Genomic DNA, 288,358 nt, shown 5'->3' on the forward strand with positions numbered 1-288,358 from the left:
GCCTTCTGGCGGTTCCCTCACTACGAGAAGCCAAGTTACAGGGAACCAGGCAGAGGGCCTTCTCGGTAGTGGCGCCCTCCCTGTGGAACACCCTCCCACCAGATGTCAAAGAGAACAACAACTACCAGACTTTTAGAAGACATCTGAAGGCAGCCCTGTTTAGGGAAGCTTTTAATGTTTGATGTATCATTGTATTTTAATATTCTTTTGGAAGCCGCCCAGAGTGGCTGGGGAAACCCAGCCAGATGGGCGGGGTATAAATAATAAATTATTATTATTATTATTATTATTATTATTATTATTATCGTGTGGAGGCTGCCTTGGTGGTCAAACAATTCATTTTCTGGCCAAGCAACTGAGACATTTACTTGGTAACTCTTGGCACAATTTAAACGGAAAATTTTATTACCAGGTTGGTGAGGCCTTGCACTTCAGCTGCAGTGCTATTCTTTGAGTCCTTTTGATTGGGATACATATCGACCTTAACAACTGCTTAATAATCGCAGCAGTAGCTTTAAGTGAATTTAAAATAAATATTTAAGTAAATATAGATATATAAATAAATAGTAAATAAATAAAATAATAAAATATTTTTTTTAATAATTAGAATAATAAAAAGAAATATAGATATAAGTAAATAAATAAATAAATTAAAATTTAAATAATAATAACTAAATAGGCAGTTATACATACATACATAAGTGAGTGGCTGTTCAAAAAGTGCCGACTCCATGGCAAACAGGGGCAATCCCCAGTCATCCCAGACGGGTGGTGCCCTAGTACCCGTCGCGCTCTGTAACCCTCAAGCCTTAGCTCAATTCTTTTCGGCGATTCAAACATTTTACGCGCAATGCAGGCCTCCTGTGGCCCCTGCTTCCGCCATAGTGGAGGTTTCACAAGATTGCATCCCCGACACCCCCCTCAGCCAACAGGGCCAGGCTGGCCCCTCTTCAGCCGTGGCTAGCACGTCACATCAAGGCATGGGGCTTCCCAGTCGCCCCCAAACACGTTTACAAACCGCACGGGCACAGAAGGCCAAGTCTAGTGCACAGAAATCCAAGGCTGGCTCACGGAAGTCTAAACAACCTAGTGCCGCCCCATCTAATACAACCCGGGAGGTAATTGGCGTCCCTAGTGTTTTCCAGGATCCTCCAGCTCACCACAGTCCGTCGGAGGGGTCATCTTCAGATGAGGAGTTACCCCCGCAGCAGGCAGTGTCAACTCCCAATGACCCAGCCCCGCAAGACAGCAGCACCAGCGGAGGGAAGCGGAAAGCCAAGAAGAAGCACGTGTCTAAGAAGAGCAGGAGGGACAACTCCGATTCCGAGGATGAGACAGGTACCTCTTCTTCTGAGGATGATAGTGATGCTCCCATGGAAATGTACTGGGGGGAGGGCGAAGAGACTGGTGTTCCCTTGTGGATTCATGAGAGGAGGGCCAATTCTCACCGGAAAACCTTTAACGGTACTCTTGAATGGAAAGATGGGGCATTAGTGGAAGATGTTAAAGTTTCAACGCACTTGTCTACTGATTTTATCTTGGGTAATCACCTTTCTAAGAGAAAAAGGGATAAGATATTGAACGGGGATTTCATAGATATGTTCATGTTGCTACCACCGGCACAAATAAAAGGAAAAGGGGAGAAAAAGCGGCATTATGGTAAGAAAAGATATAGATCCCCTCGGGCGGAGCGTACATTCAAGAACTGGCTCAACGGCTACCAGGTATTCATGGGGATAGTGTTAGGATGTTATCCAAAACGTGGGTTGCACCTTGCATCTTATCTGGCGCACGTGAGAAGGGCTCAGGAATTAGCGGGAGATGAGGCTGCCATCTCGTACAACGAGGATTTTCGTAGGAATGCCTCGCTGTTGTCCTCCACATGCTGGGATCAGAGGGACAATAACTACTGGATGGAGCACGTGGGGCCTTACATCGAAAAGAAAACACACGACCAAGCAAAATCTGGTAAGGTGGACACAAAACGGCGTAAGCACTGCTAGGATTTCAATAAAGGGGCCTGCCAGTGCACCTCTTGTAAGTACTTGCACAAATGTGATAAGTGTTTAGGTAGCCACCCGGCTATTAACTGCTACAAGAGCAAGCAGCAGCCCTTTTGGGGGGGCAGGGGTCACCTCCACCAGGGAAACCAGGGTGCCCCCTCAGGTGTGTCAGGACCCGTCCACGGGGCAGCAGGAAATCGCTACTAATTTGTCTCTCGACCTAGCTCACTCCCCGATTAAGCTCCAACCCCTAAGAACGCTGTTAAATCTATATCCTAATAGGCAAGCCGCCCTTCTCCTATGGGATGGGTTTTCCCAAGGGTTCAGAATTCCAGTTGCTTTCACCCCCAATTCCAGTTGCCCCCCCAATCAGAAGTCAGTTTTGGAGAGACCAGACATAGCGATGAAAAAGATTCAGAAGAAAATTTTGGCCGGTAGGGTGGATGGTCCATTTGCAGAACCTCCCATTGATCAGCTGCATATTTCACCGCTTGGCATTGTCCCCAAAAAGGCCCCTGGGGAATTCAGGATGATACATAACCTTTCTTACCCAAAGGGGGCTTCAGTTAACGATGCTATTCCCCAGGAGCTGTGCATGGTGAAATATGCATCCTTTGATCAAGCTGTAAAACTGGTTTGGGGTTTCGGCAGGGGTGCTTTTCTGGCCAAATGCGACATCGAATCCGCATTTCGCCTCCTCCCGGTCCACCCTGAAGACTATCGTGTTGGGAAAAAGCACCAAGGCAAAAGCCAGCTCCAAATGGCTGGAATGCAAAACAGTGCAGATGTACTGTTGGAGAAAAGGTGGAGCCTATTCTCTGTACTGAGCACCGGATGTTAGCTCAGTGTGTCATATGACCTGTGCTGGAAGTACAGGGGAGGAGTTGAGACTCTTCTAATGGAGACTGAAGAGTGCAGTCACATTTCTGTGTACTGTTGAGTGACAGGAATAAAACATGTAGAAAGGACTCCTGTCTGTCTCTTCTTCCCCTCCCTGGGAAGGAATGCAGGGAGGGAGGAAGGAGGAGGGTGTGTCCTGCTCACGTTTGAGGAGGATCGCCGGTTTGTTTACCTAGCCTGCCGGGAGTCGCAGACGGACGGTAAACAACAGTATCTCGCTCAATTGCCTCGGGGGAGACCAGGTACCTCTGCCTGTGGGCTGATGATACTAACATATGGCAGCCTTCGGATGGTTGCGATTCATCGGACATCTGCATGAGAGGCTGGTGGATTGTCCTCCTCTGCTCCAAGGAGGAAGGCAAGCGTCTGACAGAAGCCAGAGGCTCAACAGACAGCTGGTGGAAAGAAGAGGTGTTTTCCAAGCAACGGAGCTCAAGGTATGCTGCATTTCGGGCTAAAAGTGTGAACGCAGGAAGATTAATTCACTGGTTCACGGGGAGCTGCGTTTTGGAAAAATACAGCTCCGGGAGAAGAGGCCTGCATTCCACAAATTCTTGTGGTTAAGATAAGATGTCCTATTGAAATGCATTGTTGCTAAGTAACGGAAAGTTGGAAAGTTACTGGCAAAGGGGCTGGACTGTGGGTGTAAGCCTGGGAAAGCGAAACAAAACAAGAGAATGTTTTGGCTACAAGGTTTACGTGCTCTTGGAGGGACTTTCCATAGCAGCCAGAGTTTAGCTGCCAGGTGCAAAGAGCATAAACAACTTGCAGTTTTGCCTGCCTGAGAAAGGAAAAAACAACTGTTGGATTTTACAGTTTGTTTGACAGTGTGAGTAAGAGGCTTGGATTCAAAATGGATGCCAAGAAGGGGGGAGACTTGCCTAACTCATCTCCCCTGACCAGAGACAGTTATTCATCAGGGTCTGGATGAATAACTACCCCAGAAGGGGTGAGCCAAGATGATGCTGGCCAAGTTCCTAAGAGCTCAACGAAAGCTGAGGAGAGCTTTGACCCCAGAGGGGAGAGTGCAGGAACTGTGGCTGTTGGAACTGTTGGTGTTCCTGAACAAGGTGCAATGGGTGTTGCTGACAGGGGGAGGGAAGAACAGAGTTCAAATCTCCCCACTGATGATGCTACTGGGAAGCATGGAGTAGCATTGAGTGCTGTCCGATGCTACAATTGTGGACAGACTGGGCATCTACAGCGAAACTGTAAGAAGCCGCGCCAGTCAAGAAGAGCAAAGAGCAGCTCTACGAAGCCTGAGGCGTCAGGCAAAAGCCGTACCAAGTGCCAGGTGAAACCTGCAAAGGCTATGATGGCGAAAGGAACCACGCCAGATGTTGGGAACTCGTTCATACTTGACACGGGCACAACGGTTCATATATGCCCGCACAGACAACTGTTTTCGACGTTGAGGAAGCAAAGCTTCACTGTGAAACAGCCCAACGGTCAGGAGTTGGAAGCAACTGGAATTGGGACTGTGTATCTTGAGAGTCTGAACTTGACTATAAGTGATGTTTACCTGGTTCCAGAACTGAGATTTAATCTGCTGAGCGTGTCGCAGATTGCAAAGAAAGGACTGAAACTGACCTATGATGCTAAAAGCTGCAAGATCTACAAAGATGGAGAACTGTTTCTTACTGCCAAAGAGAAAGATGGACTGTATTTGTTGACTTTTGATCAAAGTGATTACATGAAATGTAATTCTGCTGTTTCTAACGAAATCTCTCTTGCAGGTGTGACCAGTATGAGCACCAGGAAGGTGACCAAGACCAAGAAGGTCGACAGAGCATTTCAGCGGGTGTATGCTGATGTGATTGGTCCTCTAGAACCATCTAGAGGCAGTGCACGATATTACCTTTTGTGTGTGGATTGTTTCACTAATTATTCTTGGGTTTATATGATGGAGAAACCGCAAGAAACTTTAGAAAAGTTTCAGGAGTTTTGTGACAAGGTTAAAAATATGCATGATGCTAACATTGATTGTCTTTTCACAGATGACAAACAAGTTTTTCTGTTACAGAAGTTTCAGAAGTTCCTGGATGGAAAAGGGATAGACCACAAAGTTGCAGTTTCGCAAGAAGCGTGGAACAGGGGGGTCTGTGTTAGAGTGAACAAAGAATTGCAAAAAGGGATGAATGCGCAATTGCTGAGTTCACATTTGCCACATGAATATTGGGCCGAATCGCTAGCGTCCTATCTTCATGTGTGGTTGAGAAAGGTCTCAACAGAGTTGGGATGTTCTCCTTTTGAGAAGCTGTTCAATAGAAAACCTTCTGTTGCCTATTTTAAGGTTTTCGGGTCTCATGTGAGAACAGAAGCTCCAGGTGGAGTAAAGAATGCCAGAGGCATTTTTGTGGGTTATGAAAAGGGTCTCTACAGAGTAATTTTGTCTGAATCTGGTCAGGTGATTCTCACAAAGTTTCTAGAGAGTGCTCCAAAGCAAGAGCGGATAGTACAGACATTTCCCACAGGAAACGATTCAGATGATGATGATGATTTTTCTGATGTCACAGATTACAGTGGTACTGACGATGACAGTGAGAGCTCAGAGAGTTCAGTTGTAACAGTCATTGAGAGGAAATCTCACACAATGGATAGGCCTTCACAGATGGAGGAAGAACCACTGTTTACTATTGGATCTGGTTCTCCTAAGAGTCCAGAGGCTGAACCAGTGAGCAGAGATGATCAGCACCTCATACGCAGGTCTGAGAGAGTTACAAAGGGTGTACCACCAAAGAGGTACTCAAAAGAGTTTGCTAACTTAGCTGTTGCATGTGTTGCTATTGTTAACAACTCAAAGCAGGTTGAAGCAGTGTCTAAGTCAGAGACAAAGACACAACAGAGAGTAGCTAGCCAAGGTAATGTAGAAGCACTCATTCCTTGGAAGCCAGACAACCAGAGAGGTACACTGGTAGAACCAGTGGTGGGGAGTTCCAAGGGTGGAACTGAAACAACAGGGGACTGTTATATGTATAACAACTGTTTGTTCTCTTCTCTGGATAATGTTTTGCCAATTGATGCTTTTGGGGGAGGATGTTGGGAAAAAGCACCAAGGCAAAAGCCAGCTCCAAATGGCTGGAATGCAAAACAGTGCAGATGTACTGTTGGAGAAAAGGTGGAACCTATTCTCTGTACTGAGCACCGGATGTTAGCTCAGTGTGTCATATGACCTGTGCTGGAAGTACAGGGGAGGAGTTGAGACTCTTCTAATGGAGACTGAAGAGTGCAGTCACATTTCTGTGTACTGTTGAGTGACAGGAATAAAACATGTAGAAAGGACTCCTGTCTGTCTCTTCTTCCCCTCCCTGGGAAGGAATGCAGGGAGGGAGGAAGGAGGAGGGTGTGTCCTGCTCACGTTTGAGGAGGATCGCCGGTTTGTTTACCTAGCCTGCCGGGAGTCGCAGACGGACGGTAAACAACAGTATCTCGCTCAATTGCCTCGGGGGAGGCCAGGTACCTCTGCCTGTGGGCTGATGATACTAACATATCGTTGGTTAGGCTTTAAATTCCAGGGAGCTTATTTCATCGATAAAGCAATGCCAATGGGGTGTTCAATTGCCTGCGCTGCTTTCGAAACTTTCAGCACCTTCCTGGAATGGGCACTGAAATTTAAATCTGGTTCTGAAGGGGTGGGGCATTACTTGGATGATTTTATTTTGGTAGCAAGTAAAGCTAATGACTGTACGGCCTTGCTGCAGGCCTTCATGTCCATGGCGGAAGAGCTGGGGGTCCCTTTAGCGAATGAAAAGACTGAGGGACCAGTCACTACGATGACTTACCTGGACATTGAGCTCGACACTATTGCCCAAACATCTCGCCTTCCTGCCGAGAAATTGGTGGCCCTTAAGGAGCTCATTTCACAGCTATTGCCCTTAAAAAAGGTTACCCTCAAGCAAATTCAATCACTCTTGGGCCACCTTAACTTCGCGTGCCGAGTGGTTTCACCCGGTCGCCCCTTTTGTGGACGGCTGGCAAAGTTGTCAGCAGGTTTACGGTCGCCACATCATAGGGTGCGCCTCTCGAAGGCAGTAAAGTTGGATCTCCAGGTCTGGCTGCAATTCTTAGATGGCTATAACGGAATTTCACTTTGGCAAGATAGCATGGCCCTTCAATCCGACTTCCAGGTCCATTCAGACGCAGCAGGTTCTCTGGGGTTTGGTGTCTACTTCAGAGGTCAGTGGTGTGCACAGCGATGGCCCTCGTCATGGCAGGGCAAACCCATACTACGTGACTTAACATTCTTAGAATTCTTCCCTATCGTAGTCGCAATTCATCTATGGGCCGAGCAATTTAAAGACCGCAGGGTCTGCTTTTGGACAGACAACCAGGCAGTGGTGTCTGTCTTAAATAAGCAATCTTCCCGTTCGCCTAGAGTAGCGTCGCTTTTACGGTATTTTGTCCTATCCTGCCTTCGGCTAAACTTATATGCCTCTGCCAAATTCGTACCAGGTATTGATAACAACATTGCGGATGCTCTGTCTCGTTTCCAGATGGATCGCTTTCGCTTATTGGCGCCGGATGCGCAGCAGCTGCCGCAGCCATTTCCAGAGCACCTCTGGAGTATTGACAACGAGAAGCGATAAAGGGAGTATTGTCATCAGTCGCACCCTCAACACTAAGATCCTATAACAAGGCGTGGTTAGATTTCACATCATTTCGCCAGAAGAAAGGGCTTTTAAAACCAGGCAGGCCCCCGACTAAGTCGGAGGTTATAGAATACCTTGTGCGCCTCCGCGACCTAGGGCGGGCCCCCAAAACCCTAAATATTCATTCCGCAGCAATATCGTTCTTCTCCAAAGCTCTGTTCTCAGTCGACCCCTGTGCACACTTCGTGGTGCGGAAGATGCTGGAGGGCTGGCGTAGGTCTCGGCCTCCTAGCTCCGACAGCAGAAGACCCATAACTTATGACATACTCATGCAAATACGTAAGAAGCTCAGGGTCATTTGTTGGTCCAGGTATGAGGCCAGGTTATTTTCCACACTAGAACCCACTAGGAAGAGAGGGAACATTCTTTTCTGAAGCCCAACTGACCTGGACAAGAATCGACCAAATATGGATTTCTAGAGGCCTGGCACCTAAGGTCAGAAAAGTGGAAATCTGCCCAAAGACCTGCTCCGACCATAATGCAGTAAAGATGGATATGACACTATTACCAACTGGATCCTTTAGATGGAAGATGAATGACAATTTGTTTAGAGATCAGGAAATTACCAAGAAGGCCCAAAAAGTTTTGAAGGACTATTTTGAGATAAACATGAATAATATGGTGGAAAAAAGAATAATCTGGGACGCAAGCAAAGCTGTAATGAGGGGATTCTTGATACAACAGAATGCAGTGAAGAAAAGAACACAAAATGAGAAAAAAGATAAGATCTTGGATAAAATAAAGGAATTAGAGAAGAAATTAAGAGTGAATCCGAAGTCACAGCCAACTCTGAGAGAAATTAAACTTTATCAAACACAATATTCTAAATTGATAAATCAGGAAATTGAATGGAAGGTTAAATTAATGAAACAAAAAACGTTTGAGTCGGCGAATAAATGTGGAAAACTGCTAGCTTGGCAGTTGAAGAGAAGACAAAGATTAAATACTGTTACAAACTTAGAGGTTGATGGAAAAAACATCCAGAATCCAGTGGACATTAGAAAGTGTTTCCAGAGATATTTCAAAAAACTATACACCCAAGGGCCGCAAGATGAGGTTGAGATTAAACAATTTTTGGCAAAAAACGGACTATCTAAATTGTCACAAGAAAATAGGACAACCCTGAATTCTAAAATAACACGACAGGAGATCGAACAAGCTATCCAGAACATGCAACTTGGCAAATCTCCAGGACCAGATGGGCTGACCTCCAAGTACTATAAGACATTGAAAGACTATTTGATACAACCTTTGATGGAGGTCAGCAATGAAATTATGGAGGGGAGGAGGGCACCGGAGTCGTGGAAGGAAGCGTTTATCACATTAATACCAAAGTCGGAAGCTGAAAAGACACAACTTAAGAACTACCGTCCCATCTCTCTTTTAAATGTGGATTACAAAATATTTGCAGACATTTTGGCAAATAGATTTAAAAAAGTTTTAAATGAAGTAATTCATAAGGACCAGGTTGGCTTTCTCCCAGGAAGACATCTGTTTGCTAATACAAGGAACATTATTGACATTTTGGAACTTTTGCAAACAGACATAAATACAAAAGCAGTTTTAATTTTTATAGATGCGGAGAAGGCCTTTGACAATATCTCCTGGAAATTTATGATGGGAAATTTGAAAGAGATGGGAGTGGGACGGGGTTTTGAGAATGGGATTGAGGCGATATATTCAGAACAGAAAGCTAAACTGATAGTTAATAATGTGGTTACAGAAGAGTTTAAAATTGAAAAAGGGACACGACAAGGTTGCCCTATCTCCCCTTTGTTATTTATTTCGGTTCTGGAAGTGCTATTGAACATGATTAGAAGGGATCGGTTGGTGGAAGGAATTCAGGTCGGTCAGAAACAATATAAATTAAAAGCTTTCGCAGATGACCTGGTTTTGACCTTGCAGAAGCCAGAGCCCAGTACGAAAAGAGTATTACAATTGATTAATGACTTTGGTCGGGTGGCTGGATTTAAATTAAATAAACAGAAAACCAAGGTTTTGGGGAAAAACTTGACTAATACAGAGTCAGAACGGTTTCAGAATGAGACGGAACTTAATGTGGTTAAAAAAGTAAAATACCTAGGGGTAAACATAACAGCAAAAAATCTAAGTCTATTTAAGGACAATTATGAAAAATGTTGGACAGAAATTAAGAGAGACTTAGATAGTTGGTCAAAATTGAAACTTTCTTTGTTAGGCCGAATTGCTGCTATCAAGATGAATGTATTGCCAAGGATGTTGTTCTTATTTCAAACACTTCAGGTTTTGGACAAAACGGAGTGCTTTCAGAAGTGGCAGAGAGACATTTCTAAGTTTGTCTGGCAGGGCAAAAAGCCCAGAATTAAGTTTAAGATATTAACCGATGCAAAACAAAGAGGGGGCTTTGCCCTGCCAGACTTAAAGTTGTATTATGAAGCCGCAGCGTTCTGCTGGCTAAAAGACTGGCTACTTCTTGAAGACACTGATGTGTTAGATTTGGAAGGGTTCAACAACACCTTTGGATGGCATGCATATTTATGGTATGACAAGGTTAAAGCAAATAAGGCCTTTAAGAACCATATTGTCAGAAAATCATTGTTTAATGTCTGGACAAAATATAAAGACTTGCTGGAAAATAAAACACCAAGGTGGCTTTCACCTTTGGAAGCCAAGGCCCGAAAAAGACCCAATATGGAGGCTAAATGGCCAAAATATTGGGAAATACTAGAAAAGGATGGAGACAATTGGAAATTGCAGAGTCTGGAGAAAATGAAAGACAAAGTGCGAGATTGGTTACATTACGCTCAGATTAAAGAAGTTTTTAAAAATGATAAGAAACTAGGGTTCCAGGTGGAGAAATCGAAATTAGAAACAGAATTGTTAGAACCAAAGATTAAGGTACTTTCAAGGATGTATAACTTGCTGTTGAAATGGAATACACAAGACGAAACGGTTAAATCGGCTATGATAAGGTGGGCACAGGACATTGGGCATAATATCATGTTTGAGGACTGGGAGAGGTTGTGGAGTAATGGATTGAAATTTACTGCATGTAACGCCCTGAAAGAAAATGTAATGAAAATGATTTATAGATGGTATATGACCCCAGTCAAACTTGCTAAAATTTACCACCTGTCTGATAATAAGTGTTGGAAATGCAAAGAGTGTGAGGGAACGTTCTTCCACCTCTGGTGGACTTGCCCTAAAGTGAAGGCGTTCTGGGAAATGATTTATAATGAACTGAAAAAGGTATTTAAATATACCTTCACTAAGAAACCAGAGGCTTTCCTTTTGGGTATTGTCGGCCAAGGGGTGGCAAAGAAGGACCAGACATTTTTTATGTATGCAACAACAGCAGCAAGGATACTTCTCGCAAAACATTGGAAAACTCAAGATCTACCCACACTGGAAGAATGGCAGATACAACTGATAGACTACATGGAACTGGCTGAAATGACCGGCAGAATCCGTGACCTGGGAGAAGAGAGGATTGAGGAGGACTGGAAGAAATTTAAGAACTATTTACAAAAGTATTGCAATTTGAGTGAATGTTAAATAAGATGCTAGATCAAAATAACTGAGCACCACTAAATTTAGAAATTTTTAAGAAAATAAGTAAGACTGTGAAACTTAGCTTCTTCTGAGAATTATAAGATTAGGAAATATAGAAGGGATATAAGAATTTAAATAAGATGATAAATTGCTGACAAAATGTTTTAACGATGAAAATGGGAGCGGGAGATGTGAGGAAGTCCAAAGAAAATGTGAAAATATGTTAAGATCAATGTTACATTGTTTATCATGTTTAATTTTATTGTAAAATTTAATAAATGGCTTTAAAAAAAAAAAATATTTTCCACAGCCTTGTCATTCGCATTCTTTGGCGCCTTGCGCATAGGCGAGGTGGTCTGTGAGGACCAACCGGTTAAAAATAACAGGGGGCTCCTCTTGGAGGACGTGACTTTGTCTAGCTCCAAAGTAATCCTAAAAATTTGCAGTTCAAAGACCGATCAGCTTGGTAGAGGGGCCCTAATCCACATACAGGCCGGCCCTTGCCCAGTAAAGGACGCAAGAAAGTTCCTGTGTTTAAGACCTAAAGCCTGTGGCCCTTTCTTCATACACGCAGATGGCTCTCGCCTGTCAAAGCATCAGTTTACGAGGGTTATGCGCAAGGCAATCGCTGCCATTGGGCTCCCATCTGAGGAGTACGCCGCACATTCCTTCCGCATCAGGGCCGCGACCACCGCCATGCACATGGGTTTACCGGCGGAGAGGATAATGGACATGGGGCGGTGGAAGTCGAACGCTTACAGGGGATACATCCGGAAGACATGCTAACATTCCTTCCTCCATTGGCCCCACTGACCTGGTTCTCTTGCTCTCTTTTATTTTCAGGTGTCGGGACGGTGCGTCTGTGGATCATCGGCCACAGCATTGTCCACTGGGCAAGAGTGCGTGCGGTTGCCAGGGGCTGGTGCGAGTTGCAGCTTCCAAACAATGTTGAAGTTTCCTGGATCGCGCATCGTGGAATGCGCTGGAAAGAATTCTTCCCAGCAGTTACAAAAAGAATTGCTGTTGAAGGCCCACCAGAGGCGGTGGTCATCCAACTGGGCGAGAACGACCTAGCTTACAGAAAGGGGGTGGACTTAATGTGACATATTCTTAATGATCTGGGGGAGTTGCGTGCCTCCTATCCGAACCTAACAATTATCTGGTCATCTCTGCTTGAGAGGCGCGTGTGGAGAGATTCCAAAAACCCGGTAGCTGTGAATAGAGCCAGGAGGATCCTGGAGCGCTTGGTGGCACGTAGAGTGGCCGCGATGGGTGGGTGGGTCATTGAGCACCCAGGCATCCATTTTAGCGAGGAGGCCCTCTACCGCGGGGATGGCGTGCACCTTTCCGATGCTGGTAATGATATTTGGCTTGCTGACATTTTCCAGGGGATCAGGGATTGGTTACAGGTTTGAGGGTATTGGCGGCGAGCCTGGCTCGTGTGGTGGTTAGGCATTGGCAGGGGTATTATTATGCAAATGAGATGGGGGGAGGAACGCCATCACCTCCCCCAAATGTTGAAGGGTAGTTCGTTAAAGGACTCTGGGGGCGTCGCCTCGTCCGAAACCTATGGAGACTAGGGCCTAAAGCGCGCTCCCGAGGTGATAACCCCTCGGGGAGCGCCTAGGGATGTGCATCTCGGGGGCTCCCCCTGTTGGTGCTTAACCCTTCCCGGTTATACCCGTTAGTCTGATAGGGCCAATGCCTAAAGCCAATACCGCTCTTACCTGTAATCAATAAAGTTGTGGCCATTTTTTGCCCATTAACCTAAATTCTGGTCCTGTGTCTTTATTCCATTCTGTGGAAGGGGGCAGGAATAGCCACGCAACACACAATTTTCAAAATGAGTCTTTCAATTTGGTTTACATTTTTTTAAAAAATGTATGAGTACTTAAAAACAGTGGATTTTTTACTTTGAAAGGGATTCACATTTAAAGAGCAAAAATGTCATTTGAAAATTTGATTAACCTATTACAGTTTTAGTAAGTCAAATCTAGTTAGCAACTTACAAAAGCCAACCTTGAATGTAAAATTAGTGCATATAATAGCTAAAGATGTACAATTTAACCAGTAACGACACATTATCAGGCAAATTCTTTAAACTGAAAATGTTTCAGCTTTCACACATCTGGAGTAAACAGTATTTCCAATTTAACACAAAAATAAAATAGTTTCAAAGTTGATTTTGAAAGTAATCACTTCTAAAGATTGCATCAACATCCATTAGTAGAGGAAGACCCAACTTTATTGAAACAGCTTGCATATAAAATATATTGCACTATAAGCAAACAAATGTCAACAGAAAATATAATTTGTTGTAGTGAATATGTACAGATAATAATGCCCAAGAGCAATGACATAACTAGGTCATTCTTCCTTGGTTCATTACAGTATTTTAAACCAAACACCTTATAGATATGTGGAAGGTACCAAATTCAGTTTTCAAATACTATACATTCCCTCAAAAATAAATAACTAGAAATCAATGTTTAATGTTTGGCAATATTTAATACATTTTTAAAATAGTTGTTAACTTGTATGCAGGTTGCACCATTTTTAAATACTTGTTTGTATGCAAGGAAAAAAATTTAAAAGCAGAGAAACAAGAATGCACAACACAGAGACAGTAGCAAGGTTTGTACAAATCTGTACATAATCAGCAACACTCCTACTGCAGTAATTTTAATAAAAATAGAATAGCTTAAAATGAAGATCCATTCCCCCCCCCCAAAAGAAGGTCCTGTTATACTGCTTTTTTGCAAGTAAACTTCATTTAAGATCAGAAACAGAAAGCATCTCCCAACCCCCTATTATGGGCAACTAAACTTAATGCCAGTTTCAGTCACATGTTTTGAATCTACTTGTATACAAGACCTTGTAAGACTGTTCTGTTTCCAAGGCTGTTAAGCTATGCTATCCCTGAATTTTCCCAAGTTTCACATACAGCAATAAACTTCCTCTATTGTCTGAGATAGATTCCAAATTTCAACTATACCAAAAACTGTAGGGGAACTGAAAAGAAAGCTATTCTTTTAAATGGGTCCTCTGGCCAAACAGCAGACACACACTACTAGATTATGAACAAGCTGCAATTCGTTTCCTCAGTAAATATGAATTAGAATCATAGAAATGGAGAGTTGGAAGGGATCCTGAGGATCATCTAGTCCAACCCCCTGCAGTCCCAGAATATGCAGTCAACCCATATGGAGCTCAAACCTTGGTGTTATCAGCACCACACTCAAACCCACTGAGCTATCCAGAAATTGTTTTTGTTTGTCACAAATGGGAATGTCTTTAAAAAACTTATCCCGTCTTGTCTAAAAAGAAAACAAAAACGAAACATACAATCTCAGTAACATAAACTGCCAGTATCTTCAGTGCAAAATAAATTTCTTATTCTTATAAACTGCCTTACTTGATGTTTATGCAAGGAAAACATTATTGAAAGCCTGCATTCTTCTATTAAAGTACTAATTGTTGGAGAAATTTTGCTACATATATTGTACATTTAGTGTTTCCAACTCATCTTCCCTGATTTCTGCATCCAAATACAGTACTCCTACCTGGCAAGATATAAAAAAGGCACAGTTCATAGAACTTTTTGCTATGAAAATGACAATTTAGTTATATTACATGTATACTGAGGTTCACTGAAATATTGACAAAGTGAATCAAAATGTGAACTGACACAAGACATAAAACATAACTTTTTAATGTTTAAACTGAGGAACTTTTAATGGATTGAAAACAGAAGCCCAATTTGATTACCACAAACACTATTTATTCTGAAATTTGAAATTTAGCAGTGATTAACTAGATGCGTTAAAATGGTACAGCTGAACAGAAATACTATTGCAGAGTTCAGTATTTTTAAAACAAGCAAAAGGATTCTTTCATCATTTGAAATGCAATATGTAATTGAAAGCATTTTTTCAGAAGTTCAAGGTATTTTTTAACGCAAGTATAACATTTTATTTTGGGGGAACTGTATGCTGATGTATAAAAAGGCAAAAAGATTTTTTTAATATTCATTTCATGCCTGTGCCATCCTGCTTACTATTTGTCTTTGGCCTACTAAGTTTCTCTAATGTGGAATAAGTTTTACTCAAACAGTGTAGGAAATATGACTACTCCAATTATCAATTTTACGGTACTCCATTCACCAACAGTTGCTGACCATCCCCACTGTCTGACTTCTCTTTCTTCTGGTTACGATCTTTACCTGTGCGCAACCGGCTACCTTCACTGGACGTATTCTGTGCTGTTTTAGTGTGGACACTCCTTTCACTACTGCAGTCAATTTTAATCTGAAACAAATATGGTTATATAAAGCATAATCATTTGATAATTTAAAAAGGGACACGTATGAAGAGCTGTTGGAGGGCATTTCTTAGAAAAAAAAGTTATTCCCCTGTCTTCTGCAAATGAAATATACAGTCAAACCTTGTTCCGCGTCCGCCTCTGCTTGCATCCGATTCTGCGAAGGTCTGCGGCAAACCTGGAAGTACCGGAATGGGTTACTTCCAGGTTTGCTGCTCATGCATAAGTGCTAAATCGTGCTATGCGCAGAAGCACTAAATCGTGCTATGCACAGAAGCACTAAATCGCACCACATGTGTGCAGACGCAGCGCTTCGACATGCATCATTTTTGGGTTGTGGCGGGGCCTCCGGAATGGAGCCTTGCCGTAACCCGAGGTTCCACTGTATTCTAGAAGTGTACAGTTAAGAAGAATCCAAGTGAAGTACTTTTAACAGTGTTAAGGTGTGAAGGCTTGTATAAAGATCAGCATTTTCTGCAACATTTCATTCAACATTATATATCCTAGCTATTAGTTATTTTGCAGAATTCATTTTCTAGACAAATCCAACAAAACTTACCTTTCAAACAAGATGCAAGCTTATTTTTTACATGTAAGCATTTAGTAGTAAAACTTGAACAGTGTTTGTTTCTTTTGAAATAAGATTAATTAAATGCATTTCAGAGTTTTTATGATGTCAGCTGGTCTAAAGTATTACTCTCCTTAACCCTTTGGAAATGATGCATCTTAAAAACTGAAGTACAGTCAAACCTCGTTCTGCGTCCGCCTCCACTTGCGTCCGCTTCAGCGAACGTCCACGGCAAACCCAGAAGTACCAGAACAGGTTACTTCCGCATTCGCCACTCGCGCATGCGCAGAAGCGCTAAATTGCGCTGCACGCGCACAGACGCGGCACTTCGACTTGTGCCATTTTTGGGTTGTGGCAGGCCCTCCGGAACGGATCCCCGTCGTAACCCGAGGTTCCACTGTAAAATAATTTGGGGTGGTATCCAATGGTGTCTGTTCACTGATGGAAAGTAGTCACCAATAGAAGGGAGGCAGGCTGCAATTTTAGGTGATTCCCACCATTCCTGGCTCCAGCTCAAGGTGTCCCCTTTACCCATGTACATTTAGGGGTAACAGGGGACTGAAGAGGAAATTGCCAAAACAATGTTCCACGCTGTCCATTCTGCTGATGGATTTATTCAGTCAGTGGACAAAGACCACTGGTTAACATACTATGCTGTTAATGAAGCAACTTTCAATGGCTGGTTTAAACACAGTAGCTTGGGGGGGGGGGTGTCAAACTCTTGTGCAGACAAGGATGAGTATGCATGACTTCATCACTCCATGACTGCCAAGAGCAACTCCATGAATGCAGATGCTGATAGTACAGAGAGCATTTTCTTTTACCTGAAGTGACCCATCCATTGTTCTCCCTTTAGTATCTCTTGAAATATGTTGACGGTTATCTGTCCGTGACTGTTCATTTCCTGCACATCAAAATTGGATTTTAGAAAGGTCTTCCATGTTATTGCTTTGTTTTTTGTATATTTCCTTTTAAAACAATAAACTGCACTGAGTACACTGGTAGAAAACATATACAAATGCAGATAATGGAATTTCTTACATTTCTAGTCAAAAACCAATGTTGACACATTAGGACAGACAAAAATCACAGAAAAGTTTAGGAAAAGGGGTGGGAGGCACACCCACCTAGGCTAGGGTCCTATAGCAAACCTGGCTTGATAAATCCTAGGCTGTGCAATTTTCAGGATATATATTGTGTAGGAAGCAACCAGGTTGGATTTAGTGGCTTCCTTGTGAGCGGACAACTCTCGTTACTGCTTTGTCTTTCTTCTCTGTATTCTCCTGCTTCTGGAAATGCCAGTTGCTACTTTGGCTCTATCATTCCTCAGTTCGCATGAAGTATAGTTCTGGTGTGATTTGGTTTTGCTCTGATTCAGTTTAAAGAGTTTCTTTCTTACAATTTTTTTTTTTTTTTTTTTTGCAAATCTATAGACTTCATTCTTTCATTTCAGACATATACCTGAGGCTTGAGTAAGAGTCCTAATAGCTCATCTGCCATTCAGCACCATCATCATATACTCACCTTTGAAACATCCCCAACCTCTTCCTCCTTGACCACGTGCACCTCCACCACGCCTTCGCCCATTTCCTCTGCGAAGGTAGCTGTCGCGCTCTTCTTCTGCTGGAGCTAATGACCAGTCACTAAGCTCATCTCTGTGATCAGACTCTGTTTCAGAAGCATTGGATGCTTCAGAGTTAGCTCCTAACAAGAGTTTAAATAAACCAAGACATACCATAGTCTACTTTCATGATATTTTAGTGAAAAAAACCAACTAAAAAACCACCAGTTAAAACTAGTCTCTCTCTAAGGAAAGAATTTCTGATTGCTGCTGTAGTATTTTGCAGTGAGGACAATGTAAAAGTTCTAGTCTGGATTAATTTAACCAGTTTATCCATTTCAGAAAAGGGATCTCAGCTCTATTCACTAGTGTCAAAAATTGGAATGAATTAATTCTATGAGGGGTTTTTTAAATAAAAAAACAACAACAACAACTGTTTTGAGATAGGTGCAGTAAAGGTCCTGATTACATGTTACATGCATGGTGGCTGTTCCACACAATGACAACATAAAGAATGTGCACTGGACCTACTGTGAAGGTTCATTTTCTGCAAGGAATGGTGGCCTCCTCAGATGAGTTGTCCTTCCAACTCACTCTACTAGGCAGGAATATGCAAATTAGAGCTGTTCTTACCTTGCAGTGGGAGGGTGACCTCTCCAGTTGAAGGTATCCATGCTCAAGTAAAGAACCTACACACAAACCTTTAAAAAGGAGTGTTCCAAACTGAAGACACTCTCAGCAACATCACTTTGCAGCATACAGCAGAGATCAAATGGTCAAAAAGTAACTGTCTCAAAGAACAGAATAGAGAAAACTCCCCAAATGAACCACCGATACCCGGTTAGAGAGAGAACAACCAAGAAAAGAAAACAAGGGTGGGAGGAAGCCCTCAGCACAGATCAAACTCAAATCTCCTAGGGCAAGTAGGATCCCCTCCATTCCCTGCATAAAATGAACCTTCATGGTAGGTCCAATGTCACACTTTCTTGCAGAGAGGAGGGGATCCTTGGATGACAAAGATTACCTGATGATGGTGGCAGCTGAGGGGGGGGTGGGGTGGGCCTGCCTCCTTACTGGGAAACTACCTATTGTAATACCCTCCTGCCGAAGGATGGTTTGGCAGAATTGTAAACATCCAGCTTACAATGTTTAACAAGGGTTGAAGCTGTCAACCAAGCCATGACAGCAGCAGAATAGCAGACCCAGAGATTTCGTAACATTTGGTGATGCAGCCAACAAAACAGAAGAGCGGACGATACCTTCTTCCCCATTGTTTGAGGCTGAAAATAAACAAACAGAGTCAGATGACAGGAAGGACTCTGTTCTCTTTAGGTAAATCCCTATGGAGATCCAGCGAATGCCACTCACGCTCAGAAGGAAGGATGGAAGGAAGGCAGAATAATGTCCTGATTTCTGTGGATTTCCTCCAAGAAATCTATCCCAGCAGCAGAATGCCAGGTCAGATAGACCCTACATGAGCTGCTATGTATGAAACTACAGAAAGCCATCTTGGAAGACAACACTCCAGAAATGACCATTTTGAGACAGCCATAGCCTTTCATCTGTCAGACTGTTAGATAAAGAATGACCAGCTGCAGGTGCACAGCTGAGCTTTGCAATGGCAGATCCTCCTGGACTGGAATAATCCACAGGTTTCGCACAGAAAGAATGATTAGACCCCCGAACTGTGGTCTCCCCAGTCCTAATGGGGCCACAAAGACCACTTAAGCCTACAGTTGCTGAATCTCCTGGATCACAAGAGGAATCAGAGTAAAAAGAGGGAAAGCTAATAGCGAGCCCCAAAGCCACGGTACAATAGAAAATCTATTCGCTGTAGAGACATGGAAAGCACAAGATGAATGACAAAAACTGTGCAATGACTAGGTGTGTGGCGAGGTCTTCCACTGGCCAGCTGAATGAGGAGCAGTGGGATGTTCACATAGGCCCTTACCAACGGCTGCCCTGAACATCCAACCAACTACACCCAAAGGTAAATGGTCCAGAAGTCTAGGTTGTTGTCCCCTAGTTGAGATGAGCATGCCAACTCAGACTGGCATCAGTAGACAGGATCAATCTCTGCATCTCCAGAGTTATTACCTTCAATAACTGGGGAATAATTCCTGCCACTGTAGCTCCCTCTTCACTGGATCTGGGAATAGTTACCTGAATTCTCATCAACCAGGGGAAGAAATATTGGAATGGAAGCAGAAGCTGCTGAAGGGACTGAGGGAGAAAACCACCACCAGAGCAAGTCATGGCATGACACCATCATGTCCTGTAGCTAGGCCCAGAACGTGAGATGAACATAAGCTGATGATATCACCTGAGGTACCGGCTTGAATTCTCCAACCAGAGGAGAAAGAACGTGCCTAATGGGCAGTGTCAATCTCGGTAACAATACTCAAAAATGTTTTGACATCTGTGAAAAAAGCTTCCCCTGTAACATGAAGCTTTTCACACCTTTGTGCCCTGGGTAGAACTTGTCTCAACCTAAGAGCCTGTGCAGTGCCTGCCATCATGTCAGGCTGCCAGAATAGGCTTCCTGACCATTGCCTGATGCTGTAAATCAGAAGTCGGCACGAGACTTGTAGGCAATTAACTTTTATTGCTTCACACCCAGAGAGCCAGGACACAAGTCTCTCTCAGCAGTCTTCCACTGTGACTCAGCTCTACTTAATCAATTTGCTCTTTTTTCTACCCTCTGTTCTTGAGCTGAGAAAGGGGAAAAGAACCAGGAAGAGGACTGTCTTGCCGAGCAGGAGACGCAGCCTCTGCACTCTCCCTATCAGAGTCTGTGCCTACATTGAGCCTCTCCCCTTCACCCCCACTCTCTGGCTCTAATGTTTCCCTGCTGGTTTCACCTGTTGATGGTTCCTCCCTGTCCCAGCAGTCTGAACCAGGTTCAAAATCTCCTTCCAGTGTCACCCTCAGGCATCTCCTGTGCAACTGGCTGCCACCACTCTTCCTCATCCACCCAGTCCCTGACACATCACCCCCCTTGAACTGTAGTTCAAAGGGACATAATGGACTACAGGGAAACTCAAATATTTCTCTTTCCTCTTAAGTAATAAAGAAAAAAAAATTATTATATTTGATTCTATTAGATACCTTTTCATAACTTTCCACACGGACTATCTGTCAAAGAAAAGAATACAGTGGTACCTCGGGTTACAGACGCTTCAGGTTACAAACACTTTGGGTTACAGACTCCGCTAACCTGGAAGTAGAGCCTCGGATTAAGAACTTTGCTTCAGGATGAGAACAGAGATCGCGCAGCAGTGGAAGGCCCCATTAGCTAAAGTGGTATCTCAGGTTAAGAACAGTTTCAGGTTAAGAACGGACCTTCGGAACAAATTAAGTTCTTAACCTGAGGTACCACTGTAAAGAAAAAATTATCTTGTATTTAAAGCATATATATAATTCAATAGCGAAGTGTCAAGATATATGGAGAGTAGTGTCTGAACTTGTGCAGGGCTTAGCCTAATCACACATACTGAACAGTAGAAACTAAGTTCTACTTCTGGGTCGGCGCGAATGGCGGACGGACAGTGGGTTTGACAGCTCCGTCAAGCCCAGCGTTGCAGAGGTCCATGGGGGAAGCGTCGAGGTGAGGCGTGTTGAAAATTCCATTCCTCCCGTGCTGCAGATGTGTGGGATTGTTACATGTCACATGTCTGTTTACAGAGACAGATTGAAATCCCGGAATCTCTGTTCTGCTTTCTGCTCCTGGATTCGTTAGACAGTTCGTTTGATAGCATAGCTTCACAGCTGGTTGTCTTACCCACTGCCGATCTGACAGCGCAACATGTATGTGCGGTTCTCCAAAATGAGGATGATCGCCGAAAAGCTGCAGGTTGTGTTCAGGGGAAGTTGACTGCCTTGTCACCCCAACCAATGATGCAGTTACTAGATGGCGCCAAAGCTCTGAAAGCAGTGAGGTGTTTCTCTTGCGGCAGAATGGGGCACATGCAGAGGGATTGCAGACAACGCCCAAAGGCCAAAGAGGAAACTGGCAAAGGCTGTAAAGGCTCAAAGAGCAAGAGCAAGAGCTCTGGCAAGCCTAAACCTGCGTAACACAAGGCTTTGGTCACACACTGTTCCAGTCCAATAGTCTAGGAAGCTTTCATCATGGATTTTGGGGTGACACGCCATCTTTGCAGAGACCAACATTTGTTTGTCACGTTTACGCCACAGAAGGGAACTGTGCACCAGGCAGACGGTCAGTTGTTGCATTCGGAAGGCATCGGAACTGTCTTGCATCCAAGTTGGTGGACCACGATTCACAACGTGCTTTTTGTTCCAGATTTGGCGGACAATTTACTGAGCGTCTCTCAGCTGACAGTGCAAGACTTTACTGTTAAGTTCAGTAAACAGAAATGCACCATCAGGAACAACGGAAAGGACATTTTATATGCTGACTGTGTTAATGGCTTGTTCTTGTTGTCTTATTCTTATGATGATGCTGTTGGTGTTGATATGCAAAATAGTGAGACATATCATGCTGTGTCTACTAACAAAATTTTACATGCAGGTTGTATCCACGACCACCACAGAAGACTGGGTCATCTGATGCCTGATCTGGTCCAGGGGGTGTCTTATTAAACCCTGCAAATTTCACATGAAATGTAAATCATGTGCAGAACACAAGGTCAGAGTTGCTCCAAAGGGTAAGGTATCTGGCAGGGAAGCCAAGGAGTCCTACCAGATTGTGCATACAGACCTTGTTGGTCCACTAAAGCCATCATTAGGCAAGGCAGAATTTTTCATGGTACTGATAGATCAGTTTTCCAGATATATTCATATTTTCATGCTTAAGCAGAAGTCAGAAGCATTTCCTAGATTCCAGGAATTCTGTGCTTGGCTGCAGAATGTTCACAAAAGACAGGTGGGTTGTCTTTTCACTGACCAGGGCAGGGAGTTCTGTTCTCAGCCATTTGAGGCTTTTCTAGCTGAGAAGGGAATCCAGCATGATGTTGCCAATCCCAGAGCACCATGGCAGAATGGTCTCTGTGAAAGGGCAAATCAGACTCCCCTACAGGGCATGATGCAAATTTGCCTGATTCATATTGGGCTGAATCTCTGAACTGTTTCACATATGTGTATAACAGAATTTCTTCATCAATAGGATGCACTCCCTATGAGAAGCTGTTTGGTAAGAAACCATTTGTCAAGCTCCTGAGAATTTTTGGTTCTGACATGTGGGTTCACACTCCTCAGAGCAGCAAGCTCAGCAAACGTGGTTTGCATGGTATTTTTATGGGATACGAGAAAGGTGCATACAGAGTGCTAATGTCTGACATGAAGACGGTAAGATTCACCAGAAGTGTTCAGTACAATGCAAAGTGGGGAGACAATGCGGGAATCTTCCAAAGTCACCCTGATGCTGATGAGGGTGAAGAATCTGATGATGACACAGGTTCAATTGCCAGTTCAGGGGAGGTGGTAGTGCTGCTGCTGACAGTGACAGTGAATCTGACATGGCAGACTACAAAAGTGCGAAAGCCTCTCTCAGACCGCCTGAAGGGTCTGACACTGAATTGGAGGAACCACTGTTCACCATAGGCCACCATTCTCCTAAAGAGGAGAAGCCTAGCATGGAAGACTTGCATATAGTACGCAACAAAGGGTAAACAACCCAAAAGGTATGCTGAGGAGTTTGCTAAAACAGCCAAAGCAGATACAGCTGTTGTTAGTAACTCAGAGAATTCAAAATGTTTATTCGGCTTTACTTAACTCAGAGAAGGTTTTGGAACCTTCAAGCTTCCAAGAGGCCCAGAGTTTAACCTCAGAGGATGCTGAGCCATGGTTAAATGCCATGAAGGCTGAACTTGATTCCTTAAGAGAGGAACAAAACATGGGAACTAGTTCCATTGGTACCAGGGATGAAGCTGGTTGATAGCAAATGGGTCTTTAAGACCAAGACAGACCAGAATGGCACAAAGCCAGATTGGTCACCCGAGGTTTTTCACAGGTACCAGGTCAAGACTATCATGAGACCTACTCACCCACCGTCAAGTATGAGAACATTGGGCTTATGCTCAAAATTGCTGCAGAGAAGAAACTAAACGTTTTGCATCACAATGTGAACACAGCATTTTTGTACAGAGACCTGGATGAATTAATTTATATACTTCCACCTGATGGAGTACGGGTAAAGGAGGGATTGGTTTGTGCTCTTAAGAAATCCCTGTATGGTCTCACACAGAGTGCCCGGTGTTGGAACTCTAAACTAACAGAGACATTGTTTTCTCTAGGTTTTCACCAAGGCAAAGCAGATCCATGTGTGTTTGTCAAAGAGGAGGGGCAAAACAAACTGTATTGTGTATGTTTTGTTGATGATCTTCTTTTCTTTTGGAAAGATCAGGCCTTATACAATGGCACCCTAGCTCAACTGAAGTAGCATTTTGACATGAAGGATATTGGTGAGGTAACCAACTATCTCTCTCTGGAGTTGGATAGAAACCAGGGAGCTGATATCATGGTACACCAATCACAGAAAATTGCTGATGTATTAACCAAACTGAACTTGGTTGATGCAAACCCTGTGGATACACCAATGGTGACAGGTTTTCAGTTAGATGATACTGATGAAGCATTTTCTGATGTTACACTGTACAGATGTGTTCTAGGTAAGCTAAATTTTATTGCCAGGTGTTCAAGACCTGATTTTGCTGTCAGCACCAATTTGCTGAGCAGACACACCAACAATCCTACGGTTAAGGACTGGAAAGCATTGAAGCGCATAGCATGCTACCTGAAGGGTACCATGCACTACAGACTGAAATTCACTAATCAGAAGTCTGGAGGTCTTGTGACATCACAGATGGCAAAAGCACTTCCAGGGTATGCTACATGTACAACCAGTGTCTGTTTGACTGGTCGTGCAAGAAGGAGACAACAGTGAGCTTAAGTTCTTGTGAAGCTGAACTTAATGCACTGTCATATTCACTTTTGGATTGTGAATGGTTGTTGCAACTGTTTGAGGACATGAGGGTTAATGTAAGATGTCCTATACAGGTTTACCAAGACAACAGGTTGTGTCTGTCTTTGCTAACTTCTGAGGGATGTAAGCAAAGAACCAAGTACTTGCAGATAAAATTACATTGTGCAAGAGAGTGTATCCAGAAAGGACTCATTCAGGTGTCCTACATGCCAGGAAAGGAAATTCCTGCAGATCTGTTGTCAAAAGTTGTTGACACGGAACAACTTCAGGTTTATGTACAGCAGTTGCAGTTAGGCTGAAATACTGAAGCGGGTTACATGAAATGGGGGAGGATGTTGAGAATTCCATTCCTCCCGTGCTGCAGATGTGTGGGATTGTTACATGTCACATGTCTGTTTACATTCCAGCACTGATTATTGGAATCTTGTGAGTGGAAAGGGAGATATGCTGTTTCTGCTCTGCATAGCTATTGCTTTTGCAGTTCTTTCTCTGAGGAAGAGAGAGAGAGAAGCCATGTTTTTCTTTGTTCTGTTCTGTTTGATTTAATTTGCAATAAATTAGGCTTAGAATGTTACTCCTTAAGGCTAAGTTTCTGTTTGAACTCTGCTAATCGTGTGCTCATGTCCTTGGATATGGGTCACATCAGCATGAAGGGAGACCAGAGAATCCCGGGTGACACTACATTGGGGGGGGGGGAGGCACTAGCCTCGGCGTTATCACCCAAAAAGCCTCAAAGGAAAGTTTGAGGTGTCTAGCGGTCCTGCGGATCGCATCGGCAGCTCGGGCTCCGGTCTCTGCCTCTGCTCTGAAAGGAGTGGGGGGGGGGGAAGCTGAGGAAAAGCCGACGATTTAGGCACCAGCGCGGCTCTGCAGAGCAAAGTCTCTGAACCAGCCATCAACACCTACCATTCCAATTCAAGCTGATTAGCAAGGTGAGAAGGAAATTAATTGTTAATTACTAATTCGGCAAAACAGGATAAAAAGGAAGTCCACTCCCGTTTCTGGGTATTTAAACTGCATGAAAAACTTTACAAGTGAAAAAGTTGCAGACTAGCCTTGAAAGTTAAAACAGCTAATGGCTGACAAGGACAAAGGATTTTACAAAGCTCTTTAAATACCAATCTGGATACTTTACAGACCTTTAAAATGTTTGTTAACTTGAACTTGAACAATAGACCTGAACTTAAAAGTGCATTTGAACTTGACACAGACTCTGTAATATATTAATATTGAACTTGGAGACAGAAGGGATTAAGAAAGAGATACTTCCATTAATTTGGAAGGGTGTTAATACCCTCTTGAAGAAATTGGAGATCCTGGGGTCAACACCGTGTCAACCTTTAATAAGCAAGACTGGATTACACATTAAATTCTGTCAAAACTTCTTTCAGTTATTTTGGAACTACAATTATATGGGAACACTGATCTATATTTCTACTGGATATTGAACTATCTATGAAGGGAACTGAATCACCTGCTCCTCTTTTTATTTTATTTTATTTTTAAGCTCTTAAACCAAGTGGATTTGAAAGAACCTACGGTTTGGACTATTTTACTTTTCTTTCTCCATATATACTGCGTAAAAAACGGTTGTGTACTGTCAATTACTCAGCTATCACTCTTTTTGATACAACATAAGTACTACTAAGTACTAATACCTATATTGCATTAAGCTTTTCCAACTTATACCCTTACATTTTAGATTAAGATAAAGTACAAGTGTATGAATGTTTTATAGTATGAACTGAAGTGAAACAGAGTATGTTTTAGGCTCTGTGAAGTGATCTTGACAAGGCCTGATAAGGCCAAGCAGCATGGCACTTGGTGGGGAAGCTATGCTGTGTTTGTCTAGCTGTAAAAACAAGTCAGCCAAGGCTGGGAAATGGCTGCTGTAAATTAAAAGAGAAGATACGGCAATGAAAAAAGTACCAACGCCAACACCAGGCAGAAAACCCTCCATCCAGGAAGACACAAGATCTGAACTGGAAGATCTTTTTGCAGAATTTAAAAGGGAGATTAGTAGTGATTTTTAAAAGACTGTAAATTCATTAGCTACACACACTGAAAAAAAATCCAAAACAATGTTAGAAAGGGACAAATGAAGGAATTAAATGCTAGAACCACCAAGGTAGAAACAGGATTAAAAGGGATGGAGGAGAAAACCAAACATACACAGGAGGAGGTGAAAAGGGTGAAAAGGGAACAGGAAAAACTGAAGGTAGAGGTGCAAGGAGTCTATGTAACTCAGGAAATGATGTGGGATGCTATGGCTGTAGCAGAAATGAAGCAGAAGGAACTGGTGGTCTGCCTAAGAAATGTGCCAGAAGAAGGTGAGCAGGACTTAAAAGAATACTTGAGGCTTTAGCAACATGGCTGGAACTGGATAAATAAATCCTGGACAACTCTGTGGACAAGATCTATAGAATTAAATCTAAAATGCTGCAGATGAGGAAAATGCCAGGAGACTGCCTGGTATTTTTGAATTCAGAAGCTATTAAAGATAGAATGTTCCAGACCAACAACAACAATAATAATTTTTATTTATATCCCGCCCTCCTTGGCCAAGGCTGGGCTCAGGGTGGCTAACACCAAATATATAATACATTAAAAACACAAAATTAAACAACTGATTAAAACACAGCTCAAAATCACAGTAAAATCAAAATAAAATTAAGTGGACAACCCACAAATCACAGCCATGAAGGTAAGAATATTAAATATTCGTCAGGCCCGGTCACCTGTGCTGGTCCCATATGGGCTGATAGAAAGGGCCAAGGGGGCCACTTACATACAGGGTTTCATGGAAAGAAGGGGGTCAGACTGGGCCTGGACCAAAGGCCTGGCAGAACAGCTCCTTCTTGCAGGCCCTGCAGAAAGATGTCAAATCTCACAGGGCCCTGGTCTCTTGTGACAGAGTGTTCCACCAGGCCAGTGCCAGGGCTAAAAAGGCCCTGGTCCTGGTCGAGGCCAGTCTAACCTTGAGACCCAGGACCTCTAAAGTATTGTTATTTGCAGGCCATAAGGTCCTCTGTGGGGCATACCAGGAGAGGCAGTCCCGTAGGTACGAGGGTCCTAGGCTGTATAGGGCTTTAAAGGTTAAAACCAGCACTTTAAACCTGACCCTGTACTCCACTGAGAGCCAGTGCAGCTGGTATAGCACTGGATGAATGTGGTCCAGCAGCGAGGACCTCGTAAGGAGCCTCACAGCGGCATTCTGCACCCGCTGGAGTTTCTGGGTGAGCTTCAAGGGCAGCCCCGCGTAGAGCGCATTACAATAATTGAGCCTGGAGGTGACCATCGCATGGAACATTGTGGCAAGATCAGGGCGAGAAAGGTAAGGGACCAACTGCTTAGCACGGCGGACGTGGAAAAATGCCGCCTTTGCTACAGCTGCAACCTGCGCCTCCATAGAAAGGGAGGCGTCGAAGGTTACACCCAAACTCCTAACAGAGGGTGCTGGTACTAATTGAGCCCCCACAAGGGATGGGAGTTAGGCCCCCCAACCCCATGTCATCCCGACCCAGCCAGAGGACCTCTGTCTTCGAAGGATTTAACTTCAGTCGGCTCCCACGTAGCCATCCAGCCACAGCTTCCAAGCATCTGGTCAGTGTGTCTGGGGCCGAGTCAGGATGGCCGTCCATCAACAGATACAGTTGGGTGTCATCAGCATACTGATGACAACCCAGCCTGAAATTCTGGACAAGCTGGGCAAGGGGGTGCATAAAGATGTTAAAAATCATCGGGGAGAGGATTGCGCCCTGCGGCACTCCACACACCAAAGGGTGTCGTGATGACAACTCCTCCCCTAGCAGCACCCTCTGTCCCCGACCTGAGATAAAAGAGTGCAGCCATTGTAGGGCTGTGCCCTGAAACCCCACGTCAGCAAGGTGGTGGTCCAAATGTTCATGGAGGACCATGTCAAAGGCTGTTGACAGATCTAAAAGAATCAGCAGTCCCGACCCGCCTCAATCCAGCTGCCTACGAAGATTGTCTGTTAGGGTGACCAGAGCCGCCTTGGTCCCATAACCAGGGCGAAAGCCAGACTGAAATGTGTCCAAAGCCAATGTTTCATCCAGAAACCTATCAAGCTGTTCAGCAACCGCTCTCTCAATTACCTTACCCAGGTATGAAAGGTTCGAAACCAGGTGGTATTTGCATAGCTCTTAAAGATGTTTTCTTTAAGAGCGGACACACCACTGCCTCCTTCAACTCCCCTGGCACAAACTGATGATATCACCCAGGGGGATCTGCACCTCGTCTGGACACGCTCTAATCAGCCAAGACGGGTACAGTCAAGGAGGCAGGTGGTGGGCCTTCCAGCTCAGAGGAGTCTGTCCACATCGGCTGGGAGTATCCGATCGAAGTGGTCCAATATTGGACCCAAGAACAGTTCTGTTATTGTATCCAAACTGGCAGGGAGGTCACAGCAGAGAAGCAAGACTTTTTCCGCAAGAAAGCTCGCAAATGCCTCATAGCTATGTGTCAGATTAGTATTTAAATTTTGTTGTCCCTCTGGGGACATTAAGGACCTAATTATTCTAAAAAGTTGTGCCGGGCGAGAGCTAGTGGATGCAATGGAAGCTGAGAAGTAAGTCTTCTTAGCAGCTTTCACTGCCATCTCATAGGCTTTCATAAGTATCTTTTAAGATGTTCTTGAGGCTCCGTCACGAGCACGCTGCCATACTCGCTCTAGACGTCTGAGGTCCAGCTTCACTTTTTGGAGCTCGTCGGTAAACCAAGGGGCTCGGTTTCGACGGGGTCGAAGAGGCGTCTAGGTGCGATCTCACTGATGGTCGCCAAGAGTCGGTTATTCCAGCTCTTGACAAGCTCATCTAATGAGCCGTCAGGGGGAGCAAGGTCCCGCAAAGCCTGACGGAATCCATCAGGATCCATCAGCCTCCGCGGGCAAACCCAAATAGGCTCGCCACCCAAGCGGGGGGGGGGGGGGCGGGGCGGGAAGTCAATCCTGGCTTTCAGAGCGTAGTGATCAGACCATGGCACCTCCACAGGGGAGGCCATGATCATATCTATACCTGTGCCGAAGATCAAATCCAGCGTGTGGCCTGCTTGGTGTGTGGAGCCCGAAACAAACTGGGAGAGTCCTAATGTCGCCATGGAAGACACCAGGTCCAGAGCCTGTGAGGAGGGGGTGCCATCAGCATGGACGTTGAAGTCCCCTCAAACCAATAGGTTAGGGAACTCCAAGACCCAGCCTGCCACCACCTCAAGCAGTCATTAAAAAAATAATAATAATATTTTTTTCAATACAAACAACAACCGCAAAAGACACATACAACAAAAACCATAACAACACTAATAACACAATTTGACAATTCAGATTTGAATACACTGATATACCTTTTTAACATTTTCCCACCTTTCTCTCCTCCCCCTACTTCCCACCACTATCCGCCTTATCGCTTAAATATTCCTTCCAGATTTCTTCATATTTATCCTTTCTTAATTTGCGACAACATGCAATTCATTCGTATGTAGCTAATCTGTACAAATTATCAATCCATGTGCTCAATGGAATCTTTTTGTGGCTCTTCCAATTCATCAAAACAAGTTTTTTTGCTTCTAATATAGCACGGTACATCCATATTTTTTTTGGCCCCTTGTAATCTCCCACGTTTCCGGAATATAATTTAGAATTAAATTCAATTTCACTAATTAACAATTTCTCTTTATTACTCTTGCTATAAATATCCTCACCTCGCACCAAAATGATCTTATCATCGGGCAGTTAATCATCATATGTACTAAGTTCGCATTTTTACTTCCACATCTCCAGCAGTTGTCTGCATTTGTTATTTTATTCTGGTAAAGTTTTGCTGGAGTCCAGTGGACTCTGAATATTATTTTCTGTTGAATAAGTCTTAGTCTTAGATCCATAGAGGCTATTTCTGTTGATTTTATACTTGACATTTGTTATCTGTACCCCTAACTCTTCACTCCATTTTTGTCTATCATATTCTAAATCATATTTCTTCCTGTTGAGTAGGGTTGGATATAGCGCAAGTGTAGAGTTTTTTGTTTTTGTTGCAGAGATTAAATCTTGTAGCAGCATGGGTGTTCCCGATGCTGCTATAGCGTGAGGGCCAAACTGACTTTCCAAAATATGTTTCAATTGGATGTATTGCCATTGTGTTTCACTGGTTAATCCATACTTTACTTGCAAAGTCTTATATTCCACAAATTTGTAATTTTCATCAATTAATTGATTCAATGTCAAAATACCTTTTTCCATCCAATTTTGCCAAATTATTACTTGATTTCCAATTTTTTATTTTGGGTTGGCCCATATTGTTAATTTCTCATGCTGATAGGGATCATCCTTATTATTTTTATTTATATTCATCCAAATTTTTATAGGTGCTTTAATAGTCTCCAGGATAATAGGATATTTCATAAAATTGGAGCCGAGTTTAGTCCACCCTACAAGAGATTCAAAGAAACTATATTCCAGAGTAGCCAAATTGAGATTCCTGCTAGCTCACAATCACTAGTCTTACTCAGAAGGTAGGCCTGGTGATATAGTTCCAGATTTGGGAGACCAAAGTCACCTTCCTTAGTTAGAAGTTGCATTTTATGTAGTGATATTTTTGTACCCCACAGGCACGATCTACATAGCTGATTTATTTTTTTGGAAGTAACATTTGGGAATATGTATTGGTAATCCCCTAAGGGTGTATAAAAGCTTTGGAACCACATTCATTTTGAGTACATTAACCTTTCCCCAAAGGGAGAGGTTTAGAGGTCCTCACCTTTCAATATCAAAAGAAATCTCATTTATAATTTGATTCAAATTTAATTTTACAATTTGGTCTATATCATTATACCCAAGTATTTAATAAAGTCTTTGCACATCCGAAATTGATGGTTTCTATACAATGTAGCCCTTGGCCCAATTGGTAAAATCTCTGATTTTGTCCAATTTATAGAATATCCCGATATTCTGCCAAAGGTTTTTATTTTCTCCATAGTTTTTGGAATTGTATCTTCTGGTTTTGAAATAAATAAAAGGATATCATCTGCAAATAATACAATTTTGTAATTATCTTTGTTGTGTTTTACACCCTTGATATGCTCATCCTGAATTATTGCTCTTGTTAATGGTTCCAGGCAGAGATTAAATAATAACAGAGAAAGAGGACATCCTTGTCTCGTTCCTCGATTTAAACTAATCAAATTCGAAATTCTTCCATTTGTAACAATCCGTGACATTGGGTTTTTATAAATCATTTTAATCCAATTACAGTATTCTATAGGGAAACCAAATTTACGTAACACAAACCCTATGCATTCTTTATATATTCTGTCAAAAGCCTTTTCTGCATCTAATGACAATATCATAAACGCCTCTTCATCTTTGTTTAAATTTATCAAATCTATTGTTAATCTGATGTTATCTGTAGCTTGTCTTGTTTTTATAAAACCTGTTTGAGTAAAGTTTTGAACAACTTTCTGTAATTTTGCCGCCAAATTCATTATTGATATCTACTGATGAGGTTGCTGCGATGTTATTTTCATTTCTTATTAAGGGTATTATTTAGTTCGCTTTCTTTTGTTTTAGATGATTAGCTAGAATTTTTGTCAGTCTTTCTCCCTGTTCCCAATATATTTGTCTTAGACTTAGTAGGCTGAACTCAATTTTTTGAGCTAGTATATTATTCAGTTCTAATGTTAGTTGTTGTATTCTTTCATATGTAACCGTAGATGGGTTATTTGCCATATCACCCCATAGTGTTTTTCAAGAAAATTTTAGATTATTTTCTTTTAATCTTTGCAGCTTGGCTTTGTTGGCAGAGAAGGATTTTTTCTTCCCTCTGATGTAAGCTTTATATCCTTCCCATTCCATCAGTCTTGATGTTGAAGATTTGGAGTTATTTTTAAAATATATTTGTGTTTCTTGGGTTATATATTGAATCAAGTTTTTTTCATTTAATAATGCTATATTAAGATACCATCTCCTCATACCTTCCTGGGTTTTAGATAAATTATATTCCAGTATTACTGCTGAGTGATCAGCTATAATGGGAATATCAATGTCACATCGGCTATTAAAGGGATGTAATGATGCTGATGTTAGAAAAAAGTCAATTTTAGGCTGGGTTTTATAAATTTCTGCAAAATATGTATATGATTTTTCCTTGTTGTTGTTGTTGTTTAGTCGTTTAGTCGTGTCCGACTCTTCGTGACCCCATGGACCAGAGCACGCCAGGCATTTTTCCTTAGGATGGTGCAATTTCCATGAATCCACTAAATTCCACTGTATCATATAGTTATTAATTGTCTCTCTAACCTTTGTCCTTTTTTTCTGGGTACTCGGGTGGTAGCCATCTGTGGATCTAAAATTTCATTAAAGTCTCCACCCATTATCAAGTGCTGAAAGTGTAATCTCTTAAAGCAGTTGTGAATAAACTTATGGTCATCAGTGTTTGAGGCATAGACATTGACATTTACTATTGCTATTTCTGTCCCTTCTGTTTTAATTACAATTATTAAGCATCGACCATCTTCCTCTCTTATTATATCTTGTATTTCATAAGGCCAGCCTTTCCTAAATAAAATTGTGACTCCCCTGGCATTTTCGTCTAAGTTTGTTGAAAGAACTTCTTTTACCCATTGACTTTTCAAAGTTTGAGCCCCTTGTTCTGTCAAATGTGTTTCTTGTAATAGACCTATATCAGCCTTTAATGACTGGAGATATTTGAGTGTTAGGATTTGTTTTTTCTTTTCCTTTAACCCCTTGACATTCATACTTATAATTCTCATTATGGCTTTAATCTGTAAGCTTTCCTGTCCTCTATTTTATCTTCAGCAAAATTGTTTGGAAGGCCTAATATAAACCAAATATACTAAAAATTATTAGCGCTCCAACCTGAGTCATATATTAACCGTGTTTATATTTAACATATGGATTACTAATATAATGAATAATTAATATTACATAATAATAAGATATATAAGGCAGACTCTACCCGATTAACTTTAAAGTATTCCCAATCAAATAATTATTATTTGAAAAATTTTCAAAGAAGGAAGTAGAGAGAAAGGAGAGAAGGTGGAAAGTAGTTATATCAACAGTAAAAAGGATTCTGAAAGGGTAGGCTCAAATATATACCAATAGCCAACAATTATTAATATAATATCAGCACTAACAGTAAGAAATGAAAAAGAAAACTACTTAATACACTCAACAATAAAACAAAGATAAAGAACAAAAAAGAACAAAAAAAAAAGAAGGGGGAAAAACCAAATGCACGACTTCCGCTCTGTAGGAAACACAAACATTCACCCCTTTGAGCTCCTAGGTTCACATATATATAATAGTCAGGAGCTTTTAACTTGGCACATGAAGGAGCACTTTATATATATAAGAAAACAACAGATATTACTTAGTTTGATACTTATTAAATGACAAATCAATATCTCCACGGACTTTCAGCTTTTATAGTGATATTTATTGTACCACCACCATTATTAAATTGCTAATATATCTGGGGTTTCATAGCTCTATACCAAGGAAACTTTGTTCAGGGGGTGAATCAACATGAGTCAGTGGTTCTACATGCAGGAAAGTCAAGTTGAAAGAGAGCTTCAAAATGGAGGGCGGCTGCCCCGCCCTGTTCCAAGTCAAGTAAGAGAGGAGGGGGGAAAGCCCCCTTACACTTCACCTTGGCTCTTTATTCACATTTATTGCTTGTAAATAGGATATCACATTGTCATGATTTTGAAAGCAGCGCAGTTCGTTTATCTTTAGGCAGAAAGTAGCAGGGAATATTGTGAAATGCTGTATTTTTAATTCCCTTTCTAGCTTACGAGCAGGGGCAAATAGTCGTCTCTTTTCTGCCACCACTGGAGCATAGTCTGGGAAAATAGAAATTTTGTTTCCCCTCCATTCAAAGGGTTTAGCATTTCATTTTCACCAGAAATTTTTAAGGATATCATCTCACACCCTTAGCGCAAAAATTGAATTATGTTATAAATGTTTCCCCTCTTGCTTTCTTGGTTTTCAATGGGAAACTTTTAACACCATTTATCTCCATCCTTAAATCCAGTTGTTGCAGCTCCAACAGTTCCGTTAAACAGTTCACAGTACATTCAATTGCCTGAATTCCTTCAGGTGGGTGGTTTTTAAAACCTATAAGTTTAAGGTTGTTCCTTCTAAGTTCAGATTCCAATTGGAGTAAGCGTTTGTCAGTCTGGTTCTGAGCTGCAAATGAAATTTTCTCCAAGACATTAACGCGCTGTTCAATTGTATCCATACGCGATGTTAAGACTTGTAAATCAATTCTCATTTGTGAAGTGTACTGTTTAATCGCTGAAATTTCTGTCTTAAGCGCCCCCATGTCTTCTTTAAGAGACCTTAATAGATGAATCATCTCCTGTGTCTCCGACATTTTTATTTGGGTTTCCTGCTCCAGTTCCAATGCTCTGTTAGAACTGATGCATCTCGCTTCATTTGTTTTGAGACTGTATTATTATTTGACTTGGACTTATAGCCCTCTGCAAGCCCTCAGCGTCTTTTTGAAATTTGATACTCCCCAGCTGGTAAAGTGCTGATAAGCTCGGATAAAGTTTTCCTTAAGTTCCCTCCAAAAGCTTCCTCCAGTCCATAAAGCATTAAATAGGTTTTAATCACCTTTAATTTATGCTTCTCCTTGCACTCTTGCCGCGCAGCTTCTCAGCATGTCTGCTCACGCCTCCACCTCAAAAGCGGAAGTCACCACCTCAAGCAGTCATGATAGGGTGCCTGCCAGTGTGCTAGGTGGACAGTACACCAGCCAGACAGCCAAGCTCTCCTTGTTGCCCCACACCAGGCCAGCACATTCAATGCCAGAGATCGATGGCGCTGGCAGAGCCCTGAAAAAACCATCTTCCCGGATTAACGCCACCCCCCCCAGACCCCCAGTCCGTGATTGGTGAAGGACGGAGAAACCAAGGGGCGCCAACTCATGCAAGGCGACTGTTTTGCCTTTGCGAACCCAGTTCTCCGTCACACAAGCCAGGTCAGCCCCCTGCGAGGTAAAAAAGTCTTGCAGGGTGGCGGTTTTATTGCCTATAGACCTGACATTGCACAGCACCAATGACGGAGGAGGGTAATCTCTGCTCACCCTACCTTTGTCCCTCGGGATGGGGCGCAGATTGCAAGGGGTTCGAGCATCTTTATATCTCAAACCCCTTTGCCTATAATATCTGCTCCCACCGCCATACCTCCCTCGCCCCTTGATGGTGGTGATCCCAAGCCCCATGCTGGCCTGCCTTGTAAAGGAATGATATCCATTTAATGCAGCCTTTCTCAACCTGTGGGTCCCCAGATGTTGTTGAACTACAACTCCCATCACCCCTAGCTAGCAAGGCCAGAGCTCAGGGATGATGGGAGTTGTAGTCCAACAACATCTGGGGACCCACAGGTTGAGAACCGCTGATTTAATGGTATATCATCCCTGGTCCTGGTCTCCTGAATCAAAAGGGTGTGGTGTTGAGATAAAAAGTCAGTGAAACAAGTATCCCTGATAGATGCAGCCCATCCAGCTACATTCCAAATTTGGAGAGTGGCTTTATGCTGTCTGTTGGCTGTCAGTCCCTCTTTCCCTCATGAGGTGGTTGGGGGGCTGTTAGTTCTTTCTGTCCCTTTGGAAGTATTAGAGGGGCATGTGCTGCAAAGTGAGGATTGTTGGCTAGCAAAGAGCCAGCTTCCTGATCAGGGACCTCATTTGTCCTGTTTTGCCAGAGATGTAGTGGGGAGAGATAATAAGATGTAGTGGGGAGAGATAATAAGAGATTGCAAATTGAAGGCCAAAACATAATTTTGTTTAAGGAAATTCTTTCCCCCCTTTGTAAAAACCAAATGAATTATAAAGTATTAACTGATGCTTTAAGAAGGAATGACATATGGTATAGATGGGAGTTCCTAGAAGGATTCACATTTACATATAAGGAGAAAAAAAATAGAATTAGAAATCCAATTGAAACTGGTAATTTTTGGGAGAAAATACAGTAAGGAATTGGGAGGAAGGGAAACACTGCCAGAAGGAGCAGTAGGAGGACAGAAAACAGACGTAACAGATAATAGTACAGAAGAAGAGGAAGGGAGTAAAAAGAAAAGAAAAAAGGTAAACGGGAAAAGACAAGACTTTAAAACTAACAATGGCAGATTTGAGGATATTAAGCTGGAATGTAAATGGATTGAACAATAAAATAAAAAGGAATAAAACTGAACATGTAATATTAAAACAAAATTTAGACATAGTTTGCCAGAAACATGTGGCAAAAAACCATAGGAAAATATTGATAAATAAAAAGATGGGAATGGAATTTATAACTTCAGACAAAACAAAAAAGAGAAGAGTTGTGTTTTATATTATGTCAAAATTACAGCCATAGTTTTTATTTAAAGATGAAGAAGGAAGGGTGATAGCTGTGAAATTATACCACAAGGTGAAAAGATAATCATAGTTGGAATATATATGCCAAATGAAATCAGATTTTTAAAAAAACTTCGAAACTAACCTATTGGAATATGCGTATCAAAAATGATAGTAATGGGAGATTTGTGGACTGGTCTCTCTGGATATGGATAGAACAATAAGGAAAACTCAGACAAAAGAGGGGAAATTGCCATTAACTTTTTTTAATATGGTAGAAAATTTAAATCTGATTGATATTTGGAGATTTAAGCATCAGTTAGAGAATACACTTTCTATTCAGAAGTACGTCAGTCTAGTGGATGAATCTACTTGGCATGGGTCTCAAAAGAAATAACTTTAATGGCAAAAAGGTCGAAAGACAAGCAAGAACTCTCTTGGATCATAATTCAATAATTTTAGAAATAAAAAGAGAAAGGAATACACCATTTATATGGAGACTAAATGAAGACTTGCTAGATAACCAAGAAATAGTGGAAAAGACAAAAAACAACATTAAAAGATTATTTTGAATTAAATTGCAATAAAGGCACAAATATGAGAATAGTGTGGGATGCTAGTAAAACAGTAATTAGAGGTTTCTTTATAAACCAAAATGCATATCAAAGGAAGATTAGGAAACAGAGGAAAAAGGAATTTTTTAAATGAATTAATTAAAAGGGAAAAAGAGTTAGTAAGTAAACCTAAGAAAGAAACAACAAAACAAGCAATTAAAATGTTACAAACTTAATATTCATTGATAATAAATCAGGAAGTAGAATGGAAAATAAAGAGAATGAGACAAAGAAATTTTGAACAGTCTAATAAGCCAGGAAAGCTCTTAGCCTGGCAACTGAATAAAAGGAAAGTGAATAATTTAATAAATAAAATAAAAGTGAAAGATAAAATAATTGATGATCCGAGAGATATTAGAAGGCAATTTACCAGATACTTCTCAGACCTATACTGAGCTGAACCAGAAGATAAAATAGAAATTGAAAGATATATAAGACAAAATAAATTGCCAAAAAAATTAAATGCACCAATTGATATAACAGAAGTTTCAAGTGCTATAAAACAAGCAAAGATAGGAAAAACACCAGGCCCAGATGAACTAACAGCAAAATATTATTAAAAAATTATTTAATTCAACCATTACAAAATGTAATTAATGAAACATTAAAAGTAGGGGAAATACCAAAGACTTGGAAAAAGGCTTTTATCACTCTAATTCCAAAACAAGAGACAGATAAAATGGAACTTAAAAATTATAGACCAATCTCATTATTAAACAGTGATTACAAATTGTATTCAAATTTATTAGCTAATAGAATGAAAAATATATTGTTAGAAACAATACATCAAGATCAAACAGGATTTCTATCAGGAAGACATATGAAAGAAAATATAAGGAATGTAATAGATATTATTGAATATTTGGAAGTAAGAAATGAAAAACAGGCAGCAATGATGTGCCAGGAAGCTAGCCTCCAGCTCGACAACACAGGGAGCGTAGTTAAGTAGAGAGGATGATTATTGACCAAGTACACAGATAACGCTGGACGGCATTAACCCAGCTGCTGCCCTCATGAATTATGATGACTCTTCTGCCAAGTCCCTCCCCTTCCACCAACTTAAATGGACCTTCTGACCCTTACGTTTCTGCTTCCGCCTCCTATCACACACCCTTCCCCCAACGATGTCTCCGTGGGCTCATTGGATCCCCTCCAACTTCTTCCTGAGAAGACAGTCAATCTTCTCTTCCTCCCCTTTTCCCTCCCCTTGAGGGACCTGGTGGAGATCTGGCTCGTTTGAGATAGTTCCCTTGGCAACCTGCATTCCTAATCCCTATCTCGTCCTGCCTACATCTTCCACTGAAAGCTGGCTGGGCTGGTTCATTCATGACATGATATTTGTAGATGTGGAAAAAGCATTTGATAACATTTCCTGGACCTTTATGTTAAAGGTCTTCGAAGAAATGAATTTTGGAGAAACATACAAAAGAGGAATAGAAGCCATATATTCAGAGCAACAAGTGAGACTAATAATAATGTAATAGCAGAAGAATGTAAAATTACAAAATGAACAAGACAGGGATGTCCTTTGTCCCCTTTATTGTTTATTTTAGTCCTAGAGGTGCTGGTGAGAGATATAAGAGCAGATAATGACATTAAAGGAATAATGGTAGGAAATAAGTAATACAAATTAAAGGCATCTGCAGATGATTTAGTGATCATGATATAAGACCCGATTAGTTCATTAATAAAAGTATTAGAAAAAATACAAAAATATGGACAACAGGCTTAAAATTACATAAAAATAAAACAAAGCTCCTAGTAAAAAATATGCCAGAACAAGATAAAAAAGAGGTACAGCAGGTGACAGAAATATATATATATATAGTGAAATATTTGGGAATATGGTTAACAGCAAAAAATCTCGACATATTTAAAGACAATTATGAAAAAATATGGAAAAAAATAAAAAGAAAATTTGAAATTTGGGGGAGAATGAATCTATCTTTATTGGGAAGGATAGCGGCGATTAAGATGAATGTATTGCCAAAAATGTTATTTTTATTTCAATCAATCGCGGTGATAAGTAATATGAATTGCTTTAAGGATTGGCAGAGAGACATTTCAAGATTTATCTGGAGAAGCAAGAAGCCAAGAATAAAATATAAGTTATTAACAGATCTTAAAGAAAGAGGAGGCTTCTCGCTATCAGATATAAAACTATACTATGAAGCCTCTTGTCTGTGCTGGATACGGGATTGGATAACATTGAATAATGTAGATTTACTAGATTAAGAAGGACATGTCAATAGATTTGTATGGCATGCATATCTGTGGTATCAGAAGGCCAAGGTACATAGAAGCTTCCAGAATCATATAATAAGAAAGGTGATCTTTAAAGTTCGGGAAAAATATAAAGATCTACTAGAACAGGGATGTCCAACAGGTCAATCACGATCTACTGGTAGATTCCCGCGAGGTTTTGGTAGATCGCAGTCAATCTCTGGCTCCCTTTCCTTAGCGTCGGTAAAACTGACTCCTGCCCCACCCCCTTGCCCCTCCCTCCATTGTTGTTTTATCTCTGGAAGGGAAGACGGAGCTTTCTCTGTGTTGCTATTTTCATCCACAGCGATCTTTTTGTGAGTGAAAAATTTAATAATGATAAAAAGAAAGGATTTGCATATGGAATCTCAAAATTTCAGAGAGAAATAATAGAAAGTGATTATAAATTATTATCAAAAATGTATAATATATTGTTGGAATGGGAGACAAAGGATGAAGAGGTCAAATGTGTAATGATAAAACGGCCATAATATACAGATGACAGACTGGGAAAGATTATGGAGAAATGATATAAAATTCACGGCATGTACGGGACTTAAGGAGAACTATTTGAAAATGATGTATAGATGGTATTTAACACAGGCTAAGCTATCAAAAATGTACAAAACAAAAGATAATAAGTGTTGGAAGTGTAAAAAGGTAGAAGGTACATTTTACCATATGTGGTAGCAATGTAAAGTCATAAAAAGCTTTTGGGAAATGATTTATAATGAATTGAAAAAAATGTTTAAAATAACCTTTGGTAAAAAACCGGAAGCGTTTTTAATAGGTATAATTGGAACAGATATACTGAAAGAATATAAAAGTTTATTTAGGTATGCAACAACAGCCGCACGGACATTGATAGCCCAACAATGAAAAGAAGAACGAGTCCCAACTAAAGAAGAATGGCAATGTAAATTAATGGAATATGCTGAAACGGCCAAATTAACTGGAAGACTAAGAAATCAAGAGGACGGCAAATATTTTAAAAAAATGGAAAAATGTTTGTTGCATATTTACAAAAGCATTGTAAAGGAGTTAACACAACAGCAGTTTTAAAAAACACTTGTAATATTAAGGACAATGTTTGAAACTGGAAATATTTAAAAGGTAAGAAAACTCTGGACATGTATAACATAAAATAACACAAAAGAACTGGGGGAGGGAATGGAGGGAAGTCAAGGGATCGGAGGAATCCCAAAATATGAATTTAATATGGTATGAAAACGTCTTATTTTCTATTTTTCTTTTAATCACGGTTTTAATAATTATAAAATAATAAAATAATTATTAAAAAAGAAACTATGTTCTACTAATGGTTTTTCCACCAGAATGCATAAAAGAAAGGCAACTATGCCCTGTCAATGACTAAGGCTGAAGCCTCATGAAACCCCAAAGAGAAACCTAAAGATCCCTGAGCCTTGTACCACCACATGTCAAATCATTGGTAGAACTCCAGATGAAGTGTGACTCCATCAATGATCAAGCGGGAGAACACAAAGTTCCCCACTGCCCTCCATAGTCATATTTTCTCTGTTGACTGCTGGTTCCAAGGAGTTAAAGAGTATCCTGGTCGGCGGTCCCTGCCACCTCCACCAGCAACCACGATCATGTTCTGGCTAACTGGGCATTTCTCTCTATCTCCCTCTCTGTTCTCTACTCAGTTTTTCTTCAAGATTTTTTTCTAAGTAAAGATCTTCTCAGAATAAGATGACAGAAAGGAGCTCTGTCACCTGAACCTGCAAGGCAGGAAGGAAACTGGAGAAGTCGCCCTCCCACTGTGAGGTAAGAACAGCTCTAATTTGCATATTCCTGCCCAGTGGAGTGACCAGGAGGAACAACCCATCCAAGGATCCCCTCCTCCCTGCAGGAAAATGGCTTGTTAAGACTACTTCAAGTGGCTTTCATCTGGTAAGCATGTGTAGACAGAACTATGTTCATAACAATTTGTAGGCACTGACCAATACATTTCACCTGACAATATCACAATTTTAGGTTAAGATAAAAGCTAGTTTTGGTGTGTTTGTAGTTGGTTACACAGCAACAAATGAGAATTCTGCCAACCAAGTATGGATAATGGAAGAGATAATCTCTTTTCAAGTAATCCCACTCTTCTTACTGGATGAGAAACTAGTGTATTTGAACTTGAAACATTACTTTCAACTCAAAAGGAATACTGTATGTTAGTAACGCTACCACGATTATAACTTTACAGAAGTTTAGTCTGTATCGTATTTCACTGACTTGGTGGATAACTAAATTAACCTGGCAACTAACATAGTAGGTATCACAGTTATTATTTACAAAATACACATTTGTTTAAATCTCTGCAGCTCATTCACATTTTTAGACATGCTTAACCTCATTTACTGTTTGCTTTACAAGAATTCCAGAAATTAGCAAATCAGAGTTGAGAGAAGTTTGAACATTCCAAGTGACCTACCAGAAGCATAACCTGGTCCACGCCTCCCATGTCCTCTGTTTCGGTAGGGTTGGCTACCTTTTCCAAGACCTGAGCCATCATCAGTCATGTATCCCTTTTCTTTGTCTGTGCGGTTTTGTGGTGGTCTAGAAGTGGCCCCAATCTGTCGAAGCTGTTCATCTATTTGCAATCTCTCCAAACGTAGTTGATCCACTTCCTATACACAGAGAAATGAGTTACAGGAAGTTGTTGCCATTTTGACCAATCTCATTAAATGACTTAGTAAGGTAGGTATCTTTTTATATATGATTTTATTATGACTTTTCATAATACATTAAAATAAAATACAAAATCTGAACAAAAAGAGAAAGAAAAAGAATAATGCACAGTCCAGCACTTCCGGTCTGCTACGTGAAGGAACCTGCAGCTCGGTGAGTTCGCTCCAGGTGAAATTGAGCTGTCACAGGTGTGGGAGGGGGGAAGCATGGGCTCCATGAGTCCCCCGAAACCCTGGAGTGTAATCGGGGCTCTACACAACCCAGCGAACCCCAACAGGGCAGGAGAGCTCTGGAAGGAATCGTGAGAAGGTTGAGAGGTGATGCAGGGGAACCACATTCTCTCTGGGGCAGAAAGCCTCAAAGCAGACTAAGCAGCAGCAGAATCCCTTTCAAAAACAACCCTGCTCAAAGGGAAAGGGGGAAAACTGGGGATAAAAGAGTGGTGGAACTAGAGGAAAATTTAGAAGGAGACTTATCTGAACTGTTAACAAGCTACATGGAGAGCAGCTGCTCATGAGTAACAGGAGTAACTTAAAATCTACTTGCAAATCCGGGGGACGGAGGGGGGGGAAGAAAGCCTACAAACTGCAAATTTTAAAATTGGGGTGAGGGGGAAATGACCTGTAAAACTAGACAAGGTGGAGGAAAGATTGGAAAACTGAAATATTGTGGGGGGAATAGAACTATGTGCCTGTGTGAGTGTGAGCAGACAACAAAAGAGTGCAAGTGCAAGTTGCAAACCCCCCATTAAAAAGGGGGGAGTCCTCATCTTTAACCCCCATCCAGAAAAAACACACTCGCTATTTTGAAGTGCTTTTTGGACAAAGGACAGAGGATAGTAATCCTGAAAGAGATTCCCACCAGACTGTTAAATAAGAGGTAGAATTATAAACTTTTGATGGAAGCATTAAAAATGAATGCAATCCCATATAGGTGGTAATTTCCAGAAGGACTGATTTTCACTTATAAAGTAAAACAGTATAGAATTACAGAATTTGTTAAGGCAGAAGAATTCTTGAGAAGATATAGGAAGGCCTTGGGAGAGGCAGAAGATGAACAAGAATGGGAATAGGCAGGAAATAGAAATAAGAAATGAATTAAAACTTCTAATGAAATGTAAATGGTTTAAATGTGAAGTCAAAAATAAATAAAATTGCAAACTACTTATTAAAGCAGAAGTTAGATGTAATATGTTTACAACAAACACATATCAAAATGAAATGTCAGAGAAGTAGACGTTCTGACAAGTGGATAAGAGGCAGACAAGACAGAAAAAGGAGGGGATTTACTAAGAGAGTGGGGAGAAGCAGTTAGCAATAGGAATTTGACCTTTAGACACAGAAAGACAGGGAGACGCAGAGCACAAACAATCCACTGGCAAGCTCTGAGGATGACACAGAAGGAGAATTAGGAAGGGTAGAATCACCCCAAACTCGTAGGCTCACGAGAATGGCTGAGAAGCGCGGGACTGGGAAAAAGCGGAAGTGGGGTTTTTCTTGTTGAGGGAAAGGAAAGAGGGGGAGTTTAGTCCCGGCAACTCAATCATCCAGTGAGGGCTGAAATAGCTAAGCTCCAACCAGGCTTGTTTATGGACTAATGAATTTGAAGTAATTTACTGCCGAGTCATGTCGTGTGTGTGAGAAACACTGAGTCTAAAAAGGAAGATAAAGATAAAGGGACCCCTGACCATTAGGTCCAGTCATGGCCAACTCTGGGGTTGCGGCGCTCATCTCGCTTTATTGGCCGAGGGAGCCAGCGTACAGCTTCTGGGTCATGTGGCTAGTATGACTAAGCCGCTTCTGGTGAACCAGAGCAGCGCATGGAAACGCCATTTACCTTCCCGCCGGAGCGGTACCTATTTATCTACTTGCACTTCGATGTGCTTTCAAACTGCTAGGTTGGCAGGAGCAGGGACCGAGCAACGGGAGCTCACCCCGTCGCGAGGATCTGAACCACCGACCTTCTGATCGGCAAGTGCTAGGCTCTGTGGTTTAACCCACAGTGCCACCCGCGTTCCTTCCAAAAAGGAAGATAGAAGACTACTAATAAATAAAGCATTAGAAAATGAGTTCATTGCCTTGGAAAATGTTAAAAAGCAAGGGGTGGTGATATACGTCAATCCCAAATTGGAACCCAAATTTATAACGAAGGATGGCAAAGGAACAATATCTGACCATAATCCAATTAAAATGACATTAAAAGGTGAAGGGGAGACACTGTATAGGTGGAAATTAAATGAAAACCTTCTAAGGAAGGAAGAAGTAATTTGGAAAGAATCTGAAATACTAAAAGAGTATTTTGAGCTCAATTTAAATAATGAAATTAACAAAAGAACAGTATAGGACACTAGTAAAGCGGTAGTAAGGGGGTTCTTTATCCAACAGAATGTATATTATAGGAAGAAAAGAGAGGAAGAGAAACAAAAATAAATGAAAGAAATGTTAACTCAAGAAAAGAAATTGATGGACAAACCAGGAAATATCACTATTACTTGGCAACTGAAAGTCATCCAGGCACAATTTGCCATGATAATGCGAAATGAAGTTGAGCAAAATATTGAAGCGCTGAAACATAAGCAATTTGAATCGGCAAACAGACCTGGGAAACTCCTAGCATGGCAACTCAAAAGGGGGAGGAAACCAAACACTATAAATAAGATTACAATAGAAGATAGAATAATATTTAATCCAAAGGACATAAGAAATGAATTCCAAAAATATTACACCAAACTGTATAGAAAGGTAGAAGAAAACAAGGAGGCAATATATAGGTATCTCAATAAATGTAATCTCCCAAGCAAATAGAGTATCTAATGAACCAATTCCAATGGCAGACATAGACATAGACATCACAATTAAACAAGCGAAAATAGGCAAATCATCTGGTCCCGATGGTCTTACACCTATGTATTACAAAACATTTCAAGAAGCTATTATATCCCCATTGAAGGATGTGATGAATGGAATTCTACAAGGGGAAGAAGGCATACACCACCAGAAAAACTTTAAGCCAATCTCCCTATTAAATAATTATTATAAACTCTATGCAGCAATCTTGGCTAAAAGGCTAAGAGAAATATTGAAGACATTCATCCATGAAGACCAAACAGGCTTTTTACCTGCCAGACAAATAAGGAATAATGTAAGAAATGCAATAAAAATAATTAAATTTATGGAGGAAAGAAATGATAAAGAAGCCACACTGCTCTTCCAAATTGTGGAAAAGGCATTTCATAACATCTCCTGGATGTTTAGAAAAATGATACTAGAAATTATGGAATTTAGGGAAAATTTTGTAAATGGAATTAAAGCAATCTATCAAAAACAAGGGACAAACATAAACATCAATGGCGGTGTAACAGGAGAATGTAGTATACAAAAAGGTACAAGGCAGGGATGCCCGTTATCACCGCTGCTATTCATTTTAGTCCTAGAAGTTCTTGCTAGAAGAATTAGAGAAAATAATGAAATTATAGGGATTTGAGTGGGCCAAAGGAACTATAAACTAAAAGCGTTTGCGGACGATGTAGTTTTGACATTAGAAAACCCTCTGAAAAGCATCCCGAAGACAATTGAAATTATAACACTGTTTGGAAACCTTGCTGAATTCTATATTAATAAAGAAAAAACAATGGTGATCATCAAAAACATGGAAAAGAAGGCAAAAGAGAATTTGGGGGGGGGGACACATCAGGAATCGAAGAGAAGAAAGTAAAATATCTACGAGTCTGGCTTGCATCTAACAATTTAAGCCTTATTCAAGATAACTCTAAAAGAATATGGACAGAAATAAGGAAGAATATGAAAAAATGGAACCACATGAATTTATCTAAGATGGGAAGAATATTGGCAATTAAGATGAACATATTACCAAAAATGATTTTTTTATTTCAATCATTGCCGGTGATCAGTAACACTCATTGTTTTAAACAATGGAAAAAGGACTTAACAAACTTTATATGGTAAGGCAAAAAGCCAAGGATTAAATACAAACCTAGACAACATCTTAAAAAGCAGAGACATTACCTTGCCGACAAAGGTCCGTATAGTTAAAGCTATGGTTTTCCCAGTAGTGATGTATGGAAGTGAGAGCTGGACCATAAAGAAGGCTGATTGCTGAAGAATTGATGCTTTTGAATTCTGGTGCTGGAGGAGACTCTTGAGAGTCCCATGGACTGCAAGAAGATCAAACCTATCAAGTCTTAAGGAAATCAGCCCTGAGTGCTCACTGGAAGGACAGATCCTGAAGCTGAGGCTCCAATACTTTGGCCACCTCATAAGAAAAGACTCCCTGGAAAAGAGCCTGATGCTGGGAAAGATTGAGGGCACAAGGAGAAGGGGACGACAGAGGATGAGATGGTTGGACAGTGTTCTCGAAGTTACCAACATGAGTTTGACCAAACTGTGGGAGGCAGTGGAAGACAGGAGTGCCTGGCGCGCTCTGGTCCATGGGGTCACGAAGAGTCGGACACAACTAAACAACAACAAAATACAAAATACTAATAGATGAGCGGAATAGAGGGGGTTTCTCACTTCCTGATTTGTGATTGTACTATGAGGCTGCATGGTTAGTGTGGATGAAGGAGTGGGTGGAATTAAAGGACACAGGAACTCTGGATCTGGAGCAATTTGACCTAAGGTTTGGATGGCACAATTATTTGTATTATAAGAAGACCAAAGTAAATAAGGGTTTTTTAACTGTGTGATCAGGAGGAGTGTGTATAATGCTTGGGCAAAACACAGAGAAATGTTAGAAAGGAAGATCTCACATTGGATATCTCCAACGGAGGCCGTTGCAGTAAAAAAAAAGTTGAACATGGAGGTAAACTGGGGAACATATAAAGACTTTAAAAAAGAGAAGCGATGGGACTAGTCACAGACTGGTTCCAATACTTCCAAAGAAACGAGATCTGTAAAAGAGATAAAGAAAAAGGATTTGTAGAAAGTGGATCGGAATTTGATAAAATTAATATTGGGGAAATAACAAAAAATAAATAAAAATGAAAGTATACAGTTGTACTTTGACTCCCGAATACCTTGGGAGTCAAACATTCTGGCTCCCGAACGATCGAAAACCGAAAGTGAGTGTTCTGATTTTCTAAGCCGAACATTCGATGGGGCTTCTGCAGCCAATCAGAAGCCACACTTTGGTTTCTGAACGTTTTGGAAGTCGAATGGACTTCCAGAATGGATTCTGTTCGACTTCCGAGGTACGACTGTATAGAACTCTACTTGAATGGGAAACAGAAGATGAATTTGTGAAAGAGGCAAGGATACACTGGGCACCAGATATCGGATATAACATTGAACTTTCAGCATGGGAAAAAATATGGAACAGAACGATAAAATTTTCAGCCTGCTATGCAGAGAACATCTTTAAGATGGTGTATTGATGATATCTGATGCCAATAAGAGAGGATCCAATGTATGTTGGAAAAGTTTAGAAAAAGAGGATACTTACCTGGCAGGAGAGACACCATGATCATGAAAAGTTTAGAAAAAGAGGGTTCTCTATATCATATGTGGTGGCAATGTAAGTATGCAACAAAAATTGGGAAATGATAGGAACTCAAAAAGATGTTTAAATTCACCTTCCCTAAAAGACCAGAAGCCTTCTTGCTGGCAATAATTGGGGAAGATATGCCTAAGGAATTATGGAACCTATTTCTATATGCAACCTCGGCCACAAGGATAACTTATGCAAAAAATTGGAAAGAAATGATTGTTCTGACAAAGGAACAATGGCTGCAGAAGTTAATAAAATTTCTCAAGTTAGCAGACTTGACGGCCAAAATAAGAAATTATGAGGAAAAGAAAACAAGAGGCGAGTGGGAGCGGCATCGAGTTTAATTGGGAAGTAGGATAAGTGTATGAGCAACGGTAGACAAGACAAAGGAAAATAAGAGGGAAACGACAAGAGGAGAAAAGAAAAAAATGTAAGGAGTTGTAGCAAACCAAGGATACCAATGGAAGATAAGTTGGGAAGTCTATGTAAGAATAAGGTAAGAGTTGTATAGATGTAATGTGTAAATTGGAAAATTAATAAACAAACAAACAAAAAAGGAAAGTCCTCTCTCACAGGTAGATCTTAACCCTGGGCCCAAGAGTAAGCTAGGCATCTTGAAGAGGTTTGACTTCTTCTAAAACCAGTTTGAGAAAAATATGATAATCACTCAGCATTCAGTTAAGAGTTAAAGAAAAAAAAACAGAACAATTTAACCACAGAATTTGAATTCACTTATAAACTCTGAAAAACCACTTTAAAGCTTTGCTTTAAAGCCAGCTTTTCCACTTTCCCAAAAGGCAACATAGTATGATGCCCTTTCCTCACCTTTAAATAGTTGAGGTGATAATCCAAAAGAACTGTGGCATTCATTATGCTGTCCTTGGTTCCCACGAAGACAAAAGGAACCATTCCCTAGAAATAAAATTTTGAATCAGAGGTCTTCAGGTGATGCAACTAATGCCACTACATAATGTGTAACTTGATTCCATGCAAATTGCAATTTCATTAGTAAAACAATTCAGAGTAACAATACTAGGAGGGCTTTTTTTTCAGCAGGAAAAACCACTTTCGGCCGGAACTCACCAGAATTGAGCACCGGCACCTCTTGGGTGCGTTCCAGCACCCCTGTAGTGTTGTGGTGCCATTCCCCGGCACTGAGCTTGGGGCTGCGCAACAGAGAAGGCCAGCGCCGTAAGATAACAGTTTGGGGGTTTTTTTGCCATGGCAGTGGGGCAAGTGGGCGAAGGTCCTCCCCTAAAGAAAGGTCAACAAGTTCTGGCGCCTCTTTTTCTGGAAAAAAGCCCTGATTACTAGTAAGCACTATGAATACTCAAACTTTCCAGATGGCAGCCAAGACCTATGTATGTTATAATATTAAGTAGTATAAAATATTACAAGCAAATAAGAAAGTAACACTATCCAAGTGGTTTACATAGAAACTAAGAGTTTTTTCCAACTAAGTTCCGCCCAGAGCAGATCCACTGAAATTAACGGACCATTTCAGTGGGTTCACTTGGAGTATTCAATACAATTATATAAAAATACAACATTTATTCAATAAAATTTCCTGATAAAAACAGCTGAATACATTCTTATTTAGACAAGCCTATCCAGATGTTTAGAAAGTTTGTATGAGTTTTAATTTGTTTTAGTCTACTCTGTTGTGGTTTTAACGTTATCTATGTTTTAAATTATGGTTGTAAATATTTTAGTGATAATTTTTGTAAATCACTTTGAGCTTTTTTCTACAATCAAGTGGTATATATATTTTATGGAATAAATAAAACAAAATATATCACAAATAAATCCAAGCAGTGTACAAAAGAAAAAATATTAAGACTCAGAGTTGAGGAAGGTGTGGGTCAACGAAGTTTTAAAAAGTTGATTAAAGGTCAGTACTGTCTCTACCGCACGAATTACCTAGGGAGGGGATTCCAGAAGGTGGGTGCTATCACCGAAAAGGACCACTTCCACATTGTCAGCAAGTATCAATTTGTTGGTTGTGAACTGACCAGTGGGGTCTCTTCAAAAGATCTTAAAATTGAGCTTGATTTGTACCATGGAAGGTGGTCTGCTAGATATCCTAGTCCCAGGTTGTTTACTGCTTTCAATGTCAACAAAAAAACTTTTAATTTCGCTCACAAGCTAACAAGCAACAGCTGCTGATCTCAACACTGCTTTAATGCCTATAAAGCTAGGTGTCCCACGAACCCCTTTGCAGCTGCAGCTTCTGAATTAGGCAGAAAAGTACCCCACATGAGGCACATTCAATGAGTCAAATCATGTTATCATTCTACAGACCATCATAGACCAAGAGCTAGACCAGATTTATTTACCCTAGAAATGCCAAAAGCGCTGTGGTGGTGGTGTTTTTTGGAAAGCCTACTACCTATACAAACAAAATATGGCAGTCTTAGTAAATATCAGTGGTGGGGGTATGAAATATGATGTCATCAATATGGCCGCCATGTCATTTTCACTTCGAGGCATTGAAACGGCTGTAACTTATCAATGGTCTGTCGCAGAGGCTTTATTTAAAAAAAAATCAAGTTAATTTAATAATAACAAAAGCTTGTTATGTCAATATTTTACATAACATCTAAGCTTTCTGGTTTTTTAGTTTCGAACTCCAGAAATGAGCATTTTACCCCACACGTCACTCAGTGTAACTAAAAAATGAGCAAAAAGCAGATGAGTAAAATGTATTTATTTACTGAAACACTTAGACTATTATATTTGACTATTATAAATCACAGACTATAATGATTAATGAATCTGAAATCAAATAATGAATATTTTAATGAGTATTATAAATGAATTTTTCACAATCTGCAAAATAATTGTGTGTGTGTGTGTGTGTGTGTGTGTGTGTATAAATTTTATTTTTCTCATAACAAAATCCAATATCAATAACATTCATTTTCCAGTGTCCCCCCCCCCCATTGACTTCCCTCAACTTCCATTTCTGGTTTGTTACATAATATGTTACATTCAGCTGTTTATATATAATATTATTTTGTCAATATGTCTTCTTGTTCTTTGTAATTAAAGTTGTATACGTTCGTTTAAATCCTGCCATTGAGTCCATTTTTGTTGTTGTTTCTGTAAGTATGTGGAAAAGGTTCCCATTCTTTTCCAAAGTCACTCTTGTCCTTTTCTTGCAATTTGTCCGTTTACTTTGCTAACTCTGTGTAGTTCATCCATTTTTCTTGCCATTGTTCTTTTGATGATCTTTCTCCAGTCTTCCAATTTTGCGCTATTAAAATTCTTGCTGCTGTTGTAGCATACATGAATAATGTCTGTTTCTCTTTCGGAAAATCTTTTCCTAGAATGCCTAGCAAAAAAGGTTTTTTTTTTAAACAAACGTTACTTTAAACATTATTTTCAATTATAAAGCATTTCCCAAAATTTCTTTATAATCTTACAATCCCACCACATATGATAAAATGTACCTTCCCCTTCTTTACATCTCCAACAGTTCTTTTGTTCTGTTTTATACATTTTTGTCAATTTTTTTGATGTGACATACCAGCTGTACATCATCTTCATATAGTTCTCTTAATAATAATAATAATAATAATTTATTATTTGTACCCCGCCCATCTGCCTGGGTTTCCCCAGCCACTCTGGGCGGCTTCCATAGAAACCAAAAATACAGTAAAATCACAGATTAAAAACTTCCCTGAACTTAAGGGCTGCCTTAAGATGTCTTCTAAATGTCAGGTAGTTATTTATCGCTTTGACATCTGATGGGAGGGCGTTCCACAGGGCGGGCGCCACTACCGAGAAGGCCCTCTGCCTGGTTCCCTGTAGCTTTGCTTCTCGCAATGAGGGAACCGCCAGAAGGCCCTCGGCGCTGGACCTCAGCGTCCGGGCAGAACGCAATATACAAACCGTAAATTTAAAATTCATTTTCCAAAGCCTTATCCAATCTTCAAATTGTATGTTATGACCTACAGTGGTACCTCGGGTTAAGTACTTAATTCGTTCCGGAGGTCCGTTCTTAACATGAAACTGTTCTTAACCTGAAGCACCACTTTAGCTAATGGGGCCTCCCACTGCTGCCGCGCTGCAGGAGCACAATTTCTGTTCTTATCCTGAAGCAAAGTTCTTAACCTGAAGCACTATTTCTGGGTTAGCGGAGTGTGTAACCTGAAGCGTATGTAACCTGAAGCGTATGTAACCCGAGGTACCACTGTATATCCTGTGCCCACTTAATCATTACCGATTTAACCTCCTCATCTTTAGTTTCCCATTCCAAAAGTATACTATACGCCTTCTTCAGTAATTTAGTACTATCATCTATAATATCCCTTTGGATTTAATTTAATTTAAATTAAAACTGTTTGAACAAATTAAGGATAATGTGAATTGGCTTCAATATTATTTAAGATTGATAAGAGATTATTTAAGATTGAATTATTTAAGATTGATAAGAGAAATGGTTTTGCAACAGAAAAAACCAAATTGGAAACGGAGTTGTTAGACACTAATGTTAAGAATATGTCTAAAATGTATAATTTGTTATTGGAGTGGCACATAAAAGATGAACAAGTTAAATCGGTTATGATTGATTGGGCACAAGATGTGGGACACAATATAATGATGGAAGATTGGGAGAGGCTTTGGAAGAAAGGGGTTAAGTTTACTGCATGTACGATGTTAAAGGAAAATATTATGAAAATGATGTATAGGTGGTACTTGACCCCGGTTAAATTAGCTAAGATTTATCATAACTGTGATAATTTATGCTGGAAATGTAAAGCAAAAGAAGGTACTTTTTATCACATGTGGTGGACCTGTCCCAAGGTAAAAGACTTCTGGGAAAAGATTTATAATGAATTAAAAAAAATATGATGAAATATACATTTGTAAAGAAACCAGAGGCCTTTCTCCTTGGAATATTAGGTTCTGAACTGCCCAAGAAAGATGTAAAGGTATTTTTGTACGCCAAAGCTGCTGCACAAATTTTAATAGCCAAAAAATGGAAAACACAAGAACTACCAACTGTGGAAGAATGGCAGATGAAGATGGAAGAAATTTAAAGATTATTTGAGCAAATATTGTAATATTAAAGATTAGTAGTTTCTGTATCAATAGATTCTGATAACTCTTTTCTAATTCTTTGAGATTTTTAACCAACAAATTAGTTTTACTTTTATTTAATTTAAAACCTGCCACCTGTCCAAACTTTTGGATTTTTTCTATTCCTCTAGGGAAAGAATTCTTTGGATCTTCAACCATAACAACCAAATCGTCCGCTTTCAATTTATGTTCACTTTTCTTTATTCTTATTCCTACTACTACTTTGTCTGCTTTGATATTCCTTGCCAAGACCTCCAGGACCAGAATGAACAAAAGCGGTGGTAACGGACATTTGCCTAGCTCCTTTCTGTATTTTACATTGGTTTGTTATCACCTGATTAATAGTTAATTTTGCATTCTGTTCTGAATATATGGCTTGTATTCCCTTATTAAATTTTGCTCCAAATTCCATTTCTTCAAGAACTCTTTTCATGAAGTCCCAATAAACATTATCAAATGCTTTTTCTGCATCTATAAACATCAGAGCTGCTTGCTTTTCATTTCATACTTCCAAGTATTCAATTATGTTAAAAACATTTCTAATATTATCTTTTATTTGTCTACCTGGAAGAAATCCTGCTTGATCTTGATGTATATATTCTTCCCAAGTTTTTTTTAGCAAGAATATATGAAAACAGTTTGTAATCATTATTTAATAATGAGATAGGCCTATAATTTTTGACTAATGTTATGTCTGAATCTTGTTTTGGTATTAATGTTATATAGGCTTCTTTCCATGTTTCCAGGACTTCCCCTGTTTTTAAAACCTCATTCATTATATCCTTTACGGGAATCACAAGCTGTTCATGTATTTTTTTATAATATTTTGCTGATATTCCATCTGGTCCTGGAGATTTACCTGTCTTTGCTTGATTTATTGCTTCAAATATTTTCTGCAATGTAATTTCGGCATTTAATATTAGCATTTCTACTTTTATTTTTGGGAGATTACTACTTTTTATATATTCTTCCATCAGGGTCTTTTCAGATCCTTTTTTGTAAAGGTCTATAAAATACTTAGTAAAGGCTTCCCTTATTTCCCTTGGTTTATCAGTGATCTTGACATTATGTTTTATCTTATTTATGTAGTTTTTTGGCTCGCTTTTCCTCATTTACCATGCCAATAATTTCCCTGGCTTGTTGGCATGTTCAAAATACTTTGGTTTCATCCTTTTAATTCTTTCAATTTATTTCGTCATTGATCACCATTGAATAGTGAATTCGTAACCATTTAAGTGCCTGTTTAATTATCTCCTTATTAGGTTTTTTTTATTAATTCTTTTTCTTTCCCTAATATTTCATCTAAAATTTCTTTCTTTTTCTTTTCTCTTGCCTTCTTCTTGATTGAATTTTGTTGGATAAACACTCCCCTCATAACTGCTTTGCTCGCGTCCCACACCGTTTGCAGCCTGGTTCCATTATTAAGATTTAGTTCAAAATAATCTCCCAGGACAGTTTTTGCTTTTTCTAACAGAATATTATCATCTAGTAATTCTTCATTCAATCTCCATCTAAAAGTGGATTGATTTTCTTTCTGGATTTCCATTATTATAGGATTATGATCCGACAATGTTCTGGGATCTTTTTTTAAAAAAATCATTTTTATTGATTTTCCAATAAAAACAGCCAATCAACATATCCGAATCATAATCCAATTAAAAATAATAAACTAAAATTTAAAAAACAGCCAATTATAGTCCAAATTGTAATTATTAATTTTTCTAGGCTCCCCATAGTCTGGACCTCTGAAGCATATCTCCAAATCTTCGTTCCTGCCTCTTCTCATTGTTTTCATATTTTCTGCCTTCTGATCTCAACGCTTTAAAGTTCTCCGTCCCTGGCTCTAAGATTCTCAGTCATGTCAGAAATCATATATCCTTTCGTCCGTCGAATATAGCTTTATTTGTGTATATATATTTTTTCAACTGTCTATTTTCCAGCGCAGCTTTCCCTGACTCCATTCCAATTTTCCAATCTGGGCTGTTGTCCAAGTCTATTGTCTGAAGTTTAATGATGAAGCAACTCCCAAGTTGTTAAATCATTCCAATCCGGGCTGTTGTCCAAGCTTTTTGTTTGAGATTTAATAACATAGTTGCGTCCACACTGTTATTACTGTAAATTGTTGAGCATACTGTTTGCAATAATGCAATGTAAATGAGCTGTATTCCACAGATATAAGTCATTTGGCGATCAATCAGCCTCTCGGAGACCACACAATCCCCCCCTCTGGGCCCTAGAGGGGGGGCTGCTAGACATCCATCAGCCTTCTCTCTCACTCATAATGAAAAACTTCTGCAAACAGCTGCACTATACAGTATGTTATCTCCAGGCATTGCAAAGTCAGCCAGCAAATATTTCCTGCTTCTCTCGAAAAGGGAGAGATTCTCATTTTTCCGTGCTGCGTCATATTAACAAACACTATCTTCTTTCTTCTTTTATCTTTATCAAGTCTTTCAAGTCTAAGTAAAGCTGCAGAGTTAAATAATTATAAATAGAAGTCTATCTGTACTCTCTTTTAAAAAAATTAAGTTTCTTAATGAGGCTTAGAATTGAAAACCAATTGTAGAAGACATACCAAACACCTCCGTAATCCACACGCCATGATGAGAACCTCTTTGAAGTCCGAGCTTAAACACCAGGAACTGTACAGCTCTGGAGGTTTTCCCTTAGTCTTCTTCAGTCCAGGCTAGTCTGTTTATCATCCAAATCCAATCATTTTATCAAGCAAGTATTTCTGGCTATGAGAATGGCATCGGAGAGTGCCAGCCGTGTCGTGCTCTGGGACCCAGTGGCCTGCCACTTGCACCTTGATGCAAGCTGACAATCTCGGACAATCTGTGGGTCTGTGAGACAATCCTCCCCCACCCTGGGGAGTATGCCAGGGCTAATTACCCCCATATCAGCCCTGAATTACCGGCACGGCTGGGATCCGATCGTATGGGAGTCAGCCATTTCCCACAGCCGGAAAGAGGAAGCCCTGACAATGTTCTGGGATCTATTTCAATTTGTTTGAACTTTTAGTTCTAATTCTTTTGAAATCCAAACCGCATCCAGTCGGGCACTACAGTGGTACCTCGGGTTAAGTACTTAATTCATTCCGGAGGTCTGTTCTTCACCTGAAACTGTTCTTAACCTGAAGCACCACTTTAGCTAATGGGGCTTCCCGCTGCCGCTGCGCCGCCACCGCACAATTTCTGTTCTCATCCTGAAGCAAAGTTCTTAACCCGAGGTACTATTTCTGGGTTAGCAGAGTCTGTAACCTGAAGCGTATGTAACCCGAGGTACCACTGTACTACATGAGAGAAGAAAGTGAACTGTTAGTCAAACAAATGTTTTACTCTCCAGATATCTATTAGCTTCAATGTCTCTGTCATGTCAAAAAAAGTTTTGGGTAGCCTACCTTCTTTGGTATCTTTTTTCCTAATTGTTCTATCCATCTCTAATGATGGTAGCCCATTTAAAGGTAAAGGTACCCCTGACCGTTAGGTCCAGTCGCGGATGACTCTGGGATTGCGGCGCTCATCTCACTCTATAGGCCAAGGAGCTGGCGTTTGTCCGCAGCTTCTGGGTCATGTGGCCAGCATAACTAAGCCGCTTCTGGCGAACCAGAGCAGCGCACGGAAACCCCATTTAAGTCTCCCATTATCTTCTCATCTGCAAACTCCAGAAGATCTGTTTCCAATTTTTGAAAGAACTTTATTTTCATTTGGTGCGTATATTCCTACCAATAATATCTTTTCTCCTTGGACTTTAATTTGTACCACTAGAATTCTCCTTTTGTCGTCTTTTTGGATTAGTTTGTGTTCAAGTGCAGGCTTAATATAAACTATTACACCACGTCTTTTTGCATTATCTGCTGAAATGAAACCCATCCCTAGTTTTTTTTATTAACCAAACTCTTTAATGGTTTTTTACTACGTGTGTTTCCTGAAGACGAATTAGATCTACGATTTGTTTAAGAATTACATGTTCAATCCTGTTTCTTTTTGCTTCCTTATTCAATCCATTCACATTTCAACTCAGTTCTTTAAGATTTGCCATTATCATTTTTGCTTAAAAAACCTGTTTCTCCGCCTACTGCTCCCTCCAGATGTTTCAAGGCCTCCCTTTGCTGATCAAGGGGGCTTTTCGAATCTCTTGTCCCATCTCTGAACTCAGGGTCCCTGCCATGTTTTTCCATAAATTCATGGACCTGACTCTCCGTCACCAGCCTGTATCTTTTCTTTCTGTAGGTAAAGGAAATTCCTTCTGGAAAGTCCCATTTGTATTTTATATCACTTTTTCTAAGGACTGTTGTCAGGATCTTGTACCTCTGTCTCCTAATTCTTAATTTAAAGGGGATTTCCGGAAATATGTCAACCTTTTTACCCTCAACCTGCAGACCTTCGTAATATTTTTTGAAGGATTGCATCCTCCACTCTTTTTGTAACAAAGGCTGTCTTCTTTCTCGACGCTCTTGTCCTAAACCCATCCAATCTGCCAAGATCTTGCTCAAGTACATGGCAAGGCTTTGCTCTTTTTAATTTTCTGGTAATCAACCCGTGTTAGCGTTCTGCTTTAATTGTAGAAGCAGCAACTGTTCTTTCAGTTCATTCTGTCTGTTAGAGAGGCCCCCCATGGCCCCTTGTTCTGTTTTAATGTCCTCCACCTCGCCCGCTGACTTTTCCAATTTCTCAATTTTGACTTCTAAAGAATTCACTTTTTCATCTAATTTGTCCAATTTCTGTGAGAGCACATCAGTATTTTTCTCAGTGTCAGCTTTTACTTCCCTAGTTAATTTCTCCATTGACTGATCCATTCCCCTTTTAAATTCTGCAAAATGTAAAGCCATTAAGTTCTGAAAAGTCAGATTTAGCCATTTTTTCCTGTATCCTCCTGAGCAGAGACCCTTCTCTTGTCTCCAGATTTCTGTCTTGTTGCCACAGTCGATTTCTGTTTACTTTTCCCCATAATTTTTCTGTTGTTGTTTAGTCGTTTAGTCGTGTCCGACTCTTCGTGACCCCATGGTCCAGAGCACGCCAGGCACTTCTGTCTTCCACTGCCTCCCGCAGTTTGGTCAAACTCATGCTGGTAGCTTCGAGAACACTATCCAACCATCTCGTCCTCTGTCGTCCCCTTCTCCTTGTGCCCTCCATCTTTCCCAACATCAGGGTCTTTTCCAGGGAGTCTTCTCTTCTCATGAGGTGGCCAAAGTATTGGAGCCTCAGCTTCATGATTTGTCCTTTCAGTGAGCACTCAGGGCTGATTTCCTTCAGAATGGATAGGTTTGATCTTCTTGCAGTCCATGGGACTCTCAAGAGTCTCCTCCAGCACCATAATTCAAAAGCATCAAGTCTTCAGCGATCAGCCTTCTTTATGGTCCAGCTCTCACTTCCATACATCACTACTAGGAAAACCATAGCTTTTACTATACGGACCTTTGTTGGCAAAGTGATGTCTCTGCTTTTTAAGATGCAGTTTGTCATTGCTTTTCTCCCAAGAAGCAGGCGTCTTTTAATTTCGTGGCTGCTGTCACCATCTGCAGTGATCATGGAGCCCAAGAAAGTAAAATCTCTCACTGCCTCCATTTCTTCCCCTTCTATTTGCCAGAAGGTGATGGGACCAGTGGCCATGATCTTCGTTTTTTTTTATGTTGAGCTTCAGACCATATTTTGCGCTCTCCTCTTTCACCCTCAATAAAAGGTTCTTTAATTCCTACTCACTTTCTGCCATCAAGGTTGTGTCATCTGCATATCTGAGGTTGTTGATATTTCTTCCGGCAATCTTAATTCCGGCTAGGGATTCATCCAGCCCAGCCTTTCGCATGATGAATTCTGCATATAAGTTAAATAAGCAGGGAGACAATATAAAGCCTTGTCGTACTCCTTTCCCAATTTTGAACCAATCAGTTGTTCCATATGCTGTAGCTTCTTGTCCCACATAGAGATTTCTCAGGAGACAGATGAGGTGATCAGGCACTCCCATTTCTTTAAGAACTTGCCATAGTTTGCTGTGGTCGACACAGTCAAAGGCTTTTGCATAGTCAATGAAGCAAAAGTAGATGTCTTTCTGGAACTCTCTAGCTTTCTCCATAATCCAGCGCACGTTTGCAATTTGGTCTCTGGTTCCTCTGCCTCTTCTAAATCCAGCTTGCACTTCTGGGAGTTCTCGTTCCACATACTGCTTGAGCCTTCCTTGTAGAATTTTAAGCATAACCTTGCTAGCGTGTGAAATGAGTGCAATTGTGCGGTAGTTGGAGCATTCTTTGGCACTGCCCTTCTTTGGGATTGGGATGTAGACTGATCTCCAATCCTCTGGCCACTGCTGAATTTTCCAAACTTGCTGGCAGGGCTGCCTGGGAGTGGGCCTCAGCCAATAGAATGGCTGGGGCAGGTTCCACAGGAGGGAATGTATTGGGACACCCAATCTCGGTGATCATGGGCCGGAGTAGGAGTTACGCTAAGACCAGACCATGTCATTACCGAGGAGGCAGGTTTAGTCGTTGTTTGAGAACTATCCCTGCCTCCAGGTCTGGTCCTGACCGGAAGGATACTGGAATCAGCAAGGGAAACCCACATGACCTGAAAGTGTTGCTGTGCAATGCCAGGTCAATGATGAATAAAACCACTGCCATCCATGACCTGATTGTGGATGGAGGATTTGACCTGGCATGTGTGACAGAGACCTGGTTGGATGAGGCAGATGGGCCTGTCCTTGCCGCTGCTTGCCCACCAGGTTTCTCTTACGCACAGCAACCCAGGTCATGTGGGCGGGGAGGGGGCGTTGCAGTGATTTTTAGGAAGTCATTAGTCTGCACCAGGCGTCCTATTGGGAAGACCCAGTTCTCTGAGTGCATGTTCTGGAAGTTGGGCAATAGGGGCAGTACAGGATTCCTTTTGGTGTACCGACCTCCCCACTGCACCAAGGATTCCCTGCCCGAGCTGCTTCAGGTCGTGGCGGATATGCTCCTGGAGACACCTAACTTGGTTGTCCTGGGGGATTTTAACATCCCTGCCGACACGACCTTACAAGGGGCGGCTCGGGACTTCGTGGAAAGCATGGCCTCCATTGGGCTGTCCCTGAATAAGTCTGGCCCAACTCATAGCCGTGGACATGCCTTAGACTTGGTGTTTACCTCTATGGATGTTGGTGATCTGACATTAACTAAAAGCGAAACAAAAGAAGTGCCATGGTCAGATCACTTCCTGGTGCAACTGGAGTTCTCCGCAACCCTTCCCCTCTGAAGGGAGGTGGGACCGATTCGGATGGTCCACCCCCGCCACTTAATGGATCCAATTGGCTTCCAGAGAGTGGTAGGGGATGTTTTATCCCAAGTTGATGTGATTCGCCCAGTCACTGTCCGCATAGCATGTGAGCTTCGCCTCACCTTCAGCTGGCAGCTTAAGACAGAAGTCTTTGGTATGCTGCAGGTAGCGCAGTACCCGCTTGATACCGTGCCAAGCACTCACACTGGGCTTTGACGCTTCCCTACTTAGCAGGTTGGGAACAAAGGAATGGCTGAAGAAGGAGCTGTGAGAGCTGTTGCTACGCGTCGCCGCTGTTATCGCTGTGGCTCCCCCTCCCATCTGGTGAGAGAATGTCCAGTGGAGGCACAGGAACAGCCGAAGGCCGTCTCCCGTAGCAACCAGATAAAGGGCTCTTCTTCAAAGCGTGGGAAAGGCAAGCCGAAGGCAGCTGGCAAAGACACTGAACGTAAACATTTGGCAGCCTCTATGGCTGTAGTCAAGAGTTGTCAACAGGATGCTGTGCTGGCTTTTGTCATAGACAGTGGAGCTTCCCATCACCTAGTGCCATGAACTGCACCTCTGAAACTTCTGGGAAGACTGTTTGTTTAGCAGATGGGACTTGACACCCATTCACGCAGACTGGCTCACTGTTTTGTTCTTTCTTGCAGGATTCAATCCAGGCTTTTGTTGTTCCAGGACTGTCCTGCGCGTTGCTGTCTGTCAGTGCACTTCTTGCTGAGAACTACAGAGTGTGTTTTGAGAACATTAAGTGTTCTATTTCCAAGAATGGACAGCACCTAGTCAGTGTTGAATGTAAAGACAGGTTGTTTGTGATAAATGCTTATTTTGCAGGTCCAGATGACACGGAGGAGGCTCAAGCACAGTGTGCCAATGTTCCGGTTCATGATGCGTGTGCTCACCTCTGGCACAGACGCATGGCACACGTGTCCTGGGGGTCAGTGATGAAGATCCCAGAGTGTACGCAAGGGTGCAAAATGAAATCATGTGCTAAGTTTCTAGATTGCAGAGCGTGCAAGTCCGCAAAGGTGAAAACGTGCACATACCCAAGGTCTGAGAGGGTGACCACTAGGGCTTTTTAATTAATTCATGCAGATTTGTGTGGTCCGTTTTCTGTGAGCAGTATGGGCGGAGCCAAATTTGCGCTGGTTCTAATTGATGACCATACGAGGAACTCCTGGTCCTTCACGCTTCGGCGCAAACATGAAGCTGCGCCGCTAATCAAAGACTGGATTGCGGCTGTGGAACTGCAGTTTTCCACACGGGTGCAAAACTTTCAGAGCGATCACGGTGGGGAGTTCACCGGGTCTGCACTGCAAAGTTTCTTCCGCAAAAAGGGGATTCAACACAGGTTGACTTCTCCACACAGTCCCCAACAGAATGGGATCGCGGAACGCAGAAACAGGACTCTAGGGGAGATGTCCGCAGCTCTTTTGTTTGATGCCGGGCTCCCACAGCGCTTTTGGGGGGGAGGCTTGGCGAACGGCCAACTTTATTCTGAACAGGTCGTTCAATTCAGTGGTAGGTGACACACCGTATTTCTCGCTACATGGAAAGAAACCGAAGGTGCACTACTTCCGCGTTTTTGGCTGTGAGGCTTGGGTCCTCATACCAAAGGCCAAACGCAAGAAAGGTGAACCCAAGTCCCAAAAGATGATTTTTTGTGGGTATGAGCCAGGGACCAAGGGGTGGAGGTTTGCGTATCCGTCAGGGAATCAGTCCAGGATTCTGCTCAGCAACAGTGCTGAATTCTGTGAGCAGAGTGGCTGGGCAAGGATACATGGGAACCCTGACATCCTGTCAGAGAGTCTGCTAGACTCTGCTGATGAAGGAGAGGAAGAGGTTGAACCTGCTACTGAGGCTCAGAGTCCAGACCCAGTGCAGGCAGAGGGGAGAACTTCTCCCAAGGCTGTGAAGTTTGAGCAATGCAGTGCTCCATCTTCCCCCACAGGTTCGGCTGAGAAGTCCAGAAGGCGCAGTAAGTCAGAGGGGGAGCTCTCTGATGCCAAGGACGTTCTGGCTGGCCCTAGTGGGTCAGAGGGGGTTCCTGAAGTAGTGCTGCGCCATTCAACGCGGACGACCAAGGGGAAACCTCCTGAAAGGTTTGCCATCACTCGTGTGTGGGTCGGAATGGCACAGTGTGAACCCGAGAGTTTTGAGGATGTTCAGAAACTGCCTCAGGAAGAAGCCAGGAAATGGCATGAGGCGATGCAGAAGGAGATGAACTCAATGGAGTCTCTAGGTGTGTTCTCCCTCACGAAGTTGCCGCTGGGTTTACCGTCTTAAGCCCACAGCGACAGGAGAACCGCAGTATAAGGCCAGATTAGTGGCGAGAGAATTCACGCAGCGCAGGGGGTTGAATTATACGGAAATTTATGCTCCCACCTCTAGGAGTGAATCTCTACGCTTGGTCTTGGCCATTGTTGCACAAAGAGGTTTGCTGGTGCATCACTTTGATGTGGATGTTGCTTACTTGAACTCAGACCTCCAGGAGGATCTGTACATGCTTCCTCCTCCAGGGTTTGAGGGCAATGAGCAAGGTACTGTGTGGAAACTTCAAAAGTCAATTTACGGCCTGAAGCAGTCGGCCAGGAATTGGAACTTGTGCCTGAATGAAGCTTTGGAGAAGCTAGGTTTCAGGAAGAGTCTTGCTGACAGTTGCCTGTTCCTTAGAGGATCAGGAGACTCACAGGAACTGGTGTTATTTTACGTTGATGACATCATCCATGTTGGAAAGGCAGACAAACAGGTGCAGAAGTTTGCCGAAGAGCTTGGGAAACGGTTTCAGCTCAAGAACCTGGGTGCAGTAAAGATCTACCTAGGCGTCCAGATAGCGAGAACTGAGGATGGTAGCTTCTTGCTCAGTCAGAAAGGCAAGATTGAGCAGTTGCTTGAGAAGTTCAGAATGTCCGATTGTGCAGGAGTTCGGACACCCATGGAGACGAACTTCGTGAAAGATAGCCAGCAAGCAGAAAGTGCTGAGTTTGAGAATGCTGAGCTCTTTCAGTCAGCTCTAGGTAGTCTGTTGTATCTGTCCCAATGGAGCAGACCAGACACTGCGTTTGCTACCAACCTGCTAAGTAGGGAAGCATCAAAGCCCAGTGTGAGTGCTTGGCACGGTATCAAGCGGGTACTGCGCTACCTGCAGCATACCAAAGACTTCTGTCTTAAGCTGCCAGCTGAAGGTGAGGCAAAGCTCACATGCTATGCGGACAGTGACTGGGCGAATTCGCAGGACCGCAAGTCTGTGTCTGGGTTGGTGGTAAAGTTTGGGAAGTCACTAGTTGGGTGGAAGTCCCGGAAGCAAAGTCTCATTGCGCTGTCTTCTACTGAGGCTGAATTCAGTGCACTGTCAGATTTGTGCCGGGAACTAGAGTTCTATAGATGCTTGGTGCAAGAGATCTATGGGGATTGTAGCTTGCCCATCACGGTTTGGGAAGACAATCAACCCTGTTTGAAATTGGCTGAATCTGCGCAATTTAAGGCCAGAACCAAGCATCTGGACATACGTTTCCAAAATGTGTGTCAGAGTGTTCAGTCAGGTTTGATATGGCTGAAGTACTGTGCCAGTCACAGTAACCTGGCCGATGGATTTACCAAACCTTTAAGCTTCCAGCGTCATGGGGAGTTTTGTGGTGGTCTGGAGTTGGGGGTAAGTTCTGTACTTACTTTCCCCACAGTAGCGCAGGGCGAGAGGGGGTGTGAGGAGAACCTGAGCTTACAGGGTTAATCAGCTCAGAGTGTACGCCCTGCCTACTGTTGAGAGGAGGGGGGAAATTCTTCGTCATTTCTGAGAGCCTCAAGCCTTTGTTCTTTCTCTCTACTTTCGCTTTTGAGGAGAGAGGACGTGTTTTCGCGATGCTGTTCGCTGTGATAGATAATGGATAGTCTGCTGTAAATAAAACTGCTTTTAGCTGCTAAGATCCTGAGTGGACTTTATTTAAGCACACTGAAGAATGCTCTGGAGTTTTTTGCAGTCTTTCTCTTACCGCTGCTGATGATCTCTGCTTTGCTCAGAAGCATCGGAATGTGGACTTTGGAATGCAGAGGCCTGCGCAGCAGAAGTGTGCCGGACCTCAGGCTTATCTGAGCAATAAATCAATCCGCCCGACAGTTGATGGCCTTTTAGCTGATTCCCTGGTGGCCCGCTGGAATGCGGAGTTAACCAGGGCTATTGACTGTCTGGCTCCAAAGCGCCCTCTCCGATTGCATGGAGCCCGGACAGCCCCGTGGTTTTCCCCGGAGCTGAGGGTGATGAAACAATCGTTGAGACGGCTAGAGCGCCGGTGGCGGAAAACTCATTCTGAATCAGACCAGACACGGGCTAGAGCTCAACGTCGAGCCTACCAAGTGGCAATGGCGACGGCGAAGAGGGCCTTCTTCACCGCCTCCATTGTATCTGCAGAAAACAGCAGCAGGAGACTTTTTCAGGTGGTTCGCAATCTATCGGAACCACCTGCACCACCGGGGCCTGGTGGGGACCCCAAGATCTCCTGCAATGCTTTTGCAAAGTTTTTTGCAGATAAAGTCGCTCAGATTCAGAAGGAGGTAGACTCCACCGTGGGAGCAGGGCCAGGGTGGGAGAGTGCTAGAGTTCTGTCTAGTCCTGTTACATGGGATCAATTCCAATCTGTTACCTCCGGGGATGTGGACAGGCTGCTTGGACAAGTGAAACCGACCACCTGTCTCCTTGATCCTTGTACATCCTGGCTGATAAAAGCTAGCCGGGAAGGGCTGGGCGATGGGCTCTGCGGGGTGGTGAATGCTTCCCTCTGTGAGGGAGCCTTCCCAGACCCGCTGAAAGAGGCGGTCATTAAACCGCTTCTTAAAAAAAAATCTTTAGACCCAGCCAATTTGGCCAACTATCGCCCAGTCTCAAATTTACCATTCTTGGGCAAGGTGATTGAGCGGGTGGTTGCCAAACAACTCCAAGCACACTTGGAGGATGCGGACCATTTGGATCCCTTCCAATCGGGATTCAGGCCTCACCATGGGACTGAAACTGCCTTGGTCGCGCTGGCTGATGATCTCCGGCGGGCTAGGGACAAAGTTGAGAGCTGTTTTCTAGTTCTGCTGGATCTCTCAGCGGCCTTTGACGCCATCGACCATAACATCCTTCTGGACCGTCTAGAGGGGCTGGGAGCTGGGGGCACTGTTATACGGTGGTTCCGCTCCTTTCTCCTGGGCCGTGTCCAGAAAGTGGTGGTGGGGGATGAGTGTTCAGACCCCTGGGCTCTCACTTGTGGGGTGCCTCAGGGTTCTGTCCTCTCCCCCATGCTTTTTAATATCTATATGAAGCCGCTGGGAGAGATCATCAGGGGGTTTGGGCTGGGTGTTCATCAGTATGCAGATGACACCCAGCTCTACCTCTCCTTTAAATCAGAACCAGTGAAGGTGGTGAAGGTCCTGTGTGAGTGCCTGGAGCCTGTTGGAGGATGGATGGCGGCTAACAGATTGAGGTTGAATCCTGACAAGACAGAAGTACTGTTTTGGGGGGACAGGGGGCGGGCGGGTGTGGGGGATTCCCTGGTCCTGAATGGGGTAACTGTGCCCCTGAAGGACCAGGTGCGTAGCCTGGGAGTCATTTTGGACTCACAGCTGTCCATGGAGGCACAGGTTAATTCTGTGTCCAGGGCAGCTGTCTACCAGCTCCACCTGATACGCAGGCTAAGACCCTACCTGCCCGCGGACTGTCTTGCCAGAGTGGTGCATGCTCTAGTTATCTCCCGCTTGGACTACTGCAACACGCTCTATGTGGGGCTACCTTTGAAGGTGACCCGGAAACTGCAATTAATCCAGAATGCGGCAGCTAGACTGGTGACTGGGAGTGGCCGCCGGGACCACATAACACCGGTTCTGAGAGATCTGCATTGGCTCCCAGTATGTTTCCGAGCACAATTCAAAGTGTTGGTGCTGACCTTTAAAGCCCTAAACGGCCTCAGTCCTGTATACCTGAAGGAGCGTCTCCACCCCCATCGTTCAGCCCGGACACTGAGATCCAGCACCGAGGGCCTTCTGGCGGTTCCCTCATTGCGAGAAGTAAGGTTACAGGGAACCAGGCAGAGGGCCTTCTCGGTAGTGGTGCCTGCCCTGTGGAACGCCCTCCCAGCAGATGTCAAAGCAATAAACAACTATTTTACTTTTAACAGACAACTGAAGGCAGCCCTCTTTAGGGAAGTTTTTAATGTTTGATGCTGTACTGTTTTTAATATTCAGTTGGAAGCCACCCAGAGTGGCTGGGGAAACCCAGCCAGATGGGTGGGATATAAATAATAAATTATTATTATTATTATTATTATTATTATTATTATTATTATGTGTAGCAGCTTAACAGCATCATCTTTTAAAATTTTTAATAGTTCAGCTGGAATACCATCACTTCCACTGGCCTTGTTATTTGCAGTGCTTTCTAAGGCCCATTTGACTTCACTCTCCAGGATGTCTGGCTCAAGGTCAGCAACCACACTGCCTGGGGTGTACGAGACATCCATATCTTTCTGGTATAATTCCTCTGTGTATTCTTGCCACCTCTTCTTGATGTCTTCTGCTTCTGTTAGGTCCTTACCACTTTTGTCCTTTATTATGGTAATCTTTGTACGACATGTTCCTTTCATATCTCCAATTTTCTTGAACAGATCTCTGGTTCTTCCCATTCTGTTGTTTTCCTCTATTTCTTTGCATTGCTCGTTTAAGAAGGCCTTCTTGTCTCTCCTTGCTATTTTTTGGAAATCTGCATTCAATTTCCTGTATCTTTCACTATCTCCCTCGCATTTTGCTTGCCTTCTCTCCCCCGCTATTTGTAAGGCCTCGTTGGACAGTTTTCCATCATAGCTGTTCTCAAAACAATTACTTCACCCCCCCCCCAACTTCAAGGTCATAGCTACTTACTCTTATCTCTTTCCCACTGAAAGGTTCAGAGTTGGAAAATTCCACTTCCAAGCCTTCCAGTAACTTCGCCTCTTTACCTCCCAAAGCCCTGACACCTCTTAATACATAAAAAAAATTAAAGCTATTTAAAAATACAAAGTTAAAATTGTTTAAGAATATCAACCAGTAACAGCCAATAAAAAAAATGAAAAAAGCAAGAAAAACAGAAATAGAAAGAAACATAAAGGGGAGGAGGGAGAAAACCGGCAAGATGTTGGTATCACCTAGTAAACGGGTGGTTACTTAGAGTTAGCTGTTGAAGAACTTTAGTCAATGTGGGTAGACGGAATAAGTTTTTCTTCGGGATCCAATTTTCTATATAATATTGTATTCGAAATATGTTCCAGCTATATTCCAAATAAGCTCGATATATTTTATAATCCAAAAGCGACCAGATAAAAATGGCAATTGTAATCCAAATGTTATTATTGTTATTATAAGCCAGTGAGTGGCAAGGTCCAGTCCTTATAATTATAATTTCAAGTGCAATGCCCTGGTCTTCATTTAATGTAAATATGGAAAAAGCCACTATACAGCTTCCTTCTTCCAAGTCAACGCCGCACTCTTCCAGCCACTCTGTCTCCCTGGGGTTACTCTCCAAGTCCAACAGAGTGTTCTCCTGCCAAGCTTCGGTTGTACATGCAAAATTCCAGGGTCCTTTTAACTTGTTCCAAGACTGTTTGCCAAGTCTCTATATCTTAAACAAGCACAGAGCTTGCCTGCTCACTCAGCCTTCCACTCACAGAGATCACAAAAATCCTCCATCCAAGTTCCAAAAGGCAATAGCTGAAGTTCAGTCAAAATTATTAAAACCCACAGAACTGGAGTCTCTGGATGCTTGTCAGAGTACAGCTTAAAGTTGTAAAAGATGATCTAATGGCTATATAAAGGCTCTTCCGCAATTTAGCGGACCCACCTGCTACACTGGGGCCCAGTAGGGGCCGAATGATCTCCTGCAATGATTTTGTAAGGTTTTTTTTGCAGATAAAGCTGCTCAGATTCGGGAAGAGGTAGACTCCACCGTGGGAGCAGGGCCGGGGTGGGAGAGTGCTAGAGTCCTGTCTAGTCAAGTTGCGCGGGATCAATTCCAATCTGTTCCCTCCGAGGATGTGGACAGGCTGCTTGGATGAGTGAAACCAACCACCTGTCTCCTTGATCCTTGCCCATCCTGGCTTATAAAAGCTAGCCGGGAAGGACTGGGCGATGGGCTCTGCGGGGTGGTGAAAGCTTCCCTCTGCAAGGGAGCCTTCCCAGACCCACTGAAAGAGGCGGTTATCAAACCGCTTCTTAAAAAAACATCTTTAGATGATGCCAATATGGCCAACTATCGCCCAGTCTCAAATCTTCCATTCTTGGGCAAGGTGATTGAGAGAGTGGTTACTGAACAACTCCAGGCATGCCTGGAAGTAGCTGACCATTTGGATCCCTTCCAGTTGGGATTCATGCCTCATCATGGGACTGAAACTGCCTTGGTCGCACTGGTCAATGATCTCCGGCGGGCTAGGGACAAAGGTGAGAGCTGTTTCCTAGTTCTGCTGGATCGCTCAGCGGCTTTTGACACCATTGACCATAACATCCTTCTGGACCGCCTAGACGGGCTGGGAGCGGGGGGCACTGTTATACAGTGGTGCCTCGCAAGACGGAAAACTCGCAAAACGAAAGGGTTTTTGGTTTTTTGAGTTGCTTCGCAAGACGATTTTCCCTATGGGCTTGCTTCGCAAGACGGAAACGTCTTGCAAGTTTGTTTCCTTTTTCTTAAAACCGTTAATACAGTTGCGACTTGACTTCGAGGAGCAACTCATAGCACGCGGTGTGGTAGCCTTTTTTGAGGTTTTGAAGACTTTGGTGATTTTTGAAGCTTTTCCAAAACTTTTCCGACACCGTGCTTCGCAAGACGAAAAAAACCGCAAGACGAAAAAACTCGCGGAATGAATTAATTTCGTCTTGCGAGGCACCACTGTACAGTGGTTCCGCTCCTTCCTCCTGGGCTGTGTTCAGAAAGTTTCCCTCTTCTGAGAAGCCCATCCATTTTGAGACTCACAGATGAAGCTTCTCTTTCAAATCTCGCTGAACTGGAAGCGCAGCCGAGTCAAGTTTCATACGGAGCAGCTCCTTGAGAAGAAAAGCAACCATAGGCTGAAGCGCAGGACACAGTTTATATCCCCGGGGAAGCTTGCAGGGCCAGACTCGCCCTTGCAACGGCCCTTGCAACGGTCGCCGGCATTACCACCCTGCACTGCAAATTTCCAGCTCTTGCAGCGCCCGTGGCAGAAACCACGCGGCGGCGGGACAGAATGAGTGTTCAGACCCCTGGGCTCTCACTTGTGGGGTGCCTCAGGGTTCTGTCCCCTCCCCCATGCTTTTCAACATCTACATGCAGCCACTGGGAGAGATCATCAGGGGGTTTGGGCTGGGTGTTCATCAGTATGCGAAAGATACCCAGCTCTACCTCTCTTTCAAATCGGAACCAGTGAAGGCGGTAAAGGTCCTGTGTGAGTGTCTGGAGGCGGTTGGAGGATGGATGGCGGCTAACAAATTGAAGTTGAATCCTGACAAGACAGAAGTACTGTTTTGGGGGGACAGGAGACAGGCGGGTGTGGAGAACTCCCTGGCCCTGAATGGGTTAACTGTGCCCCTGAAGGACCAGGTGCGCAGCCTGGGAGTCATTCTGGACTCACAGCTGTCCATGGAGGTGCAGGTCAATTCTGTGTCCAGGGCAGCTGTTTATCAGCTCCATCTGGTATGAGGGTGAGACCCTACCTGCCAGCAACCTGTCTTGCCAGAGTGGTGAATGCTCTAGTTATCTCTCGCTTGGACTACTGCAATGCGCTCTACGTGGGGCTACCTTTGAAGGTGACCCGGAAACTACAACTAATCCAGAAGGCGGCAGCTAGACTTGTGACTGGGAGCGGCCGCCGAGACCATATAACACTGGTCTTGAAAGACCTACACTGGCTCCCAGTATGTTTCCGAGCACAATTCAAAGTGTTGGTGCTGACCTTTAAAGCCCTAAACGGTCTCGGTCCAGTATACCTGAAGGAGCGTCTCCACCTCCATCGTTCTGCCCGGACACTGAGGTCCAGCGCTGAGGGCCTTCTGGAGGTTCCCTCCCTGTGAGAAGCCAAGTTACAGGGAACCAGGCAGAGGGCATTCTTGGTAGTGGCACCCGCCCTATGGAACGCCCTCCCACCAGATGTCTAAGAGAAAAATTACTAAACTTTTAGAAGACATCTGAAGGCAGCCCAGTTTAGGGAAGCTTTTAATGTTTAATAGGTTATTAGCTTTAATGTTTAATAGGTTATTAGCTTAGCGGATTAGCTGCTAAAAGGCTATTAAAGGCTTAGCGGCTTAGATAAAGGGGGGGAGCGGAAAAAAAATCTCAAGACTCGCAAGACATTTTCGTCTTGCGAAGCAAGCCCATAGGGAAATTCGTCCTGCGAAGCAACTCAAAAAAGGAAAACCCTTTCGTCTAGCGGGTTTTCCGTCTTGCGAGGCATTCGTCTTGCGGGGCACCACTGTATCTGCCAAATAATTGTTAATAGTCTTTCGGTTCTCTTAGTCATCACTTTCATTGCTGTCACTACTGTATGCATCCTCTTCTTCACTTTCTAAGCCTTCATCATTTACCACATCAAGGTACTCAGGGCACATAGGTTCTTCAAACCACTGAATTTTGTAATTCCCATTACATAAATACCACCCATGTTTCACCAGATCAATTCCGTGGTATGGGTTTTGCTGGTTAGCTTTCTTCCATATTAGTGCAACAGCATTGCTTCTTTTTAACTTTTCACAAATAGCAGCTCTTGACAGGGGAAGAAGAGTGGGATCAATACTTTGAATCTTCTGTAAAGGTTGTCGCTGCAGCTCATTTTATTTTGAACAAATTGTATCTTGCTTGTGTGACTGATGTGTAAACAGACTGTCTATACAGGGCACACACGTAAATAACTCATTTGTGAATTCCACTTCCTCTCCTACACTTGCAAAAAACTTCGTATTTGTTGTACATTATCCTGAAAGGTTTAATCTTTCCTTGTCTAGTGAAAGATGCAGTAAAGTCCGATCCAGCAAATGCATGGAAGCCAGGTAGTGCCAAAGCCAAATCATTACCAAGATCTTCTGCAATATTGGTAACATCTATAAAACGTCTTATGTTATTTGTTGCTAATCCACTTTCCATCCACACACTACAGTTCTGGAAGTGCCTTTGATGGTACACCAGAAATGAACCTATGCTGCCAATTCTCATAGTAGTAGTAGTAGTTGTTGTTTAGTCGTTTAGTCGTGTCTGACTCTTCGTGACCCCATGGACCAGAGCATGCCAGGCACTCCTGTCTTCCACTGCCTCCCATAATTTGGTCAGACTCATGTTTGTAGCTTCGAGAACACTATCCAACCATCTCGTCCTCTGTCGTCCCCTTCTCCTTGTGCCCTCCATCTTTCCCAACATCAGGGTCTTTTCCAGGGAGTCTTCTCTTCTCATGAGGCGGCCAAAGTATATTCTTGTAGTAGACCAGTATAAAGTAAGCTTATGTGCTGCTTACTTTATACTGGTCTACTTTGATGGTACACCAGCATAACAAGAATGTCCATGTCATTGGCTCGAATGACAATTTTTCTTTTTGAGTTATGCTGCTGAGCTATGTATTGGATATGGGAAATTATGCATGTATCAGCTTCCTGGTGATGACACTTAAGTTCAGGAATTTGTATGCAGTTCATAACAGTGTTTTGTCTTTTGTATTGATAGCATGTATCTTCAGTAGCAACGTACAGTGTTCTTTCACCCAGAATATTTATGTACTTATCCTTTTTCCATTCATTTTTCCATTCATTGCAAATGAAAGCAACGAGAGAGGACTTAAATGAATTTTTCAGCAAGACCTCTTGAGGGTTTTTTTTTGGAGCTTTCTGTTCTGGTCCTGTCACTATTATGTTGCCCAATAATGCTGGCCCATAGTGATTGCCATGTTCAGTATATTTTATGCTAGGAGTCATGTACGTATCACAAATCAGGTGAACCTCTTCGGTGGATGTGATGCAAATGTTTTCTAGTAGTTTGTATGCTACATCTCCATAGGTTGTAGGAAACATCATGCTATGTATCATGCTATGTACTATACAGGGCACACACGTATTGCTATGTACCATAAATATTGCATCATATATAACAGCATGAACAGGCCATGGATTTTCTTTACTTGAGTTTTGATACTCTTTTAATTTATGCACAAGTTTGCTCTTATCGGTTTTATTCAGAGATCTTCCAATTTGGCCTAAAGACAGGGGAACTGGTGTGAGTGGAAATTCAATCACTTTTCCAATGTCCCATTGTTGAACTGCTGCAAGATAAAGGAGTCTTCCAAAGAGATCACGTGCGCATTTCATAGCCTCAAACTTTGAGACTTAGTAGATCACAGGGCAGTTCACCAACATAAAAATACAAAATGAAAACACTGGGTGGGTCCCAGTGATTAATGCTTCACTGGAGAGGGTGAGGGATTGGGGTAGGGAGCACTGTACTTCAGTGGTTCCACTCCTGCCTCCACGGTCAATTCCAGAAAGTAATCATGGGAGGCTACTGTTCAGTACCATGGGAGTTGTCCTGTGGTGTACCACAGGGTTCCATCCTGTTTCCCATGCTATTTGACATCTACAGTCATGGGGGGAGTGCTCCCTCTTTGAATTTTGTGGTTTTACATATCAGGACACAATAGCAATCATTTGTTCCTTAGCAGGTCTTAAAATTAGGTAAATACAACCTCAGATGAACAACAACACATGACATATTACACTGTGTCATGATTTAACAGAAATAAAGCCAAGATGGAAAAATCATGTGTGAAAAACTAAGTACACCCTTACTCCTTTCATAAGAATTAAGAGGCAAAGTAGCAGACGGGTGCTGCTAATCAAATGCCTTTGCTTAATTGTGTTAGGATATTTCCGTTCCACCTTAAAAGGGAGCAGGCTTTGTGAGTCAGAGTCTGCGTATTTCCTGTTCACAGGATGTTTATGTTTTCTGTTGCTTTCGTTTTCTCTCTCTGTGTCGTAGACACTAAAGCTGGCAGTCATGTTTTTCTGTGTTCTGATCAACGCTGAATAAACTTGTAAATAATGCTCTCCTGAGTGCAACTTTTGGCTGTGCATTATCTGCTGATAGAGTGTGCATGAGCTCTGGAATGTGGCAAGAAATCTTCTAGAAACTCATGTCGCTAATTGCTGATACTGCGTGCCTACGGGAGATCGATGGATCGTCCGGCAGACGGCTTGGGGCCATGATGGACTTTGTCTCCCTGGCAGTATCCCAACAAATTGATCATCAGCAAGTATGCCCACCTCTATAAAAGCCGAAGTTTTAGCAGTTTGCTGGTCTGGAGCATTCAGGTGTGTTTTAACATAATGCCAATGAGGAAAGACAACACAATGCTCTTATAGAAGCAAGTGCTGCTGTCCATGAAACTGGGAAGGGTTATAAGTGTCAGCATCGCCCTAGAGCCAGTGCACCAACTGGACTCTTGCACCTCAACCCCGACTGGGCTAGGCGAGCTGGGTAGCACCGCCAGAGACCTCCTTCCTCACAGGAAACGGTCACAGTGCTGTGGACTCACAGCTCAGAGCTGAGAGCACCGGATTCACTGTCTCAATAATACAGTCGTTGCGCAGCAGAGTTTTGCAGAGTCTTGCAGAGTATAAACCACTCGGAGAGCAGCTCTGTAGAATATCTTCCTTTTATTCTATAACTACAACTATGATACAAAACTATATACAGAGCTGAATATTCTAAGCATAAATCAATGCTACACTGAGAGTCTGCAGCTGCTCTAACAGCAATCTTATCTCTAGGATCTCCAACACTCTCACTCTCTCCGATACACTGACTGACTGACTGACTCTCTCTCACACACACAGTTATGTTGCTGGGCAGAATAAGTAGATAGGCAGGACACGCCTCCTTCTCTCTGGAGAGTCAGCAGAGACCATCAGGAGATGATCAGGAGATTCTTGGGTATGGGAGGGGTGAAATCTCCTCATCCTCCCCCATTTCATCCGACCATTTCAAGAATCTTTAACATAACTGCAATTTACACATACACTCCAAAAGTTGTTCTCTGCTTACAACCTTGGTTAACATATCTGCAGGTATCTCTCTCCCGGCATATAAAACACTTTTACAATACCATTGAATAAGCAGCTTCTGGAAAAATCTTCACACACATTTCTTCCTTTCAAATACAAATTGACATTTCTAATTAGGCAGATTTGAACAAACCATTTTTCAGAACTCAAATACACGCTTTCCTTCAAATATCAGGTAAGGAAATAAATAAAGCGTTTTGTGCTACTACTCTCAGCACACTTCATGCTAGGTTTGAAAACCCCACCAGAGTTGCTCGTGACCGCAGTCTTTGCAAACTCTTCAGAAAACCTTTTCGGTGGTACACCCTTGGTTGTTCTCTCGGACCTGCGCAGAACTCTTTGATCCTCTTGTTCTGGTGCTTCCTCCTCTTTGGGAGAATGGGGAGCTAAAGTATATGAAGCTGCTAAGTCTGAGTCAGCGTCAGACTCACCTGAGGCTTTTGGGCTCTGATAATCTGTGTCATCATCTGGAACTACATTGGCATCAGGATTATCACCACCACCAACACTTGCCTCCCTCTTAACTTTCTTTGCCCCTTTTGCACCATCATCACAAATGGGATGGCACTGAAAAACGCCTACTCTGTCCCATTGTGGATTGTCATCAATACTCCTGGTCAGTCTTATGGTTTTCGTGTCTGTGATCAGAACACGATAAGACCCTTTCTCATATCCTAGGAAAACACCATGTTCTCCACGCTTGCTCAGTTTGTCACCCTGCGAGGTGTGCACCCAAACCTCCGAACCAAAAATTTTAAAATGATTTACACATGGCTTTCTTCCGTGAAGCATCTCATATGGGGTGCAATTTACACTAGACTGGTACCTCCTGTTATACACATGACAGAAAAACGAAAGAGCTTCGGCCCAATAGGGATTGGGCAGCCCCGAATCATGCAACAGCGTTCTGATTCCTTGCTGCAGGATCTGGTTTACTCTCTCACATAAACCATTCTGCCAGGGTGATCTGGGCGTGGCCGTCCTATGCTCAATGAACTGTTCAGAAAGAAAACTCTCAAACTCTTCTGAACAAAACTCTCCACCCTTGTCTGTGAAAAGACAACGTACATTCTCATTATGTACATTTCTGAGCCATTTACAAAACTGGCGAAACTTGGTAAAGGCTTCAGCCTTTTTCTGCAGCATATAGACCCAAACATATTTCGAATAGGAGTTTATCAGAACCATGAAAAACCTTGAATTGCCTCTAGAGAGCGCTAGGGGCCCCACTAAGTCTGCATGAATGACTTCATATGGTTTCTTGGCCTCTCTCCCAGACTCTGTACCTTTGGGAGCTTGCCTTGCCTTACTCTCTGCACAAGAAACATTTCATGTGGTAGGGACATTCTTTCAACTTCATACCCTGAACCATATCAGGCATTTTTGCCACAGCCTGGAAATTCAAATGACCATAAACGCGATGGTAATAATGAATACATTGGTCATGCAACTTCTCATTCTTATCTACAGTTAAATTGCAACACTTTTTCTCAGTAGCTTCTGCAGTGCCTGTACCTGAAACAAAAGGCAATTGGTACAATCCATTTACACATTTTGCATACAGAATGAGCTTGCCATCTCTAAGAATTTCACAGCGAGATTTAGCAAACACCACCTTAAACCCTTGACGATCAAGCTGGGAAACACTCAACAAATTGTCCTGAATATCAGGCGCATACAGGACATTCTTAATAGTTGCATTCAGGCTCTTTAAGAACACAGTTCCCTGAGCCACACTCGTGAGAACTGTCCCATCTGCTTGATGAATTTCTTTCTCTTGCTTCTCAAGCTGAACAAAGAGATTCTTATCTTTGGCCACGTGGTTTGAACAGCCAGAGTCGACCACGAAGAAACTCCGCCCACGTTGACTGGAACAGCGAGAGATCAAGGCCTTTGAAGTAGCAGGTGCATGGGGATTTCGTCCTCCTCCCCCTCTGCCTCTGAAGTTTCCCTTCTTCTTTGAAGACTTCTTACACTGGAAACTCAAATGGCCTTGTGCTCCACACGAAAAGCACCGCTTCAATTTCAAAGCTTTAACAGCAGCAGTTTCACTTTCACTTTCCCCTGCTGAAGACTCAGGCACATTTTCAAGCATATTTTTAACAGCACAGTCCCGGCTTTCTCTAACAGCCTGTCTGCGATCCCACTCATTCAAGAGCACGCTAGACACATAATCTTCTGTTAGCCGGTCAGAAGGCATTGTGGAAATCTGGGCAGCTACTCCATCATAAGACTCATCTAGGCTATTGATCATCAGCATTGCAAACACAGCCTCTGAAATAGCCAGGTCTCACTGAACAAGGTCCTGTCTGAGACGCTTTAATTGAGATAGATGGCTAGGCAAATCACCACCTTTCTCCAACTGCAGCCTGCACAGCTTCTTAAAGAAAATCACACTGGAACCAGCATTTTGTCTAAGATGCATATCTCTCAACTTATGCCAAACAGCTTGTGCAGTCTCTTGACCCTCTAAGTTCACCAGCAAGTGGTCTGAAACACTCAAAACAATTGTCCCTCGGGCTTTCATGTCTGCAGCATGCCACTCAGCCCAATCATCATCATCCTTATCTGGAGGGTCATCTTCTATCGTGTGAAATAGCTTCTCCCTCTGTAAAAGCGCTTTCATCTTTACTTGCCAAACTGCATAGGTTTCAGGCGTGAGGAGAGGAAAGGACAGAGCCATCTGGCCAGAATGTGCACAGGCCATGTCTGCTATTACTTAGAGCAAGACACTTCCCTCGTGCAACACAGATAAAGCCTTGACTCCTTCAGCCACTCTCTCTCCCACTCAGAGCGCAATTAACAGGCAAACAGGGATGCTATCTTCTTCCTTTGGCAGTCAGCAACATACCTCCATAAATCAAGCAGCAGCAACAGCAACAGCGGCAGCTTGAACACTCTGCTCCAAAACAGCTCTGCTTCTGGGCACCGCAAATCAGTCCAGCATGCAGCGTCCGTTCCACCGTCCGGCAATCAGCAACAGAAACCTCTGGCGACTGGGATGCCTGGGACGCCTGGGATGACTGGAACAACGCCAGGTCAGACGACTGGAACAACGACTGGGCCCATAACCGATGTCAGCATCGCCCTAGAGCCAGTGCACCAACTGGACTCTTGCACCTCAACCCCGACTGGGCTAGGCGAGCTGGGTAGCACCGCCAGAGACCTCCTTCCTCACAGGAAACGGTCACAGTGCTGTGGACTCACAGCTCAGAGCTGAGAGCACCGGATTCACTGTCTCAATAATACAGTCGTTGCGCAGCAGAGTTTTGCAGAGTCTTGCAGAGTATAAACCACTCGGAGAGCAGCTCTGTAGAATATCTTCCTTTTATTCTATAACTACAACTATGATACAAAACTATATACAGAGCTGAATATTCTAAGCATAAATCAATGCTACACTGAGAGTCTGCAGCTGCTCTAACAGCAATCTTATCTCTAGGATCTCCAACACTCTCACTCTCTCCGATACACTGACTGACTGACTCTCACACACACAGTTATGTTGCTGGGCAGAATAAGTAGATAGGCAGGACACGCCTCCTTCTCTCTGGAGAGTCAGCAGAGACCATCAGGAGATGATCAGGAGATTCTTGGGTATGGGAGGGGTGAAATCTCCTCAATAAGGCCATCTCCAACCAATTTTAAGTCCATCATTCTACAGTGAGAAAGATTATTCAAAAGTGGAAAACATTCAAGAAAGTTGCCAATCTTCTCAGGAGAGGACATCTCAGCAAATTCACGTCCCAGCAAATTCACCCCAAGCTCAGAGAAACTGCAAAAAACCCAAGAGTTACATCTCAGGCTCTACAGGCCTCAGTTAGCATGTTAAATGTTAGAAAAAGACAAAACAAGTATGGTTTGTTTGGAAGTGTTTCCAGGAGAAAGCCTTCTCTCTCTAAAAAGAACATGGCAGCATGACTTAGGTTTGCAAAGTTGCACCTGAACAAACCACAAGACTTCTGGAACAATGTCCTTTACACAGACGAGACCAAAGTGGAGATGTTTGGCCATAATGTCCAGCGCCACGTTTGGCAAAAACCAAACACAAAAACTTCATACCAACTGTCAAGCATGGTGGTGGAGGGGTGATGATTTGGGCTTGTTCTGTAGCCACAGGACCTGGGAATCTTGCAGTCATTGAGTCAACCATGAACTCCTCTGTATTCCAAAGTATTATTTTTTAAAAATATATTTTTTATTAATTTTCAATTAATAACATTCCAAGTGGTAACGAATCAGATGAATCTTGCCACATCATAATACAAACAATAAAGCCAATTATACATTCCAAATTAAAACATTTCAAGGGAAATTCCCATGTTCTGGATGTCAGGAGAAAATCTCTTTCACTTGTTCCTGCAATCTTCTCTCTTGTTTTTCCCCCGTTTCATGAGTCCGATTTTAACCCATTGTTTTATCTTCACAGTCCCTGGTGTATGACTCTATCATGTCCAACAAATCCATATTTCTATTAACATGCAGGAGGCAGTTTATTCTAGGTTGGTATCATTCAATTGATTTTCAGTGAAGTCCTCTCAGTGGCCCCATCTTTCATTTCACCATTTCATCTTCCAGGCTCTTCCAACTCTCCTTCTTTTAACTCTCCTCACATAGTGTTTGTTGTGGGGGAGGAAGGGAAAGGAGAATGTTAGCTGCTTTGAGACTCCTGAAGGGGAGTGAAAGGCGGGATATCAAATCCAAACTCTTCTTCTTCTTAATAAGATTTATGATGCAGCAATCTTGCAAGTCTTTTAATGAGTTAATGTTCCAAATATGAGTCTTCTGTAGTGTTCCAAATTAGTTTTCCAAGTTAGTGTTCTGTGAATCTCCCGTAGAAAAACAGTGCCGTGAGGTATACTTCAATAATTGTTTGGTGATTGTTTAGTTTAGTTCCTCTAAGATCCAAGCTTGCTCCCCCGGGCCCTAGGGAAGCCAGCCAAAATAAAAGATTCACCCTCACTTTCACATTACACCATATATTAGAAAAGTCCATGCAAGCAAATGCAGGTTTTTTTTAATGTGAAATATTCCCCAATTATAAACCGTTGAATGTCCTCCCCACCCCCAGAGGCCGTTTCTTTTTCTCCTGCACCACAGCCACCGTCATTTTTTTCAGCCCGAGCCTCCTTCGTATCTGATCTTGTTTTTGCCAGTTCTAATTGGGGCTCTCCACAGAGAACTGTGAAACCCAGCACCAAATTAATTTTACAGTTCCTCCTGCATTCCACTTAGATAGTTAATTCTTTCTTAGTGCGGTTCGGCAAATCATGAGTAGCAAATGTAGAAAAGGAAACAACCACTCACCTCACTTAAATTGAAGCGCAACGATGAAAGTCCTTTTCAATTCAAAGCTTTGGCATCCAGGGACTGAATTATTTAGCAGGCTGGACACCCTCAGTTTTCCAGATTCGCCAAGCAGAAAGTACCAATGGAGTCCCTAAAAGGGGGGGGGGATCTGCCTACTTCCCCCTTCCTCGGCTCTGGAAATTTCTATAATAAAATCTCTAAATTGCTAAGTAGCTGAAAGGCAAGGAAACGCAACACAAGGAACATGACCAACTGGCACTCAAGATAGGCCATGCTCCCCCCAGTGTACAGTAGAGCACCTTAGGGTGGGGTCCATTGGATATGACGCCCCACTCCCAAAACTACACTTCAGGTAAGACCAATTGTTCTTTTTAGTTCATGGGGTGTCGTAGCCAATGGAATGGGACACACCACAGCGGAGTCACCACTTCAGGCGGGTCCCATCTCTGCAATACACTAAGACCAAAGGCCACCACAGCTGTGGACAGCTGGTCCAATTTGTAATGTCTGGTAAGGTGGAAGGTGATGACCAGGTGGCTGCCCTACAAATGTCCAACATGTGCCAGAACGTGAGATGGACAGGGTAATTTAAGGGGATCATAAGCCATGAAAATATAGGCCTTAATCCACCTCACTAAGGTTGCTTTGAAAACTTAAAGCGTCAGTTTTCCGGAAGGATTTCGTATGATGTAGGTAGACTTTTAGAGCTCTGCACATGTCCAGGGAGTGCCAGGCTTGCTCCTTAGGATGTTTTGGATGCGGACAGAATGTCAGGAGAATCAGTTCTTGTTGGACGTGGAATCTAGATAGCACCTTTGGAAGGAAGGAAAAGGTCTGAACATAGCACCACCTTATCCTTGTGGAAAATACAAAGATGTTTAGGTGTAGAAAGGGCTGAAAACTCTGACACTCGGCGTGCCGAAGTGATTGCCACCAAAAGAGAACTTTGAAAGAAAGGATCCTCAGGGGTACAAGACATACGAGGTTCGAACGGAGGTCTCTGAAGAGCTGTGACGACCGAGTGTAAATTCCAGGTGGGAAAGCGATGTGCCAATGATGGGTGTTGATGTACCGCACCCTTGAGAAAGCGTTTGACTAACCAGTTCTGGGATAAGGGCAGCCTACCAGTAGCACTCAGAATGGAGAAAATGGATGAGACATGTCTTTTGAGAGTATTAGGCCTTAAGCTTTCTGTAGTCCATGTTGGAGATACCGAAGAATGTTTGGAATCGATATCTTGTGAGGTAGCAGGCCAGATTCTGAGCACCAAGACGCAAAGACTGTCTGTGTAGACAGACCAAGACGTAAAGACGTTTCGTCAAAGGGCATCTTTCAATGCCCCTTCCTCAAAAAGGTGACCGCCGGAAAAGGGAACGGTAGAAAGGTTCACCTTAAACGCTGCGTCCACATTCCAACTCTTTAACCACAAGGTGCATCTAGCCATTATCTGGGATGTCACTGCTCTAGCTGAAAATTGAATGGAATCCATAGAGGCATCAGTCATAAAGGCCCAAGCCTTTAGTTTAGTCAGAATTTGGCGTTGATGGGCTGCATCTTGGGGATGAGATTACAGTAAGCCCTCAAGCCACACAATGCATGCTTGGGCACGTGATGAAGCAACACAGGAAGCTCTTAAGGAAAAGGCAGCTGTTTCATGAATTTTACATGGAGCAAACTCCAGCCTCCTGTCAGTCACATACCAGAGTCAGGCATCTCCCTCCCGGGGGACCAGATGACGAGATGAAAGATTTAACACCAGTTGGTCTATGGCAGGGGTCTTAATATGTGCAATGAACTCAGGATCCAAATCATATAACTTGTCAGCCAGGGCAGTATTCTTTCTAGAATGCATAGGTGCATCGAGCTCAGACTTAACAACCGCCTTCAATACTGAGGGCACCAACATAAAGTTAGCTGAGGTTAGCTGTACTATTAATTAGTACAGACACCTCGCTCTCTGGTTTTGAGGCTGGCATTTTGTCAGACTGAGTTGATCATTCTAATGTGTGCATTATCTTACGTTTCAGGATGGGGGCACTAGACTCTTGGAATATTCTTATATAAAGGGATTCGTCTTGAACAGAACCATCATTCTAATCATCATCAACTTTTGCTTCTAGCAAAGAGGATGGAGAAGAAGGAATAGGAAACTCATCCTCAGCCTCTTTTCCCAGAGAGTTGAAGGGGTTAGGAGAAGAGATCCTAAGATCCAACTACAACAGAATGGGTTGCTTCCTTTGACTTAGGCTGCTTCTTTGGAGGCAAGTTTAAATGCAATTCAGAGGACAGTGAGGCAATAAGGGCTTCCTTCTTTTTTTAAAAAAAAATTAATTTTTATTAAGTTTTCCATTTAACAATCCAATCATATCACATTAGTTAATCCGAATTATACCAATACATATCATAAAATCCAAATATTTTGCCGAATTTTTAAAATTTTTGTCGGGGGTACCCATGCTTCGAGTTCAGTAAGGGTCCAATCACCTCATATTTCTGCTGCTTTGATGTTCCCAAGTCCCATCTTCCAATCTTCTTGTTATCTTTTTTCTTCTTAATAACCTCTGAGTTGTTTCCACAGGCGAGTTGAAGCAAGCATTATTATGTTTCTGTGTGGACTTTCACGCTGATCCAAAAGTCCTATTCGAGCGGCAGGCGCCATTTCAACAGTTCCGATGAAATAAAGTCTAAGCGTCTGCTCATTAATTTTCCCAGACCAGTTGCTCCATAAATCAGCCTTTCCAGGGGAGTTTTTGCCAAATCAGACGTACAATCCAAACATGATAACAGAACAGTGGCTCGCCTCCCCCTTTGACTGTCAATCTCGCAACAAAGTCTGTCTCATAATGGCGGATCCCGATTAGTAACTATGTCACCCAAAAGCCTTTCGTTTCCTTTCCAGATCTTCCGCAAAACAAAGCCTTTAGTTAATATTTTTATTTCCACACAGTTTATATTCCAATCTCACTTGCTATCAATCATGTGACGGTTCTTCTAGGGGAGGGGTTGTTAGGTAAATCATATTAAAAAAGAAAAAAGTTTCCCCCCCCTTTCCATTCCAACATACCAACATAGCTGTGATTCTTTGATGTAGTCCTCTGTTCAATCCATCCCATCACTCTTGACTTCTCAGTGGTAGATTTAATTAGCAGTTAGAACACCCTTTCCTTCGCTCGAAACATGTGCATTTACTTTCCTCCAATTATTTTATCTTAAGCAATGCAACTAGGGTCGCACTCAGAAGTAGCGTCCGGGAGATCCAGAAACTCACTCGAGGGCTTTCCGTCCAGTGCCCCCACCCCCTCCTTCTTTCGAACTCGGGGGTGATTTATTGGCAACTGCGGACGAGGCAGCATCTTCCCATTCCCTGGGAAGAATTCAGGAGGCTAATTTACTCCCATCATCAGCCTCTTAATTACCTTGTGTGAGCCGGAGAGATGGTATTGTTGGCCATCTTCCAAGGCGCCCCTAGCAGCCCCCCATATAAGGGCTTCCTTCAACTGCTCAATTAATGGGGCTGGAAAGGTTTGAGAAATGGGGGATGGAGCACCGTGAGTGACTGGAGAGGGATCAAGACACTCTTGTTCCTGTTCCTCAGAAAAACCTAAGAATTCTGGCTCAGAATCAGATAAAGCGTCAATCTGTGCCTCACCAGCAGGTGTCGGTATAGTCTTAGTATTCAACTGAATGGAAGCACTTTAGAGGCTGTATTGTGAGCCTGGGACTGATGTAAAATTATGGAAGAAAGACGCTTCCTTGGAAGGCCTGGGGGAGCAGTCTTAGCACGTCCCCTGGCCTTAGAGGACACTAAGTGCTTCAGTTTTTGCTTTGCTTTTTTGTAGGTGGGTTGCTTAAGTCACAAGTGTCCTCCATGGCGGCCATTAAAACAGCAAAGACAGACACACAAATACACAAACAGCCTCTGATTTTCACCAAATAAACACTCAACTCAGTTTGCCATGCTGGAATCCATGATTTCCAGGCAGCTGAGTTCCTTATATAAGCATGACCTATAACACTGGTGTGTGTTGGAGAGTGTTAGTGTGGCGTGGTTAGTGCTGAGGAGTTGCTGAGAGTTAAGAAGTCGTGTTGTAAATAGTAACTTGTGAATAGCTTGTATGTTTGCTGCTGTAAATAATAAAACAACAAGAACCAAGTTACTAGGTCAGCAGTTTTTGTTCCTACTAGTCGTGCAGCTGGGCAATCTCAAGAGTTGCTAAACAATCGCTGCCGTACTCTGCTAAGCTGTGCAACAGGCGAAAGCACTTCGAAGGTTCAGATGGTTCCAAAAGTTTTAACATGCCACTCCGTGGACCAGGAGAAAAGAAAGGCAAAAGCCTTATGTCAAACCACACACTCTGTTTGCCATACTCAGGCAGGGATGGAATAGGAACGATGGTCTAAAAACAGCGAACCGGGAGGAGGTGGCCAAGTCGTTTTTAAATCAGGGCAGGAGAATGCAAATGCCACACCACGAGTCACATAAGTAACACACACACCAAAACAAAACAAATAAATACAGTTGTAACCCCAGAAAAATGGTGGTGGCCACTAGGCTAAGAAAAGGATCTCACTGAAAGAGGGCCACTGCACCTGAAGGCAGGAATGGACATTGGCACTGTGGCAATGACACCGGCTCTGGAAAATTTATTGATTAAGTAAACAACTAAGGAATAAAAGAAGGGTGGTAAATAAGCAGAACAACCAAACGTAAAGAGTAAGGGAAAGGGTTTTTTTGTGGGGGGAAACACGTGGGGACAAAGAAAGAACTGTAAAACAAAAATAACGATAAAGGAAATCTAAAGAAAAAAAGGGGGTTCAGAGAAATTATCACTACACAAGTACTTTTACTTGAACTGTGAATTTCCTTTTAATTGAAACACAAGGCAACCATGAGATTCTGGATTGCACCCATGCTACCAATGTAAATGGTGAGCCATATTCAATTCAGTGAAGTCTGAACCTACTTGTGATACACTTAGCTAACCCCTGCAACCCTACCCAAACTACAACCAGATGACTGAGCTCCTGGTGCTTGTCAAACAAGCTTCACACAAGCAGTCACGGTGGGTTACACGTTGTGTAGGACTGATCCAAAAATAGGCCCATAAGTGCTCAGTTATACATGTAGTTGATAGTACAGTGGTACCTCGGGTTACATACGCTTCGGGTTACATACGCTTCAGGTTACAGACTCCACTAACCCAGAAATATTACCTCGGGTTAAGAACTTTGCTTGAGGATGAGAACAGAAATCATGCAGCGGCGGCACAGCAGCAGCAGGAGGCCCCATTAGCTAAAGTGGTACCTCAGGTTAAGAACAGTTTCAGGTTAAGAACAGACCTCCAGAACGAATTAAGTTCTTAACCCGAGGTACCACTGTACCAAATAAATTCAGTAGCCATGGAATCACAGAATTGTAAAGTTGGAAGAGACCCTGAGGGTCATCTAGTCCAACCCCCTGCAAGGCAGGAATCTCAACTAGATCATAAATGAAAGATGGCCTTCCAACCTCTGCTTTAAAACCACCTTTTAAAGGAGTCCATTCCACTGTCAAACAGCTCTTAACTTCCAAAAGTTCTTTCAAATGTTTAGTCAAAATCTCTTTTCTTGTAACTTGTATGCATGTAATTGGCCAGCGTTACACTAAAACTCATGACAAGTACTTAGAACCAGTAAGTAGAGGTTTTATAACAGAAATGCACAGTGCTTCCTTGTTGAATCTAAAACAGCATACAAACCAAGTCCTGTTTATTTCACATACCTCTTCTTCTGGAAGATTTTTATCATTCTCAGCCTCAATTCTGACTCTTACAACACCTGATTTATCCACGATCTCTTGAATGAGTTTTCCGTTTTTCCCTATAACTTTTCCTATTAAGACATACAGAACATCTAGAATTTAGGGGTTTGATCAGGTTAGTAAAAGTATCAGCACAGAACATATTTCATCAACCATTTGAAAGTTTCAGCCATGTGTTGATGCAGTAGCTTTGCACACCCTTCCAGGGGGCTTGTAAGTGAATTTGGTTGAGGGCACTTAGAAGCTTGCCTGTGATTGATAATCACGCACACACACACGCGCGCACACACACAGCGCTTCACTAATCATCACACTTATGCTTCTTTACAGCAATGTCTATTCGTCTTAATTCAAATCAGGCAATATATTTAAGATCATGATTTACATCAAGAAAAAAGGACCATTTTAATAACAGTAATTTCAGTCACATATCCCTGAACAAGCAAGCATGCTACTCAGTTACTATAGCTGGAGTCTTTATACAACCTAGGAGCACTACCTAAAACTTCTGGTTAAATACAAGAGGCAGATCTCTGTTTGACTCTGTACAAGAAGGTAATTAAGAATACATCTTTCCATAACAGTAACTGATGGCCTCAAAATTTTAATGTGCTTTTATTATATATAGGTATGCTGAAAACTGCTTGGCTTTCAGGATATAGCAGTGTATGAATATTTTAATAAATTAATTACATAACTGGAGACAAACTACAATACATGTTAACACTTACTTCAATTAAACAAAGGCAAGTCTTCCAGATTTTAATGTGCACAACATTGGATAAGCAAGGATTTATTCAGTGGACAATATAGAATCTCTCAATAAGATGTAAAGTAAATATTATGCTCTTTAGTTAGCAAAGTCAAGTATTTATATTTCAAGAATTGAACACACTGCAGAGCTTTGGGAGCAGAATAACATAAAATGTATTACTTCCTATGTCATTCATAATATCTAATCCAGAAGCCAAGTGAATTCCCTCACAGTTTTTATATTAAAAGGCATATTTTAACGTAAATCTGTTTGATAAATGGTCACCATTTGGTTCTAAGATGATAAGCATGGACTTTAAATAGTTCACATTGTTAGGATTTTATCTGAAACCTTAACACATGTATCACAACTGAAACTTAAATAATAAAATAGTCATGCTTTCAAATAGTTCTCTGATCGTTCTAAGAAAACAAATCACTGATTTGACTTTGAAATCACAGCCCAAATTGACATACCTACTAGGTTTCTGGGGACTTGGATGATATCTTCAGCAAATTCAAGATAACTTCTTGCCTTCTTCACTGCATCTTGATCCTATAGGACAGAGATTTTCAACCTTTTTGAGTCCATGGGTCCCTTGACAAACTACATTCTTTCTGTGGCACCCCTATGGGGCTCAGGAGCCCACTTATGTCAACCCTTGCCTGCACAGCTGGCAGCCTCTCACCCTTTTTTGAACACCCTCCCTTGTGGAGTGTTCCCTCAGCCTCCTTCCCTCTCCCCTCTCCTTGCGAGTCCTCCAGGCAGCTGCTGCTGCCGCCCCTGGTCTCTGAGTTGCCCCCACTCCAGAGAGAGGTGCCTCCTCACACTGCCTCACAGGGGCCTGGGACTTGTCTATCCATTTCCAACAGCAAGGAATGACGGACTGGCTGGCTGGCTGAGCTCCTTCTCCCTCTTGCTTGCTTACTTAGAGGCCACTTCAGCTCCTGGCAACCAGCACCCCCTGGCCAGCCCCAGAGACACTATTCACCTGCTGAACTTGTAGCCAGGGCTGCTGCAACAAACAGCTGTGCAAGCCTTTGGGAGGCAGAGACGTGAGAGGTCATCAGAGGAGGGAGGGAAGGAAAGAAGGGCAGAGGCCAGTATTGCCCACGGCACCCCTGACCATCATTCAAGGCACCCCAGGGTGCCTTGGTCACTGGTTGCAAACCACTGGTATAGGAAATACAATTAAAATGATAGAAAATTTTAACCTATATGATACTTGGAAAACGAAGCATCCCAATGAGAAGGATATTACACATTTCTCTGAAGCTAAAATATCGGGGGGGGGGGGGAGGATAGACACAATTTGGATTTCGAAAGGGTTGACTCTTAATTTGGAAAAGGCAGAAATCCTGAGCAGAACAATCTCAGACCATAATCCGGTAATAATTCATATGAAAACTAAAAAACAAACAAGGGGAAGATGGAGGCTGAATGATGAGATATGGAGAGATGAACAATTAGTGGCAAGAGCAAAAGAAACGTTGGCAGAATTCTTTGAAATAAACGAAAAACAAAACGCAGACATGAATGTAATTTGGGATGCAAGTAAATCTTACATGAGGGGCTTTGGGATACAACAAATGTCTAGGATAAAAAATAAAAAAGACAAAAATATTCAAGAAATAACCAGACAGATAAGAAATAATGAAAAAGAATTGATTAAAAACCCCAAAAACGGGGAAATAATTCAAAATATAAAGATACTACAATCTCATATATTTAATTTATTAAATAAGGAGGTGGAAAATAAAATTAAATGGCTGAGACAAAGGTATTTCGAATCAGCTAATAAGCGCAGCAAGATGCTGGCCTGGTTGACAAGGGGGGAAAAAATACAAAAAGAATTATAAATAAAAACTCAGACCAAGGTGAAGAAATAACTGACCCCAAAAAAATAAAAGCAAAAATTTTATTAAAAAATTGATTGAATTGGAACAAAAAGACGATAACAAAATAAAGGAATATTTGTTAAAAAAACAATTACCAGTAATTGAAAAAGAAGAATATGATTATTTAAATTCTAGTATAGAAGCAGAGGAAATTGCACAAGTTATAAGGAAAATGAAGATTGGCAAATCACCAGGCCCAAATGGGATTACAATAAATTACTACAAAAAATTAGAGGAGGTAATTCACCCAAAATTGAAAAGGGTTATTGTCGTAAATGTAGGGGTTGCTCGTGCACAAGTTGGTGCCACTCCTGGCTAGGTTGCCTTGTTAAACCTTTTCTGTCTGGACAGCCCTACACTTCGTGGCTGTTCAGTCGCTAGCAGAATCCGTCAGTGGGTGTTTCTTAAACCTTTTTCAGCATAAAAGTTGTTTGACTCCACGTCTCCTCCTACTCTCCCTGCGCGGAAGTCTTCTGCGCAGGGAGGGCGTGGGTAGCGAAGGGCCCGTGCTCTCCTCGCTGATCTCCGGCGAGGAGTCCTGGAACACCCTCGCCGATTCCCCCATCTGCCCCCCTTTATCCCTGGTGTTACGCTGATTTCCTTCCCCAGCTGGTGAGCCGCCTCTCCCCCTGCTGGGCCCTTCTCCAGCATCGCTTGAGAGCCTAGCCTCTGCCTCTGGCTCCGATGTCAGTTCCCTGACATCCACCTCCCCCCCAGGACCTCCTTCACCCCCGGCCCGACCTTTTGATCCAACTTTGTCCCTTTCCTCGGCCGACGATGCGGGGAATCCCCGGAAGGAGCTGTCGCCATCCTCTGAGGATTCAAAACCCGCTTCCCACCCGCTCCAATCTCTCCCCGCGGGGTGGGCCTCCCAGTCTGACTCTTCTTCCTCCAAAGCCTCTCCTCCCTCCTCTTCGGAGGCAGGAAAACCCACAAAATCCTCCTCATCGTCTGTGGTTCCAAATTGCTCCTCCCAGAATCTCGCTAGTGGTTTGGGTTTGTCCGGGAACAGGCTGTGGAATTCCTCCACAAGATACCCATCATTGATTGCCTCCGCGGGAACCCATGTGTTTTCCGACCCATGTTCTCCCTCCCAAGCTACCAGGTACTCCACCTGGCGCCCTCGCCACCTTGAATCGAGTATTTCCGTGGCCCGGTTGTGGTGTTTCCTCTCCTCTATCTGCGGGTGTGTGGTGACTTCGCCTTCCCGCCCCGGGACTCCCCGCCCCTCCCTGTACGGTGAGAGTAGGGACCTATGGAACACCGGGTGTATTTTCATGCTGTCAGGCAACTTGAGCATGAATGCCACGGGGTTCACCTGCTGTGTTACCTCAAACGGCCCCAGCCGCCTTGGCTGCAACTTCTTGCACCCCCCCTTTAAAGGGTAACCCGTGGGTTGACAACCACACCCGGTCCCCCACCCGTATGGTCTCCCCTTCCCTGCGGTGCTTGTCTGCCTGCCTCTTGTAAATTTCCTTGGCCCGTTCTAAGTTCATCTTAAGTTGCTGGGGCAGGGCCTCCATTTCTTCCACAAACTGCTCTGCCGCCGGTACGCTCCACCCTTCCTCCCCACTCCCCGGGAAGGCCCTGGGGTGACACCCATAACTGGCCATGAACGGGCTCATTCCCGTGGACACATGTTCAGCGTTATTGTACGCAAATTCAGCCAGCGCTAGTTTCTCCACCCAATCGTTCTGCCTCTCGCTGACGTAGCAGCATAGGTATTGCTGGAGTATACTGTTCGCTCTTTCTGCTTGCCCGTTGGTTTCCGGATGTCTCACCGTCGAGAAGCTCACCTCTACCTGCAGCAAGCTCATGAGCTTCCTCCAGAACCGGGAAGTAAATTGTTTCCCGCGATCCGAAATTACCCTCGAGGGAGCCCCATGCAACCTGAAGATGTGATCCACAAACAACTTGGCTGTCTCCTCTGCGGTCACCGCATGTGAACAAGCTATGAAATGGCACATCTTTGTCAATAGATCGACTACTACCATGACTGCTGTCTTCCCCCAGGACTTGGGCAAATCGGTCATAAAATCAATGGACACCACCTCCCAGGGTCTTCCCGGCGTGGGTAAGGGTTCCAGTAATCCTGCGGGGGCAGCCATCTCCCCCTTTGCCCTTTGGCAGTGGTCGCACCCCCGTACATATTCCCGTACATCCTCCCTCACCCTTGGCCACCAGAACTGCCTGGTGACAAACATCATGGTTTTGTGCTGTCCAAAGTGCCCAGCTGTGGGGTTGTCGTGGAGTTGTTTGAGTACCTTTCCCCTCAGGGTCTCCCCCGGGACATACAGTGCCCCCTTATAGTACAGCACCCCTTCCTTTTCCTCAAAACCCCCTTGGTTTTCTCTTCCATCTTGGAGTTCCCGGATTTTAGTTTGAGCGAACACGTCGTTTCTAGTAAGCCCGGCCAGTTCTCGTTTCCCAACCAAGGTTCCCCACACACCCATCGGTCCTCGGGGATCACGTGTCGTATCTCCGGCGGTCCCTCTCCTTCCATGTACTCCGGCTTCCGGGAGAGAGCATCTGCTCTTACGTTTTCCTCTCCTGGCACGTATCGGATCTCGAAGGAAAACTTGGAGAACACCTGTGCCCATCGAATCTGTCTCTGGTTGAGTACTCGTGCGGTCCTCCAGTACTCCAAGTTCTTGTGATCAGTACAAACCTGGATCTTGTGCCGTGCCCCTATCAGCAGATGTCTCCATCGGCGAAACGCCGCATAGATCGCAAGCAGTTCGCGGTCGTACACCGTATAGTTTTGCTCCGACTTGCTCAGCTTCCTCGAGAAAAAGGCACACGGCTTCCATTCCTGCTTGCTCCTCCCTGGCTGCAAAATAACCGCCCCAATGGCTCTGTCAGACGCATCGGTCTCTAGCCTCATGGGTTTCTCCAGATCAACGTGCAGGAGCTGCTCTTCCGAAGCGAACGCCTTCTTCAGTCTTTCAAAGGATTGCTGGGCACTTTCTGTCCAGACAAACTTGTTTTTGCTACTCAGACAATCCGTGATGGGTGCTGTCAAGTGGGCGAAGTTCTTGATGAACTTCCTGTAGAAGTTGCTGAACCCTAGGAACCTCTGCACGTCCTTCCGGGTTTTGGGGGCCTTCCATTCCAGCACCGCTTGCACCTTGCTTGGGTCCATAGCTAGGCCTTTGTCTGACAACTTGTACCCCAGAAACTCGACTTCTCTGGCATGAAACTGACATTTTTCCAGCTTGACCCACAACTGGTGCTTCTGCAGTCGCTTTAGCACTTCCCTGACGTCGCTGACATGTTGCTTCTCATTGTCCGAATAGATTAAGACGTCGTCCAAGAAGGCTACGCAGTTCTTGTACAGCAGGGACCCCAACACGTGATGCATGAAAGCTTGAAAACAGGCGGAGCCCGACTGTAATCCAAATGGCATAACTAAGTACTCAAAGGCCCCCAGGGGTGTGAACATTGTGGTCTTCCATTCGTCCCCCTCCCTCATCCTAATCAAGTTGTATGCTCCCCTGAGGTCTAGCTTGGTAAAAAATTTTCCCTGCCTCACCCGTGTTAAAATGTCGTCAATCCTGGGCATTGGGAAGGTCACGGGTTCTGACACCAAATTGACGGCCCTGAAGTCCACAACGAGCCTGGGTTGATTAGTATCTTTTTTGTCCACAAAGAACACCGGACTGCCCCCCACCGCCTTTGATTCTCTTATGAAACCTCTTTTCAGGTTCTTGTCAATAAATTCCCGCAACTCCTTCATCTCCCTGTCCGACATGGCATACAGTTTACCCACCGGCAGCTGCGCCCCAGGGAGCAAGTTGATTTGGCAGTCAAAGGGCCTATGTGGGGGTAGTCTATCCGCCTCCTTCCCGCTGAAGACCTCCTGCAGGTCAGCATATTGTGGTGGCACCTCCCCTTTCGGCTCCACAGCTATCCCAGCCACCCTGGCCACGGTCATCCTTGGGGTTTCCCCCCTTAGACAGTGTTCCAAGCAGTAGGCTGACCCAAAGGTGACCGTCCGCTGATGCCATGCCACTACTGGATCATGTAGTGCCAGCCAGCTCATCCCTAATATTATTGGGGGTCCCGCCAGTGTGGCTACGTGAAAGGCAATGGTCTCCGTGTGCTTGGAAACCCTCATTCTCATTGGTGGGGTCTGGTGCGTCACTTCCCCTCCCAGAAGCTCCCTGCCATCAATGGTGGTCACTTGCAAGGGAAAATCCAGGGGCAGCAGGTGGAGCTGGTGCTCTAGGGCGAAGTCCTTGCTGAAGAAATTGCAGGAACTGCCTGAATCCAACAGCCCCTTCACCTTGACTGGGTGCCCATTCGGGAGTTCTAGCACCACTTCTATGGCTATGGCCGCCCTGGGGGGGTCTGGCTGGGGCACTTCTATTGGTTGCTGGCCTGGCTGCTGTGCCCGCTGAGTGGCAGCCAAGCGTTGGCGTTTCCCTGTTCCTGCCCCTTTTCCCCCTCCTCCTCACCTCCAGCAGCTCCCACCATTCCTTGCCAGGCCTTTCTTTGAGGGCAGACCCTGGCAAAATGTCCTGGCCGCTGGCAGAGGAAACACTTCTTATTAGTTTTCCAATCCTTTCCCTCCCTTTTGCGACTTTCACTGGAGTTTGAAACCTCCTGCGCGCGCGCGCGCCATCTATTTCCATGGGCTCCGCCGGCGGGGAAGGCTGCCTCGGTATTTCAGGAATGCGGTAGTCATGGCAACGTTCCCCTCTCCCTTCGCGCTTCTCCTGAGCCCGCGCTTCCTGTCTTACGCCAATCGCAAGCACAGCGGGGCGCGCGGGAAAGCTCGTCCTTCACCGTTGGGGACAACCCCTCCTCAAACAACATCTGAATGGGTTCCGAGTCCAATTCCCACCCGAGCCGGTGGACTAACATGGCAAAGCGCGACCAGTAGTCTCTAACTGACTGGTTCCCCTGTTTACAACCCATCAGTTCCCGCCGAGTCACACTTTGCTGCACATCACTGGAATACATCGCATCCATCGCCTGGAAGAATTTCCTCAGGTCTTTCAAGGAGGCATTTTGCGTTGCCATTAGGGGCCTGATCCATTCTCTGGCCCCATCCTGCAGATGTCCGACAATGTAGGCCACCCTCTCCCCATCGTCCGCAAAATCCTTATGCTGCAGTTCCAAAGCGTATTCTATTTCCGTTCGGAACGCGTTGTAGTCCTGGGGCTTCCCCCCAAACTTGTGTACCAGTCCCGGTACCTTCCTTGCTACGGGGGTGGGTCTGACCTGTGCATCGTGAGCCCGCCTTTCTTCCAACCGCGCCGTGAGAAGAGCCACATGCTGTTCCAAATCTCGGTTCCTCTCCACCAGATTTTGCACTCCAGCTGCTCCCTCCGTGGCGCCGGCTTCTCCGGTTTGGCTCATTCTGCTGCCTGCCTGTCACTGCGCACAAGCAACGTCAAGGACTGATGGATTGCTGTCGTAAATGTAGGGGTTGCTCGTGCGCAAGTTGGTGCCACTCCTGGCTAGGTTGCCTTGTTAAACCTTTTCTGACTGGACAGCCCTACACTTCGTGGCTGTTCAGTCGCTAGCAGAATCTGTCAGTGGGCGTTTCTTAAACCTTTTCCAGCATAAAAGTTGTTTGACTCCAAGTCTCCTCCTACTCTCCCTGCGCGGAAGTCTTCTGCGCAGGGAGGGCGTGGGTAGCGGAGGACCCGTGCTCTCCTCGCTGATCTCCGGCGAGGAGTCCTGGAGCCCCCTCGCCGATTCCCCCATCTGCCCCCCTTTATTCCTGGTGTTACGCTGATTTCCTTCCCCAACTGGTGAGCCGCCTGTCCCCCTGCTGGGCCCTTCTCCAGCATCGCTTGAGAGCCTAGCCTCCGCCTCTGGCTCCGATGTCAGTTCCCTGACAGTTATGAACAATATATTTGAGGAAAGAAAAATTCCATGTTCATGGAAGGAGGCCTTAATAACGTTTATACCTAAGCAGGGATCAGACTTGGAAAATATCAAAAATTATAGGCCAATATCACTATTAAATACAGATTATAAAATATTTACTGGAGTACTAGCAAATAGATTAAAACTTTTTTTGAATAGAATAATTAATAGTGATCAGGCCGGATTTTTGCTGGGCAGACACATAAAAAAAAATTCAAGGATAATAATAATTGACCTCTTGGAATATGTAGAAATGAAACCTAGCAAAAAGGTAACTTTTTGCTGCAACTGGTGGATGCAGAAAAGGCCTTCAATAGGGTTTCTTGGGACTTCCTAGTGAAAACTATCAAATGAATGGGTATTGGAAATAAAATAACAAATGGAATTAAGGCTATCTATGCCAATCAGAAAGCAAAATTGATTATAAATAACAAGATTACTGAAGAATTTAATATTGAAAGAGGGACAAGACAAGGTTGCCCCCTCTCCCCACTCCTATTTATCACCATCTTAGAGACACTTTTAGTAGCAATAAGGAAGGACCCAAAGATTACAAGTATAAATTTAGGAACTCGGTACAACAAAGTCAAAGCCTTTGCTGATGACATGATTATTACTACTGAAAACCCTATGGAAAGTATACAAGAAACCCTTTTAAAAATGGAAAAATATGGGGAAGTCTCAGGGTTTAAATTAACAGAGATAAATCCAAGCTTTTAACGAAAAACATATGTAAGGAAGAACAAGATGAATTAGAAAAAGCAACGGGACTTAAAATAACTAGCAAAGCAAATTACCAGGGCGTCTGGATTAATAATAAGAACATAAATCTGTATAAAGATAATTATGCGGGGGGGGGGGGGATGGAAAGAAATAAAAAAAAACTAGAGACTAGGGGAAAACTAAATCTGTCCCTGTGGGGAAGAATATTGTATCTATCATCAAAATGATGGTACTCCCCAAGATGCTTTTCCTATTCCAAACACTACCCATAATCAGTGAGATAAAATGTTTTAAGGACAGGCAAAAAGACTTTGCTAAATTTATTTGGCAAGGAAAAAAACCATGCATAAAATTCAAATTGTTAACAGAGGTTAAGGAGAGAGGGGGATTTGCAGTCCCAGATCTCAGATTATATTTTGAAGCAGCATGCTGTGTCATGTGACAAAGACACATGAGAGCAGAAGCAGCAAAGCAGGCTGGGAAGTGCTGGGACTGCACAATCATTTGGGCCTACTAAAGTTATTCAGGCCTAACTGCTAACTGTTGAGTCACTCTGACATGTGAATTGGCAGCCAGTTTCACTTTGTGCTCTCTGTAAGATGTCAGTGAGAGTCTGTCTGCTTCAGTTGTAAGCAGAGTCAGTATATAATCTCAGCCAAACTGTTTGGAACCATGTTGTTTATGAAGAAGTTTATTTTAATTCAGTAAAGCTTTTATTCTTTAAAACTCTGCATTATTAATTTACGCTGCGCGTCATGCTGGACCTGGATAAAGGATTGGATATTGCTAAAAAAACACTGATATTGGGTTTAGAGGGTTGGGACAATGCTTTCGGCTGACACGGGTACTTAGGATACGATAAAATGAAATCACATAGGGGATTCATAAATCACATTGTAAGGAAAGCATTGTATAATGTCTGGGAGAGAAATAAACCTTTAATGGTTACAAGAACACCTTGGTAGCTCTCACCCATTGAATCGATAGCAGCCCATAGGAAGAATATGAGCAATGATTGGCCAATTTATAGGGATTTGGTAGAGGAAATAAGTAATTACCCAAAAATTAAAGAACTTTGAAGAAATAAAAAAGATGGGATTAACTTGATTAGAGTATTGTAAATTAAAAGCGGTCTTTGAAAAAGATAAAAGATGGAAGGGTTTTGATAATGAAATATTGAACCTGGAGAAAGAAATCCTATATAATAATCAAAAGACTTTATCCAAAATGTGTAAGTTACTGTTAAATTGGCAGTTAAAAGATGAAGAAATCAAAGACGTTATGATAAAATGGGAACAAGATCTAGGCCACACAATTGAATTGCATAAATGGAAAGAACTATGGACAAAGAATATAAAATTTACGGCTTGTTACTTAATAAGAGAAAATCTCATGAAAATGCAATACAGGTGGTATTGGACCCCTGGAAAGCTGGCAAAAATTAATAAAACTCATAACAACAAGTGTTGGAGGTGCAAAAATCAAGTAGGAACCTTTTACCATATGTGGTGGGCGTGCCCAGAGATGTGAAAGTTCTGGGACACAACCTATGAGGAGATGAAGAAGTTATTAAAAATTACATTCAACAAAAAACTAGAAGAATTTCTTTTGGGAATTTTGACAAACAATATCCCTAAAGTGAAAACAAGACTATTTCTTTATGCAACGTCAGCAGCATGGAGCATGGAAGCAGCATGGAAACAAGATCATATACCCACCAAAGAAGAATGGTTGTGCAAACTGTGCGAGTACTTGGAACTCGCAAAGCTGACAGATATAAGAAGATATAAATCTAACATCTAAGATATAAATTCTTCCTTTCTGGTGTTTCTCCTTTTACTCCTTTCTTTTTTGCTCTCTCTACTTAAGTTTTTGTATTTTCTTTTTTTGTTTAAGTTTGTGCATTTTGATTTATGTATATGTGCAATACTGTGTGGGGGGGCTGTTAAAGGGTTGCAGTGTCCTAGAATCAGTTTCACAAAAAACAGATGAACCTCACCTCCCCATAAATATGGAATGTACAAGTGTCTTCATCAAGATCTATAGCTGTCACACCCGGTACTTTTCTGGCTTGCTGAATATTAGCACCATGAGTGCCAATGGCCAGACCCATTAGATCTTCACATACAATGAACTGCTCATGAAATCGTGAAGCAAGCTGCCTTGAACTCTGTAGAAAGATGCATTCTTGGTTAGAACTGAAATTCACTCACTGAGAACCCCTTAAAAAGTACCAAATAAAATCACTTAAAGTAGCAAAGCAGTAATGTGCATGTAATTGGCTAGCATTTTAGGGTATTCACCATTTCAAATGTTAAGTTGCGTTCAAATTACCGTATTTTTCGCCCTATAGGACGCACTTTTTCCCCTCCAAAAATGAAGGGGAAATGTGTGTGCGTCCTATGGGGCGAATGCAGGCTTTCGCTGAAACCTGGAGAGCGAGAGGGGTCGGTGCGCACCAACCCCTCTCGCTCTCCAGGCTTCAGGAAGCTATCCGCAAGCCTTGCGAGCCCGTGGGAGTTCCCGCCAGGCTTGCAAGTCTTGCGGGCAGCAGGCTGCAGCCCGAAGCACGGGGCGCGCTCCGGAGCGCGCCCTGGGCTACGGGCAGATGTCCGCAAGCCTTGCGAGCCCGGCGGGAACTCCCGCGGGCTCGCAAGGCTTGCGGATAGCAGCCTGTTCTGGGGGCTGGGGTCAGGGGAAGCTCGGGCTTCCCCCACCCCAGCCCCGCGGCTGGGGGGGGGATATTTATTTATTTATTTATTTCCCCCCCAAAAAACTAGGTGCACCCTATGAGCCAGTGCGCCCTATAGGGCGAAAAATACGGTATATGGACTCAATGGTTATTCTTGGACAAGTGAGCCAACTTCAATTTCCAGTAGGTTAAATGGAAACTACAGTAACCTATCTCAAGGGCTATTGCTAGCACTGAATTAAATATGAAAGCATTATCTACCTCTTTGGGACAGAGTGGGCTAATAAGCTAAAATGAATAATATGCCTGAACTGTTTTCAGCATCATTCTCTCAGTATTTTTACTATGGATCATTTCTTTGTTAAATTCTTATTTTTCCATTTCTACATAGAACCCACCAAAAAAGAGACTCCACAGAGATGACTAGTACAAAAAATACATTAGTGGAGTTTTATAATAGTTTTTCAGATACAAACTGATACAGTACCTCTAATTGTTTGCTTGCTTCTTCATTTCTCATTATCAGTGATAACTTGGTGCGAAGACTTCGAAAGTGAATATCAATGAGCATATTTGCACGTTTCATTGTTACCTCATTGATAGACTAAAGAATGGGGGGGGGGGAGAGAATAGATCTCTGATCAGTATCACATTCAATGTAAGACAGTTTGAGTACATCTCAACAGCAGAAAAACTTACCAAAATTATAAGTTGATGGGCTTCAGAATCATATGTTACTGAGAACGCCCCAACTGCCTTCTTGAAGTCCTTGTGCGTAGATTCCTTAGCGCACCTAAAACACAAAGTACTTAAAAAATTCAGAACTGTTTATTTAATGAAACCATATTGTTGTAAAGCAGTCATAGAACTGCAATGAAAACAAGTATTATTTAGTATGCAATGCACCACAGGGCGAGGAAAGAGAAGAGCTCTGGTGTACTTTTCAACAATGAAATGCCATAGTCTAGCAAAAAAAGCTCAAAGTCATGTCTGCAATGTGACATCTTTAAAAGTGACCAACACTGAAATAATTCACAAGCCTTCACCATTAGGTATGACTTATACTTAAATATTTCTCTTTGGATTTAACTAGTTAGGTTAAACTAGTCCATGTATGCATAGGCAATTAAATAGTGGCAAACACAATTTGACATATTAACTGTTCATATTCATGAATATACAGTATTGCCATAAATAAAATATTTTAATTAAATGTCATGTTGCTGTCCACAATGTCTGTCAGGACTTGCAGGAACTAGCTCAGCTGCAACATATTTTTAAACCAATTTGCATTATATCAAGTGTCTGCTACTGGTAAAATAACGAAGAAGAATTTATTATGGCCATAGACTAGCATAAGGTAAGAGCATCTACATACATAAATAAAGCATGCTAAATAGGCAATAGGGCAACTGTAGAAGTAGGGGATAGACATACTCATTCTCTTAATTACGATAGACCAGCATAAGATAAAAACACATAAAAGCACATAAATCATGTGGCACATACCATCCTCCGGCGTATAGCCGCACAATATCTGGCAACTATGTATGTTATATCCGGGTTTATATCTTGGAGCAGTAAGGAGATATAGAATTGCCCTGTGTGTCCTGGAAATTTGTGTATTATTGGCAGAATAAACCTGGCATGTATATTAGTATAATACTGGCAATGGAAAAAGCCCATGTTCAGTTGTTTCTATGTGCCCAGAGCCACAGGGGCACTTTCTCTCCTCATAAGGTGTCTTCCTAAAACAATATTCCTGGATGGCTGAAGGGAGAGCCTGGCAAAGAGACAGAGTGAAAGCTCTTTGCTGTTTTGGTATTTCAAGATTGGTTAAATATGCCATTGGAGAGGTGAGGTACCTACTGGTTTCACTGATAATAAAATTTGGGGACCTGGCTAGATCTGACTGATGTTCTGTATCAACCACACACTGTTTAATGGTTTCTTTGGCCTGTTCATAGCCCATGCCAAGTAAAAGCTGCAGGCTAAGACCTAGAGTTCTCTTCCATGTTGTTGGAAAGTCATCCTTTATAATTAGGGGAACAAGGCCATATGGGGTATAAATGGTTGGGGAAACCCAGTCAAAAGGGCAGGAAGGAAAGAAGGAAAGAAGGAAAGAAGGAAAGAAAGAAAGAAAGAAAGAAAGAAAGAAAGAAAGAAAGAAAGAAAGAAATTGTACCCCGCATTCCCCGGCCGGAGCCAGGCTAAGGGTGGCTAACATCATAAAACTAACACAGTATACAAAGAACATAAAACAAGCAACCAATTAATTAAAATACATCTTAAAATTAGTTCAGAGCAAATTAAAATCTGGGCAGATGGCAGTCCACAGGTAAAATTGAGAGTGGTTAATATTCTCCAGGACAAATGTTACCACTGGTTTTATAAAGGACCTGTGAGCAGGCTAGGACCTCTTTAATGCTTGTTCTTCTACAGAAAAGAACCAGACTGAACCCTAACCAAAGGCCTGGCGGAAAAGCTCTGTCTTGCAGGCCCTGCGTAAAGATGTCAAGTCCCGCAAGGCCCTGGTCTCTTGTGAGAGAGCATTCCACCAGACCGGGGCCACGGCCGAAAAGGCCCTGGCTCTGGTCGAGGTCAGTCTAATCTCCCTGGGGCCTGGGATCTTCAGAGTGTTATTATTTGCAGACCTTAAGGGAGCAACTGGACTTCTCCGCGACCTTTCCCCTCTGCAGGGAGGTGGGACCGATTCAGATGGTCCGCCCCCGCCATTTAATGGATCCAAATGGTTTCCAGAGAGTGGAAGGGGATGCTTTATCCCATGTTGATGGCCTTTCAGCTGATTCCCTGGTGGCCCATTGGAATGTGGAGCTAACCAGGGATATTGACTGTTTGGCTCCGAAGCGCCCTCTCCGATTGCATGGTGCCCGGACAGCCCCATGGTTTTCCATGGATCTGAGGGCAATGAAACAATCGCTGAGACGGCTAGAGCGCCGGTGGCCGATAACTCATTCTAAAGCTGACCGGACATGGGTTAGAGCTCAGTGTTGAGCCTACCAAGTGGTGGTAGTGATGGCGAAGAAGACTTTTCTCACTGCCTCTATTGCATCTGCAGAAAACAGCAGCAGGAGACTCTTTCAGGTGGTTCGCAATTTAGCGGAACCACCTGCTACATTGGGGCCCAGTACGGGCCACATGATCTCCTGCAATGATTTTGCAAAGTTTTTTGCAGATAAAGTCGCTCAGATTCAGGAAGAGATAGACTCCACTGTGGGAGCAGGGCTGGGGCTGTAGAGTGCTCGAGTCCTCTCTATTAAAGTTGTGTGGGATCAATTCCAATCTGTTACCTCCGAGGATGTGGACAGGCTGCTTCGACGAGTGAAACCAACCACCTGTTTTCTTGATCCTTGCCCATCCTGGCTTATAAAAACTAGCTGGGAAGGGCTGGGCAATGGGCTTCGCGGGGTTTTAAACGCTTCTCTCTGTGAGGGAGCCTTCCCAGACGCGCTGAAAGAGGTGGTCATTAAACCGCTTCTTAAAAAAACATCTTTAGATGCGGCCAATATGGCCAACTATCGCCCAGTCTCAAATCTTCCATTCTTGGGCAAGGTGATTGAGAGAGTGGTTACTGAACAACTCCAGGAACGCCTGGAAGTAGCGGGCCATTTGGATCCCTTCCAGTTGGGATTCATGCCTCATCATGGGACTGAAACTGCCTTGGTCGCACTGGTCAATGATCTCCGGCGGGGTAGGGACAAAGGTGAGAGCTGTTTCCTAGTTCTGCTGGATCTCTCAGCAGCTTTTGACACCATCGATCATAACATCCTTCTGCACAGTCTAGACGGGCTGGGAGCTGGGGGCACTGTTATACAGTGGTTCCGCTCCTTCCTCTGGGGCCGTTTTCAGAAAGTGGTGGTGGGGGATGAGTGCTCAGACCCCTGGGCTCTCATTTGTGGGGTGCCTCAGGGTTCTGTCCTCTCCCCCATGCTTTTCAACATCTACATGCAGCCACTGGGAGAGATCATCAGGGGGTTTGGGCTGGGTGTTCATCAGTATGCGGATAATACCCAGCTCTACCTCTCTTTCAAATCAGAACCAGTGAAGGCGGTGACGGTCCTGTGTGAGTGTCTGGAGGCGGTTGGAGGATGGATGGCGGCTAACAGATTGAGGTTGAATCCTGACAAAACAGAAGTACTGTTTTGGGGGGACAGGGGGCGGGCAGGTGTGGGGGACTCCCTGGTCCTGAATGGGGTAACTGTGCCCCTGAAGGACCAGGTGCGCAGCCTGGGAGTCATTTTGGACTCACAGCTGTCCATGGAGGCGCAGGTTAATTCTGTGTCCAGGGCAGCTGTTTATCAGCTCCATCTGGTACGAAGGCTGAGACCCTACCTGCCCGCAGACTGTCTCGCCAGAGTGGTGCATGCTCTAGTTATCTCTCGCTTGGACTACTGCAATGCACTCTACATGGGGCTACCTTTGAAGGTGACCCAGAAACTACAACTAATCCATAATGCGGCAGCTAGACTGGTGACTGAGGGCGGCCGCCGAGACCACATAACACCTGTCTTGAAATACCTACATTGGCTCCCAGTATGTTTCCGAGCACAATTCAAAGTGTTGGTGCTGACCTTTAAAGCCCTAAACGGCCTCGGTTTGGTATACCTGAAGGAGCGTTTCCACCCCCATCGTTCTGCCTGGACACTGAGGTCCAGTGCCGAGGGCTTTCTGGCGGTTCCCTCACTGCAAGAAGCCAAGTTACAGGGAACCAGGCAGAGGGCCTTCTCGGTAGTGGCACCCACCCTGTGGAACGCCCTCCCACCAGATGTCAAAGAGAAAAACAACTACCAGACTTTTAGAAGACATCTGAAGGCAGCCCTGTTTAGGGAAGCTTTTAATGTTTAATAGATTATTGTATTTTAATATTCTGTTGGAAGCCGCCCAGAGTGGCTGGGGAAACCCAGCCAGTTTTATATTATTAAAACCAGCACCTTAAACCTGATCCTGTACTCCACCAGGAGCTAGTGCAGCTGGTATAGCACCGGATGAATGTGCTCCCGCGGCAAGGCCCCCGTGAGGAGTCTCGCTGCAGCATTTTGCACCCGCTGGAGTTTCTGGGTCAGTTTCAAGGGCACCCCCACGTAGATCAAGTTACAATTATCAAGCCTGGAGGTGACAATCGCATGGATCACAGTGGCAAGGTCAGGGCGAGAGAGATAAGGGACCAACTGCTTAGCTTGGCGGAGATGAAAAATGCCGCCTTTGTTGTAGCTGTAACCTGCACCTCCATAGAAAGGGAGGTGTTGAAGATTACACCCAAACTCTTGACGGAAGGCGCAGGCACTAATTGCGCCCCCGCAAGGGATGGGAGTTAGGTCCCCAACCGCATATCGTCCTGACTCAGCCAAAGGACCTCTGTCTTCAAAGGATTTAACTTCATCCGGCTTCCAAACATCTGATCAGTGTGTCTGGGGCCAAGTCAGGGTGGCTGTCCATCAACAGATAGGGTTAGGCGTCATCAGCATACTGATGGCAACCCAAGCCAAAGCTGGGCAAGGGGGTGCATAAAGATGTTAAAAAGCCTTGGGGAGAGAACTGCACCCTGTGGTACTCCATACACCAAGGAGTAGCATGACGACAGCTTCCTGCCCCCCCCCCAGTGCCACCCTCTGTCCCCGACCAGAAAGGAACGAGCACAGCCATTGAAGGACTGTGCCACAAATCCCCATGTTGGTGAGGCTGCGTTCCAGAAGTTCGTGATCAACTATGTCAAAGGCTGCTGACAGATCTTAGAGAATCAACAGCCCCAACCCGGCTCGGTCCAACTGCCTATGGAGATAATTATATTTTTATAATTATTATTATCATTATTGGTAAAAAGATAGCCAGAAGTTAAGTATGGCCATCCACACCCTCTGCTCTGTTTTAAGACATAAGGTAGCATTTGAGAAATACTCTGGCACTTTAAAAGTTGATTTTAGGAACTTAGATTGTACTACTCCCAATAATGTGAGATTAGTGAAGGAGCCTAGTTGGGCACCATATAAAAACCGTGCAACCAACTTGGCTTTAAACAGTTTTAAGGCTGCAGGTCTATAATGTCCACCTTTGGTCCTAAAGTATTTAAGTATGGCAGTTGAGCTTCTCTGTGCATTCTCAGCTGAATAATCAACATGGGCTTTTCTGTTTCCGGAAGAATGGAGGACTACCCCCAGATATTTAAAGCAGATAACCTGCTCAATCTTGTGGCCATCAATATACCATGAGAGAAGTTTAGGCCTTTGGGCAGGTGTCATGATTTTAGTTTTCTGACAGTTAAGTTCTAATTTGCCCTCCTTACAATATACTGTGAATACTTTCATATCTCTTCTAAGGCCTATAGGTGTTCTTTAAAGAATTGCTGTATGATCTGCATACAGCAGGACTGCGATATGCTTCCCTGCCTATTTTGGGGATGGAAGTTCACATTCTTCTTCTTTGTCGATCACTCGTAGCCGAGTAATATTGTCTTCCATAGACACGGTTTTAACAATGAGTCCGTAAGTGATTGTGGAGGCCAATTATGGATCCACACATCCTTCCACAGTGGGGACATTGGTTTCCGGGCGGGAGTTGATCACGGTGTGGATTTGCCAAGCGTGCCTTCCTCTTAGCATGTTTCTCCCTTGCGTCCTGAGTTCAAAAGTCTTCAAAGGCCATGACACCTTTGGTAAAGGCTGTTCTCCAATTGGAGCGCTCGCGGGCCAGTGTTTCCCAGTTGTCAGTGTTTATACTACATTTTTTAAGATTTGCCTTGAGACAGTCTTTAAACCTCTTTTGTTGACCACCAGCATTACGCTTTCCATTTTTAAGTTCGGAATAGACTAGTTGCTTTGGAAGACGATCATCAGGCATCCGTACAACATGACCAGTCCAACAAAGTTGATGTTGAAGAATCATTGCTTCAACACTGGTGATCTTTGCTTCTTCCACTACACTGATATTAGTTCCCCTGTCTTCCAAAGTGATGTGTAAAATTTTTCAGAGACACCGTTGATGGAATCTTTGGAGGAGTTGGAGATGGCATTTATAAGTGGTCCATGTTTCACAAGCATACAGTAAGGTTGGTAGTACAATAGCTTTGTAAACAAGCATTTTGGTTTTCCTGCGAATGTCCTGGTCCTCAAACACTCTGCACTTCAATTGGGAGAAAGTCACACTCGCAGAGCTCAGGCGATGCTGGATTTCGGAATCAATGTTGGCCCTTGTGGAAAGATAACTGCCTAGGTAGGAGAAGTGGTTGACATTTTCCAAAGTTACACCATTGAGTTGGATTTGTGGTGCTGCAGAAGGGTTATTTTGTACTTGTTGGTGCAGCACTTTGGCTTTTTGGATGTTGAGTGATAGGCCAAGCTTTTCATAAGCTTCTGCAAAGATATTTAGGATGGTTTGGAGGTCATCCTCTGAGCGTGCGCACACTACGTTGTCATCAGCATACTGAAGCTCTATGACAGAAGTTACGGTAACCTAGTCTTTGCTTTCAGCCTGCTCAGATTGAAGAGCTTTCCATCTGTTCGATATATGATTTCTACTCTGGTGGGGAGTTTCCCTTCGACAAAGTGTAGGATCATGGCAATGAAAATAATGAATAGAGTTGGGGCAATAACACAACCCTGTTAAACACCAGATCCCACTGTGAATGGTTCACTTTGAAAGCCATAGTTATCTGCGATTGTTGCTGTCATGTTATCATGGAGGAGCCAAATGATGTTTACAAATTTATCTAGGCAGTCAATTTTCAGAAGGACAGTCCACAGGGCATTACGATTTACAGTGTCGAAAGCGTTAGTCAGGTCAATAAACACCATATACAGGGGTTGGTTTTGCTCTCTGCATTTTTCTTGAAGCTGTTGAGCTGTGAAAATCATGTCCACTGTCCCCCTAGAAGGCTGAAAACCATTTTGGGATTCAGGAAGGGTCACCTCGGATATTGTTGAGACAAGGTTTGCTAAGATCCTTACAAGAATTTTGCCGGCCGCAGCTAACAGAGAGATGCCTCAATAGTTTCCACAATCAGTTCTGTCACCATTTTTAAAGAGATTGATAATTTTGGCATCCCTAAAGTCTGCTGGGATCTCTTCTCTTTCCCAATTTTTTCCGATGAGCTTGTGAAGTTGTTGTTTAAGTTCAATTCCGCCCACTTCGAAGATTTCAGCAGGTATCCCATCAGGATCACTGGCTTTGTTGTTTTTCATTTGGTTAATAGCTGTACACAACTCTCCCAGATTTGGAGATACTGCAAGCTCATCTCTAACTTGTTTTTGCGGAATTTGTAAGAGGACCTCAGCAGCTACGGGGGAGTTACAGTTGAGGAGATGTTGGTAATGTTCTTTCCAGCGCAGTGCAATAACTTCTTTATCTATTAGAAGTGTGATACTGTCTGCTGAGCGTAGGGGGCATATGCCATGATTTATTGCCCCATAGACGGTCTTTGTGGCTTTAAAGAAACTCTGTGAATCATGAGTGTCGGCTAATTGCTGGATCTCTTGAGCTTTTTTTATCCACCAGGTGTTTTTTAGTTCTCTGGTTCTTCTTTGAACCTCAGCCTTAGCGTTGGCATAGGTTTTTTTCTTCATGGCACAGTTTCTATCTCTTTGCCAGATCTGAAAGGCCTTCCTTTTCTTGTCAGTCATGCGTTCAATCTCACTGTCATTCTCATCAAACCAGTCCTGGTGTTTCTTGGTTTGGTATCCAATAGTTTGTTCACAGTCTGCAATAATGGATGTTTTTAGCTTGGTCCAGTGTTCCTCGATGTTATCAGGGAATTCTGAAAGCAGATGGTCCTTAAGAGTCATTTGGAAGCAATCCCGCTTAATGGGATCTTGAAGGGCTTGAGTGTTCATTTTGCGCCTTGGTTTCCTTCCTTGAAGCCTGCGTTGAGGTATAATCTTGATAGCCATCGTGGAGTGTATTAGTCGGTGATTTATCCAGCAGTCGTCGGCGCTCATCATAGCTCTGGTAAGGAGCACATCACGTCGATCTTTAGCATGGACAATAACATAGTCTTAGAGGTGCCAATGGTTTGACCGAGGATGCCTCCATGAAGTTTAAAATTTATTTTTCTGTCGAAAGAGTGTGTTGGTAATAACAAGGTTGTGCACTGCACATATCGTCAAAAGTAAGATTCCGTTCTGGTTGCTGTTGCCAATTCCTTCTTTCCCAATAGTCCCAGGCCACAGATTGAAATCTTGCCCAACTCTTGCATTAAAATCACCCAGCAGGATAATTTTATCTTCCTTAGGCGTCTCTGATAGGACGGTATATAGCTGAGAGTAAAATTTTTCTTTAATGTGTTCGTCGGCATCCAGTGTTGGTGCATAAGTGCTTATAATAGTAGCCTGTTGGTTTTTGGTGAGCTTTATTCGAAGGGTTGAGAGTCGCTCATTAATGCCGGTAGGGACTTCTGACAGGAGCTTCACAAGGTCGTTTTTGATAGAGAAGCCTACCCCATGTATTCAATGTTCTTGTTCAGATAGACCTTTCCAGAAGAAAGTGTAGCCTCCTTTTTCTTCCTTCACTTGTCCCTTGCCTTCTCTTTGAATCTCTTGAAGCGCTGCAATATTGATGTTAAAACGTTGCAGCTCTCTTGCAATGATGGCAGTTCTGCGTTCAGGATGCTCACTGTCTGTGTTATCTGACAAAGTCCATATATTCCATGTTCCAAAGTTCAATTGTCTTTTACGACCGCTAGGTGGTGACCCCACTGGGTGCGGTAATCCAGTCAGGGGAAAGGGGAGGCAGACTATGTTTAGGGCACCTTTTCTAGCCCCTCCCCGTTTTTGGGATGAGCAGAGTGGATCCTAAAAAGGGCTGCTCAGTCATGGATACAGCTGCCGAGCTGCTCAACTGCCTCGTTCCTTGAGTCAGAACGACTGTGCTGGTTCATGACTAGGGGTTTCCAGATTTCACAATCCTCCCCCCATTACCATTTGCCGATCGCCATGGGACTTTTGGGGCTTGGGTTGGGTTTTTGGAAGATGCCTGTGCGTGAATTTGTTTTATGTGTGTAGATCAGTGCACGCTGACCAACACATAGTCTTCACAGTAGGGCTCTGTTCCGATGGCATGAAGTAGTCACGACAAACCGGTAGATTCCCATCTGCTGCAGCCTTCATCCGTCTTCATAGCTGTTGTAACATACCACTTGTTATCAATCGCCTGTTCTGCCGTTGATGACTTCTTGGATCATTCTTTGTCTAGCTCCTTCCCTTTGACCTTACCGCCTTGGGTGACCCTGCTGGGAGTACGAGATTCCCGACGCCTTCGCTCACAAGGGTCATAGGAACATGCAAGCCCATTCACCACGACAAGGTGACGATCCAGCAACTGGGAAGTTCACATTATGCAGATAAGGTTCCATATCATTAATAATAGAAGTTAAATAAGAGTGGAGCCAGTGTGCACCCTTATTTTACACCTTTCTCAGTTCCAATAGCATTGGAGAGATGGCCCTGGAAGTTATGTTGCACTTTTAGCCACATCCCTTCATGTGTATTAAATATAGCAAGTGCCTGTCGAGTGTAGAGGCCTCTGATTTTTTCCAATAATTTAGCTCTGGATATGGTGTCAAAGGCTGCTTTTTTTTCCTTTTTTTTTAGTTAACTTTTATTAAGTTGAAATCCTACATTATAAACTCTCCAGAACACAAAAATGAACATAATATCTGAACAGCATCAAACCTGCATTTCTCAACTGCTAAAGTTACAATCACTATAGTACACCTGAAAATCCTCTTGCCTTCCTTTCAAACGAAACAATAATGTCCATCCTAAAATAAAATAATCTTGCTGAACTCCAAAAGTATGTAGCGCAATTTGCACAGAAGGAGAAGCTTTGGACCCTTTTCAAAATAAATATCAATGTCGGGACAAGGATTTTGAACCACTCTGAAGATACGTACATTTATGGAAGCGCATGCAAGCACCAGAAATGTAGCAGTTACAGCTCTTCCTTGTAATATCCAAGTTTTGCCAGTGACATCTCTTTCTTCAGCTGAATAACCTCCCAAAACTTCTGATTCACATCTTGCTGCTTCACAAGCCCCTGCTGTATATATCAAATGTACATGAAGAAGTTACATACAGAAGTAATCCTATATCTACAGAAAGGAGAAATATAGTAATAGTTGCTTGAGTCCCCCAACTTGATTCTATGCTTGCATGTTTTACTTTGCCCACTGAGAGCACATTTCTTTGGTTCTCCACATTCAACTGCAGAAGCTTTCACAAATCGAACAGGTTGCAAGCCAACTGGTTCAATACCTAAGGTATTGTTTTCCACAGCTTCCAAGACGGCAGATGCCAGCTCACTTTTTGAGAAGGTCAAAAACGGAAAGATATCTTCCTTATAGATTTTATCCAGGAAAGGGCATGCCCTGTCCATAGTGGGATCATCCTTCCAGGATCTGAATTCGTTATACAGAGCTAAGTCAGCCTCTTTGCAGTCTTTCACAATTGGCTGCATCATGGCGACATCCTGGTTGCTGACCCCCATCGCACTGCTCATACTCTTGTTCCTTGCATGGCCTTTTTTGAAGGGTGTCTTTCCGCTAGATTGAAGCTCTTTTGTGGGCGACGTTAGTGAAGTGGACAGCACTAACGTTTTCAGGGGTGCTACTTCGGCCTTAAGTACATCAATTTTTCCATGTGCTTCTTTCAGTTGTTTTTCAGCTGTCGCCTGCTTTATGTTTGCTTCCCTCACCATTTTGTGTGCTTCCTCAAAGAGGCTGGCAGTAAGTTATTCCAATTACTGCCCGAGTTGGTCGCACACTTTAGAAAGCCTCTTGCATTCTTCATCTTTCAGTTTCAGCTCCCTCTGAGCTTTAGCAAGCTCCTCTTTTAATCTTTCATAGCCCTTTTCTTTGACTTCCAAAACCGATGGGCTCTGTAGGTGAGACAGACTGTGCTCAGTCCCAAAACATCATCACTTCCTTCAGTGGAGTCTGTTATGGTTGCTCCCGACAAAAATTCTCTCTCGGCATTGCTGCTTGCCTTTCTGGAATTATCATATTTGGATGACACACCTTGGAGTCCTGAGGTAGAACAAGGAATGGTTTCTGTAACATTGATGCTGATACCTGATGCTTCTGCACAATTGAGTTGCCTAGGAGATGAATAGATGGCTTGTGTAGGAAGATCAAAGACGTTCAGGGCACTCAGCTGAATTGGCGTGGAGCACACAGCTGAGGCATGAAGCTGGTAGATGACCGTGGGTGAGGTAGTTTGTTAACAAGCACTGGATTCATACACTCCTAGAAGATCTGGAGTGGTAGGCGAGGCTAGATTCACTTCGTGAAAACCTTCCAGGGTGTCGTTGGCCATAATAAAAGATTCATCATATGAAGTCCTGCCAAGCCGAGCGAGACGCTTCCCTGCTAAAGGCGGCGGCGGCTCCCTGCGCTGCTCGTCAAAGGCTGCTTTAAAGTCAATAAAGACAGCATAAAGGGAAACTATGCTACGAGAGAAGTATTTCTCGATTAGATGTTGGAGTACTAAACATTGGTGAATGGTAGAACAGCCTTCCCTAAATCCAGCTTGTTCCTCTGCAAGTATGTTTTCTTGTTCCAGCCAGCCCTGAAATTTCCATTTCATACAATTTACTAATTATGCTGAGGCGGCTGATTGGCCTATAATTAGCTGGATCATCTTTCTTTCTTTCTTTATATATTGGGACAATGATTGAAAGTCCCCAGTCTTTGGGGATGTGTATCAATGCAGGTGAATAGTGAAGCCAGAATAGGGGTCCAAAACTCCAAGGTGTTTTTGATGGCCTCAGCAGGAATTAAATCTTCTCCTGGGGCTTTCCCCTGTTTTAGTTGGGCTATAAGGTTCTCAATCTCTGTTCTTGACACAGGAGCCCACTTTGGAAGGTTTTCTATGTTTTGGATATTTTGGCAACTTCCACCATTGGTATCCCAACAACAACAACAACAACTATAATGGGATGAAAACGTTTCGAATGGTATTACAAACTTAAGAAAGTTGATTAAAATTATTTATAAAAGACCTCTATACTCACATTTGCCTTAAATCTTCTGGCACATCAAGTTTGATCTTATGAAATGTATCCTTTGTTGTAGGTTTGTTGGGATTTGCAGATCTTAGGCGCTCAATTGTGACAATTTCATTGTAGGTAGCATCACAGGCTGCATATTCTATTACATAAAACTAATTAAAAAGGACAAAACTGTCTCAGACATTGTTAAACTGAGAAGTGATGTATGCTACAAGTGTACTCTGAAGGGGGTCTGTATTTTACTTTTGGGATAAACTATTTTATTTTGCTTCAGTATGTAAACTTACAGTTGCAATCAAAATTATTCAACCCCCATTGCAAATCAGGTTTACTATCAACATTTACAGACTTTCAGCTGTTTGCAATGAGCAAATCAAACAAAAGCAATTGAAATAGCTCAACACAACAGATACTTCAAGTGGTTTCCCCCAATTCAGTTTAAATTGCAACTTACACTGTGTAGAGGGAACGCTCCGCTTTGCGAAGGCAAACCTCGCACCAGACATGCAACAGTATGTCAAGGAGCGTTGCACCTGCTTTCCCTGACCTTTTGCCTTCTTGGCTAGAAAACAGGGTTTTTCCTCTGAAATTCTGTCCTCTCACAATTTGTTTGTTAGACGTATCGCTTGGCTGAAGCATGACCAGGGACGGAGACGTAATCAAGTATCGGGGGGAAACTTTGAGGGAAACACCTGCTGACATGTGTATTTGCTGGAAATGTGCTTAGATAGAGCACTACTGTTTCCGATTGTTGACTTCTGCTAATAAAAGGAGCCTCAGCAAAGCTAGTCGGCAGCTTGTTTGGAGCATGCTTGCCAGTGTGCGTCTGCACAGGTCACCTGCATCCAACCTCCTGCCATCTCTGTTTTTCCTACAATACTGGTTTCTCCAGTCTTAACCCCCTGAACAGAATGTTGATCACTTTTCCTACCTGGGCAGTTATCTTTCCATAAGGGCAGGCATTGATGCCAAAATCCAGCACTATCTTAGCTCTGTGAGTGCACCTTTCTCCTAATTGAAGTGCAGAGTGTTTGAGGACCGGGACATTCGCAGGGAAACCAAAATGCTTGTTTACAAAGCTACTGTACTACCAACACTTGTGAAACGTGGACCACTTATAAACACCATCTTCAACTCCTCGAAAGATTCCATCAACAGTATCTCAAAAAAAAATTATATCTCACTTGTGAAGACAGGTGAACTAATGACAGTGTATTGGAAGAAGCAAAGATCACCAGTGTCAAAGCAATGATTCTTCAACATCAACTTCGTTGGATGGGTCATGTGGTTCAGATGCCTGATTATCGTCTTCCAAAGCAACTACTCTATTCCCAACTTAAGAATGGAAAGCGAAATACAGGCTGACAACAAGAGAGGATTAAATATGCTCTCAATACATATCTATATAAAAAAAAACGCTATATACAGGTGAAACTAATATATGAGATAGACTCATGACATGCAAAGCGAGTTACGTCAAGCCTTTATTTGTTATAATTGTGATATTATGGCGTACAGCTGATAAAAACCCCAAATTAACAATCTCAGAAAATTAGAATATTGTGAAAAGGTGCAGTAGCTATTCAATCCATAACACCTGCAATGGGTTCAGTAGGAAGCACAATCATGGGGAAGGCTGCTGACCTGACAGTTGTGCAGAAAGCCATCATTGAGACCCTCCATAAGGAGGGAAAGCCTCAAACAGTAATTGCAGAAGAAGTTGGATGTTCCCAAAGTGCTGTATCGAAGAACATTAATGGAAAGTTATGCGGAAGGGGAAAGTGTGGAAGAAAAAGGTGCACACGCAGCAGGGATGACCACAGCCTGAAGAGGATTGTCAGGAAAAGACCATTCAAACGTGTTGGGGATTTTCACAAGGAGTGGACTGAGGCTGGAGTTAGTGCATCAAGAGCTACCACACAGAGAGGGATCCTGGAGATGGGCTTCAAATGTCGTATTCCTCTTGTCAAGCCGCTCCTGAACAAGAAACGACGTCAGAAGCATCTTGCCTGGGCTAAAGAAAAAAAAGAACTGGTCTGTTGCTCAGTGGTCCCAAGTCCTCTTTTCTGATGAGAGCAGCTTTTGCATCTCATTTGGAAACCAAGGACCCAGAGTCTGGAGGAAGAATGGGGAAGCACACAATGCCAGATGCTTGAAGTTCAGTGTGAAGTGTTGATTTGGGGAGCCAAAAGTACCAAAACCTGGTTCAATGCCCATGGGATTACTGTGCTTGATTGGCCAGCAAACTCGCCTGACCTGAACCCCATAGAGAATCTATGGGGCACTGCCAAGAGAAAGATGAGAGACGTGAGACTGAACAATGCAGAAGAGCTGAAGGCTGCTATTGAAGCATCCTGGTCTTCCATAACACCTCAGCAGTGCCACAGGCTGATCGCATCCATGCCATGCCGCATTGAGGCAGTAATTGATGCAAAAGGGGCCCAAACCAAGTACTGAGTACATATGCATGTTTCTACTTCTCAGAGGTCCAATATTGCTCTATTTGCAATCCTTGTTTTGCTGATTTCATTTAATATTCTAATTTTCTGAGATTGTTAGTTTGGGGTTTTCATCAGCTGTACGCCATAATATCACAATTATAACAAATAAAGGCTTGACATATCTCGCTTTGCATGTCATGAGTCTATCTCATATACAGTGGTGCCTCACAAGACGAAATTAATTCGTTCTGCGAGTTTTTTTGTCTTGCAAATTTTTCGTCTTGCGAAGCACGGTTACCCTGGGTATTAACGGTTTTAAGAAAAAGGAAACAAACTCGCAAGACGTTTTTGTCTTGCAAAGCAAGCCCATAGGGAAATTCGTCTTGCGAAGCAACTCAAAAAACGAAAAACTCTTTCGTCTTGCGAGGCATTCGTCTTGCGAGGTACCACTGTATTAGTTTCACCTTTTAAGTTGAATTACTGAAATAAATTGCCGAAGAATTGATGCTTTTGAATTATGGTGCTGGAGGAGACTCTTGAGAGTCCCATGGACTGCAAGAAGATCAAACCTATCCATTCTGAAGGAAATCAGCCCTGAGTGCTCACTGGAAGGACAGATCGTGAAGCTGAGGCTCCAGTACTTTGGCCACCTCATGAGAAGAGAAGACTCCCTGGAAAAGACCCTGATGTTGGGAAAGATGGAGGGCACAAAGAGAAGGGGACGACAGAGGACGAGATGGTTGGATAGTGTCTTCGAAGCTACCAGCATGAGTTTGACCAAACTGCGGGAGGCAGTGGAAGACAGAAGTGCCTGGCGTGCTCTGGTCCATGGGGTCACGAAGAGTCGGACACGACTAAACGACTAAACAACTAAACAACAACAACTGAAATAAATGAACTTTTCCACGGTATTCTCATTTTCCGAGTTTCACCTGTAAGCACGGAAAATTGGGAAACACTGGCCTGCATGCACTCCAATTGGAGAACAGCCTTTACCAAAGGTGTCATGGCCTTTGAAGACTTTTGAACTCAGGACGCAAGGGAGAAACGTGCTCAGAGGAAGGCACTTTTGGCAAATCCTCACCATTATCAACTCCTGCCCAGAAACCTATGTTACCACTGTGGAAGGACATGCGGGTCCAGAATTGGCCTCCACAGTCACTTACAGACATGCCATGTCCATGGAAGACAATCTTACTTGGCCACAAGTGATCGCCAAAGAAGATTATTTAACCCCCTGAATAGAATCCCTCAGAACAGCACAAATACAACAGGTGTTGTCTCAAGCACACCTGATGCAACTAATCAAGGGCTTCATTAGTTGTACCAGGTGTGCTTGAGCTGGAACACATGAAATACCTGAGCTGGCTCTGGGGTTTGCTGAGTGTTACATTTGGCTGCATGTTAGAAATATAGTTAAGTCAAGAGAATTGTCCAAGAAGGTAAGAGAAGAGAAGAGATCACTGTCCTTCACAAAAAAGGAGGATACAAAAAGATAGCGAAGGCACTGAATGTTCCTAGAGACACCGCTGGAGGCATAGTTTGCAAGTTCAAAGTTAAAGGAACAGTGGTTACACTACCTGGACAGGGCAGAAAAAGGAAGCTATCTGCAGCAGCAACCAGACTTCTGGGAAGGCAGGCTGGGAAAAACCCTCAGTGACTGCATAAGAGCTGCAGCAAGACTTGGTGGCAGTGAGCACAGTAAGGCACGTACTAAACACAGAAGGTTTCCTTGCTAGAACTCCAATACTACTGACCCAAAAGCACAAGAAAAGTTGGCTCCAGTATGCTCAAAAACATATAAATAAGCCACATAAGTTTTGGATTTTGTTTTGTGGAGCGATGAAACAAACTTGGAACTTTTTGGCCCCATGGATCAGCGTTATGTCTGGAGGAAGAAGAATGAAGCATACGCTGAAGAGAACACTCTGCCTACAGTGAAGAATGGTGGTGGCTCGGTGATGCTCTGGAGCTCCTTTGCATCCTCTGGCACTGGAAACATGCAGCGTGTGGAAGGCAAGATGGATTCATTGAAATATCAGGAAATCCTAGGAGGAAACATCATGGCATCTGTGAGGAAGCTGAAGCTTGGGTGTCATTGGACCTTCCAACAGGATAATGATCCCAAGCATACCTCAAATTCCACCAAGGCAGAAGTCCTGGAAGGTTCTACAGTGGCCATCAGTGTCACCTGACTTGAACCCCATAGAAAATCTCTGGTGGGATTTGAAGAAGGTGGTTGCAGCACGCAAACCCAAGAACTGGAGGCCGCTGTCTGGCTATGCATCTCTTTTGAAGTAGGTCATAGCAGCAAAACGCTGCACTACTAAGTACTAAAGATGCTTGCTATGAAGGGGTTGAAGGGGTTGGAGAAGCCAGTATAAGTTGGAATTTCAGCTGAATTTGGGGAAACTACTTGAAGCATCCGTTGTGTTGAGCTACCGTATTTACTTGAGTCTGATGTGCACCTTTTTTTGCCAAATCACGCTGCAAAAAAATTGGTGCACATTAGATTAGATGGAGGGCAGGCTCCTTTACCACCACTTGCTCTGCCCTAGTTCTGCATCTTGCTGTTTGTCCTCAAGGGTAAGAGACAGACCGTTCTGTTATTTGATGGCTATCTGGGCTGCCGCTCCCCCCCAAAAATAAAATATAAAAATCCAACCCTGCTTTGAATCCCAAGTCCACACCATCACCACCCACTGTCTCCATGCTTCTTTACCCAACGCCCCTCAACACAGACTTTGGTCTCTGTCGAACGTTAATGCGCTTTCCCACCAATAAGATCTTAAATGCAGAAGTTTGGGGTGATCGTAGCAGCTATACATGCACAGCCCATGTTTACTTAGAATCACAGAACCATAGAACTGTAGAGTTGGAAGGGACCCCAAGAGAAAGGTGTCAAGCAAGGCTGCATACTGGCCCCACTCTTATTTAATTTTTACATTAATTCCATGGTGGGCCATCTTCACAACATAAATTTTCACTCCCCAAAGCTTGCTGGAAGACGCATTTCTGTTCTGTTCTATGCAGCAATACTTTCAAGAACACCTATTGGCCTCAAAAGAGCACTGAGAGCACTAACACAGTATTGCAAGGAGAAGCAGCTAGAACTCAACTATCAGAAAACTAAGATCATGGCATTTGCCAAAAGGCCTATGAACCGTTAGATGACCACAAGATTGAGCAGGTCTCTTGTTTCGAATACATGGCGGTAGTTTTTCACTCTACCGGCAATAGGAAAGCCCATGGGGAACATGTTGCTGAAACTGCACAGAGAAGCTAATCTGTAATCCTTAAATTTCTTAAAACAAGAGGTGGCCACTATATACCTGCAGCACTCAACTTATTTGAAGCCTAGCCAATAGTACAACTTGCCTATGGTGCCCAGCTGGGCCCCTTCTCCAATTTTGCACCCCTAGAACTTGTACAATCCAAATTTCTAAGATCAGCCCTTCAAGTTCCAAAATGAGTCCTAATGCCACCCTGAGACTAGAAACAGGTTTCATAAAAGTGGAGGCTAGAGTGTGGGTGACGATACTCAACTACTGGCTCAGACTTTCTTTATTTCCCCTTGGCCTTGCCCCACTAACTATGAATGATGATTTTCAATCCACATGGAAACAGGCTGTGGCAACAAAGATCTCAACCCTAGGCTTCTCTCCAGGTCCTCTACTCAGCATGGAATACAAACAGGCCAAAGCTCTCATAAAACAGTGTGTTGTAGACACTGAACGCCAATTGGATCTAGCCAGGACCCCAACTTTTATTGCCAATGGATCCTCCAGGTATTCTGCCTCCCCTATGGCATATCTAGCTAAACTCGAAATCCCTAAAAACCAGAGGACCTTTACTTTGGCTCGATGTCATGCCCTCCCCTCGGCTGTCCTTGAAGGCCAATAAAGGTAGATTGCTTACCTGGAGAGACAATGCCCCTGTGATTCTGGACAAATAGAAACAACAGAGCATGTGCTTCTCCAGTATCTTTATTACTAGCCTCAGCTTACCATTACTGCATAAGTACCCAGGGTGCACAGGAAAATTCTATACCTCCCTGCTGCTTCCAGATACCAACCCTGCTACAAAACACAACGTTGCCAGATTCTGCACAGCAGTGCTCAAAAATTCGTCAGATGATGACCTGTGCCACAAACTAGATATAATGACCACTCGTATTAGAGTGCTCTGTAGACTGATAGCTATATTCTTATATACTAACTTTTTACTGGGGCTGAAACTGCCTTGGTCGCGCTGGTCGATGATCTCTGGCAGGCTAGGGATAAAGGTGAGAGCTGTTTCCTAGTTCTGCTGGATCTCTCAGCGGCCTTTGATACCATCAACCATAGCATCCTTCTGGACCGTCTAGAGGGGCTGGGAGCTGGGGGCACTGTTATACAGTGGTTCCACTCCTTTCTCCTGGGCCGTGTTCAGAAAGTGGTGGTGGGGGATGAGTGTTCAGACCCCTGGGCTCTCACTTGTGAATCAGAACCAGTGAAGGGGGTGACTGTCTTGTGTGAGTGCCTGGAGGCGGTTGGTGGATGGGTGGTGGCTAACAGATTGAGGCTGAATCCTGAAAAGACAGAAGTACTGTTTTGGGGGGACAGGGGGCGGGCAGGTGTGGAGGACTCCCTGGTCCTGAATGGGGTATCAGATGTCATCAGATGTCAAGGAAATAAGCAACTATCCTACTTTTAAAAGACATCTGAAGGCAGCCCTGTTTAGGGAAGTTTTTAATGTTTAATGCTGTATTGTGTTTTTAATATTCAATTGGGTGCTACCCAGAGTGGCTGGGGAAACCCAGCCAAATGGGCGGGGTATAAATAAATTATTATTATTATTATTATTTATTATTATTAATTACACTCTTTCACTCTTGTCTAACGTTCTTAACCCTTCCAGCCTTTCTCAACCTTGGGTCCCCAGATGATGTTGAACTACAACTCCCATCGTCCCTAGCTAGCAAGGCCAGAGCTCAGGGATGATGGGAGTTGTAGTCCAACAACATCTGGGGACCCAAGGCTGAGAAACACTAACTCTCTTAGCCTATTTTGGATTCTTATAGACTTTTATATACACTTTCTGTTTTAACTCCTTTTAGGGTTTTTTTTAAACTTTTTAAGGATTTTAAATTATTGTACCCCTCCCTCCTTTTGTTGGTCTACAACCATAATAAAGATCTGTTGTTGTTATTGTTGTTGTTGGCTGCCTTCGCCCACTCCTCTGCCCACTCCTCTCCATGCATCCCTCAGATTTGCAGGTGGAGGGTCAGGGGTTTGCTTCCTGGTTCTCTTTGCTACCCCACTCCTTCCCTTTTGCACCAGGAAAAGCCTCTTATTAATTTTTTTCACTTGTGGGGGAAGCTGTTTGGAGCAGGAAAAAAGATGCAGCCTCTCTGTTCTTGAAACAAGCACTGACTCTGTTGTAAAGAGTGCACTTTTGTTGATGTGCATGGCATTCAACAGCAAATACTTTTTTTGGTTACAGGGTTCTGAAAATTGAGGTGCGCATTAGATTTGATGGCAGATTAGACTCAAGTAAATATGGTATTTCAATTGCTTTTGTTTGATCTGCTCATTGCAAACAGCTGAAAGTCTGTAAATTTTGATAATAATTTCCATTGCAACTGTAGATTCTAGTAACAATGTCCAATAAATAAGCAGTACTTGAAAAGAGACCCACAACCAGAATATTAAAATAAATATATTCCTACCTCACCCTTTATCATTCTCACTTTAGCCAGCCACCAGCAACATGGCTCCTTTTCATTAGCCCTGGAATAAACCTAAACAAAATCTTAGTGTAGAACATCATACCATTATGAAATAATGACAGTTATCTAATGGAAAGACAGTACACAATAATAATAATGTCCCCACTATATTGGCAATTAGGAGCTAAAAATATATATTTGTATTATTTATAGGCCCCTAAGCTACCAGTGAGTCCCAGTACCACAACCATTCTGATATACTAAATGTGCAAGGTCTTTCCATACTCCTAAAGCTACTGATATTTTTACTGAACTTTTCTAGCTGTGTATTTCAATAACCTTGCTTCCTGTAGAACAGCTTGCATGTTTTACAACTGCCCTGAACCCTCCAGAAATCTTTTGCTTATTACATTTGAACATGACTGCTACAGAGTACTATCGTACAGCCCAGACACTGAAGTCCTCCTCCAAGGGTCTTCTGGCCGTTCCCTCACTGCAAGAAGTGAAGTTACAAAAAAACCAGGCAGAGGAACTTCTCGGCAGTGGCGCCCTCCCTGTGGAATGCCCTCCTATCAGATGTCAAGGAGATAAAGAACTACACTACCGGTACTTTTAGAAGACATCTGAAGGCAGCCCTGTATCGGGAAGTTTTTAATGTTTCACGTTTTACTATGTTTTTATACGTATTGTAAGCCACCCAGAGTGGCTGGGGAAACCCAGGCAGATAGGCAGGGTATAAATAATAAAATTATATCAATACTACACAATACAAAGTATGGGGCACCTTTCAATTGCGTGTTCTATCCTGCTTTAATTGCTGCTGAACCTCAACACAACAGTGCATGTTAAGCAGAAGACATCCTGCACCTCACCGCATTTCATAAAAATTAATAATGAATGCCACGCCTCCCCGCGGTGGCAGAGGGTCCTGCCGTACCTCCCTGCAGTGGCGGAGGGTGCGCCACACTTACACGCAGCAGCCAAGGGCCTTGACGAGGCTCCCTGTGGCGATGGAGGGCCTTAAAATGTAATGAAGTAGTAGATTTAATAAAAATATTAAATAAACTTCCATATAATATATTTAATATATTTTCAACTAATTTAAGAGTAGTTTAAGTGATTTACTAGTCAAGTTGCATCTGCTTCCCGACTCAGAGGTCTAAGTGGAATCTATGCATGCATAAGCCTCACTGAGTTCAACTAAACTTACTTCTACTTTCCTGGGAGTAAGTCTCATTGACTTCAGTAGGGCTTGTTTGTGAGTAGATACACATTTGCTTGTACTGCTTACCAAGAAACACCCTCCCCATCATTCTCACATAGTGCCCAACCTCCCATTTCAGCATAAGGCAGCCAACTAAATCTTCTCCCTTCCATTCCCTCCCCAGAAGGGAGTTCTTACCTCAACTTCATCACTTTCATTTATATCTTTATTGTGCCCCGCAGGTGGAGGAAACCTAACATCACGGAATGGAATCTGTCTCTCTGGCTGCCAGCTGAAATACAAAATAAACACCTAAGATATTATTTTTATTCATCTATTTATTACATTTATATACCACCTTTATCTTCCAAGGATCTCAAGGTGGTGTAGATGGTTCACCTCCTCCCATTTTCTCCTCACAACAACCCTGCGAGGTAGGTTAGGCTAAGAGTGGTGACTGCCCCAAGGTCACCGAGTAAGCTTCATAGCTGGGTGAGGATTCAAACCCTGCTCTCCCAGGTCCAACACACTAACCATTATGTAACTGAAGCAAGGAAGGCAAAAAGTACACATCATCATTAAAGAATGGTGGCCAATGATTACTCACCTGGAACCCAACCCTGTGAGTTGAAATAACCTGAACAAATTCAAAATTATCAAGAGTCTTCAATGACCTAACTAACTTGGAAAGAGAAGGGAAGAGATGGGTTCATAATCCTGGAATACTCCATAAATTAGAAGACTTAAAAAAAAAAAAGTAACCAGAAACTGTTTCACTCATTGCTCCTAGATTAATTTCCTTTGTCTTTCATTGGCAAAGTTTAATGCAAACCAGCACAACATAACTAGTGTTGGAAACTTGAGATATGTAAGCTGTTTGCCAAATGGCCCCTTAAATGTAGGTTACGGGTGCCACAATGGAATGTCTAGTCAGCATTTTTCTTCTTTCGCAAGATTACAAAGCAAAAAATAAATTGTGCATATTGTCAACATTAATAAATTGTACAATTCAGTCACACATTTTACCAATTACAGCAATCTTATTTTTGGAAACACATGAACTAATAGACATTTCACATCAGCGACACATTTTTAATAACACATTTTTAATAGCTATTGCTAATTGAACACCACAAGGAAATGGGGCTCAGCCTCAGCAATAGAGGCCAGCCATAAGCATTTATAAACACTGGTGTATATATATATATTTGTGTGTGTGTGTGTGTGAGAGAGAGAGAGAGAGAGAGAACACGCACACGCGCACGTGCACGCACACACACATATATATATATATATATATATATTCTTAACCCAATAGGTTACCTTGCAGCTTCAGCAAGTACTGCAGTCAAAGTTAAATATGTCTTATCTTGGAAGAATGGGCCTAACAGCACAATCCTAACCATTTCTACACAGAAATAAATCCTACTTAATTCAAAAGGGCTTACTCCCAAGCAAATTGAATTGGGATTGCAACCTAATTCATTATTTTTGAGTGGTACCTCTCCAGCGCCATGCTTATGAACACTCCATTCCCAAGATAATTGTTTTTTTGCAGGACCGCCTATACAGCTGAGCCTTCAATATCCTGCTACATGAAAGATTCTGGGTACCTGAGATGCCACATTTACCGTGGCAAACTATGTAAATGGTAACGCATTTTGCAGAACTTACTTTTAATATCCAGAATCTGAGAATCTCTTAAAACATTAACAGATTAATGAAAGCACAACCCTTCCTCTCTCACTTGATGGCTGCGATGCCCACTCAAGAGTGTTTTCTTGTGTAATTACAACTAATGGGGCTCCAGTATTAGGGATTAATCACAATAAAACAAGATGTTAGACTTACACTAGTGTGGCATAAACAAAACAAACATTTGTTGGCTACAGGTGCATACAGCAGTCTGACAAAAGTGGGCTTAAATGTGTTAAGTCTTAAAAATGCCATAATATTCCTTTAGGAGAAAGGGTGGTATATGAATTTTGCAATACAATACAAGGCGATCCGTCTGGAATTTGTTGATCATGTCAAGTCCATTTAGAAGAAAGAAAAACAAACAGAAATTGGTTTAAAAAACTACTATCACTAGACAACTAGATATCTCTCAAAATCATAGCTGTCAACGTTTCCCTTTTTTTTAAAGAGAAATTTCCTTATTCCAAATAGGATTCCTCGCAAGAAAAGGGAAAAGTTGACAGCTATGCTCAGAATGCCCATTTTGAATGTGGGTTTTTCAGTCAGCTTGGCAGCTGTAACAGAAAGGTATGTAACATGTTCTAATTAACTTTTTGAGTATAGGATTGCCCTCTTTTTCCTGGTGAACACCTATGGCTGCAGCATATGCACATCAGACAGAAATTCAACAGGTGATGCTTCTTCTATCACTGTATGTCTGAAATGGGGAGGTTCCAGTAGTTTGACTTCTGAATTCTGCCTATCATCAAACTGCCAAAGGTACAGTAACTCAGTCATTAAAAAGTTGGAATTCTGAGTCTCTTGGCATATCTGACAGGGGTGTCATAAGGATTAAAAGAATACATACCTGCAGCATCTGAACACTTGAGCACAATGCAAATACTTATTACTGTTACTATCTTTAATTTTAAATTGTTTAAATTGCTGTTTTAATTCTTAACTGCTGTACTGTTCAAGTATGCTTCCTTTACTGTATTTTTTAATACTTGGATGCTTATTTTAATGTTTCAATTAAATTGTTTTATTGCACATTTTTATTTACAAGTTTTTGTATTATTTTGTAGTTGGTTTTAGTCTTACCTTGGATCTCGAATGCCTTGTGACTTGAACGTTTTGGCTCCCGAACATCACTAACCCGGAAGTGTGTTCCAGTTTGCGAATGTTCTTTGGAACCCGAACGTTCGACACGGCTTCCATGGCTTCCGATTGAGTGCAGGAAACTCCTGCAGTCAATCGGAAGCCGTGCCTTGGTTGTTGAACGTTTTTGGAAGTCGAACGGATTCCGTTCGACAACCAAGGTACGACTGTATACTTGCAAGCTGCTTAGAAGTCGGCTTCAGCAATCAAGCAGCATATAAATTCATTAATAAAAATTCTGCGGATTATGATTACTATGATGCTGAACTTGAAATTTGAGAGAGAGAGAGAAAAAGTGAAACAAATGTGCAACTACTGTGCAATGGAGTTGGGAAAGTAGATTATTTGGAGTAGAAATATAATTCTAGGAGCAGTTCCTCCTAAATAATGGGAGTTGGGGGAAGAGAGGAGGTCCCAAACCTCTCCAAAGCAGTCTTCGAGTGCCTCATTACATAAACAAGAAAGGAAAGCTCACAAACGGAATGAAGCAAACTTGGAAAAATAGGAGTTAAAACAACAACAAAGCAACCCCGCCTCAACTCTTCCTTGATTCCCTTCCCACATCAACCATACTTGCCAGCATCTCTCTCCCTACCAACTCCCAAAACAAAGCTCATTTTGCTTAAAAACAAACCTGTGCACACCTTCTCTTCTGAAATAAGGGATGGCAGTGTTTTAAGAAAATTGTCTAGTTCCCTTATGGGGTTTCCAGAGACCCGTTGAGCCCCTTGTAAGGTCTCTATCGGTCAGAGAGAACGGAGGCCAACCAGAAACAAAAACTGGTGTAATTGGGTCCCCACTCACCACACGCAGGAGGGAGGAGAACCCCAAACAAAAGGAAACCAGAAATTCTATTCAGGTAGGTAGTCGTGTTGGTCTGACGCAGTTGAAATAAATGAAATAAATAAATAATTGTCCAGTAGCACCTTAGAGACCAACAAAGTTTGTTCTAGGTATAAGCTTAGAAAAAACTTAGTTGGTCTCTAAGGTGCTACTGGCCAATTTAAAAAAAAAAAAATTCAAAACCAGAAATGTTTTAATATCTGATCCACAGGCGAATCTCTACATGGTCCGCCCAACAAGAGAGTCAATCATACATCAGAAACACATCATTAGAAAGGAGGTACATCGGATAGAGTTACAGGTAAGTTCACAGGTTACAGGTAAGTCATTAACACCTCCTTGGGTGTCTGGGTGTTTTATTAGTATTTATACAACTGTTAATACAGGGAGACAAAAGGAGAAGCAGGCATGGATGGTTTCTTGTCTGTCGCCTCAAACACCTTCTTGCTGGTCTTTGCCTTGTTTACAACCTAATATCCATTGAGAAACATGCTAGCAAACACTTGTTATTGTCCTTCACAGGAAATCTGCAGGAGACACCTACTTTGGAGATGTGAGGAAGGTGTTACGATATGGAAGCAATGCAGCTGCAAACTGCTAGCTTGAAAACATCACATGATGGGAATGTTGGGACTGTCTGTGGGAAACAGTGGGATAGTCAGTTCACAGAGCGATGCACCGGAATTTGCTCAGAGTGAAATTTGAGAACTTCCTCTTGTGTATGTACAGGAAGTAGAGGAAGTCTTTGTCACTTGATTGCTGGAGTTTGAAGAGAGCAGACATGTTTTCTGTAATGCTGAAGAGTCAGAAATAAAGCCATGTAAAAAGACGTTTCTGACCTATCTCTTTCCCCTGCCGGGGAAGCAGGAAAGAGTGGGTGTGCTCTTCCCACGCTGGGGAGGTCGCCTATAGAGACCTAGCCTGTGTTTGCTGGGGAATGCAGCCAGGGAGGTCACCGGAGATCAAGCCGGGTGCCTGGGAGAGTTGCCAGCTTCTCCCGATAAAGGCTTGATTACCAACAGAAGGAACATCCAGGAGGGTTGGGACTTGGGTTTCAGGGTCAACAGTGTACAGGATTTAAATATTACATCATTCCTTGTCCAAGTAATAAAATTTATGGTCTCTGTAAAATGGCTTTCTATGTCTTATTACTCCAAGTAAGTTAATGTGAGAGGTTGAACATACAATGTTTCAAGGAAAAACATTCACAGTTATTATGAATGAGTCATTCTTCAGTGAATGAAATGAGGTAGGTTAAAATTATGACTTGGTAGACGCAGTAGAAGGCGCTGTGTAGCTGCTAGAATTTTATAGTAGTTTTTATAGTAGATTGGGAAATGTATCTGTTTTTGTTTTTCTTTCAATGTCAAATGTAGTTTTATACATAAGTATCAATTATTATACGGTACATAAGCATCAATTATTACACTGGGCAACAATTTTTTACTTTTTGAATGTTGTCTAGATTTCTACAACTGATTTAGGGTATTTTTGCACTGCTGAATCAGGAAATGGCATCCGTTTCTCTCCGTCAGGTTTACTGTAAACTGAATGGTGGGCATTGATAAAGGTAAGTACACGTAAATTGCATGTTGCTTCACCATTTTTCAAACTTCAGGGCTTGAACTTCCGTTTCTTGGAACTCCTGGAATGCTCAGCGGCAGGGAGGTCTCTCTTCAGAGTCCAACAGTAGTCAGCCATCATGACTGCGTCCCAGCGACCCTGATACCTGGTCTCCATCTCTTTCATGTCCTGATGGAATCTCTCCCCCTGCTCGTCACTCATTGAACCCAGGTTCTCAGGAAACCGGTCCAGATGTGAAAATAGGTAGTGCATCTTGACGCTCATGTTGCAGCCCAGGTTTCTGAAAGCAGTCAGCATGTTGTTGACAAGTTCTGAGTAGTTTCTGGCCTTATTGTTGCCAAGAAAGTTCTTCACTACCAGAACAAATGCCTTCCATGCTTCCAGTTCCACTTCGTTCATTGAGTTTCCGAACTCTGGATCTCTGATGAGCTGACGGATCTGAGGACCGTCAAAGATGCCAGCTTTCAACTTCTCCATGGTCAATCCTGGAAAAGCCTGGCACAAGTAAGTGAAGCAGTCACCATCCTTGTCCAGAGCCTTGGTGAACTGCTTGATTAAGCCAAGCTTGATGTGCAGCGGTGGGAAGAGTATTCTGTCTCTGTCCACCAGAGGGTCGTTGATGACGTTCCTTTCTTTGCAAGGCACCAATTCCTCCCGTACAGGCCAGTCCTTCTTCGTGTAATGCTGAGCACGGTCCCTACTATCCCACATGCACAGAAAACATGGGTACTTGGTGAAGCCAGACTGTTGTCCCAACAAAAAGTTCACCATCTTCAGGTCAACACAAATAAACCACTTATGCTGATCATAATCAATTTTCTCCAGCACATACTTCACCGCTTCATAGTTCTCCTTCAGTGTAGTCAAGTGAGCCAGGGGTATAGAGGCAAACTGGTTGCCATTGTGTAGCAGAACACATTTCAGTGATCACTTGCTGCTGTCAATGAACAGTCTCCAATCTTTGGGTTCGTACTGTGGCACTCCAAGCTTGAGCAGAAGCTGTGCAATATCTGCACAGTACACCAAGTCCTTCTCTTCCGAGAAAAAACGGAGGTACTCTTGATGCCTGTTGCGGAAGAAGCTGATGCGAGCACTGTCAGAGAGGAGGTTTTTTTCCTTCAATCTGGATGCCAACAGTTCGGCAGAGTCCTTTGACAAGCTGAGGTCGCGAACTAGATCATTCAACTCCTTTTGGGAAAATGGATGTGGAGCATCATCTTCAAGAACCACTTCTTCTTCTTCATGTCCTTCAACACTGGAGGCATCTTCGTCACTAATGTCAGGAAGTTCTCCGAAGATAGGCACTGGAATTTCATCACAATGAGCTACAGGACGACGTGCTGATTGAAGATCAGGATACTTGAGGCTGCTCCGGTTCTTTCTGTTGATCCCAGCTGCACCAATTTATGGAAGATTTCGAGGTTTTATGACTTCAAACTGATCTCTTTTCGACATAATCACCCAGAACTATCGGACCTGAATACTTCTTGTCATTAAAATAATCATTTCCAATCAAAACAATTCTTCGACATGGCATTTTACCCCCACCAACTTCTTCTAAAATGCTCCACACAAGCGTACATGTGAACAAAAACATAAAAAAAGACATGTGGCCATAGCTCAAAAACTTGACCTGATTGAGCAAAACCAATGTGATTTTTGGATTCAGCGCATCAGATTCGTCCTAAATCAACTGAAAAAACGCAGACAACAAATTTGTTGTTGACCAGTGTTATACATCCTTCCTTTGCACACGGCTCCTCCTTGCACCTCCCTCCGTCTCCAGCAGCACCCCCTTATCCGCACCCCCTTATTGCTGTGGAGACTGGCAGCAGCCGCGGCTACTGCCTCGGCAGCGGCTGCTACTGCAGCATCTGAGATTGCAGAGAAAGGTCCTGTGATTGACCAGAAATAACCCCAGGCTCGCGGTCGACGTGTTATACATGTCATGAGATAGTTTATGTTTTACTAGTCTGATAAGAGCTGTGATGTTTGTGGTATGGCTTGCTTGTTGGTTTTACCCCTTGCTTGTTGGTCCCCCCCCCCAAAAAAAAAACACAACAACAACAACCAAACAACAACAACAACCCTGAAACAGAGGAATAACTTCTAGACACGTTTTCTCTAGTTGCATTATGCCTAATGTAAACACAATGTTTTAATGGTTCATGTATGAATGTGGGCCTCTAAAGTTAACACCAATGACTAATTTGAGTTGTGTAACTCCAATTTAAAATGCCTCAAGCTTTTTACCTAACAACCCCCTCCCCCAAGAAGAACCGCCACATGATTGATAGCAAGTGAGATGGGAAAATAAACTGTGCGGAAACAAAATTATTAACCAAAGGCTTTGTTTTGTGGAAGATCTGGAAAGGAAATGAAACTTTTGGTGTGACGCAGTTCTAATTGGGAACCGCCATTATGAGACAGACTTTGTTGCGAGATTTACAGTCAAAGGGGGAGGCAAGCCACTGTTCTGTTATCATGTTTGGACTGTACGTCTGATTTGGCAAAAACTCCCCTGGAAAGGCTGATTTATGGTGCAACTGGTCTAGGAAAGTTAATGAGCAGACGCTTAGACTGTATTTTATGGGAACTGTCGAAATGACGCCTGCCGTTTGAACAGGACTTTTGGATCAGCGTGAAAACCAACACAGGACTATAATAATGTTTGCTTCAACTCGCTTGTGGAGATAACTCAGAGGTTATTTATTAAGAAGAAAAATGATAACAAGAAGATTGGAAGATGGGATTTGTAAAGGATAACAACAAAGAGATGGAAGATGGGACTTGTGAACATCAAAACAGCAGAAATATGAGATGATTGGACCCTTTCTGAACTTGAAGCATGGGTACCCCCAACAAAAATTTTAAAAATTCGGCAAAATATTTGGATTTTATGATATGTATTGGTATAATTTGGAATTAATGTGATATGATTGGTTTGTTAATTGGAAATTTAATTTTAAAAAAATTATATATATATTTTTAAAAAATGCCTCAAGCTTTATGAATTCACCACCTACAATCCCCACCTTCAAGGTATACGACTAATAGTCATAGCCCAATAGCTTCTTGAACTAACTCCAAAGGGGAGGGGCACAACTTTGGGTCATTCCAAATCATCCCAACTTTTTTTACCTCATGTCATCCAGTTTTCTTAATATTTTGTACATATGCGTTCATATGTGTGTACATGTTTTGAATGATCAAAACTAAGTTAAGGTTTTTGTGTTGACCAGCAAGGCCAAAACTGTCATTTGGGGGGAGGGGGATTTCAAGCCCTCATAACTCACAAACGGGATGAGATAAAAAATTAAAATTTTAGATGTAGACTTAGTTTTGACCATTCAACAACTGTACAAAATATCAATAATAATAATAATAAATTTTATTTATATCCCGCCCTCCCCAGCCGAAGCCGGGCTCAGGGCGGCTAACAACAACAAAACAGTACAAAACTAAAGCACAAACAACACTCTAAAATCATTCATTATAAAATTAATTCAAATCAAGCCACTGGCAACCATTGGGCCAGAGCACCGTGAAGATTGCCGAGGGAGGGAGTCAGGCTGTGCCCTGGCCAAAGGCCTGGTGGAACAGCTCTGTCTTGCAGGCCCTGCAGAAAGATGTCAAGTCCCGCAGGGCCCTAGTCTCTTCTGACAGAGTGTTCCACCAGATCAGAGCCACGGCCGAAAAAGCCCTGGCTCTAGTTGAGGCCAGCCTAACTTCTCTGTGGCCTGGGACCTTCAAGATGTTTTTATTCGAAGACCGTAAGTTTCTCTGTGGGGCATACCAGGAGAGGCGGTCCCGTAGGTACTGCTGAGATAAGATGGCGCCCGGCACACTTCCCCTGTGCCGATGGACGCCTGTGCCGATAGAAAAAAACTTGAACTCTTAGCAGAGTTCGTAGCAGAGTTCTGCAGCGGTAGAAAGTGTTGCCTTGTGCGTGGATAATAAATCAGACTGAACGCAGGCTTCTTGCTAATCTCTAACAGCCTTTAATGAGAAGAAAAACATCATAAATCAGCCCGGCGAGAGAGCGGACATTCTTTCGTCTCTCAGCCAAAAACGAAAGGAAACTCACACACAAAGAAAGATTCCCGTATGTGAACCAAACCACGCCTCAGAATGTGAGACGTCACACAGAACTGTTTAACCCTGTAAGTTCTGATTCTCCTCACACCCCCTCTCGTCTCGCATCCTAAGAGAAAACTGTGAGTATAACTCACCCCAAACACAACCCTTCACAGAACTCCCCATGTCGCTGGAAGGTCAAGGGTTTGGTAAACCCATCAGCTAGGTTCTCCCGGCTCGAGCAATACTTGAGCCGTATCCAACCTGCTTGGACACTCTGACATACATTCTGGAAACGTATGTCCAAATGCTTGGTTCTGGACTTGAACTGTCCAGATTCTGCCAACCTAAGAAAAGGTTGATTGTCTCTCCAAACAGTTATGGGCAAGTAACAATCCCCACAGATCTCTTGGATCAAGCACCGGTAGAAGTCCAACTCCCTGCACAAATCCGACAACGCACTGAACTCAGCCTCAGTGGAAGAAAGTGCAATAATTCCCCGAACTTTATCACCAGCCCAGACACAGACTTCCTGTCCCCAAGAGATGCCCGATCGCTGTCACTCCAGCACGTAAGCCGTGCGTCACCTTCAGCTGACAACGTGAGGCAAAACTCTTTGGTATCCTGCAAATACCTCAACACTCTCTTGATGCCTTGCCAGGCATTCACACTGGGCTTTGTAGCCTCCCTGCTGAGCAGATTCACAGCAAACGCTATGTCTGGTCTGCTCCACTGAGAGAGATACAACAGACTCCCTAGTGCTGACTGAAACACCTCAGGGTTTTGGAACTCAGAACGCTCCCCAAGCTGACTGTCCTTCACGAAGTTGGTCTCCATGGGCGTTCTGACCCCTGCAGAGTCAGACATCCGGAACTTCTCAAGCAACTGCTCAATCTTGCCTTTCTGGTTGAGCAAAAAACTCCCGTTCTCAGACCTGTCTATCCTAACGCCTAGATAAACCTGAACAAGACCAAGGTTTTTGAGATTAAACTTCTTACCAAGCTCTTTGGCAAAACCTTGCACCTGTCTACTTGTCTGTGCCACGTACAGAATATCATCTACGAACACCAGAATTGCTTCCTGTGTCACTCCTGACCCCTTCAGGTACAGGCAACTGTCTGCAAGACTCTTCTGGAAACCCAAACTTTCCAGAGCTTCATTCAGGCACGTTCCAATTTCTGGCTGACTGTTTCAAACCATAAATTGACTTGTGCAGCTTCCACACAACACCTGGCTCATTGCCCTCAAACCCTGGAGGAGGTAACATGTACAGATCCTCCTTCAGATCCAAGTTCAAATAAGCCACATCCACATCAAAGTGGTGCACTTGGTGCCCTCTTTGAGTAGCTACTGCTAAAAGCACGCGCAGAGTCTCACTCCGGGACGTAGGAGCATACATTTCGGTGTAATGCAGCCCCCTTCTCTGCGTGAACCCTCTGGCTACAAGCCTCGCCTTGTACTGTGGTTCTCCAGACGCTGTGGGCTTAATCCTGTAAACCCAACGACAGCTCACAGCCTGCTTGCCCTCTGGCAGCTTCATGGTGGAGAACACACCTAAGGACCTCATTGAGTTCAACTCCTTTCCCATTGCCTCTTGCCACTTCCTGGCTTCTTCTTCAGGCAACTGCTGAACCTCCTCAAAACTCTCAGGTTCGCACTGCGCTAAACCAACCCACACGCTGGTGACCTCAAACCTCTCAGGTGGTACCCCCTTTGTAGCGCATGTGGAACGCCTGAAAACTCTCAGGTGCTCCCTCTGACCCACTGGGGCCAGCTAGTGTGCCCTTGTTATCAGAAGACTCCCCCTCTGACTTAGTGCGTCTTCTGGCCTTCTGCACTTTACTAACAGGAGACGAAGGCTCACTTTTGGGCTCTCTTTTAACAACCTGTGGAGATGCCCCTCCCTGTTCTTGACCCTGGTCAGAGACCTGGTCCTCATCAACAGGTTCAACTTCTAACTCTCCTTCCTCAGCAGAATCAGACAGACTCTCTGAGAGAACGTCAGGATTCGCATGGATCCTTGACCAACCACTCTGCTCACAGAACTCAGCACTCCTGCTGACTAGAATACTGGACTGATCGCCTTCTGGATAGGCAAACCTCCACCCTTTTGTCCCAGGCTCGTACCCACAAAAGATCATTTTCCGGGACCTTGGGTCACCTTTCTTGCGTTGAGCCTTTGGCACAAGCACCCAAGCTTCGCAACCAAACACACGGAAGAAATGCACCTTGGGCTTCTTCCGGTGCAGCAGAAAATAGGGTGTGTCTCCTACAACAGAGCTATAGGACTTGTTCAAAGTGAAGCTGGCAGCTTTCCAAGCTTCGGCCCAAAAGCTGTGAGGCAAACCAGAGTCAAACAGTAGAGCGTCAGCTGCCTCAGCTAGCGTTTTGTTCCTACGCCATTCTCCTGAGGAGAAAAAGCAACCGTCAACCTGTGACTTATCCCCTTCTGGCGGAAGAAACTCTGCAGAGCAGACCCGGTGAACTCTCCGCCTCGGTCGCTCTAAAAGCTCTGCACCTTGGTGGAAAACTAGTTCCACCGCCGCAACCCAGTCTTTGATCAGTTGCGCCACCTCGCTTTTCTGTTTCAACGAGAAGATCCAGCCGTTCCTCGAAAAATCATCTGTCAGCGTGAGCGCATACCTGGCTCCGCCCAGACTCGGCACTGGCATGGGTCCACAAAGGTCTGTATGCACTAGCTCAAAAGGCCTTGTGGTTACCCTCTCCGATCTGGGATAACTGCACCTTTTTATCTTTGCTCTTTTGCATGCCCTACAATCCAAGAATCTATCACATGCTTTCATCTTGCAACCCTCAGTGCATTCTGGTAACTTCTGGATATATTTCCAACAGCTATGCGACATTCTCCTGTGCCACAAGTGAGCACACGAATCATGTGTGGGAACGTTAGCACACCGCGCCTGTACTGTCTCAGCGTTCTCCTTACCCTCCAGAGGTGTCTCCAGAACAAAGAGGTTGTTCTGACATGCAACACTGACCAGTTGTTTCCCACCCCTGGAAATAGAACAGACATCATTTTAAAAGCAAACCTTATAACCCTCCTTTACAAGAGCAGATACAGATAAAAGACAACACTTCATTCCTGGCACAACGTAGACTTCCAGCTCTGCCTGTAAAAAAGAAACACATTGCCAACCGTGGTTAATTGTCTCTGTGAGCCATCAACAAGAATGACTGTTTTCCCAGTTGAAACAGCCCTGCAGTTCCACATCTCGCCACTAGATGGCGATGGCATCAGGTGATGGCTGGGTCCTGAGTCGATGACCCAACGCAGCATGCTGCCCTCATCGGAGTTGTCCTTCAGCGTTGCCATGGAGGCAGCTAGGTGATAAGAACCGTCCTTCTCACTTCCTCTGTCACGTCCTCCTTTTGCATTCCCACGCTGGCCTCCTCTCCTAGACTGGCTGCCATGGAAACCTGGCTGGCTGCCACGAGGACTTGGCTGACTGCCATGGGAAGCGACCCTGGAGACATCCTGCCCGGCCTCTCTAGCTCTCCTCGAACGGACCGACGCAGATGGTCAACAGACCCGCAGACAAAACAACTCCATGGGAAAAAGCCTGAACTGTGCCTTCTGGCTTGGCCCCCGCTCTGTTACCGGCAGGGCACCCTGCGCCAGCTCGGCCCTCTCTGAGACGGCGTTCCTCCTCGTCACACAAACGCCCAGTCACATACTGCAGCGTAAGATCCGCTGGATTCATCAATTCCAAAGTTAGACACAAATTGTCATAACTTTTGTCCAAAGAGCTGAGCAAAATATAAACTTTCAGTTCCTCAGTAAAGTTGACTTGCAACAGTCTCAGCTTGTTGAAAACAGAGAGCATCTTAGTCACATGCTGTATGATGCTATCACCAGGACGCAGCTTCAGCTCAAACAAGCTTCTGGTGGTGTGGATCTTTGCCCCAGCTATGGTCCTGTGGTGCACTCTCTCTAGTGCCTGGTAGACCTCCTGGGCAGTCTCAAGACTCTCCACCAAAGGTAGCTGTGAGCCCTCCAAACTGAGCACTATAGCTCCCAGGGCTTTCTGGTCTTTCCTCTGTGAGGCTTGGGCAGCTGCAACAACCGCTGCTGCAGCTCCGGCTGCAGCTTGCTGTGGGGGCCCTTGGGTCGCCTCCCACAGACCCTTGGCTACCAGCCAGGCCTTCAGCTTCCTTGACCACTCCTCCCAGTTGCTCCCATTCAATTTTTCAAAGGGGACTGAGAATGACTCCTGTCCATCTGCCATCTTCTCCCCCGAGGCTGAGCCTACTCACGTCACCAGCAGATCCTCTTGGCACCCAGTCCTGAAGATGAGATCCTCCCCAGCAACCTTCACTGCCTCAAATGTTAGGCAGGGGCTCCAGCTGGGTTCTCCCACTCACACAGGCACGACGTGGCAACAGCTTCCAAAGCTTGGCTAGCTCCCATAACCTGCTGAGATAAGATGGCGCCCGGTACACTTCCCCTGTGCCGATGGACGCCTGTGCCGATAGAAAAAAACTTGAACTCTTAGCAGAGTTCATAGCAGAGTTCTGCAGCGGTAGAAAGTGTTGCCTTGTGTGTGGATAATAAATCAGACTGAACGCAGGCTTCTTGCTAATCTCTAACAGCCTTTAATGAGAAGAAAAACATCATAAATCAGCCCGGCGAGAGAGCGGACATTCTTTCGTCTCTCAGCCAAAAACGAAAGGAAACTCACACACAAAGAAAGATTCCCGTATGTGAACCAAACCACGCCTCAGAATGTGAGACACCACACAGAACTGTTTAACCCTGTAAGTTCTGATTCTCCTCACAGGTACGAGGGTCCTAAGCCGTATAGGGCTTTAAAGGTTAAAACCAGCACCTTAAACCTGATCCTGTACTCCACCGGGAGCCACTGCAGCTGGTATAGCACCAGGTGAATGTGATCTCGCAGCAAAGACCCCGTAAGGAGTCTGGCTGCAGCATTCTGCACCCGCTGGAGTTTCTGGGTCAGTCTCAAGGGCAGCCCCACGTAGAGCGAGTTACAATAATCCAGTCTGGAGGTGACCGTCGCGTGGATCACAGTGGCTAGGTCAGGGCGAGACAGGTAAGGAGCCAACTGCTTAGCTTGGCGGAGATGGAAAAATGCCGCCTTTGTTGTAGCTGCAATCTGCCCCTCCATGGAAAGGGAGGTGTCGAACATTACACCCAAACTCTTAACGGACGGTGCTGGCACTAATTGCGCCCCCGCAAGAGATGGGATTTGCCCCCCCCAATCCCATATTGTCCCGTCCCAGCCACAGGACCTCTGTCTTCAAAGGATTTAGCTTCAACCGGGTCCCACGTAACCATCCAGCCACAGCTTCCAAACATCTGGTCACTGTGTCCGGGGCCGAGTCAGGATGGCCATCCATCAACAGATAGAGTTGGGTGTCATCAGCATACTGATGGCAACCCAGCCCAAAACTCCAGACAAGCTGGGCGAGGGGGCGCATAAAGATGTTGAAAAGCATCAAGGAGAGTATCGCACCCTGAGGTACTCCACACACCAAGGAGTGGCGCGATGACAATTCCCCCCCAAGCGCCACCCTCTGTCCCCGACCAGAGAGAAACGAGCGCAGCCATTGAAGGACTGTGCCTTGGATCCCCACGTCGGCAAGGCGGTGGTCCAGAAGTTCGTGATGGACCATGTCGAAAGCTGCTGACAGATCTAGAAGAATCAGCAGCCCCGACCCACCTCGATCCAGCTGTCTACGAAGATCATCTGTTAGGGCAACCAGAGCCGTCTCGGTCCCATGACCAGCGCGGAAGCCGGACTGGAATGGATCCAGAGCCGATGTTTCATCCAGAAACCCACCAAGCTGTTCAGCAACCGCTCTCTCAATCACCTTACCCAGGAACGGAAGATTCGAAACCGGGCGGTAATTGGATAGATCTAAAGAATCTAATGATGTTTTCTTTAAGAGCGGGCGCACCACTGCCTCCTTCAGTTCCCCTGGGAATGTCCCCGTGCCAAGGGACAAATTGATGATATCCCCCAGGAGGGCCCGCACCTCGTCTGGACACGCTCTAATCAGCCAAGACGGGCATGGGTCGAGAGGACAGGTGGTGGGCTTTCCAGCTCGGAGGAGTCTGTCCACATCGGCTGGGGATATCCAGTTGAAGTGGTCCAATACTGGACCCGAGGACAGTCGAGGGGCCTCCAGTTCCTTTATTGTATCCAAATTGGCAGGGAGGTCATGGCGGAGCAACAAGACCTTCTCCGCAAAAAAGCTCGCAAATGCCTCACAGCTGTGTGTCAAATTGTTATTTAAATTTGGCTGTCCCTCAAGGGACGTTAAAGACCTGATTATACTAAATAATTGCGCCGGGCGAGAGCTAGCGGATGCAATGGAGGCCGAGAAGTAAGACTTCTTAGCAGCCTTCACCGCCATCTCGTAGGTTTTCATAAAAGCCCTATAAGATGTTCTTGAGGCTCCGTCACGGGCACCCCGCCATACTCGCTCTAGCCGTCTGAGGTCCCGCTTCATTTTCTGGAGCTCCTCGGTAAACCAGGGAGCCCGGTTTCTGCGGGGTCACAGAGGGCGCTTAGGTGCGATCTCATCGATGGCTGCCAGGAGCTGGATATTCCAGCCCTCAACAAGCTCAGTCAATGAGTCGCCACGGGGAGCAAGGTCCCGCAAGGCTTGGAGGAATCTATCAGGGTCCATCAGCCTCTGCGGGCGAGCCCAAATCGGCTCGCCACCTAAGCAGGGTGAGGGTGGAAAGTCAATCCTGGCTTTCAGAGCGTAGTGATCAGACCATGGCACCTTCATCGAAGGAGACATGATCACATCTATACCTATGCCAAAGATCAAATCCAGCGTGTGGCCTGCTTGATGTGTGGGGCCCGAAACAAACTGGGAGAGCCCTAGTGTCGCCATGGAAGACACCAGGTCCAGAGCCTGAGAGGAGGGAGTGGCATCAGCATGGATGTTGAAGTCCCCCAATACCAATAGGTTAGGGAACTCCAAGGCCCAGCCGGCCACCGCCTCCAATAGGCCTGACAGGGTGACTGCTGGTGCGCTAGGTGGCCGGTACACCAGCCAGACAGCCAAGCTCTCCTCGGAGCCCCACACTAGGCCAACACATTCAATGCTGGGGATCGATGGCGATGGTAGAGCCCTGAAAGGACAATCTTCCCGGATTAATAATGCCACCCCTTCCCCCCCCCCCGGCCCACAGTCTGGTGGATGACGGAGAAACCCGGGGGCGCCATCTCTCGTAAGGTAACTGTTTCCCCTTTGCGTACCCAGGTCTCCTTCACACAAGCCAGGTCAACCCCCTGCGAGGTAAAGAAATCTCGCAGGGTGGTGGTTTTGTTGCCTATAGACCTGGCATCGCACAGCACCAGTGACGGAGGTGAGTAATCCTTGCTCACCCTACCCTCTTCCCTCGGGATGAGGCGCAGATTGGAAGGGGTACGAGCATATCCATATCTCGATCCCCTTCGCCTATAACATCTGCCCCCACCGCCATACCTCCCTCGCCCCTCCACGGTAGCAATCCCAAGCCTCATAGTAGCCTCCATTGATGGCAATTAATGTTATTCTTTCGCAGCCTAAAACAATAAAACCTTAAAACAATAAAAACAAAGAACAAAAACAACCCAGAAAACAATAAAAATAAAAACTGCAAAAATTACAAATTCATCTGTCAGGGAACTGACATCAGAGCGGGAGGCGAAGGGGAGGCTCCTGGATGATGCTGGAGAAGGACCCAGCAGCAGGGGGAGAGGCGACTCAGGGGAGGGGGAAGCATTTAAGCGCAACACCAGGAACAAAAGTGAGCAGATGGGAAAATCGGAGAGAGGGCTCACGGACTCTTCACTGGAACTCAGTGAGGAGGGGACAGGTCCCCCGCTACCCACGCCCACCCTGCGCAGAAGGCTCCCGCGCAGTGAGAGGCGGAGGAGATTGGGTGTCAAACAACTCTTATGTTGGAAGAGATTCAAGAAACGCCCACTGACGGATTCTGCTAGTGACTGAGACAGTCATGATGAGAAAGGGCTGTGCAGTCAGAAGGGTTTAACAAGGCAAATTAGCCTAGAGAGGCACCAGTTTACGCACGAGTAACTCATACTCATTACAGCAATCCGTCAGTCCCTGAAAAGTTGCTCGTGCGCAGCAGCAGGCAGGCAGCATCATGAGCAAGCCCGGAGAAGCAGGCACCCAGGGGGGAGCAGCTGGAGGGCAAACGCTGGAGGAGAGGAACCGAGATTTGGAGCAGCATGTGGCCATTCTGACGGCACGGCTGGACGAAAGGCGGTCTCAAGATGCACAGGTCAGACCCACCCCCATAGCAAGGAAAGTACCGGGACTGGTGCACAAGTTTGGGGGGAAGCCGCAAGAATACAGTGCGTTTAGAACTGAAATAGAGTACGCATTGGAATTGCAGCATAACGATTTTGAAGACGACGCGGCGCGGGTGGCATATGTTGTGGGTCACCTGCAGGACGGGGCCAGGGAATGGGTCAGACCCCTTATGGCGATGCAGAATTCCGCCATGCAGGACCTGAGGAAATTCTTCCAAGCGATGGACGCGATGTTTTCCACTGATGTTCAAAAAAGTGTGACAAAGCGGGAATTGATGAACTGTAAACAGGGGAGCCAGTCAGTTAGGGACTACTGGTCGCGCTTTGCCATGATAGTTCACCGCCTCGGGTGGGAACTGGGCTCCGAACCCATACAGATGTTATTCGAGGAGGGGTTGTCCCCAACGGTTAAGGATGAACTTTCCCGCGCACCCCGCCCACAGGGGATGGATCAGCTGACCAAGGCTGTGCTTGCGATTGGCGTGCGCCAGGAAGCGCGGGCCCAGGAGAGGCGGGAAGGGAGAGAGCAACGTTGCCATGACTACCGCATTCCTGAAATACCAAGGCAGCCCTCCCCGCCAGCAGAGCCAATGGAAATAGATGGGGGGCGCGCGCGGGAAGTTTCAAGCACCAGCGAAGGGCGCAAGAAGGAGGGAAAGGATTGGAAAACCTCCAAAAAGTGTTACCTTTGCCAGCGGCCAGGCCATTTTGCTAGAGCCTGCCCTCAAAGAAAGGCTTGGCAAGGAATGGTGGGAACCGCAGGGGGTGAGGAGGAGGTGGTAAAGGAACAGGAACAGGGAAACGGGAACGCTTGGCTGCCAATCAAGGGGCACAACAGCCAAGCCAGCCACCAGTAAAAGTGCCCCAGCCAGACCCCCCCAAGGCGGCAATAGCCATCGAAGTGGTGCTAGAACTCCCGAACGGGCACCCAGTCAAGGTGAAAGGTATGCTGGATTCAGGCAGCTCATGTAATTTCTTCAGCAAGGACTTTGCATTAGAGCACCAGCTCCACTTACTGCCTTTGGATTTTCCCTTGCAAGTGACCACCATTGATGGCAGGGAGCTTCTAGGAGGGGAAGTGACACACCAGACCCCGCCAATGAGAATGAGGGTGTCCAGGCACTCGGAGACCATCGCCTTTCACGTCGCCTCGCTAGCAGGACCCCCAATAATATTAGGGATGAGCTGGCTAGCACAACATGATCCAGTGGTGGCGTGGCATCAGAGGACAGTCACCTTTGGGTCAGCTTACTGCCTGGAACACTGTCTGGGGGGGAAGCCCCAAGAATGACCGTGGCCAGGGTGGCTGGGATGGCGGTGGAGCAGAAAGGGGAGGTGCCGCCACAATACGCAGATCTGCGGGAGGTCTTCAGCGAGAAAGAGGCAGATAGACTGCCACCCCATAGGCCCTTTGACTGCCAGATCAACTTGCTTCCGGGGGCTCAGCTGCCAGTGGGTAAGCTGTACGCCATGTCAGACAGGGAGATGAAGGAGTTGCGAGAATTTATCGACAAGAACCTGAAAAGAGGCTTCATAAGAGAATCAAAGGCAGTAGGGGGCAGTCCGGTGTTCTTTGTGGACAAAAAGGACACAAATAAACCCAGGCTCGTGGTGGACTATAGAGCTGTCAATTTGGTGTCAGAACCCGTGACCTTCCCAATGCCCAGGATTGACGACATTTTAACGCGAGTGAGGAAAGGCAAAATTTTTACCAAGCTGGACCTCAGGGGCGCATACAATTTGATCAGGATGAGGGAGGGGGACGAATGGAAGACCACAATGTTCACACCCCTAGGTGCCTTTGAGTACTTAGATATGCCTTTTGGATTACAGTCGGGCTCCGCCTGTTTTCAAGCTTTCATGCACCACGTGTTGGGGTCTCTGCTGTACAAGAACTGCGTAGCCTTCTTGGACAACGTCTTAATTTATTCGGACAATGAGGAACAACATGTTAGAGACGTCAGGGAAGTGTTACAACGACTGCAGAAGCACCAGTTGTGGGTCAAGCTGGAAAAATGTCAGTTTCACGCCAGAGAAGTCGAGTTTCTGGGGTACAAGTTGTCTGACAAAGGCTTAGCGATGGACCCAAGCAAGGTGCAGGCAGTGCTGGAGTGGAAGGCTCCCAAAACACGGAAGGACGTACAGAGGTTCCTGGGGTTCAGCAACTTCTACAGGAAGTTCATCAAGAACTTCGCCCACTTGACAGCGACCATCACGGATTGTCTCAGTAGCAAAAAGAAGTTTGTGTGGACAGAAGAGGCCCAGCAATCCTTTGAAAAACTGAAGAAGGCGTTCGCATCGGAAGAGCAACTCCTGCACGTAGATCTGGAGAAACCCCTGAGGCTAGAGACCGACGCGTCCGACAGAGCCGTAGGGGCGGTCCTTTTGCAGCCAGGGAAGGGAAAGCAGGAATGGAAACCGTGTGCCTTTTTCTCCAGAAAACTGAGCAAGTCGGAGCAAAACTATACAGTGTATGACCGCGAACTGCTGGCAATCTACGCGGCCTTTCGTCGTTGGCGTCATCTACTGATAGGGGCGCAACAACAGATCCAGGTTTGCACAGATCACAAGAACTTGGAGTACTGGAGAACCGCACGAGTACTCAACCAGAGACAGATTCGATGGGCACAGGAGTTCTCCAAGTTTTTCTTTGAAATCCGCTACGTGCCCGGAGAAGAAAACGTAAGAGCAGACGCTCTCTCGCGTAAACCGGAGTACCTGGAAGGAGAGGGACCGCCGGAGAAACGACACATGATCCCCGAGGACCGATGGGTGTGTGGGGGAACTTTGGTGGGGAAACGAGAAATAGCCGGGCTGACCAGAAACGACGTGTTCGCGCAAACTAAAATCCGGGAACTACGAGACGGAAGAGGGACCCAAGAAGGGTTTGAGGAGAAGGAAGGGGTACTGTACTATAGGGGAGCGCTGTACGTACCGGGGGAGACCCTGAGGGGAAAGGTACTCAAACAACTCCACGACAACCCCACAGCAGGGCACTTTGGACAGCACAAAACCATGATGCTTGTGACCAGGCAGTTCTGGTGGCCCAGGGTGAGGGAGGATGTACGGGAATATGTACGGGGGTGCGACCGCTGCCAAAGGGCAAAGGGGGAGCGGGCTGCCCCCACAGGATTGCTGGAACCCTTACCCACGCCGGGGAAACCCTGGGAGGTGGTATCCATTGATTTTATGACAGATTTGCCCAAGTCCCGGGGAAAGACAGCAGTCATGGTAGTGGTCGACCTACTGACAAAAATGTGCCATTTTATAGCTTGCTCACATGCTGTAACAGCAGAGGAAACAGCCCGGTTGTTTGTGGAGCACATATTCCGGCTGCATGGCGCCCCCTTGAGGGTTATCTCCGACCGCGGAAAACAATTTACTTCCCGGTTCTGGAGGAAGCTCATGAGCTTACTGCAGGTGGAGGTGGGTTTCTTGACGGCGAGACACCCAGAGACCAACGGGCAAGCAGAAAGAGCGAACAGTATACTCCAGCAATACCTACGCTGCTATGTCAGTGAGAGGCAGAACGATTGGGTAGAAAAACTAGCGCTGGCTGAATTCGCGTACAACAACGCGGAACACGTATCCACGGGAATGAGCCCATTCATGGCCAACCATGGGTGTCATCCCAGGGCCTTCCCGGGGAGTGGGGAGGAAAGCTGGAGCGTACCCGCTGCAGAGCAGTTTGTGGAAGAAATGGAGGCCCTACACCAGCAACTTAAGATGAACTTGGAGCGGGCCAAGGAAACTTACAAGAGGCAGGCAGACAAGCACCGCAGGGAAGGGGAGACCATACGGGTGGGGGACCGGGTGTGGTTGTCCACCCAAAGGCTACCTTTCAAAGGGGGGTGCAAGAAGTTGCAGCCCAGACGGCTGGGACCTTTTGAGGTAACACAGCAAGTTAATCCCGTGGCATTTAAGCTCAGGTTGCCTGATAGCATGAAAATACACCCGGTTTTCCATAGGTCCCTGCTTTCACCGCATAGGGAAGGGCGGGAATTCCAGGGGCAAGAGGGAGAAGTCACCACACACCCGCAGGTAGAAGAAAGGGAACACCACCACAGGGCCACGGAAATACTGGACTCAAGGTGGCAAGGGCGCCGGGTGGAGTATTTGGTAGCGTGGGAAGGGGAACCCAGGTCCGAAAACACGTGGGTCCCCACGGAAGCCGTCGAGGACAGGTATCTGGTGGAGGTATTCCACCGCCGGTTCCCGGACAAACCCAAACCCCTGGAGAGATTCTGGGAGGAGCAATTTGGAACCAGAGATGAGGAAGAGGTTTTTGAGGGATTTTCTGACTCCGAGGAGGAGGGAGGAGAGGTTTCGGAGGAAGAAGCATCAGACGGGGAAGACCACCCCGTTGGTAGGTGGAAAAGCGATTGGGAAGCGGGTTTCGAACCCACAGATGATGGTGACAGTTCCTTCCGGGGTTTCCCCGCCTCCTCGGCCGACGAAGGGGACGAAGTTGGTCCCACAGGTCGGTCCAGGGGTGGAGGGGATTCTGGGGGGGAGGTGGATGTCAGGGAACTGACATCAGAGCGGGAGGCGAAGGGGAGGCTCCTGGATGATGCTGGAGAAGGACCCAGCAGCAGGGGGAGAGGCGACTCAGGGGAGGGGGAAGCATTTAAGCGCAACACCAGGAACAAAAGTGAGCAGATGGGAAAATCGGAGAGAGGGCTCACGGACTCTTCACTGGAACTCAGTGAGGAGGGGACAGGTCCCCCGCTACCCACGCCCACCCTGCGCAGAAGGCTCCCGCGCAGTGAGAGGCGGAGGAGATTGGGTGTCAAACAACTCTTATGTTGGAAGAGATTCAAGAAACGCCCACTGACGGATTCTGCTAGTGACTGAGACAGTCATGATGAGAAAGGGCTGTGCAGTCAGAAAGGCACCAGTGAGGCACCAGTTTACGCACGAGTAACTCATACTCATTACATCATCAAAATCTAACAAATTCCCAGGCCCACCCAAACATCCACCCCACCCCCATATATAAAAAATCTAAAGGGAAAGGAAAATTTTAAAGCATGTTAAAAAGAACTCTGCACCCCTCCGGGTCCTCCTGGACAGTAGCAGCATCAGTGGCAACAACCGTCCTTGTGAGGCCCCACCCTGGGCCAGATAGTAAGTGGCAGGAGCAGTCCTTGTGAGGCTTCAGGCCCTGCCCTGGGCCAGATGGTAATTGGCAAGAGCAGGCACTCACACAGGGGAGTCCTCCTGGGCAACAGAGCAGTCCTTGTGAGGCCTGTCAGGCCCCGCCCCAGGCCAGATGGTAAGTGGCAAGAGCAGGGCCCTCAGGCACTCACACAGGGAAATCCTCCTGGGCAGCAGAGCAGTCCTTGTGAGGCCTGTCAGGCCCCGCCCCAGGCCAGATGGTAAGTGGCAAGAGCAGGGCCCTCAGACACTCACACAGGGGAGTCCTCCTGGGCAGCAGAGCAGTCCTTTTGAGGCTTCAGGCCCCGCCCCAGGCCAGATAGTAAGTGGCAAGAGCAGGGCCCTCAGACACTCACAGAAAACTGGATGACATGAGCTAAAAAAATTGGATCACTTGATATGGAATGACCCTTTATACGAACACCAGAAGTGCTATTTTAAGCTAACACAAATTATTATTTAAAAATCAAAACATGTTTCAATGAAACATTCTTGACACAAAGTGCTAAACATAAAAATAAATAGGTTTCAGAACATTATTCATTATTAATCATAGCAATGGCATGCAAGCACCTCCATAAGCATCTGCAAGCTACACGAGAAACATCCAAATCAAGCTCTAAGTATTAGCTTATTTAGGTTTATACACTACCCCAATACTACTGCATTAGCAGATTATATACAATTCACAATTACATCATTTACAACTATACTAGTCAGTAGCAGGACCATACGTACTTATTTTCAAATGAAACAGTTATTGAATCTTCATGTACATCCTTCACAAAAGCCTGCAAAAGAGAATTTACAACAAATATTAATATTAACATGTTAATTACGAATATTAATGCTACAATATGGAAGCTCAGAACACTTGTTCTAAATGTAACTGGCAAAATATAGTAGGTTATTGAATATGCTAAGAATTTATGCACACCATAAGCATGTTACATGCATGGAAGATAACAGTGAAAATGCAGAAGGCTACTTAAAAGATAGACATGAAATCCATATTATGACTAATACGTTACAGCAAAAATGTTGATTTAAAGTTATCATTATTGTGGAATTACCATCCAGTCACCCCAGAACATCTTTACTACACTTCATTTTCTGGGCATTTGAATATCACCATACAGCATTTCTAGTTAGAACATAGTGAATAGGTGTCAGGCCTGAGGAATTCCCCCGCTCCTCTCCAGATGGTTTCAAGGAGCCAGGAGGAAACAAGATAGCTTTAATTATGATTTATTCAGTCTCTATAATAACAGACAATTCATGTTTTGCCACCATGACGTTGCTCACTCTGTCTCCTCCTTCCCTCTTTCCCAGCAACACCTGCTCCTACGGAGTCTTCTCTTTGACAAATTCCTCTGCACACGCTGCTTTTGTATCCTTAAAGACCTTCGCATTTGAGGGGAAGGCAGATGACCTATGCTGTCTAACAAAGTGTCCACTGTCTGCCCCATTTCTCTTCCTGCTTCTGTTAAATCCTCATAACTAAGCTGTTCACCAGCCTCTGCCTGATTATCTTGCTCATAGCTTGGCTGTAAATCAACACTCTCTCCCTCTTCCCTGTCAACAGCAGAAGGAGGAGGCAATCTCACCCACTCCTCAGCCTCTGCATTCCAGTCCCTGACAATAGGTAATTTGTGCAATAGCATTACTAGATTACACCCATAGAGGGCAAATGTAACTATTGAACTGTAATTTAGAAACTTTTCACAAGTCCTCCCACACAGAAAAAGCAACCCTCTGTAGTGGCCCTAAAACAGAAAACCTTTAAGAACTACTGAATGTTTCCATAGTAAAAACACTTGATGGACACACAATTACATGCCTAATATTAATTAAGTAATTGTGGAATAAATGAATAAAAATAAATTTTATTCTTAAGGAAGGAATAGTAAAAATGACCATGCCTGCCTTAAGACACCAAGGTTCTGTGAACAAAGAGGTTCACAAACAGCCCAAAGGAGGGGCCCCTTCACAGAACTGTTTATCTGCACACAAGAATGTTTTACAACCTGAGTTTAATTGCTGGAGACACTTAAAATGAGACACAGCAGATGTTGGGAGTTAGCTGAATCAAAGGACTCACCCTAAACTCCTTTCCTTGTTAGAGGGTGCAATTAAGACTAAGAAACAGGGTGTTATCTATGAAACAATGTGTTAAAGGCCCATGCTGACCCTGAGAGTGATAGATTTATAGTTTAGAGGTGACTTGAGATAACAAGGAGAAATAGCAAATGATAGTTTAAGAACTAGTACGCATTCTCAAGCGCTTCATTAATATTATAGAACATACCACTGTTTGAGAATCTGCTAATTTGAATGGACATGGGATGTATGTTATTGGTGGGGGTACATAATAGAGGGACATATGATGTAGGAAGATCGTTAAGCCTCTAAACTGCAATTTCTTAACCAACAGGAATTGTAGGAGGAATATTCGAACGGTTTTAGGTTACAAATTATGTGTGATGCAAGCGGGAATTCATACTCCTTCTTTACAGCATGAGTTGAGGGGTCACCTGTGCAGTACTGTTACGACAATAACTCTGTGGGTTTTTTTAAATGATATTTATTAAGAATTTTAGAATTACAGAAAAAAAAAACAAAAAAAGAAAAAGAAAGAGAAAAAACAAAAGAAAAACAAACCACAATCCAACAATACAAATTGATCAAAATCAAAATCAAAAAATAACACAACACAATCAAAAGACAAAAATAAGCCACAAACATTTTAAAAACAAATCCGATATTCTCAAATCCTTAACTGTCATTACCTTCTTTCTTTGACCTCCTCACTCCTCCCTTTTTTTGTATCCTAGTTGTTAATTGTCACTTCAAATCCTTTCCATTTTTCATAATATTCTGTCATTACATTACCTTAATCTATTTTAATCTTATCTTACTATAAAAGACCTTAAAACTTGAAACTTAGATCTTATTTATACCAATTTCTCATAACCATAATATTCTTACATAATTCTTTAAACATTTTTATTAAAGCCAAATAATTTCGTTCCAACATTTTTCTAGCATTCATCAATTTTATAAAACAATCCTAATAAAAAAAAAAAATTCTTCCAATCTTCATCCAGCGTCTCTTCCTCCTGGTCCCGGGTTTTGTCAGTCCTTTCTATCACATCAATCTAGCGCATTAACCTGGTAATCTTATGTCCGAGGCCCTTAAGTCTCTTCCATGTCCCTTCCACGGCTCTTCTTCATATTTATACCTGTACTTTACTTTGTCTCCTGCTCCTTTCACTCGTGGGAACTCCAACTTAACAGTGTTTTTGACCCTTCTTGACAAATCAGCCCCTTTTCCATAGTCCACATTGAACTCTATTTGGTATTTAAAAACATGTTTCAAAGTCCCTCCAGAATTAAGAGCCCCCACAACCCCAAACATCTCACGGCCCATTGCCAGACTTGAAAAGTCCAAACATCCCTGCATAGGGGGGTCTATCCAACCCCCCATTTCCAAACCAAACCAAACTTTCTCTTTCCAAATCTGGCTTTTTCCAAGTTCATTTGTCAGATCCAAGAACTCATGTTCCTGCTGGGTCACAGCTCCCTCCATCTCTGGCGCCCGAGGTTCAGCAACATCCTCTTCCCTCATCTGTTCTGTCAGAGCACACTCCTGATTTGATTCCTGGGTGGGCTCTATATAGTTTCCCACTACCAGTCCAAAATTTCTGATCGCAGCAGTCATCACGTCCGTCTTCTCATATAGCTGTTCCAGTAGGGCACTTGTTTTGCAGAAAGCACGCACCAGAGCTTCTGAATACATTGTTCTGCAAGGTCAGAAGTCTATTCCCACGATCGTAATCTGTTGCAGCTGCAAGCCCCCCGATTCAAAATTGCTAACAGTTTCACAGGCTCCCTCTAGGGGAAGAACTTCTATTTGTTCTTTTCTTTTAAAAGCAGATCTAACAACAAAGTTTCCTTTTTCAGATATTTTGTCAATATTTGTTCCTTTAAAATGCGAAGGGGAACAATGGAATCACTATGTTTCTCTTCTTTTAACTATCTGTCAAAAACATTTGTCTTTGTTCAATGAGCTTCAAAGAACGTCAGTCCTGACACCCCGCTCCCAGGTTCAAGACGGTGGAAAATTACTTTGCTTTACACTCTCTTCTGCAGGTTTAAACAGTCTGAAAAAAATCCCCCCCTCTTCTCCTGCTTCCGAAGGGGGTTCAACAATTTTAAATGATGAAAGTTAATCCTTTACAAGCGATTTTCTGAACTCCAGTTTGCCATGTCTTTGCTTTAATCTATCTACAAGAAACGGAAGGCTGACTTCCTGTTTAGACCTTCCCGTTTCAGTGCCAAATTGAGATAAATTTCTTAGTCCAATTTTCCTTTCTACTCGCTGGTCATTATTTAAAGTCCAATTGTCCGAAATTTAAGTACTCACGGATAATTGTTTTAAAAGCCAAATTGTCCCAGGAAAAAGGCAGCACTCTCCGGCAACGGCTGTGCGGCTTCGCTCCACGGAAGAAGCAGTTGACTCTCAGCACCGCGCCACTTCCCCCTCTTCGCTCCGGAGCCGGTAATTGGGTTCCTTTACGGGTTGGGGGGGCGCTAAAGGTGCCCACCGAGTCCCATGGTCACAGGCTTCATCCGCCTGTGATTTTTGAAAGGGTCCCCGCTTCGCTGTAGCGGGAAAGACCCGTTTTCCATGGAGCTGGTCCCTCCGGATCAGAGGGAATCCGCCATTACCGATGGCGCCACCCCGGAAGTCCCTGTTACGACAATAAATCTGGTTATGCCTGATTGTGGTGTAGAATCCTTTTTTACACATAGTAAATTGACGTCCTCTGGGTAAAGATCCTTGGGACATAATTTGTCTAACAATAACCTAAACTCAAATACAGATAGGTAGCCGTGTTGGTCTGCCATAGTCAAAACAAAAAAATTCCTTCCAGTAGCACCTTAAAGACCAACTAAGTTAGTTCTTGGTATGAGCTTTCGTGTGCAAGCACACTTCTTCAGATACACTGAAACAGAAGTTGCCAGACCCTTCTATATAGTGAGAAGGTGGGGAGGGGTATTACTCAGAAGGGTGGTGGGAATGGGTGATTGGCAGATAGCTGAGATGAGCCTGTTGACGACTCTTAACGACTGCAATAGGTCTTACAGGAAAAAGCAAGGGGTGAGAAGGTGAGAAATGGCTTTGTCATGTATAATGAGATAAGAATCCAATGTCTTTGTTCAGGCCAGGTCTCTCCATGGTTTTAAGTTTGGTAATGAGTTGTAATTCAGCAGCTTCTCTTTCCAGTCTATTTCTGAAATTCCTTTGTAGTAAAACAGCTACTTTGAGATCTTGTATAGAATGTCCTGGGAGATTGAAGTGTTCTCCTACTGGTTTCTCTGTCTTGTGATTCTTGATGTCAGATTTGTGTCCGTTTATTCTTTGGCGTAAGGTTTGGCCTGTTTGTCCAATATAGAGAGCTGAAGGACACTGTTGGCATTTGATGGCATACACAATGTTAGACGATGAGCAATTAAACAGTCCCGAGATGGTATGTCACATACACCCGGACAACACCATTACTGGCCCCAACAACATCACACATACCATCTCGGGACTGTTTAATTGTGTATGTGTATGTCACATACACCCGGACAACACCATTACTGGCCCCAACAACATCACACATACCATCTCGGGACTGTTTAATTGCTCATCGTCTAACATTGTGTATGCCATCAAATGCCAACAGTGTCCTTCAGCTCTCTATATTGGACAAACAGGCCAAACCTTACGCCAAAGAATAAACGGACACAAATCTGACATCAAGAATCACAAGACAGAGAAACCAGTAGGAGAACACTTCAATCTCCCAGGACATTCTATACAAGATCTCAAAGTAGCTGTTTTACTACAAAGGAATTTCAGAAATAGACTGGAAAGAGAAGCTGCTGAATTACAACTCATTACCAAACTTAAAACCATGGAGAGACCTGGCCTGAACAAAGACATTGGATTCTTATCTCATTATACATGACAAAGCCATTTCTCACCTTCTCACCCCTTGCTTTTTCCTGTAAGACCTATTGCAGTCGTTAAGAGTCGTCAACAGGCTCATCTCAGCTATCTGCCAATCACCCATTCCCACCACCCTTCTGAGTAATACCCCTCCCCACCTTCTCACTATATAGAAGGGTCTGGCAACTTCTGTTTCAGTGTATCTGAAGAAGTGTGCTTGCACACGAAAGCTCATACCAAGAACTAACTTAGTTGGTCTTTAAGGTGCTACTGGAAGGAATTTTTTTGTCTAAACTCAAATATACTCATTTGAGGGACTTCCAGTGAGGCATCATGGCGGACGCCACAGCAGCGAGCAACTCTTGAAGCCAGCCAGAACCAATTGGGCTACCTGGCTGGCTCCCAGACTGCCGGGACTGCTGCTGCCACCGCCACAACCGACAGGGCACCGGGGGCGCCCGGCACGCCAACTGAGGGAGCTGCCAACCCCTCCCCCAGGCCGAGCCAGGAACAAAAGCGAGGACACCCAGCCACTCAGCTGACTGCCCAGCAATGATCCAGGACCAAGAAGATCCTGAAGCCGGCGCAGGGGAGAAGAGGAGAGAGAAATAGTGGGCAAAGAAAGACACTTGTTGCTGCTATCGCCAACACCGCCGCTAAGAAGGGAAAGGAGAAGTAGGAGAGCGCACTGGGAGGGCAAGGGAAGCCGTGAAAAGACACGCAGCTGTTTATTTCCCCCTTTTTTACATTTTTTCCCGTCTATATACACACACACACACACACACATATATATATATATGAATGATAGAGTTACTATCATTAACTCTATCCTCTATTTTTAATATATAAATCTTTTTCCTCCTTTCATATATTTTTAACCCTTTTTTCTTCCCCCCTTCCCTAAGTCTTCAGCCCTTTCACTAAATTACTATTACTACCATTTTTAAAATACATCCATTTATTACTTAAAAACACATTTTCCATTCCCCCCCCCCCCCACAAAAAATAGGGTGGGACTTTTTTGTTGCTGTTGTCCTCTTTCCTTCCCAATATTTTTTTTAACTTTATTTTTACCAGACAATCTGCCACTCTCTAACTTACTTTCCCTATTTTCTGTATTTTGTTTTATTTTTGTCAGATGCTGCTGTGGTTGCTCGAGAGTAACCAGGCAAGACTCTGACCTGTCTTTTACAGGCTTTATTCTTGGTGCAAACTATTTACAGTGAAGAGCATCGTAAGTTCATGGCTGGCTCAGTCGCTAGTAGAATCTGGGAGTGGTCGGTCTTTGTACCTCCCCCAGCATAAAAGTCACGTCACCCCCAGCCTTTTCCGCCCCTCCCTGCACCGAAGCCTACTTTTTTTACTGTTGGCATTTGATATACAAATACTACTGCCAGGCATCACAACCTCAACAGCTTCAGATCCCTCATCTCCTTCCCCCCCTTCCTTCTTTGATTTAGTCTGCTTTTCTAGTCCCTCTTACGCTCCAAACCCTAAAATCTACATACACGTACCTCCCCACACAGTTTCATTAGCAATCCTCCCTCCCCAGTGGTCTTTTACCTCATACTATAACTAGAACCACCACTGCAACCAAGTATTTTCATCTTTCTTTGTCTCTCCCCCACCTTTCTTTCTTTTTTTTTTAAATGATATTTATTGATAATTTTAAAGTTGCAAAGAAAAAAGAAGGAAAAAACAAGAGAAAGAGAGAAAGTAAAAGGTAGATAAAAGTAACAATTAAACAATACAAATCAATAAAAACCAAAGTCAAAAAGAAAAAACAAAACACACAATACATCAAAATCAAAAAGCAAAAATAAACAAAAAATTTAAAAACAAATCCAATATTCCCAAATCCTTAACTTTCATTAACTTATTTCATCGACCTCCTCACACCTCCCTTTTTTTGTATTCTAGTTGTTAATTATCTCAGCAAATCCTTTCCATCTTTCACAATATTCTGTCATTAAATTACCTTAATCTATTTTAACCTTATCTTACCATAAAAAACCTTAAAACTTAAATCTTATTTATACCAAATTCTTTTAACCATAACATATTCTTACATAATTCTTTTTAACATTTCTGCTAAAGCCAAATAATTTCATTCCAACATTTTTCTAATACTCATTAATTTTACGATACTTTTCTAAATAAATTTTTAAAACTTTCTTCCAATCTTCATCCATCGTCTCTTCTTCCTGGTCTCGGGTTTTGTCAGTCCTTTCTATCCCATCCATCTAGTCCATCAACCTGGTGACCTTATATCTTAAGTCTTTTCCATGTCACTTCCGCAGGTCTTCTTCATGTTTATACCTGTACTTTACTTTGTCTTCTGCTCCTTTCACTCGGGGAGACTCCAACTTGACAATATTTTTGTCCCTTCTCGACACGTCAGCCCCTTTTCCATAGTCAACACTGAAATCCATGTGATATTTAAAGGCATGTTTCAAAGTCCCTCCAAAGTTAAGGGCCCCCACAACTCCAAACTCCCCCCTGGGCCACAGCTCTCTCCATCTCTGCCACCCGAGGTTCAGCAACAACCTCCTCCCTCATCTCATCTGTCAAAGCACATTCCTGGATTAATTCCTGAGTGGGTTCTATATAGGTACCCACTGCCTGTCCAAAATTTCCGATCGCAACAGTCATCAAATCCATCTTCTCATGTAACTGTTCCAATAAAGCACTTGTCTTGCAAAGAGCAAGCACCAAAGCCTCCTCTGAGCACATTCTTGTTCAAGGTCGAAGTCTGGTCCCACGATCTTTAATCTCTACAGCTGCAAAGCTCCCCAGTTCGACTTTAATAACAGTTTCACAAGCTCCCTCTAGGGGAAACAATTTCTATTTGTATCCATCTTTTTTTTTTTTTAAAGCAGATCTAGCAACAAAGTTTTCCTTTTTCGGATATTTTGTCGATATTTTGTTCCTTTTAAATGTGAAAGGGAACAATGGAATCAATATGTTTCTCTTCTTTTGACTATCTTTCAAAAACCTTTGTCCATAGTCAGTGAACTTCCCCAAAACGTCTGTCCTGACACCCCGCTCCCAGGTTCAAGACGGTGGAAAATTACCTTTCTTTACTTTCTCTTCTGCAGGTTTAAACAGTCTAAAAAAGGTTCCCCCCTCTCCTGCTTCCAAGGGGGGTTCAGTAATTTTAAATGATGAAAATTTAATCCTTTACAAATGACTTTCCAGACTCTAGCTTGCCGTGTCTTTACTTCAATCTATCTACAAAAGCGGAAGGCGGACTTCCTGTTTAGACCTTCCCGCTTTCGGTGCCTAATTAAGAAATTTCATAGTCCAATTTTCCGTTCTACTCACGGGCAGTTGTTTAAAATCCAACTGTCCACAGGAAAAAGTCAGCGCTCTCCGGCAACAGCAATGCGGCTTCACTCCGTGGAAGAAGCAGTCGATTCAAAGCACCGCGCCCAGCAACAAAACGAGAACTGAAGGAAGTGAAAATGAGACTAAGAGAACTACCGAAAGCGTTCAGTGACATGACCTCCAAAATGGAAACTCTAGAAAACAAGAACCAAATACAAGAAAGAATAATAGAGAAGTACCGAAAGGAGAACACACGTATGAATAAATTGGCTGAAATGGAAAGCCACCTGGAAATAATAGAAACGGAAAACGCAGCCATGAATATCAAACAGGCAGACCTTGAAGACCGTAGTAGACACTGCAACTTCCGCTTCCGCAACTTTCCTGAAAAAGTGGAGGAGAAAAGCCCAGCAGATCTAATTGTACGCTGGCTGAAAAATACAATCCCAAACTTGACACTCGAGGTAGACGACCTGGAGAGGGCTCACAGAGCCCTAAAACCTATGCCGAAACCCAACGCCCGCCCCCCCAATACATCATTGTATGCTTCACACGCTACAAAATGAAAGAAGAGGTATGGAACAGCTTCAGAAACTCAACAAGCCTTCAATACGGAGACAACCCCATATTGGCCTTACAGGATTTATTTCAGGACACCCTAAATTGGAGGAAAAACCTACGCCCATGCACCCAGTGTCTCCAAAAAGCAGGGATCAAGTACCGATGGGACTTCCCCTTCCGCCTCATAGTAACAACCAACACAACACAACACATGGCTACCAACATACCTGAAGCCCTGCAACTACTGAAGAACCTCGAACTCAACCCTCCATTGGAATGGCAACTGACAAACTCACCAAGTGAGTCACGACCACCACGATGAAACAACACCAAACAACTGGACGACAGTAAAGAGGAAAAAGAAGCAACAGAAGTGACACAACAATGCAAACCAACACAGCCAACCACCACCACGCACAAAAGCATCCCGCCGAACATACGGCACAACACAACAGACCAAGATCAACCAAACCAACACATCACAGATGGACAACCCTACAACAACAACCACAGCTGAATGAAGCACCCGGAAAACACCTCAAACTGAAGGACTGGTGATTCCCCCCCTTCCTTCCTTCCCCCCCTCCCCCAGGCCATAAATATAGCCAACACCATCAACACCCCCCCAGCCCTGCACCTCCACAGAGATCCTCACCCCAACACCAGTCCAGACGACTTCAAACCACATTCCCCACCACACAACAACCCAAAACCCACACTTTCAGCACCCCCTACTCCATGCTAAGGAAAAATAACTTCTCCAACCTCAATAAAACAACCCACAAACAGGCTAAAATCTGACACCCAATCAGCACAATGGTGGCACCAGAGCATACCAACACCCACATCCCCACCCCAGCATACCAGTCATGTTGCTAATAACATTGGCAACACTGCTTATGAACCCTATACCCAACATTGGCATCACAAAGACACTTAACACTGTCTCACTGACCACCCCCTATTGCAAACGACAGGGAGGATGTGTTGGGATACTGCCAGGGAGTCAGAGGCATCAGGCAGCCTCATCAGGCAGGCCTCCATCGTCGTCTCTGGACGAACTCGACTCCCATCGGAACAGCATCAATCAATTAGCGACACGGGCCTCAGACACATTCCAGGACTCGTGCACGCCCTTTTCGCAGAGTTTCCACAACAGAAGATTCACCCAGGAGAGCGTATTTACAGCTTTATTCAGCGTTGGTCAGAACAAAGGAAAAACATGACTGCCTGCCTTTGTGTCGAGGAAACAGACAGAAACAAAAGCTATAATGTTTTTATATATTTTAAAGTGTTTTAAAGGTGTTTTTACTTTTTACTTTGTTGTACCACCGTGAACAGTGGTTTTTATCTATGTATTCTTATTTTGTTCCGTTTTATTGTGGTTTGGGGTGGGGATTGGTTTCGTTTAGGTATAATTGTTTTTGGTTTGGTTTGTTTTTCTATTTTGTAAATGGAGGCTTGTATGAGGCTTGGGAGTGCTACCGTGGAGGGGCGAGGGAGGTATGGTGGTGGGGGCAGATGTTATAGGCGAAGGGGATCGAGATACGGATATGCTTGTACCCCTTCCAATCTGCGCCCCATCCCGAGGGACGAGGGTAGGGTGAGCAAGGATTACTCACCTCCGTCACTGGTGTTGTGCAATGCCAGGTCTATAGGCAACAAAACCGCCACTCTGCGAGATTTCTTTACCTCGCAGGGGTCGACCTGGCTTGTGTGACGGAGACCTGGGTACGCAAAGGGGAAACAGTTACCTTACGAGAGATGGCGCCCCCGGGTTTCTCCGTCCTCCACCAGTCGCAGACTGTGGGCCGGGGGGGGAGGGGTGGCATTATTAATCCGGGAAGATTGTTCTTTCAGGGCTCTACCATCGCCATCGATCCCCGGCATTGAATGTGTTGGCCTAGTGTGGGGCTCTGAGGTGAGCTTGGCTGTCTGGCTGGTGTACCGGCCACCTAGCTCACCAGCAGCCACCCTGTCAGGCCTGCTGGAGGCGGTGCCGGCTAGGCCTTGGAGTTCCCTAACCTATTGGTATTGGGGGACTTCAACAGCCATGCTGATGCCACTCCCTCCTCACAGGCTCTGGACCTGGTGTCTTCCATGGCGACAACTAGGGCTCTCCCAGTTTGTTTCAGGCCCCACACATCAAGCAGGCCACACGCTGGATTTGATCTTTGGCGTAGGTATAGATGTGATCATGTCTCCTTCAATTAAGGTGCCATGGTCTGATCACTACGCTCTGAAAGCCAGGATTGACTTTCCACCCTCACCCTGCTTAGGTGGCGAGCCGATTTGGGCTCGCCCGCAGAGGCTGATGGACCCTGATAGATTCTGTCAAGCCTTGCGGGACCTTGCTCCCCCTGGCGACTCATTGACTGAGCTCGTTGAGGGCTGGAATATCCAGCTCCTGGCAGCCATAGATGAGATCGCACCTAAGCGCCCTCTGCGACTCCGCAGAAACCGGGCTCCCTGGTTTACCGAGGAGCTTCGGAAAATGAAGCGGGACCTCAGACGGCTAGAGCGAGTATGGCGGGGTGCCCGTGATGGAGCCTCAAGAACATCTTATAGGGTTTTTATGAAAACCTATGAGATGGCGGTGAAAGCCGCTAAGAAGTCTTACTTCTCGGCCTCCATTGCATCCGCTAGCTCTCGCCCAGCGCAATTATTTAGTATAATTAGGTCTTTAACGTCCCTTGAAGGACAGCCAAATTTAAATAACAATCTGACACACAGCTGTGAGGCATTTGCGAGCTTTTTTGCAGAGAAGGTCCTGTTGCTCCGCCATGACCTCCCTGCCAATTTGGATACAATAAAGGAACTGGAGGCCCCTTGACTGTCCTCGGGTCCAGTATTGGACCACTTCAACCAGATATCCCCAGCCGATGTGGACAGACTCCTCCGAGCTGGAAAGCCCACCACCTGTCCTCTCGACCCATGCCCGTCTTGGCTGATTAGAGCGTGTCCAGACGAGGTGCGGGCCCCCCTGGGGGATATCATCAATTTGTCCCTTGGCACCGGGATATTTCCAGGGGAATTGAAGGAGGCAGTGGTGCGCCCGCTCTTAAAGAAAACATCATTAGATCCCTTAGATCTATCCAATTACCGCCCGGTTTCGAATCTTCCGTTCCTGGGTAAGGTGATTGAGAGAGCGGTTGCTGAACAGCTTGGTAGGTTTCTGGATGAAACATCGGCTCTGGATCCATTCCAGTCCGGCTTCCGCGCTGGTCATGGGACCGAGACGGCTCTGGTCGCCCTAACAGATGATCTCCGCAGGCAGCTGGATCGAGGCGGGTCGGGGCTGCTGATTCTTCTAGACCTGTCAGCAGCATTCGACATGGTCGATCACGAACTCCTGGACCACCGCCTTGCCGACGTGGGGATCCAGGGCACAGTCCTTCAATGGCTGCACTCGTTTCTCTCTGGTCGGAGACAGAGGGTGGCGCTTGGGGGGAATTGTCATCGCGCCACTCCTTGGTGTGTGGAGTGCCTCAGGGTGCGATACTCTCCCCGATGCTTTTTAACATCTTTATGCGCCCCCTCGCCCAGCTTGTCCGGAGTTTTGGGCTGGGTTGCCATCAGTATGCCAATGACACCCAACTCTATCTGTTGATGGATGGCCATCCTGACTCGGCCCCAGACACACTGACCAGATGTTTGGAAGCTGTGGCTGGATGGTTACGTGGAAGCCGGTTGAAGTTAAATCCTTCGAAAACAGAGGTCCTCTGGCTGGGAAAATGCACCACCTCATACATAAACACCATGAAACCACACATCATCTTCCTACAAGAAATACACAACCCACCCAAAGGGAGCAAACTCCTGAGTGACCCCCGCTTCAGTCAACAATGGGTTGCACCTGGCTCAGGGAAGGCCCGTGGAGTAGCCATAATACTCAGTAGAGACCTGAACTTCAAAGCCACGGCAGTCCTAAAGGACAAAAGAGGCAGATTCATTTTTGCTAAAGAGACACTAGATGGCAAAACTAAACTGACAATCGGCTCCATATATGCCCCAAACTCAAAACAACTAGAATTCACCCAAAAAACATTAAACAAGTTCCTCGTCTTCTCCGAAGAGGAAGCAATCCTAGCAGGGGACCTCAATCTAAATATATGAGCTCTTAGCAGAGTTCTTAGCAGCGGTAGAAAGTGTTGCCTTGTGTGTGGATAATAAATCAGACTGAACGCAGGCTTCTTGCTAATCTCTAACAGCCTTTAATGAGAAGAAAAACATCATAAATCAGTCCTGGCGAGAGAGCGGACATTCTTTCGTCTCTCAGCCAAAAACGAAAGGAAACTCACACACAAAGAAAGATTCCCGTATGTGAACCAAACCACGCCTCAGAATGTGAGACATCACACAGAACTGTTTAACCCTGTAAGTTCTGATTCTCCTCACACACACGCCACTTCCGTCGCCCAGTTTGCGCAGAGGGGTGAAACGCAAGGAGGGGAGGTGGAGGTTTGGGGTGTCTAAGTTCTTATGTGGGGGGAGGGGCCTGGAAGAGGCCACTCCCGGATTCTGCAAGTGACTAAGACGGACATGAACCTTGTGTATCTGCACTGTAAATAGTTTGCACAATAAAACCTGTAAAAGACAGGTCGGAGTCCTGCCTGGTTACTCACAAGCAACCACCACCCAGCATCTGACACCTACCTTAACTGATGAGGAACAGGAATTCATGGACAGTCCTATCACCCCAGAGGAAATAGATACGGTCCTCAAAAACCTGAAACCACACAAAGCCCCAGGCCCAGGCGGCTTCACAGCAGAATTAATAATAATAACAATAAATATTTTTTTATTTATAACCCGCCCTCCCAAGCCAAAGCAGGGCTCAGAGTGGCTAACAACAATAAAAGTAACACATTTAAATTCTATAGGAAATTCAAAGAACCCCTGATGCCCTACATGACCCACCTATTCAATGACATCATAAAAGGGGGGTCATCCCCAAAACCTGGACCCACTCCGAAATAGTCTCCATCCCAAAACCACTGAAAGACAGCCTCAAAGTAGAATCATACCGCCCAATCTCATTAATAAACCAAGGCTACAAGATATTCCCATCAATCTTGGCCAACCGCCTGAAAATCTTCCTACACAAGTTAATAGCCCCAGACCAGACTGGCTTTGTCCCTGGCTGCAATATAACAGACCCCATCAAGAAACTACTGAACCCGATCGAACACAGCAAGGCAACTAAACTCCCACTGACAATTATGTCCCTAGACATCCTCAAAGCTTTTGACTGCTTGGAGTGGAAATACATATTAGCAGTACTAACTAACATGAAATTTGGCCCCACTTCCTACAAATCCTCAAACAAATATACTCCCAAGCCTCAGCAAAATGCAGAACTAACAATATGGACTCTAATACTATAGCAATCCAAAGAGGCACAAAACAAGGATGCCCACTGTCTCCCTTCTTATTTATCTTAGCTCTGGAACCCTTAGCAATCCGAATCTGAACAGCCACAGACATCAAGGGAGTGGAAATAAGGGGCAGAACCTATAAATTAGGGCTTTTTGCAGATGACCTAATGGTCACAACACCAGATCCCATAAGCACAGCAACCTCCCTAATCAGAGAACTCAACACATTTGCAATGGTGTCGGGCCTACAGGTAAATTTTGCAAAGTCAGAAGCTATGTGCTTCAACACCCCTTCTCACACCCAAAAAGAACTCACTAATGTCACCAAAATAAAACTTTGCCACACTAAGTTCAGATACCTAGGGGTACAAATAACCAGAAACCTCAATAAATTGTACCTCCACAACTACAAGTCCCTGTGGCGACAAATTAACAAAGACCTAAAGAGATGGAACAACATGAATTTCACTCTCTCAGACAAAATAACCATGATCAAAATGATCACCCTCCCAAAACTAACCTACCTATTCCAAACCCTCCCAATCTGTATTCCCCCAACCAAACTCCGCAGATGGCAGAGAAAACTACACTCTTATCTTCTCACATAAAAAACCAAGAATAAGCCCCAAATACCTGCACCTCCCGACCTCAGAAGAAGGATGGGGACTCCCCAACATATAAGCATATACATTGCCAACCAACTATGCCATATAACCCCATATATACTAGAAGATGAGACAAAACAATGGATACACCTAGAGAGGGACACAATTGAAAATACCCGCACCACAGCATACCCACTCCTCCCAAACAAACTAAGGAAAATTCCCACAACATTTAACAGGTACACACAGACCATGCTCAAAGCATGGAAAACAAAAATAGGCAAACTATCCCCAACCCCATCCCCACTAATTCCCCTGGCGTGCCACCCATTATTCCACCATGTAGCACAAAACCTCGAGATAAAAACCTGGCAAACCAAAGGCTTATATTGCATAATAGACTTCTAGAAAAATAACAAACCTTTGTCAACACAAGAAATACAGGACAAACTAGAAGACACCCAAATGCCCTCTCTTAGCACAACACCAATTACATGCCCTCTTAAACAATCCAGCAGTAAAATCAGCAGCAACTAGACTCCTGACAACCTTCGAAAACCTCCTCCTAACAACAAAAGGACACGGTAGAGGGATGGTATCCACAATATACAAAATACTACTCCAAAATCCCACAAACCCCCTAGATGCAATCAAAAAACAATGGGAGGATGACATAGGCTATGAGATTAACCCCACTCAATGGACCAGAATGTGGTCTAAACACCCCTTTAAATCCATATCAACGAAAAGAACTCAGGTGGTACAGGTACAGGTGGTACCTAACAGGTGGTACAGGTACCTACAGGTGGTACAGGTACAGGTGGTACCTAACACCAAGAAAGGTGGTACCTAACACCAAGAAAACTAGCGCTAATACGCCCAGGAACCTCACCAAAATGCTGGAGAGGGTGCACCTCCACAAGCACATACCTCCACATGTGGTGGGAGTGCCCCAAAATTCAACTATTCTGGACAACAGCCATACAAGAAATATGTAAAATAACTAAGCAAGTATTAGAAATCACCCCAGAATTGGGCTTCTTGTTTCCGGCGGTGAGAAATGGCTGACTCCCATATGAATTGATCCCAGCCGTGCTGGTAATTCAGGGCTGACATGGAGGTAATTAGCCCTGGCAGACTCCCCAGGGTGGGGGAGGACTGTCTCACAGACCCACAGATTGTTCGAGATTGTCAGCTTGCATCAAGGTGCAAGCGGCAGAACGCTGGGTTGCAAAGCACAGCACGGCCGGCAGTCTCCAAAGTCACTCTCATAAGCTGGAAATATCTGTTTGATAAAATAATTGGATTTGGAGAATAAACAGACATAGTCTGGACCAAAGAAGACTAAGGAAAAACCTGCAGAGCAGAACTGTACAGTCCCTGGTGTTTAAGCTCGGACTTCAAAGAGATTCTCATCATGGCGTTTGGATTACGGAGGTGTTTGGTATGTCCTTTTTCTCTTCTTAATATCTACAATTGTTTTTCTATGCCAAGCCTCATCAAGAAACCTTAAAAAAAAAAAAAGAGTACAGATGGACTTCTCTTTATAATTAAGTATTCAATTGCGAAGCTTTACTCAGACTTGAAAGACTTGATAAACATAAAAGAAGAAACAAGATAGATATGGTGCAGCACGGAAAAATGAGAATTCCTCCCTTTTTCAAGGGAAGTAGGAAATACCTGCTGGCTGACTTGAGATAACAATTTGGGATAACATATAGTGCATCTGTTTGCCTAAGTTTTTCATTATGAGCAAGAGAGAAGGCTGAATGGATGTCTAGCAACCCCCCTTCTAGGGCCCGGAGGGGTGGATTGTGTGGTCTCCAGGAAGGCTAATCAATCTCCAAATGACTTATATCTGTGGAATACAGTTCATTTACATTGCAATATTGCAAACAGTATGCTCAACAATCTATAGTAACAATTTAACAACGTGGAAGGTACTGTGTCATTAAATCTCAAAAGAAAGGCTTGGACAACAGCCCGTATTGGAAGATTGGAATGAAGTCAGGGAAAGCCGCACTGGTAAATAGACAGTTGAATATATATATATATATATATATATATATATATATATACACACACACACACACACACACACAAATAAATCTGTATTCGATAGATGAAAGGATATATGATTGCATAAACAGGAACGGAAAACTTTAAAGCGTTAAGATCAGAATGTGGAAAATATGAAAACAACGAGAAGAGGCAGGAACGAAGATATTTGAGATATTCTTCAGAGGTCCAGATTATGGGGACCCCTGAAAAATTAATAATTAACAATTTGGACTGTAATTTCATCTATTTTATTTTATTGTTTTTAATTGGATTATGATGTGGATATGTTGATTGGATGTTTTTATTGGAAAATCAATAAAAATGATTAAAAAAAGAAAGAAACCACCCCAGAATTGGTCCTACTAAACATCTTCCAAGACAATGATGCCCTTTTACACCACAAAGAACTCATAACCCACCTACTTTCAGCAGCCAAAAACACCATAAACAGACACTGGAGAGACCTGTCAGGAGTAAGCATGGACCAATGGTACCAAATATTATGGGAAACAGCCTTACTAGAAAAATTAACCAATAAACTGAAACTGACACGAGGACAAACAGAAGAAGACACCTTCACCCCGGTATGGCTCCCCTTTATCACATACACAGCCCAACAAGACAATGACAAAAATCCACCAACAGCATACAAATCAATATGGCAAACCTGATCCAAAACACCCACCTACCCCACTCACACATGAAAACAAAGATCACCACAGCCAATCACAAACAAACAACCACACCCTACGCCAACCCCAACCTCTCTCACCACCAAAGGAACACAAGTGAATAGCAGAGAACCTGCACAAGCGATGCTGACACAAAACCCGACATATATTAAGTAAAATTGAAACATCGCCACCCGACCCCAGCCCCACTCACCTTTTCCCCCCCTCCACCTCCCCCCCCCTTTTCTTCCTAATGTCTCAACAAATGAAACTGATCTGTAAAAAATGTTACTTGGAGAAAGAGAGAAAGAGAGAGAGAGAGAGAGAGAGAGAGAGAGAGATTGCACATACTTTTGTAAACCAAGAAAATATTTAATAAAAATACATATATATACCGTATTTTTCGCCATATAGGGTGCACCAGCCCATAAGGCGCACCTACTTTTGGGGGGGGGATAAAGGGGAAAAAAATCCCCCCCCAGGCGTGGGGCTGGGGCGGGGGAAGCCCGAGCTTCCCCCGACCACAGCCCCGAGAACAGGCTGCTATCCGCAAGCCTTGGGAGCCCGGCGGGAACTCCCGCGGGCTCCCAAGGCTTGCGGATAGCTTCCTGAAGCCTGGAGAGCAAGAGGGATCGGTGCGCACCGACCCCTCTCCCTCTCCAGGCTTCAGCGAAAGCCTGCATTCACCCCATAGGACGCACACACATTTCCCCTTCATTTTTGGAGGGGAAAAAGTGTGTCCTATAGGGCAAAAAATACGGTATACACACACACACACACACACACACACAACACACATATATACACATAAACACACTCACTTGAGCAATGATCAAATTACTAGAAAAATGATTTCTGATGGAACTGTTGCCCAATACAATTTACTGACAAGTATTAGAGTGACTGTCGTATTGGGAGCCAAGGAAGACAATGTGTCTTTTACTTATCTTTTCCTAGTCACAACTTTCATTTTTACATGTTTTTATGACATCACCACTCTTTTCTGTTCAAGCACCTTGAACTTCAAATTGGCTTCACCAAGCCCTTTCAATAAGCATAGCTTACTTGAGAATGGAAACCAAATGGGGTTATTCAGAATTCTGGAGTATGGGGTCATTAATATGCTCATGACACACAACTCTACTTCTCCTTTACAACTTCAGTGGATGTGCTGGACCACTGTCTTGCCTCAGTAATGGATTGGATGGGGGGCCAAAAAACTGAAGCTCAAATCCAGTTAAGACTGAGGCACGGTTAGTGGGCAGTTCCCTAGACCAGATGGATGTGAGGTTGCCTGCTCTTGATGGGGTTACATGCCCTGACAGATGGCCATCCAACCTCTGCTTAAAAACTTCCAAGAAAGGAGAGTTCACAACCTCCCAAGGGAGTCTGTTCCACTGTCAAACAGATCTTACTGTCAGAAAGCTCTTCCTGATGTTTAATCAGAATCTTTTTGTAACTTGAAGCCATTGGTTTGAGTCCTGCCCTCCAGAACAGGAGTAAACAAGCTTGCTCCATCTTCCATGTGATAATCCTTTAGATATTTGAAGAAACCTATCTTATCTCCTCTCACTCTCTTCTTTTCCAGGTTAAACATACCCAGCTCCCTCAACCATTCCAAATAAGGCTTTTTTCCAGACCCTTGATCATATTGATTGCCCTCCTCTGCACATGTTCCTGCTTGTCAACATCCCTCTTAAATTGTGGAGCCCAGAACTGGATACAGTATTCCAGGTGTGGTCTGACCAAGGCAGAATAGAGTGATACTATTACTTCCCTTGATCTGGACACTATACTTCTGTTGATGCAGCTTAGAATAGCATTAGCTTATTTTGCTGCTGCATCACACTGTTGACTCATGTTAAGCTTGTTGTCTACCAAGACCCGTAGATCCTTTTCACATACGTCTGGTGCTAGGGTTCAACAGAAAAGTGAGCAAGCCACATAGGCTTATTCCCCTCGCTGAACTAGCAGCTGCTGATCTGAGATAACGTTACATTTGTAAGCTGGAATCCTGTGGTTAGAACTTTCCTGTTATTGAAAGTACAACGGTCTGAAGGAAGGGGGTTGAAGCAGTGAGCAACCACAGCACCTGTTTAGACTGGTTTTATGGGAGCCAGGTGCCCTGAAATCCAGCTGGAGACTAATCACAAAGGTTTATGTTTGCTTGCACCAATAATGTCAAAATAGCATAAGCTTAGCTTACATAATAGGGGATAGCAAAAATTAGAGAAACAAATAGATATAAGGGACTGCCAGTCAGAGATGGCCAACTCTTAGCTTCTGCTAATCATATATATTTTCCACCAATCAGAAGACTGTGGAGGGTGGGACATGGGTATAGCACACAGTTGCAATTGAAATTACCGTATTTTTCGCTCTATAACACGCATCTGACCATAACACGCGCATAGTTTTTAGAGGAGGAAAACAAGGAAAAATATTCTAAACGAAACAGTGGATGTATGATTTTTATGGTTCATGCTGTGGCCACAGACATGTGATCTGACAGTGAGTTTGGGGTAGCCCAATGCAAAAATCCTGAGGATCCATGTGGATTCATGCTTTGTAACCACGTTTTTGCGCCATTGCGGCCCCATGAAACAGTGGGTGCGTGTGTGTTTTTTGGTGCAGGCTGTAGCCATGGAAATGCTATGTGATCTGATGGTGAATTTGGGGTGACCCAGTGCAAAAATCCTGAGGATCCATGTGGATCTGTGCTTTGTAACCACGTTTTAAGTGGGGAGGGAAGGAAAAGAACTCAAGGGACAAGGAGCACGCGTGGGGTGTGTGGAGAAGGAGCTTTTCGGAGAGCTGAGCGGGGAGGAGGGAGGGAAAGAGAACTGTTGCTTTAAAGGTATACTTAAGGTATTTGCCCTGTGCCTGGGGTTTTTTCCATTTAACAGTTTGCAGCCTTTTCCTTCCGCTCCTTGTTTTGAGGCAGAATAGATTTGAGCAAGTGAGGAAGACTTGGATTGCAGGGGATTCGCCATTAGCTGTGTAAAAGCGCTCCTCCTTGCAGCCTGAACGATAAGCAGCCACCAGCAGCAATAGAATGGAGCACAAAAAAGCGGTAGGGGCACTAGGACCCAGACAATGCTCAAATCTATCCTGCCTGAAAACAAGCTGCTCCGTCCCAGCGGATCAGCTGAGATGCGGGGATTTGCAAAGTTTTCCCCTCTCCCTCATGCCCTCCCCAGCCTTTTTTTTTACTTCCTGGTTTTCACTGCGCTGGCTCAGAGCTCGAGGTTGGTTTTATTTTGCTGCTGGTTGCTTAAATTTTATCTTTCCTGCCGTCCCTCTGCAGCCTCATTGCTCTGTTTAGAGAGCGCGCGGACTTTTGCTAGCGTCTGTCCCTCCTCCCGTGTAAGCGGCTGCTGCCCGCTTTGCTGCCATGGCTCTCCTTCCCTCCCTCCTCCCCTGCTCCAGGTCGCTTTAAAGCAAGCAAAGTGAGAGCCTCGTAGAGCGTGTAAGCGGCTCCCGCTTTGCTTGACTGACGGCAGCCATGGCTCCGATCCGTGCATTCGCTCCGTAACACGCACAGGCATTTTCCCTTACTTTCTAGGAGCAAAAAAGTGCGTGTTTTGGAGCGAAAATTACGGTATTTAACCTCTATTGCAAATGTTTATTATCAAAATTTACAGACTTTCAGCAAATCAAACAGAAGATATTGAAATAGTTGCAATTTCAGCTGAATTTGGGGGAAACCACTTGAAGCATCCATTGAGTTGAGCTATTTCAATTGCTTTTGTTTGATAATAAACCTGATTTGCAATCGGGGTTGAATAATTTCAATTGTAACTAAGTGCAAAATAGTATATAACGTGCCTTGAAACTTGTGATTTTTGCTCAATCTTTGAGAAAGCATTTCACTGAGCCTCATTGCTGCAGCTTTGAATAAATGATTCATTTCCACCCATTGTCTCTTTATTGACTACAGGGAGACAGTGTTGTAGGGAGCTCCCTCCAATAACACCCCAACTTATCTTTGTGCAGTTGGTTCTTCCTGCCCAAGTGCAGAACCTGACATTAGTCTCTATTGAATTTCATTCTGTTAGTTTCTCTGCAGCCAAAGATGGAGAAGCTCTATACAGTCAGCAAAAACAAGACCTGGAGCTGACTGTGGCTCAGATCATCAACTTCTTATAACAAAAGTCAAGCTTAAACTGAAGAAAGTAGGGAAAACCACTGGGCCAGTAAGATACAATCTAAATCAAATCCCTTATGAATACACAGTAGAAGTGAGGAACAGGTTTAAGGATTTAGATTTGGTGGACAGAGTGCCTGAAGATCTATGGATGGAGGCTCGTAACATTATACAGGAGGCAGCAACAAAAACCATCCCAATGAAAAGGAAATGCAAGAAAGCAAAGTGGCTGTCCAACGAGGCCTTACAAACAGCGGGAGAGAAAAGACAAGCAAACTGCGAGGGAGATAGTGAAAGATACAGGAAACTGAATGCAGATTTCCGAAAAATAGCAAGGAGACACAAGCGGGCCTTCTTAAACGAGCAATGCAAAGAAATAGTGGAAAACAATAGAATGGGAAAAACCAGAGATCTGTTCAAGAAAATTGGAGATATGAAAGGAACATTTCGTACAAAGATTACCATAATAAAGGACAAAAGTGGTAAGGATCTAACAGAAGCAGAAGACATCAAGAAGAGGTGGCAAGAATACACAGAGGAATTATACCAGAAAGATATGGAGGTTTCGTACACCCCAAGTAGTGTGGTTGCTGACCTTGAGCCAGACATCCTGGAGAGTGAAGTCAAATGACCCTTAGAAAGCACTGCTAATAACAAGGCCAGTGGAAGTGGTGGTATTCCAAGCTGAACTATTTAAAATTTTAAAAGATGATGCTGTTAAGGTGCTACACTCAATATGCAGTGCCAAAGAATGCTCCAACTACCACACAATTGCACTCATTTCACACACTAGCAAGGTTATCCTTAAAATTCTACAAGGCAGGCTTAAGCAGTATGTGGACCGAGAACTCCCAGAAGTGCAAGATGGATTTCGAAGGGGCAGAGGAACCAGAGACCAAATTGCAAGCATGCACTGAATTATGGAGAAAGCTAGAGAGTTCCAGAAAAAAAGCTACTTCTGCTTCATTGACTATGCAAAAGCCTTTGACTGTGTCGACCACAGCAAACTATGGCAAGTTCTTAAAGAAATGGGAGTGCCTGATCACCTCATCTGTCTCCTGAGAAATCTCTATGGGGGACTAGAAGCCACAGTTAGAACTGGATATGGAACGACTGATTGGTTCAAAATTGGGAAAGGAGTACGACAAGGCTGTATATTGTCCCCCTGCTTATTTAACTTATATGCAGAATTCATCATGCAAAAAGCTGGGTTGAATGAATCCCAAACTGGAATTAAGATTGCCAGAAAAAATAACAACCTCAGATATGCAGATGACACAACCTTGATGGCAGAAAGTGAGGAGAAATTAAATAACCTTTTAATGAGGGTGAAAGAGGAGAGCGCAAAATATGGTCTGGAGCTCAACATCAAAAAAACTAAGATCATAGCCACTGGTCCCATCACCTCCTGGCAAATAGAAGAGGAAGAAATGGAGGCAGTGAGAGATTTTACTTTCTTGAGCTCCATGATCACTGCAGATGGTGACAGCAGTCATGAAATTAAAAGTTGCCTGCTTCTTGGGAGAAAAGCAACGACAAACCTAGACAGCATCTTAAAAAGCAGAGACATCACCTTGCCAACAAAGGTCCGTATAAAGCTATGGTTTTCCCAGTAGTGATGTATGGAAGCGAGAGCTGGACCATAAAGAAGGCTGATCGCCGAAGAATGGATGCTTTTGAATTATGGTGCTGGAGGAGACTATTGAGAGTCCCATGGACTGCAAGAAGATCAAACCTATCCATCCTTAAGGAAATCAGCCCTGAGTGCTCACTGGAAGGACGGATCCTAAAGCTGAGGCTGCAATACATTGGCAACATCATGAGAAGAGAAGACTCCCTGGAAAAGACCCTGATGCTGGGAAAGATGGAGGGCACAAGGAGAAGGGGACGACAGAGGATGAGATGGTTGGACAGTGTTCTCGAAGCTACGAACATGAGTTTGACCAAGCTGTGGGAGGCAGTGGAAGACAGGAGTGCCTGGTGTGCTCTCGTCCATGGGGTCACAAAGAGTCAGAAGCGACTAAACAACAAGTAGTTTGGACCCAGTTCTCTCATCTGTTAAGGTCATCTGGAATCCTGATTCTGTCTTCTGTGGCATTAGCTACACCTCCCAGTTTGGTGTCTGCTAACTGGATGAGCATCCCCTCAACTCCTTCGTAAAAGCCGTTTATAAAGACATTGAATAATAATAATAATAATAATAATAATTTATTATTTATACCCCGCCCATCTGGCTGAGTTTCCTCAGCCACTCTGGGCGGCTTCCAATCAAGTGTTAAAAACAATACAGCATTAAATATTAAAAACTTCCCTAAACAGGGCTGCCTTCAGATGTCTTTTAAAGAGAAGATAGCTGCTTATCTCCTTCACATCTGAAGGGAGGACATTCCACAGAGTGGGCACCACCACCGAGAAGGCCCTCTGCCTGGTTCCCTGTAACTTTGCTTCTCGCAGGGAGGGAACCGCCAGAAGGCCCTCGGCGCTGGACCTCAGCGTTCAGGCAGAACGATGGGGGTGGAAACGCTCCTTCAGGTATACTGGGCCGAGGCCGTTTAGGGCTTTAAAGGATGATGATGAATGGCCTGAGTGGCATGCTGCAGATATGAGAGCCCGAGGGACAATTGTTTTGAGTGTTTCAGACCACTTGCTGGTAAACTTGCTGGTCAAGAGACTGCACGAGCTGTTTGGCATAAGTTGAGAGATATGCATTTGAGGCAGAATGCTGGTTCCAGTGTGATTTTCTTCAAGAAGCTGTGCAGGCTGCAGTTAGAGAAAGGTGGTGATTTGCCTAGCCATCTATCTCAGTTAAAGCGTCTCAGACAGGACCTTGTTCAGCGAGACCTGGCTATTTCAGAGGCTGTGTTTGCAATGCTGATGATAAATAGCCTAGACGATTCTTACGATGGAGTAGCTGCCCAGATTTCTACAATGCCTTCTGACCGGCTAACGGAAGATTATGTGTCTAGCGTGCTCCTGAATGAGTGGGATCGCAGACAGGCTGTTAGAGAAAGCCGGGACAATGGTGCTGTTAAAAATGTGCTTGAAAATGTGCCTAAGTCTCCAGCAGGGGAAAGTGAAAGTGAAACTGCTGCTGTTAAAGCACTAAAGTTGAAGCGGTGCTTTTCGTGTGGAGCACAAGGCCATTTGAGTTTCCAGTGCAAGAAAACTTCAAAGAAGAAGGGAAACTTCAGAGGCAGAGGGGGAGGACGGCGAAATCCCCAAGCACCTGCTACTTCAAAGGCTTTGATCTCTCGCTGCTCCAATCAACGTGGGTGGAGTTTCTTCGTGGTCGACTCTGGCAGTTCAAACCACGTGGCCAAAGATAAGGATCTCTTTGTTCAGCTTGAGAAGCAAGAGAAAGAAATTCATCAAGCAGATGGGACTGTTCTCACGAGTTTGGCTCAGGGAACTGTGTTCTTAAAGAGCCTGAATGCAACAATTAAGAATGTCCCGTATGCGCCTGATATTCAGGACAATTTGTTGAGTGTTTCCCAGCTTGATCGTCAAGGGTTTAAGGTGGTGTTTGCTAAATCTCGCTGTGAAATTCGTCGAGAGGGCAAGCATCATTCTATATGCAAAATGTGTTAATGGTTTGTACCAATTGCCTTTTGTTTCAGGTACAGGTACTGCAGAAGCAACTGAGAAAGAGTGTTGCAATTTATCTGTTGATAAGAATGAGAAGTTGCATGACCAATGTATTCATTATTACCACCGTGTTTATGGTCATTTGAATTTCCAGGCTGTGGCAAAAATGCCTGATATGGTTCAGGGTATGAAGTTGAAAGAATGTCCCTACCACATGAAATGTGTTTCTTGTGCTGAGAGTAAGGCAAGACAAGCTCCCAAAGGTACAGAGTCTGGGAGAGAGGCCAAGAAACCATACGAAGTCATTCATGCAGACTTAGTGGGGCCTCTAGTGCTCTCTAGAGGCAATTCGAGGTTTTTTATGGTTTTGATAGACTCCTATTCAAGATATGTATGGGTCTATATGCTGCAGAAAAAGTCTGAAGCCTTTACCAAGTTTCGCCAGTTTTGTAAATGGCTCAGAAATGTACATAATGAGAACGTACGTTGTCTTTTCACTGACAGGTGTGGTGAGTTTTGTTCAGAGGAGTTTGAGGCTTTTCTTTCTGAACAGGGCATTGAGCATAGGACGGCCACGCCCAGATCACCCTGGCAGAATGGTTTATGTGAGAGAGTAAACTAGACCCTGCAGCAAGGAATCAGAACACTGTTACATGATTCGGGGCTGCCCAATCCCTTTTGGGCCGAAGCTCTTTCGTTTTTCTGTCACGTGTATAACAGGAGGTATCAGTCCGCTGTAAATTGCACCCCATACGAGATGCTTCACAAAAGAAAGCCATGTGTAAAGCACTTTAAAATTTTTGGATCAGAGGTTTGGGTGCACACCTCGCAGGGTGACAAACTGAGCAAGCGTGGAGAACATGGTGTTTTCCTAGGGTACGAGAAAGGTTCTTATCGTGTTCTGATCACAGGCACGAAAACCATAAGGCTGACCAGGAGTATTGACGACAATCCACAATGGGACAGAGTTGGTGTTTTTCAGTATTATCCCATTTGTGATGATGGTGCAAAAGGGGCAAAGACATTTAAGAGGGAGGCAAGTGCTGTTGCAGCTGATGATAATCCTGATGCCGATGTAGATTCAGGTGGTGGCACAGATTATCAGAGCCCAAAAGCCTCAGGTGAGTCTGACGCTGATTCAGACTTAGCAGCTTCATATACTTTAGCTCCCCATTCTCCCAAAGAGGAGGAAGCACCAGAACAAGAAGATCAAAGAGTTTTGCGCAGATCCGAGAGAACAACCAAGGGTGTACCACCAAAAAGGTTTTCTGAAGAGTTTGCAAAGGCTGCAGTCACATGCAACTCTGCTGGGGTTTTTAAACCAGGCATGAAGTGTGTTGAGTGTAATAGTACAAAACGCTTTATTTATTTCCTTACCTGACCTAAAGTGGTTCATGTATAATATGTTTAAAGGATCAGGATTGAAGGAGCAAGTGTGTGTTTAAGTACTGAAAGTGGTTTGTTTGAATCTGCCTAATTTAGTAATGTAAATTTGCATCTGAGAGGGAGAAATGTGTATGAAGATTTTTCTAGAAGCTGCTTATTCATTTGTGTAGTCACAATGTGCATTTTGTGTGTACTACAGATTGAGGTTTATGATTTAACTCTTTCCTGATAGACACAGAGTGATTGCAGTAACTGTTTAATGATGTGTTAAAGTGTCTTAGATAAAGGGGGAGAGAGATACCTGCAAATGTGTTAACCAAGGTTGTAAGCAGAGAACAACTTTTGGAGTGTGTGTATAAATTGCAGTTATGTTAAAGATTCTTGAAATGATCGGATGAAATGGGGGAGGATGAGGAGATTTCACCCCTCCCATATCCAAGAATCTCCTGAGGAGTCTGCTGATTCTCCAGAGAGGAGAAGGCGTGTTCTGCTCTCTACTTATTCTGCTCCAGCACCGAGTGAGTCAGTCAGTCAGTCAGTGTCGGAGAGAGAGAGAGAGACTGAGTGTTAGAGATAAGGTTGCTGCTAAGAGCAGCTGCAGACACTCAGTGCAGTGCAGCATTCATTTATGCTTAGACCTATTTAGCTCTGTATATAGTTGTATAATAGTTGTAGTTATAGAATAAAGAAGATATTCTACAGAGCTGCTCTCCGAGTTGTTTATATACTCTGCTAGACTCTGCTGTACTCTGCTGTGCGACGACTGTCTTCTTGTGGAAGTGAATCCGGTGCTCACAACTCTAAGCTGTGAGTCCACAGCACTTTGACCTGTTCCTGTGCAGAAGGTGGTCTCTGGAAGTGCTACCCAGCTCGCCTAGCCCAGTCGGGGCTGAAGTGGATGAGTCCAGTTGGTGGCACTGGCTCAAAGGCGATGCTGACACACCAACACTTTGAATTGTGCTCGGAAACATACTGGGAGCCAATGTAGGTCTTTCAAGACAGGTGTTATGTGGTCTCAGCGGCCGCCCCCAGTCACCAGTCTAGTTGCCGCATTCTGGATTAGTTGTAGTTTCCAGGTCACCATCAAAGGTAGCCCCACGTAGAGCGCATTGCAGTAATCCAAGCGAGAAATAACTAGAGCATGCACCACTCTGGCGAGACAGTCTGCGGGCAGGTAGGGTCTCAGCCTGCGTACCAGGTGGAGCTGGTAGACAGCTGCCCTGGATACAGAATTGATCTGCGCCTCCATGGACAGCTGTGAATCCAAAATGACTCCCAGGCTGCGCACCTGGTCCTTCAGGGGCACAGTTACCCCATTCAGGACCAGGGAGTCTTCCACACCAGCCCGCCCCCTGTCCCCCCAAAACAGTACTTCTGTCTTAACAGGATTCAACCTCACTCCATTAGCCGCCATCCATTGTCCAACCGCCTCCAGGCACTCGCACAGGACCTTCACCGCCTTCACTGGTTCTGATTTGAAAGAGAGGTGAAGCTGCATATCATCTGCATACTGATGGACACCTAGTCCAAACTCCCTGATGATCTCTCCCAGCGGCTTCATGTAGATGTTAAGCATGGGGGAGAGGACGGAACCCTGAGGCACCCCACAAGTGAGGGCCAGGGGTCTGAACACTCATCCCCCCACACCACTTTCTGAACAGTGTATAACAGTGCCCCCAGCTCCCAGCCCCCCTAGACGATCCAGAAGGATGTTATGGTCGATTGTATCAAAGGCCGCTGAGAGATCCAGCAGAACTAGAAAATATTGGGATTTCAGCTCCGTTCGTCCAAGCTGATAAGGCTCATCTTCCTCCGAGCCCTCCCAGCAGAGCATTAAAACAACACCACAGCGGAAGGATGAGATAGGTATGAGCTACATTTTTATGCTTTATTACTAAACTATAAAGAGAGCAAAGAAATATACATCCTCTCTCTATGAGAACAGAGAGCAACTGAACAAAGAAAGCAAAGGAACAAAGGAAACAGGAAACTACTAACATCCCATCCCATCTCCCTTTCCTGTGAGACTCCAATAGTCTGGAAGCCCTGGAATGTAAACACAGTCCTGTGATTGCAAGCAGCTGCACAGTGAGGAAACAGAAACTAACAGGAAACAGCTCTCACCTTTGTCCCTAGCCCACCATAGATCATCAACCAGTGCGACCAAGGCAGTTTCAGTCCCATGATGAGGCCTGAATCCCGATTGGAAGGGATCCAAATGGTCCGCAACCTCCAGGCGTGTCTGGAGTTGTTTAGCAACCACCCGCTCAATCACCTTGCCCAAGAATGGAAGATTTGAGACTGGGCGATAGTTAGCCATACTGGCCGGGTCTAAATATGTTTTTTTAAAGAAGTGGTTTAATGACCGCCTCTTTCAGAGGATCTGGGAATGCTCCCTCACAGAGGGAAGCATTCACCACCCCGCAGAGCCCATCGCCCAGCCCTTCCCGGCTTGCTTTTATTAGCCAGGATGGGCAAGGATCAAGGAGACAGGTGGTTGGTTTGACGTGTCCAAGGAGCCTGTCCACATCCTCAGGGGTAACGGATTGAAATTGATTCCATGCAACTTGGCCAGACAGGGCTCTAGCACTCTCCTGCCCCAGCCCTGGTCCCATTGTGGTGTCTACCTCCTTCCAAATATGAGCAACTTTATCTGCAAAAAACTTTGCAAAATCATTGCAGGAGATCTTGGGGTCTTTACAAGGCCCTGGTGGTAAAGGTGGTTCCATTAAATTGCGAACCACCTGAAAGAGTCTCCTGCTGCTGTTTTCTGCAGATGCAATAGAGGCGGTGAAGAAAGTCTTCTTTGCCGTCACTATCGCCACTTGGTAGGCTCGACCTTGAGCTCTAACCCGTGTCCGGTCAGCTTCAGAATAAGTTATCCGCCACTGACGCTCTAGCCGTCTCAGCGATTGTTTCCTCGCCCTCAGCTCCGAAGAAAACCATGGGGCTGTCCAGGCTCCATGCAATTGGAGAGGGCGCTTTGGAGCCAGAAAGTCGATAGCCCTGGTTAACTCCGCCTTCCAGCGGGCCACCAGGGAATCAGCTGAAAGGCCATCAACATGGGATAAAGCATCCCCTACCACCCTCTGGAAACCATCTGGATCCATTAAGTGGCTGGGGCGGGCCATCCGAATTGGTCCCACCTCCCTGCAGAGGGGAAGGGTCGTGGAGAAGTCCAGTTACACCAGGAAGTGATCTGACCATGGCACTTCTTAAGTTTCGCTTTTACTTAGTATCAGATCACCAACATCCATAGAGGTGAACAACAGGTCCAACGCATGTCCGCGGCTATGAGTTGTGGCCAGACTTATTCAGGGACAGCCCCATGGAGGCCATGCTTTCCACAAAGTCCCGAGCAGCCCCTTGTAAGGTCGTGTCGGCATGGATGTTAAAATCTCCTAGGACAACCAAACTAGGTCTCCAGGAGAACATCCGCCATGACCTGAAGCAGCTTGGGCAGGGAATCCTTGGTGCAGCGGGGAAGTTGGTACACCAAAAGGAATCCTGTACTGCCCCTATTGCCCAGCCTCCAGAACATGCACTCAGAAAACTGGGTCTTCCCAGTAGGACGCCTGATGCAAGCTAGTGACTTCCTAAAAATCACTGCAACCCCCCCTCCCCGCCCACATGACCTGGGTTGCTAAGACAGGCCCATCTGCTTCATCCAACCAAGTCTCTGTCAGGTCAAGTCCTCCATCCATGATCAAGTCATGGATGGCAGTGGTCTTATGAATCATTGACCTAGCATTACACAGCAACACCTTCAGGTCATGTGGGTTTCCCTTGTTGATTCCAGTATCCATCCGGTCAAGACCAGACCCGGAGGCAAGGATAGTCTCCAAACAACGACTAAGCCTGCCTCCTCAGTACATGGTCTGGTCGTAGCGTAACTCCTCCTCCTGCCCATGATCACTGAGATCAGATGTCCCAGTGCATCCCCCCCCCCATGGAACTTGCCCAGCCATTATGTTGGCTGGGGCCCCACTCCCAGGCAGCCCTGATCCCGCCCCTTGAAAACAAAACGCAAACTATACAGCAACCAATAAAACAACAAAAACTGAACAGTTATACTAAAATTAATCCCCAACCAGATATCCACCCCACCCCCCAACCAAACAAAAAGGGGTGGGGAGAAGAAAAAACTTAAAATGCCACCGACTACTTAAAGACATTTTAAAACACATTAGCCACTTGGAACAGGGAAGCAACAGCAGAACAACCCTGCACTTCCCCAAGAGTTTGTTCCAAATGACTCCAGCCCCACTCTCTAGGAACTGCCACAGGAGTCCTTTTGTAGCTGGGAGTGTGAGGGCCTGGGCCAGTTGGAAAAGGCCTTGGAAGGGAGCAGGCCCTGCAGTCCTCACCACAGCCGATGGTTCTATATAGTCTGAATACAACAATAGAGTTTGCAGGATTTGTTTGTGTTCAGCTGAGTTTGCGGGCGGGTCCCTAGTTTACCTTTAAATTTGTGAGCCCTGTTCATATTCCTTAAGGAATGCTAATAAACATAAGGCTGTATGCCTCTTTTCTGTTCTTCCTTCAGGAAATATGCACATAGAGACAGGTATGTTTTATAAGACTTCTCATATGAGTGATGGTGGGCAATATCCATTTTATATCCTTCTGTGATCAGATGAGTTATTTTGTCATTTTTTGTCTTTATAGATTTACCCTTGTTCTAAACTATTAATTACGCACTGTTTACATTTTACCACACAGGTAATGTTGCATGTATGCAGTCTCTCCACATTTTACATCATGTGGAAACCGGGTGGATTTGATTTAAATCACGATTTAAATCACTAGTCAGTAAGAAGAGATTTATTGTTATTTTTTACAGAAAGACATTCTTCTGGTATAATCTTAATATTTACAACCAGATGAAGGTTTCATTTTTGGAATAACAAACTTTCAGAGCAGTTTTTACAGTTATATCAAAAATTACTGATTTGGTTATACTATTAGCAATACATAGACATAATTATGAAATTATTCAGGGGCTTAATAAGTTAACTGTTTATATTCGGACAGCTTTTCTGCTGTACTTTATTGGAGGGAGAAAAATAATCATTTACTTAGTAACAATTTATTTAACTAAAACAATAACATTGTAGCATATGTATCCATGTTAACTAATGTGGTTAAACAATTTAAAAAAAACTTAGACTGTGTTTTAGCACACATGAAAAACTTAAATCCTTATTTCCTGATTAATAGCCTTTGGACTATAATGTAACTTAAATAAAAAAAAACTTTATTTAGAAAGATTTTTCCTCCAAAAGCATTTTATTTAAAAAATCTGATTTAAATTTTTAAAAATCTGATTTTTTAATTATTTTTTTTAATCATTGATTTTTATCCACCCTGCTAGAAACACACGTCACACATCCTTCAGGTTTAAGATTGCTGGATTGCTAAATTTAGTATTCTTCAACACACACACACACAAATTGTACATAGCTGTGTTGGTCCATTATGACAAATGCAAAAGCTGTAATAGGGCTTTTACAATGATTCATAAGCTGTGGCAATTCTTGTTCATGTAAACATTGAGAAAATATTAGCATTCCATGCAGGCTGGGAAATATCAGGTTTTCAACATCGCAATGTATCACCAACCAAACATTGTGATCTGGCGATACACTGCAATGTGAAACAAGCTGCATTGGCCCCTGTTCCGTGAGGCCCTTTCACCTCAGCACTTCACGGGGCCAGGGATGACACAGCTTGTCCTCGGCACGTGGAGGCAACAGGCTGCCTCACCCCGCCTCCTCACTGCCTTGGAAGGCTCCCACCCCCCAACTGAGCATTCCCTCTAGCACACTGAGGAAATGAGCTACTTAGGCAAGCCGGAGGGGGGCACTCCCTCAAAGGCGCCTGCCACCCCGGGAGGAAAGACGCAGCCCACCCTCCTGGGTGAAGGCAGCCAGGCGGCACAGAGCCTGTCAGGTTCCATTTCCAAGACTGCCTCCAACTTCGCACGGGCGGGCTACCTCTTTCTCCCAGGAGGCAGAGGCGACCCACCTGTGCTAAGGTGGTGGTGGCTGAAACAGCCATATGAATGCTCTGTTCACATGGTAGCCTCAGCAGCTGCCGCCTTGGCACAGGCAGGGGGTGCTACTCCTCTTCCAGGAGGAAGAGGTAGCCCACCCGCCCCAGGTGAGCCCCAGGCAGCCATGCACCCCTCAATGGAGAAGTTTAAACAAGCCAAGAGGGAGGAACAAGCTTCATCAGCAACAGCCGATGTAGCTTGTTCCTCCCTTAGTTATATGATAGCCAGAGCTTTATGGCAATTTCATGTGGCAGTATATCACAAGTGAAACCACTGCTGCTCCCGAGTCCCTCTGCCACCAGTGCCCAGCTGCAGCTTGTTTCTCCTTTGGCGCACTGGGGGCAGAGGGACTCAAGACAGAGGTGGCGGTTTCACTCACGATATACCGCTGGGTAAAGCTACCATTGGTGCCTGGCCCTCATACCGGTCCTAGCCTACATTCCATGAAATAATATTAAGATTCCATCTAATTCTAGAAGCAGAGCTGCAAAATCTTCTGTGCTGTACATCTTGAGGGAAAACTCCAGTTCATCTCCCACAAAAATGGGAAATGCTAAAAGGCTGCTTAGAAAATACTTTTAACTTCTGCTCACAACTCAAACATTCATCTGCTTTAGCATATGACTTGGCAACTATGCAAAGAGTTCATTTGCACTTTTACTCTGAATTGACTGTCTAGCATAAAGGTAAAGGTAAAGGGACCCCTGACCGTTAAGTCCAACCTCTGGGGTTGTGGCACTCATCTCGCTTTACTGGCCGAGGGAGCAGATGTTTGTCTGCAGAGTTTTTCCACAGTTTTATCTAATATTCTGGCCATATTCTTCTCCTTTTAAAATATCAGTCATGATAAGCTAAGAAAAATGTGGATGCAATCCTGGTGGCTTTTTTTAGTGTTGAGAGGTCCTTGAGACTAGGATGCTACAACATGTGAGGGGTAGCTTTGGATAAAGAGGGTTATGGAAACCATTTGAGATAAGAGCTCCATGTGATTCTGTTAAACTTGTAGCTTTGCTGGTGATCTGGATAGTATGATCTGTAAGTAAGCTGCTTTGTTTGGAGCTTGGCAATGAAACTGAGGCATTTTTTTATTAAATATGAATAAAGAGACAGATATGAATGTGGTTTGGGTTGAAGAAATCGGTAATGAGAAACAATCATACAACAGAATGCTTTTCAACAGAAACTTACAAGAAACAAAGAAGCAAAAGATATTGAAGAGTATTACTTTACATGAAAAAATATTGATCAATAATCCGGGAGATTTAAGAACAATGAACACTATTAAAATGCTCCAAACCCAACTTTTAATGATGGTTATTCAAGAAATGAAACAGAAATTAAAATACCTTAAGCAGAAACATTTTGAATTTGCAAACAAACCAGGAAGATTACTGCCTTGGAAGTCAAAAAAGGAAAAGAAGGGAAATGTTATAAACAAAATAAATACGTATGGTAAAGTAACATATTATGAAAAGGCAGTGAGAATGGATTTTTTAAAGATTTTATTCTAACATATATACAAGAGGGAGAAGACAAAGAAAAGATAGAGCAATATCTGAGAAGCAGAAACCTGCCAAAAATGTCAAAACAACAAGTGGCTATATTAAATGCCCCAATTTTAACAGAAATAGAGAATGCAATAAGTCAAGCTAAGATTAATAAAGCACCTGGGCCAGATTGTTTAACTGCTGTCTATTATAAAGTGTTCAAAGACCAGCTAGTCTGTGTGTGTATTGATGAACAATATCCTAATTAAGGGTAGGATCCCAGATTCCTGGAAGAATGCAAATATTGTGTTGCTTCCTAAACAAGATCAAGACTTAACACAAGTTAAGAACTATAGGCGCATTTCTTTGCTTAATTGAGATTATAATGTATTTGCTGAAATAATGGCAAAAAGATTTAAAATAATGCTGAGAGACTTTATACATGGGCTCTGGGGAAAGTTATATGAGAGGGGTTAGGACAATCTATACAAAGCAATTTGCCAGTTTTATAGCAAATGGTAATTTATCAGAAAAGTTTACTATATCAAAAGGAACAAGGCAAGGATGCCCATTGTAAGAGAAAATAAAGATAGAGGTGTTCAAATAGGGCATCAGAAATATCAACTAAGGACCTTTGCGGACGACTTACGTTTTATTTGAAGATAACCCTTTTAAAAATACGAGAACAGTATTTAGTGAGATTTAACAGTTTGGAGACCTAGCAGGTTTTTATATACCATATTTTTCGCCCTATAGGACGCACTTTTCCCCCTCCAAAAATGAAGGGGAAATCTGTGTGCGTCCTATGGGGCGAATGCAGGCTTTCGCTGAAGCTTGGAGAGCGAGAGGGGTCGGTGCGCACCGACCCCTTCTCACTCTCCAGGCTTCAGGAAGCTATCAGCAAGCCTGGGGAGCCCACGGGAGTTCCCGCAGAACTCCCTAGGCTGCGGATAGCAGCCTGCTGCCCGGAGTGCGGGGCGAGCTGAAGCCGCGGCGGGGGGGGGGAATAAATTTTTTTTTCTTTATTTCCCCCCCAAAAAACTAGGTGCGTCCTATAGGGCGAAAAATATGGTAAATAAGGGTAAGACAAAGATGATGGTAAAAAATATGAATCAACAGGAGAAAGACGCTGCAAGAGAAGATGGGTATCAAGGTGGAGAAAAAGGTGAAATATTTGGGTGCATGGCTAACAAATAATGAAATGTTATATCAGAATAATAATGTTAATGTCTGGAATGGAGTGAAACATGATTTATTGAGATGGGGAAGGATGAAACTTTCGCTGTTGGGAAGGATTTCAGCCATAAAGATTACCTAAGATTTTTTTTATTTCAAACCATGCCAATAATTAGTAATGTCAGCTGCTTCAGACAATGGCAAAAAGTTATCTAGATTTATCTTGCAGAGGAGGAAACCAAGGATTAAATTTAAAATATTAATGGATCTTAAGGAAAGAGGTAGATTCTCACTGCAAGATCTTAAATTATATTATGGAGCAGTTTGTCTGATCTGAAGGATTATTATTTAAAAATATTATATTGTTGGATTTGAAAGGGTAAGGAAGACTGTCTGGTTGGCATGCTTATTTCTTGGTATGATAAGACAAAGATTCACAAAGTGTTTTTGGATCATTGTGTACAAATAAGTCTTTTGAGAGTCGGGGCCAGGTGCGGCGTTAATTCTGAACGCTGATTTGAATATGTTAATTGCTGCATTACAAGAAACAATGCCACATAACTTTTTCTCAAAATAGGGTTGGAATGGGGGGGTCCTGAGGGGTCATTTCATCATATGTGGTGATCTTGTAGCAAGGCTAAGGGTTTCTGGGAAATGATATACCATGAATTGAAAAAGATGTATAAAATGACCTTTCCCAAAAAACCCAAAGCCTTTATTATTGGGGATAATAGGGACAGAGATTCCAAAAAAAAACCCTGACCAACCTTTTATGTATGCAACAACTGCAGCTAGAATTTTATATGCACAGAAATGGAAAGATGAAGAGACTCCAAATAAGGAAGAATGGCTTATAAAACTGACTGATAAAGTAAGAGGACAAAATAATATCTTCATAGATGAATGGAGGCCATTGGTGGGTTAACGATTGTGCTATTATTCTTATATGAAGTCACATGCAAGATTTGAGATATGAGCAATGGAAGAGTGTAGAGAATGGACTTTGGGCGCTTCGAAAATATAGATGTGTGTTAATGCAGCTACTACTTGGGTCGTTCCATATCAAGTGGTCCAATTTTTTTACCTCATGTCAAATTTCTTAATATTCTGAACACTTGTTGAATGATCAAAACAAAGTTTAAATTTAAAATTTTATTTTTTTATCTCATCCCGTTTGTGAGTGAATTTCAAAAAATTGACAATTTTGACCTTGCCAGTCTACACAAAACCTTAAAAGCTCAGCCCAGAATTGAGATATGTCAAAAAGAAAAACCCCAATCTCTTCAGAACTTCATGGACTTTAATATGATATGTCACATGGTGGGCTTACTTTAAATTTTAAAGTTAAGTCACATAACTTAAAATTTTAAAAAGTGATTTAAATATCATATGATTAAATTTTCCCCCAAAATGTATTGATTTTTTAACATTTCTAAGAGCTACCTGCAAAATTTTGGGATCCCAATGAGATCACAGTTTTTATAAATATTTTGTACATACATGTCTGCCTTGGTTCTGTTTAGGATAAGTGGATCTTCTTGGAGTAAAATATTGCAGAATAAACAAGACTTCAAACTATAATATCAGTTACTTCAGGCATTTTACTTTTGAAATATTTCAATTTTGGGCTGAGCCAAAATTGTCAATTTTTTGAAATTTCAAACCCTCATAACTCAAATGGGATGAGATAAAAAATTTAGATTTAAACTTAGTTTTGATCATTCAACAAGTGTACAAAATATTAAGAAAATTGGATGACATGAGGTAAAAAAGTTGGATCACTTGATATGGAATGACCCTGAAATTGTGTTATTGTACATATTTATTACATGCTGTGTGTGTGTGTGTGTGTGTGTGATTCCACGCCAAATCACCTGATTTTAATTCTTGACCGTGCTCTCACAACTCAGATTTTCTTCTATTTTTTATACCTGTGAGATAATCTCAAATTAATTTTGCTAAAAAAAATTGGTCCAAAATTGGACACAGGATAATTTTCTTTAAAAATTGATTTTTGCGCTTTGAACATATCATTGCAAAAGTGTTTTACACAATAAAATTAAAAAGAGCTCTAGGACATATTTTGTTTTTATAAAACTTAATTTTTAAAATACCATATTTTTCACTCCATAAGACGCACTTTTTTCCTCCTAAAAAGTAAGGGGAAGTGTCTGTGCGTCTTATGGAGTGAATGTGTGGTTGATCGCTGGCTCCCTTTCTGGCCCTGCCCCCTTGCCCAGGCCTCCATTGTTGAATGTTGTGCAGATGGAGGCTGTTTGTTTCCCCAGCTGCATGTGACTGGCTGATCTGTCTGGAAACTGTAGAAACAGCTCCCTTTCCTTTCCTAAAGAAGCTGCAGAACCCATAAAACAGAATTTTTTTCCCTTTGCAAAGTAAGCTCAACAACTGTGAGCTGATCCCCCCAAAAACGGGGCTTTCCCCCCTTTCCTCCTCTAAAAACTTATGCGTCTTATGGTCAGGTGTGTCTTATGGAGCGAAAAATATGGTATATCAGATGACATTGTAACATAAGAGAGTACAATTTAACTATTCTCATGAATGTGTGACTTATTTCAGGCTCAAAGAGACCTTAAACCTGTACAAAATAACAATCTTTTTTTGAAAAAAAATTGCTTCAAAATCAATTTGTTTTTTAACCACAAAGAACTCTCCTCATTTTTAAAACATAACAAGCACATGGTTAGCCCATTCTACAACAAAAGTATGATGCACGGTCGGTGACCCTTTTCTGTGGAACTTAATACCATTTTTATACCTTATTTTGAAAGAGACCACAATTAGCTTTATTTTGATACCAATATAAGCCCAATTGGTTGAAAAATAAGTGAAACAGGAGGTTTTTTCTAAACTGACACAGAAATTGCATTAGCTTAAATTGTGCAGAAATCGAAATTTTAAAAAAATTCTCCTGTGCCCAAATCTTAAAAATAATCTGAGGTTATCTCATAGATTTTCTTCAAAAAATGTTTATGTGTAGATACCAGAGTCGTGAGAGCACATGGCACCAAGGGACTTGGCGTGGAATGACCCATATATATGTATGTAGGTATGTATGTATGTATGTATGTAAGTAATTGGTTTTATGCCTGACAGCTGCTTAGATGCCAGCTTTGACAATTAAGAAGCATATAAATTCATTAAGACTACTGAAAGAAATTAGAGAGAGAAAGTGAAACAAATGTGCAACTTTAGATTATTTGGAGAGGTGCTGTGAGAAGAGGCAGGGACAGTAGAAATAGTTCTATGAGCAGTTCCTCCTAAATAACAGGGTTAGGGGAAGAGAGGATGTCTCAAATCTCTCTAAAGCAACCGTCCAGTGCCTCATTACATAAGAAAGGAACTTTCCAGCCTCCCCCCCCCCCCGCAAAGCAAAGCTCATTCTGATTAAATAACAAACCCATAAACACCCCTTCTCTTCTTTTGGCTCTTCTCTTCTGAAACAAGAGGGTGGTGGGAAAGTGTGGGGAGTGGGAGAGATGATCGCCTGGAGTAGAAAGAAGTAGTGGAGGAATTCCAATCCAACCCCCATTTCCAAAAACTGCTTTATTACTGTAAAAGAGGAGCAAAAGACTGCTGGATTAAGCAGAAGCTGATCTTGAGGGGAGGACCGCTTGGCCTATCACTCAGTATCCTAAAAACCAAAGTGCCGCACCAACAAGCACAAAACAACCCATCCACAGTGCCACAAATCCAACTTAATGGTGTAACGTTGGAAAAGGTTGATCACTTCCCCTACCTGGGCAGTTATCTTTCCAAAGGGGCCGACATTCATGCTGAAATCCAGCGGTGCCTGAACTCTGCAAGTGCAGCTTTCTCCCGATTGAAGTGCAGAGTGTTTGAGGACTGGGACATTCACAAGGGAACCAAAATACTTGTTTACAAAGCTATTGTACTACCAATTTTACTGTACGCTTGTGAAACATGGATCACTTATAAATGCCATCTCCAACTCCTCGAACAATTCCATCAACAGTGTCTCCAAAAAATTTTACACATCACTGGAAGACAGGCAAACTTACGCCAGTGTACTAGAAGAAGCAAAGATCACCGGTATCGATGCAATGATTATTCAACATCAACTTTGTTGGACTGGTCATATTGAAAAGGAGGTGAAAAGGAGAAACAAGCTAAGAGGAAGGCATGTCTGGCAAACCCTCACTGTGATAAACTCCCACCTGGAAACCTTATGTCCCCACTGTGGAAGGACATGTGCATCCAGAATTGGCCTCCACAGTCACTTACTCATGGAAGAGAATCTTACTCTGCTACAAGTGATTGCCAAAGAAAGGAAGAAACACTTTCATCAACCTAAGCCTCCCCATCTCAATTTGGTTAACAGGTGCTCAATTCAGACACAAGTACTCGTACACTGAAAAATTCACATGAATATATGCATATAACACACAACCACAAATCAACAGTGAAAGGGCTCTATATATGTATGAGAATTATATACAGATGAAATGGGTTTATATATGCTTTCACTCCTCATCCTTCCCCCCCCCCCCGGGTTGCTACCTGTCCCTTATAATAAGGGATTGTCCCTTATTTCAAGGAAAAATGCTGTGTCCCTTATTTCTGCCTCGCTTTCTTCTTCTCCCTCCTTTTCTGCTGAGGTGAGGGCTGAACTCGGCTTCTCCCTCCCTCCCATCTCTACCAGCGCTGTTGCCTCCCTCCTGCCTGTCTGCATTCTCTGTCTCCCTTTCCTTTCCTTTCCTTTCCTTTCCCTACCCCTCCCTGTTACACTAAATCCAGTAGAGTGAATGGAGTGATTTGGGTGGGGGGAGAGGAGAGGCTGGCCAGCACTAAAGCTGGCAGATTTTTTTTCTGCTGACCAGGGAAATGAAGGATACTAGGCTGCTGTATAAAGAGGGACAGTGGATATTGCAAACCCATTTTTTAGGTACCAAAGAAAACCCCTCTCCCCCAAAACCCATGACTATTTAAAGAGCTTTAAATGTGTACTGCAGATGAGGACTCAAACTCCCTTGCAAGAAACCGTAACAGTCCTAAATTCACTTTCAGCTTGACTCTTTGAAAATAGAAATAAGTCCCAATTATTTCAGTTGAATTTACTTTCAAGTAAGTATGCAGAGGAGTGAAGCCTTAAACAGTGGTTGATTTTATTTATACAATATTTGCATCAATTTAAATAAAGGACAGGTCCAAAAATGAAGCACACATGTAACCCTAGTGGTTAAATGAACTTGTTTAATTATGATGCATGCATGTGAATGTATAAGGCATTAGCTACATGGAAAGGGAAGTTGGAGACAAAGTTTCGTGAGGAAAAGAAACAGAATTTGTTGCACCGGGTTTCTACATTTACCATTCTTCTGACAAGCAGAAATTCAGCAGGTGGGGAGGGTATGAGTCATTGAAATTAATGTGCCTTGCTAACGTAGATCTGTAAATTTCATTGGGTCTCCTCTATGAGTATGACCCGCTCTGGAAACAACCCATTGTAATCAATTACTTTACCTTGTGCAGAAATTACTTAAAAGCAATTTTTAGTCCCCCAATTCCTCCCTCCCATCATGTCCCATATTTTGCCTAACCTGTCCCTTATTTTGCCAGACCAAAGGTGGCAACTCTACTCCAACCCCCTGCCACCGATTACTTCACAGTCTGAGGTAGTAATGTTTCTGAATACCAGTTGCTGGAAACCTCAAGAAGGGGTGTTCGCTCCGCTCTCGGGGGCCAGGCTTCTCAGAAGTCGATCCAAGGGGGGCAGGAGATTACGAGTGTGACAGGGGCAGCCGCAGTTTCCTCTTGCACCTCGCGAACCTCTTCTCTGCCTCCCCCCAATAATGTTCTCCTTAGGCTTAAACGTGTGTGTGAAAAAGGGCGGGGCGGTTTTCCAGCCTGGCCCAGCGGCGTTCTAGGCCCTCGGGGCACAAAGAGAGGGAAGTGGAGGAGTCAACACTTCACTCCTCGATTCGCGCCAGGACAACGACCTCATTTCATTACCTTGTAAAAGGCCTCGTTGGAGCCGCGCACCTCCACCACCAGCTCTTCCATGGCGGCAGCGGCGGCAGGACAGGAGGGAGTTGTGGAAAAGCAGGAGGTGAAAAGAGGCCTATGGCCCAGACGGCCTGTCGTCCGGCTTCCTCCTTTCTTGTGGCCTCCTTCAGTCTACCTCACTGGCGCGCGCAGGAGGCGGCGGCGGCGGCAATTTAGGCCGAGAGGCGGCTTCCCCTTCGCCACCTCCTAACAGCTCGTCGTTGTCACTGCCCTTAATGAAAGTGAAATTGTCACCCCGCAGCGTCGAAGGCTGTGGCTGCAACGGCTGCTGAGCAGGGAAGTGGGGGACGAGCAGTGCCACAAGCCGCCCGCTTCGAATGTAAACATTAAAAAAAAAAAAAAAAAAAACCTGGCGCCGTCACGTGATACAGCGGGGTTCCGGAGATGTGACGTGGGGCGGGAGGGGTAAGAAAAGGAGAGGAGTCGGAGTCACACGATTACTCCGGCGCACTTACGTGAGCGCGCTCTTTCGAGCGTTCTCTGGTGCTCAAGAAAGAGCATTACCGAACGCTGAAACCCTAAGTGACCAACGGCGTTGATGAGCTGTCGCCCACCCCTGTCTACTCTTTCACTTGCTCTCGCCCGCCCACAGTCACTCAATGGAACGGCCACTCGCTGCTTTCAACAACTCAAATCCTTCTCTCCGTTAAGAGTGATGCTACATCTGTCCAATGAAATATTTGGGAGCGGAAGCTCTGAAAGATGCTACTGACGGGGCGCGATGTGCAGTTTCCTGGGTTTAAGAAACGATTCGGAGGTTAGTAGCATGCTGAGCGGGGAAGTGTTAAATCATTTTTTGTTGAGTGAGGGTTTTTGATACGGGGTAAAAAGAAGGAAATTATTTTTATTAGTGAAGAAAAGTGGAGCATAGAGCATTCAAATACATACACGTAATTAAAAATATGTGTGATTTTTTTCAAGTCGGACATTCCTGTTGTATTTATTTATCTTCAATGCTGCTTCACATCTTAACAAATCTCTTAGAGTTCACTTACCCTTCCAAAAAAATTGGTACTGGGTAAAAGTTGGATCCAGATGATTTTAAACGGATCCTCATGAATTCATGATTTTTTCATTCAAATGAAATAAAACCACCATGATACTGTAGACGTCTTAGTTTATAGGCAGCATCACAAAAATCATGCATCCACTGTTTGGTGGGGCCGCAATGGCACAAAAACATGGTTGCAAAGCACAGATCCTCATGATTCCTGCACTAGATCAGCCCAAAGTCAACATTGGATCACACATGGCCATGGGCACAGCCTGCACCACAAAAATCACAGATCCATGGCTTCCTGGTGACACCGTGGCCCAAAAACATGGTTCCAAACCATGGATCCTCAGGGCTTTTGCATTGGGGCACCCCTAACTCTCCATCAAATGACACATCATGGCCATGGGCACAGCCTGCACCACAAAAATCACGGATCCACAGCTTCCTGGCAACACCATGGCCCAAAAACGTGGTTTCGAAGCATGGATTCTCGTGGATCCTCAGGCTTTTTGCATTGGGGCACCCCTGAAAAGTAAAGGTACCCCCTGACCATTAGGTCCAGTTGTGGACAACTCTGGGGTTACGCGATCATCGCTCTATAGAAGAAGAACAGGAAGAGGAATTTGGATTTGATATCCTGCTTTATCACTACCCGAAGGAGTCTCAAAGTGGCTACCAATCTCCTTTCCCTTCCTCCCCCACAACAAACACTCTGTGCGGTGAGTGGGGCTGAGAGACTTCAAAAAAGTGTGACTAGCCCAAGGTCACCCAGCAGCTACACCACACTGGCTCTCTGGGAGCCAGTTCCCCAGATTACAAGTCTACCGCTCTTATCCACTACACCACACTGGCCAAGGGAGCTATCGTTGGTCCGCAGACAGCTTCCGGGTCATGTGTCCAGCATGACTAAGCTGCTTCTGGCGAACCAGAGCAGCGCACGGAAACGCCATTTACCTTCCCTCTGGAGCGGTACCTATTTCTGTATCTACTTGCACTTGACGTGCTTTTGAACTGCTAGGTGGGCAGGAGCTGGGACCGAACAACAAGAGCTCACTCCGTTGCGAGGATTCGAACTGCCAACCACCTGATCGGCAAGCCCTGGGCTCTGTGGTTTAAACCACAGAGCCACCCACATCCTGGGGCACCCCTAACTCACCGTCAAATCACACATGACCATGGGCATAGCCTTCACCACAAAAAACACAGATCCACGGCTTCCTGGCAACACCATGGCCCAAAAACATGGTTTCGAAGCACGGATCCTCATGGATCCTCAGGGTTCTTGCATTGGGTCACCCTAAATTCACCCTTTATTCAAATATCTTGTACATAGCCACAGATCTGACCCCAAAAATCATGGATCTACTGCTTTGTGGCCCTGGCCAGATGCTGCCCTGGATATATTGGCCAATTTTTAGGTGGGTGTGCCGGGATGAAGGAAACAGTCGGCTGAATCTCAATCCATTAAAGATGGGGGTCCAATGGCTGGGCCAGAATGATTTTGGTTCAGTTTGCCAGCTCCTAGCTCTTGATGCTGTGCAATAGTCTTCTGTACCCGCCATCAGGAGTCTGGGTGAGATCCTGGACGCTTCTATCTCTATGGAGGCACCGGTCACAAATGTAGCCAAACTGGCATTTTTTAATCTATGCCAGGTTAGACAGTTGGTACCGTACCTGTCCCTTTCCAACCTAGCCATGGTGATCCATGCAGCGGTCACCTGCAGACTAGACTACTTTAAATTGCTCTACGTCTGAGCTGGGGAGGGTGGGGTATAAATGCAAATAATAAATAAATATGCAGGGCTACCCTTGAGACTGTCACGGTCTGGGTTACAGGCAGTCGGAGTCCTGGCTTGGTACGTCAGGACCGGGGTAGAGGTCAGAAATCTGCAGTCCAGGGGTCAGGGAGCCTAGGGTCCAAGAGTCAGGATACCAAGAGTCAGGAAGCTGAAGCACAGCTAGGTGGCTAGTGTGTTGCTATGGCAAAGAGCCGGGGGAAATGCTGGTCTTATATACCCCTCCCGGCCCTTGCCACCAGGTGCTATGAGTCTTCTGTCAGGCCTCACCTGTGCAACCGCGCCTTGCTTTTCCAGGCCAAACTCAGGAAGGCCCCAGTCCTACGAAACCCTACCAGTCAGAGGGCCTGGCTCCTGCACGCAATCCTGACAGTACTCCCCCCATAGGAAAACAGGGTTCCACCCCCGGTCAAGGCTCGGGGTTCTCTGGGAACCTCCGGCGAAAGGCCCAAACCTTAGCAGGCGCATGCACAAGGTCGGCTGGTTCCCATGATCTTTCCTCAGGCCCATAGCCCACCCAGTCAATTAGATAGTGGAGTTTGCCATGGAGCCGTTTCGAGTCCAGGACCTGGGTGACCTGGAACTCCTCATGGCTGTCAACCTGGACCCATGGCAGTGGTGGGGCAAAGCAACCCAGAAAATAGTCCGCATGGCAGGGCTTGAGCTGGGATACGTGAAACACTGGGTGGATCTTAAGAGAGTGGGGAAGCTCCAACTTGTAGGCGACCAGATTGATCTGCTGCAGGATGGGGAAATGTTCCTGGTACTTGTAGTCCAGGTTAGCCGAGGGATGTCTGGTACGGTGGTGCTCCAAGGACAGCCAGACCTTGTCCCGGACCTGGAACGCGGGCCCCCTATAATTAGCCTTGGCTCTCTAGGTGCTGTACCAGGTCGGCTTGTGTCTCCTGAATGTGGGAGACCCAATCATTGGTGGAAGGCATGAGAAACGCCGCTGGTGTGCAGGGGTGGTGATGCAGGTGGTACCCGAGGTTGGCATAAAAAGGGCTCTGTCCCAGGGAAGCATGGAAGGCGTTGTAGGCAAACTTGGCCAATGGCAGCAGGTCTGACCAGTCATCCTGATAATAGCTCAGGAAGCAGCAGAGATATTGTTCCAAAACTTGATTAACCCTCTCCGTCTGGCCATCTGTTTGTGGGGGATACGCGGAGGAGAGTCGCCTTTCAATACCCAGTCCCTTGAGAAAGGCCGCCCAGAACCGGGATGTGAACTGGGGGCCCCTGTCTGAGATTACCGCGTCTGGGAGCCCATGTAGCCGGAAGACACGTTCAAGAAACAGACCGGCCGTCGGTTGCGCTGTGGGGAGGCTTCAGACCGGGTTAAAGTGTGCCATCTTGGTAAGTGAATCCACCACCACCAGAAAGCCACTTCCTCCCTACAGAGGAGGTGGGGTTTCTGGCGTCACGGCCCCGACATGCATGCGGTGGCTGGAACCAGCCCCTGCACGATTGGGGGATTCCTGGCCACGTCATCCCCTGGCCAGCCAATCAGCTGGCTCAGGAGGTGTGGCCTGCCCTATTTAAGGCAGGACACAGCCCGGGAACTCCCTCTTTGCCGCCTGCCAGCTGTGCCTGCTTTTTGCATTTCCTCGCTTTGGATCAAAATCTTTCTGAGCTGAAGTCACGTATTGAACTGTAATCACTTGGGGTTTCTTTCTGCAGCGGTTCCAGTGCCTCCTGTTCTGCAGCCAGCTCCAGACATGACTGATCTCCAGCTGCTTTTTTGTGGTGGCTGTGAGTGCGGGAGCACCTCTCCTTTTAGAAAAGCCTGCCCGTAGCCACACGAGTCAGTCCCATCAACTGGAGACGTTCGGGGAGCACAGCGCTGGTCGGAAATAGCTGATTCCTCATCAGGAGCTCTTCCTTTGCCTGCCTGCCGCGAGGACCCTTTGTGGCTCAGAGCCAATGCTTCCGGATACTGAACAGACAGCGAGCTGCTGCAGCACTTGCTTAAGGTTTGAATCGCTGCTAGGGTCTTGTGAGGAGATAGCTCAGGAATTTGGAGAGGCACTAGGTAGCCCAAAATCCCGGGGTCTTTGCCTAAAAAAGGTTATCCGCGCTGGGGAGCAGCAGCGCTGCATGTAGAGCTTTACTGCGTTTCCCTAACGCACGTTTGTAGGCATTGTTTTCGTTTCCGGTTCACCAACCCCTTACCGTTTATTCCTGTTTCTGGGAGTGTTGGTGTGGAGCTGCTTCAGTATATGTTGTTTTTAAGAAACCATGTGGCCAGGAGGGAGCATTTGCTACAGTGCTCTTAAGGGGGGCATTGTGGGGATTGAGTTTTTCCTGTACACGGCTCCAGCCTGTTGTTGAGATTTTGCCCCCTGAGATTCTTCCCGATCCCCCCCCCTTCCTGCTTCTCTTCGGTGCCACTGATTGTTTATTTTTGCCTTCCACGAACCACGTGGTCAGGAGGGAGCATTGTTTAGTGCAGTGTTTCCCAACCTTGGGCCTCCAGCTGTTTTCGAACTACAATTCCCATCATCCCTGACCACTGGTCTTGCTAGCTGAGGATTATGGGAGTTGTAGTCCAAAAACAGCTGGAGGCCCAAGGTTGGGAAATGCTGGTTTAGTGAACCTTTGACCTCTGGCTTTGTCCTTAGGGAAGCTATTAGGTCTGTGGCTTTTGTCTCTCCAGTGAGTTTGCTTGTGAACATGGGTGACCTTGGGAAGCAGCGACTCCCAACTCTACCACAGTTCAATCGCATTGTTCTCTATTTGATATTCATTTGGCTCCTCATTCTCATTGCCCTTAAAAAAGCTAAAGGAATTCATTGCTCCAATGCAATCAGTATTTTATTAGCAGCGCAATTTATTTGCAATTAATCATATCACAATCATTTAATTTAATTTGCAATTTATAGACAAATTAATCTTACCTATAGGCAATTCATTACACCAGTTTAATTAAAAAAGGACTTATTACTGCTTACTACCCTTTAAGAATTTAATTACAACAACTAATTATAGGTACGGGTGAAGGTCACCTAGGCCTTCCTTTATCATAATTTTAATGCTGGTCTTTAAGCTACAGTTACCTAATTGTGTAGTTCTGAGATTGTGACGTTGGATCTGCTTTGGAATATAGTCAGTTTTACTTACCTGCTTTTGGAATATAATCAATTTTACTTGTAATTGTTTAGCCCCTTGGGCCACCACTTATCCTTAAGGTTGATTTTGTTACCATAAAGCACCAATGCTGCAGCAAGCAAAGGCTTTAGCAGCTCAGCCAGCTGCTTGTGGCTGGAAAGCCAGACAGGATGTTTGTGACTGTTGCCATGGAAACAAAGGGGCAGTCCATTCTGTACTGAGCACCGGATGTTAGCTCAGTGTGTGTGTGTCATATGACCCGTACTGGATGTACTTGGGAGGAGTTTTCTCCTTGCTGTTGTTGAGTGCAGACATGATTCTCTGTACTGATGTAAGAGGCAGAAATAAATGATGTAAATAGTTTTCTGTCTGCTTCTTTCCCCTCCCTGGGGACACCAAAGGGGAGAGAGGAAGAACGGTGTGTTCCTCTCATACATCTGAGAAGAATCGCCGGACCTCGCCTGCTTATCAGCAGAGGTTGGGAGACGCGGGGAGGTCGACAGGAATATCTGCCGGTGCCTACGCTTGTGGCACATTCCTCTGACCCAGGCAGAATTCCAACAGTGGCAGCCTTCGGATGGTTGCGATTCATCGGACATCTGCATGAGAGGCTGGTGGATTGTCCTCCTCTGCTCCAAGGAGGAAGAGAAGGCAAGCGTCTGAAAGCAGCCAGAGGCTCCACAGACAGCTGATGGAAAGAAGAGCAACAAAGTTCAAGGTATGCTGCATTTCGGGCTAAAAGTGTGAACGCAGGAAGATTAATTCCCTGGTTCACGGAGCTGCGTTTCAAAGAAAACAAAAGCTCCGGAGGAAGAGGCCTGCAGCTTGGAAGCTCAGCCTGCATTCCACAAATTTTTGTGGTAGATAAGATGTCTTATTGAAATGCATTGTTGCTAGGTAACGGTCCTGGACAGTTACTGGCAAAGGGGCTGGACTCTGAGAGTGAGCCTGGGAAAGCGAAACAAAATCAGAGAATGTTTCGGCTACAAGGTTTACGAGCTCTTGGAAGGGACTTGTCAATAGCAGCCTGAGTTTAGCTGCCAGGTGCAAAAAGCACAAACAACTTGCAGTTTTGCTGCGTGAGAAAGGAAAAAACAACTGTTGGATTTTACAGTTTGTTTGACAGAGTGAGCTGGAGGCTTGGCTTCAAGATGGATGCCAAGAAAGGAGCTTTGCCTTGCCCTCCTTCCTTAACCAATGACAATTATTCATCTTGGTCTGTAAAGATGAAGGCCCTGCTGCAGAATCAGAGGCTTTTTGATGTAATTGAAAACCCCATCCCTGCAGCACCAACCAGAGGTTGGGAGTCACAGAATGTAAGGGCCAGGACTGCTATAATTCTGTGTGTCTCAGATGATCAGTTGGTGCATGTTCAGCATTTAGAAAATGCGAAAGAGGTTTGGGACACGCTGCGTACAACGCATCAGAGAGATGCTGGTTCTTCAGCGTTGCTGTATTTTGAGAAATTGACCAATCTGAGACTTGCGCCTGATGGAGATGTTCAAGCGCACCTGACAGAAATGAAGTTTCTGCGTCAACAGATGGTGGAACGCAATTTCCGTCTTCAGGAGGAAGTATTTTGCTTCATGATGATAAACAGCCTTAGCTGCACCTACAAGGTTGTTGCCAGTCAGCTTGGTTCCCTACCGGCCGCGCAGCTGACCGCGGAGAGAGTTTGTGCTGTGGTCCTGAATGAACACGACAGACTTGCTGCACTGGAAGAAAAAGACAGGGGGAGGGAAGAACAGAGTTCTAATTCCCCCACTGATGATGCTATTGGAGAGCATGGTGTAGCATTGAGTGCTGTCCGATGCTACAATTGTGGACAGACTGGGCATCTACAGCGAAACTGTAAGAAGCCGCGCCAGTCAAGAGGAGCAAAGAGCAGCTCTACGAAGCCTCAGGCGTCAGGCAAAAGCCGTACCAAGTGCCAGGTGAAACCTGCAAAGGCTATGATGGCGAAAGGAACCACGCCAGATGTTGGGAACTCGTTCATAATTGACACGGGCGCCACGGTTCATATGTGCCCGCACAGAGGACTATTTTCGACGTTGAGGAAGCAAAGCTTCACTGTGAAACAGCCCAACGGTCAGGAGTTGGAAGCAACTGGAATTGGGACTGTGTATCTTGAGAGTCTGAACTTGACTATAAATGATGTTTACCTGGTTCCAGAACTGAGATTTAATCTGCTGAGCGTGTCGCAGATTGCAAAGAAAGGACTGAAACTGTCCTATGATGCTAAAAGCTGTAAGATCTACAAAGATGGAGAACTGTTTCTTACTGCCAAAGAGAAAGATGGACTGTATTTGTTGACTTTTGATCAAAGTGATTACATGAAATGTAATTCTGATGTTTCTAACGAAATCTCTCTTACAGGTGTGACCAGTGTGAGCACCAGGAAGGTGACTAAGACCAACAAGGTCGACAGAGCATTTCAGCGGGTGTATGCTGATGTGATTGGTCCTCTAGAACCATCTAGAGGCGGTGCACGATTTTACCTTTTGTGTGTGGATTGTTTCACTAATTATTCTTGGGTTTATATGATGGAGAAACCGCAAGAAACTTTAGAAAAGTTTCAGGAGTTTTGTGACAAGGTTAAAAGTATGCATGATGCTAACATTGATTGTCTTTTCACAGATGAGAAGCAAATTTTTCTGTTACAGAAGTTTCAGAAGTTCCTGGATGGAAAAGGGATAGACCACAAAGTGGCAGTTTCACAAGAAGCGTGGAACAGGGGGGTCTGTGTAAAAGTGAACAAAGAATTGCAAAAGGGGATGAATGCGCAATTGCTGAGTTCACATTTGCCACATGAATATTGGGCCGAATCGCTAGCGTCCTATCTTCATGTGTGGTTGAGAAAAGTCTCAACAGAGTTGGGATGTTCTCCTTTTGAGAAGCTGTTCAATAGAAAACCTTCTGTTGCCTATTTTAAGGTTTTCGGGTCTCATGTGAGAACAGAAGCTCCAGGTGGAGTAAAGAATGCCAGAGGCATTTTTGTGGGTTATGAAAAGGGTCTCTACAGAGTAATTTTGTCTGAATCTGGTCAGGTGATTCTCACAAAGTTCCTAGAGAGTGCTCCAAAGCAAGAGCGGGTAGTACAGACATTTCCCACAGGAAACGATGATGATGATGATGATGAGTTTGATCTTATTGAATTCAGTAGTACTGATGATGACAGCGATAGCTCAGACAGCTCAGTTGTCACAGTCATTGAGAGAAAATCTCACACAATGGATAGACCTTCACAGATGAAGGAAGAACCACTGATTGCTACTGGTTCTCGACAGAGTCCAAAGGTTGAACCAGTGAGCACAGAGGATCAGAACCTCTTACGTAGGTCTGAGAGAGCAACGAAGGGTGTACCACCCAAGAGGTATTCAAAGGAGTTTGCTAACCTTGCATATGTTGCTATTGTAAACGACCAAGGACAGATTGAAGCTGTGTCTGAGTCAGAGACAAAGGCACAACAGAGAGGTGTTAACCAAGGTAATGCGAAGTCACACAACCAGAGAGGTACATTGGTTAAACCAGTGGCGGGTAGTTCCAAGGGTGGAACTGAAACAACAGGGGAATGTTATAAATATAACAACTGTTTGTTTTCTTCTCTGGATGACGCTTTGCTCGCAGCAGGCATTGATACTTTAGGGGGAGTATGTTACCATAAAGCACCAATGCTGCAGCAAGCAAAGGCTTTAGCAGCTCAGCCAGCTGCTTGTGGCTGGAAAGCCAGACAGGATGTTTGTGACTGTTGCCATGGAAACAAAGGGGCAGTCCATTCTGTACTGAGCACCGGATGTTAGCTCAGTGTGTGTGTGTCATATGACCCGTACTGGATGTACTTGGGAGGAGTTTTCTCCTTGCTGTTGTTGAGTGCAGACATGATTCTCTGTACTGATGTAAGAGGCAGAAATAAATGATGTAAATAGTTTTCTGTCTGCTTCTTTCCCCTCCCTGGGGACACCAAAGGGGAGAGAGGAAGAACGGTGTGTTCCTCTCATACATCTGAGAAGAATCGCCGGACCTCGCCTGCTTATCAGCAGAGGTTGGGAGACGCGGGGAGGTCGACAGGAATATCTGCCGGTGCCTACGCTTGTGGCACATTCCTCTGACCCAGGCAGAATTCCAACAGATTTGTATTGCAACGCATAATTGAGCCTTAATTTCAAGATTGTTGGGGCCATTGTGGGGTTATTTTCGTAGACCCACACGGTCTTATTCGGACTGATTGTTCTATCTGTCCACTTCAAAGTATATTTGGTCTCATTATACAGTCTGTGTAACCCGTGGGGGTACCATTGGATTTGCTTAGTCTCTCACACCGTCTTTCGGTTGGTAAGGGAGCCCAGTTACGCCTAGTTTGACATGCGTAAAGGTAAAGGTACCCCTGCCCGTACGGGCCAGTCTTGACAGACTCTAGGGTTGTGCGCTCATCTCACTCTAGAGGCCGGGAGCCAGCGCTGTCCGCAGACACTTCCGGGTCACGTGGCCAGCGTGACAAGCTGCATCTGGCGAGCCAGCGCAGCACACGGAACGCCGTTTACCTTCCCGCTAGTAAGCGGTCCCTATTTATCTACTTGCACCCGGGGGTGCTTTCGAACTGCTAGGTTGGCAGGCGCTGGGACCGAGTGACGGGAGCGCACCCCACCGCGGGGATTCGAACCGCCGACCTTTCGATCGGCAAGTCCTAGGTGCTGAGGCTTTTACTCACAGCGCCACCTGGGTCCCTTGACATGCGTATAAATAAGTAAATACTTTCTCAGCTACATAAGCAAATCTATTTGGCTAGTGGGGATTACTGCTGGCAATTTATAAAGTATAAAGGCTTAAATAAATAAATAAAACACAGGCTTGCGGGTGTTAGACAGTGCCTAGCCTGCTTGACCAACTCGCTTTAATAGAAGTTTGGCATTTAGGGGTGTCTGTTGTAGGGCGGTATAATGGCTTCCAAGAGAACCCAAGAGGCAGCATCTTCTGTTCCTCCCCAAAAACGCCCCAATACAAGTGGGTCCTGTGTTCAAGACGGATCAGGGGGGCCTGCTATGCCCTGCAACCCACAGGCCTTATTGTAGTTTTTTCTCTGCTTTTGAAACCTTTTATCAATAGTTTAGGCCAATGGTCATTGGGTCCTCTTCCCAAATAGTGAGTACTCCTGATTGCATACCTGACACTGCTCCTAGCAATGAGGAGCTCCCTTGCACTTCAGCCTCCTTATTCAATGTTTCACGGTCTGGTAACAATCCATCTATGCACCCCCACATGCGATCACAGTCTTCGTGTTCTCGCACTGCCAATCCCAGTTCCTCAGGGGGCAGGGCTCGTTCTGCCAATTCTAACCTTTCTGCTTCTCAGTATACCCCAGACTTTCCCAGTATTCTACAGGATTCACAACCTCAGTCTACACCCACGGAAGGTGACTCCGAAACATCATTGGAAGAGGAGGTGCAGGGGCAACAGGAAGCATCTGCAGCTGCTGAACAGCATCCAGTCACCAATGAAGGGCAAGGGAGAAAGAAGAAATCTAAGAAGAAGCATTCGGCTAAGAAGAGCAAGAGAAGTAAGCCGTCAGATGCTGAGGATGATTCAGGTACTTCTTCAGATTCTGATAGTGATGCCCCCTTGGATGGTTATGGGGTTTTGGGGAGGACATTTAGGGACTCCTCCTTTGGGTGCATGAGAGTAGGGCAAGCTCTCACCTTAAAACGTTTAACGGGTCACTGGAGTGGAAGGGGAGAGCATTGGTGGAGGATGTAAAAACGTCCACTAACGTATCCACTGATGTCATCTTGGGTAATCACCTTTCCCAAAGGAAAGGGACTAAAATACTGAATGGGGATTATGTAGACATCTTCTCTCTGCTGCCACCGGCCAAGGTAGCGGGCAAGGGGGAAAAGAAGCCCTTTTGTGGGTGATTGGCTAAGCTGTCGGTGGGACTGCGTGCTCCTCAACACAGAGTGCGCTTCTCTAAAGCGGTCAAGTCAGACCTGGAGGTTTGGTTAAAGTTCCTGGATAAGTACAATGGCATTTATTTGTGGCAGGACAATTTGATGCTGTATTTAGACTTTCAGGTACAGTCTGACGCTGCTGGTTCCCTGGGGTTTGGTGTCTAGGGGGCGCTGGTGTGTGTAGGGATATCGCGGAGTGGACAGTGAGGTCCGGAGGGAGCACACTCTCCACCAGCAGGCAGCCACAGTCTGCCTGCACGCGTGACCTTGGGGTGCAGGGCAACCCCCCCCCCAGACAAGCCACAGCTGTCTGTACATCGTTCCACCTATGTCTGACCTTTTGCGGTCTCAGCAGTCAGCGGTGTCCTGTCTGTAACCTTTGTCTCTGAGACCTTTTGTCTCCTTCGTCATACACTGTGCAAGGGGAAAATGACGATGTGGAACAGGTGCCAAAATAGCTTTGTACCACCCCACGATCTCGGGACGGAAGATGTGTAAAGGTCACAGCCCAAAAATGTATCTGCCTGGCTTGCATATTTGTCTCGATAAAAGGAGGCTCCACAGGAATGGCAGCAGCTCGCTTCAGACCACCTGTGCACAGTTCACATGATGATCAACTCCTGTCTTGGGCCTTCACTTCATCTGGCGCTCAACGTCTCTGGGGCTAGACTACTCACTTCGCTCGGCAAGAGCTACAGACGCGTCCTCGCATCCTCTATAAGGATCCTGGTGAGTATACGAAGGAAGGAAGGATGGGGAGTTCCCAGTCTGCCCAACGATTGCAACATCATAAAGATCTCCAATATTTGCTCTCAAAAGCACTGCATCCCTGTTCCTGCAAGGCGCTTAATGCTCTCTTGAAGGAAATTGATGCCCGGTGTCCCTGGTATCCAGAGAGCGGGTCTCTCTGGCTCAGGGACTGGGAGCAAATAGGGCAGACCCTGCATTTGAAGCCACGAGCTTCCGTGCAGGTGCTGCAGGCATGGCACTTCTGCAGAGATGCGGTTCAGTGTTTCGGCCCTGCAGAAGTTCAGCCTGTACTTTGTCTTAACCCTCTATCTGTTTCTCCCGCCCTGACGAGGGTGGTGGAAGCAGTTCCACTGAGCCTAGCTCCTAGCCAGCCAGTGCCTGAGACGCCAACAGCTGTGGTTTATCAGGGTTCTCAGCAATCCCCTCTTTTATCTCAACCCAACCTTTCTCTTGATGCTTCTTTTCAGCCCTCAAGTCTGCCTGGCTTGGCAGATCCAGCGGTGCCTCTTGAGTCGGTAAAGGCTCAGAAGGCAGATCTCTCTGCTGTAGAGCAAATGGTTAGGGAGGCAAAAGCATCTTCTCACCTAACTGTGGAAGAGCTTGCTGACCTAAACATGCTCAGTCCGGTTGCAAGGGCACCGGAGGCTCAAGACCAACAGTTTAGCTGTTGGGACCCTCTGCCTTACTCTGTAATCAGAAAGGTGGAAAAAGCCGATAATGAATTGGATTTGACCAGTACCTATTCACATGGACTGGAGGAGGGTGAGTCCTCAAACTCTGTATTGATTCCTGATGATTGGAAATCTGTAATGAAAATGCTCTTGAATCCTGGCCAGTTTGTCATTTGGCCTAGTGAATTTCGCCAAGCTGCAGAGCATCAAGCCTGTGTGCAGGCTGCCCGAGACCTTCTCTTTGAACATCTGGCAGGAGAAGGACAGTCTAGTACTGTGGACAGGCAAAGGCAGCTGCCTCAAAAGTGTTTCCCTTTGATTGCCGCATGCTCTTTGCAGGCATTTAAGAAAGTCGTTGTGAACCTGCAAACTCAATTGCTACAGAAACAGTTTCCTGTGATTTCTGCATGCGCCCTACATGCCTTTCAAGCTCATAAAGCTAGTGCGCTTGCAAGTGCTTTGTGTTACTCAGGGAACAGCCAGTAATCGGGTCACCCTCTGACCCAGGACCAAAAAAGGGGGAATGTTTTCCTGCTCAGATAGCCCCACAGCCAGTAACATCTTTGAAAAACCTGTCACCATCGGCAATGCGGGGCTATAACTAATTATGCAGGAAGACACCATTTTTCATTTGCCTGGGGAGGTTCATCTCATTCCCATTTCAGTTCAGGGGGCTCTCTTTTCCCTGGAACTGTGGGTTTGATCCTCCACTAGTCCCACGTAATCTCTGCAAAAGGGACAACTGATTCTGTCTACATAGGCATTCTCAGAACGCAAGCATGTCCACAGACTCTGCTAAGGGGAGTCTGTTGCACAGCTACTTCTTTTCCTGTGCTTACAGATGCGGTCACTCACCGAGAAGCGGGGTTTCTACACCCTTCCAGCTTCTCCTTTAGTTGTGCTTTACAGAAACCAAATTCAAACCTTGAAATCAATGTCTGATTTTTGTCTCAGCGTTGCCGTTAAAGTGGCTAACACAAGAGGCTATTTGGATGGACCAATGACCAATCTCAGGGCGAAAATTAAATGCTTTATATGCCCTGGTAGCAGAGCAACTTGAAGTTCTGACTAGGTCCTGGAATCTGCTCCTGCTTGCCCAATTAGAATTTCCCAAGCCTTTAAAAATTACTCACTGCACAATTTCAGCCTCTGCTTGAGTTGCTAGAGAAGCAAAAGCCCCTTCAGAGGGTATTTCCATACCGCTAGCCAACACTGACAGGGAGAAGTTTGCCTTTACCATCCCTGTGTTAAACAATGAACGTCCAGAAAAAAATACCAGTGGAAAGTACTGCCACAGGGTATGCTTAACAGTCCGAACTTGTGCCAGTACCTTGTAGATCAAGCCCTGCAACCTTTCCAAGACGAATACCCTGAACTGCTAGCCATTGCACATGTCTGCTGAACTAAATGCCTCACTGGCACGGCACTTTGTAGATGGATCAGACACTGTTAGATGCTTGCATTTAGCGATCTTAGTCACCACACACACTCCCACAGCAGCACTTTATGTTCCACGAGCACAAAAAGCAACATCACCTCCAAAAAAGTGTATCCATACATCGAAGCAGTAGCAGATCTCATTAGGAAAGGGCGAGCTCGAGCCTTACAGCTCTGTGGTTTCGATCTTGTGCTTATTGCACTGCCCTTTCACCAAGCCGATGTGGTCACCTTAATGCAACATCCTGTACTTTGGCAAATTGCTCTCGCAGTTTGTAAGAGAATTAAATCACCTACGCATTCCTCTCAGACTTCATCAACTCTGCTGCTCAGCATCCATCCCCCAAGTCATCTACTGACAGGGCACGGGGGAGGGGGGGTGCTGGCGTACCAACTTCCTGGAACTGTAGAGTGATGTATTTAAATTCATTCCACCTCAACCTGTTTCCCTCACCTCAATGAGCGGAAATTGCTGTTTTGATTTTAGTTTTCTAAACTTTTCAGCCACACCTTTCAAGTTGGTGCTGGACTCACGATGTGCCTATCAATTGATTCATAGATTGCTATTGCCTTGAATCATACAGCTAGTAGCTGAAAATTTATTTGAGTATTTTTCTCTTTACTGTGTCTCATCAGCTAGCATGCTGTAAGTTTTTGTGGTAAACCACATCCGTGCACGACCTGCACAGCTTGCGCTCTGCAGGAAATAAGAGGGTGGATGCACCTCTGCGTAACTTAGCAACCAATGCCTTGTTCACAGACTTGGTTGAAAGTTTTGATGTTTTTCATCTAAAGAAAAAAAAAAAGGTTATCTGAACAATTTCGGTTACCTTTACTGCCAGCCCAAGCCCGGCTGGCTCAGTCTCTTAATCTCAAAGCTTGCTCACATTGTTTCATAATCTCAAGCATTTCCACATGCTGTGACTTCCTAGCAACACAGAAGCACTGCAGTTGTGGCCAAGGGACTGTGCATTTTAAGCCATATTCCACAGTCCATTGTCACACTTGAAACCTTTCCAGGGTTCATAACAACTCAAAGCACATGATTGCCTATATTGCTGTTATGGGCCAAGCCCAAAAGCCTAACAATCCTACTTTTTGTTTCTGTTTATTGCTCACATCTTTTCCAGCAATCCTGCATCCAGTGAGTATTTCTCTTACCCACAGTATTCCCTGTAATTCCACAGGTTAAACAAGTGTGGAATGGGCCAATTGCTCCCTGAAGACACTTTTGGAAAACATTAGGAAAGGGGGAGAAGTGTAGGCCCTAGGCAACATCCAGCATAAATTTAACACCTTGCGGTTTTTCATTTAACCATCTTGCTTTTGATTCAGACAGGCTTGCACCAGCAGACAGACGTCTCCACAAGTCCAAGGATCTCGAGCTAACAACTTTTATATCAACAGCTTCCGGATCTGCAGCGGACCTGAAGTGGCGTGGCCTTGTGGCCCCTGACCACCTGGGGGCGGGGCTATGCTTTTATTTCTACCCCTACAAGTCTCTTGTGAGTTCCAGTTCGGTGTGTGCGATTCGCTCTCCAGCATGGTCTGGCATCATGGCCTGACCAGTCCGGCTCCAGTCCAACTCCAAGCTTCCAGCTTCCTATGGGAGATGCCAGTAAAGCGCCATCCGAGAGAGACGTAGTACCACCAAGTGCAGACCAGGAAGAAGTCACTTCAGTCACTTGGGTGACATCAAGCCCTTGTTCCTGTTGGACAATATCAGCTCTCTCGAGCCTGAACAACCAGAGACGTTTCCTAACTGACTGCTGCCATATATTTGCCCAACTTGCTGATGACTCCATGCTGCTTCTTTTCATGCCATGCGTACCTTTGCCAGTGAAGGCTTTGACTATCTGTGGAACTGCCTCACTAGCTGATCTCCTGATCTTCTATGACTCAAACACATCTTCACCTATTCTGTAATGTTTCCAACCTACCTTACTTGCTACTATTGATGTATGCAATGTATTCCCACTATTTTACAGCTCTGCAAGTTCGCTCTGATCCCTGCGTCATGGCCCTCTCTGCTTTTGATCAAATTCGGCTTAACACCTTACTCCCGGCATTATAAACTCCTCCAATTTGGAGTATGCCCGGCTTCACACACACAGGGCACGGGTGGACTCGGGACCTATTCTTTTATAGACAGAAAAGGGGAGATGTAGGGATATCGCGTAGTGGACAGTGAGGTCCGGAGGGAGCACACTCTCCACCAGCAGGCAGCCACAGTCTGCCTGCACACGTGACCTTGGGGTGCAGGGCAACCCCCCCCCCCGACAAGCCACAGAGTTCCACCTATGTCTGACCTTTTGCGGTCTCAGCAGTCAGCGGTGTCCTGTCTGTAACCTTTGTCTCTGAGACCTTTTGTCTCCTTCGTCATACACTGTGCAAGGGGAAAATGACGATGTGGAACAGGTGCCAAAATAGCTTTGTACCACCCCACGATCTCGGGACGGAAGATGTGTAAAGGTCACAGCCCAAAAATGTATCTGCCTGGCGTGCATATTTGTTTCGATAAAAGGAGGCTCCACAGGAATGGTAGCAGCTCACTTCAGACCACCTGTGCGCAGCTCACATGATGATCAACTCCTGTCTTGGGCCTTCACTTCAGGTGTGTTCAGCGGTGGCCCACCAGCTGGCAGGGAAAACCTATCACGCATGACCTCACCTCCTTAGAATTTTTTCCTATCGTAGTTGCGGTGCACTTGTGGGCTGATGAGTTCAGGAATCACCGGGTATGCTTCTGGACCGACAAACAAGCGGTTGTCAGTGTCCTGTCAAAGCAATCATCGCTCTCTCCTAGGGTGGCAAACCTGCTCCGGTCCTCTGAGCCCGAATCCCTCTGGGAGAGAGCGTCAGCCTTCCCGTTCTGGGCACCGGGATGCTAGGTGACCTGGAAGTTAAAGTGTGTGAAGAACAGGGCTCAGCATGCTTGGCGTGGCTTGAGGCATTTCATGGATTGGAAATGTTCGAGGTTCCGATGAACTGTGAGAACCTGAACTGGGTGCTGGGCCCCTTCCAGCAAGTGATGCCATTCCTCGAACGCCACTTTAATGGCAAGGAGTTCACGGTCCCAAATATCATAATTCCGCTAAGCAGAAGTAAGCTGATGGGAGAAGAAAGCGCAGGGGTGAAGCAACTGCTGTGGCCCCTGCCTTTGAGACAGCACGGCCCCTATCGCTCGGTCCGAGGCATCTGCCTTGAGTACAAAGGGGAGTTGTGAGTCCGGATGGTCCAGGATGGGGGCAGAGGTAAAAGCCTCCTTCAGGAGCTCGAAGGCCTCTTGTGCAGCTGGTGTCCACTGGAACACAGCGTCCTTCTGGATCAGGGCGCAGATGGGGGCAACCACATGTGAAAACCCCTGGATGAAGCAGCGGTAGAAGTTGGCAAACCCGGTGATCCGTTGCACCTCCTTTACATCCCGGGGGGGGGGGCTCCAGTCCAGCACCACCTGCATCTTTCGGGGGTCCATCTGGAGGCCTGCAGGGGAGATGATGTAACCCAGGAACTCTATGCGCTTCTGGTGGAACGCACACTTTTCCAGCTTGGCATACAGCCGGTGCTGCCTAGGACGCTGCAGGACCAGACGGACATGCTGGCGATGCTCCTCTGGGGGCATTGAAAATATCAATATGTCATCCAAGTACGTAACCACGAACCGGTCCAGTAAGTCATGAAAAACATCATTTACGAAGTGCTGGAACGTGGCCGGCGCATTGCGCAGTCCAAAGGGTACTTGAAATAGCCATACCGGGTTCGGAACGCTGTTTTCCATTCGTCCCCCTCCCGGATCCGAACCAGGTTTCATGCCTCACGTAGATCCAACTTGGTAAAAACCTTCACACCCTGCAGCCTCTCAATTCAGGAATTAACAGCAAGGGGTAGCGATTCTTGATGGTAACCTGGTTCAGCTTTCGGTAGTCGATACATGGACATAGCCCACCGTCCTTTTTAACGAAGAAATGGAGGCCCCAGCAGGGGACGTGGAGGGGTGAATGAGCCCCCTGGCAAGGTTGTCGTCTAGGTACTCTCGAAGGGCCCGTAGCTCAGGAGCCGACAGGGCATAAATGTGGCCGAAGGGAATCTATGCTCCCAGATGCAAGTCAATAGGGCAATCGTAAGTCCGGTAAGGTGACAATGTGGAATTACTGCCTGGGTCCAGCACGTTTCCTCTGCACATAAATCTTCCAGGCAGCAGCAGAGCGAGCATCGAGTGCTTGACGTGTGAGGGACAGGGAAAATCCGCACGCTGTTTCTTTCTAACTAAACAGCCTTTATTTACATCAGCAGGTAAAACAACAAACAACTCCATCGGAGTTCGGACACATGGCGTGTGTCTCTCTCCTGGTCAAAAGCGAAAGTGTCTCACAAAGACAAAGAAACTTCAGCTTCTGTTTACGTAGGAAGCTCCTCCCCAGATGTAGGACATTGTTGGGTTGAAATAACGACAGACGAGTAGCAGGTGTCATGTGAGAGGCATCTCTCGAGCAAGTCCCAAGAAGAAGCTTTTATTGAATATTACAAACATTGCCACAGGTGCGCTCGTTGCTGATTGGTTGACACAAGTACAAAGCAAAGGTTACATATAGACATTAATCACCAATAGATTAAAGGCTGGGAAAGTGAGCACAGAACTAGACAGGCATGAAACCTCCTAATTAAATTATAACTAGTGATTGATTCATGACATGAAAGAACATAACAATCGCGTTCCGTAGATGTGGTCAACTATGCATTAAGAACAGGTCAAGGTACACTGTTTCATGAACTCAATGGGAACTGATCAGAACATTCTCAGACTCATGTGCAGAGGCAAAAACTTCCCAGCATCTCCCCCTTTCTTTTCTTATTTGCGAGGTGTTCTGGGTGAATAAGACAAAAATACTTCGGGATACGTGGTATGCCAGCGCATGCCCGAAATAAGTTCGCCAGGGTTGACTGGACAAAAATACTTCGGGATACGTGGTATGCCAGCGCATGCCCGAAATAAGTCCGTCCACGTGTCCCCTAATGTTTACTGTTGGTGCTGCCATTTCGCAAAGTAGGCAGCAATGATTTTATTGGGTGGCAGAGGGGGAGAGAGAAGCCGAGACAAAAGACTTATGAGGCCAGGAATGCATTGGAGGAAGCAACATAGCAAGATTAATATACATATTATGACAATGGCATATTGAAAGAGATTACGAAGCCAAGTCAGGTTTGGCAACCAAGCGGTAAGCCACTGGGTGAAAGAATCCCAGAGGCCAGAAAATCCAACGTCCTGTTTAATGTGGTGTGTAAGATTTTGCAAATGAGAGATTTGGCTTTGAATGGCTTTGGAATTATCAGTAATATTGAAACAACACATGTCAGCCACTTGTTCACAGCCATAATGATGAAGCATCAAAAAATAATCGATAGCAGCGCGGTTTTGCAGAAGGCCATGCTGGAGTTCACTCTGTTCTTTATTCAAAAGGTGAAGAGCTTGAGAAGTATAATTCAGGGCTTTTGCTGCAGAACAAGCTAAAGAGTTTATGTTCCTACTATTGCGTACAGCCAATCCAGGGACTCCTAGGAGAGAAACAGCTAAAGAGATATATTCAGACCTACTGGGAAGAGAAATTGAATTGTCACAATCGTTAGTCAATTCAATAGAGCGGCGATATCGAGAGCGGGTCAAATGATGCTTTTTGGGTAATACGATGGACAAATGGCTTAAGCAACAGGGTGTTCCATGGCTGATGTTTGCTGGAATGTAATTAAATGTATAGCCAGGACACGACCAGAACCAGCCCGCAGGTAGTTCTGTGTATTTATATACATAAGAAATATTTACATAATTAGAGCAGTGGAAATTATCCTTGCCCATTTTTACACAGTTGGTTTTTGTGCAATTTACCATACGGGCGCAAGTGACATTAAAAGAAGCCACGTATGGGGACAATAAGTCAATGGCCAGAGGTGGGCGTCGGCGCACTTGGTTACCCCAGACATAGTAACCAGAATAACCAAGGGTGCGTAGAGAATCATTTTCGGGTAGGGATGAGAAAAACCAGGTATCATTTTGTATATCAAAAGGGTCATGGCAAACAGGGATAAGGCAGGAGCCAAGGATTTCACCTATTGATACCTGTTGGGTTAGGCAAAAGGAAGAAATATTGAGGGTCTTTGCAAAAGATTCCCACACATTTGTTGGTGTGTAGTTATCGCTATTAGGAGCGGAAGCAGAAAGAGGCAAAAACAAAACGCTGAAAATGAGCACTATCATGGAATTAAGATTAAGGCAGGAGATAATACACAGAAGCAAATTCTCAGGGGTTGCTTCAAGCTGCTTTTCCTTTCTAAGCTGTTCAGCCTGAAATGAGAGTGATTTTATTTGGCCCCACGTCACTGGTCCATTACGATTTCCCCGCTTGCGAGTCCTGGGGGGGCTGGACGCCGCATCCTGGGCGATCTGTAGTTTGCGGTCGAACTGCGGTATTGGATCTGGTAGGGTCTGTCGCCACGCCATGGTATAGGCGGATGCAGCGTGCGGGAACCCAGCGAGCACCCTGTGGAGTAGAAACTGCAGCGTAATCCTTTCCCCAGGTGATCAGTTTTACAGGTTCACTCCATTCGTTGGAGGGTAATATCTTATAGCGGACCAGTGGGGCTGGAAGTATCTCTGTTTGCTGAAAATGCTTCTGGAGGCGAGTATAAGATTGATGATCCTGTATGGAAACATTCAAATGATTGAGAGTAAAGAGAACACTAGCCAACCAGCCTTCCTTTTCAGAGAGCGAGGCTGGGACTCCGGCCTTCTTTTCTTGTCGAATCAAGGCAGTTTTTAAAGTGCGATTGGCACGTTCAACAATCGCTTGGCCTTGAGAATTATAGGGGATGCCAAATAAGTGGTGAATATTCCAAGTTTCACAGAACTGAGCAAAGGTTTTTGCACAGTACGCTGGGGCATTGTCAGTTTTCAAGGAATGAGGTTTGCCCATGACTGACATGGTACGAACAAGATGATTGCAAACATGTTTAACCTGTTCTCCCCTTTGAGGGGTGGCCCAAATAAAGCCAGAGAACGTATCAATGCAAACATGTATGAACTTCCAAGGTGAAAAGGGGGCGAAGTGAGTTACATCCATTTGCCACAACTGGTTGGCTTCCAGCCCACGGGGGTTAACTCCAGGGCTGGGGTGGCCAATCTGATTAGAGCATTGAGGGCATTGTTGGATAATTGCACGAGCCGCTTCCAACGGAATTTGGAATTGGCGGCTAAGAGCCTTCGCATTCTGATGATGGAAAGCATGACTTTCAATGGGGGAAACAGGCAAAGCCCTAAGCAAAGAATCTGCTTTTGCATTGCCATCAGTGAGAAAGCCTGGGAAGGGTTGGTGAGAACGAATGTGCACCACAAATAGTGGGTGGGAGCGATTAGAGAGAAGCAATTGTAAGGACAGGAAAAGGCTCAATAAGTTGTCATCCAATAAGGGACTTACATAGCTGCCCTGTAAACGAGTTATGACATTTGCAACATAAAGACTGTCCACTACCAAATTAAAGGGCTGTGAGGAGAAGTGGTGCAGTGCTTTAACAGCAGCTGCTAACTCAGAACGCTGGGCAGACTTTTGTGGGAGAGTGTAGAGGCTGTGCCATTCCCCATTTTGTTGCCAAGCAACCACCCCCCTGGAGGGGGCTCCGTCAGTAAAAACAGTAGGGGCATCCAAAGGGACAGGAGACAATATGGAAGAGAAAGATAGGGAAAATTGTCTACTCATTTGCAGGCGAGGGTCGGCTGGGATATGGCAATCCGTTAGGCCAACAAAATCAGCTAAAGTGCACTGCAAATCCATGCTATTTTTTTTTAAAGAATATTTATTCCAGTTTTAAAGTTACAAAAAATATTAAAAAAAACAAACCACACACATCTTACAAAAAAAAGCCAGTAAAAAAGAAATAAGAAAGACAAAAAATCACAATAAAAAAAATAACAAAAATCAAATTAGACCATTACAACCTTTTTCCCTTTTACTTGTTTCCATGACTTCCTCTCACCTCCCTGCTTTGTATTCTAGTTTAAATCGTATCTCCAGCAAATCCTTCTAACCTTCTTTTCTTTTACTTGTTTTAACATTCGAAAGTATTTAATTCTCCTCTATCCTCATTTTACACTTCATATTTACTTATTCCATTATACCCTGTCTGCCAATACGGTCTAATATTCTTCTCCAACCTTTTTCTAACATTCTTTTATATTACAGTGTTTCTGAAGATATATTTTAAATTTTTTCCAGTCTTCTTCCATCAACCCTTCTTCCTGATCTCGAATTCTGCCGGTCATCTCAGCCAGTTCCATATAGTCCATCACTTTCCTCTGCCATTCTTCTCGGGTAGGCAATTCTTGTGTCTTCCAGTATTTCCCAATAAGTATTCTTGCCGCTGCTGTCGCATACATAAAAAAATTCCTATCTTCCCTTCGCACCAATTGGCCGACCATGCCCAAGAGGAAGGCCTCTGGTTTCTTCACGAAAGTGTATTTCAATACCTTTTTTAGTTCATTATATATCATTTCCCAAAAGGCCTTGATCTTTGGGCACGTCCACCAAAGGTGGAAAAAGGTTCCTTCATTTTCTTTGCATTTCCAACATTTATTATCGGGCAAATGATAAATTTTGGCTAGCTTGACTGGGGTTAAGTACCACCTATAAATCATTTTCATTATATTTTCTCTTAATACATTGCAAGCCGTAAACTTCATACCTGTGGTCCATAACCGTTCCCAGTCAGCAAACATAATATTATGCCCGACATCTTGTGCCCATTTAATCATAGCAGACTTAACCATTTCATCCTGTGTATTCCATTTCAACAGCAGATTATACATTCTTGACAGATTTTTAGTTTTAGGTTCTAACAATTCCGTTTCCAGTTTAGATTTTTCCTCCTGGAAACCAATCTTTTTATCTAGGTTAAAAACCTCCCTTATTTGATAATAGTGAAGCCAATCTCTGACTTTAGTTTTTAATTTGTCAACACTCTGCAATTTTAGTTTATCTCCAACTTGTTCTAAAATTTCACAATATTTTGGCCAGTTTGTCTCCATATTAGTTTTTTTCAATGCCTTTGCCTCCATTGGTGACAGCCACCTTGGTGTTTTACTTTCCAACAAATCCTTATATCTCACCCAAACATTAAACAATGCTTTCCTGACAATATGATTCTTAAAGGCCTTATGCGCTTTAACTTTGTCATACCATAAATATGCATGCCATCCAAACACGTTATCAAAACCTTCTAGATCCAAAATGTCCACATTTTCAAGAAGTAGCCAATCTTTCAGCCAGCAAAAAGCGGCTGATTCATAGTAAAGTTTAAGATCTGGCAGGGCAAATCCCCCTCTTTCCTTCGCATCTGTTAATATCTTAAATTTTATTCTAGGCTTTTTGCCCTGCCAGATAAATTTGGAAATATCTCTTTGCCACCTCTTGAAACAGTCCATTTTATCCACAATTTGCAATGTTTGAAACAAAAACAGCATTCTAGGCAATACATTCATCTTTATCGCAGCAATTCGGCCCAACAATGATAACTTCAATTTTGACCATATTTCTAAATCCTTCTTCACTTCTGACCAACATTTTTCATAATTATCTTTAAACAAATTCACATTTTTAGCAGTCATATTCACCCCTAGATATTTCACTTTGTTAACTATTGTTAATCCTGTCTCTTTCTGAAACCTCTCCTTCTCAATCTCTGTAAGGTTTTTCTCTAATACCTTAGTTTTCGTCTTGTTTAATTTAAAACCTGCTACTTGACCAAATTCTTGGATTAATTGTAATACTCTTTTTGTGCTGGCTTCTGGCTCCTGTAATGTCAAAACTAAATCATCAGCAAAAGCTTTCAATTTGTACTGTTTAGCTCCGAGTTGTATACCTTTAACCAATTGGTCTTTTCTAATCATATTGAGCAAAACCTCCAGGACCGATATAAAAAGCAATGGGGAGATTGGGCAGCCCTGTCTTGTTCCTTTCTCTATCTTAAATTCTTCTGTAACTACATTGTTCACAATAAGCTTAGCTTTTTGTTCCGAATAAATTGCACCTATACCATTTTCAAAACTTTGGCCTACCCCCATCCCCTGCAAATTTTTCTTCATAAAACTCCAAGAAATATTGTCAAACGCTTTCTCTGCATCTACAAATATTAAGACAGCTTTAGTATTGATGTTAACTTGCAATTTTTCCAAAATATTGATAATATTCCTAGTATTATCTGACAGATGTCTCCCAGGGAGAAAGCCCGCCTGGTCTTTATGAATCTCTTTTACCAATACATTTTTTAATCTTTTAGCCATAATTTCCGCAAAAATTTTGTAATCCACATTAAGTAGGGATATGGGACGGTAGTTCTTCAACTGTGTCTTCTCCACTTCGGTTTTTGGTATAAGTGTAATGTATGCTTCTTTCCACGACTCGGGTGCTTTTCCTCCCCGTAGTATTTCATTGCAAAGTTCTTTCAGCGGTTGCAATAACCATTCTTTCAAAGATTTGTAGTACTTTGCAGTTAGTCCATCCGGTCCTGGAGATTTGCCCAATTTCATATTCTGAATGGCTCCTTCCACCTCTTGATCAGATATTGTAGAATTTAATATTGATTTACTCTCTTGAGATACTTTTTGTAATCCATTATTTTTCAAAAATCGATCAATGTCTAATTCTTTCTGGGTCTCCTGCGTATATAACTGTTTGAAATAGTTCTGAAAGCACTTCCGAATCTCTCCAGGATTCTGTATGTTCTTCCCTTCTACTACCAAGTTCGTAATCGTATTCAGCTTTTGTCTTTTTTTCATTTGCCAGGCCAGTAATTTCCCACATTTATTTGCCGATTCGAAGGTCTTTTGTTTCATCTGTTTGACCTTCCATTCTATCTCCTGGTTCATCAATTTCATATATTGTACTTGGTATAGCTTTATCTCTTTTAGAATCTCCTGTGAGTTCGGTTTCGCCCTCAATCTTTTTTCTCCATCCTTAATTTTCTCCAAAATTTTTTCTCTCTTCTCATTTTGATATCTTTTCCTGATTGCATTTTGTTGTATCAAAAATCCTCTCATCACCGCTTTGCTGGCATCCCAAATCACACTGCAAATCCATGCTAGTGGAAAGAACAGTCTCCCATTGCTCAAGGGGCATGGGCACAATAATTTGGTGACAATCGGTGCCAAAAAGGCTTTTGCATCGATGGCGTCCCTTGCTGATGAGCTGAGCAAGGAGATCCACTAAAGGAGTCACCGTGTTCTTCGGCGTTTGATGTAAATACAGCCATTCAATTATATGAACTTTCGATGGGCCTAACTGAATAAGGGCCGCAAAAGGTTGGACAGAATCTGTCATTATGACTACATCGGGCAAGACATTAAGAATTGCTCGATCAACCGAGTGGAGACGCATAATTTCCTTTAACTGGGCAACAGTTTTCTGTTGAGAGGAGGTCAAGGTGATTTGCTCACCTTGCTCACCAATAATGGAAGGGAGAGGATTCCTGAACTTTTTCTGGGGCAATTTTCAAACCATAAAGTGACAAACAGGCTATCATATCATGTTTCCATTGAGGGGGAAGGTGTGGCCCACTGATAAGCACGTCATCCATATAATGGTAAATTGAGAGGTGTGGATACTGCAAACGAAAAGGCTGAAGGGCTTGATTCACATAATATTGGCACATGGTGGGGGAATTCAACATTCCTTGTGGTAGGACTTTCCATTGATACCGTTCCATGGGTTGGCTGTTATTTAACACAGGAACAGTGAAAGCAAAGAATTTACGATCCTTCTCCTGTAGGGGAATGGAGAAGAAACAATCTTGCAAATCTATTATAGCCAATTGATAAGAATGTGGGATCACATTTGGATTAGGCAGACCACACTGCAAAGGCCCCATGGGTTCAAGGATTTCATTTATTTTCCTTAAATCCTGGAGAAATCTCCATTTTCCACTCTTCTTTTTTATGATGAAGATGGGAGTGTTATAGGGGCTAACTGTGGACTCGATATGGTCAGCCGATAATTGTTGATTCACCAATTCTTTTAAAGCAAGTAGCTTTTCCCCCGTTATGGGCCATTGTTCTACCCATACCGGGGTGGTTGATTTCCAGTTGAGGGGGAGTGCAAGCTTACTCATTAAATTGAATGGTAGCCTGTAATTGTTGTAGTAAGTCTCTGCCCCACAGATTGAGGTGGATTTTCAGAACACAGGGCTGGATATATGCAATGGTTTCAGAGCTATCAGGCAAAGAAACAGGCAGCCACTGTACGCTTTTGGAAGAGGTTTGAGGTCCACCTACACCCCAAACTGCAGAGGCAGACTCAAGGGGCCACGTGGGGTCCCAGCAACTACTGGAAATTACAGAAATGTCCGCGCCCGTGTCAATCAAGCCTTCCAGAACCTTGCCATTGATTTTATACTTACGAAGAAGTTTCTGATGACCAAGCCGCTGGATTACAGCTAACAGCTGTGGAGAAAAAGGAGAGAGCTCGTGCAAATTACTATCAATAATAGAAACAGTAGGGTGAGAAGGGAGCACCACCAAATGCGTCCAGGACTCACCCTTCTTTAACTGCATGGGCATATGGCTCCAAAGTTGAACCATTATTGTGCATTTTTTGGAAGGTTTAGCCTTGTTGGCATCACCATTCCTGTTTGCCCCCCCCCCCCCGCCAGGGGCTCAGCATTGTTTAGCGAAACAATCTTCTATTACATAAGAGGATTTTAGACCAGAATCAGTAATGGCTTTCCTTAATTCTCTCATTACAGAATAAGGAAGCGTCTCGTACAATACCTGCTGTTGAGCAGTTCCTGGGTTTGTAAAGGTGATAGGGAAAGCAGATGGCATTTCACCAGCCCATTCAGACTCTTTCTCTAAGGACAGGAGCCCTTTTTGCCTAGCCAGAGAAAGCGCAGTGCGCACAGCTCCTGTAGAGCATGCAGGGGCTGTGGCAGGCGAAGGAGGGATGGGGGGGAGGATGTGGGCTGAGACGGTTGAGGTGTAGGGAGGGGTTGGCAGGGTTGCGAAGGAGGCAAAAGCTTTGGGTAAGGTGGGGGATTGTCTGCAATGGCTAGAAGGGCAGGGGCCGAAGGAGATGCCTGAGGTCCTAATTTAGCAAAGGCATCTGCACATTTCTGCCAAGTGAGCAGACAATGAATCGGAGCCCTCGGTTCTGCAAAGAGGGTTTTTCCGATCTTCTGCCAAGTTTCTATCCCCAAAGAACCTGTTTCAGGGTACCAGGGGCACTGGCAAGCAATCTCACATAACAACCTTTCAACTTCTTTTAAAGAAATATGAGCACCCGCCACCCGCTGTCTTAACGAGATGGAGCAATTCCTTGGCATGCTCCTTTTGGAATTTAGTCAATTCCCCCCCCCCATACTCACGAAATAGCGCGCTGAGACTTTTCCAGTCGAATGAAGTATGAGGCTGCATAAAGGGATCTGGCACGTCGGGGTCACCAGATGTTGGGTTGAAATAACGACAGACGAGTAGCAGGTGTCATGTGAGAGGCATCTCTCGAGCAAGTCCCAAGAAGAAGCTTTTATTGAATATTACAAACATTGCCACAGGTGCGCTCGTTGCTGATTGGTTGACACAAGTACAAAGCAAAGGTTACATATAGGCATTAATCACCAATAGATTAAAGGCTGGGAAAGTGAGCACAGAACTAGACAGGCATGAAACCTCCTAATTAAATTATAACTAGTGATTGATTCATGACATGAAAGAACATAACAATCGCGTTCCGTAGATGTGGTCAACTATGCATTAAGAACAGGTCAAGGTACACTGTTTCATGAACTCAATGGGAACTGATCAGAACATTCTCAGACTCATGTGCAGAGGCAAAAACTTCCCAGCAGGACATACAGAAGGTTAACCCTATAACCACCACACCCCCTCTTGCCCTGCATCTGGGGGAAATAAGCACCACCACTTACCCCAAACACAGACCTTCACAGAACTCCCCATGACACGGAAAGGTTAACGGTTTTGTAAAACCATCAGCAAGGTTCCAGGCACTGGGACAGTATTTCAATTCAACTAATCCGGCCCGAACGCTCTGGCACACATTCTGGAAACTGATGTCTAGGTGCTTGGTCTTGGCCTTAAACTGCCCAGATTCTGACAGCTTCAGACAGGGTTGATTGTCTTCCAAAACAGTGACAGGCGAACAACTCTCTCCGCAGATCTCTTGAACCAAGCACACATAGAATTCCAATTCCCTGCAAATCTCAGAAAGCGCACTGAGCTTGGCCTCAGTAGATGAGAGCGCTATGAGACTTTGCTTCCGGGACCTCCACCCAACCAAAGAGTTCCCGAATTTCACCACCATACTGGACACGGACTTCCTATCCGCCAGATTCGCCCAATCGCTGTCCACCCAGCACGTCAGCTTGACGTCGCCCTTGGCTGACAGCTTAAGGCAGAAGTCTTTGGTATCTTGTAGGTAACGCAGCACCCGTTTGATACCATTCCAGGCTTGCACACTTGGGCTTGAAGCTTCCCGGCTGAGCAGATTGATGGCAAACGCTATGTCAGGTCTGCTTCACTGGGACAGATATAATAGGCTACCCAGAGCTGACTGAAAGAGCTCAGTATTTTCGAATGCAGCACGTTCTACTCGCTGACTGTCTTTCACATTGCTAGTCTCCATGGGTGTCCTAACTCCTGCACACTCAGACATTCGGAGCTTCTCAAGCAGTTGCTCAATCTTACCCTTCTGACTGAGCAAAAAGCTTCCATCTTCAGTTCGAGCTACCTCCATGCCCAAGTATGTCCTGACTGCTCCCAGGTGTTTGAGCTTGAACCATTTACCAAGCTATTTGGCAAACTTCTCTTTTTTAAAAAATAATTTTTATTAACCGACCAATCAAATCACATCACATAAATTCCGAATTACAAAGCCGAATTTTAAATTTTTTGTTGGGGGTACCCATATTTCAAGTTCCGAAGGGGATTCCAATCATCTTCTTACTGCTGCGTTAATATTCACAAATCTGTCCAAATAATGTTCATATTTCTGTCCAGTCCTATCTTGCTGTTCCCACGTCTCATCTTATTCATATATTTTTCTTTTTTCTTTGTGATCTCTTCTGATAATCTCCTTAAGCAAGTAAACACCAGTTATAATCCTGTGTGAATTTTTCCGTTCATCCAATCACCATATCGAGATGGTTTCCATATATCATCACTTCCATAAATAAAAGCACTCTTTCCATCATTAATCTTCGCAAATCTGTCGCCTTCTTTTAGTCCTCTGAAGAGGCTCGCCCGCAATATGAAAGCAGATCCATTCCTCCTCCCAGACACAAGTCTTTCGACAGAACTTGCCAAAATGGCGACGCTGTTTTTTACTGCGTCATCCCAAAGCTCTTATACTTTCCACGATCTCCTTAAAACATGCTTTTGGTTAGAAAATTATCTCCACACAGTCTTAAATCATCAGCTTAGGTCATTTAAGCAGCATTTCTGACTTATGTGGGGGGGATTCTTGGTTAATCACATAGAGAAAAGAAAGGAAAGTTCCCCCCCCCCAATCCAGTCCCGTTGCCGACATACCGAGCCTTGGTGTGTCTTCTCATGATATATTCCTGTTTATCCGACCCTTCTTCTTTATCAGAGATCTCTTCAATTAGCAGTCTTTACTCCCCATTCTTCCTTGAAATATGTGCATTAGCTTCCTCCTAATTGTTTCTTTTGAAGTTGCTGCAGCTAGAGGCGCAAATCAGAGACAGCGTCCAGGAGAGCCGAAGTCCACACAAGGGCTTTCTGCCTAGTGCCCCCACCCCCTCGAGTTCGGAGGTGGTATAGGGCACAGCAGGCAAGGGCAGTCCCCCCCACTCACTTGGGGGGGCCGGGAGGCTGCTTACTCCCATCACAGCCTCTTAATTACCTCGTGTGGGTCGGAGAGATGTTATTGTCGGCCATCTTCCAATGCGCCCCTAGTGGCACCCCCTCTCTTTGGCAAACTTCTCTACATGTTTACCTGTCTGGGCCATGTACAGTAGATCATCCACAAAAACCAGGACCGCCTCCTGTGTCTCTCCTGACCCTTTAAGGTACAGGCAGCTATCAGCAACACTTCTCTTGAAACCTAACTGCTCTAAGGCTTTATTCAGACACATGTTCCAATTTCTGGCAGATTGACCACAAATCATAAATCGATTTATGCAACCTCCAAACGATGCCTTGCCCCTTGGCCTCAAACCCTGGAGGAGGAAGCATGTACAACTCCTCCTGGAGGTCTGAGTTCAAGTAGGCGATATCTGTTAGGATATTTCCGTTCCACCTTAAAAAGGGGACAGGCTGTTGTGAGTCACAGCCTACGTATTTCCTGCTCACAGGAAGTTTCTGTTTTTGTATATAGCTGTTGTCTTCTCTCTGTGCCGAGACACGCAGGCAGGCAGTCATGTTTTTTCCTTTGTTCTGACCAACGCTGAATAAAGTTGTAAATAATGCTCTCCTAAGTGCATCTTTCATTGTGCGAACTCTGCAAAGGGCATGCACTAGTTCTTGGAATGTGGAATACTGTTTCTGAGGCTTGTGTCGCTAATTGACTGATACTGCGTTTCTACGGGAGATCGATGGATCGTCCGGAGACGGCGTGGGGGCATGATGAGCTTTGTCTCCCTGGCAATATCCCAACATCAAAGTGGTTCACCTTCCAACCTCTTTGTGCAGCAACAGCTAAGAGCATGCACAGAGTTTCACTTCTGGAAGTAGGAGCATACACCTCAGTGTAATGCATCCCCTTCCGCTGTGTGAACCCTCTCGCAACTAGCCTAGCCTTGTACTGTGGTTCTCCAGATTCTGTGGGTTTAAGGCGATAAACCCACCTGCCGCTCACAGCCTGTTTGCCAGCTGGCAACGTTGTGAGGGAGAACACACCTAGAGACTCCATTGAGCTCATCTCCTCCTGCATCGCCTCATGCCATTTGCTGGCTTCTTCCTGAGGCAGTTTCTAAACATCCTCAAAGGTTTCAGGTTCACACTGAGCCACACCAACCCACACACTTGTGGCCTCAAACCTGTCAGGTGGTTTACCCTTTGTGGTTCGGGTTAAACTCCTCAGCGTGAGCTCTGGTACCCCCTTCTGACCCACTAGGGCCAACCAGACTATCCCCAGTGTCAGAGAACTCTCCCCCTGACCTGCTGCGTCTTTTGAACCTTACAGCTGGACCTGTGGGTGAGGATGGCTCACTCTTCGGCTCAGACTTGACAGTAGCCTTTGGAGGGGTTCTGGGCCGCTCCTGCTTTGGACTCTGTTGCTCTAGACTCTGTTCCTCAGCAACAGGATCAGTTCCCACCTCCACCTCCTCATCTGAGTCAAGAAACTGTTCTGAAAGAACATAGAATCATAGAATCATAGAGTTGGAAGAGACCACAAGGGCCATCGAGACCAACCCCCTGCCAAGCAGGAAACACCATCAGAGCACTCCTGACATATGGTTGTCAAGCCTCTGCTTAAAGACCTCCAAAGAAGGAGACTCCACCACACTCCTTGGCAGCAAATTCCACTGTCGAACAGCTCTTACTGTCAGGAAGTTCTTCCTAATGTTTAGGTGGAATCTTCTTTCTTGTAGTTTGGATCCATTGCTCCGTGTCCGCTTCTCTGGAGCAGCAGAAAACAACCTTTCTCCCTCCTCTATGTGACATCCTTTTATATATTTTGTTATGGTAAAATCTGGGTGCGGGGCTACTCTGCCACCCAGCTCGTCGGACTAAGTCCGCGGGTCCCTGCGGAGGAAAATGAGCTCAGCTGGAGACAGGAGCAAGCAGCAGAAGATCCAAGTTTATTGCGCAACAGGTTCAAGGTGAAATTGAACAGCGAGAAAGGGGTGACATGAACTTTTAAAACTTCCCTCCATGTCCCAGAATACAGTGCAAAATACATCATAGTTACATCATGAATACATTAAAGAGAGGTTGGGTTACACGGATTACATCATGAATACATTAAAGAGAGGTTGGGTTACACCGGATTAACATATAGAGGAGGGAGGGGGAATATGCAGAGCTGGAGATATGCGCAGATAAGCACTTCCTGAGTACCGGTGATGAGAAGACAATGGTCCATGTATGCATAGTCTGCCACCTGGCATTGCCCGGAGGAAAGGCTTGGCAGAGCGATTTGACCGGATTAGGGTCTTCCTGAGTACGTGACACCTCGCTCGAGGGATCATGGAGGCAGGGGAGGTGTCATGGAGTCCTGAAGAGACTGAGCCGATCGACACCAAAAGCAAGGAAATCGGAGTTGTGGTTGATTTTATACAAATTTCTAAAGATTTTTAGTCCTTTTTAGTCCATTTTATATTGGTAATTGAAGTCGGAAACAAAATAGATACATTGTAACGAGATTTGACACTTTTATGAGTTCACAAGTTTCGGTTCCATTGTTCTCCCAGCGGGGAGCCGTCAGCAGCTTGTCAAGAGGTTAAATGAGGCGTGCAGGAGCTCGCTGAGCTAGCTCTGCAAGGCAAATGCATGGTTCTGATTGGGTAGAACGCAGCCATTGAAAGGAATAGGGAATTACAGCTTCGTACGGTCAACCCATAATAGATAGAGCGGGAAAGAGGCATAAGAATTTGGGCTTATTTCGCTGGTAATAGCGGATCGGTGTAGGAAAGGGAAAGGCATTTTATTCATGGGGCTTGGGGTAGAGTGTGGTGCTTGTGTAACGGTGTGGGGGCTGAGGGGTCCACGTGTGGCTGGGTGCCCTTGAGGTCATTGCCTCGGACCCTCTGGTGACCGGCGGAAGGGTGAAGGAAGGCATGCCCCCCCTTCCGTATCATATTTGAACATGGCTATCATATCACCCCTTAACCTCCTCTTCTCCAGGCTAAACATGCCCAGCTCCCTTAGCCGTTCTTCATAAGGCATCGTTTCCAGGCCTTTGACCATTTTGGTTGCCCTCCTCTGGACACGTTCCAGTTTGTCAGTGTCCTTCTTGAACTGTGGTGCCCAGAACTGGACACAGTACTCCAGGTGAGGTCTGACCAGAGCAGAATACAGTGGCACTATTACTTCCCTTGATCTAGATGCTATACTCCTATTGATGAGGCCCAGAATTGCACTGGCTTTTTTAGCTGCCACGTTACACTGTTGGCTCATGTCAAGTTTGTGGTCAACCAAGACTCCTAGATCCTTTTCACATGTACTGCTCTCAAGCCAGGTGTCACCCATCTTGTATTTGTGTCTCTCATTTTTTTTTTGCCCAAGTGCAATACTTTACATTTCTCCCTGTTAAAATTCATCTTGTTTGTTTTGGCCCAGTTCTCTAATCTGTCAAGGTCGTTTTGAAGTGTGATCCTGTCCTCTGGGGTGTTAGCCACCCCTCCCAGTTTGGTGTCATCTGCAAATTTGATCAGGATGCCCTTGAGTCCATCATCCAAGTCGTTGATAAAGATGTTGAATAAGACCGGGCCCAAGACAGAACCCTGTGGCACCCCACTACTCAGTTTTCTCCAGGATGAAGAGGAACCATTGATGAGCACCCTTTGGGTTCGGTCAGTCAGCCAGTTACAAATCCACTGAGTGGTAGCATAGTCAAGACCGCATTTTACCAGCTTCTTTACATCTGGGTTACCATGTATGCGTGTCCACCCACTTTGCTCACAAAACTCAGCACTGCTGCTCACTAGCAGCCGGGACTGGTTGCCATCAGGTTATGCAAACTGCCACCCCTTGGTGCCTGGTTCATACCCTACAAAGATCATCTTCCTGGACCTTGGGCCACCCTTTCTGCGTTTGGCCTTTGAGATGAGGACCCAAGCCTCACAGCCAAAAACGCGTAAGAAATGCACCTTGGGCTTCTTCCCGTGCAGCAGAAAATAGGGCGTGTCCCCTACAGCAGAATTAAACACACGGTTCTGCGTGAACGCACCAGCCTTCCAAGCTTCACTCCAAAAGCGTTGTGGGAGTCATGCGTCAAACAGCATGGCAGCCACAGCCTCCTGCAGTGTTCTGTTCTTACGTTCAGCAATACCATTTTGTTCAGGACTGTGTTGTGCTGTCAACCTGTGACTGATTCCCTTCTGGCGGAAGAAATTCGGCAGCGCAGACCCAGTAAACTCCTCCCCTCTATCGCTCCGAAAGCTAATCAATTTTGTAGACTATTTCAATTCTACCGCTGTGATCCAGTCTTTAATCAATGCAGCAGCTTCCCCTTTGCGTTTAATTGAAAAAACCAAGAGTTCTTCGAAAAATCATCCACCAAAAGCAAAACGTATTTGGACCCACCCAGACTGGCTACTGACATTGGGCCACACAAATCTGCATGGACTAGCTCAAAGGGCTTGCTTGTCTCTCTGCTAGACTTGGGATATGAGCATGTTTTTACCTTGGATTGCTTACAGGCTCTGCAATCTAAAAAATTATCACATCCCTTTAATTTACACCCCTCTGTACACTCTGGGGCCTTCTTGACATAATTCCAACACGAATACGCCTGTCTGCTATGCCATAAGTGGGCACACCCATCATGTGGCGGGACATTTGCGCACTGCACCTGTGTTACCTCAGGGGGTCATCAACTGCAATAGGCATCTCAACCACGAACAGCCTATTCTTGCATTCAACACTGAACAGGTGTTTCCCATCCCTGGAAAGAGAACACATGTTATTTTCAAAACAGACACGGTAACTGTCAGCTACCAAAGCAGATACAGATAAAAGACAGTTGGTAATTTCTGGAACCACAAAAGCCTGAACCTCATGGTCCAGGAATGAACAGTACAGAGTCCCTGACTGAGTCAGTGGGCGTCTGCTTCCATCTGCCAGCAATGCAAATCTCCCACTTTGCACAGTCTTGCACTTCCGAAGAAGCCCAGCAGATGGCACTAGAGTGTACGTCGCACCTGTGTCAACAATAAGGGAGAGGCTGGCTTCCTGTTTGGATGCTTTCACTACTGCCATCAAAGCAGCTAGATGATACAACGATGTTTTCTCCTTGTTTTCCCCTCACATGGAGCCTTTGGCAACCTTCCCATGCCTCTGCGCCTGGGAACTGTCTCTAATCTGCATTCCTTTCCGGCTGACCTTGGGTTCCTGAGCCTCTGCAGGAAAATCTCTCACGAGATGTGACATGGACCCACAGTGAAAACAGTGTTTGGAAACAAAGGCTTTTACAGAGCTCTCATTGCTTCTCCCTGCACCCCCACTCCTGGGTGCACAGCCTCCAGAGGAACAGCCTGCGTCTGCTTTCCTCTCAGCTCTATGCCTCCTTTCCTGTCCATCCCATGGATGTGTCGAAGCGTAGAAACAGCTTCCAGGAATGTGGCCTTCAGCCTCCACCGGGCCTTTGGCCCCCTCTCGGTCCTTGGCTCCCCTGTGACTTTGCACGCCCTCTCCAGTGCCTGCCAAGCGACCAGGGCCTTCTTGATACCCTCAAGATGAGGCAACATCAAAGCGTCCACACTCAGCCTTAGCATGCTCAGCACACTCTGATCCCTTTCCAGAGCAGCTGCCACGTCTGCCTCAGTAGCACTCTCAGCAGCCTGGGGCGATGGGGTTTGCATGCATTGCCAGAGCTGTTGTCCCAACATCCAGTACTCCATCCTTATGGACCACTCCTCCCAATTGGGGCCAGTCAGCCTTTCAAAAGGCACGGTGAAAGCCTCTTGAGCTTGAGCCATCTTCCTGGGGCTATAAGCTTACTCACGCTTTCTGCTGGCCGGTGCTTCAAAGATGCTTCCTGCAGCAAGCTCCGCTTTCACCAGCGAAATCACGACTGCCTCAGCTTCAGGCAAGATCTCAGAGCTGGACTTTGCTTTGTCCCCTTCTCACACTCAGCACAAAATGTAGGCTGGAATCTTCCATGACCCATAACCTGTGGAATTACTACCTGGGTCCGGCACGTTTCCTCTGTGCATAAATCTTCCAGGCAGCAGCAGAGTGAGCAGCAAGTGCTTGACGTGTGAGGGAAAGGAAAAATCCGCACGCTGTTTCTTTCTAACTAAACAGCCTTTATTTACATCAGCAGGTAAAACAACAAACAACTCCATCGGAGTTCGGACACATGGCGTGTGTCTCTCTCCCGGTCAAAAGCGAAAGTGTCTCACACAGACAAAGAAACTTCAGCTTCCGTTTACGTAGGAAGCTCCTCCCCAGATGTAGGACATACAGAAGGTTAACCCTATAACCAGCACAGGCAGCACCTCAGCCCCTTCTCAAATACGTTCGTCCAATCCCGGTAGTGCTCTGGTATTAGGCCGGCCTTCGGTGGTCCTGCCCCGTCTGGGGCAGTCCCATACAAAGTGGAAGAACTGGGGCCGGTTGGTGGGGCTGCACAGGTTCCTGCTGCAATGGAGGCAACATGGGGGGCTGGGCACAGACGTCGTGGCAGAAAGATGACGGGAAAGACAGCATCCATTGTGCCCAGGAAATGGCGGGGTCGTGCTGGACCAACTAGAGGCTCCCACTGGAAAATGTGGGGTCTGGGCCAGCTCAAATGTTAGCAGTTCCTGGTGCCAGGGTGCCACCAACATGGCCAGTGAGCAGGTTTCATGGGTAATGGGTCCCAATGTGAGGGGGGGGTCCCGTCCAGGCCCACCACTGGAACAGGTGCTGCTTTTACCACAGATGGTACCTGGTACTTCTCAGTGAAACTGATGTCCATGAAGACACCAGAGGCTCCAGAGTCAATCATTGCCTCCAGGACCAGCATGCCCCCCTGGGGAAGGAGAATGCGGATAGGGACCAGGAAATGGGGTGCGCAGCGACTGGACCCTGGCTGAGCCCCTCCTAGCACAGCCAGGGCTTATTGTTTCCCGGCATGAACCTCTTTGCTGGGCACCCTGCCACAAAATGGCCTCCCTCTCTGCAGTACAAGCACAGGCCAAGGGCCCGCCTCCGGCTCTCCTCTTGGCTGGAGAGAGAGCGGTGGGCCACACCTACTTGCATGCGCTCCTCAAGCCCCACCTCCGCCTTGGGCTCTGGGGGCCCCCTTGAGCAGTGCTCGGAATCCCTCTCGGACAGGCGCGCATCAATGTTAATACAAAGCGTGATAAAGTCTGTCAGGGCTGCTGGGGGGGTCACTTGTGCCAATTCGTCCTTGAGGTGTGGATGAAGTCCTTGGCGGAAGTGGAACCAACGGGAAGCTTCATTCCACAGGGTGTCTGCAGCCCACTGACGGAATTCTGCGGCATACTCAGTAACCAAGCAAAGCGCCCTGCCGGAGGTTCTGCAGGGCCAACTCAGCAGTCTGGACGCAGTTTGGCTCCCCGAACATGCCCTCCAGGGTGATGATAAAGTCATCCACTTTCCCCAGCAGGGGGTCATCGGCCTCAAGATACGGAGTGACCCAGTGCCGTACCTGCGAGCAGGCTAACCATGAAGCACACCCAGCTCTGTGGAGTGGGAAAGTGCTGTGCAGGTGGCAAACATCAGCCAGCACTGGTTTACGAAACCCTGAAGAGCCCCACGCTCTCCCTGAACCTTTCCGGCAATGGGACGACGGGGGCACGTCGAGCCAGGGCCACAGCCGGGACTGCTCAAAGCTCTTGAACCTCCACCTGGAGCATAGCTACCTCTGTGTGAAGCTTCTGCAGCACCGTGGTGAGATCTGTAGACAGGGCACCGTCCATCTTGCACCCCAGCTGGGACATAGATTGGCCACAGCAAATTGTCACAGTCTGGGTTACAGGCAGTCGGAGTCCCAGCTTGGTACGTCAGGACTGGGGTAGAGGTCAGGAATCAGCAGTCCAGGGGTCAGGGAGCCAAGACTCCAAGAATCAGGATACCAGGAGTAAGGAAGCCAAAGCACAGCTAGGTGGCTACCATGTTGCTGTGGCAAAGAGCCAAGGCAAAATGCTGGTTTTATATACCCCTCCCGGCCCTTGCCATCAGGTGCTACGAGTCTCCTGTCAGGCCTCACCTGTGTGACCACGCCTTGCCCTTCTAGGCCAAACGCAGGAAGGCCCCAGTCCTGAGAGGCCCTACCAGTCACAGGGCCCGGCTCCTGCACGCACTCCTGACAGACTGCTCCAAAAACTCCAAAAGGTCTAAAATGCAAGTGCATGAATGTAGGAATAACGGGGATGACAGGAGGTTGGATGCCGGTGAGCTGTGCAGAAGCACGCCAGCAAGCGTGCTCCAAACAAGCTGCCGGCTAGCTCTGTAGAGGCTCTGTTGGGTGTAGTGAAGGGTTAACCTTTCTGTGTCTCGAGGCTGAGAGGAGGCGCTTACAAGGGAAGTAAGCCAGGACGTGACGAAAGCAGCTTGGAATGCTGTGAGCTGAGTGAAGAGTGAAAGCAGCTTTGTTACGCAGCTGCACACTGAGAGAGGAGGACGCAGAGAAAATGCAGCTACAATCTGATGGTCTTTATGAATTGTAAATATGCTACTTTTGAGCAAATAAAGTGATATGAGGACAGAAGAAACGTGTGGGACTTGTTTTACTGCCCTTTCAACACGGACGCTGTGCAATTCTGCTAATTGCTTTACGACCTGCAGAGGCGCGCAGGGGAAGTGTGCCGGACGCCGAACAATAAAGCAATAAATCTACCTAACAATGGTTATGGGTGAACGTGAAGCGTGTGTGAAAGGGCTTTGAAGCTTTATTTGCTGGACGTCAGTTTGATCGACTGCTGAGACTTCAAAGGGCAGATCGGAGGAGGCTGACGAAGTGGGAGCTGAGAGCCATGACGTCCGGAGTGCCCAGTTTGGCTGCTGAGTGAGTACCTTTGGAAAAGCCAACAGAAGGGAGGCAATGGCTCAGCCCCGTGAACATGGCTTTGAGTTTAAACTGCCATGTCAGAAACTGACTAGCCAAAATTGGTTGCAGTGGAGCTTTCAAGTAAAGCTTTTGTTAGTTGGGGAGCAGCTGTGGAATGTAATTCACCCCCCACAGAATGCAGCTGGGAAAGCAGAGGCTAAGAGGGCTGCAGAGCAAAGTGAAGTTGAGAAGCGTGTGCTTGCTTTTTTGGCAGAAAGTGTGGATGCTCAGCTGGTGCCTGTTGTTCTGGGTGCAAGAAGGCCAGAGGCCGCTTGGCTAGCACTCCAAGAAGCTTGTGGAGCTGGAGTGGGAAGCAAGGGTCGAGAAGTGGCTGCATCCGAAAGGGAGAGGCAAGATGGTGCTGGCCACATTCTTGAGAGCCGATACACAGCTGGGAGGAGCTGGGAGCTCCCACAGGGGGGCGAAGGGACTGTTGCTGTTGCTGTTGCTGGCAATGCTGCTGGCTTCAAGGCTGGCCACCTGCAGCAAGTAGAGATAAGAGCTTCAGAGTTGTGTGGGAACGCTGAGACAAGTCCATTCTCCATGGCAACTGAGAGAGTTGCATCTACGGAAGCTGTGAAGGTCGTGGGCAAGTCTTCCTGCCGGGGGGAGTCTGTTGCCGTGACAACCAGAGAGGACATCTGCAGGAGCCCCAAGGAGGGGGGTAGTGAGGAGATTGTTGCCCTGGCGACCCAGGAATGTCAACAACAAGACTTTCTCACTGTAATAATAGACTCTGGTGCAACAAATTCGCTAGTGCCATCTAGCAGTCTTTTGAGGAATTGCAGGACAGTAAAAACTGAGAAATATGTGACGATTGCAGATGGAAGCAGAAAAAGGCTAACAGAGACAGGCCTTTTCTTCTGTCCTTTCCTTAAGCATGAAGTCAAAGCTTATGCAGTGCCCGGTTTAACTAACTGTTTGTTAAGTGTGCATGATCTACTTATCGATGGTTTTCATATTTCTTTTGCAGGTGACAAATGTGAATTCTCCAAGGATGGGAAACACGTGTACACAGTACGGTCTAAAGATAATTTGTTTGCTGTAAATGTGCCTTTTTCCACAGGACAGGATGACACAGAAGATGTGAAGGGCCAATGTGTGAATGTAGCGCCCCACCATGGTTGTTCACATATTTGGCACCGACGCTTCGCCCATTTGAATTGGAAATATCTCCAGAAAGCACCAGAGCTGACACAAGGGTGCAAATTTAATGTTTGTGACAAATTTTTAGATTGCAATGCATGTAAACAGGCGAAAATTGTGACATGCTCATATCCAAAGTCAGAGAGGCAGACCACAAAACCCTTTGAATTAATTCATGCAGATTTGTGTGGACCCATGTCTGTTGAGTCACTGGGAGGTTTGAAGTATTCTCTGCTTTTGAATGATGATTTTTCAAGGTCTGCTTGGACCTTCTCTCTGAAAACGAAAGGGGAGGCGGCTAAAATGATCAGGGATTGGATCACCGCAGTTGAGGTAACCTTTTCCACCAAAGTTCGTGGTTTTCAAAGTGACAGAGGTGCTGAATTCACTGGTTCTGCTTTACAGGATTTCTTTAGGGAGAAGGGGATTAGCCACAGACTGACCACTCCTTACTCTCCGCAACAGAATGGGCTGGCAGAGAGAAAGAACAGGACGGTGCAGGAAGCTGTGTCTGCGATCCTGTGGGATGCAGGGCTACCCCAGAAATATTGGTCTGAGGCCTGGCGCTATGTGGTCCATACGGAGAATAGAGTGTACAACTCTAGTGTAGGAAACACACCGTATTTCTTCCTGCTTGGAAAGAAGCCTAAGGTACACTACTTTCGTGTGTTTGGTTGTGAGGCTTGGGTGCTTATTCCAAAGGCTCTACGCAAGAAAGGTGAGCCAAGATCTAAAAGAATGATCTTTGTAGGGTATGAGCCTGGCTCAAAGGCCTGGCGGTTTGCGTACCCAAGTGGAGACCAGTCTAGGTTGGTTATCAGCAATAGCGCCGAGTTCTGTGAGCAAGCCGGTTGGAAGCGTCTGCACGCTAATCCAGACGAGATTCCACAGCAGTTCTATGACTCAGATGTTGAGGAGGAAGAGGAACTTGGTGCTGGGGACCACGGTCCAGAGCGACAGAGTCCAAGGCAGGGACAGCTTAGGATCCCTCAGAGGGGGGAACCTAGAACACCTCCTCAGGCAAGTGTCAAGTTTGAGCCAAAGAGTGAGCTTTCCTCACCTGCTGAACCAGCTGTAAGGCCCAAGAGGCGCAGCAGGTCAGAGGGGGAAGTCACTGAAGTTGAGGATGATTTAGCTGGACCCAGTGAAGCAGCAGGGTCACCAGGATTCACACTGAGGAGATCAGCGAGGACAAGGAGGCCTCCTGATCGGTACGACGCTTCAGGCGTCTGGGTAGGTTCTGCAAGATGTGAACCTGAATCCTTCGAGGATATTCAGAGTTTACCTGAGGAAGAAGCAGGTAAGTGGCACAGGGCAATGGACAAAGAGATGAAGTCCATGAAAGATCTAGGTGTGTTCTCACTCACAGAGTTGCCACCGGGCAAGCAGACTGTGAGTTCCAGGTGGGTTTACCGCTTGAAACCCACTGACGCTGGAGAGCAGCAGTATAAAGTCAGGTTAGTTGCTCAAGGATTTACGCAGAGGAAGGGAATAAACTTCATGGAGGTGTATTCGCCAACGTCACGAGCGGAGACTCTGAGAACGCTTTTAGCTTGTGCAGCACAGAGAGTCTGGAAAGTAAACCACTTTGATGTGGATGTTGCCTACCTTAACTCAGATCTCCAGGAGGAGCTGTACATGATTCCTCCTCCGGGGTTTGAGAACTTAAGGCAGGATGTTGTGTGGAGATTGCACAAATCCATCTATGGATTACGTCAATCTGCTAGAAACTGGAACATGTGCCTGAATGAAGCCTTAGAAGAGCTAGGTTTCAGGAGAAGTGTTGCTGATAGTTGCTTTTATCTGAGAGGTTCAGGAGCAACACAAGAGTATTTGCTGATTTGGCTTGATGACGTGCTATTCTTCTCAGAAACAGATGAACAGGCGGAGAAGTTTGCCAAAGAGCTAGGTAAACGGTTCAAGCTTAAACAGCTTGGTGCTGTCAAAACCTATCTAGGTGTCAGTGTTGAGCGTGCACAGGATGGAAGCTTTTTGCTCAGCCAGAGAGGTAAAATTGAGCAATTGCTTCAGAAAATGAGGATGAGCGATTGTGCAGGAGTGAGAAGTCCTATGGAGACTAGTTTTGTGAAGGACAGCCAGCAAGTAGAACGCGCTGCGTTCGAAAATACTGAAGTGTTTCAGTCAGCCCTAGGGAGTTTGTTGTACTTGTCCCAGTGGAGCAGACCTGATATAGCGTTTGCTGTCAATCTGCTCAGCAGGGAAGCTTCAAACCCTAGTGTGCAAGCCTGGAATGGCATCAAGAGAGTTCTGAGGTATTTGCAGGAAACCAGAGACTTTTGTCTTAGGTTGCCAGCACAAGGAGAAGTCAAACTGACTTGCTTTGTGGACTCGGATTGGGCTAATCTTGAGGATCGGAAGTCTGTCTGGCCTAGTGGTGAAGTTTGGGAACTCAGTAGTTGGATGGAGGTCCAAGAAGCAAAGTCTTATAGCGCTCTCATCCACTGAGGCTGAGTTTAGTGCTCTTTCAGAGGTGTGCAGAGAAGTAGAGTTCTATGCTTGTTTGGTGCAGGAACTCTGCGAAGTGGATTGTCAGCCGATATGTGTTTTCGAGGACAATCAACCATGCCTGCATTTAGCAGAGTCAGGTCAGTTCAAGGCCAGAACTAAACACCTAGACATTCGCTTTCGGAATGTGTGCCAGAGTGTTCAGGAGGGATTAGTTGCGCTGAAGTATCGTCCCTCTGCCAAGAACCTAGCTGATGGGTTCACGAAGCCACTCACCTTCCAAAGACATGGGGAGTTTTGTGAAGGTCTGGGTTTGGGACGACCAAGGGTCGATTCTCCCCTCAGGCGTGAGACAAGAGGGGGTGTTGGGTGTAGTGAAGGGTTAACCTTTCTGTGTCTCGAGGCTGAGAGGAGGCGCTTACAAGGGAAGTAAGCCAGGACGTGACGAAAGCAGCTTGGAATGCTGTGAGCTGAGTGAAGAGTGAAAGCAGCTTTGTTACGCAGCTGCACACTGAGAGAGAAGGATGCAGAGAAAATGCAGCTACAATCTGATGGTCTTTATGAATTGTAAATATGCTACTTTTGAGCAAATAAAGTGATATTAGGACAGAAGAAACGTGTGGGACTTGTTTTACTGCCCTTTCAACATGGACGCTGTGCAATTCTGCTAATTGCTTTACGACCTGCAGAGGCGCGCAGGGGAAGTGTGCCGGACGCCGAACAATAAAGCAATAAATCTACCTAACAGGCTCCTTTTATTAGCAGAAGTCAGCAGTTGGAAACAGTAGTGAAACCACCCTGAACATGACGTATTTCCATCTAAGCACATTTCCAGCATTAGCAAATACACGTATCAGCAGGTGTTTCCCTAAAATGTTTTCCCCCGATACTTGATTGCGTCTGTGTCCCGGGTCATGCTCCAGCCAAGCATTATGTCTAGCAAACAATTTGTGAGAGGACAAACGGTCAGGTGGAAAACCCTGTTTTCTAGCCAGGAAGGCAAAAGGTCAGGGAAAGCAGGCACAATGCTCCTTGACATACTGTTGCATGTCTGGTGCAAGGTTTGCCTTCGCAAAGCGGAGCATTACCTCCACACATGAGTTCTTACTGGGAATTTGTGGAGAGCCAACATTCAGTTGGCAGTTCATCTGCTGGATTGACTCCAGGTGGAGTATTGTAATGGCTTGGCTCTCCCACAGAAGTGAGACACCGGTCGTAATTCTCTCAGGTTTATTGCTCAAACACATAAATCACTCTAGAGCTCTTTCACTCCATGTCTCCCCAACGGGGGAGGGGCGTGGCACACCAGCCCTGGAGTTGAAGCAGGGGGCGGAATCATCTCCCGATCACAACCCCTCCCCTCCTGGGAGGAGGAAAGCCTTTGTGATTCGAGGACCCGATCCCCGCTTGGGGAATAAAGACACGTGGACACAGAATGTAAGGTTAATGGGTAAGGTAAAGGCCTGTGATGGCCTGGGAATCCGATTCAGAGGCTGAACCGGAGGAATCCCAGCCTGCACAGGAGTCCCTGCCTCCAGGGCCGGCTGAACTGGGGCAGGGCCTTGATTCTGAAGCGCCTGCACCTGTGCCGGATCCTCAGAAGCAGGCACCAGGTGAATCCACTCTGGCTCCGGAGGTGGTTGAGGACACAGTGCCTACAGGTGCGCCTCTCCCAGCCGTGTCAGGGGAAGGTGAGTCTCCCCCTGGGTCCAGTAATCCTCCAGCCTCTCCTGAGCTGCAGAGGCTCAGGGCAGAGAGGCGGAGGGAACTGGTTTCTCCCAGGAGGAGTGCTCACCTTAAGGACAGGAGAGGCAGGTCTCCTGGGGGGCCGGGACCGCCCCGGCCGCAGAGAAGATAAAGGCCAGTCAGCCCGGTCCCAGGTTGCGTGTGCTGGTCCCGGGGGGAAGGTTACTGTTACCGTAGTCAAAGTTCAGTCCTAAGTCACTAGCCTGGAGATAGTCCACAAAGTGCGAGGTGAGGTCCGAAACAGGGAGCCGGGCGGGGACAGGAACACTCGAAGATCAGAAGCAGGTAGCCGGGCGGGGAACAGGAACACTGGAGGAACAGGACTGGATGCTGGCCAAAACAGCTCTTCAATGACGACGTTGCTCCCGCAACCTGGGACCGGGCTGACTGCCCTTTATCTTCTCTAAGGCCAGGGGCGGTCCCGGCCCCCAGGAGCCCCGCCTCTCCTGGCCTTAAGGCGAGCACTCCTCCTGGGAGAAACCAGTTCCCTTCGCCTCTCTGCCCTAAGCCTCTGCAGTTCAGGAGAGGCCGAAGGGTTACTGGGCCCCGGGGAAGGCTCACCTGTAGACACTGAGTCCTCAAGCACCTCTGGGGCCAGAATGGTTTCACCTGGTGCCTGCTCCTGAGGATCTGGCACAGGTGCAGGCTCCTCAGAATCTAGGCCTTGCCCCAGTTCAGCCGGCCCTGGAGGCGGGGACTCCTGTGCCGGCTGGGATTCCTCCGGTTCACTCTCAGAATCGGAATCCCAGGCCATCACACCGCGGGAGCAACGTCACTGAAGAGCTGTTTCGGCCAGCACCCAGTCCTGTTCCTCCAGAGTTCCTGTCCTTGCCCGGCTCCTCGCTTTGGACCCCGCTTCGCCCGTGGAGGACTGTCTGCCAACCCTCGACTCAGGTCCTGGACCTCGCCCCACGGTAACCTCCCCCTGGGACCAGCACAAGGCCACAACTTTATTGATTAGAGCATGTGAGAAGGTATTGGCTTAGGCATTGGACCACAGCACATTAGACTCCACCCACTCGTAGAGGGGTGAGTCTGAGGAGGGGTTAACCACCAGTAGGGGAAGCCTGTTGATGCTAATCCAACTATAGGCTCTCTTCCTGATGTCACCGAGGGTCGTGCCATGGCCCCCCGCCACACGGGCATCAGACAGGATCCACGACCGCCGGATTCCTTTTGCGGAATACCCAAAATTGCCGGGGAAGGCGATGGCCACACCTTGCCCCCCGAAACACCAACAACACATTCCAATGCCTAACTGCCACCCGAGCCAAAAGGCTCGCCGCCAGTACCCTCACAGCTGCAACCAATCCCTAAGACTATTGGATATGTTAGCCAGCCATATGTCATTTCCCCGATTTGAAAGATGAACGCCATCATCCTGGAATAGGGGCTGGTCGCCAATCTGGATATCATCATGAGATATAACTAGGCCATTTATAAAACGCACTTTGCGCGCTACCGCACGATTCAAGAGTTTCCTGGATTTCTCGATGGCCATAATGTTATGCGCACCGCGCCAAACCTTTCTCTTCAAGAGAGAGGACCAGAACAGGGTTGTTCTGGGAAATAAGGCAGCCAACTCATCCAAGACCTTACTCATGTTCCACAACAAGTCCACACTCTTCGTGCTAGCTGGGTCGTTCTCACCCAGCTGAATGATTAGAATGTTAGGGGGGCCCAACAGCGCAGCTTTTGCCTTCAGCAGTGGCATGAGTTCTTGCCAGCGCATGCCCCTTCTTGACAACCAGGAAACTCGCACCCACGATGGTAGCCCCAGATTAGGCATGAAGCCGGAACTTGCTGCCTAGAGGCGGGCCCAATGCACGATACTGTGGCCGCAAATCCACACTGGACTACCGAAGACAGCTAAGAATAAAGAAAGAAAAGACAGGTAAGTGGAGCGTTCTCAGAATACTTTTGTAGGCATTAGATTTCCAGCGGCCCATCTCCTTGATCCTGTCTGCCGGAAGGCCCATGTGTGTGGCCGTTGTGGCCACACCAATCCTAAATGAATGTGCCGTGTAGTCTTTGAAAGGGAAACCGCAGGCATCTATCGCTTTGCGAAGTACCCTGGTGAACTGGTGCCTCATCAATCGGGATCCATCCTCATGAATAAAGAGCGGGTCAAGGCCGGGAGGTCTGAGGTAAAGGTATCGCCTGGTGTCCTTTACTGGGCATGGGCCCTTCTGGCCGGAGGCCGTGAGTTGGACTATGGTGCCCTTACCGCCCTGGTCCGTCTTAGACTGACGCACCCGCACCATCACACCTGAACTGGACACGTGCACGTCCTCCAGGAGGAGGCCGCGCGTTTTCCCACTTGAGGTAGCTTATGCTACCACCTCACCGACCCTAAAGGCACCAAAGAAGGCTATAGCGTATGCTGCAGAGAACAGCTGGGCCTCAAACTTGGACCAGCAAATTGACCTAAGTTTCATACGTTAGGGGAAAGGGACGATACTTTGGACCTGAAACCCGTGAAGTCGCACCATACTTTCTTATAAGACCTGAGGGTAGAGGGTGCAACAGACGCATATACTCCCTTGATCTCCAAAGTTCCATAGGTGATCCGGAAAGGGTTCTGGCAGCAGCTGAGCTCAAGGTGCTAACGGCACAAATGATCGAAGTAGGCGAGACCCCTCTTGGAACGTGATGACTGCTAGCCAGCACGTTAACCACCAACTGGTTATCAGTTCTGAAGCAACCGGCGATTCCGGAACTCCTCGGTCCATATGTGAACAGCCACAACTATGAGAAAAAACTCCAGAAAAGTGAGATTCCACATGATGGCCTCCCCTTGCCACTCCGCTGGCCATTGTTGCGCATGCCAACGTCCCTTAAAGAACAGACCAAAGGCCAGGGACCCTGCCGCATTGGAGTGGACCTGGAAATCAGAGGCCAAATTAAGGATTTCCTGCGATAGGGAGTCTCCGTTGCAGTGTTCCAGAAATCTGATCCACATCTCAAGGTCTGCCTTGACCGACTTGGGGAGTCTTACTCTATGGTGCGGATGTTTGAAGGCCCGCTGACAGCCTGGCTAAGCAGGAGCAAAATGGGCGGCCCAGTGAAACTACTCTACACGCGAAGTTGAAATGATCTAGCAAGGACTGGACCTGTCTAAGAGTGACCTATTTAGTTATTTAGTTATTTAGTTATTTATTTTAGGGGAAGGGTTTGATGAATTGTTTCCTTAAGGGCAATTATTTTCTCCTCTCGCAGGCGGGCGGATTGAGCTGCTGTGTCAAGCTCTATACCCAGGTAAGTAAGGCGCATTGTGGGTCTGTCTTATCTGCCTCGAGGGGAACTCCCAGCTCCCGGGCCAAAGCTGAAAAGGCCTCCAGAAGGGAGGCACATTCGCCGGTATTGGGCTTCCCAACGAGTAGAAAGTCACCGAGGTAACGCGTCACCCCGGGTGAGTTGGTTCTGTAGCGCAAGGCCCAGTCCCAAAAGGTGCTAAATGTCTCAAAGGCCGAGCAGGCTACAGATCAACCCATCAGCATAGCCTTGCCAATGTAATATTTCCCTTGAAATTTGAGTCCCAGCAAATGGAGGTCATTGGGATGAACCGGCAATAGACGGAAGGCTGACTCTATGTCACATTTTGCCAAGAGTGCCCCATGACCAAAATTCTGGATATGTCTTACTGCCTGATCGAAGGTGGCATATTTTACTGAGCACAATTCCGGTGGAATGGCATCGTATACTGGGCCACCCTTAGGGTAAGAAAGGTTGTGGATTAATCTGAACTCACCATGGGTCTTTTTGGGTACAATACCAAGGGGCGAGATGTGCAGGTTTGGGATAGGGGGGTGTACAAATGGACCAGCCACCCTCCCTGCGGCCACTTCCTTAGCTATTTTCTTTTCTGCAACCTCAAGCCTTTCCCTTACTGACCTCTGGTTAGGGGAATCCTTTGCAATTAAAGAGTCGGTTACTGGTATTCTGAAACCCTCTGAAAAAACCCTTCCAAAGAAAGGATGCTGTGCTTTCGTCTGGATAGCTAGACAAGAGGTTACGGAGAGGAGGGAGCTGGATCAGTGAAAATGCTAGACCCGGAGGGTCCCTATCGTCTGTTCCCTGCTGTGGGGGCTCCTCTGGAATTAGAATGGTGCAACCCCCGACCTCCCTGAAAGGGCTGCTTCTCTTTGTAACATGCTGCGGCTGGGTGTACCCCTGCACACCTCTCACATTCGTGCGGATACTTACAAGACTGCCTTTGGCATGACCCCTTATTGAATTCTCAACACACCTTGCGCTTTGGCTCGCCTCTTAGGTCCTGCTTACCCATGCGATAAGAATCTAATGGCTTCTTCTCAACATAAGGGATGACCGCCACCTCAGCTGTCTGAAGCTCCCCCTCCAGCTGTTGTTCCTCCTCACCGGCTGACGAGGTGCCCGATTCTGGAACCTGGACCCTGGGCTGCTTATTCTGTGAAGGACTGAAAGAACTGGACGCAACAGCGTTATTGACACAGGCCGGTGGCCTCCGCGCAGGCAACCCAATGCTGTTCTGAGGACCAGATGATGCCAAGTGAGCCCGAGACCTAGTATGCACTGCCGCCGCTACTGCCTGAGAGCTTGGGCCTGTGCCTGAGAACTGAGCATCGTTGAAGAGGGCGGCAGAGGTGCCTGGGGGGTCATCAACCTGGGTGAGAGGTGGGCTCTCCGGAACCCCCTGGGTATCTGGCATCATATCAGGGGTAGCAGCGGAGGGCATGGGGTTAAAAACACTGCTCATAATCATCAATGAACGATCTAAAGGCATTTAGGATGTGTGAAATAGGTTTGGGGTTATTATCCCGTCCATGTGGCACCCGCGATCTAAAGGCATTTAGGATGTGTGAAATAGGTTTGGGGTTATTATCCCGTCCATGTGGCACCCGCGATCTAAAGGCATTTAGGATGTGTGAAATAGGTTTGGGATTATTATCCCGTCCATGTGGCACCCGCGATCTAAAGACATTTAGGATGTGTGAAATAGGTTTGGGGTTATTTTTTTTTTTTTAATGATATTTATTAAGCATTTTAAAGTTACAGAAAAAAAACAAAGAGACAAAGAAAAAAGAAAAAAGCAAGGGAAAAACAAACAGCAGTTAAACAATACAAATCAATAAAAGTATAAAAAAAAACCACATCAAAATCCAAAAAACAAAAGTAAACCACAAACATTTAAAAACAGATCCAATGTTCCCAAATCCTCAACTGTCATTACCTTATTTCATCGACCTCCTCACACCTCCCTTTTTTGTATTCCAGTTATTAATTATAACAGCAAATCCTTCCCATTTTTCATAATATTCTGTCATTAAATTACCTTAATCTATTTTAACCTTATCTTACTATAAAAAACCCTAAAACTTAAAACTTAAATCTTATTTATACCAATTTCTCATAACCATAACATATTCTTGCATAGTTCTTTTTAACATTTCTGCTAAAGCCAAATAGTTTCGTTTCAACATTTTTCTAATACTCATTAATTTTATAAAACAATCCTAAATAAATTTTTTTTAAAACTTTCTTCCAATCTTCATCCAACGTCTCTTCCTCCTGGTCCCGGGTTTTGTCAGTCTTTTCTGTCCCATCCATCTAGTTCATTAACCTGGTAATCTTATGTCCGAGGCCCTTAAGTCTCTTCCATGTCCCTTCCGCAGATCTTCTTCATATTTATACCTGTACTTTACTTTGTCTCCTGGTCCTTTCACTCATGGAAACTCCAACTTGGCAGTATTTTTGTCCCTTCTCAACAGATCAGCCCCTTTTCCATAGTCCACACTGAACTCCATGTGGTATTTAAAAGCATGTTTCAAGTTCCCTCCAGAGTTGAGGACCTCCACAACTCCAAACTCCTCACGGCCCATTGCCAGACTTGAAAAGTCAAGACATCCCTGCATAGGGGGGTCTATCCAGCCCCCCATCTCCAAGCCCAACAAAACTCTATCTCTCCAAATCTGGCTTTTTCCAAGTTCATTTGTCAAATCCAACAACTCATGTTCCTGCTGGGCCACAGCTCCCTCCATCTCTGCCACCCGAGGTCCTACAACAATCTCCTCCCTCATCTGATCTGTCAGAGCACACTCCTGAGTTGATTCCTGGGTGGGTTCTATATAGATACCCACTACCTGTCCAAAATTTCTAATCGCAACAGTCATCAAATCCGTCTTCTCATGTAACTGTTCCAATAAAGCACTTGTCTTACAGAAAGCACGCACCAGAGCCTCTGAATACATTGTTATGCAAGGTCAGAAGTCTGTTCCCATGATCTTAATCTGTTTGCAGCTGCGAAGCTCCCCAGTTCAAGTTTAATAACAGTTTCACAAGCTCCCTCTAGGGGAAGAACTTCTATTTGTATCAATCTCTTTTCTTTTTTTCTTTTTACCAGCAGATCTAACAACAAAGTTTCCTTTTTCAGATATTTTGTCAGTATTTGTTCCTTTAAAATGCAAAAGAGAACAATGGAATCACTATGTTTCTCTTCTTTTAACTGTCTGTCAAAAACATTTGTCTATAGTCAATGAACTTCCCAAAAACGTCTGTCCTGACACCCCGCTCCCAGGTTCAAGACGGTGGAAAATTACTTTTCTTTACACTCTCTCCTGCAAGTTTAAACAATCCGGAAAAAATCCCCCCTCTTCTCCTGCTTCCGAAGGGGTTCAGTAGTTTTAGATGATGAAAGTTGATCCTTTACAAACGATTTTCTGAACTCTAGTTTGCCATGTCTTTGCTTTAATCTATCTACAAGAAACGGAAGGCTGACTTCCTGTTTAGACCTTCCCGCTTCAGTGCCAAATTAAGAAGAATTTCCTAATCCAATTTTCCCTTCTACTCACAGATCGTTGTTTAAAGTCCAATTGTCCAAATTTGATCTGCTCACGGGTAGTTGTTTTTGTAACCAAATTGTCCCAGGAAAAAGGTAGCGCTCTCCGGCAACGGCTGTGCGGCTTCGCTCCACGGAAGAAGCAGTTGACTCTCAGCACTGCGCCACTAGCCCCTCTTCGCTCCGGAGCCCGTAATTGGGTTCCTTTACGGATTGGGGGGGGCGCGAAAGGTGCCCGCCGAGTCCCATGGTCACAGGCTTCCTCCGCCTGTGATTTTTTGAAGGGTCCCCACTTCGCCGTAGCGGAACAGACCCGTATTCCATGGAGCCAGTCCCTCCGGATCAGAGGGAGTCCGCCATTACCAATGGCGCCACCCCGGAAGTCCAATAGGTTTGGGGTTATTATCCCGTCCATGTGGCACCCGCGATGAATTACGGCTATTGGCAGCCATGCAGCCTGAGGTGTGAGCTGATTCCTCCTCAGAGTGCTTCCTCTTAGGTGCCATGGATAACGCGCTAAAGCAACTTCCACAAATGCATGCTACTGTTTACAAGCAGTTGTACAGGCATGTGTTTTTGATTCTGAAACGAATGTGCTAAATAACGATTGATTTACTTATAATAAATAACGATTCTTCCAAGTATTCAATTAAATGTTTGATTGTTTATCCAATTAGAATGTGCGTGCGCGTGTTATTCATATACAGTGGTGCCTCGCAAGACGAAATTAATCCGTTCCGCGAGTGTCTTCGTCTAGCAGTTTTTTCGTCTTGCGAAGCAACCCTATTAGCGGCTTAACGGATTAGCGCTATTAGCGGTTTAGCGGCTATTAAAGGCTTATCGGCTTAGCGGATTAGCTGCTAAAAGGCTATTAAAGGCTTAGCGGCTTAGATAAAGGGGGGGGGAAAGCGAAAAAAAAATCTCAAGACTCGCAAGACATTTTCGTCTTGCGAAGCAAGCCCATAGGGAAATTCGTCCTGCGAAGCAACTCAAAAACGGAAAACCCTTTCGTCTAGCGGGTTTTCCGTCTTGCGAGGCATTCGTCTTGCGGGGCACCACTGTATATATATATATATATATATATATATATATATATACACAGACACACATATATATTCTTTTTATTTATTTATTTATTTTATTTATTTATTATTATTATTATTATTATTATTTTTAAAGATGCTTCCTACTTCATATTATAATATCTCATTCAATCCCCTGCAATGCAGGAATATGCAGGGGTCCCATACCGGGATCAAACCAGCAACCTTGGCCTTATCAGCACCATGCTCTAACCAGTTGAGCTATCCCGGCTCTCTAGAATTGTGTGGGACCCCGAGGGTCATTTAGTCCAACCCCTTGCAATGCAGGAATATGCAGCTGTACCATACAGGGATCGAACCTGCAACCTTGGCGTTATTGTCACCAAGCTCTAACCAACTGAGGGTTCCTAAATATATGTGAATTATTTATTATTAATTAATTTTTCTTTAAAAAAAATTATTTATCTATTTATATGTTTATGTTTAGATTTATTTAATTAATTAATCAATTTAATCTTGGTATGTGATGCCGTTCCACTTATTCTCTTTATTATTATTATTAAATATATTTTTAATTTTTTTAAATTTTTTAAATAATAATAATAATTATTATTATTATTTGTCCATTTATTTTATTTATTATTATTATTATTTCTATTATTATGTATCTATTTATTTATTATTATTTATTTGTTGTTATTATTATTCTTATTTATTCTTATTGTTATTTAAATAGATTTTATTTATTAAAATCTATTCCAGTATTATTTGTTCAATCAATTACCACTGTAAGTAGAATTAATTGTCGATACTATCAATTGTCTGCCATAACTGATGATATGAAAAAATTATTCATCACTTGACTGTTCCGTTTGTATTTGTCTATAAATTTATTTATTTGCCACCAAGCAAATGGGTCAGGCGGATAGACACAGCTAAATATTTAAACATGCCTCCTGAGGAACAACTCACAAGTATATAGCGATGTAACAGTAGGGACAGCAGAGCAACGCAACCCCCACACTGCAATCAAATGGAATCAAAGAACATCGCTCTCAGGGAAATGTCCTTTAACTAACACTTTGCAAAACAAAAGGTAATGCTGGAGCCCCAGTGGAAGGAGAATGCTGCCAAAGACAATGTATCCTTGATCGGCCATCCGCCAGGTACTTGAATTCACAATGTACCACGAACTGCCTGTTGTTAAGCGACAATGTATCCTGCCTGGAAGCCAGGACAATTGTGAAGGCATTTCTTAAGCCAGGCAGCAGAATGAGTCAGACGAAAAGAAGGAAATAAAACTTTTTTAAGGGCGGGGGCTAGATCACAAGCGAAATGAAAAATAAAATAAAATAAAGGGGGTACACAAAGAGGAAACTTAAAGGAGGGTCCTTATGAATTGCGCAGAGCAGAACAGGCAAGGAGAAGGGGAAACAAACAAAATAATAGCGCAATAGGGAGCCGCAGATCTGACAAAATTAACTGATGCCTCAATCGAACCTGAGAATTATACAGAGAAGCGACCACACGCACAATCGCAGCTGACCAGTTACCCTGTTGCTTAGCTAAGCAAGAATGTAAAATGAGGCTAGCCAAAATCGGCTGGAGGAGGGGGGATAGTGGGCTGCCGGCTAAATGATCAAGTATGAAGGCGGAAGGAAACTAAACAGTAGATAAGGTGACTGCTGCCCCAGGTGCCTCAGTAAATGAAACACTGCACAACTAAACCCCTAGGTGGCTGCCTGGCAAGTCCTGCTGCCCGGGTAAAGCAGCTTATACTTTTGTCCCGCACTAGGAGAGGAGGAGGAAGCAAAGGTGATTTTTTCTATCATATGCTCCAAACCTTCGCACGTAGCCTGGGAGGATAATTGGAACTTTAAAATTTAAACCGCAGTGCCGAGACTGGGGAGAAAGCTGGGGGCCAGGCAGAAATGCTAGCAACGGAGTTTTTTGTTGTTGTTGGTTTTTTTTTTTTTAGCGCTGCTGCTTATTTTAAGAATATATGCAAAGTCTATGCCATCACACTCACTCTGTCCCTGCAAAGATTTAGCTAGCTGCAAAACTAAAGTCTGACACTGTTCCCCTGATAAGATCAAGCTAGTAGCAATGCACTGTTCCCCTGAAAGGATATATGTGGCAACAACAAATGAAGTCAGACAACTAATAAAGCAGGCAGGAGTTTGCTGGCAGCAATTAACACGGGCAAGATGCAATAGGAACGTAGGGATCACTTCTCTGCGATGAGAGAGAGGGATAAAAGAAAAGGGGGGAGGCTCAAACGCACGTGTGGCTGCCTGCAATCACTTTACAAGACCGAGAATGAAGATAAACTGGTAAAATAAGAGAGAAGCCAACCATTATTACAGGAGCAGTGCCCTCCCCACCAAAGCAATCGGAAATAACGCTAGAATGGGGGGGGGGAGGTTAAAGCTAAAGGAAAAACCTCAAAGATCCCTCAAGAACAAGGCAGGGGTTCAGGGCTTCCAAAGCCTAGCGGCAGCCCCAGAACAAAAAAAATGGGGCTTTTGGAGGCGTTTTTTACTGCCCCAGTGTTTTTACTGCCCTGGTACTTCCAATTTTTTAAAAGGCAAATTGCGGGAGAAGATGCAGCAGTCAGTCACTCTCTCACTCTCTCCAAGCACCCACGCTAGCTAACAAACACACAGGCAACCACACACTCACAAAGCACACACACTAGCAACACAAAGTTGCTCTGCGCACACAATCAAGCGATCAGAGTGGCCAAACCTCATGGAAAGTACTTCCCTGGCTTCTGCTGACCGCAACGAAGACGACCCTGTTGACTCGAAGAAAATGTGTGTGCAATGGTGGGGATGGCTGGCGCGGCTGCGTTTGAGCAGCAAGCCACGCCCCCGCTGAGCTTCCCTATTGGGTGCCCAACCAGGGAGGGGCGTGGCACACCAGCCCTGGAGTTGAAGCAGGGGGCAGAGCGCCCCCTGCATGATGCAGGAATCATCTCCCGATCACAACCCCTCCCCTCCTGGGAGGAGGAAAGGCTTTATGAAGCAGCTTGCATCACGTGGATTCAGGACTAGATTAAATTAGAAAGAGAGGAAATATTAGATTTGGAACAACATGATAATAGATTTGGTCGGCATTCATATTTATGGTATGGGAAAGAAAAAAATCACAAATCATAATCATATAATAAGAAAAACACTTATAAAAGTGTGGAATAAACATAAAGTTTTTTTAGAATCAAAAACTCCATGGTGGCTCTTGCTGGTGGAAGCATTAGCATTAAAACCTCTTAGTAAGAGAAAAAATTGCCTGACGTACAGAGAATTATTAATAGAGGCTGAAAAGGGGTTAAAGCTGAAAGAATATGAGGAGCTAAAGATTACATTGCAAAGTTGGTTACATCATAGACAATTGAATGAACAGTTTAAGGAAGACAATAAGAAAGGTTTCAGCTACACAGTGTCAAACTTTCAAAGAGGTAATTGAGAGTGATACAAAATTACTTTTAAAAATGTATAATCTCTTGTTATATGGGGAAACGCTGGATGAAATGGTAAAGTCAGCACAAATAAAGTGGGCTCAGGATTTAGGTCGTAATATACAACTGGAAGATTGGGAAAAGATGTGGAAGGTGAATTTAAAATTTACAGATTGTATCTTATTGAAAGAGAATTATATGAAAATGACGTATAGATGGTATATTATGCCAGAGAAAGTGGCAAAAATGTATAAAAGGGATCTAAAATCTGTTGGAAATGTAAAGAAAAAGACGGTACATTTTATCATATGTGGTGGGAATGCAAAAGGGTTAGAAATTATTGGGAAATGATATATAATGAATTGAAAAAAAATGTTTAAAAAGACTTTTATTAAGAAACCAGAAGCATTCCTGCTAGGAATTTTAGATCAAGATTTTAAAAAAGAAAATTGGAAATTATGTATGCAACAACAGCGGCAAAAATTTTATTAGCACAAGCTTGGAATACAGAAGAAATGCCAACGAAAGAACAATGGCAAGGGAAACTCACAAAAATTGGACCAAAATACACAAAGCATAAAAAGCTTGGAACAAAAGGTCAACTCTAATACAGAAGCTATAGAGACATTAGTTAAGGAGTCTAGAGTAGGAGTAGGAGAACACTTCAATCTCCCAGGACATTCTATACAAGATCTCAAAGTAGCTGTTTTACTACAAAGGAATTTCAGAAATAGACTGGAAAGAGAAGCTGCTGAATTACAACTCATTACCAAACTTAAAACAATGGAGAAACCTGGTCTGAACAGAGACATCGGATTCTTATCTCATTATACATGACTAAGCCATTTCTCACCTTCTCACCCCTTGCCTTTTCCTGTAAGACCTATTACAGTCGTTAAGAGTCGTCAACAGGCTCATCTCAGCTATCTGCCAATCTCCGATTCCCACCACCCTTCTAAGTAATACCCCTCCCCACCTTCTCAATATATAGAAGGATCTGGTAACTTCTGTTTCAGTGTATCTGAAGAAGTGTGCATGCACACGAAAGCTTATACCAAGAACTAACTTAGTTGGTCTTTAAGGTGCTACAGGAAGGAATTTTTTTACTTCGACTATGGCAGACCAACACGGCTACCCATCTGTAACTATCACCTAAATTTATCTTTAAAGATGAACAAGGAAGACTTGTAGCAATTGAAATCCAATCACAAGGAGATAATTTTTTGGTAATAGGTATCTATGCACCAAATGAAGGGAAATCGGAATTCTTTAAAAAGCTACATGAAATTTTGATGGACTATTTGGATTACAATATGATTTTGATGGGAGACATGAATGGTGTTGTATCCACAAACATGGATAAGGCGCAAAGACAAATAATGACTAAGGATGGAAGACTACCAAAAACATTTTTTGACATGACTGAAAACATGGACTTAATTGACATTTGGAGAATGAAGAATCCTCTGGGAAGAGAGGGAACTTTCTTCTCCGAGGCCAAAATGACATGGACAAGAATTGACCAAATCTGGGTAACTAGAGGACTGGCTCCAAAGATTAGTAAGGTTGAAATTTGCCCCAAGACCAGCTCTGATCATAATGCTGTGAAGATGGAAATGAAATTAATGCCAACTGGTTCCTTCAGATGGAGGATGAATGACTCTTTGTTTAGGAATGATGAATTTATTAAAAAGGCCCAAAAAACTTTGAAAGATTATTTTGAGATAAACATGAACACTACAGTGGAAAAAAGAGTAATCTGGGATGCAAGTAAAGCCGTCATGAGAGGTTTCTTGATACAACAGAACGCAATTAAGAAGAGAATGCAAAATGAGAAAAAAGATAACATTTTGGAAAAAATAAAGGAAGGAGAGAAGAAACTGAGGGCGAAACCAAAGTCTCAGGAAATTTTAAAAGAAATAAAGCTATACCAAGTACAATATATGAAAATGATGAATCAGGAAATAGAATGGAAGATTAAACAGATGAGACAAAAGACATTTGAATCGGCAAATAAGTGTGGGAAATTGCTGGCTTGGCAATTGAAAAAAGGCAAAAATTAAATACTATTACGAATCTGGAAGTGGAAGGAAAGAACATACAGAATCCAGTGGAAATCAGAAAGTGCTTCCAGAGGTACTTCAAACAATTATATACACAAGAAAAGCAGAATGAAATGGACATTGATAAATTCCTGGAAATAAATGGACTACAAAAAATTTCCCAAGAAAATAAATTAATGCTGGATTACAAAATAACGGATCAGGAAGTAGAAGGGGCCATTCAGAATATGCAATTAGGTAAATCTCCAGGACCGGATGGACTGACTTCTAGATACTACAGAACTTTGAAAGAATGGTTAATACAACCATTAAAGGAAGTCTGTAATGAAATACTGGAAGGGAAAAGGGCACCTGAGTCGTGGAAAGAAGCATACATTACACTTATACCAAAATCAGAGTCTGAAAAGACGCAACTTAAAAACTACCGTCCCATATCACTGCTTAACGTGGATTATAAAATTTTTGCAGATATTTTGGCTAAAAGATTAAAAAAGGTGTTAGCAGAAGAAATTCATAAAGACCAAGCGGGCTTTCTCCTGGGCAGACATTTGTCTGATAATACAAGGAATATAATTAATATTCTAGAAAAGCTACAAGTGAAGATTAATACTAAAGCAGTTCTGATTTTTGTGGATGCGGAGAAAGCCTTTGACAATATTTCTTGGAGTTTTATGAAGAAGAATTTATTGGGGATGGGGGTTGGGAAGGGTTTTGGAAATGGTATAGGTGCAATTTATTCAGAACAAAAGGCTAAATTAATTGTGAATAATGTAGTGACGGAAGAACTTAAGATTGAGAAAGGAACACGACAAGGTTGCCCAATCTCTCCATTGCTTTTTATTTCGGTCCTGGAGGTTCTGCTAAATATGATTAGAAGGGACCAATTGGTTAGAGGTATACAAGTGGGAGCTAAACAGTACAAACTGAAAGCATTTGCAGATGACTTAGTATTGACTTTACAGGAGCCAGAATCAAGTACTAAAAGAGTACTAGAATTGATTCAAGAATTTGGTCAGGTAGCAGGCTTTAAGTTGAATAAGATGAAAACTAAAGTTTTGGAGAAAAATTTAAATGAGATTGAGAGAGAAAAGTTCCAGAAGGAGACAGGACTGACACTGGTTAAGAAAGTGAAATATTTAGGGGTTAATATGACTGCTAAGAATGTGAATTTATTTAAGGATAATTATGAAAAATGTTGGACTGAAGTGAAGAAAGATTTAGAAATATGGTCAAATTTGAAGCTATCGTTGCTAGGCCGAATTGCTGTGATAAAAATGAATGTATTGCCAAGAATGCTGTTTTTGTTTCAAACATTGCAAATTTTGGACAAAATGGACTGTTTCAAGAAGTGGCAGAGAGATATTTCCAGATTTGTCTGGCAGGGCAAGAAGCCTCGAATAAAATTTAAGATATTAACTGATGCTAAAGAAAGAGGTGGATTTGCCCTGCCAGACCTTAAACTTTACTATGAATCAGCTGCTTTTTGTTGGCTGAGAGAATGGATGCTTTTTGAAAACACAGATGTTTTGGATTTGGAAGGTTTCAACAATGTATTTGGTTGGCATGCATATTTGTGGTATGACAAGGTTAAAGCACACAAAGCGTTCAAAAACCATATTGTAAGAAAAGCATTGTTTAATGTTTGGATAAGATATAAGGATTTGTTAGAAAATAAAACCCCAAGATGGCTGTCACCAATGGAAGCAAAGGCTCAGGAAAAACTCAATATGGAGGCCAAATGGCCAAAGTATTGGGAAATTTTGGAACAAGAGGGTGACAGATTAAAACTGCAGAGCTTTGAAAAATTAAAAAACAGAGTACGAGATTGGCTCCATTATTACCAAATAATGGAGGCATATAACTCGGACAAAAAACTAGGCTTCCAGGTGGAAAAATCAAAGCTGGAAACAGAATTGTTAGATCCTAAAGTTAAGAATTTGTCAAGAATGTATAACTTGCTGTTGAAATGGAATACTCAAGATGAAATGGTGAAATCTGCTATGATTAAATGGGCACAAGATGTTGGACATAATATTATGATGGCTGACTGGGAACAGTTATGGACCACTGGTATGAAGTTCACGGCATGTAATGCCTTAAAAGCGAATTTAATGAAAATGATTTACAGGTGGTACATAACACCAGTCAAGCTTGCAAAAATTTACCATTTGCCCGACAATAAATGTTGGAAATGTAATGAATCTGAAGGTACATTTTTTCACCTCTGGTGGACATGCCCAAAGATTAAGGCATTCTGGGAGATGATCTATAATGAAATGAAAAAGGTATTTAAATATACCTTTCTAAAGAAACCAGAGGCCTTTCTCCTGGGCATGGTAGGCCAATTGGTGCCAAAGAAGGATAGAATTTTTTTCATGTATGCCACAACAGCAGCAAGAATACTTATCGCAAAGCACTGGAGGACGCGGGATCGGGAGAGGAGGAGGAGGAGGAAGAGGTGGAAACTATTGGAAATAGAGGCACCAGAATTTAAATCGGAAATTAGGATAAAGTGCAATTAGTCGAGATGACCCTTAAATTTCTGTCGTGGAATGTGAATGGTTTTAATGAAAAGTCCAAGAGAAATAAATTTGAGAAAATCATAAGGGAAAAAAATATTGATGTGATTTGTTGCCAGGAAACACATGTTGCCAAAAAACACAAACATATTTTAATAAATAAAAAGTTGGGAATAGAATTTATCAATTCAGACTCAAAGAAGAAAAGAGGGGTGGTAACTTATGTGAAAGAGAAATTGGAACCTAAACTGATATGTAAGGATGAGGAAGGAAGAATCCTAGGAGTACAAATCAACTACCAGGGAGAAAAACTTAATGTGGTAACGGTCTATGCGCCAAATACAAACAAAATGGAGTTTTTCAAAAAATTGGAACAAGTTTTATTAGATCTAGAGAATCACAAATTGATTCTACTTGGAGATTTAAATGGAGTGCCAAAACCGGAATTAGATAGAAGCTCGAAAAGGAAGAATTTAAATCAAGGGAAACTTCCGAGATCGTTTATTGACCTTGAGGAAAACTTAGATTTAATAGATATATGAAGATTCAAAAACCCCATGACCAAACAATTCACACATTTCTCAGAGCCGCATCAGAGCTGGAGTAGATTGGATCAGATATGGATATCAAGAGAATTAACAATAAGAGTGTCGAAATGTGAGATACTACCCAGAACACTATCTGATCACAACCCAATAATATTACACTTAAACTGGAAGACCCAGGGTATTTACAGATGGAGAATGAATGATTATTTATTTGAAAAAGAAGAAGTGATTGATAAGGCTAAAATTACTTTAAAAGACTATTTTGATTTAAATATTAATAAGGAGACTAACATGGATATAGTTTGGGATGCCAGCAAGGCAGTGTTAAGAGGTTTTTTGATACAACAAAATAGTCAAAGAAGAAAGGAGAGAGAACAAAAAAAGGAAGAGCTAATCACTCAATTGAGAGAATGTGAAAAGAATTTGATAGAAAAGCCGAGCGATGAAGGGAACAAGCAACTGTATAAGATGATACAAGCACAATATTCAACATTAATAAATCAAGAGGTAGAATGGGGAATTAAGTTAATGAAACAAAAAAATTTTGAATCTGCAAATAAAACTGGAAAGTTCCTAGCGTGGCAGTTGAGGAAAAGAAGAAAACAAAATCTTATTAATAAAATAAAAGTAGAAGACCAAATCTTGGAAGACCCTAATGAAATAAAAAAGAGCTTCCTTAAATTCTATGAAAACCTATATAAAAGAGAAGAAGAAGATGAAATAGAAATGGGAAAATATCTAGAAGAAAACAGAATCAACAGTATATCGGAAGAGGAAAGAAATTTATTAAATAAACCCATAAAAACAGAGGAAATTCAAGAGGCGATAAAGAGGATGAAACTGGGGAAAGCCCCAGGCCCAGATGGACTGTCAGCCAAGTATTATAAAGTCCTAGAAGAACTTATTACACCAGTGCTATGTGAAGTAATGAACGAGATTTTAAGAGAAGGAAGAACACCAGCGTCATGGAAAGAGGCATACATTACGCTGATACCGAAACCTGACTCGGATAGGCTGAATATTAAGAATTACAGACCGATTTCACTATTGAATAATGATTATAAGATCTATGCAGATATAATGGCGACTCGACTTAAAAAATGCCTAGTTAATCTTATCCATACCGACCAGGCTGGTTTTTTACCCAATAGGCAAATAAAAGACAACATAAGACATACAATAAATATCATTGAGTACTTAGAATGCAAAAACGAAATCCCTGCAGCTTTACTGTTTATTGATGCCGAAAAGGCATTCGATAACGTATCCTGGCGTTTTCTTATAAAATGTTTGGAAATGACAGGGATAGAGGGCACATTCCTGGAAGGAATAAAAGCAATTTACTCACAGCAAAGTGCTAAACTAATTATTAATAATAACTTAACAGAACCCTTTGAAATCTCGAAGGGTACTAGGCAGGGGTGCCCTCTGTCACCTCTTCTGTTTATTATGATGTTAGAGATAATTACAAATAAGATAAGAAAAACTTCAGAGATACGCGGAATAAAAATAGGAGTGAAAGAATACAAATTGAAAGCTTATGCTGACGACCTTATGTTGTCTTTGGAGGATCCAGAAGAGAGTGTCAGTAAGGTGTTAGATCTGTTAGAAGAATTCGGAAAACTATCCGGTTTTAAATTAAACAGAACAAAAACTAAAATGTTGATTAAAAATGTAGAAGAGAAGGTAAAAAACCACCTTGAAGCTCAGACTGGAATTAAAGTAACCAAAAAAGTAAAATACCTTGGAATCTGGTTAACGACAAAGAACATTAATTTGATGGAAGATAATTATACAACCGCATGGAAAGAAATAAGGAAGGACTTAGATACCTGGAATAGAATAAAGCTATCCTGGTCGGGGAGAATGGCGGCAATAAAAATGAGTCTATTACCGAAATTGCTATTCTTATTTCAGAATATACCAATAATCAGGGGAACATCAATATTCAAGGGCTGGCAGAAAATACTTTCTAAATTCATCTGGCAAGGAAAAAGGCCGAGAATTAGATTCAAATTACTCACAGACCAAAGAGATAGAGGAGGATTCGCAGTCCCAAATTTAAAGTTATATTATGAAGCCTCATGCCTCTGTTGGGTCAAGGATTGGATTATTATAAAAAATAAAGATCTGCTAGATTTAGAAGGATTTGATTTAAGATTCGGTTGGCACGCTTACCTATGGCGTAATAAGGGAAAGATACATAAAGGATTTTCTAACCATATCTTCAGAGGGCCATTACTGGAGGTGTGGGAAAGAAATAAAAAATTATTGGAACAGAATACCCCTTGGTGGCTTTCGCCAATCGATATCCTGACAATAAAAAAAACAAATATCGAAGGAGAAAGATGGACCTACGAAGATTTATTAGTAAAAACAGAGACCGGTTGGAGGATTAGGCCATATGAAGAAATAAAGAACAAATTGACAGGTTGGATCCAATTTCATCAAATCAACTCTATCTGGACTGAGGATAAAAAAAATGGGATAAGTGAGAAAAAATCTAGATTCCAGATTGAAATATTAGAAAGTAAAACAAAACTCCTATCGAAAATGTATAGCCTGTTGCTCGAATGGGACACCAAAGATGAAGAAGTAAAGGAGGTAATGGTGAGATGGGCAATGGACTTTGGGTATAACATAGAGTTTGATAAATGGCAGGCACTATGGAATAAAGGTATGAGATTCTCGGCATGCACAACACTCAGGGAAAATATGTACAAAATGATGTACAGGTGGTACGTAACGCCCGTAAAACTGGGAAAAATATATAAAACTGGTGATAAATTATGCTGGAAGTGCAAGATTAAGGAGGGCGATTTTTATCATATGTGGTGGTTGTGCAAGCCTATTAGAAAATTTTGGGAATCTATTTACAATGAACTAAAAAAAATCTTTAAATATACCTTTATAAAGAGACCTGAAGCCTTTTTGCTGGGGATAATTGGAGAGGAAATCAAAAAGGAAGATCAAACACTCTTTCAGTACGCGACAGTGGCCGCCAGAACTCTAATAGCGCAGAATTGGAAGACACCAAGAATCCCAACCATAAATGAATGGCAATCGAAACTACTCGACTATCTAGAATTGGCAAAAATGACACAGAAAATAAGAAATCAAAAAGACACAAAGTTTAATAAAGATTGGAATAAATTCATGGCATACATGGAAACAGAGGTAAAAAAAACTAAAAAACACAGTAGGTGCAATATAACACTTGTGATGTAAAGAATTTTTTTTTTTGAGGAAAAGAAACTGCAGATAGAAAATTTTATAACACATTCCGAAACCGAGATGAAGGGAAGTCAGTCAGTGTTGTGTGTTAAGTAGTTAATGTAGTTAATTTGTTGTTGTCTTATGTCAGGAGTATATATATTTCTTTTACATATATATATTTTTCTTTATTTAGTTTTTTTTGGTGTGAATGTGTTGTGTTTGTCTTTTTTGTTTGTATGGTGTTATAAAATAAAATTTATATATATAAAAAAAGGAAGACACAAGATCTACCTACCAGGGAAGAATGGCAGATGAAGCTGATGGACTACATGGAATTGGCGGAAATGACTGGCAGAATCCGAGACCAGGGAGAAGAGTCGGTGGAAGAAGGTTGGAAAAAATTTAAAGTATATTTACAGAAATATTGTAAAATTAATGAATGTTAGAAGGATGCTGGAAAGAAGTTATAAGACTTTAGCAGAAATGTTATAAAGAATTAAGTATGAATAGATTGACAATGGGTAAAGGTGCAAAACTTAAGGTTAAATTGCGTTAAGATAAATTACGGAACTAAATTTGAGAAAGAGGGGAAGGACTTGCTGGAACAATTAACTGAACTAGAATACAAAAAAGGAGGTGTGAGGAAGTCGAGGAAATATGCAAATGAAAGATAAGGATATGAAAATACGGGGTTTTTCTTTTTTGTTCTTTTTTGTTCTTTTTTTTCTCCTGCTATTTTTTTTTTTACTTCCCCCCCCCTTTTTTAAAGATGTGTGTTGTTGTTTTTTTAAAAATGCTTCTGTTTTTTTTCCTTTTTAATGTTTTGATGTATTGTTGATGTTTTGTATTATTGTATTTCCTTATGTTTTTGAGGCTTTGTAATTGTTTATTGCTTATATTTCTTTCTTTTCCTTTTTTTGTAATATTTAAACTCTAATAAATATCTTTTTTTTTTTTTAAAAAAAAGGGAAACTTATGGAATATGCAGAACTGGCAAAATTAACAGATAAATTGCATGAAAAAGATAACAAAGACTTTAAAAGAGAATGGGAACCATTTACAACATATATGTAGAAACAACATAAAGAATCGGACTCACTGGCAGGGTTTGAATAAACAAACACAATTGTATATAACAAAAAGTAAGATTGTATGTATTGTGAAAATTTTGGGAAACAAACACGCAGGGTGAGTAATATGAAAATAAAACAAAATGGGAATATGAGGGAAGTCCAGGGGAGGGGGTGAATATGGAAAATTGTTAGAGAAATGTTGTTAGAGGATATATACATGGAAAAACCAATAAAAATATTTTTTAACGAATGAATGAACTTTATTACGGTCACAGACCAGGATAAAAAACAACAACATATAAATAAAATAGCAGTTAGGATTTTTTAAACTGATAAATGTTGGAGAAAATAAGGACAAAGAAACAAGCATAGGATAAAACATCTGACTAAAATACAAGATTAAACACGGATAATGGATGGATAAAATCTGATAATTAAAACAGATAAGAACTAAAAACAAATAAAAACATGCAGTTAAAACAACTGTAAGAGTGTAAGAACTAAAAGACTTGCAGTTAAAACAACTATAAGAGGCTGCAGAGTAGAAGCCTCTGAAATAGATGACACTCAGCATTAGAAACTGATGTGCAAATATGGTTAAAACAGACAATTAAAACAATGTACAACAATAAATTTAGAAACAATGTGCAACAATAAACTATCCCAGGGCCACCCATGGAACTGAGTTTGGGGATTTTCATGCCGGACTATTTTGAGTTGGGCGATGGTCTGCGCCTACAGATTTGTACACAGAATCTGGCGACCATTCAGGTCTTCTTCTGATCTTTGCCTAACAGCAAAAGGTCAAATTTTTGCTTTTGCGGGAGGTAGGCGAGCCTCACCAGTAGGGAATCAATGAACTTACTGCGTGCCTCTTCGTAAAAGGGACATTAAAAGAACAAGTGTTCTGGGCTTCCTATCTCTCCCAATGGACAGGTGCAAAGTCTCTGGGCATAGGGGACTTTTCTAAAGGCTCCATCCAGGACCGGCGAGGGAAGAGCCGCGCTTCTGGCGAGTGTAAAGACCCTTCTTGCATTTCTAGATACGAGAAAGAAGAGATATGCTGCCGGTGCGGCTATATATCTCTCGATTTCTCCAATTTTATAGTCGGGGCACCTTGCGCAGTCCTGTTGTCTTTCGGTATCTAATATTCTTTGCCTGACCGTGGCTTTTGCCTGGCCCAAGCCCAGACTTAGAAGGGCTTGAGGGGCAAAACCCAGTTTCTGGAGGGTGTTCAGAACTGCAGTCTGCCAGCCTGACTGGAATTGGTCACAGAGGATCAGTGGGGCTATCCCTCGGGGGAGCAGATTCAATGTCAGCCATTTGTAAATTGATGTTAAGCAAATGCTAGCCTCCACTCTCATCATCCCCGTTTCCAATCTCACCCATGCGTTTGAGACACATCTGGGGACTTGGAGGAGAGCTCTAAGAAGTCTAGATTGAACTCTCTCAAGGGGGGAGAAAGCAGAGGAAGGTGGACCCAAAAAGGAACCATACAGGAGTTGTGCCAAAGTTTTGGCCTTGTATAATTTTAGAGCTGCAGGGACGAAGAAGTCCCCTTATGCTCTGAAGAATTTAAGAATACAATTTGCGTTTTTTTCCGCTGAACTCCCGATGGAGTTTATGTGTAGTTTGTTGGTTCCTGAGGCCTGTACCACCATTCCTAGATACTTGTAGTTTGTGACTTGTTCTAATTTATGGCCTTGGAGTTCCCAGCTTCTAAGCTTTGGTTTTTCCCCAAACGCGAGTATCTTGGTCTTTTGATAGTTGATTTTGAGACATTCAGATTCACAGTATGCTGCGAGCTTTCTTAGTGCTCTTTTGAGTCCAGTGGGGGTTCTAGATAGAATTACCACATCATCGGCATATAGCAGGACCGAAATATGCTGATTTGCAAGCTTCGGCGGGTGGAGTTCTGAGTCATTGAGTGCAGATACTAAGTTATTTAGATAGAAATTAAATAGTAGAGGGGCCAATAGGCACCCTTGCCTGACTCCTTTGAAGGTTTGAATAGGGTCCGTTAGGTGTCCTAGGCGGCTGCACCTGACTCTAAGAGCCGTGTTTGCGTGCAGTGCTTGAATTAAGAGCAGGAGCTTTCTATCTATATTGGTACCCTGTAGTCTGTCCCAGAGTCTGGTTCTGGAGAGTGTATCAAAGGCTGCTTTTAAGTCAACGAAGGCAGCTGTCAGGGAACTGCCATTGGAGCTAGAGGCGGAGGGAAGGCTCCAGAGGGATGCCGGAGAGGGTCCCAGTAGGGAGAGAGGCAGCCCATCTGCTGGGGAAGGAAATCAGCATAACACCAGTGGAGAAGGGGGGCAGATGGGGGAATCGGAGAGGAGGCTCCAAGACTCCTTGCCGGAGACCAGCGAAGAGAGTACGGGTACTCCGCTGCCCACACCCTCCCTGCGCAGAAGACTTCCGCGCAGGGAGAGTAGGAGGAGACTTGGCGTCAAACAACTTTTATGCTGGAAAAGGTTCAAGAAACACCCACTGACGGATTCTGCCAGCGACTGAGGCAGTCACGATGCTGGAGGCTGTTCAGTCAGAAAGGGTTTAACCAGGTAACCTCGCCAGCAGTGGCGGCAACTTACGCACGAGCAACCCCTAAATCCATTACAGCAGCGTATAGTGAGGCCTGCCCTCCTGATTTGTATTTGTCAATGAGATGTTGTAGCGTTAGGCAGTGATCTGTCGTGGACCTTCCGGGTCTGAAGCCCACTTGTTCTATTACCAGGATATCTTCATTCTCTAGCCATTCTGTAAACTTATTAAGGAGGTGCTTTGCGTAGAGTTTACTGATCACACTTAATAGGCTAATCAGCCTATAATTCGCTGGGTCCCCTCTGTTGCCCTTTTTATAGATTGGAACTATTATGGCTGTTCCCCATTCCCTTGGGATGCGGCCAGTGTCATCTATGTAGGTGAAGAGGGTGGCTAAGAAAGGTGCCCACCAATCTGCCTGTGCTTTTATCATTTCTGGCGTAATGCCTTCTGAGCCTGGAGCTTTGGCCGTTTTCAGTTGGTTTATATATGATTTCACTTCAGTTACTGAAACAGGCGGCCATTTAGTCAGTTGTTCTATATTATAATTCCGTAGTGGAGGTTCAGAGTCCTCGTACAAAGATTGGAAGATATGGAGAGACGACCAATGGGTGACGCAAGCAAAAATCAAGTTAGCAGAATTTTTCGAGATAAATGGGAAACAAAATACAGATATAAATGTAGTTTGGGACGCAAGTAAAGCGTTCATGAGGGGTCTTGGAATACAACAAATGGCTAGGCTGAAGAAGACAAAAGACAATAATATCCAAGAGCTAACTAAACAGATAAGAATTAATGAAAAAGAGTTGATCAAAAATCCAAAAAGTCATGAAATATTACAAAAAATAAAGATATTGCAATCCCATATCTCTAGTATATTAAATAAGGAAGTAGAAAATAAAATTAAATGGGCAAAACAAAGGTGTTTTGAGTCCACCAATAAGCCCGGTAAGCTGTTAGCATGGATGATAAAGGAAAAGCAAACAAAAAAAGTTATAAATAAAATTTTGGACCAAGGGGAGGAAATAACAGACCCAGTAAAAATAAAAATAAAATTCTTAAACTTTTATAAAAATTTGTATAAACAAGAACAATTAGAGGTTAATAAAATGGAAGAGTATTTACGACAAAATAAATTACCAAGAATTGAAAAAGAAGTAGTTGAGGCCCTAAACTCCAATAAAGAAATAGATGAAATAGCACAAGTAATAAAAAAAATGAAGAGTGGCAAATCGCCAGGTCTTGACGGAATCACATTAATGTAATATAAAAACCTGGGTGAAGTAATCCTCCCTATATTACAAAGAATAATGAATAATATACTGGGAGGGAAAGATATACCACAATCATGGAAAGAAGCACTGATCACTCTAATCCCGAAACAGGGAGTGGAGTTGACAGACATGAAAAATTATAGACCAATCTCCCTGTTGAATACAGACTATAAAATTTATGCTGGGGTGATGGCCAATAGATTAAAAAAGACTCTAAACAAAATAATCAGCAGAGACCAGGCGGGCTTCTTACCAGATAGACATATTAAAAGACAATACAAGAATAATAATTGACCTGTTGGAGTATGTGGAAATGAAACCAAGTAAAAAGATGGCCATGTTATTGGTTGATGCAGAAAAAGCTTTTGATAGAGTATCATGGAATTTCCTATTGGAAACTTTCAAAGGTCTGGACATAGGGGAGAAAATAATTAATGGAATTAGGGCGATATATGATAACCAAAAAGCAAAATTGCTAATAAATAACGAGGTCACCGAAGAGTTCAGCATCAAAAGGGGGACAAGACAGGGGTGCCCTCTCTCCCTACTTCTTTTTATTGCCACCTTGGAACCACTTTTAATAGCAATAAGAAAGGATAAAAACATAAGAGGAATTAACCTAGGAACTCGATACTACAAAATTAAAGCCTTTGCAGATGATGTAATCATAACCACTGAAAACCCAGTGGAAAGTATCCAAAAAACGCTTGCACAACTGGAAGAATTTGCGAAGGTCTCTGGCTTCAAACTGAATAAAGTAAAATCCAAATTATTAACGAAAAATTTACGTAAGTCGGAACAAGAGGAATTGGAGAATAAAACAGGTTTAAATGTAGCTGTTACGCAGATTGATTTATTGCTCAGATAAGCGTCCGGCACGCTTCCCATCGCGCAGCTCTGGCCGGCATTTCAAAATCCACATTCCTGAGCAAAGCATAGATCAACAGCGGCAAGAGAAAGACTGCAAAAAACTCCAGAGCATTCTTCAGTGTGCTTAAATAAAGTCCACTCAGGATCTTAGCAGCTAAAAGCAGTTTTATTTACAGCAGACTATCCATTATCTATCACAGCGAACAGCATCGTGAAAACACGTCCTCTCTCCTCAAAAGCGAAAGTAGAAGTCTCTTCCGGTTAGCGCCAGCAGCTAATGGCCGATCTCCTCTGATCTCGGAGGGGATTAGCTCCGTGAAAAGTGGGTCCTGTGCGTTACGGCGAAGCGGGGACCCTTAGAATCGCAGGCGCTGAAGCCTGCGAATGTGGAGACTCGGCGGGCACCTTGGAGCGCCCCCCCAACTTGCGAGGAAGCCTCTTTTGAGGCTTCGGAACGGAGCGGGGGAGAAGCGCGGTGCTGTGAGTGGATCGCTGCTTTCACGGAGCGAAACCGTGTTGCCGTTGCTGGAGAGCGCTGACTTATTCCTGGAACATTTGGACTGAAATTCAATCGTGAGTAGAGGAATTGGACTTAAAAAAGTTTTAATTGGACTGAAATTGGATTAAAAGTGGAAAGGTTTTATCAGCAAAAAAAAAAACAACGTCAAAATTGGCTACCGCGGTGGGAAGTATAAACAGGAAGTCCGCTTCCCCGCCTTGTAAACAGAGTAAAGCATAGAGACTTTGAGCTAAACGTGGGAAATTGATTTGTAAAAAGTGTTTTCTTCTGACCTGAGAACTTTGGCTGAATCTACCCTTCGGAGGGATAAAGGAAAAGGTTTTGTTTGTTTCTTCCGGACTGTTTAAAGACTTAAAGAGCAATCTGTCAGTGAGACGTCTCAGCTGTCAAAATCTGTCAGTGTTATCTGTTGGCTGTAAGGAGGATATATTGCGGCCAATCTCGCTGGGGAAAACAATTGGAAAGATACATTGTGGATTTCTCCTTCTTTGTTTTTACTTAGTTTCTCTTTCCTGCCATTTAAGAAGGAAAGTAACTGGTTTGGTGGTAACAGTGTCCACCTAGTGGGACTCCCTGAAATTACAGTAAAGGAATTTTCCACTTGTAAACAGGAACAGCATACTTGGGAAAAGAATTTGACCTTCACATTGTTATGGCAGATGGCCAGAAATTAGACCCGTCAGTTTTGAGATCTGGGAAACCTTGGGGGCATCGAAGGCAATCATCTGCTGGCTTGCCCACATCAGTAACACAACCTAAGTCTAGTGGAATGTCTGAGGAAATCTTAGCTAATGCCCTGGCTAAGATTAATGAATCTTTACAGCAACTTAGTACAAGGGTGGAGGAGACGAATAAGAAAGTGGGGGAGACGAACCAGAAAGTGGACATTGCAAATAAAAAAATTGATTTAAACACAGAAACACTAGACAACTTGGAGAAAAAGGTAAACAGCAATACGGAATCTATTCAGAGATTATTGCAGGACTCAAAGTCTATACAGGAAAAGACCGCTGCTGTGGAATTTAAATTGGGGCAACTGGAAACTGAGAAGGTACCAGACCTACAGAAAGAGATTGCAGAACATAAGCTGACGTTGTCTATGATTGATCTCAAAGACAAACAAGCCAATCTAAGAATTAGAGCTGTTCCTGAGCTGGAGAAAGGCACCTTGATAGATTTTTTGACACAAGAATTTGTGGAATTTTGGAAATCGGACCTGAAACAAGAGGACTTTAAGATTGTGAGGGCCTTCAGATTGGGGAAAGGAGGAAGAAAGATTAAAATAAGGGACTGTTTGATTACCCTCCAATCCAAAGAAGAGAGGGACAAAATTTTGGGCCTGCATTACGAGAAACCCTTGACAATTCTACAATCAAAAGTGGAAATTTTCAAAGATATACCAAAACATCTTTTGGACCTAAGACAAGATTTTGGAGACTTGGTGGCCTTGCTGAGAAAAAACAAGATCCTTTTCAGGTGGGAATTCCCTCAAGGTCTATCCTTTAGTTTTAAAGGAAGAAAGACTAAGATAAGATCAGTGGAGGAAACGAACAAGTTTTTGAGCGCATACGAAGAAGATCTACAGAAAGGATTGGGAAAAGACACTGCTGTACCGGATAAGAGTTTGCAAAAAAAAGCGAAACCAATGCCACCGACAGACATAGACAAACTTCTTGGGGCTGTTGGAGGAGAAGGAGAGTAAGTACAAAATGACACTTCAAGTTTTAAGCTGGAATATTAATGGCCTGAATTCGTCGGCAAAAAGGGGGAGAGTATTTTATACATTGAAAAAAGAACATTTGGACTTGATCTGTTTACAAGAGACGCATGTGACAAGGCTACATCAGAAAATTTTGATAAACAAAAGATTGGGAGAAGAATTTATTTCATCGGACAATGGGAAAAAAAGAGGAGTAGTACTCTATGCAAAGGAAAGCCTGTCACCAAAATTTATATTTAAAGATGACCAAGGAAGATATATAGCAATTGAAATTCAGTTTCAAGGACAGAAGTTTTTGATATTAGGTGTCTATGCACCAAATGAGGGAAAATCAGAATTCTTTAAAAAACTGCACGAAACCCTTCTGGATTATTTGGATTACAACATTATTTTGATGGGAGATATGAATGGAGTAGTGTCTACAAATATGGATAAAGCCCAAAGACAAACGGTGACGAAAGATGGAAGACTACCAAAGACATTTTTTGAAATGACTGACAATATGGATCTTGTGGATATTTGGAGAATAAAGAACCCCTTGGAAAGAGAAGGAACCTTCTTCTCTGAAGCAAAAATGACATGGACAAGAATAGACCAAATCTGGATAACTAGAGGACTGGCCCCTAAGATAAAAAAAGCGGTGATTTGCCCGAAAATTTGCTCTGATCATAATCCAGTAAAGATTGAAATGATATCAACGCCAATTGGAGCTTTTAGATGGAGGATGAACGACTCCTTGTTTAGGAATGAGGAAATTATTAAAAAGGCCCAGAAAAACTTGAGAGACTATTTTGAGATAAATATGAACACTACGACTGAAAAAAGAGTGATTTGGGATGCCAGCAAAGCGGTGATGAGAGGATTTCTGATACAACAAAATGCAATTAGGAAAAGATATCAAAATGAGAAGTGAGAAAAAATTCTGGAGAAAATTAAGGATGGAGAAAAAAGACTGAGGGTGAAACCGAACTCACAGGAGATCTTAAAAGAGATAAAGTTATATCAAGTACAATATATGAAATTGATGAATCAGGAGATAGAATGGAAGGTTAAACAGATGAAACAAAAGACCTTCGAATCGGCAAACAAATGTGGGAAATTACTGGCTTGGCAAATGAAAAAAAGACAAAAGCTTAATACGATCACGAACTTGGTAGTAGAAGGGAAGAACATACAGTATCCTGGAGAGATTCGGAAGTGCTTTCAGAATTATTTTAAACAACTATATACGCAGGAGACTCAGAAAGAATTAGACATTGATCGGTTTTTGAAAACTAATGGATTACAAAAAGTATCTCAAGAGAGCAAATCAATATTAAACTCTATAATATCTGACCAAGAGGTGGAAGGAGCCATTCAGAATATGAAATTGGGCAAATCTCCAGGACCGGATGGTCTAACTGCAAAGTACTACAAATCTTTGAAAGAATGGTTATTGCAACCGTTGAAAGAAGTTTGCAATGAAATACTACGGGGAGGAAAAGCACCCGAGTCGTGGAAAGAAGCATACATTACACTTATACCAAAAACTGAAGTGGAAAAGACACAGTTGAAGAACTACCGTCCCATATCCTTACTTAATGTGGATTACAAAATTTTTGCGGAAATTATGGCTAAAAGATTAAAAAATGTATTGGTGAAAGAGATTCATAAAGATCAGGCGGGCTTTCTCCCGGGGAGACATCTGTCAGATAATACGAGGAATATTATTAATATTCTAGAAAAACTGCAAGTTAATATCAATACTAAAGAGGTTTTAATATTTGTAGATGCAGAGAAAGCTTTTGACAATATTTATTGGAACTTTATGAAGAAAAACTTGCAGGGGATGGGGGTAGGCCAAAGTTTTGAAAATGGTATAGGTGCAATTTATTCGGAACAAAAAGCTAAGCTCATCGTGAATAATGTAGTCACAGAAGAATTTAAAATAGAGAAAGGAACAAGACAGGGTTGCCCAATCTCCCCATTGCTTTTTATATCGGTCCTGGAGGTTTTGCTCAATATGATTAGAAAAGACCAATTGGTTAAAGGTATACAACTCGGAGCTAAACAATACAAATTGAAAGCTTTTGCTGATGATTTAGTCTTGACATTACAGGAGCCAGAATCTAGTACAAAAAGAGTATTGCAATTAATCCAAGAATTTGGTCAAGTAGCAGGTTTTAAATTGAATAAGATGAAAACTAAGGTATTAGAGAAAAACCTTACAGAGATTGAGAAAGAGAGGTTTCAGGAAGAGACAGGATTAACAATAGTTAACAAAGTGAAATATTTAGGGGTGCATATGACTGCTAAAAATGTGAATTTGTTTTTTTTTAAATTTTTTTAATTGATTTTACAGAAAAATTTTAAACAATACAAACAAATAAAAAGACATACAAACATGTATAATTTCATAGCCTTTTTTTCATATCCCTCACTTCTCGGACTCCCCCAAACCTCCCCTTCCTACATCCCAATTTCCAAAATTATTTCAGCAAATTCTAAATAATTTTATCAAATATATTTTTTCTTATTCTTTTCTTCAGCTTAATCTTATGTCGCTGTAATCTCCTTTTCTTTCTCCAAACCTCGACATTTTAACATTCATCAATATTATAATAGTTCTTAAGATAAATTTTGAATTTCTTCCAATCTTCTTCCGCCGTCTCTTTCCCCTGCTCACGGATTCTGCCAGTCATCTCAGCCAATGTCATATAGTCCATCACCTTCATCTGCCACTCTTCCAAGGTGGGTAGTTCTTCTGTCTTCCAATACTTTGCGATGAGTATTCTTGCTGCTGTCGTCGCATACATAAAAAAGGTTCTATCTTTCTTTAACACCAATTGGCCGACAATGCCCAAGAGAAAGGCTTCTGGTTTCTTCGGGAAAGTACATTTAAGTACCTTTTTCATTTCATTATATATCATTTCCCAGAAAGCCTTAATCTTCGGGCACGTCCACCAAAGGTGATAGAAAGTACCTTCAGTTTCTTTACACTTCCAACACTTATTATCAGGCAAATGATAAATTTTTGCTAGCTTGACTGGGGTCATGTACCACCTATAGATCATTTTCATAATATTTTCCTTTAAGGCATTACATGCCGTAAATTTTATACCGGTGTTCCACAACCATTCCCAGTCAGCAAACATAATGTTATGACCAATGTCCTGTGCCCACTTAATCATAGCTGATAAAAAAAAAATGTGAATTTGTTTAAAGATAATTATGAAAAATGTTGGTCAGAAGTAAAGAAGGATTTAGAAATATGGTCAAAATTGAAGTTATCACTGTTGGGCCGAATTGCTGCGATAAAGATGAATGTATTGCCTAGAATGTTGTTTTTGTTTCAAACATTGCAAATTGTGGATAAAATGGACTGTTTCAAGAGGTGGCAAAGAGATATTTCCAAATTTATCTGGCAGGGCAAAAAGCCTAGAATAAAATTTAAGATATTAACAGATGCGAAGGAAAGAGGGGGATTTGCCCTGCCAGATCTTAAACTTTATTATGAATCAGCCGCATTTTGCTGGCTGAAAGATTGGCTACTTCTTGAAAATGTGGACATTTTGGATCTAGAAGGTTTTGATAATGTGTTTGGATGGCATGCATATCTATGGTATGACAAGGTTAAAGCGCATAAGGCCTTTAAGAACCATATTGTCAGGAAAGCATTGTTTAATGTTTGGGTAAGATATAAGGATTTGTTGGAAAGTAAAACACCAAGGTGGCTGTCACCAATGGAGGCTAAGGCATTGAAAAAAACTAATATGGAGACAAATTGGCCAAAATACTGTGAAATTTTAGAACAAGTTGGAGATAAACTAAAACTGCAGAGTTTTGACAAATTAAAAACTAAAGTTCGAGACTGGCTTCATTATTATCAAATAAGGGAGGCTTTTAACCTAGATAAAAAGATTGGTTTCCAGGAGGAAAAATCTAAACTGGAAACGGAATGGTTAGAGTCTAAAACTAAGAACTTGTCAAGAATGTATAACCTGCTGCTGAAATGGAATACACAGGATGAAACGGTTAAATCAGCTATGATTAAATGGGCACAAGATGTTGGGCATAATATTATGTTTGCTGACTGGGAACGGTTATGGACCACAGGTATGAAATTTACGGCTTGTAATGCCTTAAGAGAAAACATAATGAAAATGATTTATAGGTGGTACTTAACCCCAGTCAAGCTAGCGAAAATCTATCATCTGCCTGATAATAAATGTTGGAAATGTAAAGAAAATGAAGGTACTTTTTTCCACCTTTGGTGGACGTGCCCAAAGATCAAGGCCTTCTGGGAAATGATATATAATGAATTTAAAAAGGTATTGAAATACACTTTCTTGAAGAAACCAGAGGCCTTCCTCTTGGGCATGGTCGGCCAATTGGTGCGAAGGGAAGATAGAAATTTTTTTATGTATGCGACAGCAGCAGCAAGAATACTTATTGGGAAATACTGGAAGACACAAGAATTGCCTACCCGAGAAGAATGGCAGAGGAAAGTGATGGACTATATGGAACTGGCTGAGATGACCGGCAGAATTTGAAACCAGGAAGAAGGGCAGATGGAAGAAGATTGGAAAAAATTTAAAATATATCTTCAAAAATACTGCAATATAAAAGAATGTTAGAAAGAGGTTGGAAAAGAATATCAGGCCATTTTGGCAGATACGGTATAATGGATTAAGTAAAAATGAAGTGTAGAAACTGAGGATAGAGGAGGATTAAATACATTATTGAATGTTAAAATAAGTAAATGAAAAGAAGGTTAGAAGGATTTGCTGGAAATACGATCTAAACTAGAATACAAAGCGGGGAGGTGAGAGGAAGTCATGGAAATAAGTAAAAGGGAAAAAGGTTGTAAAGGTTTAATTTGATTTTTGTTATACTTTATTGTAATGCATTTTTATCTTTTGTTGAGTTTTTCTTATTGTCTGTTTTTTGTAACATGTTTTATTCTTTTTTCTATGTTTTTTTCTTTCTTTTTCTAATTTCAAAATTGGAATAAATATTCTTTAAAAAAAAATAAAAAAAAACCAAAGCGAAAGTAGAGAGAAAGAACAAAGGCTTGAGGCTCTCGGAAATGACGAACCTCCCCCCTCCCAACAGTAGGCAGTGCGTACACTCTGAGCTGTTTAACCCTGTAAGCTCAGGTTCTCCTCACAGTAGCTAATAAGGTAAATTATTTGGGGGTTTGGATCACCAATAAGAATATAAACTTATATAAGGACAATTATGAGAAGAAGTGGAAGGAAATAAAAAAAGAATTAGAGACTTGGGGAAAATTGAATTTGTCCCTGTGGGGGAGAATAGCCACAGTTAAAGTGATGGTATTGCCAAAGATGATTTTTATGTTCCAAACAATACCTATTAATTAGAGGCGTAAAGTGTTTTAAGGAATGGCAGAAAGACCTTGCCAAGTTTATTTGGCAAGGGGAAAAACCACGCATAAAATTTAAGCTACTAACAGAGTTGAAGGAAAAAGGAGGCTTCGTGGTCCCTGACCTTAAACTGTACTTTGAGGCAGCGTGCTGGACATGGATTAAGGACTGGATATTAATTAAAAACACGGAAGTCCTAGATCTGGAGGGATGGGATATTGTGTACGGGTGGCATGGCTACATAGGCCATGACAAGGTTAAATCCCACAAAGGATTTTTAAATCATATTGTGAGAAGGGCATTATATGAAGTATGGGAGAGGAGTAAAAAATCAGTAGTAACCAAAACACCATGGTGGCTGTCACCAATGGAATCTATGTCAGTTCACAGGATAAATATGAACAGCGATTGGCTAGCATATAAGGATTTAGTAGAGGAAACAAGTAGTGATCCGAAAATAAAGGACCTAAGCAAATTGAAACAGAAGGGAATAATCTGGCTGGAGTATTATCAACTAAAAGCCGCCCTTGAAAAGGATAAAAGAACCAAAGGATTTGACAAAAAAATATCCTATCTGGAGAAGGATATTTTATATAATAATCAAAAGACACTCTCAAAAATGTACAAACTGCTTTTGAATTGGCAAAGAAAGGAGGAAGATATCAAAGAAATTACAGTAAAATGGGAGAGGGACCTGGGACATACGATCAAACCCAATATTTGGAATGAATTATGGACTAAAAATATAAAATTCACAGCTTGTTTCCATATAAGGGAAAATCTTATGAAAATGTACTATAGGTGGTACCTGACCCCTGTAAAACTTGCAAAAATAAATAAATCAAACAATAACAAGTGCTGGCGATGTAAGGAACAGATAGGAACATACTACCATATGTGGTGGTCCTGTCTAGAGATACAAAGATTTTGGAACATGATTTATGAAGAGATAAAGAGATTGATAAAAACTACATTTAGCAAGAAACCGGAAGAATTTTTACTAGGAATGGCTTCAGATAATATTCCCAAAAACAAAACTAGGTTATTTATGTATGCAACGTCAGCAGCAAGGGTTATAGTGGCAAAACACTGGAAAGATAAAAATACACCCACTAAAGAGGAATGGGTAGTCAAATTGTGCAAGTACTTGGAGCTCACAAAGCTGACAGATGCAATAAGAGATAAACCTAAAAAATTGGTGAAAGAAGAATGGGAATGTTTAAATAATTATTTAGGGGACAAGGGCTCAACAAGAAAGATCTGGCTATGTTTAGAATGATACCGCATAGAGAAATGCTCCCTGATACCAAGATGAGGGATCCCTTTGGAATGCAGATAGAGATAATTGATAAGAATAATGATCTGCTGTGAGCTTGACGGAAGTGTACAATAGATGAGCTTTCCTGCTTTGGCTCATCTCCCTTTTTCTTTTCTTTTTCTTTTTTTTCTTTTTTCTTTTCTTTTATCTTTCCCATAGTTGCTTATGTTCTGTGTCACGTACTTCGATTTTTTTTTTAGTTTTTTCCCCATTACTATTAAGGAATTTTCCTTTGTAATTTTGGTTGTCTATATTTATATGTACCTGTTTAAAGCAAAATAAAAGTTAAAAAAAAAAAAAAAAGATTGGAAGAATGAGACCCACAGGCTAGGGGGAATTTGTGAGGTTAAGGGGGAAATAGCTTTATGGGTGCCAGAAGTTTCCAGTTTCCAGAATAGTATCTGATCTTTTGCTTTTGCAGCACTAATTAATTCTAGCCAACATTTTCTGGTATAGGCATTCTTTTGGTGGAGTATTAGGTCTTTATACTCTTTTTTTAGGGCACGGAGAGCAAGATAGGCTTGATGTCTGACAGAATTTTTGGCTGTCAGGGCAGCTTTGTAAGCATTTTGCAGGGCTTTCTTTGCCTCAAAGCAGGTGTAATCAATCCAGGGTTTATTTTGTTATTGGTTTAGTTGGCCATTTCTCTGTGGTATTAAAAAGATAGGGTTTTAATTGTTGGAGCAGGCTCTCATACTTGGAAACTGGGTCCTCAGGCCTAGGATTATTCCCAAAGCCAGTTAAAATTGTACAGAGTTTTTCAGAGGTTAGAATCTTCTTCAGTTTGGAGTCAAGTGCAGGGGTCCATTTGACTCGGCAATCAGGTTGCTCTAATGCGGTGATCTCTGCAGGGTATACTGTTCTCAGGAAGGGTGACTCGTTTAACAGAGACACCTGGAGGTGCAAAGGGAAATGGTCCCCCTCTATGAATGGGAGCACTTTTAAATTCACTATTTTTGTTAGCAATTCGCTGTCTGCCAACATATAATCAATTGTGCTGGATCTTACCCCAAACATGAATGTATATTCCCCGGGGATGTCGCCCCTGGTGCAACCATTTAGGATATGAAGGCTTAGCTGCCTAGAGAATTTGAGGAGGCAGGCTCCAGCAAAATTTGAATGTTGATCCTTTGTCTGCCTTGGTAGTTGTAAAGCCTCCGGGCCAAAGTCGTCAGGGTACCCGATTTTTTGCCTGTATTTGGTTTCTAAACTGGGGTCATCAGGACCTAACCTTGCGTTTAGGTCGCCCACCAGCAGGACCTTTGCTCCCGGATAGTCTGTTAGCAGTAGCCTGACATAAGAGTCCAGTCTATTCCAGATGCCCTCAATATCGGTTTTTTTGCTTGTTGGGGGGGATATAAGCATTGATAATTAGTAAACTGCAGTTTCCCCAGGATATGAGTAGGGCCATTGCTAGGTGGTCTAGGGGGGACAGTTCTTTACAGGTGGCGTTTAGGCAGAGTGAGATTAGAATGCATAACCCCCCCTTGAGCCTCCCTGGTCCTCTGCCTGCATCCGCTCTCACTGCATATCCTTCCACTGATGGGTTTTCAGCCACCCACGTCTCTTGGAGAGCGATGATGTTAAAGTTTTAACGGTAGAAGGGAATGTCTGTAGAGTGGGAGAGGCATCTGGACCAGCTGACAACATTCCAGGAGATGATGTTTAGGGCAGCAGTTGATTCTTGGGTTTTTAGATTCCAGGCTCTCATAGCTGTTTTCTGCCACTGATTCCTCAGGTCCTTTGAGTTTGGCTTGATTGAGCCACGATGCGGAGGAATGGGGGAACCTTTTGAGGGGAAGACTAATTTGGGGTTATTAATTTGTCCGTCCAGGCAGTCACCTGCTAAGACCTTATTTCATTCCTCTGCATGAATAGCTTCTAGGATTCCCAGGCAATCCATGAAGACTGAGCCGATTCCCGGCGCTGGCACCACTAGTTTGACTTGTTGCGATTTGGATTGGGCTATTGGAGGGGATGTAGGAGAGCCCGTTTCTTCTGGAGACAGATATCGACAAGTTGTCCATTCCTCATTGGTTAAAGGCTTTGATTTGCAATTGATGTAATTAAATTCCATGGGAGGAGGCGGGGCTAGAGGTGGAAGGGACTTCCTTATGGTCGAAAGTCTTTCAATTAGTGCATCCTGGGAAAGTAGGATCTGCTCGAGGTAGGTTGTTAGGAGTTGTTCATCCTTTGAGGAGAAATCTTTTTCTAGCTTATTTGGTGAGGGTGGGGTTTTGTACAGCCTGCCAGATTGTTTAAGATTGCCAGCCTCTGGGTAGAGTGGCTTACCGTTTCCGGCTCTGTTGGATTCTGCAGTGCTGGTTTTGGTTTTTGGTCTGACTGGCCTATGTGCTCCTAGAAGTAGTAAAGGATCTTCAATGTTTTCTTTTTTTTATTATATATAATATTTATTAATTTCCCAACAATTTAAACACAACACTACAAAAGAAAAAACATAAAAAAGACAATGCAATACAATACACAAACACTACAAAACACTAACACATAAAACTAATAAAACAAAAACAAAACCCATTTAAAACACATCAAACCATTTCATTATCTTATCTTTCGTTCACTTGTTTCCACGACCTCCTCACACCTCCCTTTTTGTATTCCACTTCTGTTAGTTGTTTAAGCAATTCCTTTCCATCTTCCTTTGTTTTCTATCCTATAATTATCTTAACACATTCTAACCTTATTTTCCCTTTAATACTCTATTAATCTATTTATACTTAATTCCTTATAACATTTCTACTAAAGCCATATAACTTCATTCCAACATTTTTCTAACATTCATTAATCTTACAGTATTTCTGTAAATAATCTTTAAACTTTTTCCAGTCTTCTTCCACTGATTCTTCTCCCTGGTCTTGGATTCTGCCAGTCATTTCCGCCATTTCCATATAGTCCATCAACTTCATCGGCCATTCTTCGCGGGTGGGTAAATCTTGTGTTTTCCAATACTTCACAATAAGTATTCTTGCTACTGTTGTTGCATACATAAAAAAAGTTCTATCCTTCTTTGGCACCAATTGGCCGACCATGCCCAGGAGAAAGGCCTCTGGTTTCTTCAGGAAGGTATATTTAAATACCTTTTTCATTTCATTATAAATCATCTCCCAGAATGTCTTAATCCTTGGGCATGTCCACCAAAGGTGAAAGAATGTACCTTCAGTTTCATTACATTTCCAACATTTATTGTCAGGTAAATTATAAATTTTTGCAAGCTTGACTGGTGTCATGTACCACCTATAAATCATTTTCATTAAGTTCTCTCTTAGAGCATTACATGCCGTAAATTTCATACCTGTGGTCCATAACTGTTCCCAGTCAGCCATCATAATGTTATGTCCAACGTCTTGTGCCCATTTAATCATAGCAGATTTCACCGTTTCATCCTGAGTGTTCCATTTCAACAGCAAGTTATACATTCTTGACAAATTCTTAATTTTGGGATCTAACAATTCTGTTTCCAATTTTGATTTTTCCACCTGGAAACCAGCTTTTTTATCCAGGTTATATGCCTCCATTATTTGATAGTAATGGAGCCAATCTTGCACTCTGTTTTTCAATTTTTCAAAGCTCTGCAGTTTTATTCTGTCTCCATCTTGTTCTAGAATTTCCCAATATTTCGGCCATTTGGCCTCCATATTGAGTTTTTTCTGAGCCTTCGCTTCCATTGGTGACAACCATCTTGGGGTTTTATTTTCTAGCAAATTCTTATATCTTATCCAGACATTAAACAGTGCTTTTCTAACAATATGGTTTTTAAACGCTTTATGTGCTTTTACCTTATCATACCACAAATATGCATGCCAGCCAAATACATTGTTGAAACCTTCTAAATCCAGCACATCAGTGTTTTCAAGAAGTAGCCATTCTCTCAGCCAGCAAAAAGCAGCTGATTCATAGTAAAGTTTAAGGTCTGGCAGGGCAAATCCACCTCTTTCTTTAGCATCAGTTAATATCTTAAATTTTATTCGAGGCTTCTTGCCCTGCCAGACAAATCTAGAAATATCTCTCTGCCACTTCTTGAAACAATCCATCTTGTCCAAAATCTGCAACGTTTGAAACAAAAACAACATCCTCGGCAATACATTCATTTTTATCACAGCAATTCGGCCTAGCAATGATAACTTCAAATTTGACCATATTTCTAAGTCTTTTTTCACTTCAATCCAACATTTTTCATAGTTATCCTTAAATAAGTTCACATTCTTGGCAGTCATGTTAACCCCTAAATATTTCACTTTCTTGACCAATGTTAATCCTGTCTCCTCCTGAAACTTTTCTCTCTCATTCACAGATAAATTTTTCTCTAAGACCTTAGTTTTCATCTTATTCAACTTAAAACCTGCTACCTGTCCAAATTCTTGAATCAGTTCCAATACCCTTTTAGTACTAGATTCTGGCTCCTGTAAAGTCAATACTAGGTCATCTGCAAATGCTTTCAGTTTGTACTGTTTAGCTCCCACTTGTATACCTTTAACCAATCGATCCCTTCTAATCATATTTAACAGAACCTCCGGACCGAAATAAAAAGCAATGGAGAGATTGGGCAACCTTGTCGTGTTCCTTTCTCAATCTTAAACGCTTCTGTCACTACATTGTTCACAATTAATTTTGCCTTTTGTTCTGAATAAATTGCACCTATACCATTTTCAAAACCTTGACCTACCCCCACCCCCTGTAAATTCTTCTTCATAAAACTCCAAGAAATATTATCAAAGGCTTTCTCCGCGTCCACAAATATGTATCAGAACTGCTTTAGTATTAATATTCACTTGTAATTTTTCTAAGATATTAATTATGTTCCTCGTATTGTCTGACAAATGTCTGCCCAGGAGAAAACCCGCTTGGTCTTTATGAATTTCTTCTACTAACACCTTTTTAAATCTTTTAGCCAAAATGTCTGCAAAAATTTTATAATCCACATTAAGCAGCGATATGGGGCGGTAATTCTTAAGCTGTGTCTTTTCAGTCTCTGCTTCTTTCCACGATTCTGGTGCCCTTTTCCCTTCCAATATTTCGTTACAGACTTCCTTCAATGGTTGTATTAACCATTCTTTCAAAATTCTGTAATATCTTGAAGTCAAACCATCCGGTCCTGGAGATTTACCTAATTGCATGTTCTGGATGGCCCCTTCCACTTCCCGATCTGTTATTTTATAATTCAACATTGACTTATTTTCCTGAGAGATTTTCTGTAGTCCATTTATTTTCAAAAATCGATTTATGTCCATTTCTTTCTGCTTCTCCTGTGTATAAAGTTGTTTAAAGTACCTCTGGAAGCACTTTCTAATCTCCACTGGATTCTGTATATTCTTTCCTTCCACTTCCAAATTCGTAATAGTATTAAGTTTTTGTCTTTTTTTCATTTGCCAGGCCAACAATTTTCCACATTTATTTGCCGATTCAAATGTCTTTTGCTTCATCTGTTTAATCTTCCATTCTATTTCCTGATTCATCAATTTCATATATTGTACTTGGTATAACTTTATCTCTTTCAGGATCTCCTGTGACTTTGGTTTTGCTCTCAGTTTCTTCTCTCCTTCCTTTATTTTGTCCAAGATTTTATCTTTTTTTTCATTTTGAATTCTCTTCTTGATTACATTCTGTTGTATCAAGAATCCTCTCATAACCGCTTTACTTGCATCCCATATTACTCTTTTTTCTACTGTAGTATTCATATTTATCTCAAAGTAATCTTTCAAGGTTTTTGGGGCCTTCTTGGTCACTTCTTCATTCCTAAACAAAGTATCATTCATCCTCCATCTAAAGGAACCAATTGGCGTCAATTTCGTTTCCATCTTCACAGCATTATGATCAGAACAAGTTTCGGGACAAATCTCCACTTTGCTAATCTTCGGAACCAGTCCTCTAGTTACCCAAATTTGGTCAATTCTAGTCCATGTCATTTTAGCCTCAGAGAAGAAAGTTCCCTCTCTTCCCAGAGGGTTCTTCATTCTCCAAATGTCAACTAAGTCCATATTTTCAGTCATGTCAAAAAAGGTTTTTGGTAGTCTACCATCTTTGGTGACTACCTGTCTCTGTGCCTTGTCCATATTTGTAGACACCACTCCATTCATATCTCCCATCAAGATCATATTATAGTCCATGTAATCCATCAGAGTCTCATGTAACTTCTTAAAGAACTCCAATTTTCCTTCATTTGGTGCATAAATACCTACAATCAGGAATTTCTCTCATTGTAACTGAATTTCAATTGCAACAAATCTTCCTTGGTCATCTTTGAATATAAATTTCAGTGCTAGGCTTTTCTTTGCATAAAGAACTACTCCTCTTTTTTTTCCTTTATCCGATGAGATAAATTCATGACCCAATCTTTTATTACTCAATATCTTTCTGTGTAGCCTTATCACATGTGTTTATTGTAAACAAATCAAGTCCAATTGTTCTTTTTTCAATAAATGAAAGACTCTTCTCCTTTTTTCCGGGGGGTTCAGTCCATTTACATTCCAGCTCAGTACTTGCAACGCCATGGTGTAATTACTCTGGTTTTCCTCCAACTGCACCCAATGCTTGCTCTTCTTCTGTTGGTAGTGTTGGTGTCACGTTCACTGGGAGATCCAATCCAAAGGATAATGTTGCTATATCCACTATTCCTCTTTTTGGTGATCTTCTGTCCGATGCTCTTTGCTCTGGTCCTCTATCTGGTGATCTTCTGCCCGATGCTCTTGGCTCTTTTCCAAGTTCCTTCTGCAGATCTTCTTCGTAATTATACAGAAACTTTGCTTTATCTTCTACTGATCTTATTTTTATTTTCCTTCCTTTGAAACTGAAGGATAGACCTTGGGGAAACTCCCACCTAAAGATGATTTTATTCCTTCTCAGCAGGGCAACCGTAGTTAAACCTAAGATCCAAAATATATTTTGGGACGTCTTTAAAAATTTCCACTCTTGACTGTTGTACTTCTAAAGTCTTCTGGTAGTGCCAACCCAAAATTCTGTCTCTCTCTTCTTTAGTTCGGAGGGTAATCAAACAGTCTCTTATTCTATTCTTTTCTTTTTCCCCTCCTCTTCCAAGTCTGAAGGCCCTCACAATTCTGAATTCTTCTTTATCCAAGTCTAGGTCCCAAAAATTAGCAAATTCCTGCGTGAGAAAGTCTATCAAACTTTCCTTCTCCAATTCGGGTAATGCTCTGATCCTCAAATTTGTCTGTTTTTCTTTAAGCTCAATCATAGAAAGCGTCAACCTGTGATCATCAAGTTGCCTCTGTAGGGCTGGGACTCTCTCTTTCTCCAATTGTGTTACTTTACCTTCCACAGCAGCAACTTTTTCCCTAGCTTCCTCTGCTGTCTGCCGTATCAAAGTAGATTCCTGTATCAATTTCTGGATGGTTTCTGTATTAGTATTCACCTTTTGTCCCAGATTATTTATACTTTCTGTATTTAAATCAATTTTAATAGTTGCAGCATCCACTTTCGCATTTGTCGCATCTGCTTTCTTGTTAAGCTGCTCCAATGAATCATTTATCTTACTTAATGCAACCGCTAGGGCCTCTTCTGTCAACATTCCTCTTGATTTGGAATGTGTTAGTGCAGCCGCAGAAGAAGAAGGGGGCCCTGATGTTGAGGCTCTCCTAGGTTGCTGCCAGGTCTTCCCAGACCTTGTTGTTTTTTCAGGGACTGACTGGTCTATCTTTTCCTTTTCATCTGCCATAACACTTAAAAAGTCCAAGGTCAGTCCCACAGTTACACAGTTTTTATCTTGCAGCTGGAAATTCCCCTAATCCAGCTCTTATAACAGTTTCAAGAGCTTCCTCTAGAGGGAAACAGTTTCTATTTGTATTAATCCGTAGTGTCTCCTTTTAAAACACAGTTCAAGCAGTTCAATAAAGTTCAATAAAGTTAGTTTCAATTTTCCGTTACTTTTACTCCTTTTTAAGTGCAGACGAAGACAATGGAAACAATGTATCTCTCTTATGCTAGCTGTCACCGAACGTTCTATTCGCTGTCAATGAACCTTCCAAAACACGTCGGTCTTACTAGCAGCCCGTTTCCAGGTTCAGAACGGCGGTATTTTAACTTCCTTCACTCACTCCTGCAGGGATATACAATCCAAAGCTTCCCCCCTCTTCTCCTGCTTCCAAGGGGGTTTTAATATTTTTTACTGATGAAAATTTAGTCCTTTACAATAGGCTTTCCAAGACTTTAGCTTGCAGCCTCTTTGCCTCAGTCTATTTACAAAAGGGGAAGGCGGACTTCCTGTTTTGAACCTCCCCGTTTCGGTGCCAAATTAAGACGTTTAAAAATCCAATTCTTCACTCTACTCACGGGTAGTTGCTTTAAAATCAAATTGTCCACAGGAAAAAGTCAGCGCTCTCCAGCAACAGCTATGCGGCTTCGCTCCGTGGAAGAAGCAGTCGATCCGAAGCACCGCGCCGCTCACCCCACGTCGCTCCGGATCCCCGAAACCGGGTTTCCCCGTGAGTAGGGGAGGCGCAAAAGGTGCCCGCCGAATCCCACGTTCACAGGCTTCACCCGCCTGTGATTTTTAGTGGGTCCCCGCCTTCGCCGTGGCGGCCAGACCCGAATTTCCACGAGGCAAATTCTGTGAGGAGAACCTGAGCTTACAGGGTTAAACAGCTCAGAGTGTACGCCCTGCCTACTGTTGGGAGGGGGGAGGTTCGTCATTTCCGAGAGCCTCAAGCCTTTGTTTTCTCTCTACTTTCGCTTTTGAGGAGAGAGGACGTGTTTTCACGATGCTGTTTGCTGTGATAGATAATGGATAGTCTGCTGTAAATAAAACTGCTTTTAGCTGCTAAGATCCTGAGTGGACTTTATTTAAGCACACTGAAGAATGCTCTGGAGTTTTTGCAGTCTTTCTCTTACCGCTGCCGATCTCTGCTTTGCTCAGAGCATCGGAATGTGGAGTTTGGAATGCAGAGGCCTAGCAGAGATTGCACAGCGGGAGCGTGCCAGACGCCAGGCTTATCTGAGCAATAAATCAATCTGCTTCAAGAGGTTATGGGTGACAGTTACTGCAATTAGAGGAAGCTGCTTTGAAGCTTGAAGTGCTGTGTGCTTAAAAAGGCTGAGAAAGTTGAGAAGCTGCTGTTTTTGCTGCCGGAAGAAAAAAAGTCCTGCTTTGAGGCTTTGCCTGGGAGAAAGCAGGGAGACTGGCTGCAATGCTCTGTGCTGCAAAGAGCCACTGGAGGCCTCTCCGTTGAAGCTGGCTGGTACGCGTGAGTACTTCAAAGCCCCAATGGGAGCACTGGGGGAGGAGATGGCTGAGATCCAGGACTTTTATGATGTCCCGTTTGAAAAGCTCACAACCCAGTCCTGGGATATCTGGGTTAGAAGAGTAAGGGGGTGGTTTTTGGCCACAGGGCTCTGGAATATAGCCCAGAAGGAGCCGGCCCCACCCATGCCAGTTGCTGCTGAAGATGGCGGAGCAAACCTGGAGGCTGTTTTGCTGGAAGATAGAGAGCAGAGAATGCAAAGAGAGCTCTGCATGTTGAGAGCAAGCGTGGACGCTATGCTGTTGCCCCACCTGGAGGGCGTTGAGTTGGCTCAGGCCGCCTGGCAGGTGCTGAGGAGTCTGTGTGAGAGCTCAGCAGGAGCCCAGGGCCGGGAGAAAGCCGAGAGCAGGGAGGAAGCCGAGAGCCCAGAGGGGGCTGCTGGCCATGTTCCTGAAGTTACAGCTGGGAGTAGCTGCTTAGTCTCCGAGGGGCCGTGTGATGTTGAGGCCTACAACCGGAGTGCTGGGGAGCGTGCAGGCCCAGGCTGTGCACCCAAAAGTGGGGGTGCAGGGAACAAAGGAATGGCTAGAGAGGGAGCTGTGAGAGCTGTTGCTACGCGTCACCGCTGTTATCGCTGTGGCTCCCCCTCCCATCTGGTGAGAGAATGTCCAGTGGAGGCACAGGAACAGCCGAAGGCCGTCTCCCGTAGCAACCAGATAAAGGGCTCTTCTTCAAAGCGTGAGAAAGGCAAGCCGAAGGCAGCTGGCAGAGACACTGAACGTAAACATTTGGCAGCCTCTATGGCTGCAGTCAAGAGTTGTCAACAAGATGGTTTGCTGGCTTTTGTCATAGACTCAGGTGCTTCCCATCATCTAGTGCCATCTGCAGGATTCCTGGAGAACTGCACCTCTGTAACTTCTGGGAAGACTGTCTGTTTAGCAGATGGGACTCGACACCCACTCACGCAGACTGGCTCACTGTTTTGTTCTTTCTTACAGGATTCAATCCAGGCTTTTGTTGTTCCAGGACTGTCTTGTGCTTTGCTGTCTGTCAGTGCACTTCTTGCTGAGAACTACAGAGTGTGTTTTGAGAACAATAAGTGTTCTATTTCTAAGAATGGACAGCACCTAGTCAGTGTTGAATGTAAAGACAGGTTGTTTGTGATAAATGCTTCTTTTGCAGGTCCAGGTGACACGGAGGAGGCTCAAGCACAGTGTGCCAACGTTCCAGTTCACGATGCGTGTGCTCAGCTCTGGCACCGACGCATGGCACACGTGTCCTGGGGGTCAGTGATGAAGATCCCAGAGTGTACGCAAGGGTGCAAAATGAAATCATGTGCTAAGTTTCTAGATTGCAGAGCGTGCAAGTCCGCAAAGGTGAAAACGTGCACATACCCAAGGTCTGAGAGGGTGACCACTAGGGCTTTTTAATTAATTCATGCAGATTTGTGTGGTCCGTTTTCTGTGAGCAGTATGGGCGGAGCCAAATTTGCGCTGGTTCTAATTGATGACCATACGAGGAACTCCTGGTCCTTCACGCTTCGGCGCAAACATGAAGCTGCGCCGCTAATCAAAGACTGGATTGCGGCTGTGGAACTGCAGTTTTCCACACGGGTGCAAAACTTTCAGAGCGATCACGGTGGGGAGTTCACCGGGTCTGCACTGCAAAGTTTCTTCCGCAAAAAGGGGATTCAACACAGGTTGACTTCTCCACACAGTCCCCAACAGAATGGGATCGCGGAACGCAGAAACAGGACTCTAGGGGAGATGTCCGCAGCTCTTTTGTTTGATGCCGGGCTCCCACAGCGCTTTTGGGGGGGAGGCTTGGCGAACGGCCAACTTTATTCTGAACAGGTCGTTCAATTCAGTGGTAGGTGACACACCGTACTTCTTGCTGCATGGAAAGAAACCGAAAGTGCACTACTTCCGCGTTTTTGGCTGTGAGGCTTGGGTCCCCATACCAAAGGCCAAACGCAAGAAAGGTGAACCCAAGTCCCAAAAGATGATTTTTTGTGGGTATGAGCCAGGGACCAAGGGGTGGAGGTTTGCTTATCCATCAGGGAATCAGTCCAGGATTCTGCTCAGCAACAGTGCTGAATTCTGTGAGCAGAGTGGCTGGGCAAGGATACATGGGAACCCTGACATCCTGTCAGAGAGTCTGCTAGACTCTGCTGATGAAGGAGAGGAAGAGGTTGAACCTGCTACTGAGGCTCAGAGTCCAGACCCAGTGCAGGCAGAGGGGAGAACTTCTCCCAAGGCTGTGAAGATTGAGCAACGCAGTGCTCCATCTTCCCCCACAGGTTCGGCTGAGAAGTCCAGAAGGCGCAGTAAGTCAGAGGGGAGCGCTCTGATGCCAAGGACGTTCTGGCTGGCCCTAGTGGGTCAGAGGGGGTTCCTGAAGTAGTGCTGCGCCGTTCAACGCGGACAACCAAGGGGAAACCTCCTGAAAGGTTTACCGTCACTAGCGTGTGGGTCGGAATGGCACAGTGTGAACCCGAGAGTTTTGAGGATGTTCAGAAACTGCCTCAGGAAGAAGCCAGAAAATGGCATGAGGCGATGCAGAAGGAGATGAGCTCAATGGAGTCTCTAGGTGTGTTCTCCCTCACGAAGTTGCCAGTGGGCGAACAGACAGTGGGTAGCCGCTGGGTTTACTGTCTTAAGCCCACAGCGACAGGAGAACCGCAGTATAAGGCCAGATTAGTGGCGAGAGGATTCACGCAGCGTAGGGGGTTGCATTATACAGAAGTATATGCTCCCACCTCTAGGAGTGAATCTCTACACTTGGTCTTGGCCATTGCTGCACAAAGAGGTTTGCTGGTGCATCACTTTGATGTGGATGTTGCTTACTTGAACTCAGACCTCCAGGAGGATTTGTACATGCTTCCTCCTCCAGGGTTTGAGGGCAATGAGCAAGGTACTGTGTGGAAACTTCACAAGTCAATTTACGGCCTGAAACAGTCGGCCAGGAATTGGAACTTGAGCCTGAATGAAGCTTTGGAGAAGCTAGGTTTCAGGAAGAGTCTTGCTGACAGTTGCCTGTTCCTTAGAGGATCAGGAGACTCACAGGAACTGGTGTTGTTTTACATTGATGACATCATCCATGTTGGAAAGGCAGACAAACAGGTGCAGAAGTTTGCCAAAGAGCTTGGGAAACGGTTTCAGCTCAAGAACCTGGGTGCAGTAAAAATCTACCTGGGCGTCCAGATAGCGAGAGCTGAGGATGGTAGCTTCTTGCTCAGTCAGAAAGGCAAGATTGAGCAGTTGCTTGAGAAGTTCAGAATGTCCGATTGTGCAGGAGTTCGGACACCCATGGAGATGAACTTCGTAAAAGATAGCCAGCAAGCAGAAAGTGCTGAGTTTGAGAATGCTGAGCTCTTTCAGTCAGCTCTAGGTAGTCTGTTGTATCTGTCCCAATGGAGCAGACCAGACATTGCCTTTGCTACCAACCTGCTAAGTAGGGAAGCGTCAAAGCCCAGTGTGAGTGCTTGGCACGGTATCAAGCGGGTACTGCGCTACCTGCAGCATACCAAAGACTTCTGTCTTAAGCTGCCAGCTGAAGGTGAGGCAAAGCTCACATGCTATGCGGACAGTGACTGGGCAAATTCGCAGGACCGCAAGTCTGTGTCTGGGTTGGTGGTAAAGTTTGGGAAGTCACTAGTTGGGTGGAAGTCCCGGAAGCAAAGTCTTATTGCGCTGTCTTCTACTGAGGCTGAATTCAGTGCACTGTCAGATTTGTGCCGGGAACTAGAGTTCTATAGATGCTTGGTGCAAGAGATCTATGGGGATTGTAGCTTGCCCATCATGGTTTGGGAAGTCAATCAACCCTGTTTGAAATTGGCTGAATCTGCGCAATTTAAGGCCAGAACCAAGCATCTGGACATACGTTTCCAAAATGTGTGTCAGAGTGTTCAGTCAGGTTTGATACGGCTGAAGTACTGTGGCAGTCACAGTAACTTGGCCGATGGATTTACCAAACCTTTAAGCTTCCAGCGTCATGGGGAGTTTTGTGGTGGTTTGGAGTTGGGGGTAAGTTCTGTACTTACTTTCCCCACAGTAGCGCAGGGCAAGAGGGGGTGTGAGGAGAACCTGAGCTTACAGGGTTAATCAGCTCAGAGTGTACGCCCTGCCTACTGTTGGGAGGGGTGAGGTTCGTCATTTCCGAGAGCCTCAAGCCTTTGTTTTCTCTCTACTTTCGCTTTTGAGGAGAGAGGACGTGTTTTCACGATGCTGTTCGCTGTGATAGATAATGGATAGTCTGCTGTAAATAAAACTGCTTTTAGCTGCTAAGATCCTGAGTGGACTTTATTTAAGCACACTGAAGAATGCTCTGGAGTTTTTGCAGTCTTTCTCTTACCGCTGCTGATCTCTGCTTTGCTCAGAGCATCGGAATGTGGAGTTTGGAATGCAGAGGCCTAGCAGAGATTGCACAGCGGGAGCGTGCCGGACGCCAGGCTTATCTGAGGAATAAATCAATCTGCTTCAGTCTGTCACCGAACGTTCTATTCGCTGTCAATGAACCTTCCAAAACACGTCGGTCTTACTAGCAGCCCGTTTCCAGGTTCAGAACGGCGGTATTTTAACTTCCTTCACTCACTCCTGCAGGGATATACAATCCAAAGCTTCCCCCCTCTTCTCCTGCTTCCAAGGGGGTTTTAATATTTTTTACTGATGAAAATTTAGTCCTTTACAATAGGCTTTCCAAGACTTTAGCTTGCAGCCTCTTTGCCTCAGTCTATTTACAAAAGGGGAAGGCGGACTTCCTGTTTTGAACCTCCCCGTTTCGGTGCCAAATTAAGACGTTTAAAAATCCAATTCTTCACTCTACTCACGGGTAGTTGCTTTAAAATCAAATTGTCCACAGGAAAAAGTCAGCGCTCTCCAGCAACAGCTATGCGGCTTCGCTCCGTGGAAGAAGCAGTCGATCCGAAGCACCGTGCCGCTCACCCCACGTCGCTCCGGATCCCCGAAACCGGGTTTCCCCGTGAGTAGGGGAGGCGCAAAAGGTGCCCGCCGAATCCCACGTTCACAGGCTTCACCCGGCTGTGATTTTTAGTGGGTCTCCGCCTTCGCCGTGGCGGCCAGACCCGAATTTCCACGAGGCAAATTCCTCCCGATCAGAGGAATTCCGCCATTACCAGAGGCGCCAACCCGGAAGTCCATCAGGATCTTCAATGTTTTTGAAGAAATGGTGCACGAGCAAGCCAGCCCTCAGGAAACTGTCTTTATTTGAAAGGGACTGTTTAGTTGAGAGCCCGTCCTTAAAAGTCACTATAGCCCTATTTTGGGCTGTATCATTAGGGAGGAATTTTACCTTGATGATATTTTCTGCTGTCACGAGGCCCCTGGTGACTATTCCGATTTTTCGGGAATATTTACTTTTCTTTGAGCATATGATGGGTGTCCTCTATTTGTGGGAAGTATTGTGAAGGCAAGTTTGTGATTATTTAACGTTAGCTTCCAACAAGTCTGTGTTGTTTTATCTTGATCGTTTCTTGTTATGTTAGGTGTCAGGATGATTGGTGGGTGCTAGAAGAGATAACAGCCCGGGACTCCAGCCAGCTTTACAAGATTTATTAAGACCATTATACTATTTACAATCTGGAGCTCTTAAATGCATGTCCTTCTCAGTCGGTGTCAGTTGCCGAGACTGGCCCCTTCTTTCGTCCTCTCCAGCATAACAACTTCCGGAAGCCTCCCCTTTTCCTTCCTCCTTTATGCAAAGAGCGAAGCCCCGGAAGTTGCTTCTCCCTCCCTGATTCATTGCTTCCTGACAGCCCCTCGTCATCCTCCCTCTCTGACGAGGTGCAGCTGCTCATTATCGGAGGCTGCTCTCTATATTTCCCCAGCGTTTCCCCCTCCTCAGCCCCCAGTTCCCTGACATTAGGGTACACGGGATTTCTTTGCGATGTCAAGAGAAGGGTTGATTGCATGGGAGCTGGAATTTCCTTTGGTTTTCCTATTTCCCCACTAGAGGGCGGTGTGTGATCTGCTGGGGCGTGGGGCTTTTCCTCAGAGTGCTTTATTGGCGTGCATGAGTTTGTGATTTTCTTTTGGGTTGTAGGAGCAGAGTTCTTTGTTGTTATATTCTCCAGCAGCTTAAAGAGCTTCTGGAAATTCATTTTTTTAGTCCGGCAGGTTGGCGTTCCCTTTTGGCCTCTCAATTTGATGTTTTCGGTCTTCTTCATTTTTTGTGTTGAGCATTTTCTCTTTAAGGTCGGTTTCTTGGGAGCAAGGGACTGTTCGGTAGATTTATTGCTTTATTGTTTGGCGCCCAGCCACGCTTCCCTGCGAGCCTCTGCAGCTTCTGTTTACGCAGTGTGGCTTTGGAGCGGTCGTAAAGCAATTAGCAGAATTACACAGCGTCAGTGTGTCGAAAAGGGCAGTAAACAAGTCCCACACGTTTCTTCTGTCCTAATATCCCTTCATTTGCTCAAAAGTAGCATATTTACAATCCATAACAGCCATCAGATTCAAGCTGCATCTTCTCCCTCTGTTTGCAGCTACACAACAAAACTGCTTTCGCTTTTCACTCAGCTCACAGCATTCCAAAGCTGCTTTCGTCACGTCCTGGCGTACTTCCCTTGTACGCGTCTCCTCTCAGGCTTGAGGCACAGAAGGTTAACCCTTCACTACACCCAACAGGGACCCTCCCTCCTGCACTGAATTGTTTCTGTTTGTTTTTTTGTAATCGAGTCCCGGCTTGGTTTCACCTCCATTAGTCCTATTCCCAGATGTCATGTAAGGGAAAGCGACCTCATGGTTCTTAATCAATTCAGTTAGGGTGGTAAGCAGGTTCAAGCTTTCCGAAAGGAAATTTTTAATTGGCTCAAGTTCTTTGCTTATCTGTGTGAAATGAGTTTTGAGTAACTCTTCGAACATCCCTGACAAGTAGAAGATAAGGTTGTCCGGGTACTGTAACCTTAAGCTGTTTGGCCATTTATCTGTCTCAGTTGGCTCAGTCGGGGAAGAGCACCTTAAATTTTCTCCTGATAGGGAGGGGAGGGGAGGCTCGTTTAACATGGCTTCTGGGTTTTCCAGGAATAGCTCCTGTTCCAAACTTGCTTCAGGTCCCTCTTTGGCTAGTGTATATACTTCCGGGGAAGATGGCGCCGGGTCAAGTCTCAACTGAGTCTCTGCTGCGTGAGTAGGAGCTCTAATGATCAAATGACCCTGATAAAAAGGCTCAACCTATGAAAATATCTGCCAACTTTTATCAGTAAAAGACTCCAGGAGCTGTCAGGTGGACTTTTAAACCTCCCCTCCCTTTTAAAGCTACTTAAATCAACTTTGAACCACCTCCCTTGAAAAGCCCATAAAGCTGTGGGTTGGATAAAATAGCCCCATTTATTTCTGAGTACGAAGATGGCACTTACAAGACAATGTTGCAAAGAACTGGGAATTTCACCTTTACAACCTGTAACAACTCCCCCAAAGAAAAAAACAGGCCAAATTTTCAACCTACTTCCATCCCAAGGCTGATGAAGCAAATAATCCAGGAAACCTCCATTCTCATGAGTGGTCTATTGACCACACCTGGATTGGAAGGGAGGAAGAAACTATTTTTTTAAAAAAATCCTTGCACTTGCTCTTGTCCCCTTTTGATTGTCTGCACTGGGAATGTGCAGAGGACACGCACTCACCTGCTGCAAGGGTGAGTGTGTAATGAGCCACTGTTTGAAATATCATGTGCATTCCATGGCTTCCCTGCAAAAGGAAGTCCTGCTTGCCAACATTTTGGAGTTCCTTGAGAAGTGTTACAAGCACCTGTATGAGGGTGAGCTGTTAGACATGATATGCTTGGACTTCCAAAGGGGTTTTTGATTAGAAACCTCACCAGACTACTGAGTAATCTTACCAGCCATGGGACCAAAGATTGGACCCACTAGGGGTTACAAATTGGTCAAAGCTACAGGAAGTTGGAACAAATGGACAGTTCTCTCAGTGAAAGAAAGTGAGCAGTTGGGCCCCATAAGGACCAGAACCACTATTATTTCATTTATTCATGTGTGTTCTGGTATTATTGCTGAGCAGTATAGTGGCTATGTTGGCAAACCAAATTCCATGCTGGAGACTATTGAAAAAGGAACTGAAAATGAAATGGTCAGTATTGTAATGTCCCTGTACAGTTCTATAGTGTGGTCCCATTTGGAATACTGTGTACAGTTTTGGGTGCCATATCTCTAGACAAATATGGCATAGCTGGGGAAAGTGCAGAAGAGGGTGTTCTCGCTCTGTGTGGGATGTGTTGGGAATCTGAATACGTGCAGCTTCACACAGAGTCAATTAGGGTTTGGCCGACAGCCAAGCGATGTAAAGTAGTGTAATCTGCCTGGTGATACAGAGGCATGGAGACAGCTCCATGATTGGTCAAGCTCTCTCACGGGAATAAAGATTAATGGCCTACTAACTGGAATGTGTTAGTTCAGAGTTCAGGAGTTGAGTGTAGGAGTTGGAGGTTGAGAGTTGAGTCGTGTAAGAGAGAGCTAGTTCAAAGATTCGTGTTCTGTTCTGTTCCTGTAAATAGTCCACTGTATATAAGAAACACCTTTAACTACAAGTTCCTGGTTCCTGCTTCGTCCATCCTGTCTGCAGCCAGTTGCTAATTGCTTTCGTGAACTCTGAGTATACTCTGCTAGGTCTGGCTAAGGTCCTGCAACAAGTCAGAAAGTTGTGAAACACCAATAGGATGGTCATTCTCTTCCATGGAGTGTGTGGCACAGTGATGGAGACGGCAGACACATTCCTTGCCAGTCTGACCAGCCAAATCAACCCTGGTGATCAACAGGGTGATAGATGTGGCAACCAGATTGCTCTTACATCTAGAATTGGGCAACCAAACGATTAAGGGGTAACAGTGCTTTTCCTTTGAGAAAAGGCTGAAGAGTTTGGAAATGTTCAATCTATAAAAGGTGACTAAGTGGGGAGCAGACATGATAGAGGCTTAAAAATTAAAGAAGATAAAGCGGATAGAGAGAACGTTTCGTCCCTCTCCCATAATACTGGCCTCAGGGGCACCCAGCGAAAGGAAGTGCCACTTTACTCCATGAGAGATTAAACTGTGGAGTTAACTGCATGAATATTTAGTGATGGCCACAGGAAAAAAATAAAAATATTTTTGGGACAAAAATTCTGGCCCACTGGTCTTATGCACCCCTTTAGAATTAACTTTGGGAAATTATTCCAATAAAAGAGACCACTCCAATATATAGAGCTTTCTTAGTGACATTTTTGAGCAATTGCACAGAAAGGTAGAGACAGAAACACTGCATTAAAGCTAATCATTTAACATTTTCCTGTATAATTTTATATACATTTGTGTCAAGAGAAAGGCGAAATGGATAGAACTAGCAGGATACACACAGGTGAAGGGAGAACTGAGACAATCAGAGCTTGGGTTGGATATTACAAAACTATAATTTAAACCAGGGGTCAGCAAACTTTTTCAGCAGGGGGCCAGTCCCCTGTCCCTCAGACCTTGTGGGGGGCCGGGCTATATTTTGGAGGGGGGAAAAAGAACGAATTCCTATGCCCCACAAATAACACAGAGATGCATTTTAAATAAAAGCACACATTCTACTCATGTAAAAACACACTGATTCCCGGACCATCCGCGGGCAGGATTTAGAAGGCGATTGGGCCAGATCCAGCCCCCGGACCTTAGTTTACCTACCCATGATTTAAACATTTACTTAACAGTCACAAAGATCAAATATGCACAACTTTCTTTTGCAGAAGTCATCCTGCAATTAACTATTAGCCTCATGCAGCCTTCTCCTCTGTCTGTCCACATGCTCATCACATGGAGACCTGAAAGCATCATGCAGAGAATTATATGCTGAACTTACATTCTTCATTCCTCCTTTCATAACAACTTTTCCTAAACATTTGTCTTATCTTTTTGGAAGATATTTCAGGCTTTGGTTGCCATCATAACACTAATGTTTCATAAATAATAACAACAGGCATTATTGACAACTGGAAAAGGCACTTCAGGTGTGGTGTGGTGGTTATGAGTGGTGGACTCATAATCTGGTGAGCCAAGTTCGCTTCCCCGCTCCTCCACATTGCAGCTGCTGGGTGACCTTGGGCTAGTCACAGTTCTCTCTGAAGTCTCTTAGCTCCACCCACCTCACAGGGTGTTTGTTGTGGGGGAGGAAGGGAAAGGAGATTGTGATCTGCTTTGAGACTCCTTAAAGGGAGTGACAGGCAGTGTATCAAGTCCAAACTCTTCAGGCTGCTATTATTGCACTAAGATACACAGCAGGACCAACAGATACTTCACTTAGACTGCACTCTTCCCCAAAACATCATATCAATGACTGGAAAAAGACAACTGCATCATGCTTAGATCACAAGATGATGCAGGTGTTTCCCCAAAACCATCCACAGTTGGGTGGCTAAAATGGACACAAACATTGACATGAGACAGCCACTGTAGCATCAGAGCGGAGTTCACTAAAGAAAATATGATCCTTTGGGGGAGGGCTAATTGAATCTGCCCCCCTTCCCACGCATCTACCTGTAAAGATGTTGGTGTGCTGGCAATCAAAAAATGTGTGGGGAGGTGAGACAAAGGTTTTTCTTAGCTATACATGCAGGGAGGGAGCAAAACTCCAGTAGAATTGTGCCAGCACCTCAGTGGGCTTACCTCAGCCCAAACTGGCTGCTGTGTAGGTCTGTGAGGCCCTCACTTCATTTATAGTCCCCTTTCTCCCCAGTGGGGGACTCCAGAAGAAATACATCCTTCTCTTGACCTCTACTTCGTACTTAGAAAGGGCCTTAGAAAGCACTGCTAATAACAAGGCCAGTGGAAGTGATGATATTCCAGCTGAACTATTTAAAATTTTAAACGATGATGCTGTTAAGGTGCTACACTCAATATGCCAGCAAATTTGGAAAACTCAGCAGTGGCCAGAGGATTGGAGAAGATCAGTCTACATCCCAATCCCAAAGAAGGGCAGTGCCAAAGAATGCTCCAAGAATTGCACTCATTTCACACGCTAGCAAGGTTATGCTTAAAATTCTACAAGGCAGGCAGTATGTGGACCGAGAACTCCCAGAAGTGCAAGCTGGATTTCGAAGGGGCAGAGGAATGAGAGACCAAATTGCAAACATGCGCTGGATTATGGAGAAAGCTAGAGAGTTCCAGAAAGACATCTACTTCTGCTTCATTGACTATGCAAAAGCCTTTGACTGTGTCGACCACAGCAAACTATGGCAAGTTCTTAAAGAAATGGGAGTGCCTGATCACCTCATCTGTCTCCTGAGAAATCTCTATGTGGGACAAGAAGCTACAGTTAGAACTGGATATGGAACAACAGATTGGTTCAAAATTGGGAAAGGAGTACGGCAAGGCTGTATATTGTCTCCCTGCTTATTTAACTTATATGCAGAATTCATCATGCGAAAGGCTGGGCTGGATGAATCCCAAGCCGGAATTAAGATCGCTGGAAGAAATATCAACAACCTCAGATATGCAGATGACACAACCTTGATGGCAGAAAGTGAGGAGGAATTAAAGAACCTTTTAATGAGGGTGAAAGAGGAGAGCGCAAAATATGGTCTGAAGCTTAACATCAAAAAAACAAAGATCATGGCCACTGGGCACATCACCTCCTGGCAAATAGAAGGGGAAGAAATGGAGGCAGTGAGAGATTTTACTTTCTTGGGCTCCATGATCACTGCAGATGGTGACAGCAGTCACGAAATTAAAAGACGCCTTCTCCTTGGGAGAAAGGCGATGGCAAACCTAGACAGCGTCTTAAAAAGCAGATATATCACCTTGCCAACAAAGGTCCGTATAGTTAAAGCCATGGTTTTCCCAGTAGTGATGTATGGAAGTGAGAGCTGGAGCATAAAGAAGGCTGATCCCCGAAGAATTGATGCTTTTGAATTATGGTGCTGGAGGAGACTCTTGAGAGTCCCATGGACTGCAAGAAGATCAAACGCATCCATTCTTAAGGAAATTAGCCCTGAGTGCTCACTGGAAGGACAGATCGTGAAGCTGAGGCTCCAATACTTTGGCCACCTCATGAGAAGAGAAGACTCCCTGGAAAAGACCGTGATGTTGGGAAAGATTGAGGGCACAAGGAGAAGGGGACGACAGAGGACGAGATGGTTGGATAGTGTTCTCGAAGCTACAAACATGAGTCTGACCAAGCTGTGGGAGGCAGTGGAAGACAAGAGTGCCTGGCGTGCTCTGGTCCATGGGGTCACGGAGAGTCGGACACGACTAAACGACTAAACAACAACTCCACAAGTTCAAGTTTATTGCGGCCAAAGCCAGTGACACTAAACACCACAAGATCAGACAACAAGAAATCAGCAACAACTTCAGAAAAGAAAAAAGGTTACACAAGGGAACTTCGCAGTGTGCCATTCAACAGAAGAGATTTACGCTTCTTAATTACTAAAGTGCAAAATTTAGCCACCTCATATGATATTGAGCTTGAGGAATCTTCCAGGAGGTATTTTCGAAGAATTTCAGGGGAGGATTCCAAATAATATTGAAGGGGTATAAATTTTGATAGAAGCGGTAAAATAAGTTGAACTCGTTCTTCACTATAGAATTCGCAAGATAGAAGAATGTGTGTGACAGATTCTACCTTATTAGACATACAAGGGCAGAGGCGCGCATGCATTGGAACCCGCGTGAATTTGCCGTACAGCACTGCTGAGGGCATTGTCTCAAAGCGGGCTCTAGAGAAAGCCCATCTATAGGCTTCGTTAGTGATGTTAGTTAAGTAAGGGGCAGCTGCAAAATTAGGCCAAGCTTTTAAACATCTATACGTCTCTGGGAGTAGGGCGCCTTCTTGTTGTAATTCGATATCATAAAGTCTCCGAGTGATAGTAGCTTTTGCCTTGTTCAGAGTTCCAATAAAAAGATTTTCAGGGTTTAGGCCAATTTGTTTGATCTTGTTAGTTATTTGCATAAGCCAAGGAGGATAGGGAACTGCGGCCAGGAAGCAAGGTAATAGACCCTTAGGATTGTAATGGATTTTCAGCCAGAGGGATATTGCTTGTTCCCAGACTTTTAATTCCACTCTGGGCAGTCCTGCCTCTTGCCTTAAGACTGCATTAGGTGTACACTTAGGGGTAGCAAATAATGATCTTAAGAATTTAGATTGTACTGTTTCAAGGGTCTTAAGGTTGGCAGAGGGGCTAATTTGAGAGCCATATAGAAGTTGGGCTAAAGATTTTGCCTGAAAGACTGTTAGGGCCATCGGGAGGAAGCCAGCTCCTTTCCTTCTGAATAATCTAAGGATAGCATTTGCACTTCTTTCTGCTGATATAGCTGATGTGGTCAAGTGTGTTGAGAATTTGGCATTATAAGAAAAAGTAATGCCTAAGTATTGGAAGGTCTTAGTCTGTTCAATGGCGTTTCCCTTTACGCTCCAATTATCCTTCCTGAAGGAGCGGTTAAAATGTACAATTTTGGTTTTGGCAAAGTTAATTGTTAACAGTTCAGTGTTACATTGGTCACTAAACTTTCCTAAGGCACGTTTCAGACCCACTTTGGTTTGAGAGAGAAGAACAGCGTCATCCGCATACATTAAAATTGGTACTTTTCTGCCATTAGAGAACACAGGGGGGTGGGTTTCAATTTCACGGCAGCATGTGACCAGGGAGTTAACATAGATGTTAAATAGGAATGGGGCTAATAGGCATCCTTGTCTAACTCCTCTTTGGACTGGGATTTCTCTAGAGAGTCTGCCGTCCTGTGCAAGTCTTATCTGGAGGGTATTGTTCTCATGAAGCTTAATCATCAGAAGTAATAATCTTCTGTTAATACCCATATTGGCCAATTTGGCCCAGAGCCTGCTCCTGGATACAGAATCAAATGCTGCCTTTAGGTCCACAAAGGCCGCATATAATGACTTTTTCCAATATTTCGCATACTTATAGACAAAGTAATCTAACACTAAGCAGTGATCAATGGTGGAACGTCCGGATGTAAACCCTGCTTGTTCAATTTCTAGCAAGTTATTATGATCTAACCATTCCCATAATTTTAGGCATAGATGTTTTGTATAAAGTTTACAGATCACATTCAGGAGACTAATTGGTCTATAATTAGATGGATCAGAGGGGTTGCCCTTTTTAAATATGGGAACAATTATAGCTAGTCCCCAATCTTTAGGGATTTCAGTTGTCTTATCTATATATGAAAATAGATTTGCAAGGACCGGGGCCCACCAGTTTATTTGCGCTTTCAGAAGTTCAGCGACAATGAAATCACTTCCTGGGGCTTTGCCAGATTTCATTTGTAGAATTAGCGAAGTGATTTCAGTTTCAGATGTTGGGGGCCATGGTGTATCATTATCTAAGGGGATGTTAAGCGGCGCAGAAGGACGATGTTCCCTAAACAGCACTTTATAGTGCTCTTCCCATGAATTTGCAGGGATTATTGTGCCCTCATTAGGAGCTTTGGTTTGACTGGAGATAATTTTCCAGAAGTTGGAATTGTCTTTTTCTATTGACGCTTTTATGAGGGCCTGCCAGATGAGAGAGTCTGCGGTTCTTTTTTTGGTTTTTAATAACTCTTTGTAGTTCTTTTTTTTAAGTTGTAACTCCAATTTAGTGATAGGGTTAGGATTTTGCTGGAAGACCTTAAAGCATTCCCTGAGTATAAGTTTTGCCTGAGTGCATTCGTGGTCAAACCATTTTTTGTTGGTAGGGGAGTCATTTTGGTTAGATCTTCTGGGTCTTGACAATAACGGTTGGAGTTTTCGGATTAATGTGTTATAATGGTCAATTGGGGAGGTCTCTTCAGTGTCGTTGGAAGTCAGATCAGCCCAGAGGAGTTGACCTTCCATTGATTGTGTCCAAATACCAAAATTGTTATTAACATAAGGGGACCATTTAATTCTGGATCTGCCTATTTGTTGTAAAGCGCTAGGATCAGGAGTCTGCGGGGCAAGCCCACATCTAGAGGGTTCCCAAAATTCAGTCCTT

General features: G+C 44.1%; 1 protein-coding gene and 1 pseudogene across 5 annotated transcripts; both read right to left on the reverse strand.

Moving 5' to 3' along the window:
* Positions 1–14,831: 14,831 nt before the first annotated feature.
* Positions 14,832–185,386, reverse strand: LOC308467741 (fragile X messenger ribonucleoprotein 1-like). 4 transcript variants are annotated; one of them, XM_080989437.1, is made up of 16 exons: positions 185,130–185,385; positions 185,004–185,084; positions 143,311–143,363; positions 119,957–120,050; positions 118,555–118,626; positions 110,407–110,555; positions 98,089–98,182; positions 97,877–97,993; positions 96,697–96,867; positions 86,673–86,751; positions 85,404–85,513; positions 48,759–48,845; positions 42,172–42,367; positions 17,496–17,675; positions 16,796–16,875; positions 14,834–15,390 (listed from the first exon to the last, which is right to left on the reverse strand). In XM_080989437.1, exons 2-16 carry the CDS (start codon positions 185,052–185,054, stop codon positions 15,229–15,231), a joined length of 1,695 nt encoding a protein of 564 aa, XP_080845563.1. In that variant the 5' UTR covers positions 185,055–185,084; positions 185,130–185,385; the 3' UTR covers positions 14,834–15,228. The 4 variants fall into 4 exon arrangements, with proteins under 4 accessions (XP_080845565.1, XP_080845563.1, XP_080845564.1 ...); XM_080989438.1 differs by having other exon boundaries at positions 17,496–17,639; positions 185,004–185,385; XM_080989436.1 differs by having other exon boundaries at positions 185,004–185,385.
* Positions 108,342–109,787, reverse strand: LOC308467762 (rab-3A-interacting protein pseudogene; annotated as a pseudogene). The gene has a single exon. The product of its transcript is annotated as a rab-3A-interacting protein pseudogene (transcript).
* Positions 185,387–288,358: the final 102,972 nt, after the last annotated feature.

This window comes from Podarcis pityusensis (genome assembly GCF_964106645.2).
Source record: "Podarcis pityusensis genome assembly, chromosome: W".
Taxonomy (NCBI): domain Eukaryota; kingdom Metazoa; phylum Chordata; class Lepidosauria; order Squamata; family Lacertidae; genus Podarcis; species Podarcis pityusensis.

What these genes read in the sequence shown, in the direction of transcription:
- LOC308467741 (XM_080989437.1), bottom strand. Translation starts at nt 185,054, where the DNA reads ATGGAAGAGCTGGTGGTGGAGGTGCGCGGCTCCAACGAGGCCTTTTAC. An exon ending in AAGCAAGCAAACAATTAGAG is followed by an intron (nt 96,868 to 97,876) that starts GTACTGTATCAG and finishes ATCTTTCTACAG; the next exon opens with AGTTCAAGGCAGCTTGCTTC. An exon ending in CAATGGATGGGTCACTTCAG is followed by an intron (nt 15,391 to 16,795) that starts GTAAAAGAAAAT and finishes TATTTGTTTCAG; the next exon opens with ATTAAAATTGACTGCAGTAG.